The sequence below is a fragment of the Strix uralensis genome, chromosome 1 (assembly GCF_047716275.1).
Source record: "Strix uralensis isolate ZFMK-TIS-50842 chromosome 1, bStrUra1, whole genome shotgun sequence".
NCBI classification, from domain to species: Eukaryota; Metazoa; Chordata; class Aves; order Strigiformes; family Strigidae; genus Strix; species Strix uralensis.
The window spans coordinates 43906639-44152510 of NC_133972.1; the positions used below are offsets into that span (position 1 = coordinate 43906639).

The 245872-nt window shown below is 41.6% G+C and overlaps 2 protein-coding genes across 10 annotated transcripts in view; one reads left to right on the forward strand and one right to left on the reverse strand.

The window, feature by feature from the left end:
• Positions 1 to 3381: 3381 nt before the first annotated feature.
• Positions 3382 to 204595, reverse strand: DYNC1I1 (dynein cytoplasmic 1 intermediate chain 1). Of its 9 annotated transcripts, none has more exons than XM_074864063.1 (17): positions 204447 to 204595; positions 187958 to 188075; positions 184651 to 184765; positions 181607 to 181664; positions 163827 to 163886; positions 159583 to 159698; positions 98731 to 98820; positions 89689 to 89851; positions 88420 to 88519; positions 83388 to 83513; positions 54636 to 54782; positions 50315 to 50428; positions 47393 to 47526; positions 44604 to 44748; positions 29367 to 29507; positions 22869 to 22994; positions 3382 to 4347 (listed from the first exon to the last, which is right to left on the reverse strand). In XM_074864063.1, exons 2-17 carry the CDS (start codon positions 188063 to 188065, stop codon positions 4237 to 4239), a joined length of 1854 nt encoding a protein of 617 aa, XP_074720164.1. In that variant the 5' UTR covers positions 188066 to 188075; positions 204447 to 204595; the 3' UTR covers positions 3382 to 4236. The 9 variants fall into 9 exon arrangements, with proteins under 9 accessions (XP_074720164.1, XP_074720148.1, XP_074720111.1 ...); XM_074864047.1 differs by having other exon boundaries at positions 181607 to 181697; XM_074864010.1 differs by having other exon boundaries at positions 181607 to 181748.
• A 32932-nt stretch (positions 204596 to 237527) lies between these two features.
• PDK4 (pyruvate dehydrogenase kinase 4) overlaps positions 237528 to 245872 on the forward strand; it is a 10661-nt gene continuing 2316 nt past the window's right edge. The window contains exons 1-11 of the mRNA XM_074864091.1: positions 237528 to 237899; positions 238761 to 238902; positions 239916 to 239987; positions 240566 to 240750; positions 241181 to 241270; positions 241775 to 241852; positions 242503 to 242579; positions 243299 to 243397; positions 243680 to 243790; positions 244507 to 244620; positions 245655 to 245872. The exon at positions 245655 to 245872 is cut by the window's right edge and continues 2316 nt beyond it. Of these exons, the coding sequence (XP_074720192.1) occupies positions 237746 to 237899; positions 238761 to 238902; positions 239916 to 239987; positions 240566 to 240750; positions 241181 to 241270; positions 241775 to 241852; positions 242503 to 242579; positions 243299 to 243397; positions 243680 to 243790; positions 244507 to 244620; positions 245655 to 245798 (1266 nt within the window). The 5' untranslated portion in view covers positions 237528 to 237745 and the 3' untranslated portion in view covers positions 245799 to 245872. The remainder of the gene's footprint in view (positions 237900 to 238760; positions 238903 to 239915; positions 239988 to 240565; positions 240751 to 241180; positions 241271 to 241774; positions 241853 to 242502; positions 242580 to 243298; positions 243398 to 243679; positions 243791 to 244506; positions 244621 to 245654) is intronic.

Here is a 245872-nt window from a genome sequence, read left to right on the forward strand (position 1 = left end):
GAGGACCATCCCACTCTACATGGGATGCCGTCTTGCTCTGTGAGGGGTTTCCAGTCTTCTACTCTGTTTGCTTTGTATCTGAAGTTGCTAAAACTCTTGAGAGCTTTCCCCATACATCTTGTATGAAAGAACCTATTCCCAGTGGTAGCCATAGCACTAGAGATGCAGGCTGCCATTTGCAGTAAGAGCTCACGATGTTCCAGGATGTGGCAGGGGCTCCTATGTTTTCAGAAGTAGCAAATGCTTGGGGCATTGGTTTTGAGACCCAGGAGGAAGTACCTTTCATCTTGGAAGATTCACCATGAAGCAGTTGCTGAGTACCCTGCAGAAAATGCTGCAGCTCTTGAATCATTGCAGCCCAGCACCATTTGTCCCGTGTGCCTTTTCTCTTTGAAGTAACAAGCTAGAGGGGACTCTGCTGAGGCTAATCTCAAGCAGCAAACACTTGCTCTGATGGCCTTTCCATGGAGATATCTGTGGTGCTCTCAGACTTCGGAGGCAGCCTATTTCGTTTTCACCTTTCAAACATCCACTTGGTCCAGGTGCAGTGACGGGCCTGGCATTCCAGCCCCAGGCTCGGTTTTTGTGTGACCTGGCCAGATTCCAGGTTGGCCAAGGCCGTGCACATGCTCTTTCAGAGTGCCCTGGCCATCATCATCTTCCTCTGTTCCTATGGGGATCTCTTGAACAGAGTACATGTCACAAAGGTGAAGTAACCATTTCCCCTTTTGGCTAATGCCTTCAGCTGCCACCCCCAGTGCCACCTGCCATGTCCCCCCATGTCCTTTTGCAGCTCCTTTCAGAACAGATCCCAAGTCCCTGGCCACGCCATTCCTCTGCCTCTCACATGTGTTGGTGTGGCTTTGATCTTGACACTGAAATCAAGGGAGACTCTGATCTTCCCTTCATCAAGCACAGGACAGTTGTCTCTTCCACATCCACCTCACAACCCTCTCCTCCATCCTAAACCTCATTTCAGCCTTTCCCTTCTTAGCCCACATTGCTCATCTTCACGTGCCACTTGCCTGCTTCTTCCCTGGTTGGGTTTGCTCTTTCTTACCCTTCTTATGATGGCGCTCTCCAGCTCAGTCTGAGTACGCAGGTTTTGTCCTTCACAGAAATCTCACTTCCAATGGCCCCAAAGTAGAGCCAGGCTGTTTTCTAACTCATTCCATGCCTGGAGCAGGCACGGCAGCATCCCGGCAGCACTAGAGCATGGGATGTCCTCTTCATGCTCTTCTGTTCTCTGGATGTTTGTAGGTGGAAGAGCCTGGAGAAGATGCTTTCTCTTTGCTCAGAATAAAGGGTAATTTTGTATTTATTTCCCTGCTGGACAGATTCTGAGGAACATCTCGTCATTGCTTAGCAGCAGGAAAATCAATCAAACAAACAAAACCTGTTGGCGATCCCTGCAAGGACAGCAACAAGGCTGGTCAGAAACTCCACCGCATGGCAGTGATGACCAGCAGAAGGGGAGTTAATGCCTCATTCTTGTTGGGTGCTCTTCCATCTGCTTCAGCTGCGTGTAATGGCCCTTTCATGTCGTTGCTCTGTATATACAAACCTGCTAATTTCTGTGGAAATCTGGATCTTTTCCTTGTTCCCTCTGTGTACTGCTGAACCCCAGTCAAAAAAAAAGGAGAGAAAAATAAAAGAGGGACTTTGGTCATACTCATTTGCACACAGCAGCAGATGCTGAAGGTCTTCTGAGGCTGCTCTTAAAACTATTTTACAAGCTATTAATGCCATAAAGTAGGGAGAGCTTGGAAGGTGACCATGCAGCCCCCACCCTTAGGTTCCAGAAACTGCACGGTAATATGGAAAAAGTGGAAGCAAATTTGCCAACTGTTTCCACTGCAGTGGTTACGATGAATGGGAGACAACATCGATTAAACACCCTTCCCTTTACACCGCAGCGTACTCTCACACTGTGTCCCCACGCTTTCAGATGTGGATTTACTGTGAGGGGGCTGAAGGGCAGCGAGCTGCGCACCTCTTCTCCCCCATGACAGCAAGTTTGCTGTGTATCTGCATGTGCAGGTATTCCTAATCTTGTGGCCCACTGATGGCCAAAATGTGCCTCCCACGTTCCACTTTGCCGTGCATCTGCTTTGCCCGCATACATAGACAACACCTACATACGCTTTTTGGAAGGAAAACGGAGAAACTGAGGAAAAAAAAAAACCCACACCTGGAGATGATGTCTAAACCGCTTCTTTACAGATGTCTCCTTTGGTTGTTTATTAGCATTCACCTTTAAGCCACAAAAGTGCAGCGAGTGCTGCAGCGGTTCTTCAGGACAGCTCCCAGAGCACCCAGGGGAGCAGCAAGAACACAAGGTTCCCTAATGCCTGGCTCCAGTCTCATGGAGCCACCAGACCAGCGACAGATTTGCCTCTGCTGAGTCAACTAGTGCGTCTGGGGGAAGACCCCGCTTACACCAGCCCAATGGGCAGGACGCTTCCATGGGCACTGGGGGATCGCTTCAGGTCCCACCATAGAGAAGAAAGTAGCCTGTGTGCTCTCACTGGGAGTTATTTCTAACCACCAAGAGGGTAAGGGAAATCCAGCTTCTCCAAAGGATTCACTTTCTTAGCCTACTCCGGCTTGTAGCAGTAGAGACTTCTCAGCGGTTCTGGGTCTGACCATAGCACTGAAAAGCATTAGATGATATATTCCTCGACATGGCTGCCCGAAGACGAGATGCGGTTCCCTGTGAACTTGTGTACAAAATCTTTGTTGCCGTCTGACTTTCAGTGTTCCTTGCTGTGATGGTTCACCTGCCTGCCCAGGTGAGCGTGAACCACTGTTAAAACCAGGTGTCAGCGCCGTGCTCTGGCTCAGCGTAACATTGTGACACAAACATAACTACCAGCCTCATCACCAAGGTTTGCATTCACCAACATCCCCCTGGGCCGCAGCACTCGATGAGATCAGTCTGCACCCTGTTTCTTTGCTCAAGCCACAAGAGTTTGTTGTTAAAGGAGAACACTGCCTTGTCCCCCATCCCAACCTGTCTCTCAAGACAGGCTGAGGAGGCCTCGCTTTCCTATTCCTTTTCTTTTAGTGCATAGGGCAGCATGGCACTGTTCTGTGTGTGCATGTGTGTGCACAGCTAGGGGCGGAGGAAGAAAATAAAAATAAATCAAGCCTAGAAGCTGACACGGGTTAGCATCTGCTCATGTAAAATGTGTAGCAGGATCTGATGCATGTGAGTCCATCACTGGCCTGTCCCCGTAGCTGAAGGTATCTATTTACATAGCAGCTGCATGAGCATTCTGCGAGTCAGGGCAGTCACATTTTCCCAGTGCCTCGCCAGTGACCGGTAATGAACACGCTGAGCGCTGCTGGCAAGGAAAGATTAACCACACTGCAACAGAACCGGCTTGATACATTTTATTGGCAATACTAGTGTCATACTCGGGAACCACAACCCTTTGTCAGACTGTTAGTGTTAACTTGCATGACAAGTATCAGTGACCAACTGTATTTGAAATATAGTTAAAGTGCCTAGAAATAATAGGCATCTTAAAAAAAAAAAGGAAAGGAAACTCATTCCATCCACTCAAGCCAACCTTTATAGATCTTACATCTTAAGCACAACTGATGTACTGTAATTGTTATGTGGACTTTAATGTAACCTCTACAGCAGCACACAGACAATGCAGTTCTCTCATTATGCACATGCTTTAGGATCGTTTATTTTAATGCTTTCAAATAAATATGTTCCATGCAGCACACCGCAATAAATAAGGAGCAGCAACTTTCGTATAGTACATCCATTCATAATGTAAGTCACCATGTGAAACACCACATCTGAAGTCTTTGGCCCAGTCCCATACAGTGAAGCACACCACATCTGCACATAATCATATCTGGCTTCATATGGATTTAATAGGACTATGCCAGAAGGGCAATGTGAGCACAAGTTAAACCAGGGGTTCCTAGCTATTAAATACAGCTACTAAGTAGTGAAAAGGCAACAACTAAACCCATAAAGGGTTGATTTGTCTTTTCTTTCTTACTTCTCAGGCAGAAATATAAAGAATGAAAATGCTCTGGATATTTTCAGCCTTGTGTAAAGCAGCATGATTAATACGGAATGCTTTGAGCAATACTGGCACGTACACTGGCATCAAAAGCCACAGCAAGACTGACTCTGACACTGAACACCGGCGTACTCAGCGGGGGAAAGCTGCTGTTCTGGCGGCGGCGGGCGCTGCTCCTTCTCTTCCTCTAGGCCGACAGCTCCACCGCCCCTTCCTCTTCGCTGTCTGCTCGGTTGGCGCGGATTTCCACCAGGGTCCGAGCAAAGCGGGTCCACTCATCGTTGTGCGGAACAGCCAGCTGGGGGAGAAACCGACAGGGAATTCAGAGACCGCGTGGGGGGACCGGTTACCCCTCTGGCCCCACAGCGAGGCACCCCCCTGAGGAGAGCTCCTGAGGAGAGCTCCCATCGCCATCAGCGCGGCTGTGCACAGCGAAGGACCGAGGCCTGGGCCTCACCGACCCACCACGGGCTGCTTACACTGTAAAGTGCTGCTGAGCTCCCAGGACAAATCTGGCAGCTTCCTATTCAGTTCCAGCTAGAAGGAGCTTTTACAGGCAGTGGCAGAGAAAAAGAGCTCTACACGTATGTTTAACTTCCCACACGTGAGCCAGCCATCTGAAGTCAGCGAGGCTGTGCTCAATGTAATTGCAGGACCAGGGTCAATGTGCGCAAGGTAACAGAGTTTTTACAGCACTGTACTGAAACTATTTTCTTCAAGTTCATTAAAGCTCTTAATAGTAAAATAAATATATTGTGTTATTTTAGTTACCCTCCTCTATGTTAAGGAATTTACAATTACAAGAAATGCGTTATAAGGGAAATGCTATACCAACTGGATACTGCATTACCTCTCTGATTTTTTATATCATCATGCAAGATCCATTTCCATTTAATACCATTGACATTTCTAATGAAGAGCTCTTGAACATTAGGCTTCAAGAGGGATGTGTAATCTAAATAGCTAAACTTCCAGACAGAACACTTTAGTGCTATGGCAAAATAATACTGCAGTCATTTCCAGCTGGATCCAACACTGCAATTTCTGGACAATAATCCAAGCTGGGATTGAGATGATTGGGAAAAAAAACCCCAGCAAGCAGTTTTCTCAAACTTTGTTTTCATTAGCTCAAATTCCAGAAAACAGCAACAAGCATCCAGATGAACCATGCACATTTTTACTGCCCTCTTGAAGCCCTGTGATCATGTCCTGAATGGAATATGAAAAAGTAACTGTTTCGAGATACTACGCAGTGCTTAGTACTGAAGAAGGCAACTGGTTGCAAACTACGGGGCATATAGCAAACTGCTGTCCACCTCGCAAACGGATGCCTTTAGGCTACAGAACGAGTCTGACCCGAGCTAATCCAGTTTGTGGTACCCAATATTCAATCTGTACCGACTGACTTCTTTTAAAACACCACGAAAACTGCCATGCAGGTGGCTGGCTAACTACGTCCATTTGGCACTAGCAGATTATAGGTGCACACGAGGCTGTATGGTACAACTGTACTGGAATACAGTTAAATTATTCTCCTCTCCTTATATCCCAACAGCGATACATGTAACTGGAGACTAAAAAAAGGATCTATTCCCTGAACTAGCAAGCCCAGCTGGAGAACGAGCTTGTATATGCGCAACGCTAATCACATGTGGAAGGGCCACGTACACTGCTGCTAGTTCAGCGTTAATCATATGGACAGGAATTTGCAATACTGGATCGGAGTATCTCCTCCATATCCCACTGGTGCCAATGAGTTTTTCAACTACTGTATCTAGCTTTGCATCTATCCAATATTTTGGGGAAAAACAGCGTGTTTTAAAGCTTACCAGGTACAGGGCATATATCAGCGATCCATTATGAACGGCTGGTGTACAAGTTTGGTTTTTTGCCTGTTGAAACACTGAATATAGTACAGTTCAGCATGTACTGAGGCTACAGACTGAGAAATGCAATCTGTGTGAGAGCCACCTCGGCCCTCAGTGACAGGCGTCGCTGCTCTCTCTGGGTTTTCCCTTCGTTGCCTTCCACTTTTTGCATTTTTTCTCCTTCACTTTTCCCAGGAACGGAGACCAGGGTTTCAGGAGTAAATCATTTGAGACAGCTGTCTGTCATGCTCACACACACAGATGTGGATCTACTATGGTCTTTATTTGAAAGACAGCTCTGTTCTTTCAAACACCTTCAGCAGGAGGAAATGTAACACCAGAAGGGAGGTCAGTGCACCAACACACAAGTACCCATAGCACAGGTTTGGTCACAGCCACACACCTATACAAGCTACTGTACAGTAAGTTAAGGGACAGTGCAGAGATCCCTGTATCATAAGATGCAACTAAAACCAGCTGTTTAGCAATTCCCCTGTTACTATTGCTGGTGTCCTAAAAGATTTTATTCCTTGTGATGTGTACAACGCTATCATTTATCAAACTCTTGAATGAAAACATGAAATGAGTCTCACTTATTTCAAGTAGTAAAATCATTAAAGTGGAACAATATCCTAGGCAAAGGACTTACTGAATTTAATAAAGCCTCATTTCTCCTTGTCTTTTAAAGTCCTAAACAGCATTATGTTATATTAAATGGCTGAAGAAGACAATATGTCACTCTAAAGAAAAATAAAAAATTATGACATTGAGATCTTTTAATTTCCTTTACTCCACAGCATGGCCACAGGCAAATAAAATCAAAGTCCAGCCTGTTAAACCAACTTGGTGTCTCAAACTTGAAAAGTCTCCCCATAAATGTATGCATTACATGCATTACTGTTAGCTGACAGCATTAGCAAGACCTAGGCTGTTTTTAATGACTCAGTTCACAAAACAGTTCATGACTGAAGTGAATACCTTTAGCACAGAAATAAAAACATTCGGTGCCCACAGACAATCTAATTGGCTAGAACTTTGTCTTATTTTACTTTATTTAATCTCATGCACTGCATCATGCTTTCAATGAGGGGCCAATCCTGCTAACAGACTGTTAGGAGAATAAACCTCTCTAATATAAATTCCTCAGGGATGCAGAGGGAAACCTTGGCAATAATGAAGTCAAAGGAAAAATTGACTTTTATTCCCCCCCACTTCTTTCTGTGAAGGCCCTAATACTGAACCACAATAGTTATACAGCAAAAGACCACAAATAAAAACAAAAGCATCCACAAACTCCAATTCAAATTCTTGTCTGAATTAATGCTTCCCTTCCAGTCATTTTCCATTCAAGTTCCTTCAGCTGGGCACACTGACACCCACAAGCGTCTGGGTCTATCTGTGGAATCTCCCTTCCAGCCTCTCTGCACAAGTTTTTTCTGTAAATACCAGGGCAGGGTTGGAAGAAACGAGGAGGTACTTCACAGAAGAAGGGCAGAGGTTTACAGCTATCTGGGTGTTCCTCACTCGTTTGGTGGTTTTGCCATTTTTCTGTCCGCTTCCAGTTACTACAAAGCAGCACGTGTTGAGTCCCAGCAGTCATGATGTCGACACCGGGTAAAAATGTTCACTAAAGCATAATAATATAATAACTTATATTAACATTTGGGTCAGAAGGTTATTTGAATGAACTGACACTAAGGTATGGAGCAGAACAAGAAAATAAATGCTATTAAGTGTTCTCCTTTGATCCCTTCACAATGGAAGGTAAGTGCTACCCACACCTAATTAATTGACTGAATTACTCACACTGCTTTAACTTAAATACCATGGTACATTTAGGTTGCATCAGATAGTAATTCTAATGAGGAAAACCAGTATTATCAAAGCACGGTGGTGACTTTAGCCAAACTTTGTCTGTTAAGCTGTTGGAAGAGAGATACTTTTGTGTTCTGTCTGACTTTTAACATACCGAAAGAGTTCAGGCTGCAAGCCTACCGACCTGCAAGTGTGACTACAAGTTCACACATCCAAAGAAACCTGCTTCTGCTTGTGAAGTTACACGTGCTCAGCTGGTTACAGGAGCGAGAATTTAGTACAGGAAAACATCTTCTCAAGATGTTAGGATGCTGACCCATTTTTAATTGGGTGAAGATATTTAACTCAGGACAATTGGGGTCTCTCATTTCTCAAAAAAAATAAATCTAAGTTTTCTTGATATCAACTTTTTAGATGTCCTCCCCCAATTCACTTTCATAAAATATTCTTCCAAAAGCACTCAGTATCTATGAGTATCTCTTAAGTGCTTCCTACATGATCAATAACATACAACAAATAACAAAGACATGTAACATACTAAATACTAGACACATTTAAGTTTTAGCATTGAAACTAGTTCACAAACTGTTTTTCTTGCTGATATTAAAAAGCTGACTTACGTGATGCAAACTGTCAGAATTAATTTTTCCACCACCTCCATTACTATGATTTTAGATAAGCAGATTTTGGGTAAGAAAAGACAACTCTGCAGCACGCTCCTCCTGGCTGAACGGTGCAGCACAAATAACACGGCTGGAAAAGGAAAGCCTCCCTAGGCAGCACCCCCCAGCCAGCAGTCTTCAGACCCCCATGCAAAGCGAGCTCAGTTGAGCCCCCAGACTGAGACTGGCTGCATGCTGCACACGAGGCCTGGTATGCAGCAGCCATGATTAATATTAAGCACTGGAGAGGTGGGTTGGTAATTTCAGCAAGCCCTGGGGTGGCCTCCAGATAGTAACACTAAGTAGATTTCTGCCTGTTCCTGCGAGGCATTACAGTTAGCAGTTTATCTTATTAGAGATAAATAACATCAGACCTATGTGAATCTTTTCCAGTCTGTGCTTCCCCAGTCCACCACACGTACATATCCCAAGGGAAGCCAACTCTTGACTGGACTGAACAGCATACAAAGGGCCTAGAAAGCGAGATGATGCAATGCAACAGCAAAAGGATTGTAAATTAGGAGCTGAGATCTCCCTGTCCTCTTGTTCTTCTCCCGCCCATCTGCTAGAGGTGGCTCGTTCCTAGACAGCCAGAAGCCCCTTGCCTCTGGTATCATTCTCATGCTCTTTTTCTTGGGGTGATAATGCACTGAGCTCTGCTTTCAGGACTGGAGAGGATCTAAACAGCATCTAGATTTGGAAAGAAGGGATTTGTCCAGCTGGGCCACACAGGCCACAGTACGTCCCCCCAGTTCATTTTTCAGAGTCATGGGGTTGGAGCAGACTTTGAACCAACAAGGCTTGTAAAGTTTAAAGGTAAGATTGTTCCAACTTGTGCCTATTCTCCACTGTAGATAAAAGGATAAAATGATGGGAACCAAGGGAAATGACCACCAGGATCTTCCTGACAAGCACCTGGCTTTGCCTTGCCCATGTGTCACAATTCTATGTGATTTATGCAGTGCACAACAGAACTATATAGCTCACGGTGCCACCACAGAGCCTGTGGATTTTTGAACCTTCTGAAGCTTCTCTGTGTTTCCTGGGTGATGACACTAGCCAAGCACTTCACTTACCTGTTAGCTTTCCAGCCCTGACGCACAAACATGTGCCCCCCTCGATGCTAGTACTGACCAAGGAGATGGTTTTCGTGCATCTGGGAAGAGAGTAACAGAGGCCTCTCCCCCAGAGGCTCGTCAGGCCAGCTAGTCGCGGGTAGCAGCATGAATGTGAGTTTCATCAGGAACAGCCTCCTTCATCTTCTCATCAAGGCAGAGATTTTCTGTGTGCAGAGCTTCCAACCCATACACCAGAGATCTTACAAACACAAACTGTGTTTCCTGTGTTTTCCCAGAAACAGTGCTATTAGCAATTTCACTGAACACTACTACTCTTAGAACTGTAAGACAGAACTCAGGAAAAGGAGATGCTCTGACCAGACAATTCCTGATGCTGCCATTTGTGTCAGCTAGTGTTGGGCTCCCCAAACAAGCAGAAAAGCAACACAAAAACATTGCCTAAAGAAACAAACATAAACTTTCTTTCATTTTCAGATCATTTAACACCTACTAGTAACATTTGCTTTTTTAAGTTAGGTCTACTAAAAAAAAAGAAAAAAAGAAAGATTTTGAGACAAAAAAAAAAAGGTTTGAATGTGCCTTTTAAAGGAATCTATCCAGAAGGCTGAAATAAGATATTGCAACATATTTCAAGATTTTCATATATTCCCCTCCTATCCATCTTTTTTATGGCTGAGAGTGTTTCAGCTCAATTTGTCCAAATCTCTGTATAGCTTCAGTTTCCCTGAAAAACCACTTTCCAGCAAATGAATTATTCATTGAGGATATTTCACTTTATTCCTGGCTCCCCGCCTTCCCTGGAGCCTGTAAATCTTTGGGATGGGAGCGGACAAACTCTTCCTGCCTTCATCCCTCCAAGCTCTTGCCCAGCACAGCTCTCCTCTGAGGGCTGGGGACTCTCCCGAGAAGGAGATAAAATGCAATTTCAGCAGGAGCAGCCTCCACTTTGGAGGAACCAGCGTCCCATAGGCTCAAAGGGAACACAGTTGTCTGTGTTCAACCTACTGCATTTCCTTTTAATGACTGTACCTCAGGGGTCAGTCTACCTGTAACTGAGACGCTGGTTCATAACCTGCAGCACTGATCACTGGTGAAAGCGTCGTGCAATCCTGATCACCAGGTTAATAATCACTTTTTTTTGTCATCTTCACCTAGAGTTTGGATGCCTCAAAGCAAAAATAGCCACGGGAAGAACTTCCTCAACGTTGTCTCTGACTGAGGGGTTGTTCTGAAGAGACAAATTTTTCCAACCAGAATGGTCTGCAGTCGCTACTAACACACACGTCCCGTGGACACAGGTGTAAAAGGAGAATCTGAAAACGAACCGTTACACCACAACTTGGAACGATCTGCCAAAATATGTGGTCTGCAGCCGGCCTGCACAACTGTATTGCCACACACTGTTTTCAATTAGACGTTTGCAGACAAGCCTGCATGGTGGTCCAAGATACACTCCAAGGGTGACAGCAGTTCCCAACTCAAAAACCTGTGACCCGTTCAAACACATTTCATAGAACCAACATGCTTTCTTAGTCTTCTATATAGAAAACCTTGTTCTGATCTATGTTGATGGGTTTCTATAGCCAGTCACCTAGAGATCAGCAACATTCTTATTAACATGCATCTTTTATTAGTTGCATTTGGGTTTGTTGCTGTTTGGAGGGAAAGGCTGATCTTATTTTATGTTTACTTGTCTCCACTTCAACACAGCCGTATTTGCAAAAAAATCTCATATCCAGCAGGGAAAATAATAATATGAAAATTAATGTTCCTCTCATCTCTAAAATAATCTGTTGCTATTATAACTTTTGAGAAGGGCAAGTTAAACACTCTTTGAAGAGACAGCTAATTAAAGCTTAGAAAATATTCAGATTAATTTCAGTTTGTGGAAAACAGCAAGTCTGGTAAACTAATGACTAAAATCTCTGACTTCACACCAAGTTATTTGTGTATGTGGTTTATCACCATTTTTATACTCTTTCAATTTAATAGCATCATCAAATAAATGTAGCTTCGGGCAAATATAATTTCAGCTATTTTTTCTAAGCAGAATTTTTGTCAACCTATATTGTCCATATCACCCTCTAAAATTAAGTGCTATACTGAAAAGAAATCTGCTGCAAATATTTTGTGTAACAGATTATGAAATTGTAGGTAAAAATATTTTTAACAATGATAAAATATAACTACTTCAGCTTGATGTTTTCTAAAAAGTAGAACAGACGATTGGTCTAATTTTCCAGATAAAAGAGAGAACTGCAGAATGAGGATTGTAATACTTACAAATGCAAAATAAGAATTATAGTTCCGCTTTAAGCAACTGATCCTATCTTCCAGAGTTCAACAGCTGCTTTGTCACTATCACTAAAGTGAAAACAGATATGTAAATATAAATATTAAATATCTTGATATGCGCACATAGAGCAAGCAGGCAGGCACCTATTCTGGCCCTGGTCTTGCCCCCCAGAATCAATTACAGACTGCCTTTGATATTTTTCTCAACCTATATGGATTTTTTTTTTTTTCCTGAAAAAGCCTATATTTTTCCAGGCAACACCCTATGCCACACACATGGATGGAAACAAAGTGGGAGGTAATATGCAACGAAATGGCCACCAAAGTAACCAAGAGCACCCTTTTCACATAACTATAGTACCACTGTATTTAACTCTTGGGAGAGCCGAGCATCACTGTTAACAATGGATGAAACCACTGGCAGGAACTCAAACCCCACATACTGCATGCAGATGATTTTAATAAGATACAGTGTTTCGACCACAAAGGATACACTCCAGAGTAGCTCTATATATATTTGTTTACTTAATTGAAGGGGTGGAATACCATAGGCAGCCTAAATACTGCATTTATTCTATGCACAGCAGTCAATCTAGTGTCACAGACACAGTATACACCACCCTTCTATGAAGTTAATTACTTAGCCCTCATCTAGATTAATGTCTGTTGTGATTTATTTCTTTGCAATTCACCAGCAGGGTCTGATTTAACTAGTGCTGCCATAGTAAAAAGAAGACAAAATATTAGCTTATATGACAAAGAAAAGCTTAATCTCAAACAGAAACTGAATCCATTTTCAGCAAACTTTGACTATTTCTCCTAAGGAGAACAGTAGCTGCTGAATTGTTACATAGTTGATGGTAAATTATGTTTTGAATACCAAGCAAACAATGGTGTTATTAAAATAATTTATATGTAATGTGCAAAGATACACTGTATAAAGGGCCTACATAGGAACTCAAGCATTTAAATGCCCATTCATTCTTTCCTAAACTTAGTCGTCTTTGTCTGCAGCACTCATCTTGATGCCAGTCTAACAGGAGAACAGACTAAAAGGTAGTCCATAAATTATACATACATGACGCACAAACGCATGTTAACAGAACATTAAGACTGCAGACTGTAACATTTCAAAGATAGGAAATGTCAGAGTTAAGGCTAACTCCTTCAATTTGAACATGTTATTTATTTTGCATTATGATACTGTCTTTAATCTTTTTTTTTTTTTTTTTTAAAAAAGCAAGAAACAACAAAACCTGTGCTGGAAGCAAACACCAATTATGGGAAACTTCAGCCTGAAGGATTAAAACTTAATAGGGCATATGAAAAAGAAAACAAGGAAGTGGAAAGTATTTTCAACTGTAGACAATGCTACAGTTCCACCTATAATATCAGAGTTGGCCCAGGCTCTCCTGAATTAACCAGGAAGAATGATGTCCAAGCTATCAAACAGATTGTGAATCCCTCAATTAATGTATCAAAATGCTGCACTCGATATCAGCTATAGAGGGTTAAAATACTGAGTAATCACTAGTCATCTTGAAAGAGATGACTAAAAGTTGAAATTTAGATTACTTTTGTTTCCTTAGATCACCTCTTATTTTTAAAATACAACCGTTAAGCTACAAGCTTACAGCCTGTTCTTAAGCACACCAGAGTACTTTCACCAGTCACGTTGAGGGAATCCTCTCCTATGGATCTCCTACAGCGGTACCTGCAACAGCAGAGACTATTGGCCTGTTTAAGTCCTTGGAAACAAAAGAGATTTAATATAATTAATCAGCTATGGGAGCAGAAAAAACATCTGCCATGCTTCAGAAAAGCTAACCAATTTGCTTCAGAAGAGGTGGTGCTCTAAGGAGCACAGTTCCTACCTTCCCACCACATCTGTAATGTCATCAATTTACAGGTCGATTAAGAAAAACAGTGAGACACGCTGCCTGCCATTTGTCTCCCATGGGGATCGGAGTCCTGCTTTGATTTCCATTTCTCAAAGTCATTGAAAACTCCTAATGCTTGGAACTAAGGGATCAGAAGAATTCCTGCTCTACCAAATTACGTTATCAGTTCTCATCATTGCACTAGAAAGCCTAAAAATACTAAATGGATCAAAACTAGAAGGTAAGGAGCCTTCAACCTATTGTTCTTTCCAATATCTACTTTTTTTACTGACAACTGCATTGATTGGAAGAACTGTCCCATCATTTTTACTTGAAATACTAGAGCTTCAGTCTGTGGGGTAGCTACACTGGCAAAGGTGCCTCCCTGAAGTTCAGCTGAGTGAAGGACTACTGCCTCAGGGAAGAAATAAATCATGGTGTCCTCAGCCCAGCTTGCTTCCTTTCCAAACCAAGTCGGCCATGTCCACACCATGACTCATGCCAGGAAATCTGGCAGAACAGGAACTGTGAAGGACTTTTGCCACGGCTTTTTGACTCCCAGTTGGCAAACAGACTCTCGCAGAAGTAGATTATGCACTGCTCAAAGATTTTGGTTTGCAGGAGAGTTGCTGTCTTCCCTGAGATTTTGTACACATTCTATAATCTGCAAAAGTTTATCCATGAAATAACAGAGGTTTTTGTTTTGTTGGATTTTTTTTCTCTTTTCAGACATAGACTTTTCCATCTACTCTAGGCACTGGAGGATACATTTCACATTTAAATTAAACTCTGAATATGGAATTTTAGCCACCAAATAGGCCCAGAGTTATCCTCAGTTGATATTTTAGGTTTAACCATTACTTTCCAAGTCATGAATTAAATATTTTTTCATGTTCAAAATACAGACCATTTTGCAAACCATGAAAAAAGATTGAAAACGTAGTTAAGGATTCTCAAAATGAAAACTCCTACTAGATATGACAGGTTGCAACCACAGAAACATCACGAAGAAAATTAATTAGATCAAGCAGCTCTTGTTTCAGAAGTGTTTTAATACCACAATGATAACACACGAATTTCAATGAAATTTGCAAATTGCTACACACAAATTGAGCTTAAAGTAAATTCTGAATTTGGTACTTCACCCCATTCATAGTCTCTGTTACTTAAAGCTATGAACATTTTCTAGTAACACCTCTTTTTACATCAGAAAGAGGGTAAAATCTTTCAGAGAAAATATCGCCTAGCAGACTAACTAGATATTTAAAATACATACTATGTGATACTATTAACAGGCACTGACTGCAGCTCAGTCCCCCACCGGTGTTCCAGAATGCAGGGTCAGGACAGGGCAGACCAGCTAAAGCACTGCCTCAGTTTCCACTGCCTTACCTACAACTACCATGGAAAACCTGGACCCAGATTATCTTTTCCACTAAGTCTCTTGAAAGTTTTTCAGGAGAAGCAGTAACTGAGGAGCTAGTAGTGAAGCCACCAGTAGTGCCGATGCATCAAACATACAGTGGACGGACTGATATGTCCTATCTGGAGCCTGCTTTTCTCTTTTCTCTCTTGCCCTTTACAGTTTTTCCCAGCTCAGCAGGAAAATACCATCAGGAATATTGTCACATACAGCTCTTCCTTCTCCCCCTCCTGCAGGCTTTACCGTGCAGAAAGGGAATGATCTCTTATGGCTTCTCTTCTGCCGCTCTCATCACTTAGTTATCTGAGTGCCTTCTAATAGTGCATTAAGCTACATGATTAACTCCTGTCACATGTGGCTTGTTCTCTCTGATCCTCTCTGCAGGGGGAGGATCTGGGCCTTTGCAAGGGAAAAGGAAACATACGTCGGCTTTAAAAGTAGTGTGCAAATGAATAAAAAGGACTGGAGCCAGATTTTTGTTGGTTGGTTGACTGGTTTTCTTAAGCTTTTTATTTCATATGATGAGGAGTTGAGGAATTCTTATAAAAGATATTCATATCATATTGGAAACTCATGTCTTTTTAACCCATGAAATTCGCCAAGGATCTAGTAAGCTATCTCTAGAGAACTACTGAAGTATCTCATCATAAGCAACTGGAAGGTAAGGATAAAGAATCAACTGAATTTTTAGCATGACTATTTAACCCCCCATCCTCCCTTTCTGTCTGTTTTCACTAATGGCCATTTAATTCCACTGTCTAATCAACAAATGAGAGAAAGGATATCTCTGTTAAATCTCGTACTTCCTCCTTTAGTTTTAACAAGTAATATTCCGGCAGTAAAATGAAAGTGGAATTTCATGTTCATTTATATATACAGCAAAACAGAAGAAAGTCTGCCATTACCACGAACAAGCATACATCACGGCACAGGCAGCAGAGCGACCCTATATGCCAGGTGGGACCCACTGCTGTACCACACACAAGCACATCACAAAGACCCCTTGACTGGTTCCACTTTGAGAGGCTGCTTGTCCCACTATCCCTACCCGCTCTGGAACTTCAGCCTTCTGACAGTCAAAAACATTCTTCTAATTTTTGACTTGAATACATGGCCAGCTTGCAGCCACATGCGCTGGTGGGAGTGTGTCCTCAGCTTCACTAGTCCTCTCCGGCACCAAGCACTCCTACCTCTGTAAGTACCTGAATCACCTATATTGCCACCAGGCTCAGGCTTCCTTGGCTAGTCACACCGAGTTCTTCAGCCTCTTTCTACAGGCTGCTCTCCTCTCCCAGTAGCCCAGATTCACATCCCTCCCTATGTTTCAAGCGCTCTTTTGAAAAACACACATTTGTAAACAAGAGGTGAAATGATTTTGCGGTCATCTTTTAAATAACATCAGTTTTACGAAGCTGCTCTGTAAGTCAGAGGGCCACAGCGAAGGTGACTGAGAAGGGCGGAGAGGCAGCGATGCTGCATGATGTGCAAGAGGTGGCAGGGAAAGGGAAGTGCAAGGCCCTAGCCTGGCACTGGAGATAAACAGCTCCAACCCTCAGCAACCAGCCTTGGATAAGTCAGGTAAGTTGGATCATGGCTCAGTTTTCCCTTTTGAAAAGTACTTCCCTAATAAAGATTGTTATTAGGAACGTAAGCCTCCATTCCAGCTTATTTAAGTACCAAAACTTACTGAAAGAACAAGGGTAACTCATATCCTTTTCCATTTCTTATCAGACTAGCACGACTGTACCAACAAGCACAGAGCCGTGACTAGGAGTGTATAGGGGCACTCACAGGCATAAATATATGCATTTCTATGTATGGATGTAGCCAAGCCTTGTTTTAAACTATGAAAGTATATAAATGCTTGGTTTTAACTTATCAACATAACAACATTGTTTTTCTACAGGAGAATAAACCAGCGCTTACATAAAGACCTCAAAGCATTCACAGTAACCTAAAGTAATGAATATTGTAATGAGAAACACAAGTATTTAGGGTGATAATGACTGGACTTTGCTCTACTTAGATCGGCTCACCCCCTATGGAGGCTACCAAAGCTTAAAGATTTTATCACCCTAGTAATCAGCAATGGGTAATGGCCTTCATAAAACACAGTAATTAAATTGACTGATTTCAAACTAGTGCATTTTTTTCATTAGGGAGTTCTTATTTAACCTACTTCAAAAATCCCTTTGTGAATACTGGCTATGTCGTCAAAATTCAAATGATGAGGGACGAAGAGCTTGTTCTGTTCAGTATTTCAGATATTATTCAAGTAAAAAGCTGGAGTTCCTAGTATGCTGTCTTTCTCTTTTTTTTTTTTTCTTTTTGGCATCTCTCAGAGCTTCCAGTTTTAAAAGTCTCTCAAGACTGAACATTATAAAACTGGGGGCGGAGTGGAAGCAAATCAGAACCTTACCTCTCTACATTTTCCAACAACTCTTAAGAGATTCTGCTTTGTTAAAACATGTTTTCAAAATTCTCCGAGGCCAGTGTTCCAACCTCCCTAGCAAAAATATCAATGGTGAAATTCAGGCACAGCTTCACAATCCATTTAATTACCCTTTATGCCTGGATTGTGTGTGTTGTTGTAACTACTGTATCTTACCTGGTCTCTGAATGCTTCTGAATAAAACTTGGTTGTAAGCACAACCCCTTATTATTGCTCAAATTTGCCTTCATGATATGTGTGCGAGCCATTTATCTGTGTTCCAAGAATACTTGTAACTCAACACAGATTTTTAAAATAAAATATTTTACGGTGAGTCTCAACTCTGCTTTTGTGGCAAAACCATTTCCTAACTCAATATATGCTCTACAGGAGCTTTATGACAGCAAAAGTAAGCCTACTGGAAAATCTACCTGGATAACTACATGACACAAAACCTAGTTTCATATTTCTCTCTCTGGGCTACAGCAGTTTTTAACTACCTGAAAGAAATGTTGTTTTCCATATGAAATCTACAGTGAACCACAGGGATCTCAAGATAGGAATACAAAGTACCAACCCTTCCCCACTCTGCCCAGAAAAAGAAGTGACTCAGTAGCCATGCTGAAATGTGAGAGTTGGTCACAAATACGCATTTCTCTCTGTCTAAGAATCTCTGACCAGCTGTTACAGACTGCTGAAATCAAAGGAAATGATTTTATAGGCACCAGTGGGATATTCCTTACTGTACCACTTCATCCACATATTTCAGGCAGTTGCCAGCTTCTCCCTCATCGGTCACGTACTTGAAAATGAGATATGAGATTAACACCCATCAAGGAGCAAATGGGGAAGTACATGAACAACATAATGCAGCAACCCTAAAAGGGCTTAAGGAGAGATTAACTCTGAAACCTAACAAAGTCACATAAACATCAATGTGATTCTGATTTCACTGCAAGGAAATGAGGACATGGGTAGTAACTGTGTAAAGAATCCCAAATAGCTGCTTCCTTTGGCACAGCCAGCTTTCCTGGATGGTCTAGGGAAAGACCTTTTCTTACTTTTCTCCAGTTCCACCTGTCATACTAGTCACCCCTTAAACTACTTTAAAAAAATAATGTACAGTAATAAGCTCCTTGTGATTACAGTTTCAAGCTCTCCAATCCTGTGCTGCAAACTTACTTTATATTTTATTACAATCAAATAATAAATCATTGATTTACAGTTTCTATTTATGTACAGTGCAAGCAGAATATGACCTGGAAGAGATTAATGGAGAAAAAAAAAAAAGAAATAATGGAAGGTGGATGAGAAGCTGCTTCTTTCACAACCAAAGGTGCAAAGAGCATTCTCAATAAGCCAGGTAAGCAACAAACGTGGTTGTTAGAGAATATTTATGACAGCGGCAACTGTGTAACATCACTGAAGCATGCACAATGGGAGCAAGCTTTCTAGAAAATATATCTACAAAAGAGACATGCAGTTAGGGCTAACTATCAATCATCTGGACATGTGAATAAATCTGTAGTCAGTGGTCCATGTTCTGTTAAAATCAACTTCTAACATACGAAAACTTGCCGGCCAGTAAACAAGCCATACGACCACAGAAGTTAAAATATGTTACACATACCATCACAGTAATGATATCTCAACTACTAGACCAGCAAAGGTCTGAATATTTAAATCTTACAGAGAGTAAAGTGTATTTATATAGTTATATTCTCTGGTTATATTCTCTGGTTAAGTTATCTAGGTTTAAGATCCCACCACACTGAAACAATCAGATTTTTGTGTGTTTGTTTGGGTTTTTATTTCATTTTATAATTCACATTCTTTAAATCAGTGGTTACTGATCCACAAGAGCACATCTGTATGGACTATTTAAGTCTCCTCTCCCCTGGAAGTGTGTGTATATCTCCCATTAATGCTAATGGGCATAAAGCACACGCATTGAGGAGAAAATAGACCCCTCACTGTGAAAATAAATGTGTTCAGTTATTTTCAGACACGATGCCAAAATCAAACAACTAAAAGTACATACTCTAAGGAGATAACATTATATAACTTAACTGAAAATGTCAGCATTAGTTTTAACTCCCTGGTCATGGACCCTGACACGTTCTCCATGTTTCTGACATTTTTTGAGTCATAAACACTATAACTGGATAACATATCAAAAAGGGCCAAATCCTAAATTCTTACAGAAGCAAAACAGCCCTGATCTCACACTCCTTGCCTTCACAAAGGATGCAAGGTTAGGCCTCGTGTCTTAGGTTTCCACTTTGGCCATCTAATGTTTTCTCCTTACACCATACGGGTTATTACCAGCAGTAAACTTTAATGTTCTCTAGAATAGTTCCTTAAAACTGCGATGAATCTACCAAAGTAAAGATTCCTGTCACTTAAATTTCTTCTTTAATAATTTGATATCCTGATGTTTTCTGCTCTGATCAAAATTCAGAGAGTCAATTCTGTCTGTTCAAACAGGTAAGAAAAATTGCTTATATAGTAATGTGAAATTCAAAGACACTGTGCTTTATTATAGTACAAATATAATCACAATTTTTTCTGACGGAACCAACATTTTACGAATTTACAGCTGATCTAATGTGATATTTGGAAGAGTCATGAGAAAGGTTTTAAAAAGGGTGCAGTATAAGTGCAGCATTAATGTTTTTGGTGAGTGTATTTAGGGTCTTTGTAAAGTGGCCTGCTGACTTTCTAATGTGAGTAATCACATCCATCTTCCCAAATCAGAGAGCACCTTCAAATAAGTGGATGTTACTGAATTATCAGTCAGACAGGGATGAGTTCTTCCAGTGACAAGGCCTTTTCAAAAGTTCATGCTGTAGGAGACTGGTAGAGTGCTATTGCTGAAAGGCCAACTGTCACAGCTTCGTGGCAGGCTTTGCAATGCTGCTGCGTCAAATAGGAAAGCTAGGTGCTGCCCGCTCCCTGTTCCTTGCACCCAGCCGCAGGCTCACTCACCTACTCTCACACTGTGTCAGTTCATGGAGAAAAATATCCCAAGGAAAACAAAACAAAACAATAGATCAATACTTCTCTGCTGATCAGCGTGGGTGGTGACAAGCACTGCTACTGGCACAGAAACTGGGCAGCGAGGGATATGGGTGGGGATGGCTGGCTGGCAGGGGGAAATGGACTGTCCCTTTGAAACTGTCAGACCAGCCCCATCATATCCCACAATCCAACCCCGTCAAAAAGGACAGTCAAAGGAGGACCCCAGCTGAGCCAAGGAACGGCTGGCGTCTGTACACTGAAGTAAAGAGAGTGCCTTAAAGGCTGCCGTATTTTTGCCAGACACTTCCAAAAGTGCATGTGTATGCTGTAAATCCCCTGTGTGTCACGCCTGAGGACAACTAAGCACAGAATAACTCATCTGAGAGCTCTTTATGGACTGGCACAGAGGGTTAATGACTGAAGAGGCTGTTACTCACTGTACAAGCCCTCGGTTCCAGGCTCTTGAGCTGCAAAGTCTTTCTGCATCTCACTTGAGGCTTTCTAGTGAGAAGAGTTGTGCTGGAGAATATATGAGCACCCTTCTTTTTTTTAAACCAGAAAAAGCCACTAACAACACAGCAGTCCTGGTAGTATCTAAAGCTGTTGCAGTCCAGCCCACCTCTCCTAAATTTGGTACAGGAATTGCTGCAGAGACTGATACTGCCAAAATGAACCGGGCAACAAATTAATGAGCTCCTTCATTCGTTATGGAGGAGGAGAAGGGGTGGCAATGGCCCACGACCTGTCAGCAGCCACGTGCATGGGCATCCATCTGTCTGCGTAAGTGTATATGGAGCTGAGCTGGAGATGCTGGGGCTCTGCATGGGCACAGCCATGCAACATCCGTAAAGCAGAACACTTTATGTAACGCTGATCTGGACTCACACAAATAAATACTGTTGAATGACTCCTTCCTTTTTCCTTTTCAAGTAATGGAAGCCTGTCTTTCTTTTTGATCTGAGTGTATCACTGTGACTCATTTTACAAGTTGAAGTCTGATTATACAGAGGAAAGGCCAAAACCTTAAATATTATTTCTTCTGCATAGAACACTAAATCTATTTTCTCCTGGGTGAGCTTGCAGGGATAAACAATCCTATGAATGATTTGGTGTATGATATGCAAAAAGAGACATTTCTACAGCCCGTCTAGACTCCCAGACAAGATCAGACTGCGCTGTCATCAAAGACATTTCCATAGCCTGTCGTATCACTTGGAAGACAGAAAAACCACCTCTTCAGAACAGTCATGCAAAAAAGAAAAATAAATAAAAACAGCCTGACCTGCCAGTGTCATAGTGGAAATCTGAACACAGTAACCTTAGACAATTTAGAAATTATGCTAACAATACGGCCAGAAGTTTCAGCAAACATTTGTGAGGAAAGGCAACTCCTGCACAAGTGAATGCAATCCAAAAATATGAGTCATGCACAAGCAATTTTGCTATGGGCCACAAAATCACTTTATGAGAGTTACAGATAATTCTGTATGTATTCTATGTTTCCCTACTGTGTAGAGATGGATATCTCAGTATTCTATCACAGATAATGATGGAAAACAAATTCTCTACATAAAAGCTGATTGCTCAGATTCACCCTTAACTGTTCCAAGGGATTGTAACACCGACAGAACACTTTATACCGTATGCATCAATAAAGAGGTAGATTCCATCAGTGCCAAATACACTGCAGTTTAGATGTTTTTTATGAGATGTGGCAGGGTGAATTGAGAGCAGCCTTAGACACAGAACACGCATCCTGCTATTTCTCAGCACCTACCTACTCTTTATCACGCATGCACCTACCATCCTCCACAATGACACCTCTCATTTCCTCCTGTTAGTACTCTTGCACATATTCAGACATATTCAGCATTATTCACTATTAAAAAAGCAGATGTATTCTGTACATGTCAGCTGAGAAAAATCTACAGCATCAAGCCAGTAATGTAATAAGAGATACTGGAGTATAAAAGGTGAACCCTTCAGGATCAACTTCAGAACAACACAGCTGCTTTTTGCACCTCTATTTTCCTCTTTTTGTTCCTTTGTAACGTTTGCCAACTGTACCCATAGAAACATTGAAAAGAAGTTTTATAAAACTTTTATGAAAACTTTCAAGAGAGACTTCTCTCATGAGACTTTACCTAGTTAACTCTCTTGCAAGGTAGCTTTATGACTAACACACTGTTGGCAACCCAAAATCAATGGGGACTCCACTGAAGAAATCTGGCTTATTCTTTGGAGGTGCCCTACTCATGTGTTATGATACGCGAGCTTTTATCAAACTTGGATGTGGCGTTCTCCAGGAGCTGAGCTTTAAAAAACCCCTGAAACAATAATAATACCTCTCCAACGTCATAGATCCATATGCGGCCTTCTGAATCACCAACTGCTACCTCCTTCCCAGCCTGGGCCCAGCGGACACGGTTGAGGGCAGAAGCTCCTTCTATAGTGACACTGGCTGTGGGAACCTGTTGAAACAATAGCAACAGAAAGGACAATAAAATCACATTGCCTGCAAACCTGGGGGTCAGTTTTGGATGTCCTGCTTAGCTGGATGAGTCACAAGTCCCTTGACGTTGCTGGAAGTAACATACAATCCTTGTCAGGGGGAGAAAAAAAAGGGTTCATTGTTTCCTCAATCACATGTGCTAAAAAGAGGAAAGAGCAAGAGATTGCTTGGAACGAGCAAGGAAGACTTTTCTACAGTAAAGGGCAGTAAATAAAAGTGTTTTTTCCCCTTAACCTTGGAGACATGTGAAATCACATCTGCTTCTTTCTCAAAAGTCCCTGACTTATGACCAAGAACCAAATGAGGGTAGGACTTGGCTTCAGTCCTGTCCTGGCTTCTGGCCTCTGACTCGGGCCCAGATAACCTGACAGTCGGCAGATACATCCCAATATTCATGCTGACATATCCTTTAAGTCCATACACACCTCTGCGGCTAGATACAGAGGTCAAAACTTAAGTATTACGTCAGAAAAGTCCTGAGCTAATCACTTCAGAGCGAGGGCACATCAGAAGTGAGAACAGCTGAGCTGACATTTACAAACTCCTACAATATATTCCCACAATTCTCTTCTACATCCCCAGGAGACGGCTTCTGCTTTAAATACACCTGGATGCTGTCTAATTTCCAATCCCTCTCCCCACCCCAAGTCAACCAATTTAACAGGTGATCCACAAAACTACATAAAGATTCTGGTTACTGCGTGGGATGAATAAAGCAATGAACACGATCTTAGGAGAAGTATTTGTAATCTATGCTGGAATGAGGGCATCAAAAGATGCTGCAGGAGGAAGGAACTGTGTGGGTGTTTGCCCCAGATAGGTAGATCATGCAGTTGATGTAGGTCACCTCACAAGACAAATGACAGTAACCTGCAACCCTGCTAATGCTCCACCCAGCTGCCTTTAATAGGAGAACCTGCCTGAGCAAGGAGCCTGCAGCTTGGCATGACGGTCTTCCAAACAAGGCTTTTTAGCTTTAATGCTTTTTAGGTCAGGGCAAATGGAACAGGACAGCTGCAAAAGCAGCTCCTCCACTAGATCCATCTGTGGGAACAAGTCACGGTCACACGGCGAGATGGGGACAAGGGGGTGTTGCGGGATCTATAAATGGACACAGAATGGGAGAGCAGTCCAGGCAAGAAAACATAGTTGGGCAGGAATCAGAGTCCAGGCTACCTCTGGAGGAGTGACAGGTACTCCTTCTGTCCTCATTGTCAGCACAATGCAGCAGAAACAGGAAGAAAGCAGCTTGAAGGTGGTATTAAAGCCTAGTCTGAACATTGACAAACTGGCAAGATTAACAAAACCAGTGTTTTGCTGACTTCATCTCGGTTCTCTGGCTGTAGTTTTATATTGTAGTTGATCCAGGAGAAAAATTATTTTAAAACAAACATGATATAGTTCCCATGTCAATCTCCTCCTCAGCTCTAACGCCTTCATTGTGTCACAGAAGATGAGTGGTGGTAGGAAGCTGAACCTTTGCAGACTTCCTGAGACTCTCGTTACAGCCGCAGCGCATGTGCAGCCACGCCAGCAGCAGGACAAGGACTGGGAAGCAGGGCTGCCTGCCTTGCCCCTCTCCCCCTGGAGACTCCCTGCTCCTCCTCCTCCTCCTCCTCCTCACTGACCCTGACACAAGGCTGCAAAACCAAACTGGCACCTGGAGCACAACAAGCCTGCCACGCTAAAGCGTCATCTCCGCAAAGGGCTTCACTGTAGCGTCCTGAGCCCCACATGTGAAATACAACAGGATTTTGTTTGCAGAACGATGTAGAAATAATAGGATAAATAATTGGATAGCAATCAGAAAGCAGATACCATCCTTCCCCCACTTTAAGAAGCCATTCAAATGCAAATAAGCTACTGGACTCATCTCCCCATTGTGCAAGATCCAGGTCCTGTCCAAGGCAGTATTGCCCAAAAAAGCTGGCACACTCTTAACTCCTCCTCCCAAGTCTATTACTGCTTCGTGGGCAAGAGTCAGTGGCCTAAACCTGACGTGGGGTCATTGATCCACGATAAAATCACAGTAGAGAAGGAGCAAGTTTTACTCCTGCGATCATCGATTTCTTAAAAAAAAAAAAAAAGAAAAAAAAGCTATTTTAATTCCAGTGAAAATTAATTTCATAACATTTGGAAATGGGTTTCTTCAAACAACAACTAAATGCCACATTTTAGAGGACTAATCCACTAACCAGCTATGTTTCTCAGAAAACTGGAGATCAAAGATATTTGTTTCATATACAAATATACACAGTGTGTATTTAAGGCACTGAATTTTCACAAAATCTTTCAGAAGGCTGAAATACATAACTCTAGAGCTGGGGTTTTTTTGTTAGTACAGCATTCTTTCAGTGTTCCACATAAAAATAAGCAGCATGCACACTGCAGACACAAGACACAACCCATGCTTTTTTTCAAAACCCGACAGTTTTGTAAAATCCTGTTACTACTTCACAAAGCTATCTAACAAAATAAAAAGCAATAATGAAACAGTCTTTAAAAATCTAAAGAGAAAGCTTTTCTCCAGTTATAGGGGGAGAAATATAGTCAAACCGTAGTATCTTAAAATAGATTTGTCTGCTCTCAGTAGTGATAGGTTAAATTACACATGCCTATTTTAGATTTCAAAGATAAGAGTTTATTTTATAATGGCAGCATTATGTTTTTAAAATCACATTTGAAATACTTTGTAAATTCTCCAAAGTTGGTCCTTGTCAGATTTTTAACAATTTCGAAATGAGATTTTAACAGGTGACAGATGAAGAAAGATGCAGTCAGAAAAACCTGCATGATAAGAATATACCTTTTATTTTTTTTACTTTTATAGCTTACGTAGTGTCAAAATTTGCTTGCAAATATGTCTGTTATCTCTTTCTAGAAACAGACACCATCTTCACACTTCCAAAGCTAAGGTACGGCATGCAAAAAGACCCAACAAACATTTGAACGGGATATAACAGCAGAAATAAGCAATTTTGTTACGTCAGTTTAGTACCAGTTCATAGCCAAGCAAGACTCATCAATAACCTAGAGACCTTCTCCAATCTTGATCAAAAAAGAAATGTTACAGACACATAGGTAAGAAATTGGCATTTGGTATACTGAAACTATCTGCAAACCTCACTATACTGATCCATAAAAATAATACTCATTTTGCAAAAAAATGAAGGAGTGGGTAAGGATGTTTTGCTTATTAAGGTTTTTTATATTCATTTATCAAATATAAAATAAAACATGATGACTTTCCTTGCTCGTACAAAAACAATTTCTGGTATCCACAGATCAACATGAAGCACACAAATACCCTTGTTAATTTACAATGAGATTGTGAGAATAATTAGATAGATTAAATCTGTGGGACAGTCAAATGATTTTTGTTATTTTGATCAGAAAGCATCTAGCTCTCAGGAGAAATGTTTTTAATAAATATGGGGAGTAACACTAGTGGAAACTGTTGCAGTTCAAAAATTTTAAGGTAGCATAGTGTAACTAAACCAAGGTATTTTCTTAATTGGTTTACAAAATAATACCTAAATAATAATGTGGCTTATTTCCCAAATTAAACAAAACCAGGTCTCATTAAAAACAATCATATCTAATTCTTACACAGAGATTTTTATCAATAGCTAGCAGTTAAAAACACATTGATATACCTGTCATTTTCTACTGTCTTCACAAATACTTTGACATCACATATCTGACATCTAAAAAATAGGTGTTTCAAGATTTCTTATTACAAAGACAGAAGTGCTGACAAGACTTTTCTTAGCAAACAGCAGTGCAAACTTAAACGGCACAATCAATTACAGAAGTCTTGAAAATTATAAACTAATTATGACCTACCCCATAGAGGATAAAAGCAAACAGCGATCACTTTCAGTTACGAAGTTTAGAAGAGCTGCTTACAGTTCCCTCTTTCAGTGGTACTTTTGCTGCTTCTCCCATATAACAAAATCTCACACCTATTCAGAATCTGGTGGTTTATCATTTATACGGATTTTAAAATTTGTTTCATCATTGCTCAGTAAGGAAACCAAATGGTGTTTCTGCCTCCAGAGACCCAAATTTGATTCTTATAAAAATACAAAGCTCAGATACCACAGAAATAGTTCCAGTCTGATCCTTACATGAGAGCTGATTTTGACCTCTCAGAAAGGAAATCAGTTGTGAAATCAGGGGAGGCCTTGAATGCAGAAGAAAAGCAGGATCAAGCTTGATTTTTTTTTTTTTCCTGATGTTCCTATATATTTATATGTAAACACACTGAAAATGTATCAGCAGTTTTCTATGTACAGCCTTATTATTGATGGGAATGGGATCAAGCGGTCCATACTAATTTTTTGGAAAGAAATTTGGTCTCATTGAGTGAAATGGCAAAACATCAGTTGATTTCAAGCAGAGCAGGATTTCAGCCCTGGTATTTGGGGGGAAAGGGTTATTTTTTTTTTTCTTCTTATAATGCTGGGGTTTATGCTCTGTGTTTAAGCCTGCATTAATGAGAACACCTGAAGGATATGTCCCTCCCTTCCCAAAATAAATTCTGAGGAGACTCCTCCTGTATATCCTCCAGCTGTATGTGCTCTAATTAAAAAGGCTGCGCCGCTTCCTGCTCAGAGCACTTCAAAAGGCCTCACTGCTCCCCCTGACAATGCAGTGCCCAGTGCTGGTTCCTCTTACCTGTCCATGCTTATTTATGGCAAGCACCACTCACTAGAAGCCATAAACTGTGCCCGTATTTTACTCTGTCTGAAATGTACAGCATGTTTATGTGAAAGGTGTATTAATGATCAAACTAATGTTAAAAAAAAAAACCAAAAGTAAAAGATAGGGTGTATGGGGGGAAATACTACCCTTGCCCTTTGGTCTTGTCTTTTTTGGGAATAAAAAGAAACTGTCAGTTAATATTTTTTTTTTTACAGTCTGTATGTTCTTAATTTTACATGGCACTAAGTAAAAATACACAAGACTTCAGCTGTGGAAAAATATTTCAATTCTCGTGCTGAATACTGATGGCTGGCCATCTAAGACTGACCTCAAGCAATATGGCAGGTTTTCTCAAAACCATTTTTGGGGAAAATCCAGAAAAAAATTGTATCAATATAAGTTTGCAGCATTTTTTAAAATCTGAAATAATAGGAGGAAAAGGGGGTGTTCTGCACGTTTAGAATATGACTTTTAAAAAAAATACAGTATTTATCATTCTCAATCTTTGCAAAAAGCTCTGATTAATCCTTCCTTGTCAGTGAAATTCAAAGGTGTGACATTTCCACCCCTACAGTCCCAGCTACTTAGGTAATAGCGATGGAAAGAAAACTTGTTATTTTTCATTTGCATTTATGCCTTTAAGTTTCACAGCAAATTTTAAAGAGAAAAAAGGTGAGGGTATAAAATCACAATTAAGATGTGCGAAAGATGCCTGTGCTTAAAAAAAACTCAAGCGGAGCAGCTAGCCACTCCGAAAGGCGGGAGGCAAGGGAAGACGCAGGGCACGCGGGGTTTCTGACGCGCTGGAGGCACTGGTACCGGGCTTGCAAGTTACAATCTCCAGAGGATCTGGAGCAGAGGGAATAAATACGAAGGGAACTAAGTGAACGTCTCCCTCCCAAACACGAAGCAGCTCCCGAGGGCGGGAGGCCGGCGAAGGGCTGCCCGGCGCCTCGGCCCTCGCCGCAGGCGGAGGGCTGGCAGGCCTGCGGTGGTTGTGGCTGGGCTGCCGAGGTGCGACCACCTGGGTTGGGAGAGGCATCGGAAACGTGGCGCTCGAAGCGCCTGCCTGGAGCGCGGTGTGACAGAAACGGATTGGGGGGTGGGGGGGAATAAAAGAACTACAAAACGGGCGCGGTTTAGAAGAGCACCTTCAAATAACAGAGAGGGGAGGGAGACGCTTTCCCGAGTCGGCACCGCGGCTATTTATTTGTGTTGGCTTTCTGCCGGGGGTGCCAGAGCCGGCCCTCCCCACCCCTGACAGGTACCCGAGAGCAGCAGCTCCGCCGCGGGGGAAGGAGGGAGGGAGGGAGGCGGGAAGGCAGGAGGGCGGGCGGGGGTGGGGGGCGGCCAGGCGCCCCCGGCAGCGGGACCTGCCCTCCCCGCCGCGCCCCGGGGCGCGGGCGGCGGCCGAGGGCGGGTTCCCCGTGCCCTGAGGGAGCCCGGCGCCCCCGCGGACCCCCGGCGCGGGCGGGGGGGGGGGGGGGGGGGGGGCGAGGGGGTGCTGGGCAGCGCCGTGCTGCCGGCCCTCACAGGGTTAAGGTCTCGCCCGGCGCCCCGCCGCCTGCCCGCCCGCCCTCGCCTTCCCGCCACCGGCCGCCGCCGGGCCGCCGCGCCGCCTCACCTCGGTGTCGTTATTCAGGTTCCACAGATCCAGGCGCCCCATCCCGTCCACGCAGGCGAAGAGCGCGGGATGCACTGGCGACCACATGACATCGTAGACATAGTCGGCATTGTCTTCAAAGGAGTAGAGCGGCTTGTTGTGCTGTAAAGCAGAGAGAAGCATGAAGACTTCGTGGCGCTAGTGCTGCCTGGGGCTGTCTGGCGAGTCTAATTAAAAACTTTGCACATTTACAAAGTGTCATAAAACTTCCCCAGATGAAAGGTCCTCGCGAAGGGTGGGACTGCGCTTTAATGGGGCAACAACTGTCCGGTGGGATAAATGAGATGCCCGGCGTGAGGGGTGTGGGACGCGCGGGTGACTGGGCGGGGGGAGCGCCCGCGGCCTCTCCCGCTCTCGGCCGGCACCGCGGTGGCGGCGGCGGGAGGGGGGTTGCGGCAGGCAGGCAGGCACGCACGCACGCACCGCCGCGCCCGCCCGAGCCGACCGCGCTTGCGGTGGCAGCCGATAAGGATCGTGAGACCGGCTGGCAGCCGCGCTGCGCCCTCCGCGCCCCTCCGCGCACCGCGGGCGGCGCCTGCCACCTAGCGGCGGGCGGGGCCAGAGCCCGCACGGCCCCGGCCGCGCGTGCCACCTCAGGGCCCGGTTTCCCGCCGGCGGCCCTCGCCCCGCGGCGGCGGGCCCGGCCCGGCCCGGCCCGGCCGGCAGCGAAGGCGGGCATCTCCAGCGGGCGGGAAGTCGGGGGGAAGTTCGGAAGTACACCAGGAATAGAGTGTAATTGTCCGTCATGAATTATTCATCGCATCTGGCGTGTCTAATTTTTGCATAATAGCTTTGCTAATCCCCGATCAATTAATGGAAAATGAAATTTGAATGATAATGAAAACTCCAGAGATGAAAGAAATTACGTATTCTCATGGCTTGTGACAGAAATCTAAACAATGGGACTTCTCCGAGGGTCTCGCCTCCCTCCCCCGCCAGCTGCCTGCGGCGGCCCTGCCGCCTCCCTGGCAAGCGGGGCACGGCGGGGACAAGCCCCCTGCCCACCTCGCACGAAGACTTCTGCCAGAAATAAAGATTCCCATAGGGTGCCTCTGTAAACGGCCAAGTCGTATCTATAGGATATCTCGGTCAGGTCCCTCTAGAACGCACCCCCGTTCATTTTACAAAGGAAACACTATCGGGAACGCCACAATGCATTAAGTAGCTGTGCATTATTTTTCCGAAAAGTGGAGCAACTGCAATTATTACACAGCTTTTCTTTTGTATATTATCAATTTAGAGCAATAAAGTAGTCGGTTTAATCTCTATTTACAGCTGGGTCCATGCCAGTTTGGGGTTTTTGTCCTCCTGTGCTACGTGGGGCTTCGCTGGCTGTTGGGGCTGCAAGCACGTGGACGGGTGTGCGTGCGCACGCCTGTCTCTGTTCCGCTGTACCTGTGAGCATTCACACGGCGTGTTGTCATTGTGGTACCGTATTGTAAATAATGCTGAAATACTGCTGTTCATCACAGGTGTTACAAAAAGTATTCATAGGTTTAATTACATGACTCTGTCTTTTGAAAAAAACACTGAAAATACAAAGGGATTGATTCTATAGGCTAGTTTTTCCTCTATTTGACTTATTGAAAGACACTTTGAATATTTACAGGATCAGGTCCCAAATTTTCATAACTGGCCTAATGTTTTTTTCGCATTTCCTAAGAATAGCAAACGTTTTGTGTGACAATAGCATGAAATTAGAGCTTGAGCGTATTACCTCAAACTTATACAATATTTTTATTCCTTTTCCAAAGCTGGGAGTTTTGCAAAAGAAAAGGAAAAGAATTACAAGCATATTTTCTTACCTAAACAAGGTCTTGTTCTCCAAACGCATATGTATCTGCTTAGTGTATCATCAGTACCAGTGGAGTTACTTACACGTGTTAATGGAATTACTTACATGCCTGTGCTAAAGCATTTGCAGGCTGAGGGCCAAATGAAGACTAAGCTTTTGAAGAGGCAGAGGTATTTCATAGGAAATTTCAAAGTGGATCCTTACAGTTGTGAGCTGGGAAATAGTATTTAGAGCAGGCCATACATCTGCTGTATTGTGTATTTTCACTGAAAACATCTAATTTAGGTTCAAACTCATCAACCATCTAAATACTGGAAAAACGGGCATTGAACACAATAGTGTACCAAAGGGAAAGGAAATCTGTTCAACTGCTAGGTGGCTGGTATTTTTCTTATTAATGGGAAATGTACTGCACATATAGCACTTTAACTATTTAATGTCATGGGAGAAATAAGAAAATTCCACAGAAAAGGACTGTTAAGATATCAATCAATCCAGTGCAGATTTCAATCAGCATTTCCTTTTTGTTGACATATCAAAACTTGTTTTGATCTTATTTTGAATGTGGCACTTTAATGCTCTTTTTCGTTCTGCCAGTTTATTTTCCAATTCATGCCTAAAGACCAAAGCATTAGAAGGAAGGGTCAGGAGATTTGGTTCTAGTCTGTACCTTGCTGTTCACATGCTGGCTAATAGCTTTAGTTGATGTGCCTCAGTTTCCCTGTTAGCAAAACAAAAACACTTTTGGAGTGCTGGTATTTGAGGTGAAAAGCATAGCAGATATGCAGTGTGTATTGCCTTTACCATAACACTGGAAATAGTCAGATGGAAAGAGAATTTGGACAACAGGATTAATACGGCTTTTGAGAAAGATCTTGGACATGTAAGGAATGACACACAAATTAATGGAGATGAATAGGGAGTGGAGCGCTGTAAGGAAATAAGAAATTGCAGCCACATGAGTAGCCCAACCAAGAGGCAAGATCAACTGCAGTGTGGCTGGGAAAACAGGGAGAAATTATACCAGGCAATGGTCGTGGAGCTGAGCTACAGCCTTCATAGTGCCCCCAGTATCTCTGCCCTTCCAGCCTGACTAGCCTCCAGTGGAAAAAAAAAATTATTTTCCATACTATGTCTTGTTGTCTTGCTCTCTGTTTGACTAGAGAAGAACGTAACAACTGCATCAGGTCAGGCTGGAGGTCTCTCTTGCACAGCATCCCATCTTCAATAGTAAGAGTGAGTGACCTTTCTTAAAAGCTGACATTTCATCCTGGTCTGATTTTGCCCACTGAGAGCAGTTATGCTGATTTCATTGTGAAGACTCGATTTGTAAGGTTAAGCATGTATATAAATGTTTGCAGGACTTCCTTACTGTAAGCCTGTTAACTAAGGGCCCAGGCCTGCAGATTCTTTTAATGTAAGGATTTATGAGTAAGGACCGATACCAACCACTTTTAGAAAATGTTGAAATGTGGAACCATGTAAAGGTCACTTTAAAGCAGTTTTAAATTACCAAAACTTCAGACTTACACAATCTATAACTAACATATGGCTATTATTATAAAACAACTGAAATTTAAACTTGATGAGCTTTCATTCTTAAATATCAACCCACTCTGTTATTCAGTAGAACAGAAGAAATAGTTTAGAGCAGAATCTTCAGCCAAATTTCTTCAGCCAAATCTACTTATTACTAAAAAAGAGAGTTTGGGGTGAAAATGTGGCCCTACTGAATCAATGTAGTTTTGCCATTGATTTCAATAGGACAGGATTTCAGCATTTAGTGGAAAAAGCCAATTCCAAGACACGTGGTTTTGTTTCATTTATTTAAGCATGTTGTCAAAATCTATTGTTCATCCTCAGTGTTTGTATACGGACATTGCTTAAAAGAACAATGCAGACTGAACATTTTAAATACATGGGAGCTGTCTAGGAATTAGCACTTGTCTACGAAGTAAGAAACTCACCTAAATAAATACTATGTATTTATATAAAAGAGGGGTTTTTTTTCCACATATAAATTTGACCAGTCTATTCCACTTCTTATTTGCATAGAAGAATTTTCTTTAATCCAGGAGGCGCCACACATAAAGTAGCTAATTATCCATATAAAGGAATGTATACATATCCACAGGTTTTAACTAGCATCTGACTTCTGAAAAGCCATGGAAAAAGCTATTGGCTTTGCCTGTTTCATGAAAGGAGTATTTTACACGTTGGCACAATTTCTGTGGGTGTCAGCTCCACCTAAAGGTACTTCCCTAGACTGTACCTTCAGCAGTACAGATGTATGGTGACACCACATACTCCGTTGTCTCCCCTTCGTTCTTTCTACTCCATTGTCTTCCATTCTAAGGACAATAAGCCAAACCCGTACTTCTCGCTCACACTGTATTAACAACAGCCACGAGTGTTGTGTGGTATTACAAGTTGACTCAAGCTAATTTGATTTTTCTAGGTGTGCAGCAAACATGACAGATTCATTAGTCCTTGGCATAGAAACTTTCCGAACAAGCTGATGTGTTTGTTTAGGCTCAAGCTCTGGCTCTGGGGCACTTGGAAAGAGCAGAGCCAGAGGGGTCCTGAGCACAGTGGCTGCTCTTGTGTCTGGCCCTTGAACAAAGCAGGGAATAGGGGGCTGGAACTAGATGATCTTTAAGGTCCCTTCCAACCTAAGCCATTCTATGATTCTATGAATTTGTCCCCTGTGGGACCAAATATTATATAAATAGCCTTTATTCATTAAAAAAACAAAACACCTACAAAATGGGTCAAAGAAAGACATCTCTGTTGGCATAGTTAACACATAGGGAAGCAAAACTCTGCTGTCTTTAAGTTATGGTGTCACACTGACCAGAGGGATGCAAAAGAAACCGGGACAGGGCATAGCTTGTGGGACTTCCACCCAGGTTAGGATCTGAGCTCTTTCACTGTTTTATAGACCCAAGCTGCTAGGCCCAGTCTTCTCCACCCTGAGAGAGACATCTTAGTACTTTGCTGAATCCATGCTCATCTTTTCCTTTCTGACCCTGCCAATTAGCCAGGCCAACCCCACAGATGCAGACAGTATAAGCAGAAACTAAAAGCTGCTGGGAATTTTGAGGCAAATACTCCTCAAATCAGCTACACTCTGGTCTTGACCTTTCCTCCTTCAATGGTCTCCTTCCTGGGACACCAGCTGTTAGCTGTTTGGGATTACTTGTGCGTACCTCTTGTGGCGGGGAGTAAGTCCTCTGCTGTGTATAAGGTTCTACTACTCTTGTAAGCCTTTATGTTCTCCGTTTGTATGGAGTCAAAAGGGCCCTGGTTTTTACTCACACTGATTGATCTCCATGGTAATTTTGCCAGTTCTGGACTACCACGTTTCTCCCAAATCTGTTTTCTAACAGTTATGATAATTTAGGATTAAAGTAGTTCCTACTTTAATACTATACTTGTGGGACTTGACTTAGTTCAGATTATGCTAGCTTTTAAAAGCTACAGCAGTTCCAGGAACTGTTACAAGATGCCATAAATCAGAGGCACTAGTTACAGGTACATCCCTGATGGCTCAGCAAAGCCTGTGTGCATTCTTCCCGAAGGGTATCATTATCCCACAGACCCTGACACTATACAACTCACAATTTGCAGTCTGCTCTACCTTCTCCAGGACTAGCCAGACCTTCAAGGATGGCAGTGGGAAAGCATAAGGGGGATGTTTATGCTCTTTAGCTTTAGCCAATGTCACTGAGGTGCCCTAAATTGAGTTACATGCGTAACAGCTCCTGTACCTGTCTTTAAATTCCTTCTGGCAGTCAGACTCTGTGCTGAATCACAGATGAGCCTCTGGGGCTCAACGGACATTTCACTGGGCTATGACCTATGTACATGTTATGTCATCTCACTGTCAGATGATTATTAGGTCACTGAATAAAGTCTAAACTGCATTTTTGGGCAAGGGAACAGGCTTCATTTTTTGATTCAGTAGCAACAGGGGGAAAGAAATGAGTGTGGAAATGATCCCTACACTCTTCACAGCCCTGTTTTATTTAAGTGCTGTATTACTACACTGATTGGTTTTTGGCATCCTGAAAATTGCAGACAGTCAAGGCAGAAAACTGTTCACTTTTAGAAATGATTGTTCTTGCAGAGATGCTGAAACTGTTGCCTCCTTTAATTGCCAATAATAAAAGAAAGTCCAATATTTTTGCATAAACATGTGGGAATTATTATAGATAGAGGAGGGGACAAGGGTGAGACCGAAAGGAAAGGGGCTATGAGAGCAGACCAAGTCTGGAGATAACACGATGATTACATTTTTGTGGTTTCCTTCAAAGGCAAAGCGTCATGGGTGAGCACACAAGAAGGAAACAAAGGAAAAAAGGTTTGATGATTGGCACAGGCGGTTTTAATGAGAACTGATCTTCATGTCTAATACTATGGCATGGAGAAAAAAAAATAACTTGGGAAGTCAGACATCACCTTTTAGGAGTGTCAGAAAGTCAAACAGCAGAGTTTTCAGGGTCTGTGGAGATAGCCTAGAAGCTACACTGACAGCTAAACTGCTTATTTGGTTAATCCTCCTCAACTGTTTTAAGTCCTCTGCAGGCGTGCAACACATTCAGGCTGTGCTGCTAGACTTCAGTTGTTCTCTTCTACTCTGCCTTTCCACTTACTCAATGGAAAAACACCTTTTTATTTTCTGAAGAAAAAAAGCAGAAAGCATGTCATTCCTCTTCATCACTGCATATTACCCAAGGAACTATTTTCAGTGAGTTTCATATAAATGTGTATTACTTGATGTCTAATGTAAATTTAAATGAATTAAAGATATCTGCTTGCAACAGGTGAACTTTACAAACATTAAGAAGGTATGTAAGGCCTTAAAACTCTACAAAACAGGCTTAAGAAAGATTTTATGAAGAAGCTGATATGCACACTGGGTTATAGTGAGGCACCAGGGAGAACAGCGTTCCCCAGCTCACTTTTCTCCCCAGTTCCTACTGGCCAGTCTAGTGCATGCTTGTTTCTGTGTTTTAGATCATCCAGTTTCATCCCCAGTCTAGAGCCCCTCTTACTCCACACTTGTAAGAGTTGTACCTACAGGTTTCTGCTGCTTGAGGTTTAACACCTTCTGCTCCACTCACCCACATCAAGCTGGATGCAGTGTGGATGGCAACAGTGGAGAAGCCTGTACAGGTACTGGCCATTTGTTCTGTATTTCCTCAGACTGCTGACTTCATCGCTAAATGTTAATCAAGTTTTCCACCTTTTATTTAAAACATGCTTTAAGCAAGCCAGCACTTCTTCCTATGCTACTAACTATGCATTCCAGTCACAACATTTCTTTAGAAATACTATACTTTTCTTTTGGAATTTCTACCTACTTCTAAAGACGGCTCAATTTCTTCTTTTAAGAAGCTCAAAACACTATAGAAGGTCTTATTGTCCCTGCCTAGCAAACCGATTCACAGTTTCTGTAGCTCATACTCCTGCCTTTGTATTACTATATTCCTCGATTTTTTTCAGAGGAGCACTTGGGGGACTTGCTGAGAGATACAAGCAAGGTATGGTTTTCCTAGACTGCTGGAAGAATCACCAAATCCTGGTCAGAGGAAACACTGAACACAGAGTGAAACACCGAAGAAGGGCGGTTTTGGTCTTCTACCTCTAGTTGTCACTCCCTGTTTGTATCCCACATAGGTGGGATCAGGAAGCAGAGCTGGAGAGCGAGTGGGATGCTATGGGAGAAGCTGGACCACTGTGCTAGTGCTCTCCCGTCATGCAGGAGAGGCAGTGGCATGCACTTAGGTCCTGAGCCCACCCCTGTTGGAGTCAATAGGACTGGTCACCCTGCTTCGGGCTTCAAGTTGTTAAAGAGTTTAGCTCAAATTGTGAGGTGAGGAGGGGAGTGGGATAATGTAGCTGTGGTTTCAGGGGGTTGTTACCCACCCCTGTGATTCTGATGGGAACATTCAGTATGAGGCCCCTGAAAATTCAGTTTTTAATGGAAAATGTTGCTTCATCACAGGGTACCCGGCCCGGCATTGCCTGTGGACTCGGTGAATTACTGGGCTTTCAAGTGACTCTGCTGCTGCAGTTCCAGCTGCCAGGAAGCGCAGGCAGGAGCATGGGGGACATTGCAGGATGGCTGACACAGCCTGATGTTACAGCACCGTCTGCTGAACAGTCAAGATTAATATTTGTAGCTGCTGCCACCAGGATGCCTGCAGAGCTTTAATGGGTCAGCAAGCAATGATTTTGAGGCTAATTATTATTGAAGAGAACTCCATCTTGTAGGATTTTGAATGCAGTTCCTCTTTTTTTTTTTTTTTTTACTGATAACAAAAATCTCTCACATAGCAGAGAAAGGACGACTGCATGAAGCAGGTGGGAGAAAATTTTCATTAGGGAAGAAGTCCTGAGCTTTATATATTGATAATTTTCCTTAAATGTTTCACTATTACATGTGAGCCTGATCCTCCAGTGTAATTCTGCTTCAGAACAGTCAGTGGGAGGTTTGCATTTTGATTTCAGGGGAAAAAGGAATGACTACTTTGTTTTGTACAGATTATATGAGCTCCTGAAATCCAATTCTGCTTTCCATGTGCAAATAAAGCTTTCACTGCTACAGCTGGATTTGTGTTAGGGTTTTCTGAAATACAGTTTAGCCCACTGACTTTTTCAGAACAACCTCGGTATTTTAGATAAGTGTTTTATTTTTATGTGTGTGTGTGTGCCATTCTTTACAAAACGTTTCACAAAGAAGCAGCATGGTTCATGTGAGTAAATGAAGTATATTGGCCAGCTGAAGAATATTTTCCTATCACTTTTCAAATATCGCTACACCAAAAACCAAAATCATGAGAAACATTTCATGTGAAGAACTTGGGGCTGATCTCAAGCCACCTGACTTCACTTTGGTTTTGCTCTTTAAAATTACCTAGAAAATACCATAATCTTCTTTTTTGTACAGCTGGATAAGAGCCAGACCTCTGGCTCCAGAGGTAAAGGGCAAAAACTAAAAAAATCCTGTCTGAACAGGCAACTCCACCCTCTTCCCCAAGTCAGCTTGGCCTTTTGACAGAAAGTGAGCTCTGAAGCAAATTCATTCATTGCCTTGTTTTTGGACAAAACTCAAAATTCTGAACTCACACCACAGAGAGACCATTGCCATGAAATCCAGCATGCTATTTCATCACCCTTTGTCTTTCTCTATAATCAGATAAAATTAGCATTTGGACAGTGATTAATCAGATTAATAATTTTAATTGCTTTTATCAAAGAGAAAAGCCTGGACTGGAAATGCAATGTTGTCAAAGGAAGCTGATTGCCTTATGAGCAGAGTTAAGAAGGAGCTCCGTGTTGTGATGCAGCAGTGAGGGGGATCGTTCTAGCCAGGTATCCAAAATAAGAGGAATGAAGTCATCCCCTCAGATAGACAGTTGAGCCCCACCAAAATCAATGGGAAGGAGGAATAGTAAAGGATTCCACAGAGAGAAGAAAACAGGAAAAACTGTCTGTATTCAGTATACCTACTCCCAAAATAGACTAAAGTTCTGGTCTCCCTCACAGTACATTTGTTTCTTTTCCTCTTTTTCTTCTTGATGTTATTTCTTATGCCTCCCTAAACTTTCTGAGCCCTTTTGAGATCACCCACCATGGCACTAGAGACAGATTCAGATTGTGTCCAGATTCAGTGGTGTGGTAGGTGCAGAAAGCCAGAGGTCCTGACACCCCTATAGTTTGATTTAGCAGCTGGTAGAGCACTCACTGGCTTTCTTCTGCTTTTCTGGCTGCAGAAGCAAGGTATAGCGCTGTGTGTGTGTGGTGTCGGATGAAGAGGCTGATTCCTTCCTGGTAGTGGTTTGGGAGAAAACTAGAATAAGAAGACAGACCCAGGAGCTCAGAAGTGCTGCCACATCTGCCAGTTTAGATACAGCCTGCGGCTGTCCAGATGCACAAAAGCCGTCAAAAGCTACAACAACTGATTATCTGCCAGACTTGGCCTCCTGTACAGTCAGTGGTGCGAAGTAATGGTGGTACCTCCAAGAGATGTCTAATGTATGCACTGCAATTCTTTCCGGTGGCTGCATAGTAAACCGAAGTATGGAAGCCCTAAATAATAAAGGATCCAGGAGCCTCATGTGCTAATGTGAGAAGACTGAATATGGCCCAGAGGGATTTAAGAAAGCTTAGAAAATAACTTTAAGAATGAACAGGTTCAAGACTGAAAGTAGTGACACTTTCTAAATTTCACAAAGTCCAGCTCTCATCTACACTTAGGTGTGTGTATGCAAGCTAAGGTACATGAGTAACCTCGGCATTTCACCAGTCCACTTCTCGGAGACCTGTCTGATCCTGTTAGGAACTGGAGAAGTAGGGCTGGCCCCAAGTGGACAAAACTGATTTTCATCAGGAAGCGTCAGCGCATTAAAATCAAAGCTTTACTCTGAGATGACCCTACTTTCAGTAAAACCAGAGTTTTTCAGAGGCACAAGATACAGCTCAGAGCAAAATGGCAAGATCACCGCAGCACTTCCTCCCCCTTAGGGAAGACACCTTTGCAGCATGGCCTGGTGCCCAAACCACTGGCTTACAGGATACTCTCATGAAGCTCCTACACTCTTCATAAATAACTGCATATTCACTGCAACAGGAACATCTTCCATAAGTCAGGGGAATGCTCCATGCCATTAACCACCAACATCAGTGTCTCTAATCTGTGATCCACGCAAATCACCTGCCACAGGACTTCACTAAATCAAGTCATTGACTCCAGCATTTCCAATTACAGTTAAAACAATTTTCATGAGGGACAATTCACCAAGTTGTTGTAATGGTTCACTAGGTTTATTGTCCTTTTATCATGATTACATGTTTGACTACATTTCTATTTGGATCTTCAGGCAATGCTACCTGTAACACAAGAGGCTCTTACTCACCCACTTGATGTGATTGAAATTATACTAGAAAAAAATCTGAACCAGTAAACAGATCTCTTGATACACGGTATTTGTAATGTAAAAAATAGAAAGTTCTTGATCTTAAAAAAAGTGACGACCTGACCCTGTTATTTTAGTAAACTAATAACTGCCCATTTGTGAGTGCACTGTTTTCTTGGTGACTAATCCACGCAACCATGCGATACTCTGATTCATTCTGCTACACCGTTGTCCATCACAGTAAGTCTGGTCTATCAAGTTGATCCTATCAGACCCTATCAGCTAGGCTTTTGGGAAAGGGGACTAGGGGGGTAGAGGTACCTATCTTTAGCAGCAGCACCACCACCTGCTTGTTTCCATTGTTCTAGTGACAGGCTTCAGCCTGACCTCTGAGGAGACAGTGTTCAACCTCTAGACCAAATTAAAACCAGTGGAGTTGGAAGTTATATGCTGATAGGAAGGTATGAAAGTGCAAGGTAAAATAATTTACTCCAAGAGTCAGGATGACTGGGCCATACCAAGATAATCAGCAAACAGATGGGCATAAGACATGAAGGTACAGAAATGTATGTGAAGGCACATAGTATAGAATGAATTTTTCCCGTTTAAAATGTGGTTTCTCAAAAAGCACAACAGACTGCAGACTGGAACAACACAGGACACCAAAAGAGAAGAGCAACATGTGAAGAGCATAAAAAACAGAAGACAAAGAAGAGGGACTAGGGAGGAGCTACCATTGATGCACATGCTACTAAGGCAAAACTGAGCACGGACACAAAAATAGGTAGTCTATCGCTGAAGACACATGCATCCTCTGGCTCAATTAGTCCTTGCTAATGGTTATGTGGTGGTCCTATTACCAGTCTGCTCACCTCTGTCCCTCCTTCTGATTATGGCACTCACCACCATTACTTAAACATTAGGCAAAGAGAGAGATAAGCATGGATGGGGATACAGCAATGCTGTTACAGTTATTCCAATCTTTCTTCAAGTCAACTGCCCATCTGAGCATGACTTAGGCACAGATGCAAGAGGAGGAAAACAGTCATTAGCACCTCCCCTCAGTGGAAGGATAAGAGATAAAGGAGACATATGAAGGATGAAAAAGCTAACAAAATCCATCTCTCTATCCAGACCTTTATTAACTCCCTCAGCAGCAAACAAGCCATCTTCCAGGCTTTAGCTGAAACTAGGTTATGTTTTGCTATGCTTTAACAATTTGAAGCTAGCTCCTGTCCCTTGACACAGTATCTAAAAATTCGCACTCCAAACAGCAATTGCTGTAATAATAATAACAATACTTACATTTCATTATTTAACCTCATGCTATTCGTTCATGAGAATTAGTGCTTAATTAATTAACAACACTTAGCATTTCCACTTAGCACTTTACCTCTTCAAAGCATCATACAGACAATACCTAATTAAGGGCAGAGCTCCGCAGACACTTCGCATCAGGACTTCCCTTTGACAGCTCTGCATCCAAGACTTGCTCACATGGTGTAACATAAATTCAAGTTGAAAGCCCTACTGACTTCATCAGGAACCAGGTAATGCCCTGGATATCAAGTGACTATCTTTGCAAATTCCTTTTCTTTTCCTGTTGCTTCTGGTTACTTACTGTTCACCCAAGAATCTAATTATTGGCTAATGTGATGGGTGATAATGTGAACCTCGTATTAGTGTTATCTACAAAACTCGTTCTTCCGTTAGTGAAAACCTTATTCTCAGTCACCTGGTTGAACTGCTTTTGGATAGAAAATGTGTTAACCACAAAACCAGATTATACAATGTCAAGCCAGAGTTTTTAAGGGAGACGGTGCTTTCAATCCATCAGTCAAATGCTTGCTATGAAAGTGCCTTTCTTGTAGGCACCCCAGGGTGCTACAAAACATCAACAGACAATATAAACACAGAGCTTTTATGGTTCACTTTACAATCGGACATTGACTCTGAACCTGTGAAACAGAAAGGAATTGAATTTCGTGACCAAAGAGGATAATGTGCACAGGATTAAGCAGACAGCACGGGTAGAAGCAGGAAAGCAATACGGCATCAGATGCTGATAGAGAGATTAAATTTACAAATAAGAAACCAAAGGAATAAACCACTTCTGAGCAAACTCTCATAAACCAGCAGCAGCACTCAATGCTTCGTATCAATCCATTATTTTTTTCAGAGAATCAAACATGCTGCTGGGTTTATTCAAAGACCACTGATTGACTAGACCCTGACTATGGGAACTGAACAAAGAGCCCTAAATATGTAATAGCTCCAGCCAAGAGAATTATCCAGACAGTATGGAAAGAAACTTCTGCCGGAGTCAAACTGGAAGAGAAAGAAAACATTCATCACAGTTCAAGAACTTGTCTAGTGTCTCAGAGGATGTCTTCACAGGGCAGTGGTTGGCAGTGCAGCAGCCTGGGGCTGCTGCTGCTCAAACCTGCTCCAGAAGAAAGCAAGTGATCCAATACAGCAATGTGGCTTCCGGCTCTGAGTGGTGCTGTGGTGTGTCACATGCACGTCACAGCTCACATCAGCTGGGTCAAACAGCTTTCTCAGGAAGCTGCTCATGCCAGATGAGCCGCAGCTTGATAGATATTAGAAATTTAAATGGTTTGGTTCTTTGAAAACTGACTGTATTGAACAGAATCTGACCTAACCATTTTGGCACTGAATTATTCCACAAGGATAACTGTGTACTGCTAACTGCAGCGTCTTTGTGCCCAAAATATGCTGTGCTAGTGTTACTGCTAACTTCTAAAATCCCAGGAGTTTAAAATAAACAACAGGCCTTATTATCCCTTAATATGCGGATGGATGAGACTGTTATTGCCATATTCAACCTCAAGCTGAGGGTCAGATACTCATCATAGATTTTTCTGGACATGTATGTTTGGAATTCAGTACCTGCCTTTCATCTGCTCCCCATTCCCCACAAATTCTCTTCCCCTTACTCAATTTCAACTTCAACCCTCCAATATTCCCTTGCCACCAGTTACCACTCTCCAGGACTCCCTTATCTCAGACACCAAACAGCCTAGCCAGCCCCAAACAGCTAACACCTAAGCTCTCCATCACTTGGTTCTCCTGCAGCCCCTTCTAATGTTTACCACCTAGGGCCTATCCCAGACCCATTCCAGCCTGCCCATGTCCACTCCCCTGGACCACTTCTGCATTGGTTAAGGCTGGGTCCACTGATGTATATGGTTACATGTGAATTAGGTAAATCATGCACCTTTCTTACAATGGGTTTCCTAGTATGTAACACTCAAGACAAAACTGTCATCTGTGGTCATTGTTGATCAGGAAAAGATACTTGTTAATTAGCAGGCACATTGGATCAGGCCATTAACAAATGCATTGTGAAGCTACTATGGAAACTGATTCAAGTTACTATCTAGGTAACTGTGCTTCTGTTTCCAGCACAAGGCTGTCACATGAGCCCTTCTGATCACTTTTGTATTTACATTTGCTGTGCATCTGTCCTAGCATCTCCAAGCCTTGGAGGAACACATGCTGAGATACTTCCTGACTGGGGTCAGCTTCCAGTACTGGAACTCTGCTGGGTGCAGCTCAAGATGTGAACCAAACACAGGCATAAAAACACAGTTAAGACAAAAGCCTGGCATTTGGAAGGCAGTTCTCTATGACAAAAATAACTGTTTAGATGGCTTAGATAATTAGGATTTCACCTGTCATTCTCCTGTTTTACTCAGCCTGTACAATGGAACAGGTTGGTCTGTTTAGTCTGTCCCACAGTGTTCACTCGTGCTGTCATTACCCTGTATTCATACAGTTCTATGGGGTGCTGGGGTTTCAAAGCTTCCCAGGACTATTCATTTCTGCTGTTCATAGTGCTCTCCCTGTAAGAGGTCATGGGGACATGTCCATGGAGTAGTCAGGAACAGATCCATGGTGGCCATGAATGTATTACATTCCAGCATGTATTTCCTCCTTGCTCAGCCATCAGTTTCTAATGTCATTGGGACAATTTATACTTTTTGGCTATCACAACCTCCTACAGCAATGAATTTCACAAGTGATATTGATTGCATTAAGTGGTACATGTGCTTCTCCTGTTGCTTCATCAGAAGAAAGTGTTCCTGCTGCTGCACCACCATGGTGCATTGTATTAGCCTTGCAATTTAGTCTGCACAGGGAGTTCTGGATGGATTGTTTGATGACTTGCAGTACAAGACGTCCTAATCTCCTTGCCTAGGGAAATTGCTCAGCACTAGGGTTAATACTGAAGTACAGGCCAGCTGAAGCTACCTTTAAAGAGCAGGGTACGCACCAGGGTGAATATGGCTGACACAGGTATATATTTTACTTATGATTTTATCACTACACCTGTTCTAAGCACAGCCTTTCAATTAACTGATTCTTAGGACCTGATATAGACAATATTGAAATATTTCTGACAACAACATTTTCACAAGTAGTATTATCCATCCCACTCCAGCTTGGATTTCTCACCTTTGTGGTCCACAACTTGACTGTCCAGTCAAACGATGATGTGACAAAGAGATGGGAAAAGTCAATTGGGCCCACTGCCATGTGACAGTTAATTCCTGTGACAGGTCCTTGGTGGCCCTCAAAAATTTCACCAATGCCAGCTTTACTGCAGGAAGAAGACATATTGGCATTCAGAGAGTGATTTAATATCTGGTGATTGAACATAATTTTTCTTTACTCTTAGATTCCTGTTTCCTTTTAAAGTTCCCTTTAATCTGGAAATCTCTCTCCTTTCAGTAAGGCCTTTGCCTGCAGAGGTTTACTCCTGTGGACACAACTAATGCTCAGAATACAGCAATGGGAGACTTTCTCTTACTTCTGAAGACTTGCATTACTCACTTTTACATACACTGTCTACTACTGTAGCTTGAAATAACATTTATGTATAATTATAAAATAATTCTAAATTATAATTGTACTATAGCTTATGCCTCTGAGTAAGCCATTATCACAAGGAATAACCATTAAAATAAAAATGCAAATATGTTAATGACTTATCATGAGCAATTCTGTTTCTCTTAAATATCTAAAATAACTTTCCACAGCAGTCAATCAAGTCACTAGGAAGTAAATCCTTTTTCACAAAAAGCAAAGGAACCATTCCTGTGATTAGGTATCATAGAGTCATTACTTTGAACTAGGGGAGATGTGCATTTCATTGGCCTGAGGCTAGAATAGCCGTTAGAAAGGAAAAATACAACACTGTGTAAGAGAGAATGTGCGCAGTTTTCTTCTTCCTGGAAGCAGATGACGCCAGATCAGTTGTCAGTGCTGTCTCACAGTGTATACAGAAAGAGGAATCATGAAATTACCCTTTTAGTTACATTACAGAAAAATTGCCAGTGGAAGAAAATACATTTAAAATAGCCACAGCTCTGACAAGGCTGCCAGCCCTGTGCCAGTGTGAAATAGAGTGTACCCAGAGATAAGGAGCTGCACTGGAGGAAACTGGTCCCTCATATCACAGTGTGGCCTCACTTAGGCTCCCTCCCCTGCCAGACCTCGCAGCATGTGCTGGAGCAGGTGCTGTGTTCTGCAGTGCTGGGTACAAAACACTATTATTTCATCCCCATTTGTCTGACATGTAGTTGGCGGGATAAGGGGAGTTCTGGAGCACTGAGAACACCTTGTGTATCTGCTGTGCTTTGACACACCTTTTTCTAGAACAACATATGGCTCTCCACTCTGTGCTGGGCTGAAGGACACAGGAGCCTCTGGAAATGGGGATGATAGCAAAAAGCTCTAGGAAAGACAGGAAGGAGTAGAAAGGGAGTGCATTTGTCGATGGTCAGCATGAGGTTTGCTAAAAACATAGGCTAACGAGAGGATCTGTCACCTTCCTCCTCTTGTGAGGAACAACCCAGGCATGTCTGAAAGATGTGAGAAATGCCCTGGGGCATGCTTCGTTTATCCTAGCAGCCTAAAACTAATTCAAACCATCAGCTGCCACACAGCCTATCAGTATAATGCCTAAATAGACACAATTTTGCAATATTGTCAGCAGTCAGGCTAAAATAAAAATATTTTAAAATAAAAATTATAGTGAACAAAATATATGTAAAACAGCATTTATACAACATTAGGAATGTGTAATAGAAGCCTTACAATCTTAAACCAGTGTATTGATGTCTATCGATTTGGTCAACAGAAACACAAAATATGATAAAACATGAATTCAGAGAATATTGCAAACTATTGAGTGTGGGGGTGAGCTTTAAATCTATCAGTGAAAAAAGTTTGTTCTTTACAAAAGCCTTTCAAGCATCCCAGAGAATGAAAGTACTACCAGGAGCTAACAGGGCTCCCTAGCATCCTGCAGATTTACAGTATGCAAAGCAAGAAACTTGCAGTATTAAACTACAGCCTGGGTTAGGCAAGGAAGGGATATGACCACCGTGTATGAGAGAGCACAGGGTACCAGCCCTAAGAGCAGGTCAGCTAGAGCTCCCATACCCCCATGGCACACTGCGGCTCTGTACATGTTAGCAAATAAACCAGGCAGCAGCCCAGACTGAGGGCAAAAGGTGTGGCATGGCCCCCTTCTGTACACCAAAACCCTCTCACCCTCCTGGAGAGGGTGGGCATGTCCAAACTGCCCACCGAGAGCGGGGCCCACCAGGGCTGTCTCTAGCCTGGCCACGCAGACAGAGCCTGCAGTGCTGTGCAGGAATACCTGCGCTGCGTGGCCATGCACTGGGACATGCACGCTCTGTTTCTTACATGCACGTGTGCCCCTGGTGGCTCTTCTCTGATATATGCCGGTGGAGACTGAAGACGCAGCTGAGAATGGTAAAAAATAAAGCAGATTAACATCTCTTATGAGTGGTTTAGGCCTGATTACTCTGCAACAAAACTGTCTCCTAGGGCCTGGTTCGATCTGCCCAGACATAGATACCTACATCTCAGCTAGCTGTCTACTCTCACCTCATGGGTGAGAAAGAGGCATTTCTGAGGTCCCAGTCCTCTCTTCTTCAGGCAGTTGTCTGAAAAAGGTAAAGGAAATCAAAGCCTAAGAGCAGTTGTTGCTCCCCACCAACTACATAGGGAGCCTGGGGCAACTACCCCAGTGTAACAGGCTGTAGCCCAGATACTCAAAGTCAGGCAACTCCTGTCCTAGTCATGTGAAGCAGAACAGTACAGACACTGCTGATCCAAGAGAAAAAAACATGAAACACTCTCCACACACAGTTGGCTACCGCATGCCAACACTGGCACACAATGTTATTTAAGTACAAAATGCTGAACATCACCTTCCATGACGACAGGCTGTGTAGACTGTTCCCTCTTCGCTGCCAACGACAAAGTTATTGACATCTCCAGTTGGGAAAGCCATTCCTGTAACCGCCACTGGTTTGGACTTATTGTACACCAGCTCCATGCTCTCCTACCAAAACAGGTCTTCATTATTATTCTGCAATCATCCTTTTGTTTGGCTGTTGGTTTTTTTTTTTCTAATTTCTAAATGTTACAGAGGGTGGCAAGAGGGGAAGAAAAAATCATTTGACCCAGACACAGGACTTGGGTTTCTACGTAGGGCCATTGCAAGAAGATGCAATGTCACAAACTAGGATGCACTGCTCCTGCCATCCCCCCCGCTGTCTGTCACACATTTGAGAGTGGCTGGAAGGCACTGGTCTTTGCTACATCATCTTAAATCAGGCAGAGATGACAGGTGAGGATTTAAATCTAATGGTGCAGAAACTAAAGATAATACCTTAATGGTTACACTTGCCAGCCCCAGGCTCTAATAAAACATGCAATACCCTTCTATTTACAAACATTTTTGAAATCAATTGTTTATCAGGTAATGCATGTAATATCATGTGCACCTGAGGCATTTATCAGGCTGCGCCATTTGTCCCTTTGCAGAACAAAATTTAAAAGTTGGGGTCCTGTCACTACCACCATTCTAAGCATTGCTTTTCAGGGATTTTCTGAGGTAACCATAAACACTCCTTCTAGACTCTACCATCAAGCTACAGACCAGCAAGTATATTTTCTTTTTTTCATTTGGTAGCTATATTTCAGAGTAAATCAGCATGCTCCTTTTTGCTATTGCAAGTACAACCAGCATGAACAGTTTGTGGCCGTTGCAAGATATGTACTCTTTGAACAGATTTTCCACAACTTTTTGATTGTTCAGCCTAAATGGTGTAACCCAAGAATCCACAAAAGGGCTGAATGATTTAGCAATTTTCATTTTTAGCTATTTAAGTGGGTATGTTTTATATGTTTAAAATGTCTAATCTGCTATTCTTCTAGGGCCAAAGCCTGTAGTGTTTTTCTCAGAAGAGATTTTTGCTGTAGCTAAAGAAAGTGGGCATCCCTGTGAGAGGAGAGGGATGCAAATCCGTAGAGAAATACTTTTGCTTGCTTTATACTTTTCTTTGAGATACATTTGGTTCTACTAAAAAGGCAAAACAAGATCTGGAAAATGCATTGGTAGAGCACCTGTGGACCATATATTTCTGTGAAAATCTTCTGGGGTGTGATCATCATTTAGTGTCTCTGTGGAGAAATGGCTAGATACTGTGGTGGACTCTCCTCCCAGTGCCTACACCATGGCTGTACACAAGTGCTCTGGAGCTGTGTCTTCGGAAAGTTTCAGACTGACACACATCAGCAACACTCTACTCCTCCCAATTTAAAGCTATGGCATGTAGCTTGACGTCAAGTCCTGCGCCTTTCTTTTCTACATCACCATGAGCCATGTGCCAAACTTCAGCGTAATGTGGGGTGTGTACCCACCCTTGTTGAAAGCCAGTTTTGGAGCAGGGAAATTCCATCTGAGTGATGAAGTACTGGAACTGATATGTTCACAAATCTCTGCTTCAAAATTTAGTATTCCAGTAAGTGAATACATAACAGTGGGTTTTACCGTCTTAATGTCTAAGAAGTGAGAAAGGGGAAGGGATTCAAGTGCCTAACCATAGATGTCTGGGCCATTTTAGATGCCTCCACTTCTATTCCAGAAGAGTGTTGGGTTTTGCATAGTCCCAGGACATAACTACAAGACCCATACTATTGTCTTAGATGAGAATGAGGAACATGATCTAACTTTGAAGTTGGCCTCACTTTGAGTAGGGGAGTAGATGGGATGAATTCCAGAAGTCCCTTCCATCCTAAGATTTGACAGTTCTTGTACCCCTGGGTGGGTATCTGAAATGGTATTTCACACTGGGATGGCATGAGTCATCCTCCAGAAGTGCCCAGTCTGTAACACTAACTGTAAAGGGAACTCAAATTACTAGCTTAGACTTGACACGGACATAACTAAGGTTAAGGTAGAGGAGTTCTACCTCTTGTGTCAACACTGAAAAGCAAATAATTTGATAGTAATTGCACATTATTGCACGACTAATGGATGATTAATGGAATCATTAAGATGAGTCTCTACACAGCATTTTGAAACAAGATCCCATGACGCTTAGCAAAAATTGTATTAATTTTTTTGTTCCTAAGATATTATGTATAAAAATGAGTGATGTGTTGGAATAGAAAATGTACTACTCCAGAAGATAACACTTAAAAGATGCTTTCCATAGACCTTTTTCAGCATCAGATTCTTTGTTTAGTTTCCATTATTATAATCACTAGTGGTTTGGACAATTTTCCTGGGTTCCCTTTCATTTCTGATACAAAGGAGAGGAGCGGTGTGGGGCTGGGGGGAAAGACAATAGTAGCAAACATTCCAGAGGGGGGAAATTAGTTCTAAAACTTTTGATTTGCATTGTTTGTTCCTTTGGCTACTGAAGGCAGTCAGCAAAGTAAGCTTTCTGACTGTGTGCCTTGGAAACCCATAGTGCCTAGGGTGTGTTCAGCAGCAGTGCAATCTAGTCCATATTTGTTAAACAATGCTGTAGAGGTAAGTACAATTTATACCACAGGCGACTTCTGTAATTACCGTGCTTTAAAATGGATTATTTCATTTTCACTTGAAACTGACCTATGTATTAACGTATTACAATAATTACATGATTTGTGGTAAAGGAAATGGGTTTTGGCTCTTAGCAGAGACTGCTGGAAGCAAGCTGTACTCTTTCAAGTGCATCCATTGGTTTTAGTTTGTATAGGACATGAGGTTTTGGCTTTTAGGAGCTACGTTCCATTAAGCAGGTATCCTGCTCTACTGAAGGTGCTTTTTTTCCCTGTATAGGTGAAAACAAACCCACCTGTGGAGTTGAGAGCATGTCCAGGCTCCAGGAGCACATTTTGCCATCCGTGGAGACGGTAATGAGATTGTGCGCATTCTGTGTTCCAACTACATTCACGCAATACACAGGATGCTGAAAACACATTAACACGGGAAATCAGAGAGCCATTCTCACATCTTCACAAATAAATTTCTAATGCCTCGTATGTTATTTTAAAGAATGATTAAGTAATCACATAATGCCTGGAAAATATGGACTTAGCTTTTGCCAGATAGGAATTGGATTTTTTTTTAATTTAAATTTTAAGAGGTATGTTATAGAGGTGGAAATGTTTTCAAAGTTTCATTTTCCTCATAATAAAACAACCCAGCTGAGTAATGCTGTGAAAATACTGAATTATGTGGATGAGATTTCACCCACAGGGACATGTATCATTCTGCTGATGGCTTTTGACACTGAAAATAACCGTCAGAAAGAGGCAAATTGTCCAAATGGAATCAAAATGAAAACTTTATTCAAGAAAACAGCTCCATAATTCTTGAACTCTTCCAGAATTTGGCTTGCATGCTAAATATTTGCAAATGTACTCCAGTTGAAAAACATGAACAAGTCCATCAGCGTTCTCCAGCACTGGCCAATATACCTTTTAAAATCTGTCATTATAAATGTGCAGTGACTAAATTTAGGGTGTTACACCTGGTTTACCATAGCATAGTGACTCCATGGAGGCTGAATTCCACTCAGTATGCAATAATGAAACTTGGCCTATTCCTTTTCCAAGCAACCTGGTAACATTTTGAGCCTAAAACGTCATCTGATATCTGATGGTGACATAGGAGGGATGGTTCAAGTTCAGCAATCTCCAGAGTGAAAAATCAGTCAGACTGAACAATAAGATTTAATCTCCTTTGACCAGGACAAGGGATACTGCTGAATTAAGGGTAAGACATATATACAAGTCAAGCAAAGAAAAATTGTATTTCTCTGCCCCTTTTGCAGATGAATAGAAGACCTGCATCTCCAGGAAGAAAAAAATACTTTTCATTACTACTTCCCTTATTTAAAGAAAATTAGGACTAACTTACAGATCCCTGTAGAGCTTCTAAGCCAGCTCCATGCAGGGTTAGAAACCTAGCATTTGCTCCTGCTGAAATGAATGGGCAGAACTACCATTTATTTTGGACTACTTAAAGATCCAGCTGCAGGTCACCTACCCAGTCAGTAGGGAAAGGTACAAATCTTCAGAGCGCTGGCTAGCTCTCAGGTTTGGTACCCAAGAGGGCCCAGTAAATGCCCCTTCCCTGAGCGCAAAAAGGGCAGCATCTGAATGCACAGTGTGTGTGTGTGCACGCACATTGAAGATGGACTCAGCAATTTCTGCTGAAATGGTATCTTGTGCTCGGAGGCCACCTGTACACACCAGTAATTTGCAAGGTCCATTCTGATGCTGATTTTCTCTCAAGATTGTCAGGCACCTGGCTCCCCCCAGATCATCGAATGGACCCCAGTCTGTCCCTCACATGTGTCTCATGTCTCGTACAAGGGACCTTCTTGCTGCTTAGTGGTGAGATAATGACTCCAGTGCTAAACATGATTAGCACATACTGATGTGTGAAATAAGCACAGACTTATTTTTTCATGGGTGTTTGACCTCCAGTAGTTCAAACAGACAGGGACAGTGGGTAGGGGGAAACTAAAGCAAGCATGGGAGTGTCTAGAATATTTAGCGGGGAGGGAGAGAGCGAGCCATGTCTTTCCAGCACCACCTCAGTGTGCCAGGTCTGGCTTTAATCAGGGCTACCAGCCATCAATTTCATGCACAATAAAACTCACAGCAGAAATGAAAAGATGTAAGGAAAATGGATGAAAAAGACAACTAACTGTACATAACAGAAAGTCTAAACAGGCTCCTTCCTTTCAAAGGGTTGCTGCCAGCTTGCTTTTATTTATTTTGGAAATGAAATCATCATGCAAAAGGGTTTTGTCTTAATTAAAATTTCCTGTTGTCCCAAGTGCAGATGTGTGGTGGGTGTGAAAGGAAATTAGTGAGTAAGCTGCGGGTAGAATTCTCTTTCCTGGTGAATCCAGGCGGCAATCAGTGATACTAAACTTCAGGTTTAAGTCAGTGATAACAACACACTCTATCTGTTTCAAATAAACAAAGTGAGAGAAAGAAAAGAGAAAAAGCCTTTTTTCACATATGGCATAAGTTCAAATGAAAAAATTACTATTCAACTCACGAATCTAGCAGTACATAAAGTAACATTGCTACAGTAGAGTTGACTTAATTTATTCCTTTTATTTTTTTCTTGGCAGCTAGATTTCAAGCCAGCCTTTTGCAACCAAGACTTTGTTTACAGTTTATGTAAATGATTCCTATATATGAACATAAAGTAAGCATTCTTTTATTGTAAAATCTGATCACTCCTTAAAAACATCATGCTTCCTCATATTAGACTGTGTAAAACACTTATTTATACCAATCCATGACAGCACATAAAGTGCCCATCCACAGCTGAAAGTCATTTATTTATATTTGTCAAAAGCAAAACATCACATATTGTTCTATTGCAATAATAAAACTAGCTTAACATATAATTCCAGGAGGTACAATTTTGTCTTAAATGTTTTTTCAGTGTAAACAAATTACTTCCCATTAATCTTTTCTTTTCCACTAGATCCTGAGTCCCAGTTGTTCAATTTTCAGTGATAGCTTCTTGCCACTAGTTTTCTGGTCTGATACATCTCTAAATTGCACTTCCAGGAGAGACTGTTTCTTTTCATGCAGATTGAACAACATTACTGGTGACAAAATGAGCAAAAACATGAGGGAAATGAAAAGCAATGTTGAAGTTGAAACCCATGGCACAGATCATAAGATTATTACATCAGCTTTCGTGATAGTGGAAATTCAGGGAACAATATTTGTACTGCCCGGCCCTCTAAGCATGTCTGTGCACACCTGTCATTTTTTAATATAAGAGACTTGCCATCTTAATACTGGCCCCACACTGAATCGTTTGCATTAATTCATGTGGCATGGCTTCTAGATTTGTCTTTTAACTCCAGGGATTATGTTGTCACAGTCAACTAAAAGCTGACCCTTGATCTGCAAATTCCAAAGATAAGAATGGCAGAATTGTAAAAGCTGGAGGTGCAAAAGACCTATCACTTCGTCTGATCCTTAGCTCTGCTAGAACAAGATTATTATCTTTCAGACTGCTTTGTGTAGTTCAGCTTCTTGTTTCAGGAAGTCTGCATTTTTCTGCATTCTTATATCACACTTTTATTACATTTTTCTCCTCCTTTCAGCCTCTATTTTCTTCCCCTCTTCCCACTCAGGAATGATCCCAAGCCCACTCCCAGGATGAGATACGTTTACCATCCACAGATTACACCTTCCAGCTCTTATGAAGAGGCTGCTTGAGCCCAAACTCTGGAAGAGGAGAGCTGAAGAATGCACAACATCATAGTTGGATGGACTGGAGGTCAGCGCCATAGCAGAGTGAGGACTCTTTAGCAGGCAATACAGGCTTGTCTCACTCCTCAGCACAATATGAATACCTTGCAATGGAAGAAAGTCTTCTACCACATACATCATCTTTGTATCACAGAGAAACCCTCTGCCTTCTCAGGTATTTTGTGCTAATGCTCTGCCTGTATATCTCCCAGACATCACCAGAGCCCTGTGCCACCATCACTGTATCTGCAGGTTCTGTGTGTGTTGGCAAAATGCTTGTCCACATTGAAACAAACTCCCCCTCACTGTGCAAGCTCTGCCCCATGGTCCTGTCCGGAGTAGAAGACCACGACAGGCATTTATGCATTGCTTTACTGAAAAACAGAAGCAAACTGCCCCACTCTCTTCAAGGGCACCAGTGTCTACTTACGGGACTCCACTGAGACCAACACAGGTGCCTAATCTGGTTCAAAAGAGAAACTCAGGTACAATGAGATAACAATAAATGGTTCCAGTTGCCTCCATGTCGGACTGACTGACACACAGTCCCCTGCGTGACTAGGCTCTCTTTACAGCCAATGGAGAGCAACAGTCACAGTGCTCCTGCACTGGCACAAAGGTGCCTCACTCAAGTGTTGTAATTGATCCTGCCCTCTTCCTTGGAAAGGAGGATAATCTCCTGACCTGACCATATGAAGTGTGATCATTAAGCACTTACAGGAGGTGGTTGTACATCTCTCTTATCTGTTTCTTTCTCTTCAAGGGCCACACTTAGGTTTTCATCTGTGTGGCAACCAGCATTGTAGACAGAACTAGAGAGCTCCACTTCCCTGTTGACCATTTCCTCTAAGGACAGGAGGAGGTGATTTTTATCCTTACCGTGTGAGCAGCAGCAGATAAGGGAGTTCTCTGAACCGGAGTGCGCCTGTGACTGCGATTATCCCACAAGACAATTTGGCCGGAGTATGTTCCACCGACAACCAGGTTTGGGTGAAAGCGGGCAAAACAGACAGACATCACGGAGGACTGGAGTAAAAGAGGTAGAAAAGAGAGGGGTTACATGGTCAGTTATCTTCAATTCTCTCCTTAAGGAAGCATATTGTAATTAGCATTTTGTATTTTAGAAATCACTGTATGAGCTCTACTCATATTCCTTGCACACCAGTAATTCTGCTAAAGTCAATAGGACACATGTAAAGAGCTAATTTTGACCCTAAAATGTGTAGTTCCATTGGTCCTTGGGAAAATAAGCACCATAGGATTAGCATGATGCTAAAAACCTGAGATAACCTCTTCATGACAGTGATGGGAAAACGCTTAATTTAATTTCCAAAAGTGAGAACTTCAAGTAACCAGGTGCCAATCCAACAGAGGATGGCATCCTGGCCCATGATTTCCCATTAGGGAGAGCTCTTCCCCTATTGCTCCTCTAGTTTTAAACTCTCAAACAGTTTGAGGTTAGTTTGTGAGAGATCCTCCAAAGTTCACCTCAAGGTGTGCTGCCTTGAGAGCATAAGCTGACAAACCATGTTTCGTTGTTGGATCAATGACTGATTTCTTTGCTACAGAGAGGTCCTCTTCTAACAGCACAGGGAATCACACTTTCCCTTACACTGTTAGAGCAGAAATGAATTTTTCCTCATTTGTCGCGGATGAAAGTATTGACACGGTAATATTTAGTAAGAAATCTAGGTTTATTAATAACTAACAGCAATTTATTATTATAAAATAATTCAGAGATACTAAAAGAAAGAAAAGCGACTTATTCAGATTCTAAAATGACAAGATTCACACTAACTTACTTAACGGTACCTATATATACATATATACATGCATGCACATAACAAAATGGACAAACATACAGAAACAAAGGTGTTTGGATTCAGTAGAATGGACACAGAACAGACATACACACACAGAAACAAGGGTACGTACCCACACACACACACACACACACACACACAGAGTAAAGAGAAGCTAGCTCAAAGAAAATTTCCCTCTTGAGTTTAGAGCAAATACTCACAATGCCTTGGCATTCCTCAACGGGCGATAATTGAGACTCGAGTGGGGGACTTCCCCCTGGCCTTCCGTCTGGAGCAGACGACACCTTAAGGGTTTGGTACCTGAGAGGCGTCCCAGCTCAGGGGAGATGCTGGTCACAGGCCCACTGCGATCCAGGAGAGCTCAAAGGGTCTCCCTGGTGGTCGCCATTTATAGGGTCCAAGATAATTGACTTTTGTCAAATGCCTTCTGGTGCCTTCCAGCAGTTACACAAGAATTTGATTAATGTGCGACTCTGTTATTGTTCCCATTTGACCACATCCCAGGCACAGGTGTGCCAGGCCCTTAGGAGTTGATGGGCCATTTTAACCATTTCCGAGCAATTGGGAGGGGCAGGAGCCAGGCTCGTTAACATTGTCAGTCCTTATCTCCACAGACTGGTGTATAGCTCGGGGGATGTGGGTGGAATCGCACCTAGCACCAAGCAGCCCAACAAAGAGGGGCGGGGGGGGGGGTAAGGATTGCACCACCACATCATTTTAATGACAGCTGAGTTGCCTTTGTACATTTTCTTGAGCTGGGGATGTTGAGGAGCCAGACTGGCATCACGGTTACCCTGGCTATCTAGTAGGGTGCCCCACAAGCCAGTATGGAGATGGGTATCTATCCCAACTAGTGCCTTTCAGTCTCTTTAAAATAACATATAACATCTGAAGTCCTCAAGGGAACAGTCCCCAGAATATTCATGTGCCAACAAGCTACAGCCAAGAGTAACAAGCTGTAACTCCTTCAAGTCCTCCATTCTCTTTCTAAGGAATTATTTCCCATTTTTATATAATTGGTCCTGGATATTATGTCTTTATTTTATGCAAATTGGAAAGCAGAAGTTACAGCACCCATGTTATTTCCCAAGAATTCACATACTAATAAAGACAGTTTGCAAACAGAAGCAAATGTCATTTTTTCATGGGCAGTTTTAGTGATGCATGCAAGTCACACAGCAAGACCCAAACTGCTGCAGCAATTACAGTCAGAAAGTTAAATTCACTGTTGGTTGCATTCTTAAAAATTAATTTTCTGGCTGTTTCCAATGAGTTTTGGTAACAAATCTTTGTCATAGTTTAATGACTGGATATTTTGAAGTGGTGATGCTCCTACATGTGAACCCATTTTACTCAGTGACAAGGGGTTAACTAAATTACTGTATTACAGTTGCATAAAAAGCACTGCAGACATTTAAGCAAACTTTGTTGAATTGGGAACACAGGAGCTGCCAAGCTGAACTAGACCCAGTGTCTACCTAGCTGACGACCCTGTCTCTGGCAGGAGTAGATGGAGTTGTAAAAACTTTGATGTGGGCAGATGTGTTGTCTTCTTTCATTACTGCTTCTCATCCTGATTTCTAGTAGCTAGAGACTGGTTTCAACATTACACCAGAGATTTAAAATCCCTTCTGATAGGGCTAGAATTAATTATGCTGAATCTTGATGTCTATGACTAGGTTAATAAGAATAAAGCAAAATGTGAAGTTTAAACAGTTTTTACTGAATTCATGTGGCTGCCTGATATCTACTGTTTAAAACCAGATTACATGCTAAATTAACTTAGTAGACATACTTATAGCATACAGCGGTATATTCAATACTGTTTTTTTGACCTAATAAGATCGCCAAGACAATGAAATTAGCTGCCTCCACCTTTTTCTTCCTCATTCTCTCTGGATTCTCCTAGCTGTTCACTTGACATCTTTGATCCCTTCCCTTCTTGACTAAAGCTTTTGCTCATGTTTCTCTGATGTTATATAGTCTAGTATCTGATGACTAGATGATTAGTATATGCAATTGCCTATTTTAGTTCATATCTATCTAAGCGCTATCAAAGAACCTATAAGCTTTACAGGTAAGATAACCTCAGAGTAATAGGACTTTGGTACTGCTAAATGGGGCTTAAAACTCAGCTACAATGCAGCTGCCATCCGGTTTCCACAGATCCCCTATGCATTATAATTAAAATGACCCTACGGCACATGTTCTACATTTTATCTCTTTGTTTAATGGCTTTGTGAGCTGTTTTAATCAACCCCTCTTACTCCTTATAACTTAGCTGACAGATATTCTTACATGAAGTGAAATAGCCAGATGATTTTAAAATAGTACAGCTCCACCACTGTGTACACCCCGCAGCAGCTACAAGGCTCCACGTGTATTTTAAGAAACCCCAATTCAAACAGTCATTCCACAACAAAGTTCTCAGTTTGTCCGAAACAAACTTGGGAGACTCTGAAGCAGGGCAAAGAAGCCAAGTGGACAGTGTATTTTTAAATGTTGTGTTTTCATGGTTGGCATGTTTTTGAGTTCAGAATCCCAAAATACAGTTGAATGGTCAGGATATAAACTGCTAAAGTGTGTTTTTCATAAAGTTAAAAAATAACCTACGGACATAACACGGACTTAAGCCCTCTGTGCTGCTTCTAGTTTTACATATCACTCCAAAGTAACCTGCATTCTTCAACTGATGAAATGTTCACATCCTTTTAATTATGTCAGTATTATTCTTCTACCGAGGAAACACTTCTAATAAATATTAGAATTTAACAATTTAAGGACTCCACTCCATAGCACTTAATATAGTGATTATTTTCTTAAAGTTAATGGCAGTACTCAGATGAGTAAGGGCTGTAAGATCCAGCCCATTCATTTAACAACCTTAAAAGCATTCATTTCTTAGCCTTAATGGGAGAGAGTGGCAGACAGGTCTCCAGTCTGTCTGAACAGCTCTGTGCTCCAGGAGAGCAGCAGAAACCATTCCCTGTAAGCCTCTTCTGCCTCCAGGCTGCCTCTTGTTTGCCGATTCAAGCAGTCTTGCTCCTCTAAAACAGAGTTTTGCCACTGACTTCAAAGGGGGAGGAACCAGCACATGGTGAGGCTTTAAAATAACAGCGTATCCCTCTTTGCACTTCTACCACACCTTTCCAGGGAAATTTCCCGACATTCTCCAATAACAATGGTAAAGCTTCCCAGTTTCTTAGTTAGGCATATTTTATATTCTGTAGGTGCTTAGTTACCTGGTGCAGAGGACAGAAGCAGCTAGTTTCATAGTATATGGCAACAATGCATAAAGAAATGTAAGAGGGATCATGTCAGAAGGCAATCCCACAGGGAGTGTAAGTGTCTACAGTATAAAAGCAGCATTTCGAATAGGAGTTTCCCAGCATTATCTTTTAATGGGTGTCACAGATCATCTGTGTCTGCAAGTTGTCGGGACCCTCAAGAGACAGACAAACCCCAGTGTTTGGTCACCTTCGTTTCTCTGAATTACTTTATGCAGTGAATCATTTCATTATTCACTTTCTCTTAATGCTCTGGTGTTTTCTTCCCCTGTGCAAATACAGTCTACTGGGTTTAGCTTTCTCTGTCTCTCCTTCGCTTTCTCAGCAACCCTGCTAAAGTATGTGTGGTACTTCTGTCTTTGTGATCTTCCACCCAGATTTTCTACTCCTGTATCTTGGTGATAGCTTCTGGTGGGCACCATCATGCTGGTGCTGCTGCCCCTTCCCCTGTGTGTGTTCTGTCCATCTGCAGAGGTGAGCGGCTCTCAAAGGGCCAGATGAGAGAGCCTGAATTAGCTCCAGGTTGGAGCACTGCCCAGGCAAAAGGGACAGCCAGGCCCAGGCTGATAAACCTGAGATTTCTGTCTGTCAAATGGGTGATCCTGATCCCCGAGTGCTAAAGCTTCTGCTCCCGGCTGTTACAAGAACTGTGCTGAAAATGTAATTAAGAAACAAAGCATGAAATGTCTACGCTCTTGTCACGGCAAAGAGAGGTCTGGCCTCAGAAACAGAAGTGTTGCCCAGACCTTGGAGAGGCCTGCAGTCGAAGGGATGAAGGCAGCCCACCCCAGCCCCCTGTTTCGGCAGCTGTCAGGTCTCCTCAGCCCACACGAAGAGAAGCGCTACAGGGCCGGGGGGGTGGTGACTTTGCTCAACCGCCTCTGCCTCCTCCCTCCCTCCCTGCTGATGCACTCAACTCAAACAGGCCCTGAGCCCTCTTCAAGTGGCTGGCAGAGCTGGTTTTTATTTTAGAAGCTTAATCTGGCCCAGATTCGGATTAATGATGGCGTATCCCTTCAACCACAGATACACATGGTCGGGACAGACAGTCATTTGGATTCTCCTTACTGAGAAGCCTGACCTCAGTACCCACATCTGATGTGTGTAAGGCCCTAGAGACTCAGCTGTCTGTGCTCATGTCCGTAGATTCGGATGGCACTCTGCCCAGCCACCAGTTGAACAAGTTCACAAAGACCTGGGTGCTAAACAATAATGACTTTCAATAGGCAACGACTACTGCATTCAGCGAGACCTCTTCTGCAGGAAACCACCCCCGTAGGCAGCGCTGCCATACTGGGGCCATATGCCTACACTTGACACCAGATGGATCTCAAAACAATACTTTGTCAGTGGGAAGAAGCGATCCGAGGAGTTCACAGGCATTTCTAGACTCCAAAATACCAGGTTATATTGCAGCAGGCACTCAGGAAACTCCTGGGTAGATTTTCTAGCTGAGCAAACACATGTGAAAAAGCTTGTGGCATGCTACTATAGGTCAGCCTAACACAGACAACAGCGGGCAATAAAATTAACTGCAGCTGAGATGAACAAGCAGATCCTTTTCGATGCTTGAGGGAATTGGCTTAGAGGGACTGGGAACGGAGAGACAAAGCTGTGGTACTGCGGCTTAGCTAGAACCATGAAAAGGTGCCAAACTTATAGTCCTTTATCCATAGGAACTGAAGAATAGGGACTGGACCTCTGATCACCTATGCTTGCGCTCCTGAGGGATAAATAAAGACAAAGGCCAAAAGTACACGTACAATTTACTCATAAACTTTTGCTCTCACTCCTGCTCATCAGGAACAGCATTTAAAGAATCTAAGCACTCCCAGTCCCTCTGAGAGCTGCCCTACCTTCTTCTGGCCAGGCAATCAGGACACCATCTCCCCATGCTTGCATTGCTACACCCACTTATATGTGGCCCCAGAACAGATACGGATGATATACCTCAACTACAAAGACAGATTAAAATCACCATCTAGAAACAAAACAGCAACTTAATTATTAAATAAAGTCCTTTTTTCCTGCCAGACCAAGGACTGAGAATCAGCATGGGAAGTAGCGGTATCAGATCTGAACACTGGTTTGTCTGGTTTAGTGCCCTATTACATCCTTTTTGAACCACAAAAGAAGGTGCGTGATACCTTGAAAGAGGCAATTCTAGGGTGACTTTGCCCTGGCTACCAAGATACCTGAATTTGTACACTTAAATAGAGACTATGTTCCTTCCAAGAGTCTTGCTTATTTTTAGTATCAACTATTATGAATCTGGATATTTCTGTGTTTCACATAAATATTTAAGTATAAGTAATACTAATAAACAACAGCAGAGGGGATAGCAACAATTACAAGTTTTTCCCAATGAAATTTGAAAATGTACCTAAAACATGATTTATGTGTACAGAAACCTTTACCAAAGAGGTTAAGTCTTAATTCTAAAAGCTTAATACCAGGACTGCTGCATTGCTTCCCCCCAACTCTTTTCCTATTCAACTATGAAATAACATCTGAAAGATTTTGTGCTAGAGATTATTTGTGGTACCATACAAAATTCATCTTCTACTAAAAATAAAATAAAAGCAGTTGACATCCTTCACGTATTTAAAAAAATAAATAAAACCAAACAAACACTTCTTCAAACCAAATGTCAGAATCCTGTTTAATTAAAAAAAGGAAGTTTATACTTGGTTATGGTGTGTGTCGACATCTATCCCTTTGATTTACAAGAGTATGGACTGGAAAGAACAGATTGCTTTATTCAAGAGAAAGAAAGGAGGGAGGGGGGCCCAGTGTGACAGGAAAGAGTGTAGGCTGTATTAACTTCAGTGCTTGTTAAAACATGAAGGATTAATGGTAGAAAGGGAGGGAAGAATTGTGAATGTCTCCAGTTTAGGATCTTCAAAAATGTTTGGGGATTCTAAGAATGTCTCACTCAACCACATGAAAGCTGCACAGAGAGACTCAGCCACACGACTGCTCTAAATCCAAAGCTGGTATTGCTCCACTTATACCATCAAACCAATGGAGCTGAAATGTAGCCACAAATTAAATTTATTTTTATTGAAAAAGTACTAAGTCCTTAAAAAGAAGGAAAAGAGTATGTCAGGAAACGCAGCTCTTTCTTAGCTGAGTTTACAGGGTAGGTAACTGACATCTAACCTCAGTGCTGACATCTGAGCATTGCAGCAGAATCAGAGTGCTCTGCCCAAGTCTGCAGAAAGGCAACATCCAGCCTCATGCCTTCATTTTAAGCAGGGCAGAATGCTGAAGCTTTCTACTTTCATCTCTGTAACTGCAGGTTCAGGCTGTGTAACCACAAGAATAAAATAATCAGAAGAAAGTCCACAAGCTGCCTTGCCAAAAGGGAATCTGTACTTCGGTCCTTTTGGAAAGTGCATTTGCTAATATTATTCATTCAGTGGTGCTGTGATGACTCAGAAAAGCAGCAAAAATGCTTGCTGTATTGTAAAAGCAGATAAACATGATACTTCTCAAATGCGATACAGGGAGATCCTGCCTGCCTTTATCCATGACTGCAACAACCAATCAATTTGGTAACCCTGAACTACTAGACATATGTGCAAGCTTGAGAATACAGTCTTTGCTGAATATCATACCTTCTTTGTTAGACTGACAATGAGAGAATTAAAGCCTGGAGAAATAAGGAGCAATTTCATAACAACAGCACATCAAAATCAAGGTTTCTTTCCACCCAACTGCTTACATGCTAAGTACCCAAATTTGTCTGTTTTCTCTGATTAGGACCTGGCTGCTTATCAAATTGCAGGGCCTGATCCTTAACATCCATGTGCCTGCATGTTGGAGAAGCAAGCACTTCCTTGGTTTGTCTCTTTTATTTAGGTCATGATGCCACAACAGTTACACGTGAGCACTCTTTAATTGCTTTGATTAAATTATTCACAAGCCTGAAGTGACGTGCGTCTGCACTACCCTTGCAGACCTGGAGCTTTAGGGCATGGGTCTGCGTGTGGAGCTCTGAGACCTTCTGCCGTCCCTGCTCATACCACAGGCTGACCAGAATTTGGAGCAGATGGTAGGTGTCAGCTTCAGCGTGGCACTCTGGCACTCTGCTTGCATGCAGCAGGGCTCACTAGTTTCAGCACAGTATTAGCCAAAGGCTTCTGGACCAGAGCTGCTGTACCTGCAGCCAGCTCAGGGCATGGGTAATGGTGTCACTGCCTGCCACCACCCATAACTATAGCTGCAGGTTCTCTGGGACAGACCGCTTTGTTGATGGGTTTGTAATACAGTTCTTTCAAAGGCATCTCAGTCTGGTGAAGGCCTCTAGAACTGACCAAATAGTAACATGACAAGAAAAATTTACTTGGTGCAGTGGTCAGAAATGCCATTAGGTAAGAAGCAGTTCTTAAACTGAAGTGTTCAGTTGCTTTCTGAAAATACAGGGCTGGTAGCAGAATGTCCCTATCAACTACCAGAAATCCTTTAGAAATCAGTCATCGCCTACATGGGACGTTGTCTGGTGTGTTTCTACTGACACTTTCGATTCTGTTAACTAGTGGTTGCTGTTTTCATACAGAGGGAAATTCCAAGAGATTTTAAAAGAAGATTTTATCGTTGAATTGCGGCCTGAATAATTTTCTAGTGATGAAACCTTCTTAATGTTCTGCACACATTTACATTTAGTCACTTTGACTTCTGTTTTAAAAAGCATCTCAAACACAAAAGGTAACTATCCATGCACCAGCTGGTTGGTGAGACAAAGGTATTTAGGTGCTGCAAAGTGCACTGGCAAATCCCATTGCCTGTCTTTCTTTCCATCTTAAGGCACCTAACCACATTTGTAAATCTAGCTCAAAATCATAGAATCATAGAATCATTCAGGTTGGAAAAGACCCTTGGGATCATCGAGTACAACCATCAGCCCTACTCTACAAAGTTCTCCCCTACACCATATCCCTCAGCATCTCATCTAAATGACCCTTAAACACATCCAGGGATGGTGACTCCACCCCCTCCCTGGGCAGCCTATTCCACTGTCTGACCACTCTTTCTGTGAAAAATTTTTTCCTAATGTCCAGTCTAAAACTCCCCTGTTGGAGTTTAAAGCCGTTTCCCCTTGTTCTGTCACTAATGACCTGTGAGAAGAGACCAGCACCAACCTCTCTACAATGTCCTTTCAGGTAGTTGTAGAGAGTGATGAGGTCTCCCCTCAGCCTTCTCTTCCTCAAACTGAACAGTCCCAGCTCCTTCAATTGCTCCTCATAGGATTTATTCTCCAGGCCCTTCACCAGTGTCATTGCCCTCCTCTGCACTCCCCAGCCCCTCGATATCTCTCTCGTATTGAGGTGCCCAAAACTGGACACAATACTCCAGGTGTGGCCTCACCAGTGCAGAGTACAGGGGGACTATCACCTCCCTACTTCTGCTGGTCACACTATTTCTAATACAAGCCAGGATGCCGTTGGCTTTCTTGGCCACCTGGGCACACTGCCGGCTCATGTTCAGTTGGAACATGAAAAATCATTGGAACAAAAATTAATGTCTTAAAAGTTTTGGTCTGCCAGCAGCCAAAATTCAGATTCAGCAACAATCAATTCATTGCTAATTCAGGGCAAGATGCAAGTCTTCTATTTTCAGCTTGGACACTGTTTGCTATGGAAAATGTATACAGTTTTTCTTCCAACAGTAAGTAATATGAGGTTGCAATTGTCACCTTTTTTTTTTTTTTTTTTTTTTTTTTCCCCCTGCCAGGAAAGGGCTTGTTGGATGGGACTTCTAATATTAAAGGGCTGTTTAACACAGATATCTACTCCAAATAAGGAACCTTAACCAAACCATGACCTCCATCTTGCTGTAGTGTGACCACCCTCCTGTGGAAGTGGTCATGCAATCTGCATGTTAGTTTAGTTGTGTTTGGGTTTCATCTGGGCTCAGAAAATGAGTAAGATCAGCTACAATGAATGGTCTGCAGTAATTCATGAAGAGACAATAAAGAGAAACAAAAGATTTTACATTCAACTTTTCAGCTCCATTGAAATACTTAATTCTCTATTCCCTACAGACTCTAAAGAAATTTGCTTAAGGACACAGTCTTTGCAGAATTTTAGGGGCAGTTTAACTAAGACACCAACAATTGCTGTAGCAAATACCCCGAATGCTATGCACTAAGTCTTGAAAACTATACCCTGTGCATGATCTGCTGTGTATATGTTAAATCTACTGTAAGTATATGCTGATAATATAATAAAGAATGAAAACTGATGCTTCCCTAATCTTTCTTCTTTCTCTTTAGCACTCATTTTGGCAAGCAGGGCAGAGATTGCAGCATTCAGTGTCAAAAGGTCCTGAAAGAGGCAGAGTATTTAGTATAGGACATGTTTTCAAAAGCCATCTCTATCTTCATAGCCTTAAAGCACTGTTTACATTTCCATGCTTTATTATACATGCACATGGATGGCAGAACAGAGATAACAAGATTAGAGTCAATAGTAAAAAAAAAAGAGGAAGAGTTCATGTTAGCCTGTTTTGGTCAATATATTAATCATCATATCTCTTTGCATTCCTACAGGTTTGGGGGTTTTTTTTTGGGGGGGGGGATGGGGGGAGATGGTATTTTCAGTACTGCAAAATGAAATATAGATCTTGAGAAGCACCTACTCAAAACATCACACAAACCAAAGCCCTCTCTAAGCTTTGCAGTTAGGCAACTCCAAGAAAAAGCATCTATGAAGGTGAAGCCACTTCTATCTAGCAAATGCCTGGGGAACCTGACTGGGATGGACTAGTCCAGAAGTTCTGGTCACTTTTCCTGAATTACTTACGCATATTCTGCGATATTACCGAATATAAACCACAGATACAGTCTTGGCAGCTCAGCCCCATGCTCATAAAGTGCCCCAGCCATTGGTCTAAGGACTTCAGCTTCTTGTTGCTGCACACCTCTTCCCGAGGCATTCTGCCTTCTGCTGGAACCACGACCTAGCCTCAGGAGCAAGGCTCGAGAGTCCCCATCCAGGCTGGTTCCCACCAAACATTATGCAAAAGCAGAAGAGATGCCCCAGAGTGTGACGTATGGGCTAGGCTTGCCTGGCATCTTGGTGTCCTGGAGTCTTCTCACAGAGAAAGCACAACAGACGATCACTTGATGGCAAGTTCTGGAAATATGAGAGTTGGGCTTTACAGAGCACACAGAGGTAGCAAATTCCAGACTTGGAGAACAGGAATAGAAACACGAGTTGTTCTTGAGCTGTGGTGGGAGCTTGGTGGTTTCTATGGCAGCAGTTCCCCAAACCATGCATTTGATCAATCAAACTACATGAAGCCACAGATGAATTAGAAGCCAGTACAGATGCTGCAAGAATAATTATATACAACTCAGTCCGTGAAGTTGGGCATAGTAGTCACAGCTGCTTATAAGAGAGTTGCAGATAAATCTCAAGTGTAGCACTCAGTCCAAACACCCACATAAACACACAGGCCATGAGAAGCCAGGCACAGTCAAAAGATCGAACATATCAGACCAAGAACACTTTAAAGCCCCAGCTGAGGATAGAACTTATCCATATACTTGTCCATCTTTTCTCAGAAGTCCATGAACTTACTGTAGTAATTATTCTAAGGTCTCCATGAATTCAATGACTCAAAAGCCTACTCACAGCCAAGCAAATTGGTAAGTGCATTCCTAAACAGGCAATTTCTTGATTCAGGACTTCTGAGAACCAGTGACCTCAGGGAGGAAGAAAGGACGCCTTGACATTCAGCTGGTCCCGGAAAGACTCTGTAGAATTAGAGACAGTCACAACCCAGCTGACTTCTGCATAACCTCAGAGACAGGGAAGGGAAAAGGAGTATGAGTGACAGAGGCAGACTCACTGAATTGCCAGGGTTGGAAGGCACATTTAGAGATTGTCTAGTCCTTGCTCAGAGCAGGGTCAGCTGGAGCAGATTGCTTATGACTGTGTACCTGGGTTTTGAGCATCTCCATGGATAGAGACCCCATGACATCTTTGGGCAACCCGTGCCAGTGTCAGTCACCCTCACAGTAAAAGAGTTTTTTTCTTACATTTAAATGCAGTTTCCTGTATTTCAGTTTGTGCCTGTTGCCTCTTGTCTGTCACTGGGTGCCACTAAGAAGAGCCTGGCTCTGTCCTCTTTACTCCCCCATCAGATATTTATACACATTGATAAGATCCCCCTGAGCCTTCTTTTCTCCAGGCTGAGCAGTCCCAGCTCACTCAGCCTCTCCTCGTATGACAGATGATCTGGTCCCTAAATCATCTTAGAGGCCCTTTGCTGGACTCGCTCCAGTATGTCCAAGTCTCTCTTGCAATGCGGAGCCCAGAACTGAATGAGTGTCTACTTACTGGACCTCTCTTTACTTAACAAAGACCCTGCAAGTCTTTGACTGACTGGAGCTCTGCCTGATCCTGGAGATAGATCACTTGGTATTCCAGGTTAAGGCTTGGGAGCAAAGGGACAACAGTATATCTTAATTTACTTGTTTCTAAGCAATTGGCACTTTGTACTCTGTAGTCTGTGTCACTTGGGCGAACTTCTATCAGTTCACTGTCAAAATAATTACAGTAATCTTTTCTTATCTTTTTGATTTAATTGTAGCTTCTAGTGAAGACTGACAGGCTATTATATTTGCCCAAATCCATCACTTTCACTGATGTATCATTTATAAGTAGTGTCACTACATAATTGGAAATAACTGAAAATTAATTAAACGTTGCACATAGATATGAGGATTGGGAGACTGAGAGGCACAGATAAACAGCTATCTAGTGGAAACACAGAAGATACCACAGGCAAGTCTGCATTTAAGAATGAGGGCAGGAACATGAGTTGCCTTTGCACTGTTCATGTCTCCTACAGTAAATTACTGTACAAATTCTGATATCAGTAGCCTGGCTCTGCACCCACAGAGCATTAGGGAGCAGCTAAGGCCACACAGGAATAGGTTACTACTTCCCCCTATAGACCCAATTTTTAATCCCCCTTTCTCCAAACAAACCTTAGTTTCCTGAAATTTCACATCCTACTTTCCTCCCCTGCAAGGTTCTGCTATTTGGTTTCGGCTCTTTTTTTCCATTAGTAGTCTTGTAGAGGAGAAAGGAATGAGATAAGAATTTTTCCAGTCTCAGGGTCAAAACCTTAGTTGCAATATATCAGCATAGTTATGCCAGCTTACATTTGGTGACTCCTTGAGTAACAAAGGACACATCTTGCTCAAAAACTAGCTTGCCTGGGTCATCCACTCTCACCAGTGATGGGACATTTTATAATGCAGCACTATACTGCCAGGAGGTATGGATTTATTCCCAGACAACTCATGGCAAACAGCAGTTCTGCACAACTCTTATTCATTGTTAACTCAGTCCAAATTTGACTTAGTCTATTTATTTACATATGTACACATGAGACAGCAAATGCTAGGCATGTTCTTCTCCCCATGAAATAACTGAGGATTCAGTGTATGTTCATGAACAACATGGAACTAAAATGGAATCAATATTTATCATCCCTACAAAAATACTAAACATTGTTATAAGAGCAGTCAGAATGAATTAATCATAGATCCTAATGCACCTTGGCATATTTTGTAGTAGAGATAATGAAAACACTCTGATCTCTCCAATATAACAAGTTTTTAAAAGCATATCGCTTCTTGCATGTAGGACATTTGCTTGCCATAGAATCACAGAATCGTCTAGGTTGGAAAAGACCTTGAAGATCATCCAGTCCAACCATCAACCCAACATTAACAGTTCCCAACTACACCATATCCCTCAGCGGTAAGTCGACCCTACTCTTAAACACCTCCAGGGATGGGGACTCCACCACCTCCCTGGGCAGCCCATTCCAATGCCTAACAACCCGTTCTGTTAAGAAATACTTCCTAATACTAGTCTAAACCTTCCCTGGCGCAACTTGAGGCCTTTACCTCTTGTCCTATCACTTGTTACTTGGTTAAAGAGACTCATCCCCAGTTCTCTGCAACCTCTTTTCAGGTCGTTGTAGAGGGCGATGAGGTCTCCCCTCAGCCTCCTCTTCTCCAGACTAAACAACCCCAGTTCCCTCAGCCGCTCCTCGTACGACATGTGCTCCAGACCCTTCACCAGCTTCGTTGCCCTCCTTTGGACACGCTCGAGTAATTCAATGTCCTTTTTGTAGTGAGGGGCCCAAAACTGAACACAGTAATCGAGGTGCGCCCTCACCAGTGCCGAGTACAGGGGCAAGATCACTTCCCTGTCCCTGCTGGCCACGCTCTTTCTGATACAAGCCAGGATGCCATTGGCCTTCTTGGCCACCTGGGCACACTGCTGGCTCATGTTCAGGCGGCTGTCAATCAACACCCCCAGGTCCCTCTCTGACTGGCAGCTCTCCAGCCACTCCTCCCCAAGCCTGTAGTGCTGCTGGGGGTTGTTGTGGCTGAAGTGCAGCACCCGGCACTTGGCCTTATTGAAACTCCTACAGTTGGCCTTAGCCCATCACTCCAGCCTGTCCAGGTCTCTCTGCAGACCCTCCCTACCCTCGAGCAGATCAACACTCCCACCCAACTTGGTATCATCTGCAAACTTACTGAGGGTGCACTCGATCCCCTCGTCTAGATCATCAATAAAGATGTTAAACAGGAGTGGCCCCAAAACCGAGCCCTGGGGGACACCACTCGTGACTGGCCTCCAACTGGATTTAACTCTGTTCACCACAACTCTTTGCGCCCGGCCATCCAGCCAGTTTTTTACCCAGCAAAGCGTGTGCCCATCCAAGCCTTGAGCAGCCCGTTTCGCCAGGAGAATGCTGTGGGAAACGGTGTCAAAGGCCTTACTAAAGTCAAGGTAGACAACATCCACAGCCTTTCCCTCATCCAATAAGCAGGTCGCCCTGTCATAGAAGGAGATAAGGTTTGTCAAGCAGGATCTACCTTTCATAAACCCATGCTGAGTGGGCCTGATCATGTGGTTGTCCCGCATGTGTTGTATGATGGTACTCAGGGTGAGCTGCTCCATCAGCTTCCCCAGTACCGAAGTCAAGCTGACAGGCCTGTAATTTCCCGGATCATCCTTCTGACCCTTCTTATAGATGGGCGTCACATTGGCCAATTTCCAATCTGTCAGAACCTCCCCGGTCAGCCAGGACTGCTGGTAAATGATAGAAAGCGGCTTGGCGAGCACCCCAGCCAGCTCCTTCAGCACCCTCGGGTGTATCCCATCCGGTCCCATAGACTTGTGTGTGTCTATGTGATGCAGTAGGTCACTGACTGTCTCCTCCTGGAATGCAGGGGGGTCATTCTCCCAGTCTCTGTCTTCTGGCTGAGGAGGCTGGATTCCCTCAATACAGCTTGCTATTAAAGACTGAGGCAAAGAAGGCATTAAGCACCTCAGCCTTTTCCTCATCACTTGTTACCATGTTTTCTCCTGCATCTAGCAAGGGATGGAGGCTCTCCCTGGTCTTTCTTTTGCTGCTCATGTACTTATAGAAATATTTCTTGTTGTCCTTGATTGCTGAAGCCAGATTAATTTCCAGCTGGGCTTTAGACCTCCTGACTTCTGCCCTGCATAGCCTCACGGTATCTTTGTAATCGTTGTGAGTCCCTAGCCCCTTCTTCCAAAAGCGGTAAACTCTCCTTTTCTCCCTGAGTTGCAGCCAAAGCTCCCTGTTTAGCCAGGGTGGTCTTCTCTGTCGCCGGCTTCTCTTACAGCACCTGGGGACCGCCTGCTCCTGAGCCATTAAGACTTCCTTCTTGAAGACTGCCCAGCCTTCCTGGGCTCCTATACCCTTCTGGACCGTCTCCCAAGGGATCCTGTTAAGCAGGTGCCCAAACAAGACAAAGTCAGAATCACAGAATGGTTTGGGTTGGAAGGGACCTTAAAGATCATCTCGTTCCAACCCCCCTGCCATGGGCAGTGACACCTTCCACTAGACCAGGTTGCTCAAAGCCCCGTCCAACCTGGCCTTGAACACTTCCAGGGAGGGGGCATCCACAGCTTCTCTGAGCAACCTGTTCCAGTGTCTCACCACCAGTAGAGAGTTTCTTCCTTATATCTAATCTAAATCTACCCTCTTTCAGTTTAAAACCATTACCTGTCATCCTATCATTACACTTCCTGATAAAGAGTCCCTCCCCATCTTTCCTGTAGGACCCCTTTAAGTACTGCAAGGCTGCTATGAGGTCTCCCTGGAGCCTTCTCTTCCCCAGGCTGAACAACCCCAACTCTCTCAGCCTGTCCTCATAAGGGAGGTGCCCCAGCCCTCTGATCATCTTCGTGCCCCTCCTCTGGACCTGCTCGAGCAGGTCCATGTCCTTCTTATGGTGGGGTCCCCAGAGCTGGACGCAGCACTCCAGGTGGGGTCTCATGAGAGTGGAGTAGAGGCAGGAGAATCACTTCCCTTGACCTGCTGGTTACACTTCTCTTGATGTGGCCCAGGTTGGCTTTCTGGGTTGCGAGCACACATTGCTGGCTCATGTTGAGCTTCTCATTAACCAACACCCCTAAGTGCTTCTCTACAGTGCTGCTCTCAATCCACTCATTGCTCATCCTGTATTTTTGCTTGGGATTGCCTCGATCCACGCACAGGACCTTGCACTTGGCCTTGTTGAACTTCATGAGGTTTGCACAGGCCCACCTCTCCAGCCTGTCCAGGTCCCTCTGGATGGCACATCCCTTCCCTCCAGCGTGTCGACTGCACCACACAGGTTGGTGTTGTTGGTAAACTTGCTGAGGGTGCACTTGATCCCACTGTCCATGTCACCAACAAAGATGTTAAACAGCACCAGTCCCAATAGAGACCCCTGAGGAACACCACTTGTCACTGCTCTCCACGGGGACATGGAGCCACTGACCGCAACTCTTTTGAGTGCAACTGTTCAGGCAATTCCTTATCCACCGAGTGCTCCATCCATCGCATCCATGTCTTTCCAATTTAGAGATCAGGTTGTTGTGCAGGACAGTGTCAAAAGCTTTGCACAAGTCCAGGTAGATGATGTCAGCTGCTCCTTCCTTATCCACCAATGCTGTAACGCCATCACAGAAGATCACCAAATTTGTCAGGCATGATTTGCCCTTAGTGAAGCCATGTTGGCTGTCACCAATCACCTCCTTATTTTCCATGTGCCCTACCATAGTTTCCAGGAGGATCTGCTCCATGATCTTGCTGGGCACAGAGGTGAGACTGACTGGCCTGTAGTTCCCCAGGTCTTCCTTTTTTCCATTTTTAAAAATGGGCAGGAACTTCAACATACTGCCACGACTTTTCAAATATGATGGACAGTGGCTTAGCCACTTCATCTGCCAGTTCCCTCAGGACCCCCAGATGACTCTCATCAGGTCCCATGGACTTCTGCCCTTTCAGGTTCCTTAGATAGTCTTGAACCTGATCTTCTCCTATGGTGGGCTGTTCTTGATTCTCCCAGTCCCCGTCTTTGCCTTCTGCGACTTGGGCTGTGCGGCTGGAGCACTTGCCAGTGAAGACTGAGGCAAAAAAGCCATTGAGTACCTCAGCCTCCTCTATGTCCTGGGTAACCAGGTCTCTCATTTCCTTCTGGAGAGGCCCACATTTTCCCTAGTCTTCCTTTTATCACCAATGTACCTATAGAAGCTTTTCTTGTTACCCTTGACATCCCTGGCCAGATTTAACTCTATCAGGGCTTTGGCTGTCCTAACCCGATACCTGGTTGCTCAGACAATTTCTCTGTATTCCTCCCACACTATCTGTCCTTTCTTCCACCTGTAGGCTTCCTTTTTATGTTTGAGTTTGTCCAGGAGCTCCTTGTTCATCCATGCAGGCCTCCTGGCATTTTTGCCTGACTTCCTCTTTGTTTGGACGCATCAGTCCTGAGCTTGGAGGAGGTGATCCTGGAATATTAACCAGCTTTCATGGGCCCCTCTCCCCTCCAGGGTGTTATCCCATGGTACTCTACCAAGCAGATCCCTGAAGAGGCCAAAGTCTGCTCTCCTGAAGTCCAGGGCAGCGAGTTTACTGTGTGAGCTCCTCGCTGCCCTAAGGATCTTGAACTCCACCATTTCATGCTCACTGCAGCCAAGGCTGCCCTTGAGCTTCACATTTCTCACCAGCACCTCCTTGTTGGTGAGAACAAGGTCCAGCATAGCACCTCTCCTTGTTGGCTCCTCTATCACTTGGAGAGGAAGTTATCAACACATTCCAGGAACCTCCTGGCTTGCTTATGCCCTGCTGTGTTGTCCCTCCAACAGATATCAAGGTGGTTGAAGGCCCCATGAGGACCAGGGCTTGTGAATGTGTCTACCGAGGGCCTCATCTCCTCGGTCTTCCTGGTTGGGTGGCCTGTGGCAGACCCCCACTGCAATGTCTCCTGTCCCTGTCCTCCTTTTAATCCTGCCCCATAAGCTCTCGGTCGGCTCCTCATCCATCCCCAGGCAGAGCTCCATGCACTCCAGCTGGTCACTGACATAGAGGGCAACACCCCCCTCCTCATCTCCCCTGTCTGTCCTTCCTAAAGAGCCTGTATCCTTCCATTCCAACACTCCAGTCATAGGAGCCATCCCACCACATCTCTGTGATGCCAATAAGATCATCTCATGCCAGAATAAATGAGCTTTAGCTTTTCTTCTCTGATACTTTTCATGATAAAGGCAATCGTGTTTTAATAAAATGTCACCATATAGATCTACTTTGTGAAAGTTAAATCTATGGTATTTGTCATAATTTGTATTCTGTTATTATGGTGATATAATGGATTGTGATATTTTCTCAAAACACTAAAAATTACTTCATGTGGGTATTTATTACTAACAAAGGCTCACTTTTTATAATCACCATTATAGTAACAGCAAATATGATACCATTATGCATAGTAGTACTCATACAATAAGAATTACTGGGCAGTCTCTGAGGGGCTGATAGAGACTCCCCTTTTTGCTGCTTTCCAGAAGACTCTCTGCCCCATGGGAAATGTCTTCTAATGATAATATCAGTATCTCAGCTAGTCAGCATGTGCTTCCTTTCCCTTTGTGGGAAGCAAGGACCGTTAATCATCATTAAATCTGTGTTGCCCAGATACAAAAGTTCTTTTCAGGGAAGTACTTGTCAGTCATCAGCCATGGGGGCAGAGGGCGGAAAACTGTTGATTTTAGACCTAAGGCAGAGGACAGTTGTATCCCAGGCTGTAATAATGGATTGCTTGGTTTCTGGGGGCTTTCACAGCACTTTAGAAGAGTAACTGGTTTATATTTTGTGCCAGGTAACACAGAAAGAGGCTTCACTCCTCATATAGAGCTCCCACAGAGACAAAAATCATGAGGTGAAATAATTTTCTCGAATTTGGGCCAAATGTACTCTCCATTGCAAGTAGCTTGCACTGAGAACATTTACATAACCCAAACAGAAAAGTCATGCCTATGGCTGTTTATCCATCATTTGCAGTGCAGCTAGGGAATTGCATGGTATTTTATATCCTTTATGGAAGAAAATTCTGTGGAAGAATCCCAGTGACTTATTGATTTCACATCTGATCCCACATTTCTTATTCACCTAAAACTCTTTTAGCACTGGGAGTTTCAGATATACAAGACAAACTTTAAAACGTAATGTTCACATCAACAAAGGAAAGTTATGTTCTTTTTTCCCTTCCTTCCTCCCATTTTCTTAAAGTATTTTACACTAGGTCATGTTGAAATGTAACCAAATCAAGAATACTAACCTGTAAAACACCCTCAGGAACAATTGCAGGATTTGATGATTTTTTTCTCTGTGATTTTGGGGTAGTGTGATAAATTTGCATTTTTTATCAACAGAGTTTTTCAAAATTCTGAGTTGAATGAATAATGTCATGCGTTTATAAGTATCAATAATCTAAGCCATCTGCAAAGGAATGGTTTTGCAAAGGCATCTCTTTCAGGACACTCTGTGGATTTTGTCACTGCTTGAGGTTTTGGCAAACCATCAATATCACTATAATTTTCTCTTATGAAATATAGTTTTTGACCGACATCTTTTTTTTTTTTTGCCTTAGCTAGCTAAAGTTTAAAAATACTGCATGTCTAACTCTGCAAATTCAAAGGCTAGGTTTTCTCCAAATTGCATTATTTGCATATTGCATATTAGATGCCAGTAATTCAGAAAGGCACAATGCAAGTTATCAGTGAAACAAACTTTAAAAAAAAAGAATGCCTGATGTACTGAGTGGCCAACATATTTTTTATATTTTGTCTGAAAGGAAGAATACATGAACTTTAAGAAAAGAAACAGTATCTTTAAGTACAGATTCATTGCAAATCACTATTTTAATACCTACAAAAAGTACAGTGCTATTGCTAGTAGTGACAGCATATCATTTAAGCATATGATGCTCTACCCCCTCCAAAAAAGGCTTAGAAGCAGGAACCGCCTAAAATTTCTATCCAAGACAATCAAATTTGTCACTTCCTAATTCTTTTATTCATAATTGAAATCTCAGTTTCAAATGAGGAAGATGATCCATGTTAAGCACTGCTCTAAGCAAAGGAGCGTTCTGTTCCTAGCAGACTTTGTATGTATAAACACAGTCCTCTAGTAATTCAGAATGTTAATTACTAACAGGGAAACTGTACCCACCTTTTGTATTAGCAGTCATTTCACAGACTGATGGGATATGGCATACAATTACGCTGTTATAATGTACACATTGGTTTTGATTGGTGTGTTGCTCTTCAGGGCTCTGCACAAGATAGCAATAGATCCAAGTCATCATGGAAAAATCACCTTTGTTAAGGGTTAGGAAAGATATAGGTAAACCCAAGGGAAGGCATACAACTCTGTGAATCCAACTGACATCTCTTTAGTCTAAATAACAATGTTTAGTTTCTCTCAGACCTTGCCTGGAAGAAGGTTTTCTTCTCTCACTCTTGCTATGAAAAATATCATGATTTGATTTTGTGTGTAAATAAAACCAGTTTTAAGAGATTCTAGGACTGCAAGGCTTTGTGGAAAACACGGCATACTTTTTCTTGAGCTGCAGATGCTAGCAGATGCCATATTAACAGCTGTGGCATTTCAGCAATAAAGCAGGACTTGGGGATACTGGAGATCTCAGGACTGGATAAGACACTGTAGCACCAAAGACAGAATATACCTTTCCACATTTTCAGTGCCTTTTCTGTTCTCCCCCACTGATGCCTCTGAGTTCAGTAGTATCAGGGAGACAACCGACTCTGCCTCTTGTAGATTTGGTCCTCTTTGGCCCCCTCTATAAATCTGCTACATGCAGGTGTCTCCTCTCACCTAAGATACCGAAAACCATTTTCCAAATACTACATTCAGCCTTTGGATGTGTGGGTGTAACTTCTACTGACTCACACACAATCTCTCCACAAGTATTGGAGCACTAACCTTAGGCCAAATTGTAGTTATTTTTAATCACCAAAGGCTAGAAGTGGTGTAGACTCCCATATGAGGAGCAAAAAAAGACAGCTGGTAGCAGCTGAGAACAGGAGTAAGAACCTAAAACAAAAGCCTAAGAGACAAGACATGGGCTCTTGATTACTGAAATCCTCACACAGCACAAACTGTACTCTGCATTTCTATGTTCCAGCATGGACACATACAACAGGACAGAGGAAAAAAATTTTAAAATAAGAGCAGAATGAATATGTCTTTCTATCACAAGCCGTAGCTGAAACTATTCTCCTCCCCCAGTAGCATAGTTAGAAATTCCCCAAAATTTTCATCCAAAATGGCACGCCTGTGCATCTGCATGAATTATTACAGTGTCCAAATGACCATGTAGTCACAAATGTAATAGCAACAAAGTGTCCTGGAGAACAGGCACTGAAGAGCTCTATGCACCTCCACAAAGATCATCCTACCAACGATGCATAGCAGGAAATGAAATAGAAATGAAAACAAAACAACATCTATATCTATGTAAAGGCCCTACCTGATTAATTTTAAAACATTTTGGTGTGTGTTACAGAAATTCTGCAGCAAATTTGGGTCCCTGGGTACTGGAGCATTCCCAGTATGAGAGCTGCCCCCGTATCTTCAAAGGCAGACATTCAAAGGTCCACTTACCAAACTGCTACAAAAACAGGCAGATTCTGATTCACGTCCAGGATCATAGGATCACAGGACAATTCAGGTTGGAAAAGATCTCAGGAGATCCCTAATCCAACCTTCTGTTCAAAGCAGGGCCAGCTGTGAGATTAGATGAGGTTGTTCAGGACTTCATCCAGCCCATCTTGAAAAGGCAACGATGGAGGCTGCGTGACCTGTCTGGACAACCTGCTTCAATGCTTGACTGTCTTCATGGGGAAAAGCCTTTTCCTTTCATGCAGTCTGAACCTCTCTCCTTCCATTGCCTCTCATTCTTCAATTATGCACCAAGTTTCAGTGATTATTCGTCAAACTCACTCCTCTGTAGACCAGTTCTATTTTAACAACTGGACACTTTTTAATGAAAAAGCCTTTTCAAAGGCAAGAGGGGTTTTTTTGAAAATTTGCAATTAGCTCAGAGACACGTGTCTTCTCTGAGATTTGCAGCACTTTAAAAACTGACCACAGATGCCCACAGCTCCTCTCACTAGAAACTGAGGAACTAGACAAGTCAGCTCTGGGACTGGACATGCTGCTGGTTCTTAGGACTGATTTTACTTAGGAAATTCTGGGAAGCTTGGAGGGATTTTAGGGTCTGTAATTTCTTTCATGGTTCAAGAGCTGAATCCTTACTTGAAACTTGGATAGCAGCAACAAGGTGAGGAAGCCTTTGTGGAAAAGCACCAATATAATTATCAGAGAAAATATATTTAATTTTTAAAGTATTCCAAGCATACTTTATTGACAATTAAACTTGTTGTAATACTGTTCTTCTTTTAAAGTTCTGGAGGGACTGAGCTCTGGTCTGGCTTCCACAGAGCAGGAAACTCAAGGATAAGAGAAAAAGGAGGATATTAGTCATTCATGCTGTTACCTCAGCCTGCTCCACACACAAGTCACATGGATTTAGGCGCTCAGCACCTTTAGAAGACAGGCTGCTGGAGCAAAAAGCACATCTGAAGGAATTTATGTTGATTTTGAAAGAGCAGACAACAACAAAGGAACCAAATCAGGAAAAAAAAAAGGCAACTCTGGCCAATATCAGCCACTAAATATAGCCCTTCACTTACCTCAGTGCATCTAATTCTAAGATATGCATTTCTGACTCCATCCATTCAGTTGAAAAGGGAAAGACCACACCAGGATAAGCAATGAAGAGTGGTCAAACACATAACTTAATGACAGTGTATAGAAGCCACTACAAAAAAGATAGGGGAGAATGAAACATTTTGTGGTGCGGCTGAGTGGCTGATTTCTGTACCCAATCCACCAATATTTTCCAAGCATGGACAGCTTTTCTTGAAATTAAAATAGAAAACACAAGTTCCATATACCACAAAAAACTGACAGTTTAGTAAAGAGATGGAACCAACCAAGTAAATCTGACTGCATGGCATTTTAGGAAAAGGACATAAATAGCTGCAGCTATTAAAAGTGATATACTGCTGAAATCTTTTTGTGATTATGCTAAAAGTTGATCTGACTCCTTGAAAGAACTCTTAAATGGTTACTGCTTCCTCAAATAAAAGCTACTTCACATGTGCTACTTCCTTAAAAATATGCTGAATGGAGTTACTTCTAAGTGTCTGATTTGTACTTCTCACTGCCCTTTTGAGACATTTGGAAAGGACACAGCTGAGAAAGAGGAAATTAATAGATCAGGAAATAATCTATAATAAATCACAATGCAGGCAATGTAGTATTTTTTTCTTGTTGCTGCTATCATTAGACTGGGTGTAGGAAAGCAGAATTCATCAAACTTTCCAAACACAATGCAGAGTCCTCCAAATCAGAAAGTAACATTCAATTTGGTCTATTTGCATGAAACTAATATCTTTAGCTGTCTTCGCCCACCCCTCCTCTCTTGAAGTGATGGATGTTTGAAGCTGAGGTCCAGATACCTCAACCAACTTTAATAATCCCTCTTCAGTTCCAGAAGAAAGGAAATGGTTTGCAATATCCTGAAGTCCACTAGACCCACTGATTATTTATTTCCCTGGTATCTTCCATGTCTGTATATAAGATCTGGTGTAAGAGCAGTGCTGTACCCATGTTAACAGGCCCTGCTGAAAGGAAGGGTATAATAGCTCATACTTCAACTAGCCACTTTAGGGCAAAGACAGTCTGAGTTCTCATCTGCCTCACTCAACCACATATGTTGGTTTCAGATACTGCTTCAGATCACTTTGGCTTAGAAAGCTTAGATCAGTCCACTAGGAAACAGAAACAACATCATGGGCAGAGATGACCAGTTGTACATAAACAATGGGCACTGCATTACAAATAATCCTCATAATTAATGGGTAATGCAGATTTTTATTTGTTTGTTCAGTGAAAAAACACATTATGGACATATACGTGCTTTCTAAGAAAGAGAGTAAGACTGAGAAATATCGTTGACGCTACTCTATCAACCAACAGTATAGGAATGTTCACATACAAGTCCAGTCCCATGCATTGCATAAATCGATAGAGGATTGAGCTCATGTTGAGTCATATCATCAATAACCGTGCCATACTATTTTCATTTTTGTCACCCCCACCTAAACACAGACCACCAGTAGCTGAGAGAAGCAGTGTGAACCACTGCTTAAAATTCTCCCACCAAACCGAGAGAGAGTCAATGTGATTTCCATGTCTTTGCTGGAATTCATTCCCTCTCTGGATACTGCCAAACCAACCTAACCAGGGATGACTCATCTGCAGGGCCTCATAAAGTACTTCTGAAAGGCTTGAGTTTTGCCTTTGGAATTCACTGGATTACACTAAGAGTTTGTGATGCTCCAGTGTGGGGGAAGAGGACATCCCTGACTCTTCCCTACAAGGACATTCCCATTCTGCACTCTGCAGTATTAACGGCATGCTCACTTTATTCCTCACTACCTAAGGAAAGCATTGAGCATTCATTCCTTTGGCAAATGATATCACCCTTCCACTTTGATTTTGCTTCTAAGACTTTTTTTGCTTGCATAAGAAAACAAATGGACGAATTGCCAGATCCCTCACTCTCCCTTGTTTTTGCATTTCTAACCTTGTGGTAAAGAGATGTATGATGAGCTATAGAGGAAAAAATCTGTGGGAGTCACAGCTGAAATACTGTCAGCACCATGGGTAAAGTAGAAATATAAAAACCCGAAGAAAGGCAAAAATAAGTAGAAGAAATATTCCACAGGAGGAGAGAGTAGAAGCCAGTAGGACTGTTTTGTTCAGAAAGGATTTGATAGATCACATGGCAGTTCACACGATTTAATGAGTAAACAAGTCCACTTGGTTGACAGTAATTTCTCCCTTAATGCATATTAACTAAAACTGAACCCAGTATTTGTAACACAACATATAGTAGAGCTATGAACTTTACTACCACCTACCCTGTATTAACGAGCCAACAACCTAATATGACTTTAACTTGGGCACGAATTTCATAACAGTAAGATCATTAGTGACAGCAGCTAAGATAAACATTTACAGAATACATCATCCCTCACATTTGAGGACTGAAATCAAATGTTTTGCTGATTGGAGTTAGGAAAAAACATCATCGCTGGTATATCTTTGCATCATTGTCTGCCGTGGCTGATAGACAACTTTAGTTGAAGACCCTGGGTTCTGGCAACTTTCAGCAAAGGCACGGGGAAAGCCTGTTGTTCTGATTATGACAGTTTCGATGATCCTATGTAAGATTAGAAAATGTCATAGAAAGAGGCAAAGAAAATTAAGAAATTCCTTGGTAATCATCTTACTTAAATCTATATAATACACCAGGAAAGACAGAAAAACTTCACGGTTCCTAGCTTCAAGAACGTACCAGATGTGTACAAGAGGTATCTAAAGTTCTACTTTTTGAAGTTCAGACAGGTCTTTAGCTGTCCAGAGATGCTTGACATATCTACTTCTATTGACATTATCAGAACTCCTGAGGCAGAATTTCTTAGAAGTTCCTCAGAAATAGCTTCATAAACGTATTTATTGATTCGGCTTCTCAGAAGTGGCTTGCATGAGCTCCTCAACACTCACATCTGAAATGAGTTTCTACTTGCTTATATCTTGCTCTGTGAGCCCAAAAATTGAAACACAAAAGGTGTATTAGTCAGCACCATACAGTATTTATTAAGACCACATTTTTATAGAAAGTCTTTGGAAAGGAAAATAGAGGTCTATTGGGAAAACACACTCAAAGTACCTGTGTTTGTCATATCTGGGCAACCTAGCTGTAATGATAAGGTGTGTGTTCATCTCTTGCTGCTGGGCTGGACTGTTATAATGTCATATATTGCAGAAGAAAAATTGGGCCTGTCTCACAGAAGACCTAGAGAAATGACTGAATCAGGACTGAATAAGGGCATATTTCTCTTGCAAAATGGTAATATAAATGATATGGGGCTGACTAATAATACAGTTGGTTTCCACTAACTAACAGAATAACATGATCATCTACAGAACTGAATTCCAGACTCTGAGCTAAGATAATTTTTTTTCTTATTTTCCATCTGAGTCAGTTAGAACAAAACCTGTGTTCAAGAGACCAAGTCTCCTGCTTTCTGCTTCCCCATTTAATCTCATGTGGGTATCCCCATCTGATCTGAGATGCAGAAGAGATTCCACACATCAGAAGCCCCATAATGGTGGTTCAAACATGGTTCCAACTCATAATGGACACATAATGCTAATTATCTGTGGACAGTTTGACAAAGAAAATAAATATTTCTTCTGGACAGAAGAACTGATTTAATTTAATTGAAGGATGATGAATCCAGGATGCATGTGAAAGCACAGAGCCACATGTGTCTCTGAATTCACAGGTTTTAATGTTCCAGTTCTAAAAAGGGGGACATCCAGCTTAATGGGAGAATTAGACAGAAGTTCTCCCAGGCCAAATCTCTGGTCACCACTTTGTCCTATATGTGTTTTTCTAATGGAGAGTATAGCCTGTCTCAATGCTTTCAGTTTAGTGAGTCATACCTCCCCTGTTTAAGTGTACGTACTTTTAAAACTAGATAGAATTTTTAAATAACATAGCACATTGTTATGTCTGTAGTCAATGTTCCCTTTGTATACTCAAGAAGGGCTACCCTGAATCTGGTTATTATCTTGCAAAATCAATCTGGTTTAAGGATTATTCTTCCTGAAAATGCAATGGGCAATCTCTTCTCTTGAATATTTTGTTTAAAACATTAAGCTGCATGTATATCCTAGAAGAATGTGAACATGGGATCTGAGCTAAGATCTTAAGCAGTCTGAAAGAACATATCAGTCTGCCGAATACGATATCCAGAAGAATACAAGTTCTCATTTCAAAGGTAATACACACACACACACATACATATACATGTATATAAATCTGTATGGCATATTTGCTGTGCAGGCCTAGACTCCTTGTGAAGTTGTTTTTCAGTATAGCAAATTAGAAAAACATGCCCAGAATTAAAGGTTACTTAATCGGGTTGAAGCAGTAACTTCAATTCCAGCAACTCCCTCCCACTATGTTACATCTGATAATGTACCCAAGTCCAAACATAAACTTAGTTCAAAAAGATGTTTGGTCCTTGAATGTAAAATGACACTTAGCTTACACAATTAGCCAGGTAATACATATCCTTCCAAGAGAAGCAATTTCTACCACAGAATAATCTGCATTTTACTAATCTCTGATTGTTCAGTTTTACTTGCTGAAACTTTTCCATATGGCTTTTTGAATACCACTGTCCTGTATTTAATTACCACAGAAGGATATTAATGAAGAGGTTGGAAATTTGGCCCAAGCCCTGTTCCACAGTTTGGACAGTTTGATGGAGATAGAGCCTATGAACAGAACATTTCTGTCAAGATGTGGCTGTGCCATTTCACACACAAAAACAGTGGCAAAAGAGGAGTAAACAGACCTATAGAAATAAAACACCCAACAATTTTTGAATTGTCCATAAATTTCTAAAATAGTATGATCATAAAGTAGCACTGTGTGAAGTGAAACACTGGTTTGCTAACCTAAAGGGAAGTCAAACAGGAATTGCTGGAGTAGTCCTTGTAATCGAGACTGTTTTTATCAAGCTGTAAGTAAGACGCATGCCCAGAAATGCAAAGTGTACTTCCCAATTTTCAAGGCAAAACATGATATTGAGCAGAACCAAGGCACGAGTAGGCAGCTTGGAGTGCAGAGGATGCGAGGAAGCTAACGTGGGTGGGAAAGCATATGTTGCTGCCTCGATGAGGAAGTGGTACACCACAGTTACTTCATAAGTGCAAGGGCTTTATAAACTAAATCTCCTAGGGACTGTTTTAAATAGACAAAGAACGACACGCAGCCCTGACAGGCTTTCAGTATTGTTTGAGAAGTCTGGTTGCCTTCTAAAAACACTGGACTGCCGCTTGTACTTCTTCCAAAAATGCCTATTTTTAACCTCAGCCTCTTCATATAAACAGTGGGCAGATGCACCATGTAGTAAACTCTGTTCTGTCTAGCATGAAATTAATGGCTTCCTCAGTCTTACCTGACAATGGAAAACATATTCCGGTGTGGTTTTCTTGAACTTCATGTTCCATACCAAGGCTACCCCATCAGGCTCATGTGGAGCATCTTCATTATTGTTGTAAGACGCAACCATCAACTCAGGGTACTAGAAAGAAAAAGCAAAAGCAAATGAAGTAAGATGGATGATGATGAACCTATGCAAAATCAGATGAGACAGAAATAATCTCACACTAAATGTGCAATATCTGGTTTTAATTATAATACACACTAGACCAATTATAGTATTCAGCTTCATTTTGGTTTTATATTTTCCTCGTCCCTGACATCCTTAAAGCCCCTGCTCCTTGCTCTCTATCAGTTATTCCCAGATACCACAAGGGCAGTGTTATTTTCTGCAGCTAATGCTCAGAAAAGACAACTAGCAGGATATTTATAAAGGGAATACAAAGCGAGGAAAACTCTGAAAGTTTGAGTAATTCTAATGTATCTGCTTAACCATTTCTTCAGGGACAAACTGTCGTCTTAATTGATTTTGGTAATAAAAACACTATGACCATAGCGTTGACTTGCTTTTATTCTGAAATTCATTTTTTTCAGCATCCCTGAAAACTATTCTTTCTTATTTCATTATGCGCTCTTCCTATTCACTTGAAAGCTCTTCTTGATGATTCAAATAGCAAACAAAACATTTTCTTCACAGAAGCTCAATTTTGCAAGATGCTGACGTCATCTTGTAAAGTACAGGGTGACCTCAAATTCCACTGACTCAGTAAGATTGATGCAATGAGCACTCTAAAATCAGGTCCATATTTTCTTGTACACCCATTATCTGCTGTTGTATAGAAGTAGATATGCAACACACACATGCGTATTTGCTCTGTTTTTTAATATATATATACAAACATATATGAAAAATGAGATTTTCACATTCTGCTGATGACCTTGTATCACTTCAAAACACCACGAGAAGTAACAATTTGCCCATAAAACATCAATTACTTTCTGCCTATACCATAGCAGCCAGCTCTCCACTCTCACATGTTTGACACTAGGCACCTCTGGTGGCTTCTGTCCTTACCTCTAAATGGTCAAAGTAAGGCAGTTGGCCTTATGGCATGTTCAGAGGAAAGCACGTGGCTTCTGCTGACCAATGAGCCAGCAGCCCAAGCTCTGAAGGACCCACACCCTCTTCTTGTAAACTAGGAATGCTTTTCCTCAAAATTTCTCAATGATCGTTGTCACTTTTTGCATTTCCCAGGTAAATTCCTGTCAAACTATTCATAGGGGAACAATGCAGCTAGTAGATGTAAAGAAAGTGGGACAAAGAAACTGCCAATAGTGCTATTGGGAGCTGTGAATTTGGTCCAAACCAGGCATTTTAAAAATTAAAAAAACCTTACCACCCTTATTGGGGTTTGAACCTCTCTGCTCTCAGAATCCATTTGGAAGAAATAATGTGCACAGCTATAACTTTTGCCATCAGCAGCTGTTTCTTCCCACTTTGTGTACACTTCCATGGATAATACATCATGGAGCTGATGATTTTTCTATTCAAGCTCATTGTTCCAAATGAGCCTGGACTCACGTGTGGGAGAACCAGCAATGACACGTGGCCACCATAGCTGCCTCTTTCCCATTTTTAGGCGGCTCTGACTGGGTTGTACCTACATCTCAGCAGAACCTGGCTGCTAGCACAGTTTGTAAGGGCAATTTAGCACCCAAATCACTTGCATGGGATTTCAGAGCATGCAGCAGTCCAATCATATCTTCTCTCTCTTCAAGAGTTGAGGGAGACCTGAGGGTGGTTTAATACCACACCTGAGACACCACTTCTCTGGACACAGTTACGTCAGCCTGCCCTCCACTGCTCTCAAGCACCTCACCCCCTCTTCTCTCTCTCTCTCTCCTGTGACAGAGATTACAACCACTTCTGAACAGCGAATTCACCCTCTCCTTTGAACCTTTTCATCCCACCTTGGCCCAGGTCCAAGCAAACAGTGTGCACAGCAGGCTCTTGCCAGGGCATCTCGTTTTGGCTGAACAGGTTAGGTACCATTCGCGCAAGCAGCTGAGCCCGCAGTCGTGAAGGGGCAGATACCCTGGCAGGCAGAAGCAACAAGCCCTTCCAGCGGCATGACTGCATCCAGCTAGGGTGTGTGACCAGGTCTGAAGCACCAGTTTTAGAGGCACTCTGGGGCTGGTTCATGCTCCTGGAAAGTTTAGTGAGCACATTCTGGTTGGCAGCACGTCTGGCCATAAACAAACACTGACTCAAATCTTGCTGGTCTGTATGTAGGTTTTGCAATCACAGTTTATGCAACTGGCTGGAAATACAGTTTCAAGTTTACACAGACGCCTGGGGACATACCTAGCTGGGCAACACCATTATGAGGCTTTTTGACTCTCAAAAAACCAGAGCTAAGTGCAGCACCCTAAATCTACTCTGGCATGGCACACTCAAATCTACTTGCATCTGCAGTGTTTCAGTCCTCACCAGGTGCCCAGCTGTCCTGTGACTGCCCACGTGGAAATGGTGCTGTGGGAAAGAGCATTCAAGGCTGCTGCCTGAGAGTCAAGAGAGACATGGCAGTATCCCTGAGACTGTGGTTTTCTTGGCTTTAGATGAGCTAAGTTACCTCCTCATGGACAGAGCAAGGTGATCCCACTCTCCCTCTGTTTACACCCAGTCTGTTGGGCCTTTCCCTTAGATCCCTGACGAAGCATCTAAGCTGTTTTCCCTTTGCTCTGCAAAAGAATCAAGGGGTTGGTGGATTAGCTTTAATGGTATGAATGATCCCACATGTTTGGGACCATATTTTACATGTGACTGAGAACAGAATAACTTGTTTAATCAATGCATCAAGCTCCTTTGTTTGATTAAGCTTCTATTTGTCTCTAGGCTGTTTTGCAGCAACAGTTTTATCGCAGAAAATTGAGCAATGTGTTCTGCAGTTCCCATGATTATTCAAGTTATCCTTTGGCATACTGGACACTGACATGTCCTGGAGCGTGGGTGAGAAGCAGAGCTAGCGGTTAGGTGAAATACCCCGGTCCAGCTCCAGCTCCTGCCACATGATACACCTCAAAGCAGGCGAGAGGAGGCAATCCCTTCTCCCAGGCTAGCGTAGGGGTTGGTGCAGAAGCTTCCCAGCATGGAGAAGTCGCTGGGTGGAGGAGCCCCTGCTGGGGTGTCGGGGAGCTGAGTGTGAGGAGTTAACGGAGGGGAAGGCAGGAGGGGCCACCCTGGAACAAAGAGGTGGGAAGCAGAACATGCCTTTGAGCCCGAGGGGCTGAGCAATTACATTTGGCAGTGTGCTTCTGAGGCGCTTTTTTTCTTGCTGCCCTGGGAATACAGTAAGAGCTGCCTGTTAGGAAAATATCAGATAAGAATTCCATGTAATTTCCAGCCCCTGAACAAGTGAACAACCTAAGATAAGTGTTTCCTCAGGCTTATATTTGATTTCTGTGGAAATCCATATGTGCTTAAAGGCCACCCACGTCACACCAGTGCATACCTGTTGTTAAGGTATTCTGTATGAAAGCAAAGGGATAAATCCTTCATTTCACACACAGGTCATGAGCTGGATATTACAAGAAGCCTCTCTGCAGCTGGCTGTTGTGCACCACAACCAGTTGGACAGCCAGACCTGCACAGCCTACCAGTGATGCTCAGTGAGATCCTCCAACTCCCCTCCTCCCTGCTGCCTGCAATGTCTTCCGTGCAGTCATCTGCCTCCTTACCTGAGAAGCACCAGGAGGGATGGAAGCAGCCCTGCTGCCATTTCAAGGGGAAGGAGAGAAGGACAGATGTGAGAGTCACTATGGTGCTTATCCACTGCCTCGCTCCAGCCCACAGGCACCATTTACATACCTGGCCTTAAACACATGCTGCCTCCACACACAACACCTAACATGGTGCAGAAAGAGCAGCTATTTCTAAGATTAGGCTAAGCAAAGCTTGTTCTTAGCACTGGGCTGAGCTACATCTATAGCATCTTTGCTACCCAGACCAGGCTGCATGAGGGCTCTGGACACACCAGGGCACACCTGAGGCTGGGGTTTGGGCCAACTAGGTAGACTGGCTTGCATTTGCATTTTTCAAGTCTACATCCTCCTGGAGTAGTTTCGTTATATTGTGGACCTTGCAGCAGAGTCTCCTTGGTTTCCTCCTCAGGGAAACTCAGCTGCCTTGCTTCAGGCTGGAACTGAGGAACAGGCTAACAGGGACAAAGCAGAGAGGATGAGGGGGGCTGGAGCAAAACTGGGACCCAATGAATTTGACATGACATGTGGTGAGGTGTGTGTGCACTAATTCCAGCTCTAACAGAGTAACTAATTAACCTGGTTTCTGTGCTTTGCTGATGTGGCTGTATTGGTTTTGGGAAGCTTAAGCAGCTCTATCGTCAGTTTTATTTTGCAATGACAATGCTTCTCGGTGCACAGAAACTGGATACTTTCCAGGCATGCTGCTTTAGCATGCCCCCTGGCCAGCTGCAGCCTCCTCTTCCATCGCTTGAAGAGAGGACGCAGCATTTTTCAAAAGACCTCTTTTCAATCCTTTCAAGTTGTTCAGATACTTTCACATTTTTTTATTCTATCAAAAAAATCATTTTATTCCTCACTATTCTTATTTTTTATTTTATATATTATTATGTATAACTTTATTAAATAAATTGCTAGATATTTAGTACATTATTTTTAATTGGTTTAATTTTAAACCTTTTTTTCTGAAAAAATTTCCATGTGCTGAAGGAGTGGAGGGGGGAGGAGAAGTAAAGACTCCTTCATCTTACTATGTTTGCTAACCTCTAGTTTTAATACCAACATCCTGGCTTTGAAGACCAAGTAACATATACAAAAAAATGACAACTTTATTATTGCCCACCACTCTTCTTTATGGAGAATCAAGCATTCCCTCATCCAGGGCCCTGCTGTTAGCTAAGAAATAACATCATTCTCTGCAGAACAAAGGGCAAAATGACACTGGCGGTATTTTTTAGGGAGAAGTTGGAAATATATGTGGAAACATATCTCCTGGCTTCACATCTTACCTGAAGAGACCAATCCATACAGGTGACGACACGATGTTTTGACCAGTGCTCATCATAAAATTGACGGTTAAAAGAAAGGTTGGCTCCTGCTTGAACATCTCTGTGTGAATTCAAACAAAGTGACACTCTTTGAAGTACCAGGGTTCAAATGCTGTGAAAAGCAATGCAAAAGTTTCTGACTACTTCTCAAATCTCTGCCCAACCTGGGGAAGTCTGCCGCCTTGATTTAATTAATCTCACCAACTGTTTTGCTGATAATGAATCTGCACCAAAGAACAAATTTTACGTCTGTTTCGCAAAACTACATTTCTTAATTTCCCACTGCCTTCCTGACTCTTCTGGGTCACCCCGGGCCACGTCTGCAACCTTTGTCTCTCAGGACCGAACCTGGCCCTAGCATTCACCTCCCCCTTTTCTGAATCTTCACCTCCAAGCTATAACCAAATCTTTCTTATTTATGACTCCTGAAATCTTAAAGGTACAGCACCTCCTCCCAGTGGTGGAGATGGCAGATGCCTTCTGACACTGTTAGGATGGGCGGAAGCTTGGCGCTGGTCCAAGGCTGCCACACAGATGCATTTAGCGGGTCCACAGGGGTGATGCTCTAGAGTAAGCTCCAGTAAGTAACTTCAGTGTGACACAGCTACTGATTTGCCATGAGGCTTCAATGGATACGCAGTTGTTGAAACCTAAAAACTTCCTCTCCTAACGAGTTTTGCTGCTTCTTCTCCCCTATCAGTTGCTGAATACACAACCTGTCACCTCTTGTCTTATGTGTTTAGATTGCAAACACTTTGGGAGACCATCATTTTCACCTGCACAATGCATAGCACAGTGGGATCCATTACAGACCTGAGGCAGTAGTAGAATATAAACAACAGTAATTTGAATTTGTAAAAATATCATGATATAAGCACACAGATGTATGCTACTGGAATGTACACATGCACATACATATACATGTGTATACACACATTTATCTATTTCAATTATTTCTTCAGATTTTGAACTTTCATCCCAAAAATGAAACAAAAAATTAAACCACCTGAATAATATGTCAACCCCCCTCCTCAAACCCCAGAGCAGTAAGGCATGAAGCTATTTTACAAAATAATTTTGGCTAACAAAGTGACCCAGGCCTTCACAAAGAGACTTTAACCTTTTCTTAACTATAAAAATGTTTAATATAGTTTTAAAATTAAGGTTTCCTGGCATTGGAATTCTTTTTATAAAGCTTATTTTACAAAAGCAAAAAAACCCCGAACTGACCCATCTTTCTCTTCTACATCTCTGCCACTGTAGTCAAAGAAGATGTCTGAATCTTCAGCCAAAGCTCGCTCAATTACACGTATTGTCCGGTCAAAAAATATCAGGAATTCTTCTGAATGGAGAACTTGCTGTTTTTCTTCTTCTGTCAGTTCTCTAGGAGGAGCTTGGAAAATGAAAAGATGTAGTTAAGAGTATGACATTTCACCCCTTTTCCAATGAATCAACATCTTCAGTGGGGTTTTTTTGACATGAAAGCTTGCTGTAGCAATGTCAGGACAAAAATCAAAGTTTTACTCTGAAAATCATGACTAAGAATTTTTTAGTATATCTAAACATACTCTTGTATATTCCCAGGATGTAGCATTTACATAGAAGAGATCCTATATATTTTATATTTATTATTCTGAAATGGAAAATACTTAAACCCCCCAAATTAAATAAACTCAGTGTTCCTATTTCAGGAAATGGCTTTGACTGACATTTTAGGCAATACCTAACTCAAAAAAAGCAGAACACTTATGTAACAGGGGACCTGTCAGAGGAGCCAAAGATAAAATAATCTTCTTAACTTATACTACAGTTCTTTGTATTAAAAGGGCTCACATAATCTCTCCCTTCACTTCTTTTCTCCTCGGTGTCACTGATAAAGTCAATCTTTGCTGTAGAGCTTTTGCAAAGCAATGAAGTAAATAACCAAAGATATTCTCTGAGGCATCAAAATCAAAAGCAACCAACCGAACAACAGTTTCTTTAAGGCAGTTTTATTCCTACTAGAGGAATCCCAAGAGCCAGAGCAACAAATGCCACTGAGCTGTGGCCAAAGCTGCCCTGGGAGGGGGTAGGAAGTGCCTCGGGCTCTGGGCTTCGGTAGCTCACATCTCCTGGCACTGGTCAGGATAGCCTGGCCCCTGCAAGATGAAGTGGCTCCTTTACACATACACAGAGATGCTAAACCTTTACTTCCAAACCAGTATTTCCAGTATGGCCCTTCATTTGAAAAATACTATCTTTGCAGGATGCACCAATGCTACGTATCTATCGGTTTAATGACCTGTTGGTAAATTACAACTCAGACGTGAGCATCAGAGGGAAAGGAAATGGGATGCTGCTATTGCTATGGTGCAAAATTCTGTTTTCAATTACACTAGCAGGGTCATATTGATATTGTGGCAATGTTGTACATTAATTATGCCTTTGCCCACATGTGCTTTTAAGCCATCATTTTAGTTATATTTCAGAATTGTATTTCAAAAAATGACATTAGAATCTTCACAGTTACACCAAACCAACCCTGCAACTAGCTTAAATTCCCTCAGCATGAAAAGCTCTATTGACATCATGGGAATTACACTAACAGAGAATTTTGTTCCAAATTTATAATTAGGTACACAAACAACATATCACAAACAGATTTATTGCAAAATTACAGAGACTTGTACTTAGAGTTTAACTGTTGATCAAAGGTCTCCCTGCATTTGGCTTTACACTACAGATTTGAGGTGTTTACTTGTGAAAATGACCTTGCAGTCTCTCTAGGCCATACTGGGTTAAAACACCAGCAGCCAAGAAAGATAATCCAGCATGGTGCCTCAGAGAACACGCAGTATATATCAACTTTTAGCTCCAAGCCCTGTCATCCATAACTTAATGTTTAATTAAACAAGTGACAGTTTAAAGTTGCAGTTTGAAATTATTTTCCAGTTGCTGTGTCAGGCCACACAGCTACTTTCAGCTATCAGGGAGATTTAGCCCTTGCTCATGGTCTGATTTTCCCATGGTTCACACTAGATTCATGAGCTCCAGTGCCCAAGAACGATGCCACCACCAGCCCCAGAGGCAACGATGGATTGAAAGGCGCAACAGCAGGCAGAAGTAGTGACATGGTCAGCATTAGTGCAGTACTCAGCTCCCTCAGTTTTCAGTGTACTTGCTTTCAGAGCACTCTCTGTGGTTGGGAGAGGCTGTTACCACCATGTTTAGGTTTGCCTCAACTGGTCAAAGCATTAGCTCTGAAAGACAAAATCTCTGCACTACCCCTGGGCTAAATATAGAGGGCAGGAAAAATGCAAAAGATGGAGGAGCAATTTGGCCCTCAGGAGACAAAGCAGCTGAGAAGTTAGAAACTTGAGCCTTTGATGATCTCCTATGGCCTTGGCCCTATGCCTCCTACCACCAGGTTAGAGGTCCCTGTGGAGCTCCACACATCCAGAGAATATCTACGTTCCCCCCTCACGGTCCCCCTGAGTAGCAGAGCGACAATTACCAAGGCAGGAGCACAATTTGCCTCTAAGTGCTTTAGACAGAAGCAACGCATGTGAAAAAAAAAGAATGACTAGCAAAAAGTACAGGTTGACCTACTGCAGCATCCACTGCTGAATAGTAATTGGCACTAAGGGAACTCATCTGGCAAGGAAGCCTGTAATGAGGCAATATCCCACTGTCACCACTAAAGCATCGCTTTCCGAGAATCAAAGACAACAAGCATGACAATGCAGCAAAATGGCATAAAAGGGGAGAAAATAACTGCAAAGGCAACTGGAAAACTCATTGTAAACTGCTCCAAATGGTAAAAATTATTTGCTAAATCAAATCCTCTCTACAGCTTGGAAATATAAATTTATTACTCAGTCATTTGCCAACTACAACTGGCAAAGAAAATACAACCAAAAATCAATAGAAAGGGAAAGGGCAAAAAATAAACACCTTTAGAGCTGTGGGGTGTTCACAAGCAATGGAGACACACATGATTGCAGTTCTACCTCAGCAAAATCTCCCTTGCAGTTAGCAATGATCTGTGGGAGGCCAGCAGTCTGTTAAACCCTCTTCGGCATCAGAAACACCTTGGCTAAAGTTTGTAGGGCATAAATCAGCTTACCTCATTCATCTGACTGACACACCAGATGCCCCCTGGCGATATTAAGCTTCATATTTTAACCTTATTTTCTTCTTTCATTCGGCTGCCTCTGAAGTTTTATTTGAGGCAATCTCTTCTTACAAGAATGTTAACATCATTACTTTTTCCAGTGTAAAACATTGCTGCAACTACTGAAAATACATGAAGTATAAGCAAAAAACCCAAAACAGACAGACTTGTTCTTTCAAATACGAAGAGTTTCTAACCATTTATCTTTCAGAGCCACTTCCATTTTCCCCTTATTCCTTGTCCCTGTCTGTCCATTATCTCGAATAAAATAAAAAGAATCTGTGTAATTTTCTGCAATTTTTTCCTCCTATCTGGGAGCTTACAGTTACTTTGATCTCAGCTTTCAAGAGACACAGGCTCTCTTCAAGGAAAACTCTGAAAAACATAAGTAGCTGATCAAAGTATTTTTTGTTTTGTTTTGTCACGGAGACCTATGTGATGTGACAATATCTTCAGAAATTCCCTGTAAGAATACAGCATTTGCCTTCAAGTATCTGCTCTGGCATAAAAACCAAACAAACCACATCTAACCTTCTGTGTCTGACAAAGCCTAGTGTGATGCTTAGCTTACCAGTGCTAAAAGTTACGTGCCTATTGCCTGGAGTGCAATGAAAGCTCTTGCAAAGGAAGACCTATACTTTGCTCTTGTTTCTATACCGTGGTTTCGTAACGAACTGTTGTGGCTGTGCTCTGTTTCCCGCCTGTAGGAGCTGAACCCACCCCTGGCCCCGTACAGCTCATGGCAAGAGGACCCATAGTGCGGCCACCATGTTCTGCTTAACAGGGCCACTGGGCACCCTGTTTGTCCACAGACCCACTGAAACATCGATGGGATCATGTACCCACAAGCAGAGTGCTGTCTGGGTGGCTCTGAGGTTATGAGGACAACAACATGTATCAAAGAAGCCCTGTACTCATGTTAACATATAATACTGCACCAAATAAAATAGAATTTACATTTAAAATTAAAACACTGTGCAGTTAGATATGCATGGAGGACACCGCAGGGGAAGAAAATGTGAGATATATCTGTAATGAAAGACATTGTACACTTCGGCATGAGCAAAAAGGTCTAGAATATATAACAAAAATTGAATGTGACATGAAAACAACAGATTTGTTCAAGACTTATTTCTGAAAAATAAGAGCATTTTATTATTTCACGTGATTTAACATGATCCTCAGAAATACTATATTTCACATCGGGTCCGTTGTCCACAAATTTCTTTGGACAAAACAGAAAAAAAATTTCGTATTAAAATACTTCCTTGGGTCTTTAGGAACTAAGATAAAAAATGCCACAGACTTGTCCTTATCTGGCAGAAGTGGGTTTGTAGTAAATATAAATAGTTGTGATAACAGTGCAGGATCAAATTCACAAATATTTAAATACCAGGATTTGAGTCTTCTCCCAAGGGAGGCCAAAAGATATTTTAAAAAGAAACCCAAAACAACAAAACAGAAAAAGACCCACATTTAAATAAGTATAATAGAATATAAAAAATATTCTCCTGGAACCTCAGCAATTGTAAAAACCTGACAAAAGAAATGAAGTCCATTAAAGGCAAAAAAGAAAAAAAAGAACAGAAAGAGTAAGTGAATGAAAGAAAGGGCAAACTAATAAAAACAGTAAAGCAGGAAGCAGCCTTGTTATGAGCCCAGAGATATAACGAGAGACAGAAGGAGATTAGTAAAACCCTTTTAAGCGCTGTGTTATTTCTTTCAGCATGTATTTAAACCCATGTAAACTGTAGATGTGTTGACGACCGAGGATGGTAGAAATGTACAGCGTGAGAACTGCAAGGTGCTAAGGGGCTCTCAGCAGCTTTTAATCCTTGTCTATTGATAGCTCCTGGTGCTCTTGTTTTTCTTGTGCTTCTCACTTTCACGTCTGGCTTGATATGTGCTGTATCCTGGTTTGGTATGTGCCATATCCTGGTTTGGCATGTGCTGTGTCCTGGTTCTGTTGGGTTTAAAATGCAAGTCCCTGTGTGGCACAATTGCTGAACATTTAAAGGGAGATTTTTAGAGATTTTTCAGTTCTGGAGTAGCAGGGCCCAGAGCTTTAAATTTGAAGCTGTGCCAGGCAGGGCTGTTCCCACTGACCGTGCTTCTCCAGGGGCTGTGCTGAGCCATGTCCCTGAGCATGTCATCAGGATGGGTCAGCACACCCGAGCTCGCTGTGGTGTTGGTGTCAGTGAAACCGAGGTTATTACAAACCTCAAGAGAGATCACAGGGGCAAAACTGGCAACCTTGTCCTGCTTCTCCGATACTGATGCTTGAGCTGGTGAGAGCTAAACCATCTCCCCCGCTGCAGCCTGCTACATGGACACCCGAGCCCCATGCACAGGGCCAGGGTGAGAGGGGGGCACAGCAGTACTTTGAAGCTGCAGATCCCAGCCTCCCCCATCACAGCCTTTCATGCAAGTTTCTGTGGATATATCCACAGCTTCAGATAAATGCAGGTTGAGGCCCTTTTTCAAGACCCAGCCCGTCCCACTGTTCATGTGGTTTCGACTGACACAAAGAGGCACCTTAGGTGGAGCTCCAGAGCTCTCTGGCGGTGGAAAGCCCCAACCCACTTGATGCCACAGTTTGGGACCAGTCTCTTGTTTACATGGTCAGGAGAGGCTGGGAACAGGCAGAGCCCAACCCAGTTCACCAGCTTATATCCCACACTCAGCTCTTCCAAGGATGGTGGGGAATCATGCACCTGAGACATGGACGACAACAGGCAGCCCCGTGGAAGAAACACGGCTTCGTATGCTTCAAACAGTCAACAAGCCAGGTCTTCACCTCCCACTCCAGAAACACTCTGGGGGGCTCAAGTTGCTCCTCTGCCCTTAGCACCTCCACAGCACTGAAGTGCCACAGGAGATGTTGCGCCAGGCAGGCTGCCCTGTTGCAGGTGCATTGTGTACCTTATGGTGGATGCTGAGACAGGTCCAGAACTAAGGTCAGACCCTGCAAACAGCTGTGTCTGCTGAATAATCCCACCAAACCCCACAGACCAACTTGGGGTGTGCAGGGGGAAGACGAGGAAATTAAGCATGCAATAAATGTCTGTAGAATTAAATTGGACTACCTATAAACCACAGAGAAAAAAAAAAAAATCACACTTCCTCTTAAAATACCATTATAAAAATAGAACACTCCTGTCCTGTTGGCTTGGGGAGAGGGAGACTGAACAGACTGGAACCAAGCTTTATTTTTCATCCTGACCTATTTCTGAGTTATGCTCATGAAAAAATTGTCTGCCTTTCTCTCCCTGCACTTCTCTCTCCCATGTTTTTTTTTTTCTTACACTCCTATAACTCAAAAAAGGCCACACTGATTTTTTTTAATCTGTTAAAAAATGTGCTCCCTGAGCTGAAACCAAATTTCAGCCCAGAGCAAATTTTTACGGCTGGGTTATAAATCCCTGAAAAACAGGATTCATAATGGAAGTGCTGACACAGCCTTAACTACTATATAGCAGTGTGAATGGCGCCACTATAATATCTATTAGAGATTCTTTAAAAAGTTTGCAAAATATTGTCTTGCCTTGCAGAGAAAAAGAAGCCAGAGTACTTAATGCCAACATAAACATGCTTTTAACCCATTATGTGCTAATTTGCAGAAAAGCTATTAATTCTGAGTAGGCACACAGAGTGCAGCACCGACAGGAAATGTTCTTCTAAACTCCTGTTTGACTTGTAACATGGTTTTAATCACTTCCATGAAACACAAACTATGGCTTCAAACTGAACGTTGCTCAGAACATGAGAAGGGTGATTACAACAGAGAGGAAAACAGGATTTTGTTGGCGAAAGGGCTAAAGCCAACAGACACCAAATGCTAAAAAATGGGACTCCGTTCCCTGTCAATTTGGGGACTACTGCTTCATTTGATTCACAGCATTTAATGCCAGTCATCAGCATACCATTATTTTATCTGTCACAACATGTACTGCAGGTCAAGTTCACTTTCTATCAGGCAATGAGCATGTTTTCTTCTTCCTTGAACCCAGTCAAGTGTTAGCACCTCACAAAGCTGGTTCTGCTAAAACAAGCTGTGCCTTGCTTCTACAGCCTGCAGTTTGTGTGTCTAAGACTATTGCTAAACTAGCCCAGTTGATCTACCGTTCCGAGGGGGGTCTGCTAGGCAGGGAAGGGGAGCACTGCCCCAAGACTAAAACACAACAAAGAAATAAAAGATGTTGGCAGTGTCACTTTGTCAGCAAAGTACATAAAAGTCTAACTTGAAAGCCCAAGAAAAAGTGAAATAAATGAGATCAGGAACATACTTAGATTTTTTCTTCTTCTCTTCATGCAGGAGTTTGTGCTTTTTCCCCAGGTATAAGCAGAAGTATTACTGTTATGTGGAAATAAATGGGGGTGGGATCAGCTGTAATCTGGATACTAGAGGGACATTCAGCAACTCACGACAGTGCTTATGCACTGGGTGCAGTGATATCTTTTTTTATGGCTTCCTGTCATCATCAGTAAAAGAGATACTGTGTTAGGTCCAGTGACTGCTAGAGCTGACCCCACAGTTTTGGAAGGAAGGGTTATTTTCAGGAAAAAGTAAGTTTTTCTATGTTACCATGTTTCTTGCTTATGTCTTCATTTCTGCCTTTGCAGACTCTTGTGTGACTCCTGTGCCCGCTGTCACTGCTGCTCCCCTCTGCCCAGGGCAGTGGGAGAAGCAGAAGGATGAGGAGCAGGAGGAGTGAGTTCCCCACTCTGTATTTCTACAAGGACCTAATGAGCAATGGCACTGCAGGATTTATGGCATGGGTGATTTCTATGATGCTCTTAAGAGGGAAGAAAGATCAATTTGTAATCAAAACATCATGGCTGGTACTGCAACTCACTTCAGTGTGTGAGGATAGCTAATGTGGGCACTATACACCAGACTTAGGTTTTCCGGACACCGATGTAAATCATGCCAGGTTCCCCTGGATGAGAAAGGAGCATCCACTGATGTATTCACAGTTAACAATTTCATGGGCTTCTCTGTAAATGACTCTTGAATTTTTCCCCTAATGAGATTATCTTGTGAAAAACAAAGCCAAGGTCACAGAATCATCCTGATAACAACCACCATAGCAAGAAGTGACGTAGGCCCTACCTGAGGAAGTAAGTTACTTTTCAAGAGGGTAAACAGCTTTGTGAGCAGTCCTGGCAATACAGCACTAAGAAAAGCTGGAGAAGAAACTCATTTCGTCTCACAATGGAGTTGCTGGTATTTCGACTCTTTTCTCCTGCTCCACACAGGGGTGAGCATTGACTGTTCAAACCAACACACCAGAATAGCCAATACTTTAGTAAATTCCCAGATGAGGAAGACCAAATTTTACATCCCTCCTCTAATTACGAAAGATAGAATGGGTCCAAGAGAAGCAAATGAGAGACACCCAGCATATCTACCGTGTCCAGTGCTGACATGCACAACTTCATAACTTTGGGAAGTGTCTCTTGTCTGCACCAGAAAGAAGTAGTAGCCTGAATTTTTGTCTCTTGTAACCCTGGAGAGTGTCTCAATCTAGAGGAATGGACAGAAGGGCTGGACCTGTCTGGCTTCGGTTTTGACCTTAAGTTCCTTTGGGGCAGCTCCCACTAAAAGTTTTGATTTTGACAGTCAACATTTTTCATTAAAATGGTTTTCTGCTGGAAGATTCCTGACCGCCACTAGGTTTAACTTTGCCCCTCTCAAGCAAGCAGACAGTTATGGGCTCTAAGTACCTATGGAGCCCAACCAACTTTATGGAGCTGCTGGAATGCCTGGCATTCGCATTTTAAATCTTTCATGTAAGCAGGCTATTTGAGCCAGAGGACAAGTAAGCACCAGTCCTGGAATCCAAGAATCTCTACTTTGCTCCCAAATTATGAGGACATGTAGCTTCTTCTAAACAGCTGAAGTCTTGTGCCTTTCACAAGCTTCTCAGACCTACCAACTGAGTTGCTGGGATACAATTTTCTGCTTTTATTCCACTCATATGGTTTTGTATCAATAAAACTGGTGATTGTCTTGATTTCGCAGTGTTCTCAATAATGGAAACTACCTATGAGAATAACTACTTGCAGGACTCAGTTCTTTAAAGCTGTAACAAAATCCTTTTCATTTTTTAAAGTACCTTCTTTCACTTCCTGCTTCTGGTCTTGATTTTCTGTCTCCAAGTCATCCTGTGCTTTTGGTTCCACCATCTCTTCATCATCTTCATCCTCTAAAAAGAAAGGAAGAAAAAAATGTGAGATTCTCCTCTTTAAGGGGGATGGAAATTGTGTATCTTATGACTATAAACTGGTAGTAAACACAGGTAAAGCAAAGTGCACAATAAATAGAAACATCTACATTTATACTCAGAGCAAAACTCTCAGACATTTCCCCCCAGACTGCAAGATAATTTGCTAAACACAGGGCACCTGCCACTTCAGCTCCCTGCAGCAACTTCCCATCTCAGATGTTGGCTGAGTATCTCCCTGACCTTGGAGATGACTTCTTGGATGGCATAAGAACAGATGCAAGTATGTTTCAGCCTGGCAGCTATTCCACGGTTAGGACACCTGCTATCCAGATACCTCATTTCCAATTCAATTCTCACCAGATTAATTTGTCTTTTGACCTACAGGAAGGGGTTAAATAGAAATCTGACCTCAGGTCAGATGCCACTAGCAAGCAAACAAGCATGGTACAGTTCTGAGAAGTCATCACCATCAACTGGGGGAACACAGCAACCAAAAGTGGCATTTGGAGTTTAAGAACCATTCTTGCATTAATACGAATTTAATGAACACTAAAATTTGACACATGTCAGTTACTACTGCCAGATGTTTTAATGACCTTTCCTGACCTATGCAAATGCCTCTTTCCCTTCCCCTCTCTCCCCACACTCACATGTTCTCATTTTATTCAGGAGGGCAAACTATTCATTCCTTGATGTCTGTCTGAAGTTACAAGGGTTCTGATTGTCCAGACCAAAACATAATACAAATAGAGGTGGAAAGACAGTGATGTACCAAAATGGCTCAAAGCCTACCTAACCCTCATTACTTGTTCCCAGCTACAGCAACATGATTCATTCTCCAGTGCCCAGGGCCGGCACTCAACCCACTCACACTTCTGAGAGGGTAGGGATGCTCAGCCTTCTATATTCAGTGAACTACAAAGACTGAAAATAGAGCTGATCCTAAAAGAGTGAGTTACAGTAATTAACAATTAGGATGAGCAGATCTGTGGGCTATGGAGGAAATATTTTGGAGTGATTCTGGAGCTTGACGTACCTTCAAGGCATAGCAAGCACCGCCGGTGCCTCGGGTCAGTCCATCACATGAGAGAACACGTGTTGTCCTAGCCCTGGGGCACTCAGCCGTCAGCAAAACCACTGCAGTTCCTTCAGGGCTTTCTAAGCAATATCCATGTTACCACATGGTTCCTCACGACATGGCACTTCTCCAGGCACACTCCCCACTCTAACACTGCCACACTAACACGGCCTGGAAGCAGGCAGGGGGCAACATGTCATGCTTCTCCAACTGCTGGGCTACTGGCACCTTCTCCTGCAAAGGCTGGCTGTAATCAGTCCTGGCTTCTTGGGGATATGTTGGTGCTGACAGGTTGCATTTAGCCAACAGTAACACACAGCTGTATTTTGTCTTCAATAATATAATAGGCACCATACTATTCCCACCATATTGCCTACCCTAGGACTTCTTCCCCCAGAAGCCCACGGAGTGCATGTTGTTAGCTGACATTTTGTCTGGAGAGCATGGCTTAGTCATGGCTCAGCATGGATAGATAAGTTTTTCTCTCTTGGGAAGATGAGGAAATCTTGGCGTAAGATCTGCCATCGCTCTCCCTACTGCTAGTGACTACAGTGAGGAGAAAGGGAAAGCTTGGCTCTTCAGCTGTCAGAGAGGAGGGATAACCACGTGCTCCCCAGGCTGGGAAGGGAGGAGGAATCCAGCATGGATAGAGAGGCATCTCCAGAATTAAAAGCATTACTAACAAACACTACCTCTTTATTAGGGATTTTTCAGATCATGAAACTCGGAATGGGGAAAAGGTAGGGTATTCATTATGCCTCTCTTTGATGCCTCACTTGACAATTACGTTTCCCTAGGTACCCTACATAGAAGGGCTAGAGAGAAGCCTCTTTTAGAGTGCAAGCCAGGGTGTTTCAGTTCAGCAGGGTAAACACATTCCTCTGTCCACTGGCTAAAAAACAGATAACATCCAATGAAGTCAGCAGAGAATCAGTGAGAAAAGCTCTCCTGCTGTACACACATAGGAGAGGTAAAAAAGGTCCTTCTGCCATCGGTCTGTGGTGCTAGTGGAGATGGGGATGCATGAGAGAGGCACTCCCAGTTTCAAAGAACAGATGAGAAGTGTGAGAAGGGTGAAGAGTGACCAGTGCAGCAGGGAGTGAATACTCTGCTAACCTCAGGTACATACGCACACACAGATAGGATCACAATGGTGTACAGATATATGCACGCAGACACGCTTATGGTAGATACCTAACGAAGCCAACTCCCACAAGAGTTTTGTGAGTCTTGCATTACAAGTTTTCATTCCCTAGAGCACTAGCTCTTGGAGCCAGCTGTTTACATATGGATTTCAGCTTCCATTTTTAACCTGTTTCCAACCTGTCAGCTTGTGCAGGGAAGTTTCAGAAGGGCAAGGGTTTCAGAAAATTTGCAGGCAGCAAACAAAATATAAACCAATATTTTTAAGGCAGTGTGCTATGCTTTTTTCATGCCTACTTGTAATTTGGTAATGGATAGGGATGGTGTAGCAAATGTACAACTTGAGACTGAAGTGAAGCAAATTTATCCCTGTCCCCTAGAAGTTCTTGATCCCCTGATTTTGGGTTTCAAATTGCTTGCCTGCCTATAGCCCATTCCTGCTTCTAAAGCAGAGTAGGAATGAATGGCTGACACACAGCTGGAGCAGGGGGATGTACTGATACTTTGGCACCTATTAAGGTAGATCTTCTTTGCTTCCCTTCCTTCCTTTTCTGTGAACAATCAAAACCAAGTTTCCAGAGATTCCTCTAGACTTAATTGCAGCAGGAAAAATAAGTAAAGTTATTACAACACATGCCATGCCTTTTTCCAAGGGCACACACACCAATAAATTAGTTTTACTGAGAAGGCAGTGCAAGAGTTTTTAGCAGATTAGACACAGTTCAGATGTCCTTATTTATTTACAGAGAAATGTATACACACACAGAGAGAAAGTCAGCTAAAAGAATGATAGGGTTATGAGCCAAATGCTAAAATGCTAGCAAATGCCAGAATTTGGATTGCCTGGGCACGATTAGCTCCCTCCCCCTCCCCACGTGTAGGCATGATGACATCATTCTGGAATTTCCTCCCTCTTGAGTGCTTGGCCTCATTTTCTGGGTGCTCAACAAGAGACACCTGGGGCCTGAAATGCAGAAGTGCTGAGAGCTGAAGTCAACTGGCCCTGTGCTTTGAGTGGAGAAAGTGCTAGGGAAATGCTACATGTGCAAAAGCTCCCACATCTCTTTTTCAGTTTTCGCTGAAAGTTGTCATTCTGACGTTTTTGTCCTTTTTCCCACTGTGCTTCAGTGCTTTTGCATGACGGCAATAATACTGTGCAGATAATAGTATTCTCACCATGCACAGATGTGTTGCAGATACGTTCATCAGCATTTAGGGCACATTAGGATGCTCTCATGGGAGCAACAGAGAAACAAAAGCTTGGAAGGGGATTAATGTTTTCTGCGTTCTGTGTAACACTTGGATCATGTGCATTAACATGAGATCTGAAGCCAGAGCACTGAATGGAAGAAGATAAACACCAGAAGGGTTAAAAAACTGCCTCCCCATTGCCTGGCTGAAACAAGAATCTGTCAAGGAAAAAAACCCTAGGTTATCATGTAATTAAAACTGTATCATCATACATATTCAAAAGGGCTAATTAAGGATGCCCAGGAAACCTGCATTCTGGAATATCCAATGTTGCTTGGCTTTGCAACCTGAATGTTTATTTGCCTTTTTTTTTTTTCTTATATTGCGTGCTATTTAATGCCAATGTATGCATACTTACATATGTTCATAGTATATACATTTGCTATTGTGCCTAAGTATGGTTATGCATTTGTACATTTGACTGTGCACATACACATACATTACAGAATAATGGGAAATGCTTCGGCCATTACAGAATAATGGGAAATGATTCAGCATTCATTTTCCTGTGTTTTACTTAAATGTGAAAAAGATAACATTTATTGTACATTTATTGGAGAATCTGTGAGCATCTACATCGTTATTTGTTTCCACATGTGCCTACTCGTATTGGATGTGCCATTGCACTAATTGTCCAGGGACATGAAGACACTTCTGTCGTTCCCAAACACAAATAGCCTTTCTCTATTTAAAAGCATATCTGACACTGGGAAGTTTAGAGAAATAACTTTTTAACTGTTTACATCACAGCAGTAGGAGTCTTCTAGTCACATTTGGCAAACACAGAGTTGCTACTGGCACCAGTGGTGTTACACCCTGTTCAGAAGATCTAAATCAGAACCCAAATGTCTATTAAAGGAACCACATGAAAAAGAGCTAGTAATGAAGAAGTGTATAGCTGCTGTATAACACTTCTTTGTAGATCTCAAAGGACTTTGCAAGGAGGCCAGTTTTAATATGCCCGTTCACCCTGCAAAAGCTGACAGATAGACCCACTCACTGCAGATCACTCAGTAGACCAGCAGCTGAGTGAAGAATAGAGCGTTGGCCTCAGAGTTTCAGCCTAGAGTCCTGCCTACTAAGGCCACCCTGCCTTTTAATGTAAATAAACAATTCCTCAATGGAAATGATCATTAAATGCTTAGGTTAAAGATGTTTGTCTGCTGAAGCTGGTGGAACCATATGTGGGATTAATATAGACTGAGATAGCTGGACCAAATACCTTTTCTTCTTAATTCAGAGCTTGATGACTCTCCAGGCTCTAGGAGGTGGCCAATCAGTCCTAACAGTGCTTTGTTTAACATGATGAAGTCAAAGCAGAGCAATTGTTCTCAGCTCGTACTTAGCTTTGAACACTCCTGCTTCTGTTCCAGATCAGAGGCGGTCTTGTCTGTCTAAAAGTTGCCTGTTTTTCCAACTAGAGAAGTTACTCTAATAAAAAAGTATGATCTCTCCCTACAAACCTGGTTTTGTTTAATCTGTGTGTAAACTACTAATTTTCAAATGTTGCCCAACTACTAGCTCCAGTGAGCCTGCTCTATGCCTGGCCTTTGCCTTGGCCTCCACAAGGATGGATCACCACTTTGCAATCGCAATAAATGGAGGGGGAAGCCCTGTAAACATGTGGCTAACTCCCTGGCACCTGCAGAAGAAATCCCCAGATGTGCTGAATTGGATCAGATGTTCAGAGGGAGCACAGATGATCTCACAAACACAGACCCTGCATTTCTACAGAGCTGGACTATTTATTACTTACTTGGACTTTCCAGGGTTTTAAATCACTGTATTTATTTTTACACCGTATAAAACCATACCAGGCATATTCAGGACAAACTAGACTACAATAATTACATCTGAGAGGACTGCACATGACACTGGCTTAGGGTTTTCATTCTTGAGATGAATACTGTTTTGCTAGGGTCAACATTTTCTTTGTTAGTTGTCTGAGTTTTGGATTGCCAGTTTTAGGCAGTTGGCACCAGTAGTGCTCCAATAGTTTACTAAATAGCTATTTTTTTGAGAATTTATGTAATTATAGGCCTCTGCTCTGCTAGTATATGTACTGCCAGTTGAACAGCAGGCAGCATGTTGTGCATTCTTCTTGGGTGGAGGATTTACACCTCTTCAGACCTGTACCTCTGAGATTAGCTAAGAAGTTGCAGCTTCTGTGTATTGTTTTTAGTATTGACAGCTATACTGAATTAGACTGACAGCTCTGGTTTTAATTCTGGGTAGGTACAAACAATCCCTTTACTAAACTCATATCGTTAAAATAGCAATTTAATTAGCATCACAATTATATATTTTATTGCCTGAGTCACTGATATATGAGAAGCCAGTGGGTTGTTATATGGGGTTTTATATCAGCATCAACATTCCTTCAGTGCATGAGAAGGATCAGCTGTGCATATGACATTCAATAAAATCAAGTGTCTTCACAAGAAGCAGACTTGATATTTGCAACTATGAAATACCAGAAACTGTTGTACCACTTTTATATTTACAACTGTTCAAATGAATTTTGCTGTTTGTTATGAAATTACAAACTGAGCAAGGACAAATGCATCATGTTTATATTGACATAAGCCTGGATCAAACAAGTTGAATATCGTTGGCATTATCCTGAGAAGGAGTTAAAACGCTGTCTTTCCTTTATGAATATGTTCTTTCCATCACTAGCAAAATATGCAACAAACAAGGGAACACATAGTTTTTCAAATAGGACTGCTTGACATTTCACATTTTTGAAAATCTATGATTTGCAAACTGGCTGAATGACCTATTTTTCATATAATGTAATTTTTGGAAATATGTCCAGTTTTTCACTTTCATCTTTTGACTGCCCTTTGAAGCAAGAAGAGAATTAATTCATCAGTGGATTTTGTTTGCAGAGTGGGATGTGAGACTGGACGTACATTGGGCACATGTTAGTCATCCCAGATGGAAATATTCTTGCATGAGGGCTCTTCTTGGCAATAGGCAGCTGCCTCCTAAAATGTGTTTCAGTTAGCCAAAGCAGGGAAGACTACTCAGCGCTGAATACTGAAAAAATTCAAGAGGTGAACACATCTTGGCCTAAGCTCCGTGCGACAGGCAACAAATTTCAGATGAGAATTTCATGTGAGCCTTTCTTTCAAGCATATTGGCATGCAAGAATCATATGCATGCAAGGTATCTCTGCCCCCTACCCAGAAAGATACTTAAATCTGCATTGCAGGAACATTAAAAAGTTTCAGGTCATCCTTCTAGAGTTTCCCATCCCTAACAGGGCATATTCCCAACCAATCATCTTGTCCTTATGAACTAGTACAGAGAAGTTCTGCTTTCTAACGGCCGTCAGATAAAAAAAGAACATTAGGAAAAGAAAGGGTAAAATTAGATGAACGAATATCTGGAACTATCATATGGCCACAGCGTCTAAAAGACTTGAACAGAAGCACGTGACATTCTTCCTTCCCTTTCCACCTATATGATTTTTAATAATCTGAAGAAAATGTTCTGTCTGTATATTCTTTGACTGCAGTTCTGGAAGAGCAAGAAAAAATCACAGCACTACAAGAACAGACTGCCTAGCATCTTCAGACTCCCTTGATTTTTTGTTATCTTGAAGTGTTGTGGTGCTCTTTTGTAGAAGAGAGGCTTCATATATTGATAAAATACAGGCTAGATGAGTTATATTACTTTTACCAGACTCAAGTATACTGACTGTGAATCTTTTTCAAGAAAATATTGTTTTAAAATTTAATCATAAAATAATATAATGTTTGACACACATAGCACTTTAATGCAGAAGATTGCAGGGCACTTTTGCCTGGAATTGACATACTTAGCCTAACATCTTCCACAGCCAGTAGACTAGTAATAATACACCAGATTTAGAAGTTCAGGACTAAGAGGAAAAACCCTAAGTTTTCTTGTTTCTTGCAAAATGAAGTACTACTCAAATGTTCTGCAGTGCAAGTCTCTGCAAAGCTTCCCCCCTCATCCCATAAGGAGCAGGTGGTATTGCCAGGCATTATGACCAGATCCCTAGAGTCCTCCTCTCAGGCTCCAGCTATCCTTGTACCAGCGCAGTGAAGGAAATACATATTTCACCCCAAAAACAAACACTGTAGCCTGGCTGACTGAGAGGAGTCATTTAGTTCAGAAAATTTATTTTGCCTACAGCACAGGCTGTGCCTGTGCTATTGCCACTTAAAAATCTGTCCTGAAATTTACTACACTTCCCTCTTAAAACAAGCACCCCGTAAGTAATTTTTACTCAACATTTCTTTTTAAAGCTCTCCTTAACAATTACCACATTCAATTACTCCTGGTTGGGGGATTCTCAGGTCTCCTTGTTATTTAAAAGCCTGTAGATGTGGTGCTTAGGGACATGGTTTAGTGATGGACTTGGCAGTGCTAGGTTAATGGTTAGACTTGATGATCTTAAAGGTGTTTTCCAACCTAAATGATTCTATGATTTCTCATAACCATCTCCTGATCTAGGGTTTCACGACTCAGCTCCAGTCCCTATGCCTCTTCCTGACTTGTGTTTGCAGTCAGACTTCTTTTTGGTACACTATGAAGACAGATCTTATTTTTCCATTTTGTGACAAATGATAGACTATCACAGCCAAATGGCAAGAAAATGTCACAGAAAAATTTGTTTTACTGTAGCATTTCACTAAGCTCCATATGAAACTATCCGAATCTCTTCACAGCCCTTATTGACTGCAAACCTTTGCACCGGTTCAAGTGTTAGAATCAGTGCTTCAGAATATAATAATTTCTTAACCAATTAAGATGGAAAGCTGCCTCTGATTCTTCAGGGAAGCATTTCTCTAACCCAAGAAACTGATTTTCCAGTTACTTGGCCTGAGCACAGTTTCAGTTGTGGTGAGAGTCTCAGAATTCAAAGTGTCCCTTGTTTTCAGTTTCTGGTCGGTCTAGACCAGACATGGATTTTTCTCTCCTCTTTTGGACTGTTGCAACATCACATGGGTTGAAAGCATTTTTCAGTCCCCGGAGAACTAAACTGCAGAGTACCCCACTGAAGTCATCATCTCTTCTAGTCGATTCCCTTTTCTCCTCTTCCTCCCTCCCCAAAGCTCATGTTCAATTCTATTGTGCTTGAAAATATTCCAGTTGGAAGATGTAATACAAAAAGAAAAGTACAGAAGTTTCCTTTACTTGGCCATGGTTGGGCCTTCAAATAAAAATGCCAACATGAAATAATGGTTGAACAGCAGAAGCCTTACAGCAGCATTCACAGACCTCTAGCTCTGAAACCAAATAGCATAAATTTAAAATATCCTGCTTCAGTATAACTGCAATGCTGTTATCCTTGAGGAAGAAAGTGATGGAGACCCTTCATTTCTGTGGATGAAGAAGGGGTTGATAAACTATGCCGGTTTTCACAACCTCTGAAACCTGCAAGGATTTCTTCCTGCTGTGCTGCTGGAAGAAATCACGTTGTGCCAGCAGTGTGAAACTACTCCTGCCCTGGGAAAGGGCACCGAGACACGTGGCAGATTTTGTTGATTGGGCCTGCTCAAGTAATTTTCAAACACTCAGATCATGTAATAGTGTTAAATCACAAAAGCCTAAGTATGTTAATGAAAACCAGTCCCCACAACCTATGGCACTAGCAGCAATTGTAAAACAAAAGCTGCTTTCATATTAAACACACACACACACACACACACAAAATGTATCTGGCATTTACACAGTGCCTGTTTTGGAGGTCAATCACAGAAGATGGTTGCTTCAGCTGGGCACTAGGTACTTAAAACCTTAAGTACAATATAGACCAAGTAAATTCTGTGGGATTTTCACTGCTGACATGTAGGTGCTAGGACTTCACTCGTAGTCTCATTTATTCCAAGTGCAAATGACTTTAGACTCCACAGGCTGCCTCTCCTATTTTCCACTTTTGCTTGAGCAAGATTACAAAATCTTGCTATTGTGGAAGAAATTAATTCTCCACTTCCATACTGTGTCTCTGTCCGTGAAGCCACACTAATATGCTTTAAGACAAATTCTCCAGCCCCGACTCTGGGCTTAACTTCCCCTGCAGTCATTAGCATGCGTTCTGACCTTTCAAAGTTTCTCCTTTATTTTTTGCATATGAAATAAAATTTCAGTCCAAGGACTTGAAATTAGCTGCATGGCCACATAGTTGTTTGCATGACCATGGTTTAACTTTTAACTCCATCTTTTCCACAAATCTCTCTCTCTGTTGTATGGCATTTTATGAATAAAAATCAATGCTTAAGATGAGGATATGCTTTTGTAACCAAAATACCTGAGAGCATAAATCTCTACATTTATACACAAACCTCAACAGAGAGAAATGGAGACAAGACTGCTAATGTATTACAAGGATAATTGGAAAAAACAACTATATTCATAAACAATTACCACAGCAAATATACAAAGACTCCCTCTCTTTGTCTCCCTGACAAACACATGCATACACTTTGCTCAGTGCTTTAAAAATAACCATTAGTCATACAGCAAATGCATTTTACATGAGCAAAGGTTCATTTCAACAATTGTGTTAAAAAAGGCAGGCAAAAATTTTTTTTATTAAAAAATTAAACTACAGAAGCATAGTTGGGTCAGGGCCCTATGAGTATGTGCTTATTACTTACACGGGCACTGAACAGACCCCACTTAATTCTGTTTCCCACTGACGCCAGTTTGCCTTAGTCACTGGTGTTAAGCCTTGATTTGCATCAGTGTGTGCAAAAAAGGAATTCCCTCTGACAGTTTTGAACTTGCCATATTTTAATTTCAGTGTTTTTGTCCTACCACACTGGGAGAGTAGAGGCTTCCTCTTCTAGTGTCTCAGTTTCAGGGGTATCAAGGTGAGCAACACCTTTTGGCAGCAGGGAAACCAAGGCACGAGCACATCAGCTGCTTCCCCAAAGTCACTCCTGAAATAGCTGCAGATGATGGAATAAAACTCTGGTCTCCTGATTCCTAGGCTGATGCTTCAGCCACTGGTTCCCCCAGGGCATGTGATCAGGGTTCAGCCTTCATTATGTCAAACCAGCAGTTAAAAAACACAGCCGGTTTCCCCCAACCGCTTGTTGCAACCTGTCCAGCGAGCACCCAGCTCCCGGCACTGCTGTCCCCGCTGCTGGGAGCCTCCCCCCTGACCCTTGCCTTCCCCTCCCTGCCTCTGCAGCCGCTGCACCCCACTGCCTGCCCCGGCTGACCCTCGCCTCCGCTCCCACCCCGCTTCTGCTCGGGGTCACACTTCAAAGTCTCCTGCCCCCCCAGGAAGGCCTCTTCCTTCCTCCTGGCCCCTCTCCAGCCTCCCTGGCATCAGTCTTCCTGAAGCAGATATCAAAAATCCCCTACTTGCAATCCGGGGGTTTGTGCATGTCGAGAGCCATACCCACCTGCAGATACGTGTTTGACACAGAAATGCCCTCTGATTTGAATTCTCAGATGAACACTTCAAGGTTTTTTGGAGAACTTGGGTTGTAAGACACTAATTAAAAAAAAAAACCACAACCAACAAAAACCAGCCCCCACCCCTCGAGTTCCCAATTGCTATGGTTAAAACCCAGCTTAGCCGCTGCAGCTCAGAGGATCAGGTGTGTTTTTCTGTGCTTAAGCTCAACAGACTTCAGTAGCTTCAGATGTCTAAACAGGCAGACAGCATCTGCAGTTGGGGTACACGCAAAGATGAAACTGCACCGCAATCGGTCACTGGAATATGCTTCCCTTTCCCCACTTCACAGTTCAGATTCATCAGGAAAATAATTTCTGTGGCTATTTTGTATCTCTTACACTTCGGAAAATGGATGCTTTGAAGTGCGGTACAACAGGCTGCCTGTAAAACAAAATCCTTCCTTTCCTCCCGAAACACTCTAAAGCCCCTCTCCTTAGCCACCTTTTGGGAGCTCTCAGCTACACACAGGGCTGTTAAGTCAAGAGAACCACATGAAAAGGGAGATAAAATAAACTGGGTAATGCTACCTCATAGACCTTCAATTGAAGAAGCATCTTTGCATAGACCTTTTTTTAGAGGTAAACAAAAGAAAGAAGCTGCCTTCAGCCTCTAAGTCCTCTCGGTTGTAACACAGCTCACAGCTGCGAAGTTTACATGTGTTAACTTGGGATGCCACAAGCCAGCCAGCAATGAGGTTGTCATCCTGATCTGAGGAAACACAATGTGCATACATGCCAATGAATTTACCGCAAGCAAAGCGTTTTGCTGAGATAATTCAAAGCACACTATATTTCATCAGTTGACTATTCCATCTACAGCCTATCACAAAAGCTGGCAACATTGGAGCCATATTCCATCAAAAAGGTGCACCTCCGTAAAATCTTAGTCTTCTGCAAAATGGTGCTACTTTCTTTGTGGAAGGGGGAGGAGATTAAAAAAATCAAGATGAAGAGACAGTTCTAGCAATATCAAAATGGCTTGTTTTCTGAATGGATTGTTTTTGGGCTTTCCATTAAAAAGTACTTCTCATATTTTTTTACTTTTAGACTATTTTAAAATATGAGATGACGCAAATCGAAATGAAAAAAATCTAGTTTTGTTAAAAGATACATGTCTTGCGTGACCAGACTGGAAAATAAGGCAAAGTTTTACTTAAGGTGGAGTTTCAGTACATTGGAGTCTTCTTTCGACCTGGAACAAAATTGTATTTTGAAATTTGAAATTTCACAGCGCTGCATGAAGAAGGGATTCCTTCTGGGCCTGACTTTAATGCTGTCACTGCCTAAGGCATGCAGTCTTAGTTGAGTGGGGATTTTAAAATCTGGTATTAAAGTATCACAGAAGCACACAGCGGGTTGGGGATAAGAATGTCTTTTATCACAGTAATGACAAGGTCTCTTTTCCTGTGATCTGAGATTCCCTCTCCTACAACTTCAGGTTAATAATTTCTTTTAGACGGGACAAACTTAAAGTCATGCTCCCAGTAGTGAGTGCCTTCCATGTCCTGAGAACAAGATAACAGACACCGGTGACAAATCCAGTTGGTGCATATTTGAAACACAGCCCAGTACACCAGACAGTGCCAATACTGGGAAGAAATATTGCTTTGAGGGCCTCATCCTGACTTTTTTTTTTTTTTTCATCCAGAACTCCAAATGAATGGGACAAATGCATTATGAAGCCCTCAAAGTACTACCAGTCTGTCTTGATGGCCCTTGCATGGAGAAAGAACTGCCCAAGCAGGTCTGACAAGCTTCTCAGAAACCATTGTCTTACTTGTTGTACTGTTATATAGTTGGATAAAAAAGGAAAAATCACCACAGCAGAGGTGTTTGCTTTGGGGGTGAGCACTGGGGGTAGTGCTAAATTCAGCAGCCACAGCAGAAAAAATAGAAACTGTGAGCTTTCCACCACATTAATGAAACTTCATTCAAAAGGTGGAATGTAATGTTCTTCAAGATGGATAATTCACATAAGCTGTGATTCAAACACTATGTCTCCACACCAGCTCCACACCACCTCGGGATTTATGTTTTATTTCAGTTTTCATCGGACTGCTCATGAATGACCAACGACAAAAGAGCATGTGTGCATTTTTCTTTTTCACAGGTCCCTGTTAATGAGGACTCTGTTGCATTAAGACAGTCAGGATTGTCTCTGGCAAAATGTGTTGAACCAAGGTGTTTGTGCCTGCATAAAATTAAGCCACAAGTAAAGCACTTATTTCTGACAGCAGATTTATAATAGGAAAATCCCAGCAGGAATGAAGAGTTAGAAACCCCTGTTGTAGCCTTTTTCATAAACTTCACCTTGATTTAGTATCTCAAACAAGTAGCAGGAAAGGCTAACAGCAGAGGTAATCCTATCATCTTTTCTCCGACAGCACCATTCCATCTTTTTGACTTCCTCATGCTGCTAACATGAATTCAAATCATCTGTGTTTAAAGTTAAATGCAGTGATTGACAGATCTTTGTAGTCTCAGTCCATACTGAAGATTATTCTAGATACCTATCAGTTATTACTACAAGCCCTGTCTGATATTCAATACCTACAGGGAAAATTGTTTTTAACGGTGTAATGTCTGATCTATTTTGAAAGCTATTTTAAAATAAGAAACTAACTATAACCAGGTGGCTAAAACTCAGGTTTTTTATGGGTTGATTTTTGGCGGAAGAAGGTGGAAGATAACAGCAGAACTCTGTTATACTGCAGTAACAACCATGATTCAGAGCAAAACACAGACAAAAAAGAAGCATTTTGTTTTGATTCCATGACATCAATTTCTGTAAAAGCACCTATTCTAATAACAGAGGATACAGGAAAGTTTAGGAGTTTGCTCCTGGCTCTTAGTACAGACTCATGACAGTATATGATGCTATGAAGTAATTGCTTGCTTTCATGAGCACAAGTCACTTCAAAGCTCAGTTGCTGTGCTAGAAAACTGGGATGCTGGAAGAAACCTCTGAGTGTACTACATCTCTTACTGTGGACACAAATGCAAAATGAAATAGTGAATTCAGTGGTCAGACTGAATTCACTGTGCTCAAGGGCCAGTCATACAGAAAAGCAGAAGGATGCCCTTTCATAATATCCCCTGAGCTCAGCTCTGCCAACCCCACTGCTGTGATGCCTTGCTGCTCCTGATTACAGCATTACAGAACAGGCTGGCTTCAGGCACAAGAAGATCAGCTGGGTGGGTAGGAAAGCACTCCAGTCAATGGCCCTGCACTCGTGGGGAGGAAAGTGGAAGAAGTGCTCTCTCACATGGGCAGCCCAGCAAAGGTGGAAGATGGAGGAGTGACGGTCAGGCAATGCCAGCTGGTGCCCATCTTTGGTTCCTTGAGCTGATGACTCCACTCTCAGGCAGGCTCTTCCCTGAACCTGTCCCATCCTTCCCCACCACTCAGTTTCGCTACTGAAAGATTTTGAATTGGTTCTGGCTGATGGCCTCATGCTCTCAGCACTTTCCCCTACAGCACTGAAATGTAATAGCAGAGAAAGAAGTACAAGAGAAGAAGCTTGGCACAAACAAACAGCGGGCAGGGCATTGCCCTCAAACTCCACCACTTTTCAGAGCTCCTACTAACATGAGATCACACCCAGATCTTTGTAAGACTTGATTAACTTTGTGCTCACAGTTAAATGAATCTGAAACTGTTAGACAAGGACTTAACAGTGCTGCTCAGTTCAAGGAAGTCTCTTTCCTGTTTTTTTTGATTGGGATATGAGGAGTGAGCACAGCTAGTGTGTTTTGGCTGTAAATTATGGTAGGAAAAGAGTAAACAAAACTGAGGAATGGAGCTTGTGTGTCTTGGGTTAGATGGGATGGTTCAGGCTGCTGAATTCCTAGTGGCTTTTTCAAGATTTAATTTATCCCTGGTTGTTACTCTGTGTGCTTAGCTATGAAAAAAAAGTACAAAAGAGATGAAAATAAAGACTTTATAAAGACAAACTCAGCCCTCTAAAATCAAAGGCAGTAAAGGCATCAGTAAATGAATCAGTAGTTTGGCCAAATCGGAAAGACACGAAGATGAGCAAATTCCATCAGCAGAATGACAACTAAAAATAACCTCACATGGAAATGTGCGCGGAAGTTCATTTTTCACGCATTGGGCAAATAAAATCCGATCGGTTTTTGCATTCTCAGTATTATCCCATTACATTACATGGGAGTCTAAAAGAAGATGACGATTCAAATAAAAAGATCCTCCTGTTTGTCAAGTTGTCATTTTTCCATCTGCAAATAATGAAACATAAACTACTCTGAAAGAGAGAGAGATGGAAGGGAATGTGTTCCATGGATCTGTGGAGAACCACATAGAAACATATACAGAAAAAGAAGCTGCAGCACGGAGCACTTCCTGACCTCCTCTTGGCTACAAGTCTAAAAGAAGTCTCCAAGGCAAGAAGCATGAAAGAGCTTAAACAAGAAACCCTTCAGAAGTACAGCTCTTTGCTGCATGAATACCACAACACAGGGAAAATCTGCTGTGTAGGAGTACAGTCCTCCCACTTGAAAAGAGCTGGTAATGCCATCATGTCACGGAAAGATTTTCTTCATGGCTTTTGTGCATTGAAGGCATTAGCAAAGTGGGAAAAGTGCGATCTGACAAGTGTGCGAAAAGACGGGTTTCTTAATTACATTGTAAAGCATGTCTCATTTAAACATACAGCAGAATTAATGTTAAAAATACACGTCTTCCCATATAAACAGATGCAAAATCAGTGCAGGTTAATCTAGCAAATAGTGGGCTTGAGAGCTCTGTACAAATATTAAGGACGTAAGATTCACCAATGGCACATAAATATTACTACCACCCCAGCTTCCTCCTGTAGTGTTTGCTGCAGCAGTACTCACAGGACCCCTGTGTTACCTTCTGGCTGGACTCTGATACAAGTCAGTCCATGCCTCAGCATTTGGCCTAATGCTTTGTCTGTCCTGTCTGTTCATCATTTCCCACTTCACAAATCCCCAGTTCATGACCCTTTTCTATTTAGCCATGTCTGGATGTCTGCTCACGTTCCTTGTGCCATGTGGCTTCAACCAGTTACATCCATCCTGCTTGTAGAGGTGAGATTTGAGCTCAGATCAGTGTCTTGCTCTGTTCCCACCCAACTGAGTTTCTCCACCTGGAGATCACAGCTGGCTCTCAGTTGTGCCAGACTGCAAGTCAACAGTCACGCAATACGGAGCATCAAGGCACTCACCCTTGAGCAGAGACTCAAACTGTGAACCCTCATGACAACACAAGGACATAACCCAAGTGTCAGAGCCGAGAATTAAACCAGGGCTCTGTATTTTGGTCTGATACCTTACACAAAAGGCTGTATAAGTGACCAAACAGACATCTTTAGCACCAGGAATGCAAGTAAGATCTGCTGGGTTTTGAACCAGTATCGCTGCCTGAAGACTATGCGATGATGATAGCAGATTTGCTGTTAATGCCAGACTTCCTGGGTATGCTGAATATGAACATGCTTATTCATACTATTGCCTTTTGTTACATGTTGGTGAACTGAAGCCTTCATCTCTACGCATGTCATTTTTCTCATTTCAACTGGTGTATCAAGTCACCCTGCTGAGCCTGTCTAACACTGTAAGGACCAAAGAATATTCTATATACATTAGTGACACAGACCACTTGTAGAGTACAAAATCCTTACATGAAATAAATACCAGAGACACACTTCCCTCCCTGTAATGGAATTCAGAATTAAAGGCCAGACTTGCTTTCTTTCTCTGCCCTTGGAAAACTCTAAATAGCATTATCCTCCTTCTGCCCACTGATCCTTCAAACAGCATTTTCTTCCAACAGCACGCTTTTTAATTCAGGAAACATTTTTTTCTTTTCCTTCATTTGCCTTGGAAGTCCACTGTGACATATATAAAGCATGGGCTCTGGCTCTTGTGATATGTTTGTACAAGGTCTAATGTGCATGTACAAGCATACACATGCACATTCAAACAGACGGTGCTAACATGCACTGGTGCAGCTCAGCACTTCACCTTGCTTTGGGCTATGCTTTAATAGAACAGGCATCAGGGCCTTGAAGCGTCGCAGTAATGAGCTGTTCCAAACATGCTTTGTGTTTTGTTTTCAGAGGAGGTGTGGTGGGGGCACAAGGGATACTTAATCATAAAAATGCTGAATATTTAAGCCCTTTCCCCCTTCCACCACCCCATTTAAATCAGCAATGCAGTTGGAATGAAATACAACTCGGCTTTCAAACATTTTCGTATTTAATTCAATTTACTTCTAGATTGATAGCTAAACTCAAAACAGATTCTACCCCTTTTCTCCTGGATGGGGAAACAGAGATGACCAAGTTCCCTTTGAACTTAGTTTAGAATGTTTCTGTTTTTTCCTATTAACTAAAAACAAACAAACAAAAGAAAGCAATTATTAAAGTGGTCCATAATCTATTTCTAGTAGAGGATTGCAATGAATTGGGGTGAAGAGCTGAGTCTCTCTCTCCAAGCCTGAGGGACAGGTGTTTCCAGTAGCTGACGTATAGGTTGGTTGTCTCAGAAAAAGGACAGGATCTTGAATTAGCGTTTAGAAGCAATCTTTCTCTACAAAAGTTATGATGTATCTATGAAGTTCTCTGGGTGGTGGGAACTGTGATTTTTTTGGGGTGGGTGGCTCGCATATGTGAGGAGAAGAAGCCATGGGTGTAGATCACAGGAGGTGAGACTGAGAGGTGAAACTACCCAGCCATCATGTGTATTGTACCAGCTGACTTCTGTGAGGAATGACACCAAAGTAACACTCGATCACCTATTTTGGAAAAGACGTGAGTAGAGGGGAATGGAAATTGATAACAAAATCAGTTTCCACTGATGTAAATGATAAAATTCACAAGCTAGACCTATCTAACACTCTAAATTAAAAGGTTGTGGACAGGGCACACAGTTCACTTGAGGAAAAGCTCTACCTCAGCCCAGCCTTGACTGAACCCATGCTGCCAACAGCTCTGTCTTAAGCAGAGATGTTTGATTTCCACAGATGTCAATCTTGCTGCTTTCATAAACGTTCATTGCATTTTAATAGTCTTTTTTATTTTTTCAAGTCTGGTTTCTGTGACTATCCCAGAGTTCAGATATTTCTCCAAAGTCTAGAGGACTTCATTCCAACATCTATTTTTTTTTTTTCTGAAAGTACACTGGAAATTTCACAAGAAAATCTTTTTGCTTTCAAATCTCCACATCATTCAGGTTTCATCCAGGTCAGAGACAGTATTTTGCAGCTTGCTCACATTTTTGTTTGATGGGTTCACTCAAGCCCAAAAGGTAATAGAGGAAAATGATGAGGAGATGGCCTCCAGAGGTTCCTCCCAGCCTTGACTATTCTGTGATTCTGTGAAAATTGTCTAAAAATGAACTTAACTGGGTCTTCAAAAATATGAGTTGTTTGAGTTTTGGACAGAAGATGAATCTGGGATTTTTTATTCAAACATTATTATTGCCACCACTTACTAATAAAATGCTAAATGCATTTTTGAACAAACAACTAATCTCACAGTGTTTGTAGCTGAGACGTCTGTCTCACCCTTTTTGACAGCCTGAGACCAACATCCTCTCACTGGAGTTGGTTATCTGTATCTAGTAGGAGGAGAATGGAGAGGGCTGTTTTTACTTCTGTAATTCTTCCAGAGCCTACAATAATGAAACACATCTAGAATCTCCTTCTACATTTCATTTCCATTCAGAGGCCTGTTTTACACACCACAAGCATGGCTCTATTTCACACCTTTCATAATTTCAGTGAGTGCAAGTTCAGGCACAAAGCCAGTCCTGCTTCTGAACGACTCAGGCCTGCAAAGTCTGTTCACCCCCAGTTCTCCTCTGATGTTTAAAAGGGCCCAGCCTCCCTTTAGAAGTACTTTACAATTCAAAAGTGAGGGTGAACTGTTTTCTGTTTGGAAAACTTTACTCTGGCCTTGCTAGCAGACCCAGACTTTCCATGTGCACCAGAATGCAATAAACACACAGGGAGAAAAATATCTGTGAGGAAAATCATTTAGAAATCAAAGGGTCATAATATACTACTGGAAGTATTTTGTGGATTAAATTACTGAATAATAATGAAAGATGAGAGATTAATGGCAACCTGGTCCAAAGCCCTCTATTTATACCCAGGCCAAATAAAATGGTAGGCAGGTGCACTGCCTACCTGACTCTATAGAGGACCTCTGTCTGCCCCTCACTTTTCAATCCCATTAAAGTTATTATACATGCTTTTGTAAAAAGACAAAAAATATTTCCCAGAGTTAAAAGCAAATATATTTTATCTTTAGTATTTACCTCCATCAATTACATTTTTTTGGCAGTACTATAAAACGATAAAGGGCAAAAAAATCTCAATCCATTCTAAGCAGAGTTCCCTCCAAAATTACTTTCATCTTTGTTTAGAGGAAATCCAGACAGACTATTAAAATATCTTGGTGTTTTTTTTTTTCCTCCTGGCACTAACAATCATCTGAGATTTTTCTACTCTTTTAAGAATTTCAGGAATTTTTATTTTGTTCTGTTTTGCCACTGCAGTGCCATCACAAAATTGCCAGAACAGAAAACTCTTCAACAGAACAGCAAATCATTTCTAGAGAAAATAAAACATTTATTTCCTGCCTCCAAATACTTTTTTTAAAGTTCATCCATAAATAAGGCCATGTTAATGCCTTCTATAGCTCCTGTTCCAAAAGCTCTTCCACAACTTTTTGTTGCACATTGTACTTTCTTATGCTACTTGTTCTGTAACAAATGAAAAGCCTGAACAAACCAATTTTCTGGCAACAAGTTTGCTCATTTATGAAGTCTTTTAAAAACAGGGGAAAAAAAGATGCTCTGTTAGAAATTTATGGCATCAGATACTTATTTTATTTCCCCTAAGTTAAAGTTCTTTGTGATAAAGAACCACACCAAACAGCATCAACAAAGATCAGAAGACTGAACACAATGGACTTTCTAAGCTAAATCTTAAACAAGAGAGCATTTATTGCAGTGTTCAAGGTATAAGGAAGAGTAACAACTGGGGAAACAAATGATACAAAGAAATGGGCTTGAGGAACTTTCACTTCTATCGATCAAATTCTGTCCAATGGCAAGAAGGAATTGCTAACTGAAAGCTGTTCACCAGCGTACACAAAGTAAGAAGGTGACCTTAGTCTAATTCCGAAAGACAAATACCAAGAGCATACAGCAATTACAAGTTATACATTGAAGCATGACAAGATCAGGACAGGCACAAAGAGTAGCAGAGGTTTAGCTAAAAATGGGGTTGTCAAAGAATTTTGCTGAAAGGAAGCTTTTGGTACAAAAAGGGCAGCTGCAGGATACATGCGATTTCAAACTCTGCATGCAACATATTTTAGCGATTCACTTTGCAAATGATATACAGGAAATGCAGCAGACATGACTGCAAAGTGAAGCTCTATAGAGAGGAACACAGTTAAAACCACTAAAAAGTGTGGGAGGACAGGAAAGAATGGGAGCTCAGCTCTATAAGCCTTTTTTAGGCCAAATCCTAGAAAATCAACCGGAAAGGCTGAGTGCTCAGCACTTTGGGTAACCAGGCTATTTGTTTAAGTGCCTGTATACAGATTTATGAGCCAAAGTTCCAGCTCTTTATAAATCCTTAAGCACAAAGGCCGAGAGTTAATATTTCAGAAGCGCTCAGTTCTTAATCACATTAAAAAAGATGAGGTGCAAATCTACATTGTAGAGAAGACTTTCAGAAGACCTCAATACCAAACAACTCCCAGTATGGCCACCTTGAGGCTTGTAGAGAATCAGTTACAAAGTCTGCTTGTCTTAGACCTAAATAAGGCCTAAATATATTTACAGACATGACCCTAGAACTCTATCCATAAATACACTAAATACACTAATACACTAAAAATAAATTTCTGTGCCTACTACGATTAGATGCACTGTGTAAGACTTGCCCCATCTCTGAGGCTCAGATCTGCCCCTTCATCCAGAGAATTTCACTAACACATGGTGTTTTTACAAGTCCTATTTCATTGCAAAACTGCCATTGCTATGTGAGGGCAGGAAGGGCTGCAGAAGACATGGGTGTGTCAGAGATGTCCTCCTGGATGGGTTGCTGCTCTCCAGACCTGCCACTTGTCCACCAGACCACTCTTTTTGTGTGAATCCATGGTCTTCAGCACATCCCCAAATCAGGGACAAGTTCAAAATATGCAGTGCTGCTTGCATGGCACGTCTGAGAAGAGACCATCATTTTCCTAAGGACCACTGCTTTCTAAACAAATATGTTGCTGAAAGAAATCTTGAGGAGAGGGGTGGAGAAAGGAACTGAGGGAAAATAAAAGATGAGGGGAATTGACTGAAACCAACCTAAGGAATATTTTTCTTATTCCAGCATGAAATGTTGACAGAATTAAATGTGGGATTAAAAAAACCAACCTTCTAACGCACAGTTTCATGTTACCTCCGCAAGAGTTTTGATTCCACTTATGAGACTTCCCGAATGAAAATGCTGGCTGTGTGCCTGCCTCAAAAATACATTTTTTCCTCAGTAGAGTGGATTTGCCAGTTGTCAATGCCATTTCTTTGCTAGCCAGCAAAATATGTTCGTACTCACAGCAGGCAATTACCATTCTTTTCTCTACTGGTAAGGGGCATGACTTCACTCCTAGGCCTAAGATCCCTGGATCCTTTCCTTATTGCAGTCTAGTTAGCCAGTGTAATTAACCCTTAAAGCAAATGGAACAATTATTTCCTTTCTTTTTAAAATGAGTTTAAATGGTTTCATCTGAGAACGGTTTTGTAAACAGACGAATCTGTTTTACACATTTGCAGCCTGTTCCAAGGGGCATCAGTTGCTGGGAATGCCATCGGAACTAAGCCGCCTTGCACCACGGCTTGAAAACCGTGGTTACAGTCAGTTCTCCGAAAACAAAAACACCGGGGATCAGATCCAAAACTTCTTGAAGTTAATGGGAGCCTTTTAATTAGTTTCAGTGTCTTTGGGGAAGGCCCTTAGGGCAAATATTCCTTTTTGAAACTTGTTCTCCAACTCATGGGGCCGGGAGGTGGTATTTTTCATGCATACACAACAGTGCTGCAAATGCTCCCAAGCACTCTTATTACAAGCCCCAAACCATACTGGGAAAAAAATTAAAAAAAGACCCAACAGGTCTCTGGAATAAAAATCTGATCTGCTTTGTCTGATAAGAGCAAGAATATTCCAGCGAACACTGAATGCGATAGAGCTAACAGATCTGGGCACCTCACTCACTGCGAGCAGACAGGGCAAATGACTGTTAGGGTCCCGATTTGTGTGAGTAAAGCATAACATGCTGACTGCTGAAAGATGCCACAGTAAAAAAAAAGTTCTTATACAAAAGCAGTTGTGAATTCAGTTATATAAACCAGCTGCTTAAAAATGCTGGGCCTGGAGATTTGCTATGATCAGTCAGATCTTCCATAGGACACCTGTAAAGTTTGGGGCTGAACCACTAGACATTCACCTTCATTTCTTGAGTACAAAGATTACATCTTTCCTTCTCGGACAGAAGCATGATCTCTTATTTCTGCCACTGCCAGCACTGTGCTAGAGACAGAAAGACACACCTTGGTCACACTCCAATATTCATGTAACACAGCTCCTTGCTCAAAGGAGTAAAGTCAACAGCTTTACCCCATGTTTACACCACAAAAAATGGGATCAGAATCTGCATCACAGTACATGGGGTGCAACTTTCCAGCCCAAATATGGTCCTGAACTGGACATGTGTAGAACAACCTGTCTGTACCAGAAAATGCAGACAGCTTCTTAAGGGTTACATTTCCTTTTTACATACTTCTACATCAAAACCATATTGCAGCATAGCCCAGGATTCAAACACATCCTACAAAAACAGGCAGCATAACTCTGATATTGAACTCCAGCCCAGTTTTAATTGACTGCCAGCTCTCAGCCACTTCCTAAAGCTCCAGATAGCCAATACCAATGTTGTAATTTCTAAATGTGTGCTTCTCTCAGCTGGAGACCAAATCTAAGGGTTTCGGCTTGCCTTTTGAAATACAAATATGATATCTTAACTCCCACAATGGACCCCCACCTTAGACACCTTTCTGAAGGGAGCAAAAAAAAATTAAGGAGGGTGGCAGGCGGGCAGTCACTTACTAAGGGAATATCCCTGAAATATAAACAACACAGTATTTTCATCATTCATTGACAAATAATTTACAGTGCTGCTGGTGAAATCCCTTAGAAACCTCTTCAGGCACTGGCAACAGGGTAGACTGATAAGTATTTTTAATTAATGCCACTGTAATCATGTGTTCCATATACTTAGGATGGTATTTTCATGCTAACAGTTAATAGCAAAAGGCTTTCACTGCACGCTACAGTTCCCATAGAGGCAACAGTCTTGGGCAAGAGAAATGTTTAATCGTGGGAATTCAGGTGAACACTTCACACTGTACATCTCTACAGTCAGGGCTTGCTGACAGTGCACAGACATTTTTTCCTTAGGTAGGTGTCTTAGAGCAGGCACACTAATATTTCTAGGCTTAAGATGCCAGACAGTGGAGCAAGTCAGCTGACAAAGTTAAACTGGGGGCTCATGAGTCCCACCCTTCTTCAAATGGTTACATCCCATTTTGAATGTCCATATTTTTCCAGTTTTGCTGTACTCAGTATTGCCTCCAAACATCTTTTGAGAAAACACTTCCTCTGCAGAACCTTCTCAGAGGAACTGTCAATGAAGTCCTGTCCCTTCCTTTCAAGTCAGAATAAATTTTTAGGCAGACACTAGGGATTAAAACAGCTATGCTGAGGTCTGGAGGGCCCTCAGTTTGATAGTAGTAGCCCACAATAAGAAGCAACATCAGTTTTGTTTATTTATAGCACTGGTTGAAAGGTTTCAAAAGGCAGTGAAAAACGTGTCACTTCCTGAAGCAGGCATAAAGATGTATGAAAACATGTTCTCCAGCCAGCCAGAGAATGCGGTTTTGGTAGCAGTGAGGAGGCTGCCTCTGTCACTCTGGGAAATGCACTTAAACAAAAGTTGAGTTCCAGTCCTGGCTCCCAGTGTAAGGGGAGGGGTGATTTAGTAATTAGTTCTCTTGTTCGTTATAGCATCTCGTGCCTGCAAAGCTTGCAGAATATTGGCAGTATCCCAAAATATCTCCAGCGCTGAAACAACATCACAAAGCACCAGAGTGCAATGATGCATCATCACCTCCCCACACAGCAACATGACATGAACATCACTGAAGAACAAGGCAGTGACTTTATCACTGAGTAATTTAATTGATGACTTCAGCTCTAAATAGCCACTTCCCTTCACCTCCTCAGCTGCATCCCTCCTTCTAAAGATGTCATCCACACTTACTGTTGTGATACTGATTGATGCTTCATGGCAGCAAGTAACAGGAAAGAGCTCTAGTGAAAGTTCATTAACTTTAAGGTAATGCATTTCATGATAAACAACAAACTGAATCACTAGGGGAGGGAGAACAGCTTCGATTAACAGGAAATGATCAGTAAAACATCAGGAATGCCCAAAAGCCAGATGGAGCTAAGGGTGAAAGAGAGGAAGATGGAGGAAGCTAGGAGAAGAATGGAAGAGAATACTGTCTCTGAGCACAGGACTGGCAACAGAAAAAACCCAAGATGCACATTCCCTGAGTCTTTATTAGTCAGAGTAGGATCTCTGTCCCAATGGATGCCTAGGGTGTTCATTTATTTTATTCTTTTTCAGAAAAAAAAATATGGAGAAGCTTAGGGGAGAACTGGATATGAAACCATGTCAGTTTATGACTATTTCACGTACCATGACTCAAATGGTCTTTGTTGATCAACAAGCAGTTTCAAGATAACTCGAGTAATCAGGTTTCTGCTTAGATTGCAGAGAAGCTGTGAACCCACCTCACCGTTACACCAAGCTCCATGGCTGTATTGGAGGAAGGCCAGAGGTTTCCCCATGAGTGCATACACTGATGGAGCTACTCGTGCATCTCTACCTTTCCCATCCAGCCCCTTCTCTTTTCTACTCCAAAACTTTTTTCTCTACTCATGCCTTGGACCCACTTTGTCCCTTCGTGAGTATATTCCCTACATCCTGCGCTCAAACACGTGGTCAAAAGATTCCAAGGGGAGTCAGGACAGAAACCAAACTTGTGATCCTCTCCATATTTCTAGGTATCATCACATAACAAGACTAAGGTCTCCTAAATGTCCTGGAGTAGGGGGATGCAGACAAATTCCCACAGTGCAACTCAGAATTGCACAGGCTTCTAAAATTCCTCCAAATTTCTTTATTCAGTCTCTAAACAGAGTAGGGATGTGGAACATGTCAGTACTTGAAGCTTAGAACTACCACTTGGTTAATTATATAGCTGATTATGTAGGACTCTGTTGGCTGACTTACACACAAAAGCTTGGGCATTTCAGTAAAAAAAAGTAAAATAAATAGAAAGACCTACTGCCACAACGTGGCAGGAGCTAGGAATGATGAGAAACAAGGTCCTCTGGCTTCATGTGTGGCATTTACAATATGGAAAACTCAATGCCACACATGAAGTACAGTAAAAGTAACAGAAACAACAAAGTGGCTCTTGGTTTCCTTATTTAAACACTTCAACTACAGCTGGAAGCTCCCCTTCTGGAAAAGTAACTCAGTCAGCACAAGCCCTCTGAACTTTTTCACCCAAGTTGCCTTGTAGAAAAAATACAGTTTCTTGCTTCTCAGTAACTCAATTTTTAAAAGTATATGTGTATATTTAGTGAGGTTGTTGAATTATGGAAAGCAGAGCTACACCCGGCAGATACTCCTTAAAAAGTAAAAGCCTTTTGTGCATTTTGATTGGGATGACTGCTAAAAATACTCCAATGCAGCTGTTTAATTTGCTGTAGCTCAAATGCTAGTTTTATACTTTTAATTGCTACTATACAAAATTCTTTGATTGCATTTGATGAAATTAAGATTTTCAGTGTTTAATGATTAAACCTGGGAAAAAAATGTAACCACATGCTAGTTAAAATGTAAATTGTCTTTGCTTGGAAACCTAGGTAAATCTTTTCAGATCATTGTCACAGATCCAGTTATACCTAGACTGATAAACTTCTCAGAAACTGTTCATTCTACAGTCTCCCAAGGGTCAAAAAAGGTATTCTCTTATTAGAAAACCTAGATCCCACTGCAGTCACATAGCTTTTGCACTTATTTCTGAGCATAAAATACATCCCTGTAACAATGTCACATTTTCAAAGACCCAAGATAGCCTGGTTTAGATACACATGATTTTGTGGGTGCAGTTTTTACACACTGTCCCTCAGGCACGCAAACACTGGGATTCACATGGACGAAACCTATACACTGGGAGTGTGCAAATACACATGTATAAGTAAGAGAGATGTTTACAAGAGCACGCAGAGCTTAGTGGTTGAGGTGTTCTGCTATGTATACAGAGACAAAGGTTTTGAATTCTTCTGGACCAATGCCGAAAGCCACCCACAATTAACCACATGTCCTTTTGTGTCTTGTACCTTGACCACATCAACGCAAGGGCCTGCTGGGGAGAGAGCAGAGTTTCCACCTTAGAACATCAGAACCCTCAATATACGATCACGGTTCAACCACTTTTTCCTTGTAAAAGATGCATGCCACAGCCCTTCTCTCTCTAAATTTTGGAGTGCTCCAGATTGTTTAGTCTTACTGTAAAGCTGCTGTAAGGGCCATGCACTTTGTCTGCCGTATTTCCTCTACCTGGGATAGGTGACTGTTGTGTCAACATCTGGGGTAATGAGGCTGATGTTCAGATTATCCTCTGGAAACTCAAGTCTGTTACCCCAGACAGCGTTACCCAAGCACAGCTTCAGTAGCAAACTAAATATATATTGTTCTTTTAAACAAGAGCAAGCCATATGAAAGGGAAAGCTGAAATACCACGGAAAAAAATATAGTGGGTGTTATTAGAAGGATGCAGGAGCAACTGTTCTCACAAACTTTTTAAGAAATACAATGACTATGGCATGCTGTTATCTATTGCAGAATCTGAGTCTTCATGTAACTGTACCACAATCACCGGACTTTGCTGCTAAACAAAAATTGTGCTCCTATTTCACAAGCTACACAGGGACACCAGGAGTTTAACAGAAGCCTCTGCTCCTATGCATGTATGCAGTAGGCTGTACTTAATTCAGACATGCCAATTTTTTTCTTACACTGTTACATTTTTACCTAGTAATTATATTACAAAGGCACACAGGCAAAGGACAAGCACACAAAGCACACTCTCTTTCCATTTTCTTCCTCCCTGCAGAAAATGCCAGGATTTGAGACAGTCTCTCTGACTGATTCTTACAGTACTAAATTCTACCTTCATTTAGCAATCTAGTGTATTTTGCACCATCAAATTTTTAATTAACTTAAATTATTTAAGTAAGGCACAGTTGATTATGCCTCCTGAGCACTATACACTTTGTTCTAGTGTAATGAACTCATCATACATATATACATACATACAGTAATACTGCAAAAAGCTTTATAAAGTCAATTCTTTATGGTACCCCAAATGAAAGCAGTATGAAATCCCATCTTCATGTCAGTTGTTCACCTCCCACAGATTACAGCAAAAGTGGCAGGCATCTGGGGATTTTTGGTTTGGGGTTTTTTGTTGTTGTTTTGGTTTGGGTTTTTTTAGGATGGGCAACGACAGACAATGTTGCATTAATGGGGTGCAGAAAGAACTGGATTAGTTTTCTAGCTCAGAAGTCTGAAGGACGTGCTGTCACAAAGACTCAGAGCAAGACTGGGGTCAAAACAGAGACATGTAAACTCTGTCTCTGGCAAGGTGTTGATCATGGTATGCCTGTATGACATATTACTACACTACTAAGGGTAGGCAGGGGATAAGTGTGGAACAAGAGTTCCTGTGTCTGCTCAAATTCCCTGTGCAGCCACATGACCATGCACGATCCATGATGCAACGTGTGCTTGTGTAGGACCCAGAACATGGAAGAGGTGAAGCCTGAGCTCTCATGACCCTGTAACATAGCTGCCCTAGATATGTCCTACAGTGCACAATATGGATAGTGGGAGCACAGGTCAGGGACAGTGCTCTGCTTGATAGCTCAGACCCTGCCCCATGTGCCTACAAATGGCACAGATGTAGCCAGTGTAGTTTCAGAGAAGTCTCACACTTTCTTTGCATTGCTTTCCCTGCTATAGAGCATATAGGAAAATCTTGCGTTGTCTAATTTTTGAGTGTCTAGCCATGGCTAGAATATTTTTAGGAAATCACACCAGAAATATTTCCCCTATATGTTAATAGAAATGGCACCCACATTAGGCAGTACAGACCTTCACGCTGATTTTGCTACATCCTCTGGCACTGATGCATATAGGTCCTTAAAGGATCATCATGACTTAAGTCAGTCCACTCCTATCCTGCTAAATATATGGTTGCAAAAATTTAAAAAATGTCATTAAGAAAGCTGTGATCTTCCCTTAGTCATCTCAGGCATTTGCTAAATCTGCCCTTTTCCGTGGTGCTTTCTGTAATCATTATGATGCCTGCAGCTCCAACAGAGGTGGTAACAACAGGAGCACTTGTTTATACAAGCCACAAAGAGCTGTCTACATTTGCGTACTGCTCTCTTTTGATCTCACACACACTTACAGTTTTACCTATTGAGTCCACCTTTTAAACTATGGCCACTTTTCCCATCATTTCTAGAAATCTCAACTAATTATCATAAAAATCAAATTTCTCTGAGAGACTGATTTTTTTTTTTGTGGCAATGAATACGGAAAAATTCATGTTTCTAGTTTCATGTTTCATGTTCCTAGTTAAATAATTAAGATTGTATTAATGGCACAGGCTTGTTTTAATGACAGACAATATTTTTTTGATACAAAGCCAAAATGATAACCTGGTGATATTCTCTCATTACACAAACGTCTGAAAACAAGCCAAATTGTACAGTGGATACTGTGGAACCTAGGAAGATATGAGCCATCTTTTTGTGTATTGATTTTTACCAGAAATACAGATTAAGAACTATTCCAATGTTTTCTCCTAGTCTTTGCATTAAAGATAGAGGCTTATTCAAATTATAGTGAACAGCAAAACCCATCCACTCTGAGGCATGACTCATGCTTTTTTCTTTTGAACTCTCAGCCCAAAAGCAGCATGCGTGGTAGAAGGCATGGGTTCATTTGCCAACGCACGACATTTTTCATGCTGTCACAATACATCTTGTGCCAGCTAATCAGCCAGCCAAGAGTGGCACCCACCAGCTGCAAAGGACGCTCGTCACCTCATTCCCAGTTGGTGGGAAAGTGCCATGTAGGGAAAAGTTTGGACACATGGAGAAATGTTGTTTCTAATAAGTTATTTGTAAAAAAGTAAACAAAAAACAAACCCTTATAACAACATTGTAAAAGATAATATAGCAGTGTCACAGAGTCTTTCAGAAACAATTCATTAAACTACTTTAAATATTCTTATACAAGCTCTGGCATGAAAATACTGCAAAGTCTGTATAACCAAAGCAAAAGGCGATGAAAGATCCTGTACAACCTCAATTCCCCCTCCCTGTCCCTCCCCCAAATACTGAAGTTGCCAGGGTTTCACAGATGTTTTGAGATCATAACACAGGGTCAGAGGATAACTGGTAAGGTCAGCTGGAAAGGGGGAATGTAAACACTTTTTTTGGACCTTCATGAATGGGACTCTCAGAATAGGAACTTCAGGTTGAAAGAAAAATTAGATAACCTGACTCCCCTGCTCTCCTATACTGTACTTCTGGCTCAGAGTCACAGTGTCTTCTACATGACTCAAAGCCGTTTTACCTGCTGATTTTGTGAGTGCCACTCCAGAAGAGGCAATGGTAAAGGGATATAAATTCTAACCCAGCAAGAACAGGTTTACATTAAGGGATAATAAAAATAAAAGTTATTCAGGAGATTTTAAACAAACCAAGGAATGATTTTTTTGTTTGTTTCATCATAAGAGAGCAGCACACTCTACTGGCTGTTTCTTTGCAGTTTTCTTGATAAACCCTTATGCATTACCGTAAATCAGTATATTTTACTGTTCTGCTGATACAATCAGAGACTATATGGTCTAGCTGGAAAAAATAAAACTGAAGGACATGGATGGCAAGTCCTACTTCGGCCACTGGCCCATGTTACTCAAGGCAAATGACTTGACTTGCAGCACTGCAGTTTCCATGTTAAAAGAATAAGGAGAATGACACCAATCATTTCAAAGCACACAGACACTCACAGTTTAAAGGCACAGACAGAGAGTATGAGTACTGTTGTTACTATATTAACAATGAAAATACAATGGTAGAGATTTGAATTTCATCTTTCATACCAGCTCAGTCGTTCAAGATCCTTCCACATTTTAGCACAGCACAGTCTCAGGAGAATGCATGTCTGTATACTTATCAAGATGTTTGTGGTTAAACTTTTTCTGTTCTTTAGTTTTGTGTCTCTGTGCAAATACACGATTTTGCCTGGAAAGTATATAACTGATGAAACTGAAGACTGCTATTTTGCTGATTTTGCATGGAGTACATTACAAAGAGATGTCATTTACCCTCATGAATAGTCCATCTCAAAGGCATATGCCCTACATGCCAAGTTGTGTGTTAGACCACAAGAAACAGTTAAACTGGTGCTCCAGTGTTGTGTGAGGTTTCTGCTGTTAGCACCCGGTACACAGAATCCAGTTTCATGTAACTGATTGGTTTAACGTGTTTTTCCTTTCAAAATACACCGATTCAGTACATTCTAAAAATGTTACTGTTAAAAAAACAACTTGCATACTGAAACATCCCTGAATGTCATATACAGGGAACTCTTCTTTCAGGTTAAAATAAATTAATCTATTTTTTTTTTAAAAAAAAGAATCCCAGCTCCTAAAGCAAAAACATTGGTTTCACAAACAACTATCAGTAGTCATTACAGTGTACTGCAATATTTTGAAACAAATCTGTAACTTTCATTTTATGCAGCTATTTGTAGTATTTCACTACTGCAGACATCTTGTTTTCTTATCACAGCTCTACACTAACTTCTCTATAATTTAAAAGAACATATCTTCACTCCCCAGCTACAGCTTTGCATATGTACAGACTACTTATATCACTGTTAAAAGAAATTTCCTAGAGACATAGAATTGAGAAGGAAAAAAAAGTAACAAAAAAACAGATCCTACAAATACTTTGTTCTTATTTACACATAAACATTTTTATGAATAACCTATTTCTTCAGTATAAATTCACTTAACATGATTTTGCCTTTTTTGCTTGCAGGTAAAGAAATATAACCAAACTCTTACAGAGTCTACAGAAGAGGCAACATGATTGCAAGAGACTTCCAGGCTTTTATTCTACAAAGAAAGAGACAATTCCCTGGGGTCACTGAAAGTCAAACTGGCTCTTCTGTGCAGCTGTAATTTTTAGTTTATATGAAAACAAATCAATACCATCTCCACAAAACCCTGACTCTTTATAATGGCACTAAACGGAACTTCTCCTTATCAAGTTCTCAACAGAATTTCAAGTTTATTTTTCTATATTTACAAGAGATTACATTCAATCAATCGCACCTATGAATAGAGTACCCAGATCTTTTATCCAGAAAACTGGACAAGAGCTTGCTTTATGAAACTACTTCACTGTGTACAAAAGAATATACGATCATATACAGTACCACAGAAAAACAGGTAAGATAGTTTTCGGAGAATGGCATCTTTGGGGCAGCTGGCACATTTCACACATTTTTTTCTGTCTCACAGCAAAGGAGGGATGAAATTTACCCCTGTAAGAGAAGATAAATCCTTCTGGTGTTATAATTCAACCAGTCAGACTTCAGTTTCTTCATCCTTAGGGCTTGATTCAAAATCTTTTGAATTCAATAGAAAGACTTCCCCTGACTCCAGTAACTTTGGCTCAGATCCTAAACCATACTCCTATACCTTTCACTCACCCTTATGCCTTCCCTCCTTCCCAAACCTTGGAACCAGTGTGCATGTTTAATGGCTTAGAGGAGCCTCAGGGCTACTCTAAATTACTTTAGCTAATATTATCTGCCAAAGAACTAACTGGGAGGGATACAGCATCAATCTATTGTACCTTCTCCTCTGGTGTATCTCCATAATGGGCTCAGAAGAATGGTTGGCTTGAGACAGCTAAGATTTTTAGTGTGCCAAAGGAATTCATATCCAGAAACTAAAATTCAGCTGTTTTTATTTTACTGGCAGAAAATAAGGCCAGGTTCTGGCTGGAAACAACTACAATTCATCTCAGAAAACAACTTTCTCCCAGCCCTGCATTCCTTCCCAGCAAAGGGGACCTACTCAGAGCTGGGCTCTTGGAGCCCTTCACTGCAGGGAGTGTGCACGGCATAAGGCTCTCTGCATCCCAATGGCACCAATTAAGAGAACAGACACTTATAAATATAATAGTACGGGTCGGATGCACAAGGACTCTCCTTTTATATGGCTATTACAATCAGTCTAAATTTACAAAGGTAGAATTCACAGTGCCCATTACATGTGTTTTAAGAGTCTCTAAATCTGGCTGAGTCCTAGCAGGATGCTATGCAGAACCCTGGGTTCCGCTCAGAGAGGTGGTACCTTTCTCTTTCTTCTTTTATAATCTGCATCTCCATGGTATTCTAGCAGCCATGCATTATTCAGTAGAGCACTGAGTAGTGTGAGTGACCTCTGTGAGTCTTTTTTCCCTTCATATTCTCACCAGAAAGAATTGTATTTCATTGTTATCAGGCCCAATGTAATGGTCAGATGGTACGGACCGTTGGCAGAGCCATTTGCCAGAAACAGCTCTCCCATGTCAAGTATGTGTGTCAAAGCCATTTGACCATATAAGCATTTCCTGAAATCACATTGCATCTCACTGTTAACTGAAATTAAGGCACATCCCACAGGTCTAAATGAGCAACACAAAGGAGCTGACTGCTGAACTACATAAAAATACAGTCAATGGTCTTATGATTGAGGGTCTAACAGAAAACCAGGATAAAATAGTACAGAAGGTTTATAAAGAATAGGGATAATGTGATAAGGATCAAATGTGTTCAGTTTGTACATCCAGAGAAAAACTAGCTTCATTAATTTATTGATGTCTTTTTCATATCCAGAAGAAGTATATAACTTCTTGGTAAAATAAGAAGTGCAGAGCCATTGAAGATTTTGCATTTAGTTCAGTACTGCAGAGAATACAGTGTACAAAAAATACCACTCTCCAAAGCAGAACCAAAAGAGCATAACACAGACAATCAATCTATCAAGCTATACAAACAGCAAAGCCACTGACATTTTTTTTGCTAGTTGCTGCTCACTAATTTCCTTCTTTTCTTCTCAGTGCAATAATAATATTGCATGGGTCCATTTTATTTACTTACCTCCTTTAGGATAATGTGACAGTCTACCAACTTGTCTGCATGCTTATACTTTTTTTCAATCTAATTAATGGATTTCCTGAACCACACAAAAATTGGAAGCTATGTGTACTCTGCTTTGTTTGTTCCTTTTACTGTTTCTTTACCAAATTTGTTCAAATAACTTTTCCGTAATCACTGACCAAAATTCTGGAACACACACAGCCATGAAATTCCCCTTTAGGACTTCAAAAAACATGCCAATATAGAGAAAAAATCTAATTATCACATCAGCTCATCATCAAACACACACAAACATATTCTTCTAAAACATTCAGAATTATGTGTTAATAACTGTCTAAAATGCATGGAGTTATGTCTGTTGTATGACCCAATATTTTTTTAAAGTTTGATGAGGCATAAGCACAGCAAAAGAGAAACATTGCCACAACCTGCAATTGTATGAAATAGGAAGTAATCAGGGGGCTGTCTAGCATTACTTGCATCATCTAAATGTGGAAGAAAACTTTGACCACTGGAAATTGATTACTAAGCAAATAGTCAGCTGCGTGGATATGTTCCTTCTCTTTCCCAAAGCACCTTTCAAACACTTTGCCTGCTGCGGAGCCTGCCAGACAACGTGTGGTACATGACTGTGTTGGCGGGCCAGCGACCACTGCTGTGTTCTCCACAATTGCTGACTGCTGATGCAGGGTGGATCTGCTCCTACCTAAATTTATTCCTGTTTAAGCAAGCTGTCTGGGCTCTCCATCTGGTCAACAGGCTGAAATAGGCATTCCCTGAAGAAGGCAGCTCATCCCACCTTAGATTCTTATGCTGCTGCTCTCTAGAGATGTCCCCAACTACAGACGCAACCCCAGCAACTAATGTAAACAAGGCACTTCATAGAGAGCTGGGTAAGACAGATGCTGTGTTCAGTGATCAGGCTGCAGCTGGGGTCTTCAAAGGGGCTGGCTCAAAGAGTGATAAACACGGCATCCCTTGAAGTCTTCACCAGGAGCACCCAGCAAAACGTTAGGAGAGTACCTTCTCCTAACTAACCACTGACCTGGTCACTACTCCCTGCTAGGCATCATCATTTTTATTCTCTCCTTACAAGTGGTGGGTTTTGTCTCTTGCTGCTTTTATCTACGTGGATTTCCACTGGTGAATATGAGAAAAGCTTATAATATCTGGAGGGCCAGCTGATGACGAGGCCATATTTCAGGTACTGGTGTGTCTACAACATAAAGCTGCTAAGCTGCAGCTTGAAATTCCTATTGCACTGTACAAGAACAAGAGAACAGTCTGTGCAACTGAACAGCAGCAAATTCAAACTTGAAAGGAGGAAATACTTTTTTCAAAGAAGTTGTAATTGGACCTTGGAGCTCATTATGACAGGATGTTGCTGGGGTTATGGTCTTACGAGAGTGTAGGCATGTACTGAAACAGTAGTAATATCCAGGGTTGTAATAGTTAATGCTAAAAGGAAGAGTATGGGAACAAAAATGAAACCTTATGCTTCAGGATTTAAAGCAATCTCAATTTACTAAGAGAGATCTTTTCTGATTGTGATGAAAAGAGGGAGGAATTATCCACCTCAGCTTGCTCTGAGTTGCTGAAACCTTTCTCTGAAATACCTCATTCTGGATGTTGTTGAAAATAAAAGTACTATACTGGATGGATCTCTGACTTGATCCAGACTGGCATTTATGTTACTGAATATCTTCTGTATATTGTCCTGAAAATATATAAGATATATAAATTATATAATTTATATAAATTAGATACTGTATGCGAGGTGTTTTTCTTTAAGGGCAGGACATTCAGATGGATTAATTAATTCTTTGTTTATTTGCTTACTTTAGTGTCAGAGATGTCTTTTCAAGCCACATATATATTGATTTCATATAAAGTGTAATTAGCTTTGGAGCTCATTATCACATGATTTCTCTGGGGTATATGTACATAAGAAAAGATTTTGCATTCTTAGCTGTCTCTGAGGACGAGAGATGACAGTTCAGACAGTTTAGGCAAGGATATTCCTCTGGGAAAATGCTAGGATGTGAACAACTCCCACTGACACTGGCAGAGACAGCACATACAAAATGAGGGTACACACAGTCCAAATGAAAATGCTAGGGGCAACAAGGCAGGGTTTTACATACCCACAGGAAGGTTTTAGCCATGTTAAAATAAGATGGGTTATTGTTAGTACGAGGTGAGAAATTTTCCTCTCGTCAATTAATAGAAGGCTTGGAATACAGAACATGCTGACTTAAGTATTTTGCTGGGGAAATAATTGGAAATATTTTTTTATTGAAAAGGAGACAAGTGGATTTAAAACATATCATGTTTTTAGATGACTAAGTTTCCTCTGTATGGAAGAAGAGGTATAAATATTGCATATGAAAAATGTCATGTTGATAAAAAAGCTACAGTTTCACCAATATAAAATATGAATGTAAACAACATGTCTGTCAGACATGGCTATAACATACTGCTTAACACTGCTAACTTATAATATACACCTATTATTGTTAGTTCTCTTAATGAAAGAAAGTAAAGACACTGCATAAATTCTTGAACACATGTTTCACTTTTCCAGCTGCCTTGTGCTGTAGAACATCATGCTAACAAGAAGTGATGCTAACAAGAAGCTAAAACCAGTGTAGCAAATGGGGCATTTAAATATATATAAACATACAGACATTCATATATAAATAGAAACTGGCTATTTTGGGGAAATGAATGGATCCCTAGACAGACATATTTCAGTTTAATATTACCTATATTTTCCTACATGGTAACCATTACAGTCCTGCTTAATCAGAAAAAAAAAAAAAAAAGGCTATGCTCACTGCTAAAATGGAAAGGCAATATTCAGTATCATCTCTTTTAGGTTCAATATGAAATTTTGTCTGTCAAACACAGGCAGCAAAAAGAATATGAATTTTGACATTTTTCCTCAGTCACTTCAAATCAAGACTTGACACCTATACCTGCTAGCAAAAGGCATGTGTTCATGTTCAGACCATTTCCATACAGACTGCCAGCATGTAATGGTACTGACAGTGTCAGAACCCCCAAATCTCGTTGTTTTAACATTATAAAAAAAGCATATTTTAATACCATCTCCAAATATGCTGTACTTGCATTGTCTCAAAGAGATCATTTTTGTTCTTTCCTGCACCAAAATCCGTGTTTTCTACTGTGATTTTCAATCTCCATTCACGTACAAAACATCTACATCGTTATTTACTGAGAATTAACGCTCAATCTTGCAGCAGGGTGGCATACCTCTATCTAACCACCATCATAAAAATGGTACCATTTGCACTTCACACTAAATACTGACTACAAAGTGATATGCAAGCATTAAGCTATATTCTTTCTTCTGAAACAGAAACAAAAATCTAAAATCAAACCAAGGGGACTGCATAAAACAGGTTGAGATGTTAAATACTTGATGGTGATTACTAAGAAGTCTGTAGGCTTCAGTATCTGATTAAACAGAGAGGGAAAAATGACCCTTTGAACTTATAACCTACTGGGGGTGGTTTCTACTGCAATAACACCCTGTTTAAACCCTATGGCTACAGTACATCTGCGGTTCACTGGCTATAATTACAGCTTTAATACTGTAACTGTAGCAAACAAGTCCCATGGTGTATTAGACTAAACACACGAGGCATTCTGTCCTCTTGACTACAGCCTGGTTAATGGCATTTCAGGCTCCAGCACATAAGTCTGCTCTTGGCCACGCACTCCCAAGCAGTTAAAGTTGGCCTGAGCTGGTTCCAGAGGAACACCGATCCAGCCCAACTGGGCATTGGACAATTACTTGAGAATATCATTTAGGGTTGAAACTGATATTTATCTAGTGATTGAAATCAGTTGGGAACTCAGTTACTGTTGTGTCAGCATTATGTCTTTCCTGGAGCCTTCAGCACTGTTGGTTTGGCTTGTTCCTACACTGGGCATTTACAGCTGGGCTGACGTGGCAGCTGAAGAAGCAGCATACCGAGTGTATTTGTTTGTGTTTTTTATTATACTTCACTCTTTATCCTGGCCCCTCTCCTGAAAAAAAACAAACACAACCCACATCAGGAGAACCGAACTCACTTTGAATAGCCTTTCTCCTCCTTTTCAGAAGTCTGCCTGTGCTTCCCCCTTGCCATGCATCACAGGCAACAGTCCAGCCCAGAGCCATATTTGAGCCTCTTTTGTCAAACATGTTGCAATGCACAGCCTCATCTCTGTAGCTTTCCCAAATAGAAATTGGTGTCTACTTAGGGTACGTCAGTGACCTACGGAAACTCTTTAAATGTGATGTTTCCCTCTGCCTTGATCATCCTTGAGGATGTTTCCCTCCTGGCTTTATCTCCACTGTTAAGGACCGGCCAGTGGAGCTCCTGCTGCCATGTCTCATGATGCATGTATGTAGTAGACCTCTGTAATCCTCCCTTTAGTGAGAGGTTTCATCTATCCAGCCCTGCCCAAAAGATCAACCTTTTAATAGCTTGAATCTTCCTTAAATCCTGCACTAAAATGAGTCATTAGCAGTCATTAGCCTTGTCCTGACCCTCAGAGTAGGAGCCAATTGGTTTTTTTCCAAGAAGGATTTTACTTTTGCTTTTCTTCAGTAAAATACAGATTTTCCAGTCTTCTGACTATCACTTGGCCAGTGAAACCCCACAGTCCTGTTAATGCTCCTGCCTCCTACAGTTGGACATTTCTCTTACTGACTGCACCTCTCTTTTTGGCATCTTCTTTCAAACCCATTATTCAGTACTGTCTCCTACATACCAACTTTATCTAAATGTGGAGTGACCCTGAATACAAAGGAGACCTGACTTTTTGTCTGCAGGGTTGAGACAGACGCTGGTCTTCAAAGCAAGGCCATTCCTTCACTTCCCCGCTGCCCATCCCTGAATCTCTGTTCCCCTGTAACCCACTCCCTTCCACAGCTCCTACTTCATAACTGTACTCTCCCATCTCCATGAAACACCTGCATTCCCATTCCCACTTTGTCAGCTGGAAAGCCCAGGGACATTGCTCTATTCCTGCAGGCACTGAAGAAGCTTGAAGGGGGCATGCTGTTTACTTGCCTCTGTGTTAAGTAGAAAGTCCAAGTTCTTGACCACAAAGAAAACATAACGAATATAAGGCAAGTATATTCTTAGGGGAACTATTTGGAAAAAAAAATAATTTTTGGTTTTTTTTTTTTTTGAATGTAGGAGAAATGGTAGATTTTACAAATACCCAACAGTAGCTTACTCCATCAACTAGAGTCTAGTGGGAGCTGTTTCCACTAGCTGCAGGTAGAGTGCAAATCACATATGGAGACTTATGATCTCATACCACAACTACCAGCCAAAATAGTCACGGTCATTTCCTTAAAATACTGGAAGAGTATTTGACACCCGATTTGGCCAAGGAAAGATGAGAGCACATGAATATTTAGACTCCCAATACATCCTCAAATAATGTAGGTAAGAACTTTAAAAAAATAATATATTGCCCCTAATAATAATAGTAATACTTCACAGGGTTGTAAGTACCTTTCAACCTAGGTTATCAAAACACTTTACAAAGGCAGTTAAGTAAGTATCATTATATCTATTCTACTCTGAGGTGACAATGACTTTGTGTCAGTTATAACTGCAGAACAATCCAATACTTATCCATTATTCAGATTCCCAAAATAACCCGTAATTCTCTAAGCAACTCTAAGAGGAAAACGAAGTTACAAATGGGGCAACTGAATGATTCATCCAACAGTGAATTTAACAGCTTATTCTCGTAACGGGCAGAACTACCACCACATTGCACTCGCACTGCAAATAATAATGACTTGCATCTGCATAGTATCTTTCATTCTGAATGATTGAAGAGCACTGGACAAACTCTCTGCAGTAACAGCTGAGGACTGCCACATGGCAGCATAACACAGCCACCCCTGGGAAAGAATGCAGATAGCATACTGAAGCAGAAAATTAAAGAAAAATCGACACAAACATTAGCTTTCTTAAAGGACATAAATTCTCCTTAGTGTAGAAATATAGCAGAGCTCTTTTTGGTAGGCAACACTAAAGTTATGGTGAGACAATCAGTTGAAAAACTCTGTGGGGTTTCCCAAATAAACACAAAAGCCAGGGCCTCAGCAGGTGGCCAAGTTTGATATTCAAATCATTAACATTTTACATGTGGAGTTTTCATTAGGACAAGGTTACCACATGATGGACAATCTGTATATATTTGCAGATGTGGCATGCAGGGGAGTCAAACCTGGGCAAGGAGCATAATTCACAGCAATCTCTCTGCCCAAGAATAGCTGAAGGCAATGTCCAATCAAAGTACTGTCAGTGCAGCGCTCAGCGAATAAATGAGTTGCTTTGACAGGAAATTCCAACAGCAATTTTAATTCTGATCAGGCTTCAGGAAGTGGAAAGAATAAAAACACATCAATTATAGTGACAGGAAGTTTTAAATCACATGGCAAGCAGCTGCGGCCAAAGGACACGTCTGCCAGCTTTGTTAAGAAGTATGGTATTTTGGTGCAACCAAAATTTTACACCAAAATTTTACAGGCTGACATCAGTCCCTAATTGTATGTTATCCCACTACACGGGTAAAGAAAATGACACAGTGCAGACAGCACACCATCATTACAACAAATCAGAGAGACCGCCTTTTTTTTAAAATCCTGACCCAAACGAGCATATTTATAACAACGCCAGAACACACCACCGACTAATGATATGAAGCCCATGCACGTCTACCTCAATAAAGCAAGAGATCCCAGCAGCAAGGCAAAGAGGACATCATTTCCTGAGTCAGCCTTAGGCTGCAGAATGATCAGCACTTTAATCATTTTACATACATTGCCTTTTTTAATTAAACAATGTCGTAAATGGTGACCGCCAAGATGAGTCAGTGGTGCACTGGGAGGAAGCCTGACGAGCTGTTTGATACCAAGTTCTTACTGTATGGTGCAGACTTGGAGTCTACCAAACAGCTTCCTTCAGTTATAGGGTTAGGTGCTTTTCCTTGTTCCCTGTGCAGAACCACATCTAACATGAATGAATTCTGGGCTAGATTTCTTATGGCAGAACCTAATTAAGATGGGCTGCAAATGGGATGGTGGGGCTGTGGTGGGCAGGGGAAGGAGGTCTCAGGCTAAATTGCTGATCTTCCTTCTATGGCATTATGGTTCAAATGGCTATCACTTCAGGGCAAATAATTCAAATGGATGCAAATTGTTCTGTCCTCACTTTCAGGTATGCTGAAGCTGTTTTACACAGCACTGGGACTGGAGAAGGGCATTAAAGAGAATGTAAATGTGATTTATAGTCTGACACAGCACTGTAAAGCAGCCCGGCTATACAGGGGATTTAGATCCCTAGAGTAAAACCTTGATCTCACTTTTGTCAATGGAGATTTTGTAATTGGCTTCAGTGAGTATTTCTGCTGTAGAGTCCAAGAAGGGAATGGCTATCGCTGGCTAAATGATACGCGCCTACAGAAGGTTAGTCGGATGTGGCAAGTGCCATTCAATGCAAAGTGACTGAAGAAGTGTGTTGAACTGCCAAACTGATTGACTCATATCCTACACAGATAATTGATTTATATCCTCCACAACTGAATTACATCCTCTGCTACACAGCTTCCTGGCCTGAGCAACTCCTGCTGTCCCTCCACTGAAATGACCAAGAGTGTCAAGGGGCTCAGAGCTGAAGACTGTGTTTTTCAGATGGGTGGGTAAGTATAGGAGAGAAAAATGTGCCCTCAGAACAGTGCTCATGAGTTTTGCTAATCACATGGACACAGATAGGATAGTGTTTTCTAAACTGCAGAAAATAATACCAAAAGTGACAGAAATATTTATGCAGATTTAGCAAAGGTCACCAAAAAGTGTGTCATTTTGACAATACTGGCAAGCTTTGTATAAAGTTTTGCTTTTCAAAGGGAATATTTTTCAATAAAAAGACTACTGGAGGAAAGATTTAAACTAATTCTACATAAAATTTTTCATTATGTCTTTGGAGACAGTGTGAATATTGGATTCCAAAACAAAGAAAAAAAACCTGTCAAGATAAGACATGATACATCTTTTTATTTCATTTTAACTTCTACTTAAATAGTAAATGAAGCTAAAACATAAAAGTGCTCAGTTTCCTGCATAATTATCCACATTCAAATCTCTCCTCAGGAGAGATTCTGTGGGCTTTGATCCAGGGATTTTCAAGCATTTAAGGAAGATACAGGAGCCAAATCTCATATTTCTTCTGAAGAAAATATGGTATAATTTCCTTATGCTTTTAAGGACATTCCACACACGGACAATCTGGCCTGAAGCCAGAGATGAAGAAAAATACAGGCAGACTTCTTTAATGTCCATTATTTTTGTAAGTCTACTTCTATTATTTTTTATCTATAAGATTCTCTTTACAGTCCAACAGAATCGGTGTTTCCAATTCAAGAACACTGAAAAGATATCTATAGTGTATCTTACTAATTGTCCATATTTTTCATCAAAATTACCCTATTTCACCCTAAAATCATGTCAGTCTATGTACATACAGATATATATCTTTTCCAATGATCGTGTAATATTTCAACTGGAAAGCTATGAAATAATGCACTAAAAATCACTTAACGCTCATCGCATGCTGCTGCCCTGCAGCAATATAAATGGCAGTGACAGTAAGTTTAGAAGAGTGTGAGAAACTCATCTTTAAAGAGTAGGGCTGAGTCCTAAGACACTTATAAGGTATGTAAAGAAATGGACATCTGTATATACAGACGAGTATGCAAAATATCCTTGGATGGGCACCTTGGCTGTACCTTGACTACCTACCACAATGTTCTTAGCAGCATCGTTTTATAGAGTGCCCTTGCTCTGCATAAGGACTGTGGCAGGTTGGGTTGCACTTTATTCTTCAGCTGAACTGAGAAAGCTCTGCTTTTTCAAGCTAAGCTCATTCTTCAGTCCTCAGTGTTGCTGTGGCAGTTTCATGTGCCAATAAAACCTGCTATAAATCAGACTCTCATGCATCTTCCTCCTTTGTTAATTAGCCACTTTGTGCAAAGTATCTACAAAACATGGAAATATATCTTCGGTTTTGGTGGTTTTACTTCTTTCCTGCTTGGTTTCTTCTCTTTCTGTTTTTAACAGCAACCTGCAACCAACACCTGGACTCCAACACTTTCTTATGGCCCTCCCTTTCTGCTTATGCCCACAAAGGACGCACTGGTTCACTGTCAAGACTGTCAGGGTTCACAGGCTGATGAAATACCAGCAGTGCGTCATGGGCATACACAACTGAAACTCAACCCTTGCAACCCCAAAGCCTTAGTCCTTCTCAGGTTTCTTTTACTTTGTTTCCAACACTGCTTGCCAAAAGTAACTCCAGGAACAAAGGTACTAGTTAAACATAATGTTGTTTTAGAGCTGGAGACCAGAGGAATATAGACAGGAGCCTCAAAGCCTGACCATTTGACAACATTAACCAAAGGCAAAGAGCAGCACTGATTTACCAAGAGGTGAGTTCTAGAGCCTTTGATGTCCTGACTGATACTACTTAGTGAAGTGCACACCCTCATGTTGCATGATGAAATTATGACCTTATAGCTGTGTGATCTTCCCTTCATCTGGCTCTGCCCACCTCCAGAGACAGAATTCCCATGCTGGGAGGTACAGAGTGGCAGTTCCGAGATTGTCACCTTCACTCCCAGCCTAAATCGGGGTTGTTCTGATTTACACTGCGCAGTATCCAGTCCACCAGCTGACAACAGACCCCCAAAGACAGAACATGACCAGTCAGCTGGTGGTACATGTAGCCCAAGAGCTCTCTGTGTTGACTGACAGAAGCCTTACCTTCTCTTAATGGTTGGACTAGATGATCTTCAAGGTCTTTTCCAACCTAGACGATTCTGTGATTCTGTGATTCTGTGATCACCAAGTTTATTTCTCATTTACTCTAAAGAGCAAAACTGCAGTGGAGACTGCAATGAGAGCATCTGGAATCAGAAGCAATGCAACAAGATGACTCATTAGCCCGTGGTCAGACTTCTTCCAGTGCAGGATGTCAGCTCCTCACATCCTTTCCCTCTGCCACCTACAGGAGCATCCTCTTAATTTTTAGGGAAATACAAACATGTCTTTGTGGTTTTCAGGACTTCCTCCACATCCTCTTCATTATTTTTTCATTCTTTACAATCTATTATTCATCCACCTGCTTGTTCTATTCATCTTGATTTCTTGTCTATCCCTGTCACCAGGAGTTGTTCTTTCACTTATGATGCTCCTGCATCTCTTCAGCTCTTTGTCATTCCACCAAGTGTCAAATGACATCTTTTTCAGTATTTTCTCCAAAGACTTTTTCTGATTTAGCTCAGGACTGGTCCTCTCCTGCATCATTTTATTTCTTCATCAGTTGGGGAGCAACACATATGGTGATTTACTGTTGTTATTACTATTGGCTAATCCTTGGAAAACTGTGTTAAAGATCACAGGTGGATTCCAAAACAGAAATCCCTCCCCCCAAGAAAATGTCTCATCTCCAGATAACCACTGATTATTGTTTTTCCAGATGATATCCTGAAGGTTCACCTCCTGGAAAGCCTCTCCTCTTAGTCACCTTCCAACAAGGCCATATAACGGTCTCTCCCCATCTCAATCAGTTGGTCAATAATATAAAAAGGTGATGCTGGCACATGGTGATTTTGTAACCAGTTTCCTATTCAATTCCTCACAACCATTAGAACAAGAGGAATCATTTATGAAGATGGCTTTCAACATTCATCTAAGTTTTTCTGGTCTCTGCAAAACCACTTAAAGTTTGTAGACTCCATTACTGAGACTTTTCCAGGGATCACACTACTCCCTGTAGAGATGTGAGTTCTTCCTAAGTCCTGTTCTTTTGGTCCAAGACATGTTGCTTCATTCATTCCTTCCCTGAGGAAGTTGTTCAAGATTCTTGCACAACTGAAATCTCAGCATCCAAAGAAGCACAAAAAGACAGCTCTGTATTTCAGTTTGGCCACACCCAGACACAAGATTTTGAAAAGGAAGTGCTTAAAACAAATCAACAGCTTATCTCTTTTAGCAAGACCTTGTTTCTCAACAGAAGAAATACTGACTGAACACAGCTTGCAGGAAAGGTAGACAGGTAACTGCCCTTTTTATAGACCCTGCATGAAAGCCCCACCAGCACAAGAGATTCAGAGGATAGAACTCCACTAACTCTAACCAGCCATGGGAATGACCCAGCTTGTTGCAGTGTCTCAGCATGTCTCATTAAATGCACTGAAACATTTGCTAACAGGACTATCTGCATGTTATTGTTCATTTTTATTACAGCAGCACTAGGAGTGCCCATCACTATCAGGCCCTTGTGCCTGGTACAGATGTCAGTTTTCAGTGTGTTAACCAAAGGAGACCAGATTATTCAACTTCCTACCTCCAATATAAGCAGTCAAATAACAAGACCGTTTTATATCAATGTGCCATTTGTACAGACAAATGCTCAGCACCATGGGTCATAAAAGCTAGCCCACAAGGACTGTTTCTGGGGGAAAAAAAAGATTCTTAAACTTATTTTAAGATTCATATCTGTGCATTCATGCATGTGCATTTAACCATATACATAATTCACTTAAGTTTAAGAGACCTGCTTTTAAATACTTCACCACTGTGTCATACCATGGAAACTACCTCAGGGCTACTAGGAAGGGGGTTCAAACATCCCTCATATAAAACACATCATTATGCATTAGAGAAAACTTCATTCACCAGAGAAGAATGGCACACCAGCTGGAGGTGAACACCATAAACCACATAAAGTTTTAATTAAATTCATTAAAAATTCTTTGTCTCTCACTGTGTTTGGAGGCAGATAGAACCCTTTAACAATGGCCAGCACACAATCAGGTTTGTCAAAACTAATAATAATATAAAAGCATTTGCTTACCCTGGGACATTTTGAAAAAGTTTGAGTAAGTGTATTATTTTTAATATGGGGCATTTATAAATTATTGCAAGATGTGGCCAGTTTTGGAGCAGAGTTGTTGTTTCTATTGTTCATTGGATTGATAAAAGGTGTTAATAATAAAAGGCACATTTTTAGCAGTTGACAAAGTGAATCAACCTGGAATATAGGAAAGAAGCATATTTTCCCCTTAGAATTTATACATATATGTATTTTGTAGGGCCTGTTGTGATAGGACAAGGGGTAATGGTTTTAAACTAAAAGAAGGTAGATTTAGACTAGGTCTAAGGAAGAAATTTTTTACAATGAGGATGTTGAAACACTGGAACAGGTTGCCCAGAGAGGTGGTAGATGCCCCATCCCTGGAAACATTCAAGGTCAGGCTGGATGGGGCTCTGAGCAACCTGATCTAGCTGAAGATGTCCCTGCTCATGGCAGGATGGGGTTGGACCATATGACCTTTAAAGGTCCGTTCCAATCCAAACTATTCTATGATTTTATGATATATAAAACCATTTTTCATGATCAGTATTTCTTTACAGCATGTCTTCCATGTCCCATACTGATAAGTATGATATCTAACTACATTTCCTGCCCTTCGGGGTTTGCAGTCTATCAGCAAAGGATACAACAAATCAATGTTACGGCACCAGACCTCCTCCTGCAAACACATACATGCCTGATGTCAGACAATCAAATATGCCAGGGGACTAATCATGAGCACAGAGCATGCATAAATATTTGCAGAATTAAGCCTACTAACCAGGGTAAAAGAGGATAGCTATGTGGTTGCTTAGCTCTTATGTAAATGACTTTGTTTTTCAAAGCTGGATAGCCTTGCAAAATACTTTTATGTTTAATCAAATCCAAATAAAATTATTCTACAATGTACTGAAGGGCTTCACATGATGAGTCAGTGACAATGTCAGCTATTTAGACTCATGGCAAGCACTTAATTTTGGTCCCCTTCCAGGTCCCACTGAAGTTAGTGGGAGTCCTTTCCCTGATTGCAACATGAGCCTTTGTTACTAAATTATCTCAAGCCGATGAACTGTGAAACAGAAAAGTTACTTTTACTAACCATTCCTAATCCAGACTTATTAAGGATAATTGTAAACCAGTACTAACTAATTCAGTAATTAGGTCTGAAAACATACTCACTGCATAGCTAATACATAAGGGTTGGGTATTTGTTTTTCATACTTCATCAAGATGCTCTGATACAAGAAGTATCACAGGTCAAATGAACAGTCCCACAACTTATGTGATATGGTTGAAAGTGGGGAAAGAGAAGACAAAAATGTGTATTCCCATCCTATACCTCAGCAAACAGACTTGTGGTTTTGTCCATTTCATACTCCTGGTGCTATAAATTTTAGGTTTAGATTTGTATCCAGTTGATGCTCAGTGCTCTTTTGGGCAAGGAATTTGACAGGCTTTAGTTCTACCTTTTCTGTAAGGCATATGCCTTGAGCATAATATGACAGAAACATGCATTTGAGCAACTATACAGTACAAAAATTAGCTTGGTGGATCAAAATCAATGTTAGCACGTAAAGTGGAGTATTGAGTCTACACAATAAGGTATTCTGACTAGTGTGAAAACACTAATTGAAGAAACAAAAGAGCAAAGTATTTTTTTTTCTCTGTCCTATTGCCTTTAAATATCAGCTGTAGAAGTGCTCTCCTCAATTACACAGGTTTCAGAGGAAAGTAAGATGCCGCTTTTTCACTTTGCTTTCACACAATCACAACAAGCATCTTCAAAGAAGAATAGCTAAGAGATGAAGAAGCTGAAGAAAAGAAATAGCAGTAAGAGTAGTTCCAGAACTGTTTCAGGGCTTGACAGAAAACCACTGCAGAATGCATTTACACATATTCCCATCACAAAATGTTGGGAGTTACCTCATCAAACTCAATCATCTAAAAATGAAGCTTATAATTTAAATGTATTGGCAAAGTCCTGCAGGCAGTGGAGAAAGGCACAAATAGAAGGTAATTCTTTCAGTGTTATGACAAATACAACAGGTAGGGTAAATTGCCTCCTGGAAGGGTCTGTCTCACTTTTTTGACCATAGAAAGTCTACACAAACAGGCTAGGTCCCTCTAGGTAGAGCAATTGCACGTGATTACACTGAAATATTGAAGTATCTCAACAACGATGTTAACTAGTTAGCTTGGGCACTAGCATCAGTCATGCTGCTACATCAGGCAGCTCTGTGACAGCTAAAAGTCCTAGTAAATTTGGCTGCTGCGAGTTTACTTGGTTCATGTTTAAACTGTTAGTGGTCTCCACTATGGGTAAGTGAAGAGATATACCTAAGCCTCAGTTTGTGATTTGCTCTGCATTACAGATAGAGATTGTAACAAACATAAGACTCCTGATATTCACTCCACTGCTCTGTCCCCAAGGCTATCACTTACCAGGTGATGAGATACTGTAGTGGTCAGCTTTATATACATATGTACAAGTATCTGTACATCTATAAATATAATATAGACAGATAATACATTATCTAAACTTTGTATCTATAGCTACACCTATAGGTAAATACTTAAATAACTATCTAAATATACCTACAACTTTTTAATACAGTTCAGACCATAGACTAGAGAGACAGAAAGAGAAAAGGAAGACCAGATTTGTCTCCCAGTCTCTCTCTGCCTCCATAATGTTATAACCTAGGAATTGCAGGACAGATGTCTCCCAAACATGCAGTATCAGCAGTGCACTCATGCCTGCACACTCAACCATAACTCTGTCCAAGGCCTTCTTGAAAATGGAAGCTCACTTTGTTCACCGAACACCTTTTCATGACTGCACAACTGAGACCTAGATGTAAATTTATTGTATCTTAGCTTAAACAGCTACTCTTACAGCCTTAAAATGTATGCAAACACTTCAGTGCATAACTCCTAGGAATCCTGCCTGTTTGGAAAACCACAGCCCGGAATCCAAGCTCTCCGCATTACCCAACCTAGCAAAGAGTAAAATGCAGTCAAGAAGAGATCCTTATTCCTGATCAGTCCAAACTGTAAGCATGTTATATCACGCCCAATTCACATCTGGACCAAATGAAGTAGTTCCACTGGCCTGGAAACTAGGGCACAGACTGAAGGGCAGTCTGGGCTAGGGTCTGTAACCTGCCTCACGTAGGTTCATCTTTCTTGGGCTCAATCATCCCTCCAAGTGAATCCCAGCATGTCTCACTTGCAGGTAAGAAGTCTCTGAAATGCATGCAAGAAGAGTTCACGCTGTCTCATCGTATAAGATGATGGGAGAGCTATCACAGTACACTGTGAGCCTGACAAGAAGCAATATGGGACGTTCCAAGAGATTCTGAGGTTTTAACACGGTAGGTGAGATGACCCAATCCATACCATTTGGCACAGGCATCACAGACCGTTTTCTGGGATTACCACAGGCAATATATAGCCTGTGTAGTTGACCTGACAAGAACCAAGCTCCAACCTCTGGTCTAGGCAAGCATTTATCACTTCTCAGCATCCTCAGTAATGGATCTCCTCCAAGGTAAGGAATCTATCACCAGATTTTCTATCACCAGAAAACACAAGAGGGACCCAAATTAGCCAGTAACTTTAAAACGTTATCTCGGATCCATGAATGCCAAGGTAAGACAGGATGGCTGCTCTAGATTTCCAGAAACCAATCAGTCCTATGTCATTGTGATAATGAACTTTCAGCTAGAATATCGAATGCTACATTTCTGGTGCCTGGTCCAGCAAATAACTTATCCCAGATCACCCAACACTTTACTGGTTTAAAGCATTTGCCTATTAGGCAAAGCAAAGCCTTGATCCCAGGCACATCATACAAGAAACATCTGAATTTTGGCTACCAAGCTACCAATTTTTCTAAATACATGTATGTAACAGGTGCAGGTCGCAAGGTTTTGGTAGTGGGGAGGCTGCAGGGGTAGCCTCTATGAGAAGAGACCAGGGACTGCCCTGTGCCAGATACAGACAGTTCTATAGTAGACACACAGCTGAGCCCATCAGCCATGTTGCTGGTGCCTCTGGGAAAACATATTTAGGAAAGGGCAAAACACCACGTGGCAGAGAGAAGAATGGCCCTGTGAGCACCAAGGTGAGAGAAGGAGAGGAATGAGGTGCTCCAGAGGCGAGAGCAGATATTCCCCTGCAGACTATGGAAAGACCATGGTGGAACAGTTATTTCCCTGCAGCCCATGGAGAGGACCATGCCAGAGCAGATATCCACACTGTAGTCCATGGAGGACCCCACACTGGAGCATGTGACTATTTCCTGAAGGAACTGTGGTCTGTGGAGAGCCCATTCTGGAGCAGGTTTGTCCTGAAAGACTACAACCCATGGGGAAAACCTACACTGGAGCAGGGGAAAAGTGTGAGGAAAAAGGAGCGGCAGAGAGGAACTGCTATGGACTGATCACAACACCCACCTGGAGTGGAGGGGAGGTAGAGTTGCTGGGAATGAAGGAGGGAAGTTGAGTCCAGGAAAAAGGAGAGGGGAAAAGATATTATTTCAATTTTGTCTTTGCTTCTCACCATCCAAATCTACTTTAACTGGCAATAAACTAAATTAATTTTCCCCAAGCCGAGTCTGTTTTGCCCATGATGGTAACTGGTAAGTGATTCCCCCATCCTTACTTCAACCCATTGAGTTTTATCATCTTATCTTCCGTTCCTGTTCAGGAAGGGGGAGTGAGAGAGCAGTTGGGTGGGCAACCAAAGTCAACCCACCACAATGTAATGTCCCCCAGCTTCCATTTATAAAGACAATAGGCAATTTTGAGACTCCACTCTGGAAGGTTCATTTGAGCCTGCACATTATCTGTGATGCAGCAACAGCACATAAAGAGTTCTTCACACAGTCACAGGCAAAATCTTCAGTGCTTTTTGTGTTTCACAGCAGATGAGTGGTTGTTTTGAGCATGTTGTTGCTGAGTAACTGGTGCCTAGGAGAGGGAGAATAAGACCTGAACGTCAGGGTGGAGATGACAAGAAACAAAATATGAAACAACCACGATTAAGGGATAAAATTTCAAAAATTCTCCACAGTTGGTGCCAGACCTTCAGAAAAAGTTCAGCTCCAAACCAAGTAGTGAGATCTGAAAGAGTCCTAAAACCCCAGGAGCTGCTACTGAGACCAGTGAGGCTATTCATAAGTGCAGGGATCTGCTTGTGCCAGACTTAGAGGAGCTGGACCCATTTTGAGCTCTGATGTGGCAAACTTTACAAGGCAAGTGGGGTGAGGAAAAAAAAAAAGAAAAGAGTATCCACAGCAACAACATGCAATTATAGACTTAAAATAAGTGTGAAGCTTCATGGCTTGAGTGCAGCACATTTTAGAAAAATAATGATTATATTCTCACTTCCTGTGGGCCTTAAGTAGGGCATTAACTTGCAGGAAGAGCAAGCAATGTTTTGGAGGTTTATGGCTAGGACATACATCTAAATTAATTGTGGCTCAGAGTGAATTTATGCTAAGTTTATTTAAAATAAGATAGATGGGCAAGTGGCAGCCAGGGTCTGGTTGAAAAGTGACATTATTTGTGGAGACAGTCTATTGTATTTCAGCAAAAGAGAATTCCATCTTCTATTAATAGTGGCCAGTGGGAATTCACGCTGAGACTTTTACTTCACTGACATATCCATTTCATTAAAAGTTTCTTCATCCAGATCTTTTCTTCAGTTTTCACAGTAACTCTTAGTGTGTGTGAGCAAGCAAAAGGGTTCTCTGGAAATGATCCAGCTACTACTGTTTTTGAAGGAGGCATTCTCAAGTGCTTCAGATGAGAGCTACAATTCGTCATTATAATAAATACAGCTTTACACAACCTTGGGAGAGGCTCTTGGGAGGGAGAAGGGGGGCCCAGGGTTGCCATTGGAGGGCTCTGCCCAGGTGCTTGGGTCAGGCTGTGAAGACACACTTGGTGAACAAAGACCCAGCTTGGGGTGCATCCCCATTCATCTTTATGGCAGGTAATAACATGGGGTGTGGCAAACCCTCTTCATTCTACCCAGCCCAGCCACTTGGCTCCCTCTCCAGTTAGTCTGAGGGCAAGCAGCTGACACTCTATCCAAGGCAGGTGGCCTCTCCTATGGAAATCAGCCAATTAAAGGAGACTATAGAGGGGCACAATTGGCCAGCTTCTTAAGCTGTGGCTCAGCTATAGAATTGAAGATAGAGAGGCGATGAACAGAATTTTCAGCTGCATAATTTTTGACCCAGTACATTAGAAGCATGGGTTAAAACAGAGGAGGGGATTTTGGCACGTGAATCTTTTTCCTTTCTTTGAGTTGCAAGGGCCAAGAAACAAATTGAGAAGTGTTAAGTAACAGAGCAGTGGTTTTTTTCCTGTACATCTTTTTAACACTGCTAATGAAGGGCTTTCCACATTATGGCCTGTGTCTATTTCAGCCCTGATTTTGTATCTACTTACAGGATTAGAAAGATTAAGTGCTAATTAGAGCACTGAGGATTAATAACTGCTACTTCTGCAATGCACAATTTTCTTAATCTTGTCTTTAATTCCAGTGGAGATTGGTCCACATTACAAAGCCAGAGTTTGCGAAAGGTTACTAAACACGCAATAGAAGATGCTGAGTATTAGTTTTCTTGTATATACTGAATAGGTATCATCCATTAGGCTAAAGAAGGAATTAGAAGGATGGTAGGAAAAAGCACACTTTGTTTCTCAAGAAAACAAAAAGCTGTGTCTTCATTGTTCTGTTGGAAGCACTGTTAACCCAACCTTCTCCCTTTTTACATTTTCATATCTACAACTTCTAATTTGAGCATTCTAATATGTACAACACATTGTTAATTCAAAGTATATTCAAATACTACTGAAATGATACATATGGTAAAGTAAGAACTAGGAACATGTGAAAATGGCAAATAAAGAGAAATTGGCCACTGTCTTTTCACTGACCGGGGAAATCATTGTGCTGTTCATTGGTGGGATAGCTTCCTCTTGTTCTCATGTTAAAGCTCAATTGTAACATTCTGATAGTCATATATTTGCAAATAAGTTTAGAACTATTTGGATGCTTGAGGGGAACATGTAACAAATCAGCTCGATATGGCAGTTGTTCATGTGTAAAACATGGCCAGGACCTTTTCCAGTGAGGAAAGACTCAGAGGAAGGTTTTCATTTCCAGTCAACAAAGGATTCAATTTGCATACAGGTGTTACAAGGCTTCTCTCTAAATTCACGGATCACTGCTAGTTTCAGATGTCAGGACACAAAGATGGGTCAAAGGCACTGTGAGATGACTTGCAGCTAGTTATAGGAGTTTGAAGTCAGGGCTGCTAACATCAGAGCACTTGTTTTTCCACCAAGTGACGCCAGATGTACCAGGATCTCATTCAATTATGTATTTCCTACTGCAACTAAAGGAGCAGGTTGGGTTCTGCATAAGGCAGCTGACTACAACATTTTTTGTTTTATTTTAGGATACAGTAGCCTCCCATCTCTTGGGGGAGGATGGGATCCACTTCCTCAAAAGCGTAGAGCAAGGATCATCCATTAGGATCAAGCAGGATCTGCAAGGAGGGGAGGTACAGCACGGTCCTTCTCCATGTTGTCTGCAGAGGCTTTAAAGCAGCATTCTTTCCATGCACAGAATGACAGTTGCACAACAGTCCCCTTCGAGGCAGCCACAGCCTAAAACTTGGTTCCTCATTTCACTGAGAAGGCAGTTAACCTTTCTGGTTTGTTCCTCATCTTCTGGAGCCTGAATGGTTTAGAGAAGGTGTAGGCGCAACTGTAGCAGGTCTGTTGTTCTCCTTCCAACCTTGTAAAGAATTATTACATATGTTTCCTGGGCTTACATTTAATGCACAGGTATCTCATGCAAGTGAAATCGGGGTCTGCAGAAGGCCTGGGCCACTTTGGAGCAGGCAACTCCCATGCATGTCAGCCTGGTTTTCAGGAGACCTTCCCAGGATTTTGTTAAGATTGTGAAAGAGCTGCAAAGAGTCAAATTACTCTGTCCCTGTGTAATGAAATGATCAGGGACAAAGTCTAAGATCCCTAAAGAGTTTTCCTTCCTCAGACCTCCTACTGTGTGTGACCAGAGCCAATCTTCCCTCTGTTAAGTCAGTTCTTAGTAGATAATTCCCAGAGAATTACTGATGCTTAATAAATTCTCAGATCTGCCTGTTCAAAACAGTTTAGCATTAAGAGGGCTCTCTGCTGAAAGCTATCTGAAAACTGTCTTAAGAAAAACCATTCTCCAGAAGTCTTTAGAGAGGACCTGGGAGGAGACATGGGGAATGGGAGCAAATACTGCAGCAGTGATCACTGATAAATATACCAGTAGACTGTGGATGTAGCAGGCCACCTTTTAGAAATGGAGTGGGACTGTCTTACAGAAATCCCATTTTAGCCCACGTGTGCTGCATATTTCAGGAGATTAGACATTTGATGTCTCCTCGTGCCCTCAGACACCAAACTCTACATGACCACAGACTGCAGCCTCTTCGTTCTCCCTCCCAAAAGAAATTCTTGTCAGTGTCAAATACATTATTCTGCACAACAAAAACCACAGAAACACATCCTCCAAAGTCAAGCCCTTATTCTAATCTACATAAAATTATCAGGACCCAGCTGATGAAGAAAGCCTTTAGTGGTATACATCTAATGTCTGTAGCTTGCTAGGAATGGAATACAAACCCACCACACCTGGAACCTGCCTGATGTGGCTGTGTTGGAGAGTATGTATTTTAACAAACTGTACTTTACTAATTGTACTTCAAGAAGGGATTGGCAAGAACGAGAGATTGCAGCTGGTTTTATTACTGTATTATTCCCCTGGATTTTTGTCATAATACCTATAACTGAATTTTTAAGGCTTTTTTTTTTTTTCCATTTCTAGATAATATCTTTTTCTTTTTTTCCAACTTTTTGTATAATAGCTTGGTCTCTTCTCACACTTCTTTCATCAGCACTTAGATTCACCCAGCTCTTCAGACATACAACTCAAGCATCTTCTATTAAGTATAATTCTTGCCTCAGAGAAGATCAGGGGAGCGTTTTTCTGCAGGTCACACCAGCGTCCCTCCCTCACTTCCAGCATCCCCTAGGCACAACGCGTTGGTACATCGCTTTCCCACCAGAGGGAGCTGTCTGAATGCCTTTGAAAGACTTTTATGCCCAATTTAAAATAAAATAAATAAACAGATATTCCACCTTTGAAATCTTGTTATTTAGAAAAGGGGATGCAGTTGTGACAGGCATAAAGGGGAATTATTGAAAGACTGTTATACAGTGCAATGCCTGAAATCTTTGCTCCGCTTCGTTCTAGTCTCATCCAATCTTGTACAGTCTGGTACAACAGTACAAAATAAGCTTTGTTGATTTAATCAAACAAAGCGGTCTTGAATTAGAGTGTTTATGCCAGCTATTGAGATCCACAGTATGACTCTGATGGACTGAGGTTTGGGAAGAAAAGGCAAACTAGGTTTTTATAGCTAACTAAAAACATTCAGTGATACATGATACTGCCTAGGATAGACCATAATATTTCTTACAAAATTAGTGTTCATTAGCACTAATACTAATGTTTAAACTATATTTTTTTAGTTTAACTAATGTTTAAACTAATTTTTTTTAGCTTAACTACTGTTAATACTAAATTTTAAACTAATGTTTAAAAACAGAACTTCTGCTTTAACACTGATTCATCTTTAGGTTGCCTCCTCTTTTTAGTAGTGATTTCCATCCCAGTTCTCCTCTGCTTTCCAACGCCACCATTTGTTTACAACAGAGGGTCTCTGATTCCCGCCCCCCCCCCCCCAATTATGTCCAATGCCTTTCCATCACACATTTTCATTTATCCTGACACATATGTTGCATGCATGGTGATGCACAAATGTGCATCTGAATTTCTCTTAAAATGAGACTTCAAAGCTATTCTTCAGTCCACACTTGTCTTGTCCTCTTCAGACTGGAGCTGAGCTGTAAGATTCTCTGGGAGGAAAAACCCAAAGTAAGCTCTTTAACTTAACCCCCAGCTTCTGATCCGTGAGCTCTAGACAGATTGGGCAAAAGCTCAAGTATGATCTTGCTTAGTTCTGGGACTGGGTTTTCTTAAGTACAGCATGCATTCACAAAGCTAGAGCTGAGCTGCAGTCAGACACAAAAAGGCATAGCAGGCCTTGATGCAGAATTTGCTATAGACGCTGTAGATGTCTGCTACACATTATCTCATGGGATAGACATAGCCAGAGTGCCACACTGACTAAATCTGGAAATCTCAGCCTCTAACAATCAAAGTAAAAATAACTTCATCTATGGATTTTATCATGGAATTTCCAGAGGCCTGACTTGTTTTCACAGCATTGGGTCCTGTCAGTCTTAGTCACAGGTAACTCCTCACCCGATTACCAAAACTCAAAAGAGTACACAATCCTCACACAGTGTCAGTGTGTGACACTTTTAGTCATACGCAGTGTATGAGCTGGCACAGGCAGGATGCAGGAACAGCCACAAAATCATGGATGAAATGCAAAGAGTAAATTTATTTCCGTTATCTCGCGACTCAAGGGGTCTCCGCAGCAACACCCGGGCAGAGGCACACAAGTTGGGATGCAGGCACTGCAAAGCTCAGTCCTTGATAGTAAGGGAAAGGAGAAGGAAAAAGAAAAGATCTTGGGCCTGTTGCTTTTGCCTGGGTATATCCAGGATTTTCACAGGCATACTTTTCCACTGTGCTTTGATCTTTCCCACAGCAGGGCAGGAATCTCAAGGATAAGGTGCCTCTGAGTTTCTCACAGGCCTATGTTATCTAAGAGCAGACATTCTACCTGTCAAGCACACAGAGCTAAGCAACAATTAGTGGGATATATGTGTTTTTTGGCACTCCAGCTGCAAGTCACTTGAGCATGTTTACAATCCTCCTCGCCAATCTTCCATTGTATACCCACACACAGTTTATTCAATAATAAGAAACCTACATTAATATGCCTACATGAAGTGCTCTGCTACCAAGCTAGTCAGTGAAAAACTAGTCAATGCCATCAATGGCACCTAGAGAGAGTTTTGGTTCACCCTATAGTTGTCACTTATATCTGGTATCACACACGGATACCTAAACTCATGCGTCTTGGTTTCGTGAACCTTAGACTGTGAGCAGAATTCCCCTCTCCTCCCTCAGTGCTTTCAAAAGGATAACTTTTGGGAACTTTATTTCAGAGAATTACACTGTCCGAGAGATGCAAAAGCCAACCCAGCCTCTGAATTTTCACCTCCATTTTGCCACTTCATTCCAGTCTACTTCCAAATGGAGTAGAGACCTTATTTTATCTTGTTCCCTACTAGCCAAAATATCCTCAGAGTTTGAATACAGCAGATAAACAGATGGAGCATGGGCCTGAACTGCATTCTTTGCCAGAACTGGGCAAACATTCATGACATAGGATGAGGTTATCCTGCTCAGGAGGTGAGTGTTTTCCCCACATGAACAACCATCTGTTGAAGACGATAAACAGGTGAAGTACATAGGACCTCCATTGTCCTAGAAAGTCAGATCTTATTCCCCTGTATATGGGATCTACTTTTTCAGAAATGCATTTCAGACTAACCTATTTGCAGTGACAGTCTGGCAAGACAGAAAAGTGAGAACATCTCATTCTATTGATGAAGAAGTAGTTTCTACTTCATGACAGTAATAACAACATTCCTGACAATGGCCAGCAAAGCCAGAGAGCTCACAGACCTTCACCTCCTTGCTACCCCCCTGTTTTTGAGGAGAGCCAGATCAGAGGATTATCTCCCTTCTCAATGCAGGGACAGTGTTTTCCTCACTGAGATTTTACCTCCTGGCCCATTGGAGAGCAGGAGAACAGTAGGCCGGAGCTTAGGCGGGCACCCAGCAAAGCTTGAATGTGCAGGCTGTTTTCCTACCTGAAAAGGTAGCTTGCAGGCAGACATACAGACCTCCTTCCACCACTGTATAGCAGTGAGGGATTCATCCTGGGCAGAGGTCACGCCATGGCTTTTCTGTTGCTGCTTTCTCCTAGGTATGCCTTCAGCAAAGGGCAATTCTGCAGTGCCTTGGATGGTCCACACATTGAAGGCTACATGGGGCTGCCATTCTGGGGCAGTGAGAGTCTCTCTACAGTGAAGGAATGTGTTCCAGAGACCTCTCAGAAAACATTTGGCATAGTCTAGGTCTTAATCAACTCCAGAATGGAAAAAGCAGCACAAGTGAAATGTCTCTCAATGCCTATGAATACCTAAATTCAAGTCCATTTATAGAAGGAGGAGGGGAAAAGTAAAGAGCACTTTTTTTCTCAGGCTCTGGAGCCAAGATCTGAGTGTTTTTAAAGTCATCCTACAAGAAAGAAAAGAGAAGGCTGAAGCTTACTGTGACCTAAATAAAGCAAAAGAATTAGGTACTTGTGATCAAAGGGTTGAATGATGCATATACACATCTCCCTAAATAATAGAGTGGGTGGGGGAAATGACATGTCATTATTCCTCTGAAATAAAGCGAATTACCTGTTCCAAAAAGAGGAGTTAATCTGTTTTTGTAGAGTGAAGAATAATGCCACATTATTTTTTCTAAAAATAGCAGCTGACAGGCTGAGACTTCAGTGCTCATAGCATCTGGCTCTCTGGCACCACACTGTACTTATCACAATGATTCTTTCTTTTACCAGTTTTATAAGATTTGGTGGGGAATAGCCATTACCAGAAAGGCCGACATCCACTGAGCTCCAGAACAGCAGTAGGTCTAAGGTACCTCAGAGTTTCTTCCTTGCTTGCTAGAGAAGCACTGTGCAGAAAACCTGGTATTGACATTTCGAAAAAAGCTGCAGAACTTTGAATGGACTCGAAGTCCTCTTTTGGTGGCTTAATCATACAGGCAAGATCTTTCCAACTGGCTGTACCGTTCATTAGTTGTCTTCCAAACCAGAAGCAAGCATGTGACAATCTAATCCTAAAATTCTGCATTTTGACATTTCCAGTGTCCAAGGCAGACAGTGAAAGAGTGAATTCTGAAAGCTGAAGTCAGACTCATCTAAGTAAGTAAGAGGTCTCTTCTTTTCTCAAACTCTAAGGCTTCAGATACTGAATAACTGACCACATAACCACAGTAATGGCAGAACAATTTATCTGGAAAAGATAATGGCTATATTTTATCACATGAATGCACAGGAACAGTATAAAGACTTCTTGAAACTGCTCTCTTGAGGAATTCCCCTCTGTTTGCTGTTCATGTTTAGAGTGACAGTATGAAGGGCTCAGCATTCATAAAAAGGGTTGGGAGATTGAAAACCTGAGAAGTCATTTCCATCAGACCTGGGAGACCAAAATCACAGAGCTTATTTGCCCGCTAGAGAGTTTCCAATTAAATACCATTTCAGTGGAATAACCAGACTTTCCTGACCCTCCATTACTGATGCAGGGCCATATTCATGTCCAAGTTATGTGCAGAGAATTCCCTAGCAGCAGATCGGAAAGGAAATATAAGTTAACTTTCTCTCCTCCCCACATCTGAGGGAAATGATCGGGTGATATTAAAACTTCACTTCTGTTGATGTTTTTTGCTTGACTATGATGACACAGAGAATATGAAAGATAATTAATCCAGTCACCAAAACCACTTACCACCATTTGACCCTTCCCATCACAGGTTTGGCCTAAGCAGTTTAAAAGCCATGACTTTTTATATTTGCACTTATCTTCTTTCATACAAGTGAGGAACAAGAGCTTCCTCCGTGTGGGAGAACCAAGACAAGCCACGTTGCCCCCTGTGCTTGCTGTCCTGACTGCCAGGCCCCACAGCAGCACACTTCTTTTTTTTTTCCCTTGAAGGGTAGGAGATTGTCCTACCCAAAAAAAAAAAGGATTTTGTAATAGCTGAAGAGCTCCTTGGAAAACAAGCAAGAAGAGCTTATTGGAGGAAGTTGCTTCCTCAAGAGAAGTTGGCCTGTTCAGAAAGACATGGTAGCTAATGAGTGCTGGAGCTGCAGGCCTGAGAGAGGTAAACACATCAAAGCCATGTCTTCAACTCCCCATATCCATAGGCTCTTGCATTGGATAAAGGCCCTGTGTCAGGGAGGAAGGACATCCTCTCCATCTGACCTAACAATGACTCCATGATAACGCCCCAGGGTTAAGCACCCAATGGTCTCAAACCAGGAAGGCAAGGCCTCAGGGGCAAACACCATCTTCTTGAGGCTTCAGCAGCCCTTAGAGAGATGAGGTGGATTGAACTGAGCAGAGATGAGCTGGATTGAACTAGGGAGGCTTCTGAGGCAGCCTCTCCCTCTGAGAAGGTAGAGCTGTCAGGACATGCTGCTCAAGAAGCAGCATCCAAGCAACAGGAGTGTTTATGCTTCTAGGCACTATATCAGACAACAGATTACTAGGGTAAACTTGTGGTCTGGGAAAGTAGAATCTGAGAATCTAGCTCAGCAGTTTTCATTTCTAGTTTCTTAAAGGCAGACCTGGTAACCCAGTTGCAGGAAAAAAGCTGGCTGTGTTTATCACTGTATCTTCCCTGACAGTAACTTACATTTAGACAGATTTACTCGCAGACCTTTTGCAACCTACTTGAATCTTCTTCTTCTGTATGGAGCCTGGTGAAGTCCTACACTATCTGCTACAGAAAAGCACCCAATTGTTGAACTTTTCTTGATCCTTCATTGTTAATAGCAAAAATTACAGTCAAGACTGTCTTCAGTTTTTCTTCTTCCACCTGCTTTGTAATACTGTGTAAATTACATCAGGCTAATGTACAGTTTTACATTCAGTTTAAATGGTTTCAACTGACCTGCAATCAGTGCTCTGTAGTACAACACTGGCAAGTGTGTAGTCTAAGGAACCGATAGATCAGCACTCCCCTACTAACTACTCCACGTATTTACTTATCACCAGGAAAGCCAAACGGCTAAGGAACAGCTCCATGAGTACAGATAATACAGCAGAGAGAAAGCAGGACTGTCCACATCAAAGTGTGTAAGCCTCCTGTTTCAGCACATGGAGCTAAATTGTAATTTCTCCCAAGATCCACCTACTGGAGGGGGACACAATCACACTAACCAAATAGGGCAACTTTCCGTCACTGCCTCTTTACAAAGCATGGAATGAATAACTTCCTTGAGAAAGCAAGAAAAATGGAATAAAGCACTATTTTATTTATATTCATAATGATTTATTTGAAAATACGTTCTCACTGCTATCTAAGCACAACCCATTGTAAGGCAGAAGTAGTTTGGTTCCACCTGAATTTTAAGTCATTATTATAATTATTCTCACCAGAACAGCCATTAATCACATAAACAATACCTGGCTTGAGAAAATACGTGATAAGTAGCTATGTTATGATTTACTATTATTTTTCTCACATTCTTTAACTCTTACTCAAATACTTATTTTCTGTGAAAATGTTTTTTGAAAAAAATAAATCTTACCTTCAGATTGATGCGTGGCAAGAGGTGTCTGTGTCTCCTTGGAGTATGATACCACCTCCCGAGGTAAGAAATCAACCTGGGTAATCTTTGACACCCCTAGTTTGTGCAGTCTGCGTCTAAGATGAAATACATGACATCAAAAAGTTAGTCATGTTAAATGTAAATCAGTAGCAGGAACAAGAGTGTTTGCTTTTATGAACAGGATTAAAAAAATACTTCAGTGTTTGCTAAGATGAAACACAATACACTATGCATGAGAAGTCCCTAACTGCAGTGAAGAGAATTAACCTGGGAACCATTTGCCATAATAAAGTAGTTACTGAACCTCCAGATCATGCTGCTGAGAGGGACTGTAAATGGGAGAGAGAAATGACCTGCCTGTGCCCCTCGTAACATGCAACAAAATTCTCTTTTGTGCCATCATTACTACAGTGTTCTTCCTGCTCAAAAGAGTTAATCCTCAGCCTGAGATACCCAAGAGTAGAAAGGGCACAGTGGCTGTAAACCAGGCTGGATTAGGACTGTCAGATATTGAACTGAGAACAATAATAGAGCCTTTAATTGGCAAGGTGGGTAATTTCTGTAAAGAAGGAGTGGAGAATCTCCTTCTTCCACTTCCAGGATTCATTAGTAGTGGAATTGATGTAGGTTTATGCAGGGGTTGGAGGGGAGCTCCAAGACAGAGCTGGAACAGGGCAAGTATAGATGCCTTTTTCTACTACTTCCCTTACTTTAATAAACCATATGAAATAAACCAGAAAAGCCAATTAACTGTAAGTGGCTAAGGGAAATAGAAGAGACACAGCTGAACGTGGTTATGAACACTTTTAGTCATACACAATTCACTCAACAGTGGTGGGGGGGAATCAATTTATTTCCTGAATATTATTTGACTATCTGTAGGGAGGGAAGAATAAGCAAACGGTTACTTGCATGTGTTTTACTGGAAAAAATGCCAGCTTTCAGCAGAGAAAATAATATTCACATAATAAACAAATCAACTAAATAGGCCTAGATCAACAAGTGCAAGCACACTTATACATTTATGGGAAATAAATTCATGAATATGATGTTTCCGAACTGCCATGTCATTAGAGAGAGCAATTTGGAAAAGCAGAAAATTCATACACGTTATCCATATCATCTCCATTTTCCAGATTGTCAGAGGAACAGAGGTCAAAGGGGTTTTGATCTAATTCATTTACAATAGTTTAGGCTTTCAATTAAGATTGATGTCTGATAGGAAATGGGAGTCTCAAAAGGAAATTGTCATCATTGGATGACATCTACTGAACTCTTCAGCTGGTTAATGCTATATCAGCTACATATTTTTCTGATCTATCTTACTGGATGGGTTATTATTAAGGTGAATGCAATTAGATTCAGCAGATAATCAGTATGAATCAGCCATATCACGTAACAAACCACTAGAGCAGAAATTAGTTGTTACAGCTCTGAGTCTTTCTTCTTTTCAAAGAGGAAAAATTAACAAGTCTCCCTCCTTACAACTATCTGTGACAGCCAATACGAACAAAAACTACAACTGTCTGAAAATCCTACAGAAAAACTTCTACACCATTACTGTGGGCAGAAAAACTTATACAGCTTGTGATATACTTCAGCTAATGAAAGTTTTAGCAGTGTTACATTTTTGTAGCTGCTTTAAACTAAGAGTTTGTGTAAATTCAAGCTTTAATAAATGTATCACCCCAGGAAAATTTAATGTGCTCTTCCCTTCTTCAGCACCAGATGTACAATCTCTGTTGCCTACTTGGTCAGTTAGACTTTCCTGTGTAATCAGTCCCCTGCTGCCCCACGCTACTGGTTCCATTTACTGAGATTCTTAAGCCTTCTGCATTGAAAGAGCTTCTTGACAGTGGTCTTGGTTAAGTATAATCTCTAATTATGTGTCTAATCTGGGCCTAATTAGAACCTCATCTAATTCTAACAACAGTTTCACATGAGGTCACGCCCTATCTCCTCAACTGCCCAAGGATGGGGAACATCAATCCTAATGGAGAGCTGGATTTAATCGCCAGTTGGGTTAACCTCTTTGTAGACTGCTAACCAAGAAGTGAGCTACATCCCAGAGCACAGTGCTGAGAGAATGCATGGAATTTTTCACCCAAGTCATTTCTAATTCAGGAATTGCTGGTGCTTTTACAAATGTCTAGTGTCACCCATATCCTGGTAGTTACTGCTGAAGACAGGGAGGTCTTTCTTTATCTGAAGGAATGTGGTCTCTTAGTTCTTTTTTGCCCCTGTTAAGCAACCTGTAATGGTTCTTGTGTAATTAAAATTGGCTTGGTCCCAAGCACTTAGGGACAACTGGAGCATTCTTTCAGTATCTGGACTCTACCAAATAGGGACTGTAATGTTCTAGTCTCTAGCTCTTTTTAGGGCACCACTAAACTGTTTATCGCTTTCTCATCCCCATTTTTCATCTGATAATTCTTATCATTTACATTTTGCTGAATATTCATCTTAAAAAGCACATAAGCTTTGAAATATTCCTTTCAAAACTGCCTATAGGATGTCAGTAGGAGGACAGTAACTTAAGTTCATCCATCCATTAAAATTGATTCCTCTGTCTATAGGTGCCAGAAGATATATCTGCTAGAAGTGTTTCGCTACACACATCATTTAGTTGCTGACTGCAGGATTTCTTTTGCATTGATTTTTTTTTTTTTAATCTAGTCTTATGACACCAGAAGAAAGTCTGGTCCTCTCTCTAACTCAGCATTGGGTTTGAAGACAGTTTTCTTTCAAAAGAGACAGGACTTCCATTACAGAGTATATCTTTGTTTGGTGTGCTTTTCTGTCTTTGCACTGACCACTCATAAAAGATTGAAGTCTTGTGGCTATACACACAGTTATCTTTTCACAAGTCAAATAAAGGAATTTGCCTTGCACAGCCGTTTGAGGAACCTTGCTCTTGGGAACGCTCATCTTTTAATACAAACTTCTGGGAAAGGCCTGCTGAGATTTCCAAAAGGTTTCTGTATATTAAAACAGCTCAAAAAACTCTACCCTTTTGGTACAGTCCAGGTAAAGTTGCAGAACCTGGATCTACTTGAAGCCATACTCAGGTGGAAATTACAAATAATCCTAGCAGTTCTGGTCATAGAGAAACCCTGTTTAGAAAGCTCTCTGGATACTTTCCACTCCTTCTGATCTTTCCTGGTGAATAGCCCTAACATCCCTAACTGCAGCTGGGAGCACTGTCAATCAGTAGTTAAAGGGAAATTGTTGTTTTTCTTACAGAATGGTGAATGAATTTCACATGAACTAGTAAAAGCATAAGACACTTGTCTGGAGACTCAGACAGGCAAGCCTATAAATTCATATGTAGAGCAATTTCTTCAACATAGAGATTTGATTTTGCCTATGGCTCAAGAACTTGAGGAACTGCTACCTATCCTTTTTAGAGGAACAGTTTATCCTAAGTATCTCTGCAGGTAGGCATTTCTAAATTATTTAAATTAACTAATTTTTTCAGATGCTTGGGGCAGAGAATCATAGAATCATGGAATGGTTTAGGTTGGAAGAGACCTTAAAGATCATCTAGTTCCAACCCACCTGCCAAGGGCAGGGACACCTTCCACTAGACCAGGTTGCTCAAAGCCCCGTCCAACCTGGCCTTAATGTTCTATCCTTAACTAGAAAGTATTAGTTTTAGCTCTAGTAGAATTTAAAAAATGCTTGATTGGCCTGAACTCAACTAAGATGACAATTACTCTTGTACTATGATCACACTTAAGTGCATAATTATAAGCACACACACAGCTCCTAAGGAAAGGAAAAAGGGGAAATTGTTACTGCATGTGGAAACAACCTAACTATAGCAGACAGGAAGGAGGGGAAAAAGTACCTTGCAAATGATTCAGAGAGAAAAGTCTGAATCAACAGGTACAAACAAGGCTAATGTAACTGTACATGCACATTTAAGTGCCACAATAATAACATTTCATCTGTAATGAAATAGTTATTTGTATTGTGTTTCGGGCAACAGAAACAGCAGCTTATCTTTTCATGAGCTTCTTTAAATAGTTGGTTTTTTTCCACAAAGATGGCTTTGCTGAAGCTTCTTACCGATGAAGCTAAAAAACGGTAACTTAAATTATGGCCTTTTTGAGTCGACAAAGCAAATGAAAATCACATAAAACCAGCTCAACTGGGAAGCATTTTCAACATAATTCTTGCAAAGAAATGATAAATTAATAACAAAAAGAGCTGACATATACCCAAGTTCTGAGTCAGACTGGAGCTGCAGCACTGAGGGGTCTGTGTCCCATTGCAAGGTCCTAGGGTGGTAATCAGCCGTGCAGCACAAAGGGGGGGAGGGAAAAAGAACACACAGAATTAACTGAAAGGATGAACAAAACCCCATCTCATTAGTTACATGCTCTATGTAGTACATTCAACCTCCAAGTGCAAGGGACAGCCACAGTATGTCAAACAAGGTTTTTATGTCAAACTGTGACAGGGCACGCAACTTACTAAAATTACATATTATTGGTAAACAAAGGGAAGAATCTGGGTTTCCTTTCAGATACTGGTTAATGAAACATTTTTTTTTCTTTTTCTGAAAGATTTCTAACTCTTTAACTATGGTTGATGCATTCCCAATAACTTGTAAAATCTGCAGGCACAGTTTATTGTAGTCATGTTTTTATGATAAGGTGGACTAAGCACTTGCCATGAACTCCACGGAAGGTCTAGCCCTTCACACACTCCTGAGACTGATGGTAAGCCATCCTGTAAAACAGTGGTCTGGGCACAAGCATCACATATACCAAAAAATGGCACATGACACCAGCTCTGACATATTCTGGGGGCATCTGGGACAAATAAACAAATCCTTCTTCTTTTCCTCCAGAGACAATTTCTGGGGAAGAGGGGAATGATACATCTGGGGAAATCAGATCTATGACAGTCTCTTAATGGACTGCTGTCATATGGTACTGTCACCAAATGCATGAATGCTCCAGAGGTGTGGTCTGAAGTGAAGATGTTGTTCCTGGCATTGCAGTGGAACTTGCCATGCTAACATCTCTACAACACTTTGCAAACACTCACAGAGCCTTTCTGGAGTCACAAAAACTGACATATTGAGGCCAACATTTTAAAGTGCCCACTCGTTCCCTGGCTCTTGATTTTACTTTATTTTTCCTCCCCCAGGAAGCCACATCTCATATTCAAGAAAACTGGCAGAATCCATGATAGAATCAAGAATACAAGTGTGGCTCCTGAGCACCTTTTCCTGTAGTATGAACACTAGATTATGCATTGCCCTCACTAGCAGAGGCTAAAGCAAAAGGAAGTGCCCCTTCACTAAAGCAAACAAGTCTTGCAGACATGCTGGATAATGATAGTCCTCAAAATTAAAAACTCCACTCATTTATTCTGAATACAAATTTTGAGGATACAGAGAACATAATATTACCAGGTTCAGCCAAAACCAGCCATAAAACCAGCCATGTTCAATTTACACAAGCCTTTCTGCAACAATAGAAACCTCTGCCTCTATGAACCACTCACATAAACTAACAACTTATTAAGTTAGAAATAGATCTCCTAAAGCCATATAATTATGCTACCTCCTGTACTTGGTAAACTCACCCATTCTATTACCAATGTTAACTCACTCTCTGGAGACACAGACAAGGGCATGTGCTGCACTTTGCCATGTCATAGTGAAAGAGAATCAGTCTCAACACCCTGTACGTGCAAAAAGAATGAAGAGTTGTAATGCGAAGGTGCGTTCCCATGCAATGTAAGGCACTTACTCCCCTTGACGACTTATGATCCATACTGATGTGTATTGGCATGAAAGACTGTACAGTGATACAGAAAGACTTCTCCAAAATAAAACTATATTACAAAAGGGTCAGAGACAAAACAATACAGTAATAAAGATTTTTTCCTTATAACTTGACTGTAGCTCAAGTATAGTGGAAAGGGGACATAAGGATTTGAATGCCTGATGGAAGGCAAAGGCATCAGTGACTAATGCATTATAGATATTCCATTAAAAATGCTATCTGTGTGAAAATTACTCCTGTAACGTCACCAAAATCAGTAGCGTATATTAGGATTTGCTATGTAAATGCCAGTTTCTAATCTTATAGCTGCCTAGGGGCTACCTACACATGCATATCCAAGTTTTCCAAACACTTAAAAGAAAACATACACAACTCATTTCATCGCCCCCCCCCCCCCCCCCCCCCCCAGCCCCCATCCACTTTCAAACCTACAAAATTTCCCAAGGGATAAAGACTATTCCATCAGAAATAACTCCATTATCATCTGATTAAAACAAGAGGCTGCAACAGGTCTCTAAAGAGGTACAGCCCCTACATTCCACCTCTAAGAATCCAGACCAGGTTACAAGAGAGGGCACATTTACCTAAACAAAATAAATTTAAAGATCTCACACACTCAAGACAGCACTCAAATCCCCAAAATATGAGAATAGCAGCACCTATGGTTCAGGCCATCATTTGTTACATGCAGACAACACATGCAGTGGAGACATGTTCTTCCCTTAAGTACTTCATTATCTGGATTCTGACAGAGACTTCACCATTCTTGACACTGACATGTACTTTTAATAGCAATTCTCCTCGACTCCTGATTACACCTGTTTTCAACAGTTTTAGTGCATCCGCAAAACATTTCCCAGATTTGTGCTTCAAATGGTAATTGTTCTCTCTGCAACACTGTGTTACCACTTGCAAAAGCTTGAAAAATAGATAAGGAAACAATCTGTTGTGTTGTCCTCTTAAACTTGGCTGAGCAATGTTATTGAAGAAAACAAGGCTGCAGGTAGCAGATCTTCAGGTTTCAGTTCTCTCGCCCTAGGAGACACAGAATGTGAGTGGCTACACTCACATAGTGGAGGCTGGAGAGCTCAGGGAGTGACTATACGTTTCAAGGAACAATACTGATTTTTCCTTTGCCTCTTCCTGGCACCTGAAGAATGTCTGCAGATCAAAATGAAAGTGAGTGAACAGTAAAGATGAAATCTGGACCTGCAATTTAGCCAGTTTCCATGGCAATAACATTGAAAAAATAAGTAAATAGATTCTATGAGGATTAGCAACCCAAAGATGATGTTGAATAGCCTGTGCTGTCATCCAGACTAGGAAATTAAAGCTAATCTGTTTGTGATGAGCAGACATAGCATATGACATTCCTTGATCATTTGGATGAGCATCACAATTATGCTTGTTCTCCTGTGGACAGTTCTCAGTGGGGATTGTGAAATGCCATTGGATCTCGAGAAAAAGTGTTGCCAATCTTTTTCAAATCTAGTGCATGAGTTCATTCTCCAGAGATTTCTTTATGAAGAAAAGGATTAGGGCTGTTCCCCTTTTTTCTTTGTTCTTCATAAACGAAAACTGAAATTAGCTTTGGGACTTCTAGTCACCCAAAGACAGGGGCAGAGGGAGTAACGTCACAGACCCTGAAGACAAGTGCATGGCCTAAGAGAACTGCTTGACCAGCAGGTCAGGAGTCAGGCAGAGATGCTCCCACTCTGGACCCTTTCAGAGAGCATAAATTGGTGAAAGTCCCCCTAAACAGATTCAGTGGATTTTGGCACAGGTCTATGTAGAAGAGCTATAAAACATTTTACCTTAACATTTTCATGTGGAAAAGGGACTTGAGCATTAGACCTAGTAGGGAAAAGTAGTGCTCCCTTGCACATTCCAGTCCTTCCACAAATCTGCAAAACATCTGAGCTGAGCCTCCTCCTGTGAGTGCACACAGCATGGGAAGGGTCCCTGAAAACTCACTGAGCATGAGCAGCCTGATCAGGACTAAGTCAGATCAGCCTGTTCCCACCATCCGGACAGCACAGATACTATTTTAATCTGAAATACCCAACATTGTTTCAGAGCTGGTTACTCTATCAGTCTCCCACATAGTGACAAACAATAGCCCTGCTATCAATCTTCTTTTAGACATTCAGTGCACAACGGCTGCCCCTGGCTGATTGTCGGATAAAAAGCTGCAACTATTATCAAATAACAGATTGCTCTAAAGCAGCATGAAGGGAATGAGGGCTTTCAGACCTTGCACTAACTAGACAAGGTACAAGTGTTATTACCTCTCTTTAAACTGATCTGCTTTCACTCTCTTCCTTTAGACAGATGTATTTTAGTATTCTCTATTTGCTCTGTATTATGATCTCAATAATCCATTTTTTTTCCTTGAATTTAGGACAGTATTAATGCTGGTATCGTTTCAGCTCTCAGTACTGAAAAAGTACCAGATAATTTTGATACAATACATATTCTTTTTTTCCCAGTCAGTAAGGGAATAACCTGAGAAAGAAACCAACAGGAGGAAGAGACCCAGATGTCATACATATATTAAAGGATCGGATGGTAAAGCAACTTGTTACATTTTTCTATTCTGAATTCATGTCCAAAGCATTATGGAGACACTCAGAGCACAGTTTTAAGAGGACAGAGACCATTTCAAAATGTAAGGTAGGAGGTGAAAGGAATTTGAACAGAAGCACTCCCTTTTCTGTATTATTATTACCATGGAAAACCAGGCACTCTGCCATCTGTTACGAAGCCCTGTGGAACCTTACTTCCAGAAAATTTTACTCTGATTGCATAATGTCAATTATGTAGATTAAAAATGTGGAAAAGACTAAAATAAATAAACTAAAAATAAAATAAAATATTTGAACTCTTTTGGAAAGTTCGCAATCTCAGAATGCATTAATGAAGCATGGAGTCTGTCATCTAAAACTGTCTGGAATCCATGAGAACTTCTCAGCTGATTAAAACAACTTTGGGTCTGGCCTCAGTGATAGTATATGAAACATAGAAGGCATAGGTGCCAATACATATACTTATTAAATCACAATCATAAAATGATATTTAATATCTGGAATCATGGACAGATTGCAGTACAACTTGGCTCTGGTAAGCATCCCAATCCAACACTTTTCATTCAACTGGTGTGCTATATGCTGTCAGTTTAGTTCTGACTCTGCTTCCCTGAAGCTAAAATCAAGTCCTCCCTCATATGTTGCTGATGCTGCAGAACATGTGTTCTGCATGACTTCTTTTCTCCTCCCTTCCCAGCTCAAGAGCAACCAGGACTGAAAATCCATGCTTTTGAAAAAGGCTACTCACAGAAAATAACAGCAAACCCCGCTTTCCCAAGGGGCCTCTTGCAGGGTAGAAATCTCTTTGCAGCATTGCAAATCACACCTTGAAGCAGAACCGCAGGAAAGAAAACACCATATTCTGGCATGTCCTGTCACCAAGGGCTGTTGTGCTTTCCAGACCAGGAGAAAACTGCACTGACAGTGTACTGAGTTCCAAGGTATCTGCTGAACTGAGATATCCATATGTGTCCCTAATGAAACACCATCAGACCTGACAGTTTCCAAACCCAGCATCTTCCCTCGCAGCAATAACAACGTCCTAGAATGACCCTTTGTGTGGGAAATAGCTATGCCCTCCTAACCCTAAAATACAGTGAAGGAGTGTGCCATGACTCCACAGATTAAGCCGCACTTGAGTTTTTCAGAGATCAAAGGCCAATCCCATTAAGCAGAGCATAGATTATTACTAAACTGAAACAGAGAGACCAGAAATGAAGGAGGGCCTCACCCACAGCATATGCAGTCACCCGCAGCATATGAAGTCTCAAAGCACCTTTGCTTACCACAGTCTAAAATGATGTGAATGTGACTAGTCTCATTTTATCCATCTGTGGTAGTAGGGGTTCTTGACACTGCAGTGGGTATGGGTATTTACACTATCTTCAGGCAACTAAATAAAGCACTCCAGCAGTGAAATGTGTCACCATGGGCCCTGTGCATATGAACAGAAAGACAGGGGATTGCTCTGTGCAGCATTTCCAAGCACACAACTTCAACTCCAACTGTGCAGAGGTTTTAGAGGTGGTTGTCCACAAAGAATCTGGGGGGGACAGGCCAACTAACTTGGATGGGTGACTTGGGAGGTGAGTAAAGAAGTTGGAGCCAGACTCTTCTTGGTGGTGCCCAGTGACAGGACAAGAGGCAATGGACACAAACTGAAAAAAGGAAATTCCACTTAAACATAAGACAAAACATCTTTACTGTGAGGGTAGTCAAACACTGGAACAGCTTGACCAGGGACCTTGTGGAGTCTCCATCCTTTCAGAGACTCAAAACCCAACTGGACACAGTCTGAGCAACCTGCTCTAGTTCACCCTGCTCTGAGCAGAAGGAATGCCTTCCCACCTCAGCCACTCTTGGCTGTGTGATCCTGTGCTCTCCCTTTCATCTTCCTACTAGCACCGGATGAAGAGCCAAGGGGCTATCTGCATTGACAGGAGAGCTACCTGAAAGCCTGCCAGCTTCAGTCTGCTTCTTGTTTTCTTTTCTTCTGACTTCAAATGCAACTAGTAAAAGAAGTGAGTTAGGAAAAACTAGGAAAAAAAGAGCGAACCAAAAAGCCCAAGACTGCAAAGAACAGCAGGATTCTTGGTTTTGCGTTTGATGCAAGGAAGAGCCCCATGCTTAAAATACAGCCTTGGATTACAATTTCCAAAAGCTTCAGAATTGCTTACATTAAGACCTGTGCACCTGCACATGGATAATATACTGAAAAACAGGTTCCACCCAACTCATATAGTCTTATAAATACTGGATGCAACAACTGTGAGATATGAGACCTATTTTAAAATCACTAGTATAATACAATGCTTAAAATGTGTTTAAATGATTTTTTTCAATACGATACCAAGCATTGTCACCAAATTACAATCCAGTATTATTTGAAATTTCAATATGCAATCTATTGTGCATCTAAACTTTTTTTCTTTTAGTGTCCCTATATTGACAGTATTAATTAAAGGCTGCATAATTATTTAGCTATAAAATTTTAAAGAGTTTTACCTACTTTGTTGTGTTGGTTTCTCCAAAGCTCCTACTGGCTGTTGATTAATTAGAAAATCTGAACTAAGAAACTGTTGCTGAGAAATTACTGCAGATGTTTAAAAATACAAATGCGTATAGATAAACTGTTAGGTTTTACTCCTTTCATTACAGATTTTTATAATTTTCTCCACTACAATTTTCACTTTCTGATATTGCTGTATATTTAAAGTGTGTCTCTACAACAAAATACATCAAGAAAAGAAGATTCAAAGCCACTACTCAGAGATGGAAAAGTACCACTCGCTTCAATTGATGCTTTGCATTTAAGCCACTATTCTGCTGCCATCTGTGCTCTGTTTTGCAGAGCTGTTCGACTTTGAAAGGATTGGCAAAAAGATAATACCTTCCTTGTGCTACTTGTTTTCTGAAGCACATTATAAGCAAGGTGGCTATCAGCAGTTAGGGAGGATTTGTGCCTCACAAGAAGACGCTCACTTACACTTGTAGAGCAGTATGCTCTGACTTCACTGCACATTCCTGTGTTTGGAGCTGGGCTGCTAATCATAAAATAAAATGCCATAATACATTCAGCAAACAAGGAGTTTGGCATCACTCTTGGAGCACAGCCAGATACTTGGGTTTGCATTTACACTTCCAAGCAGGCTGACACCTCTGACTTCCAGTCTTCACCAATAAAAAGAGCAACTACGACATCCCTGAGAGCAGAGTTCTATCTTTCAGCTGCCTGGCAACCATAACAGCCCTTCTCAGAAGGGCATGAGTTTAAAATGCTCTTTTTCTTTTTTTTTCTTTTTTTTTCTTTTTCCTTTTTTTTTTTTCTTTTTTTTTAAGGTATATTTATAAAAAATCACAGACAAATAATATTTTAAAAACATGTATATTTCAAAATTATTTTTAAATCAAGGCTATGCTATGTAATGTATTTAATAATTCTAAAAATCCACTTGATTTTTAAATCAGAATGTACAATTCTGGCATGCCTTTGATTGTAAGAACGTATCACAAGACCAACACCTTGTTGATTCCCATTTCACAGAATTCCACTAATTAAATCAACAGCTAAATTCGATATATTTAAAGTCTGTCCTTTGATTTAAGTCTACATTATAATCTCCTGGCAATGTAATGAACCTTGTCATTCTCACAATTTATATGTTACAGCTACAGAAATCTTAGTCTGCAAATGTTGGTTTACCAGGAGGGTCACTGCGAGCAGCGCGCTGGATCTGCGAGGACAGAAGGTCAAATAGTTAGAAGCTTCTGCTGAGCCTATGAACTGACACAGATTTACTGTAAGCGCTGGATAGCATGAATGGTCATTTTGAAAGTGCAGTAATAAAAAACACATTCAGGAGGGGGAAGGCACAAGTTCTTTTGTTCTTGTAGCAAACCCTGAAAATTCTTTTTTAGAACAGTATTTTCATCTTGTTTTTTATACACAGAGTAAGTCTATGAGACAAAATAGAACTCAAGTGATCACAAATGTAAAGAAAGAACTTGGCAGGGGAAGTTTTACATGTTATCAGGTCCTGCAGATGCTTTAAAGGAACCTCAGTACTCACGTTAGGACACTGATCCGTGGATATGCATACAAGGGATGTTTTCTCATAAACTTCAAGGGGCTTTGGATACAATCGCATAAAAGACAAAGTCACATTTATTAGTCAAATCTAGGAAAAACAATTCATAGCCTTTCAGAGGAGTCAAAGAAGTAACACGAAGACCTACAATTTTTAGGTCTGATACTATTCAGCTGAAGAAAATGATGAAAGATTTCAGCAAATTTTCATTATTGTTCCAGTGCTAAAATCTAGTAACTACTAGCTGGAAGAAGAGTTGGTGTTTCCCTTCCTTTATACAATTTATTTGGTTCTAGAAACAGCAAAATCATTCCAGAATGGGATGAGATTTTTGCTACAACTAGGTTGAAGCAAAAGCTCACTGTATGAGAATTATCAAAAATTTTTCACATCAACAGTCAACATGTTAAAAGTTTTCATGACCCAACTATCTGAATTTTAACAGACTGGCTCAGAAATTATATTCTGATTTTGAATTATTAAAGTAAATAAGTACAACTAAAATTTCTGAATAAAACTCAGTTTTAAATGGAACACCAAAATGTTCTGCTTATGAAAAATTTAGTATGGGATCCTTAGACTGTTTCAAAACTCCTTGAAAAAGAGAAAAAAATGATCTGGAGATTTACCAATATCTTTCCAGTGGCAGCAATTCCCATCTCACAGATTTGAAGAAAATTCCTAAAAAATTAGTTACTGAAATAGCTATTCAGAGCCTCTTTTTATTTTTCCAGATTAAACATAAAATTGTGAATGGGGATTTTCTAAGCGGCTTGTTAATAGGCTAGCGAAGGAGAAAACATCTACATTCACAAACTGTATCAGTTTAACTATGTTAAACAGTTTAACATAGGAGGTGATCTCACACAGTTTAATTAAATCAAGATGAAATTCTGTGCAAGGAAACTGTTTAAGCCGAGCTGGCCTTAGCAAGTAAGTTGTTTTGTTTTAAGAGGATTAGTGTTTTAGTCCCTAAAATCATCTGATTGTCTGACTAAATATATGCATGATATGCCTGGAAATAACTACAGAGAAGTAACTACAGCTGGGCTGATAACCTAAATGGTTAAGTGGGGCTTTATACATTAATATTATTTTCTTCTGGATGCAGCTGGAGCTCAGGTTTCCAAGGCATTTTATGAAGCACCCTGGGAATGGCAATCTTTCCTTCTCCTTTAATTTATAGCATGGAGATGCTTGCTAATGAGAAAAATAATCAAAGATCTGGAGGACTGAACTCTATCCATCCTTTAGGAATGAAAGCATGAAAATCCTTAATGATGCCAGAGGCTCACATGCTAAAAGGATTGCAGATGATTCTAATTAATATGGACCATTCTGACTTTGTAACTGGCACGCACTGAAAAACACTCCCTACTTTCTAGGTCAGATATACAGACACTTGAAAGCAACTGCCAAGTATCAGTCCCTAAGGTGTCTGTTTATGTTTATAGGCTAAAAAAAAAAAAATTGGCAGGAAGAGCCTACAGATATCTAGGGCTAAATATACACTGAATATAAAGGAGAAGGATTGTAGTTCTTGTGCAGGGACAAAAGGAGGGAAAAGACTGCAAGAAACCCGCCTTTGTCCAGCCTTGTGTATCAACCTATGCAGGGCAAGCCATGATGTGTGCAAGCAGCTCAATGCAGCCACTCATACTGAGCAGCCCATGCTTGTGGAAGGACGACCAGCCAGCCCTGTTACTGTCCTGTAAATGGATTGGGAGTGGGAAGCATGAGAGATTTGCAGCATCGCTTTAAAAATCAGCAGAGCTTCTAGGGCAAAGATAGCTTGAGGTAGCCAGGGTCCCCCTGGGCAAGGGGAGGAGGCTGACACTGTCAACTCCTTCACGATGCCAGCACGATTCAGGTCAAGAGAGCTTAAGGACAATTTGGCCTCTAACACTGTTGAAAACCGCAAGATAAAACACGTGTGCCAAGACGGCACAATGATGTCATGGTAAATTATATGGGAAAAAATTTAACAGCTGGGGACTATATTTCTGCCTTACCATGTAATGGCAAACATCCCATATCAAGCCCAAAGCCACCAAAACAGAGTGGTAATGCCAGTATCTCACAGGTTATCCCATTTGCCTCTAGCCACCAAGCAAATGGTTCTCTTGACTCTCTGTAGTCTCTGCACTCCGTAGTGCAGAAATGAGCTGTAAAAGACTCATTTCTGCACTACACAACAGACCCTAGGATTACAATCCTTCTTTTTCTGAATAAAACACCATTCAAGCAAAGGTCACCATAAAGTAGTTATTTTCCCTCGGTCTTTCCTGTAGCTCCCTCAGAGTCTTTACATTGTTCCGTGCTTCCCTTTGGCTCAGCCCATTTATGAAATACGTATGCCACTAAAACAGCCATTTAAAAGCCATTTTGTACATATAAACCGATCTTAAAAAAACACCATAAAAAAAAATATCTGCTACTAATAACCATTACAGCTGCTACTCCCGAGGCAATACAACACAGGCCCACTTGTACTGGTTGCAACTGAGGAAGGATCCCTATCATTTGTGAACATGGTAACACAATGAAATGCTGGTAATGCAAAGCTGAGCAGCAATGATGAAACAGTGTCATTGCACAGAACCTGTCAAATGTATTTATTTAATGATAAAGTAGCTAAGCCCTAGGCGATACAGTTATGTTAGCAGTGGTTTTAGCAGATCTTATAGAAACATGGTTTTGTTAATGTCTATGAGAGATGTTTTCTGTAGCTAAAGATAGGAAATACGCTGCATGGACTGTAAAAGACGATCTACTACAATAATTCAACCTTCCTGTATAAATTAAATAGAGACCAGGATCCACCTTTTTTTTTTTTGCCTTCTTTTATCCATCTAATTAAATAGCAAAGCAGATATTTAAAGGGGAGAATGGCATTCTGATACCCTTTCCTCAGCTTGTTAATGTGTTATATTACTGCACTAGGTAAGGAGCTGTTTAAAAATAAAGCAGTGAAAATAAAAGCTGAGTTGCAAAGTCTGATTTTTCAGGCAAAAAGCCTAAAAGGAACAGAACCTAAAGACTTTGGTGATATTTAGATACACTCATGAGAGATCAGCAAACAAAATCTTTGTGATTTTAAATATTATGTGGTAAGAACACACTTCTTAACTAGAGATGCCTTTTTTTTTTTTTAACTTGACTGACAGTGAGCAAGACGAAATACAAAACTGTGAAAGGGCAAATACAATAATGACATGCTCTGACTCACTCAGTGCCCAGATGCTCCAGAGCTACCTCTTTCCTTTTGATTGTATATCTAAGAAGCAAGAAATGTTTGTCTTTGAGAGTCAGACATGAAGCAACACAGGATTAACACAAGTCTCATGTGTGTGTTTAGATAGTGCATTATAAAGCAGAACACCTAATAACTATTAAAAAATTAGTAAATAATATGCTGCAGAGAAAAAGGACTAGAATTACACCTGTTTCTCCCTGCACTGGGCCCATACAAACTGAGGGTGGACATCAACACAGTGGAACAAAACATACCCTAGTGTATTTCTTTTTATACCCAAATGGCTCAAAGTGGCCATGGTAGATGGAATCCACTTGGAATCACATCTGATGAAAACATACATGAATGCAGACTAATATTTTCATCAAACTTCAAAACAGAATGAGAAAGAAGAAGACATGCTCTTGACTCTCTATCGGTAAGGACATCCAATCTGATGTGAGAGCTGCTACTATATTTTCTGGAATACAATTAGGAACACAGTCAGAGGTCACAGTAACTGCAAGATGAACTGACATAGGAAACAAAAAATTATGCCAACAGCGAAAGCCAAAGGTGATATTGCTCCTCAGAGGAAAGTCCTCCAGCATTACAGACAGCTGTTCTATTTCTAGGATGTACTGTATTTTATCTAGAAATAAAAAACTGTAGTGATGATGAGGCAATAAGGACTCCAGAGTGGTCTAACTTCTATGGCATATTACTGCTACAAAAATGGCATATTACTGCTACAAAAACTCTTTGAGAAAGCCGATTTCCCTTTATTTTTTCTTTTCTTTGCTACCTAATGCTATGCTCAAACTCATTCTCAATGGAACTTTCATTAAATATTTACAGCTTCATCTAAATAAGGACTAACCCTGCTTTACTGCAAGCAAACTTCACACACTTAAGGAAGCTAACCGATTTCAGTCCATCAAACACATCTCAGAACCGTGATATCAATGGAACGACAACATCATTCAGGTAAGAACCATTTAAACTAAGTATTATGTAGTGCCCTAATCCAAATAAGAACAATATACAGAATGAGTAGCCGTAGCCAGACAAACCCACCAAAACCAATGGACTGTGAGAGAAATAGTACAAAATAATCCACCTTGCATTATTTTACAGCAGATAAAACACCACATTGAAGTAACCATCCTCTGAAAGAAGCTACCAGAAGATGAAGAATGCTTCCTATCATCTTTGTCTTTACAGAAGCCCACAAAATATTCAGGTATTTAAGTGTATGGGCAGCAAAATAGTCAAGTTAGAAAGTAAAAGAGCACAGATGAAGATGTTGCAGAAAGAAAGGCAACCGTTAACCTTTACACATCCAAGACAGCTGAGCCTGGTGCAGTTTACTGAGCAGATGGAAGGTGGGAAACCTTATACACAGCCTAATGGGATTCTCATGTTCCAGTACAAAATGCACAGAGGGAAGTGCTACACACATGGGACTTCACTGCAGGCATGCACGCACAACCCAGCTCGACAATAAATGGAATGCTACTGGGCAAATGTACCATTGTAGGGTAATGAAGCTAGCTGGGAACATATAGGAGCAGTGAAGGATACAGCGAAAAAATGGGCCACACAGATAAATCACACCTTGGTCTACAAATGGCACTCCTCCAAGTGTGCAATGCACCAGGCTGAACGCACCCTGCGGGTAATATAAGAATACATAATAATGCAGGCTAGTATTAGCACATGGAAGCTACTCAGGCACAGGAGCACATCCTTCCAGCACAGATATATTTCTGCTATCTTATGTTGAGCTGACATGCAAAGCGCAGATGGACCCTAGTGCTCTGGCTCTACCCATGACAGGGTACTGGGGCTTTTCCAGAGAGCTGCTCAGCCCACAAGACCTGGTATTGCATTGCCTGCCTCTGAAACACTGTACAAGGTTTGTCCTTGGGTACTCCCTCAGATGACAGAAACCTGCCATTCATGGCTGAGGGCTGAGATGGTGAGGTTTATGAATTTCTAAGGTATGTTGAGTAGTAAAACATGTCTCTCCACGGGCACTGTTTCATGACAGTTGTACTATAATAGCTAGCATCCCCTCTGGCACACTAAAGCAGATGGGGAGGGCTGAGATGCATATAGTTATCATGAAGAAGCTCCATATTAATAGCCTCAAAGAGGCAAATTTGTGTTTCACACCACACACTAAGCACAGGAGCTCTTGGCAAATGCCTTTACCTCAGCCCCTTTCTTCACTACATTTACTCAAATCTAGTTAACTGAAATCTACATTTCAGTTGTGTATGTCTATAAGCTGACCATCAGCAATAGGACACTGGGCATTAATAAAATGTTTACAAAATACTAAACAAAACAAAAAAAAAACTTATCCTGAAAGACCAAAGTATACTCTATTCCAAGGAGAATCTTCATGGGATCCTGCAACATTGTCTTGTGGAAAATGAGTCATGTCTGAATACATCGTAACAGAAAGCTTTGTGAATCAATAACCCATCTATCCAGAGTTAGGTATCTGTGATGTAATTTTCCTGTCCTATCTGTGTAGCACAAGCAACACAGCCATCAGAAAAGTGAAGCGGGGTGTGCAAAGCAATGTGGAGATAGGCAAGTTGCTCACTGTGCAACAACAGGGCTCTAAAAAATTGTTCAGAGCAGCCTGATACCTAAGAGAGGCACATACCAAACCTATTTCTTAAGCCCACAGTTATGGTAAAATATTCCAGAATCAAAGTATAACGCACCTCTGCCTACCCAGAATTGATCCCCAAGACTACCAAAAAAAAAAAAAGTTGGCTCTCCTGTCCAACTGAAAGCATTCAAAGAAAATTGTCGGTAGTTTCTAGCACTGTTATTCATCTAATATCTGCTCATTCTTACAGTTGCTGTCATGGCTCAGGGGGAAGCTGGAACACTCCTGAAACCTAGTGTTATCCCTAGTGAAAAGGCTATGACAAATAGCAATGTGTTACCAAAGATCAAGCAGTAAAAAAACCCGTAGAAACCTGAGCTGCACAGGACAGAAATGGTCCCATTATTTAGTGCTATTACACAGTCCACCCCACACCTTCTCCTAATAAGCTGAATGGCATCAGGGAAAAGACAACGCTGCTCCAGCTATCGTGTTGGAGATAATGAACAATGGTCCTGCAGGATAGCAGCACTGCTAGTCTATAGATTGTATGGCAGAAGGGACCATTGTGACCATGCAGCTTTTCCTCCTGTGCAACAGAAAAGCTGTATGACTTTTCTGAATGAATTATTGTTTGACCTATTATCTGCCTGTTGGGCAGGCACATTATCCTGAATGACCAATGTCCAGTGATAGAAGATCCAAGAGAGTCTTTACGTATATTGCTTTAGTGATTAATTTCTCTCACCATTAAAATTTTACAAAGCTTTTCTGGTTTTATATTTGTCCAGCTTCAATGTCAAACACTTTGCTGCTCTCACACACTGCTTGCTGGAGCCCTTTTGCTCGCCATATAACTATTACACTTGCTGAGCAAGTTACCAGTTAGTTATCATCTTATGAAGTAAGATTGCATGAGGTCTGTTCCAGGATAACTACTTAACACTGTCCAAACTCTTCAATTTATCAGCTGTCTTTCCTGAAAAGTGGATGTCAGAAACCTGGATTTCTGGCTAAACTATGTTCGCTGTTCTGTAAGAAATCACAGGTGCTTGCCAATCAAAACATACCTCAGATATACTTGGTGATATTGGGACCAATAGATTAAGTCTGACAACTACCAGAAGTGCCAATAACTCATAGAAGTGTGAAATGGGAACATACAAAGGTCTCTTGCTTTCCTCAAAGCTTTCGACAGGGCCTCTTTCCTGTAGTGAACTAAAATCTATGACTTCACAGCTTTTTCTTTTTGAATGTCCGTATCTTCCTCTAGAGAACACTTCAGCAATGAGTAATCAGACTGTATGCAGGATTTCTGCCAGCCTGTGTGAGCTCGCTATTTCTGCAGCACTGTTAGCAGCCACAATGACAGACGAGCTGTGATCTCCGAGATAGAGGCATTAATAGCTTTGGAATTAATCTGCTCTCCTCTAATGCCTGTGCTCAGTCTACTGTTGTACAGCGAATTTGCTGCAAAATGGGGGAAAACGGGAAGATCTTATAAGCACGATGGCATGACAGGGGATACAGCAAAAGTGCCCTCTCTATCATAGAGGGTGAAATTGAAGGACACACTAAAATGAAGCAGAATAACCTTGCTTATACAGATACATGGGCATTCATAGATGCAGTAGTCAAAATAAGTCAGAAGTATGGTCTAGGAATCTCTCAGAGAGAAAACAGTGGAGGTGATTTCATCCTTTTCACCCACTGTGATGACAGGTCTACCAACATTTTGGTCTCCAGGCTTGACTGCTCTATCACACATGCACGCTTGAGTGTACTCATTCACACACCCACACACTGAACACATCTACCTGCACACAGCGACAAACTAATTCCCACCTAGTACTATTCACAGATTACAGAAATTCCCTGAGGCCTGGAGCAGGTACCATCGAATTTCCATTCCCACAAACCAATCGCTCCAGGCAAACACCTGCAAGCGGCCTTCCCGACACACAACACAGCCCTTTCAATACCAGAGAGGACAGCAAGCAAACTGGTGGACTACAAACAAGGTCTTGAGATTCCCACTGAATTCATAGTATGGACACAACAAGACAGAAAATGGATCCAAAACAAAAGCCCACAACACAGTACACCGTAAGCTTTGAAGAAGATGACAAACTCCATTCTTCTCTATAAGGACACGTAGTCATGTGCTTTCATTGCTTGTTGCTGACAGAGTCAAAAGTGCTAGCATACATCACAGTAAAATAAATTCTTCCAAGAGCATTTCACTACCTTAACAGTTAAAGAGTTACACCATGAAGGTTCAGAAGAAAAGCAGGAATTCCGAAGTGTCCAGCCAGCATTGACATAGCTGCATGTAGGACTGTGGGAAATAACTTTATCCTGAACAGCAGGCTATATTTTGCTTAAAAATACTTTGTACTTTCATTTGCTGAAGTCTACTACATATATTTATGAATGTAGCATTACATTATCTTCTGTGTTTTGAACTGCCATATCTTACAGGCTAGGGGCTTTCCTACTTAACAACCTCCATTTCTTCCAGAGGGTAGACCTGGAAGAAGGACTGAGCAGATTTCAGCAGCATCTGTGCAACCTGCACATCACAACATATGGTGTCTGCATCTAGCTGAAGGGGGACCCAATATACTTCCAGCTTACAGAAGTGCGATTTTTCTAAGCAGAAGGTTGGTGTGGTATGAAATCTGCTGACCTGAAGCTCTGTGACATTGGTGTTGCTATCTGTAAAGGCATGGTGTCCACTCCTGACAACTGTTAACTGTGGAGAGCAATCACTATGTTTTCAAGCCATTAGCAGAGTCTTGGCTCACAGATTTGGATGAGCTGGCAGCTCAGCTTTATGTTGAATTAGTTTGATACAAAAAGAACTATTAGGACCCGTGTTTTTCATTTCTCAAAATATACAGTGTAGTTGCTTGGACCTCTTCTTCCTTGAACATATGCTCCTTTACCAGCATCCTCCTCCTTTCTTTTCTACTCCAGAGTAGGAATTATTTGGTGACTGCCACTTCATTTCCTATTTCAGCCATATGAACAAAGAAGATTGTTCTTGTGCACATCCCTTACACACATCCCACCACCTCTTTCCAACAAGAATAGAGGTTCTTCCCTCCTATTCTGCATGAAACTCGCTGATATCTGCAGTTTCCAAGGCAGAATTGCCAGTTGGTCCTGGGGTGTTTCAGCACATTTCTGTACAAGCTCTTCCCTGCCACCGCAATGCCACACACTGTGATGAGCAGCCACACAAGAACCTGAGGCAGCCTGGCATTACACCTGGGAGGACTTCAAAGGGGACTGGTTATGTGAACAAAGATAACTCACATGAGTAACAGGTTCTACCACTGGGCACTTCCCTTGTTTTTAGTGTATATCCACACAGAATGACAGCTTTCTGTGGGCCATTTTAGAACGTAAATTCAACTCTTGCTTCCAGCATGAGGTACAGGACTCATAGCGTAAGATCCGCTTGCTGCATGCATTTATTTACCTCACATCTGAGACTAGTCTGACTGGATGGTAACACACAGTGGAAAATGCATAAAAAAGAAGTACACATTAGGTATGGCACATTCTCATTTACAGAAGCAAAGGTAAAAATGGGGAAGTAAGAGCAAAGTGAAAAAAACCCACATTTATTCAACACTATTGACTCTGTGTCTTACCTTCCTATGGGTCCCAGATCTCCCGAGTCCTGGCTGCCTGCATCACTGGGTGTGCTCACTGATTTCGAAGAGGGAGACATAGGGGTTGGGACTAAATAATGAAAATAACAGGTATCCCATGTTAACACATGCAGCGACTGCACTGATGAAGAGCAGTGTCAGACAAATCAAAACCAATGGACCAAAATGATAGTGGATGAATGAGTAGGAGAGTTTGAAATGGTGAAAGCAAATAAGGAAGGAAAGAAAAAGAAAAGGAAGAGAGTCAAGTGAATTTTAAGTCTTTTGGAAGTGTTAAAACTGACATGAATTTAGACAGGACTGAAAGCCCAATGGGAATCTACAGCTAATCAATGGAGGAGATATCTGTGGAAATAAAATAGGACTTGTTTTCTTGAGTATAGTTTAAAGTTGACTTGTAAAAGATTTTAAAGGTATGAAGAAATATCAGGGGCTTGTCTTGTCAAAAAACTAAGTGAACTCTTCTGGTAAAGTCAAATAGGCAATAGTACAAGCATACTTTCCAAATTTTGAATTTAAATCGAAAGCCAGTGTCCATTAGATATGGTCTAAGGCTGCAGTGTGGAAATGACATCAAAAATGAAAGCTAAATAAGGAAATCCAGCTAAGTTAAAATCATTTCCCAAAGATGGTGAGAATAGACATTAGTTTGCTCGGTGATTGTGTCTTCTTAAGTAATTTAGGTCATATAAAGTTTCCATTTTGGGCGGGACATGATTTCAACATTCAAGGAAAAGCTTCCCTTGGTTTCAATACTATCTGCCCAAGCTCTATAAATGATTTTCTCTTTGGCTTGCCAGGGCTTTTGAAGCATATTTCATGCAAAGGCAGTTTTGTTTCCTGAAACAGGAAAGGAAGTTCATAGCTCAAGGTCAGCCTGAGTTGAAGCTCTTCAGCAAGGAAATAATAAATAAAAAAGTAAAAATATCCGGATTTCTTTTAAAATGGTTTCTCAAAAATACTTAAAATGCAGAGACGGCTCCAGTCAAGATTTAATGTTAAGTATTCTTCAGAGTAGCCACATTGAATAAAACACAAAAAGGGGGTTTATTGCAAGAGCGAAATTTCCCATTTGGTTTAAATCATGTGCATTTTCTTTTATAGATTTAACGGAGTAAAACTATTTTGTTATGCTCTATAATGTATAATGACAGACCTGTCAAGAGATTTGGATTTTCCATGTGGTCAAACATTTCATGCAGATTCTCACTACAGACTGTCACAGAAATGACTGCAGCATGAGAAGTGAATTCATCTTCGTTGACAGCCCTTTGGCAGGTTACAGGTATGTCATGGCTGTTTATATTCACAGTGGGATCTGGGTATCATACATGTATATGAAGACAGAATTAAAGCCTCCTTTATTTATATTAATGTATATTAATTATGAGTGTATATACAGGGAATGAAAGAGGAGAAAATACTATTGTTTAATTAAAACAAATCATCTTATATGTGGATTTTCATGTTCTTTTGACAGTATCAAACACAAAATAATTAAGATAAGGATAATTTGCAACATGAATATATGTGTTTAGTTAATAATATGATAAGGAAATGTATCTTCATTTTTAGATAAAAATGAGTATTTTAAATGCTAGAACATTAAAAATCTGATTTTATAATATCACTATATAATTTACAAAATTATTACAATTAATACAATTAATTAATTAAAATTAATACAATTAATACAAAAGTGTTATGATACCTAAAAATAACCTAACCATTACTTGTCAGACAATTCTTCTGAGAAGTGGTATTTAAAAGCTTCAGTCGCTATATCATAACTTATAAAAATATTAACTTTTCTCAATTAATGTTGGTTGATGCAAGTTATAAATTGAAATCCCAATTCAGAATGTCACAATCTATTTGCACAGGCCCCCAAGCATCTGTATAAGGTGCCTTCCTAAATCAAGGCTTCGGTATTTTGCCAAATTTTGAGTTTTTCCTAAATATTACAGGCAAGAATATCTAGCGGTAAAATCCTAGATTTAGACCCAATGAATTTAATGACAAGGCTTGATACCTTCAGAGGGCCAATAGCTAAAATAGTGAGAGTGATTCAGGATTCAAGGGAGCAGAAAGCACGGGAAGGGGAGGGAGGAAGAAGGAAGAAGGAAGAAGGAAGAAGGAAGAAGGAAGAAGGAAGAAGGAAGAAGGAAGAAGGAGGGAGGGAGGGAGGGAGGGAGGGAGGGAGGGAGGAAGGAAGGAAGGAAGGAAGGAAGGAAGGAAGGAAGGAAGGAAGGAAGGAAGGAAGGAAGGAAGGAAGGAAGGAAGGAAGGAAGGAAGGAAGGAAGGAAGGAAGGAAGGAAGGAAGGAAGGAAGGAAGGAAGGAAGGAAATTTCTCACTTTAGGGCCATGTAATAAGTGAGACAGAACTTAATTAAGATAACCAGTATCCAGATACTATAAACTTTGCCACGTATTTTTAAACTGAGGACTTCAGATTCTAGAATTGAAACATCAAAACAAAAAAAAATGTTGAGCACATGAAACCAGAGCTAAAATCTACAATAATGAGCTGATGATAAGCTTTTTGCTATTTGTGATTTGTCTTTTTATTTCCGCTCTCCAGTTTTGCTTGATTTTAAAAGAAATTCAGTGGGAGTTCCCACATGACTATGCTCCTCCTTCCTTAGCAAATGCTTAATCTGAATTTTTGAAACAAAACTTGAGGCTAATGAAGTACAGCATTTATAATAATATTTTGTGGGTCATCAGATAGATGTGAGAGAAGCTAAAACAGTCCATCAGAAAAGAAATCACTGCTGGTATGCAAAACCAACCTGCATTACGTTCAGAAAAATTTCTTGAAAAAATGAAACAGATGTTTTTGGCAATGAAAAGTACTTAAAATGCCATGAGCTGGTATATGTGAATGATATTGCAGGCATTCAAACAGAAGAGTTCACTTGACTAATACAGCCAAAAATCAAAAAAGCTGAGCATGCTTTAATAGAAAGAATGCATTCATTGTGGCAGAGCTGAATGCTTTACAGTGTGCTTCTCTTAAATACCTAGAGGTGGTTCTGGGGATATACCAATGCTCTGTAACAAAGCTTCTGTCTCTCTTCTTTTGCGGTCTAGGTCAGAATCTTCCTGAGCTGGCTCCTTCTTTTGCTGTAGATCAGCCTGAGTTAAAACAAAACAAAACAGGAAAGTTTCATCCACACATAATCAGCTCTAGCAATTAAGTGTGTGGAAAATATTTATACGCACCACTGCTTAGGTACACTTTGAAATTCACTTAGCTGCATGAAAAAAAACCCACATCATTTTTCCCTGAATGCACAGGAAAACTGATCTTTGCAAGGATATTTGCAATGATTTTTACAGCACACGGATGGAAATCTTCTGCCTCTCACTCATCAGATGCAACTTATTCAGCTGATATAAAAGCTGACCATAGAATAACAGATATCATCACCCTGAATAAAAATGGCCCCTTCCTATTTCCTCCAGGATCAAGAAATAAAATTCTATTGGACTTCAGTGACGCAGCTGTTACAACTCGGACTGGGAGCCCAGGGAGTCCTAAAGATTTTCTGTTCCCCTCAGGTTAAATTAAGGTTAAACAACACCAAACGACCAGTTAAAATGTTTTACTTGCAGTAGACAACTTATAAACTTGGAAAAGGATAATAAGCGATGTAGTCTCTTATCTATAAGAAAGAAAAAAAAAAAAGGAAAGAAAAGAAAAGGGAGGGAGAGAAAGTGAGTCAAAGAATGCGGATCACCACCCCAGGTTCCAGCGCTGTCTCAGGTCTGGTAATCTTGGGTGGTGGGTGCACACCCAGAAACGTTTTCAGTTCAGCTTATCAGCTGATTTGCATACTAGACAAGGAGAGGTGGGTTTTCCATGAACTCATTAGCATGAGAGACAAGGAAAGGTGGAGCATGGGTTCTGCGCATGCATTGAGGGGGAATGGGGTGCATTAACCCTTCTGTCCAATTGAGTCAATGGTCACGATCTCCACCTGCCACCTTTGCCTTTCCCCCAGTTACTGCCGGTTTTTGCTGACTTCATGCTTCTTGAGCAACCACCCAGCCTTTGGTTCCTTCTGGGGCAGATGTTCCCCTTTTATCAATCCTTTAGTTCTTCTTCAAGGGCATAGTGCCTAGAAAGGCCTGCATCATTTATACAAAGTATCAGGATTACACAATAGAGTCAATATTCAGCTGCCTTCTTTGGAAGATCAGTTTGATGAATGTTTGAGGCATTAACTCCTTCAGTTCCTCACAGTAGCTTAAGGGCCTACATTTGGTCCCAAGCACTTGTTGATAATAAAAAGACTTTCTCATGAACTTCAACATTTAACAGGAGCAAAGGAAAGGACTAATGTGTCTAAAATAGGATTTTTGCAGCCTGGAGCACCCAGCCAAAACCCTTCCTTTTTGCTTAGATCTCTATACCTCCTTGGAGCTTCCACACATTAGCCTCCTGTCCCTCTGGTCTACTGGGACCTAGAAACAGGAGAAGCAACATCTGCATTAGCCAGAATCCATTGTATTTGGCTCATTCCCCAATTTACTACGGTGGAAGGAAAATACCAATACCCAAGCCTTGTCGTTAGAGCGCTCCATTGAAAGAAACAGGCTCTTGCAGCCCTTCTCCCAAGCAGATGGTGGAACTGAACCCATGTCCCACTTTGTAGCCTAGTGCAGTAACCAGTAATGCAAGAGGTCATGTCTGTCATTTTGTCATGTCTTAAATACAGCAATCCCAGTATAGTTCTTATAGAGAATGTCTGGAGGCATCTGCCTCTATACTTTAGATCCTAAGGTTGCTTTTAAATTGGCTGATCCTATCTAGACACCACACAGAGAGGTTTTCCCTTCTGTTAAAACCAGAGTGTGGGGCACAGGGGACTCACACAGCATCTCAGCCTGCTGCTGATGTTGGTGAAGGCATGACAGAAAACCTTGAAGTTCTGAAGCATCCCCTTGTTCTCCAGTTTGAACACAGAACATTGCTTTTACAAAGACAAAATTCAGGCATATCCCTGTGTTCAGCTCTTCCCACAAGCTAGCCTGAAGTATCTCACAGTATGTAGGATTGCAGACAACTCTTCTGCACCAGTGTACATGGCTAAGCACCTAAGTGAATGTTAGGCTTCACTCCTGAAGGCCATCAGACATCACAGCACACTCCATTTACAGCACCGCAGCATAATCTGTAGAGCTGGGTGTCCCGAGCTGGATCTGGCTATCGGGGCCAATGGAAAGTTCCAACCACCACGAGATCTCCACAAGCCATAAAATCAGAGGCAGAGGACAAAGGAAAGGAGTTAATAGCTTCCTCGAGCCAGTAGCTTGGCTCCCTTCCCTCTAATTCATTAAAAGGCTAGTAATGAACACTGAAAATTTTAACGTTTAAAGTTCTGCTTACAGAGGACTCCCCTAGTGACTCCAGGAGCCTCACCAGGGGGTGTGCTGGTAATTGCACAAAAATGACTCAAATGAAAAAAGATTAAAAAGACAGCCAAAACTGGAACACTGATTTCTTGGATCACATCACATTTCCACAGTAATTCCATGAAATTCATGTACAATATTAAAGTGTCAGTTTAAAAGGAAACCAGTTATTAGTAAAGGATAACAGGTGCTTTAAACTATAGTAAGTGTTGACATTTGAAGGAAAGGAAACATAATCACTTAATGCTTCTCTGACTTTGCATGAAAATGAATATCCACTCCCTGTCAATTCTCACCTCTATTCCACTAAGTGACTGAATAAAAAGAAGTACAAATCCCTTAATGAAAAACCTAATGCATATTGTCAAGGACAAATAAACTAATATGTCAATCAAACTTTAACAGAACTGAAAGATGCACCCATGCCAGAAGACGAAAATGCAATTGCAATTATGTTTTACTTTACTGGAGAATAATAATTGTAAATCTGTTACCTTAGCTAGTAATCAAACTAGTCTTCAGAGTACAAAAATACATATTTAGATTGTAATGGCTTGAAAAAAATGTGATCCCTCTTTCTGTCTTTCCCTACTCTCCACTCCCTTTCCACTGAAGGAGAGCCCAGGAAAAAGCATTGTGGCAAATCAATTTTTATTTCCACACACACATACACATCATGTTGTCTAAACTGTTGTCATCTGACAGTGCGTTGGTTTTAAAAAGCAATTCCCTCACCCTAACTTTCTTGACTAAAAATAAGCATTTTGATTTTAAAGTTAGGCTGATGTGGGTTTGAGGAGCTCATTCCACATGACAGATACCTTAGGGTATACAATACTGAGATGTCAAAAGCTCAGCAAACCCCTTCTGCAAGCATGAGTTATCTAAAAGGCGCTTTTGCATATTTACCTCTTTCTTCTTCCTTTCTTCCTCCTTCCGTTTCTTTTCTTCTCTTATTTGAGCCAAACGTTGCTTTTTGCGCTCAAGTTCTGCTTTTAAATCACTTTTGTCTGACATTTTGACTCTGCTGGAGACAAAATTATGGAAACCAAGGTGAAAACAGAATTAAAAGTTTTCCCTATGTACTGAAAAAAGATACTGAATTATATAAAAAATAATGCTTCTACATTCCTACAAATATATTTCTATATAAACATCGGCCCTTGGACTATACTGACATTGCAGAAAGCAGGATATTTGATTCACAATTTTTATTTCAAGAAATTAGACCAGCATATCACCAAACATGGAATATATTTTCAGATGTCCCTTATTAGAAAACTACTTTTGTGAAGCAAACCCATTTTTGCCTACTGTTCAAAATAATGCTTTAATGCCTTTACACACTGAAGCTGAACTCTTTCGATTTTCATTGGCTCCAGCAGCTCTGCCAGACTGTAGGATCCAGATCCAGAAATGGATTTCAGTTTTAAGTACGAGAACGTGATCTGCCCCAGACAGTCCCATACATCTTAGACAAGTAATAATTTTACTCATCGCTTTCACTTCTGCAGGTGCCTTGAACGGCTGCCATCCCGGGACCTGCCCCATTCCACTGGCACGGCCCCACACAGACCACCAGCTCAGTCTCAGTATCCTTCACATATTCACCCCTCTGGGAAGCACCCTCTCCAAGTCATGGGCTATCCTGCACCGGAATCTCCTCCACCCTTTCCAGGGAAAGCTGGGCCATTCCCCCAAAAAGCTGAAGACAAGGCACAGAACCAGGCAACCCAGCAAACCTGAGATTCTCTTTAATGAAGCGGCACACTGCTCTGCCAAGTCTCATGCTCAGATCATCTTGTCAAAAGGCAGGAGACGTGCCTAATATTCCTGATTTGACTCCAATCACACGAACTTGGCAAAAGCATTTCTTCTGAGCTACTGAAAAACCTCCCCCACCATTTTAGTCTTAAACACAATTCTCTGTAGGACAGCGATGTGAAGCCATGTGCACTCTTTGTGTTTTAAATCCCTGCCAACTTATGCTGCTGTTAGTCAGCCTTTAAAATGAAGGCTAAAGAGATATAAAGTCACATCATACAGAAATAGAGCCAGACATCTAAAGAACATACAATATCAATCTCTTTCTACAGTTTTAAAACCCCATGAGTGTTGCACAAATCCATAACTTAAGTCACAGATAATTTATTTTCTAACATCATATTCATTATGGGCTGTCATCTAACCATATCAATACTGATTTTCTTATTAGCACTTTATTCCAAAGACAGTCCTGACTAATATAGACATTCATGAAAAGAGTTAACAGTGCCTTTTACACATCACTGACCACATCCACCACTGCAACCCAAAATCAATCAGATCAATGGCAGCACCATGTATACGCAATGGAAGTCTATTGTTTGCTTGATGCATGGGAAATTTAAATGACAACTCTACATTAATATAATGAGAACTCCACACACATTACTGCCTGGTGGGTGGATGACCGGAGAGTAAATTTATATGCTAAAAATTATATGGCACTTTCACCCATCATGAATTCCTCTGCTGTCATCAGCTTCCTCCTCGAAATGATAAAAGCATAGTTAGCCCATGATATGGAGGATACTGCCAACACCTGCACATTAAATGCAATCTTGGCCCCAAATGCTTTGTTGTCTTTGCAAGCATTTTCCTTTAATGAAAGAAAAGAATAATATTTGGAATCAGAAGAGGAAACTATTCAGTGAAAATGGCAGGCATAAGAGCAGCATGAGGCATGTCAGAGGGGCCAGTGTAGCTGTACCTGTGTGTGGACCATACCATGGATGCTAACATTTTCCAGTGCAGGAGTTAAACCAGTACAGCTCACACTGTCACAGACTCTGCACTTCATCAGAGCTGCCCATCCCAGCAAGGTACCCTGCAGTCCTTTCAAGGCCCAGGGACTCGTGGTTCAATACACAACAACTCACAGCAAATGGTATTGCTAGGAAGGACATTAAACTGCTAACAAACTGGACCACTGGGTGTACTGATTGTATGTGGAGGACCGTCATTTCATTATTCCTCCATCACTCTGGTCCTATTCATGATGATATTGTTTTCAATTTGGGAAAGAGAAATCAAAACTGTCAGAAAAATTGCATTTCATATCAAGAAAAATAAGCAGTAGCACCTTAAACAACATTAATCTGTGTGGTCAGCTAACGTCAGTGAGCTATTATTTAAATGAGAAATGCCCGGAGAAGAAAACAAGCTTTTTAATGGCAGTGCAGGTAATATTTTGCCTACCAATCTGCTCAGGATTTGAGGGTCTCTCTCAGATACGGCTGAAATCCCATTTGAAGTCATTTCCTAATCTGTTGCACGCATTTGAATTCTGATTATGAAGTTCCCTCTCAGAGCCCTTCGGACTAGATAAGAGTTTTCACATCCTTTTAGTTCTGCAATTTGGCAACAGAGTGCGAGCTCTTGTTTCTATGTTTATATGCAAATGCATTCTAAGGCTCGTGACAGAAACCCTGAGGGTTTGGCACACCTTTCAAGCTGTTTGTCAGATATCAATGAACGGCTTTCTAAAAATTCGCTCCCTTAACGTCAGGGAACCTAACTAGCTTTTTCCCTGATTTGAGCATCAACGGCTTAGTGCCTGGCCCCTTCTTTCAATGCTGTAGTCAGGGTGATCGAATCCTATTATAGCTTTGCCCTATTTTTAACAAAACGGGTCTTATATACAACAAAGATGATGTTATTAAATTTCCTTAAAGAATGTTGCCAGAACTGATATATAGAAAGAAATTAATTTCAAGTTACTTTCATCCTGCATATATTACAGTCATGCCTTAGCCCCCCAAACAGCTTACCAACCTTCAAAGTGGCTATTTACAATTTTAGCACAAATTGAACACCAAGGGTATGTAACCACCTTTCTCAGATGTCAGCAAGTCAGGAGTCAGCAGGAGGCAAGCGTACTCATCACTCTACTTGGTATTAACGATGGAGTTAACACTTTGTATTTGTTACTGGGAACAAATTTCTAATAATTGCCATTCTGAGTGCCAAAAGGCATAAAAAAGATTTACTTTTGACATTCTCTGCGGTGCAGAATGACAGCCCAAGGCTTATGTATGACCTAATCTTCTCCAGCCTGGGAGAAGACACTGGGCAGAGGGAAACAGTAAGGAGCACATTTTGTAGTGAAGCAATTAAATCACCTATCTGGGAGAAGGAACACATAGGAACAAATACACTGAACATTGCATTAAATGTAGAAATAGTTCTCATACCAGGGCAGCAGCCTAGGGCTCCCCTCTTCAAGGGAGGTGCATAATCTTAGATCAATTTTTACTTTGTTTGGCCCAGTTTACTGCCAAGTGACACAGTTTTAAAAGGAGAGAGTCCTCCCACTGCAGAAGAGCTTACCACCCACGTTCTAACATCGGTTCTTGGGATGTAGCAGGATACGTGGATATGAACCACCTTGCACAGAGAACACTTGTCTGCACTCCTAATACTCTGAGGAAATTCTCCTTTCTTTGAGCTACTGGAGAAAGGAGCCTGCTCCTCTTGGCATGACTTTTAATGAGACAGACTGTTCTATTTCAAGACGTCAGTTTTCCCTGTATGCATTAACTATGCCTCAGAGTTCACTCGTAGGCTTGGAAAGAGAGCCAATTCCACTTACACATCAAAGGGTCACCAGACCCACCAGGATGGCAGCCACCCGGGCACGTGCAAATGCAGCTCCGAGGCTTCTGAGGACTGCGTTCTGGGACTTCACCATCTACTGGGCTTATCTCACTAAATCTGGATGACCACAATGTAGATGCAGAGCTATCCTTACCATCAATGAAGGTAAAATCAAAAGAGTCTGGATATCCTAGGATGTGATTCCACTTTTCCTAAAGCAGATGTCTAAAAGCAGTTAAGATTAAGCATGCCCCAAAGCCACTAGTTCCAGTGATGATAATGGGCCTTGGGTGATCAGTTAAGTTCTATAAATCTCAATTGTAAGTGTCTCAGACTGGGTGAGAAGAATCCTGTCCTTAATGTGCTCCCAGCAGTTCCTTTTAGCTTGTCAGTGTATGAAACAAGATCTCTGAAAGACCGTTTACATTAATCTTAAATAATAATGGTGTTTGCACAAGCTTCTCTGCTGTGCAGAACATAACACAGAACTACTCCACTAAGCTTATTACACAGGTAGTAACATCTCACGACCATTTCATCAGTGGCAGCAGTAAGCACATAAGCATGGAAGATGCAAACAGCGTTTTACCCTCAACTGGACCAAAAGCCATGCAAGTACTTTTACCAGTAAAAGCCAACAGACTTACTACAGTTTCCTCACAAGCTACAAGGTCTTTATCAATGATCAGTATCACAATATTTGAGCAGATATTTTTTCAAACCATTTATATGAGCACTTAACAGCAGAAACAGTCACAGGCATCTAAAAAGATTTACTACAATTGCAGAACTAATAAATTGATACTTGCCAGAGTTATGGAGGTACAAAGAGTGGCAACACATGTACATAGCTTGGACTAAATATAAGAAAAAATAAGCACAAAGTGCCCAATGTAAAATGAATAAAATAAAAACAAATACAAAGAAAATTATGACAGAGCACACTTTTTATAAGCAGAAAAAGAAAATAAGGTATAACACCTCTCTCTTCTTAAAGCCTGTTCTTTGTATCTCCTAGAATACCATCTTTTCTGTATGTTATCACTGAGCTCATCTAAAATGAAACTTAAGTTTTCAAATCTGGTAGGAAATAAAAAAGGCTACAGATTTTATTGCTTTTTGGTGTCTGGGGGATTTTTACATGCTGTTCATTAGGTAGGCTGCACTAGAGTATAACTATATACACCACTTCACGACCCTCAAAGTCTTTCCTGTTTTGTGACTTCTTATGTTATCCTTTTCATTATTATCTCCATTGCAATTACCAAAGGGGTTCACTGAATACTGTTACATATGGCATTAGTCATCCTATATAACTAATTATAAATAACCGACTCATTAATATACTTTTCTAAAATAAATAGGCAGCATCTAGTACTTGTAGATGCTGTACATGTATTATTCATATCTCTTCATAAAGAAACAGTTACTCTTGTGTCCAAAACTGCAAAATGTCTTTAGTTTGAAAGGTAGAGGAGGTTGCACAATAAAATACATTACTCAGTGATTTCTGGTTTTAAAGAATGGGTTTATAGAGTGGGAACACTATTACTATTGAAACTATTACATACGGAGTTTTCTACTGGAAAAAACAATTCATTTCTATTATGTACCACATTTGTCTCTGTTTTGTACAAAGTAACACATTTTCTACAGTTAGGAATATTATGCATTTTTACAACAGAATAAAATTCCCATGGGATCTACCTATGACTTTTACAAGTGTAAAGCATGTACGCAAAGCATGAAATTGTACAAAGCACATAAACATCTTTGGTCTGCAAGAAACCTGAGGGAGCTGTTACCCTAGCATAAATGCATTCTAATCCATGGTATTCCTTTGAAAATAATGTTTGAAACACACTTCAAATGAGCAAGAGGGGCTAGAATCATCTACTTGACAGCAATTTTTAAGTAAACATATGAGTACCTCTTTTCATCATGCATCAGAATTTGTACTTGACTTCAGTCAAATAACATAAATACTTCTGCTAAATAGGCATATCAATGTTTACAAGATCACAACAATGGGCAAATATTTGCAGCTGCAAAAAGTCAGCATTTGCTGCATTTTAAGGAATCTCCTGTGTGATGAATTCAGGGAAACACTAAGTAAAATTGGAGAGACTTAAGTATTTTTTGCTACATAATCTTGAGGCAAAACAGTCAGGCTTTTTACACTGCATCTGTGTGTTTATCTATAAATAAAAATGGTTGTTAAGTGTTAGATTTCAGGGAATGTACCATTTTTATCCTTCAGCTTCTGAACACTTCTAGCAGATGGGCAAAGGTCTTGTACTTTGTTCTGTAAAGGTTTACAAATCACAGCATCCAGAGATTTGGTTCTGTGCTTCCTCTTGATTGCTATGAAACAGGTCAGTGCATCTCTAGCCTATTTATTTTGAGGCTGACATGGTGTAAGATATGTACCCACAACTGCTCAATTATACATCCCTTACAATCTATCACCATTTAATCTTTTCACTCTTGTTCTTCCATAATGGCCCTACTACAAAATGAACTTGGTTACAGCAGAATTATAGGGTCCTTACAAAGTAGCATATGAGCAAAATTCTGCTATTGCCCATTCTTCCAGCACCAGGTGTAGTGTCAATGAAGCATCACCTTCTCATCATCCCATTCTCTCATGCCCCCTTAGCATCCTAAATTTACCGTGACCTTTTCAATTCCAACAAGCATAGTTCCATGGAAGAGCCATCAAGGCTGAAGAGAAAAAGCTGCTGGTAACAGTTTGCTAGAAATAAGAAATACATCTAGGATTAGAAGGAATTTAAGTACTACATACTGCCAGGTCACTCTAGCAAAGCTGCTGCACATCTTCCACCAGCTATGCTCCCTTTATATTGAGTTCCACAGAACCGACTGCATGTATCACCTCAAAGAAAACTAGATTTTAAATACGTCTTTTCAAGTGTCTTGGATCTTCCCTTAGTAAGCATTAATGAGCAGAGTTATAACAGCACAATGATCTCTGATACAGTGCTGGGAGATGATCCTCAAATGATGCAGCCAATACTGATTTGTATCTCCTCAGGTTCTGACTCAGCAGCAATCTTGCCCCTTACGAAGAGCAGATGCTCTTAACAAAATAACCAATTGCATGCCTGACAACATTTTGATTTTCTCGAATACAAGATGTTTAGGTATTCTTGGTCAGCTCCCTCTCTATTAGCTTCTGTTTCTGCTATCTTCTACTGTTTGGCTGCAGTAAAACGTAGGGCTCCGTATGTGGCTCTGCATATGGCTGGGAATGGACTTCTGTCAATTCTGAATCTTTGTGACTATGTTCCCCACACATTAACTGGTCTTACTAGTTGCACTGTGTTATCTTCTGTGAATTTCCCAGCTTGCTTCAGAGAGGAACTGCAGGACCCAGCAGAATACTTTAAAAAAGTTTTCTTTGATTCAAAGAGAACCAAACACAAGCTATAAATTGATAGGATTTTAGAGATGGATAACATGAGAAACATGACATAATCTAATCTTCAAGCCGCAGGTCACTTATCTAGAAGAGAGAGCCCTGTATTTCACGTTTCTGATTTAAATTTCTTTTGTATGTACTTCTCATATAATGCTCAGATTTCAATTATATCTGCTCCTATCATTGATATCACCACTTCTTCAAAACCTGTATAAAATATCTGGCTCATCACAACAGTACCAAAGTGACTCCCAGGAGTATATTTAATGACTTACTAAGACCTAATGTAGAATTTCACTTCAAGATGTCTGCCAGTCTCTCTAGAAGTGGAACAAGGACTCCTTTTCTCCATCCTGCAAACATTTCAGACATTAAAACATGTATTTCCACTTCTTATGGGGGGTAAAACTGACCCCTCTGACTTTTCTACCTTCCTCCTGAGATAACCCTACTGGTATATGGCCAGCAAACTGATACTTAAAGCCATTTACCCAAACATGAAAAATTCATGCTCTAGCGTCTGCTTCTTAACCCAGTTATGACAACTGCCAGACAGACATCAAAGAACAAGCTATGCTGCCGACATACAGGTTTTGCTGGAAGACTTACCCAGGTATCATTGCTCCCTTAAAACAAAAATATGCTTTGCTTTGTGGCTGATGTTTGTAAGGATGTAATTGGGCTAAAAATACTATACATTGATTTAATCTCTGAAGTCAATACACTTAAATATTTAGAAAGCAGGGAAGAGTCCTGGCTGTAAGAAATATGCCAAGTATCTCCTATAAGTCTCACAATTTTTAAGGAAGCAAAGTGGAAGAAACAACACTACCATTCCCTTTGTACTTCCCAGGGCTTCTTCAGCTGTAGTAACAAAGCAACATGCATGATCAGAGCTAGCCTTAGCCAATCATCCCTGTTGATCCACGTAAGTGGAAAGAGATACGCCAACATAAAAAGACAAGATGATAAATGCAGATGCCTAACAGCATAATTTAAAGGACATATAAAGAATTGCAAAGAATTTGAATATGAGAGAGGACTGTGAACATGAGACTGTGAAAGTCTATGTCTTCCATTTATCTTTTCTGTGGTTAAAGTATTCCACCCAAATGGGAGAAACATGGTTTTTGGCGGTTTTGTTTGGTTTTGTGTTTTTTTGGGTTTTGGAGGGTTTTTTTTGTCTTGAGAGAACTGCAGCCCACCTCTGTAGGGTGACTGTTGGCTACTGGGTGAGAAAGACTAAGAGGAATAAGATTGCATTCTTAATAATTAAAGCTATTTTCTATTAATTTATTTTCTGCAAAGATTCATTGGACCAGAAGAAGCAGATGCAAGAGAGTGAATGTTAGTCTCTAACTGAGGCCTCTGCCTTCTGGTCTTTGTTTCAGGGTTAGTTTATATTATACGCAATGACTGTTTAGTTTAAAACACAATGCGGTATTTCGTATCTGAAGCCCAAGACATCTTTTGCTTGCTGAGTACTTGAAGCAAGGTGCTGAAGAGTCCTTTCTCTTCTTCCCACGTGCTCTGTCATGCCCAAAGAATCTTTGTTTCTTCATATACATACTTCATATATACAGATTTATGTGGAGCAGCTTCAGTGGGAAACACTGGAAGGGTGCATGTGGCAGAAGACACATAGCTTGCTGATTCAAGCACAGATGAGGGCAAATATCTCTTTAAGCAAAGGCAAAAATTACCTGAGACTCCTTTACATTAGGTCAGTCCTGTTAAAACCAGGGTTCACATGCTCTCAGCTGCAGTCTGCCATAGAGCACAGAGTCTGACAGGTGGGCTCAAGAAATGCAAACTAGATGAAGCAGCCTAGGAGAGACAGACAGCGGACACCCAGGCTGTTGAGTCTGCAGGCTCAAGGGTAAGAACACATCCAGAAGCAGAACTCTTAAGGTGAAAAAGGAAGTTTTTAGAGACTGCATGCTCTTCAAGAGCTAGGTGACAGCCAAGCAGAGATTTCTGAGGACTGCAGTTTGGGTTTCTGTTTCTATACCATTTTGTCGGTATAGATTTAGCTGAGCTTCCCAGGCACCATAAAAACTCCAGTTTTGAGGGATTCAGGTACGCATCCCAGGTTCAAGATGTGGGCATGCTCTGCACCTTAAGCACCTACCAATATTGAAATCTTCTCTCCCATGCACACATGTACCTCTCCAGTGCCCTGGATTCCACAGAGAAGAAATGTGGCAAATGGGCTGACTGACAGCAGGAGAAAGCAAGTCCCATGACTAAATGATGAAGCAGTCACATCTCTGCAGTGCACTGCAGGGCTCCTCCAGAAGTAAGCCTCAGTGCATGATTCACTGCGTCAGGACCTCAGCTCCAGAACTTGAGACCAGGACACCAGTTAGATGCCACCAGTTCTCTTAAAATGAGGAACACAATGCTGTAGTTATTTTTGAAAAATAAATCAACTTTTATTAGTGGTTCTCAAAATATGGGACCACTGGTGGTCCATACGGCAATCAGAAATGGTTCATGTCTGATTTCCAGCCACATTAAACTGAAAAATGTATGGGTTTATTGGTTCCAACAGAAAGTCTTGATGATTAAGAGGGAAACATAGTTTAAAAAGTCTACAAATTGTTGCAATATCACAAGAGAGAACTGAGCAGAACCAGGAGTAAGTGGGTAATACAGTTAGCCTTTTATCAAAAATGGATATTACGTGATCTAAGAAAACACAGCAGTCTCATTGCTTTATAGATATATACAGTATTTTAAGAAAAATAATACAAAAAATGAGAGGCCACTGACTTTAATTATACTCACACCTAATTCATCACTTAGTTCAGTGAGATCAGAAACTTTCTTGGGAAGAATAATTGGTCTATAATTAAACTTTAAGAACTTTAAAAGTTTACTGAATCAACACTGAGGAAGCATGACCTTCATTTAAAGACTTCAAAATCAATACTACTACTGACTAATATTAATATTGCATTATATTATGATTTTGTTTGAAAAGACTCATATGTTTGTATGTCAATGTGGCTGTCTATATTTTTTTACTTCCCTGTGTTCTGATTCACTGACAAGTAAACAATAAAACCCAGTAAGTGTTATGTACATAAAGGGCTGCTGTAAAAGGTGTGGAGGACATTAGTAGTAAGGCTGCAACATCTTTTTTTTTCCATCTTAGCCCCTTCCAGAAAATATAATTTACCGTCATCTTTTGAGTTCTATGTTTTAAACATATGAGAAAAAACCCCCAAAGCTTTATAATTTATAATCATCTGATCAAAATAGTACTGAATTTGCACAGGGTGTTTTTAATACATTTGAAGAGGCCCATAAAGGCTGAGAAACTAGGCTTTCCTGTGTTTTCTTGCTATTAATCAACTTTCTGTGAAAAAGAAAATATTGTGGGAAATAATGGGACAGTTTTCCCACGGGCTCTCTCAGTACAAACAGAGAATGGCATCACTGTTTTTTTTTTTTTTTGTCTTCAGTACAATACCCTCCTATCCCATCAGCACAATGTTTTTGTATTATTATTACTACTATGGAGATAGTGAAAGGCAGGAATACAACATTCACAGGCTTTGCCAAGTGCAGCAGATTACGTACATGAATAGCTAACTGCACACTAGGGGGTACAATTTAGGTCAAATTTCTTGTTTCATTCCAAAAGGTTATAGATTTTTAAGCCATTCATTGTTTAATGCACCACACAGCTTATACCCATACGTATATAAAACATGAACTACCTTTCCTCTATTTTTTGCAGAAGTAATTTGTGTACCTAGGCAATGAAGACTGGCAGAAGTTGATAGTCTGCAACAAACTGTTATGAGTGTGTAACAAAGCTGTAGGAGCAGTCAGAGCTAAAAAAGGACAAAGAAAATAAGAATTCATTTAGGGACAAATTGAGATCTGAAATCCTTCAGGATTATCATGCAGACCACCTTCTGGTTCAGCAACTGCTCAAAATGTAACTAGAAACAAACTGATGAAAAAACCCGAAGTCATACAACTTTGAATAGTGTGATTAATGAAAATGATGATTCTTTTCTATTACGTAAAGAGAAGACAAACGTATTACGAAGCAAGTCACATGAGTTTAGACGGTCCCCCAACTTTCTTTGTGCTGTGAGAATCAGAGAAGAAATTCTCTTAAATGCTCAGTCAGTGGAACAGTCCTTAAACCAGGAGAGATAGGCTCAAATACAAGGAACCATATTAGATAGCAGTCTGGGTTGGTTTTTTTTTCTGTGAGCCTGTTTTAAATATTTTAATTTCTGAAAATATACAATAGCAATAATTTGAAATTACTTTGACCCAATTACCAAGTGACCTGGTAACCACTCTGATCCTAACAGTGGTGGCCTAATGTGCAAAACACGAAACAAGGGCATGCCTTGAATAGTATGGATTTAATACAGCTGTCTACGCACTTTAAAAGCTAAGATCTGTGTTAATGGATACAGAACGGAAGGGCTGAACAGTTTAAAGAAAGAGAGATCCATATTTTCCCTGCATGTGGTCTAGGATCTACAGTGATTAACTTTCAATAATAACATAGCATAGTTTGGGGTATAGCTTTTTCTGCCAAGTTCAGCCTGAAAATATTAGAATCAAGCATTAGAAAAGGCTTGGAGATATTGATATAAATAGATAAACAATATATTCTCCATTATACTTATTTGTATTTAATTGTACTAGGTAACTCTGTATCTTTGCCTTATTATAATCCCCATTGTTCGAACACAAAACAAACCACATCTTTCTGCTGGACTGTAGTGAAAAATGAGCAACTGAAGAGCAGGATTTGAAATTACGTGTACAACGCGGCAGATGGAGGGAGAAAAAAACAAGGAACTAAAACCAGTTCTATCCCAGGGAGAGAAGACAAAAGGGAAGAGAAGACCAGTGAGGAGGAAACATGGTGTTAAGACTAGTATTGGGCAAGGGAGAAAAGGATAAGCCTCAGAGAACGATAGAAAGGAAGAGAAATGTGAAGAGAAGATATCACTGGAAACAAAAAGCTATGTCCTTAAAAGATTCCCTCTGTAATTGTTTTCTGCTGAGTGGCAGTAAATGAGCCCTCTTCCTCTGCCGAATTATTCATTAATTATTCTAGGGCCAAGCAGGGACAGTCAGCTGGCACCTGGGGAATACACAGGGTAGAACTGCACTGGTCCAGAAGAGCTCCAGGGAGGTTTGTTCCTCAGGTTGATGTACCCTGTCTCTCCAGGTAAGGCAAGCTGACCCACATGCATGGGAGCAGTGTTAAATATGAAAATAGGATAACATGTACTTTTACTCTAAGATTAATAGCCAAGAATCACAAGAGTCATCTGAGCAGTGATTATCCATCTGGTAACACAGGTTATCTGCACACAGGTCAAAGCAGCAGTTACACAGAACTTCATCCGAAGTCTGTTAAGTCAATGCAAAGACTCTCATTGGCTTCAACAGAGTTTGGAGATGTCTCATAGCTTTCAAACGATATATATAGCTGACTCCTGCCATCACTCTACAGGCTAGATTCAGCACCAGAGGAGTAACAAAGAAACTTCTATTACTGTCAGCAGTGATCTATTGTCAGCAGTGATCGGACTGAGCCCTCTGCCCTTAAAACTTCAGCATGGAGTTACAGTGTGCTGCCCACAAAGCACTTCCAGAACTGTCATTCCTGCCCCGTGCCTTCTGCTGCTGCAGTGCACTCCCAGACACTGACCAGAGTGCTTTTGCCTCAAAAGGGAAAACAAAAAGTGCTGAAGAAACACGGGGGGGGGGGGGGGGGGGGGGGGGGAAAGAGGGGGTATAGTTTTAAGCTCAGGAGGAGTTGGGATGTCATAGCACTCACAGATGATCAGAGGTGTCTTTTGTCTCTGAGATCTAGCGGCTCCCACATCAGTCTGCTTCACAGCTTCCTGCAGCTCCTGCCATCTGCCTGGAAGTAGCCATTTCCGAGAAAAGTTGGCAAGATGATACCACCTAAAGTGAACAGCATTGGGGGAGCAAGCTCATGTATAGTGTATGCTGCCTCAGTCTGAGAGCTTGCAGATGGCCAAGTGAACAACAGCTCCCAATGTCATGTCTGACTAGCACGGTTTTAGATGGATAATTACCAAGTAGCAAAAGGGACATATTGTGTCTATCTGAGATTTAGACTGAGACAGGGTCTCAGGCTGCCACTGCAGCTTTTCAGACACTTCTTTTTCAGATTTTTCAAATTTACTGTTTTTTAAGCAGTATCATTCCTGCATTACCATTTCTGCCTGCTTATACAGGTCAGCCGAGTGGAAGACCATACAATCCCTCATCTGGAAAGCAAGCCCCCTTATAGACACATATATGTGTATTCACCTGTATAACTTGAGTTGCTCAGATGAACTAAAATAAGCTGCACTGGCAAAAGCACAGTTTTACTAATACAAGAGGCATCTGTACTAAGGGCACTCTGCCAGCATACTCCATCAGTATTCCTGCCGGAAAACGTCCCTTTTACACACAGACTACAACTACAGTCATTATGGTTTGTTTCATTTAAGGTTTTTAAAATAAAAATATGAAAATATCAAATGAGTATGGCACTGAGGTCATGATGTCTGGCTATGGCTGCAGAAATGCCCGAGACCACACCTCTGCAGATGTGAATCTCCCCATGCACCTCAGTGAGGATTTCAGTCTTAGCTCCCTCTGACTTCCCTGAAAATTAAAACCCATGGGTGGAACAGGGAGGATCTTTCTGTTAACATCCCACCACTACCTCCAAGTAGCAGTCCATTTTGGCACTAGGCATCAGTGACTCTGAAAGATTCCTAATTACTACTGCTGTTGTTGGTCAAACCAAGCCAAAGGAGCTCAACAGGGCACTTGAGGTGTAGCACTAGTTAATAAGCCTGAGTAGTCCTAGAGAGAGACTGTGAACATTTTTTAAACCTCTGTGTGAAGAAGTCAAGTTTGAGGAGCTGCAAGATACCACATGATTACCTGAATCATTAGCAGAAGTTGGGGAAGCTTTGAAAAACAGCAATGCCTTTCTATACCCTTATGTTTTTCTATTCTGGTCCCTTACCTTTTTCCCCTCACAGCCCATTTCACCTCATTGTCCAGAACCCTGCAATGGTGAGACCTCTACCACAACCGATTGCATCCAGCTCTATCTAGTATTCCCTCTCTCTCTTCTTGCAGATTGGACAACTGATGTCAGCAAGGAAGGAATGTCTCTTGAAACCTGTCTTACAAAAGAAAAGGAGACCAAGAGACTTGATCTGTTAATTTATTTGAAAATAAAGCAGGTAAGTTCTTGATTTAGAGTACCTACACTGAAGACAGCTGCTAAAGCAAGGCTTTTATCTATGACAGACATAACAGGAACCAGGAACCTGAAGCTGGAAAAACACAAACTGGAAAACAAACAAATGCCTTTCAATAATAAAAATAATAGACATTGAAATGCATCACAAAGAAGGGCAGCTCACTGCCCTTCCTCCTACAGAAAGAGCTGGAAGGTCGGATTCTTAATTTAAGATCTGCAGGGTACAGAGTATTTGCCTGACTATTCTTTCAGTAGCCAGATTTCCAAATTCTCAATAATCACTGCATGCGTAGGGTGTGGTTTATTGCTGCTCCTTTAAAGATTCCTCTCTTAAACTGTGAATAAGGCAGCACTGCAGTTAATGCAGTTTTAGGGTACAATAATTTGAGGCAGAGGTGTTTAGAGCTAGGATTGAGCTAATCCAACACTAAGCAACCTCTTGGACCTCCACACACCTGGCCCTCAGAGGTCTTTCAGGTATCAAGGAAAAGGATAGCAAGTCCCAATCCTCAAAATAGTCTGTGCACAGAGAGGAAGGTGAAGAAGGGGCAACACATTTTTGTATTTTCACAGACTATGAATGCATGGTTTGGGGAAAACAAAATGAAACAGAGGATGGTTATCAGAACGAGCACTCCCAGGGGCAACGACCTTGGGTGCAGTCCCAAGTTTTGTGTTGAGGAAACACATTCTTGCTGAGAAGTGCTACACAGACATTACAGAAGGCATTTTTATCCACCTTCACTAAGCATGGAGACTGTTATTAGAGATGTCATCTCAAATGGAAAGAAAGTAAAAAGAAGAACTTAAAAGAACCAGAAAAAAAACCGTATAACTTCTTCCCATTAACTTAGCAAGAACAAATGAGGCACTTCAACAAAGCGTGTTGTTAGTAACAGAAATGAAATTCCTTGGTGGCTCTGACAATACCATCTCTCAGTAGATAGATGGTCCTGGGATTTGGATTTCCATTCTGAAACAGGTTTTGCAGCACTGTGCTTCATGATATTTAAAGCCATTTCAGAGGTAATTTGATGTCCTCATGCAGAAGCGAAGAGTTGACAAAACCCTGTATGTCAGGATAAATTACCAGGTGCAAGTGCCAAAGCCACGTGCCAACTTCATATCAGGTCTTTCCATCTCATCCCCCCTGTAATAGCAGGTTAGATTGCTTGGTCTGCTGAAAATCCTTATATGTATTTATAGTTGAAATTTGCACTTTCTGTCAATGCCAATATTGCCAGAAAAACATACTTTGTTCAGGTCAGTAAAACGGGGGCTTTGTCTAGGAAATATCTAGGGGCCTTACGCTCTTTGCTGACCCAGGGGGATTCCCGGGGCGATGTAACCGTCATAACATCTTTTTGCCAATGTATTTCAATGAACTACTTGTGAAAAAGGCCTCTCATTGACCCCCTCCTTCTCCCACCCTTTTAGGGAATTCCCTTAGGAACGGAAAAAGATCTAATTCTCCGTCTGCCGTCGTCGTGGACTTGAGTAAACCCGCTGCTGCTCACGCTGGGCAAAGAATTAAAGATGGGGAAACTTTCTCCCATCCCTCTTTGCTTTAAGCTGCTGAGCGCTGAGACACAACCCGGGGAGCCGGCGGCCGCCCCCCGCGGCGCAGCCGGAGGCCGAGGGGCCGGGCCGGAGCCGGTGGTGCCGGTGCCAGGAGGAGCCCCAGGGACCGGAGCAGGTGCCGCTGAGGCCGGGGGGGCTCTCCGCAGCCCTCCCCGCCCGCTCCCCCCCCCGGGGACGAGCTGCCCGGGTGGAAAAGCCCACCCCGCGGCGAGGGCCGGCCGGTTCCTGCGGGGCAGCCAGGGGCTGCCGCTAACCCAGCCCGGGCCGGCTGCTCGGGGAGCGCCGCCGCCCGCCGCCCCGGGGCTCCGCGGCCGAGGCGCATCCCCAGGAGCGTCCCCCCGCCCGGCTCCTCCGCCGCCAACGCCGGGCCCCCAAGGGGAGCCCCCGCTCGCTCCCTCCGCTGCGGCACGGCCGCCTCCCGGCCCCGCCGCCTCCCGTGAGTGCCTTACCTCCGCCGGCCCCCGGGAGATGCGGAGGGGCCCCCGCCGCCGGGGGAGCGGAGGGACGCCCCGCTGCCCCACCGGCTGCTGCCCGCGGCGCTGCGCCCCGCCGTGCCGTGCCGCGCCGCCTGCCCGCCCGCCCGCCCGCCGCTGCAGCAGGACCGCCGCCGCCGGCTGAATGTGCTGTCTCACGCTGGACAGGCTCCTCCCGAGAGCTGCTGCTGCCGCCTTCCTCCTCCCGCCTCCTCCTCCTCTTCCTCCGCCCGCGCGGCCCCGGCAGCGACCCCCGCCCCCCCCGTCGCCGCCGCCGCCGCCGCCGCCGCCCGGCAGCGCCGGGCTGGGGCGGGGCCGCGGGGCAGGTGGCGGCGCCGGGGCCTCCCGGGACACACAGACACACACAGACACGAGCCCCCGCCCTTGGCTCCGCCGAACCTGGACCGCCGCGCCTGTCTTCCCCCGCCCCCGCAGCTCCGGCCTGAAGTGGGCTCTCGCGGCTTCTCCGAGGTCCCCTCGCTGTGACCCCTGGGTGTCACCCCCGCATTGGCGCAGGCTCCCCCCTGCAGTAGCCTAGCCGTCAGCCGCACGGCAGCCTGGCTGTCAGCCCAACAACCGCCTCACCATCAGCCCCACAGCCCAGCCGTCACCCACCACCGCCTCCACAGCATCCCTGCCACCATCCCCATGGCAGCAGCCATCAGCTTCACAGTGGTGCAGCCATCACCCACAAAGCTGCCTAGATATCCCCCCACAGCAGCCTGGCCATCACCCCCACCAGCAGTCTGGCCATCAGCCCCTATCATGGCCTGGCCATCAGCTCTGTAGCAGCCTGGCCAGCTGTCATGAGGGCAGCAGGCTCCTGCTGAGGTCCTGTCTCTTTGGGGAAGAACGGGGAGAGCTCCAGAACAGGTGAATGATACCCAGCTTTCATGGTTAGACAAGGGCAAGGCTGCCTAAAAGCAGAGGTTTTGTTTTGTCCCTGTTTCTTCACATCACTCCTATGGGGACAGGTACCAGCAAGGAGGGCCAGACTCCTTCAGCAGCACACTTGGTCCTCTCACACCACCACGTCCATCTCCTGGGGGGGAGCAGCCAAGTGGAGCTGTTGGAGCCAGTCCATGTTCCTGCAGATAACATCCACCTCTGGTGTGGATAACCCAGCTTCCCTCTCCTTCTTACTGCACACAGGTATGTTGCCTCACACATGTGCCCTTTGGTACCATGGTTTGTTCTTTACAGACATGATGTCCTGGACATAGGGCTCACTGTTCTCCACCCCTCTGGTCCGAGAGAGCAGGAAAGGTACCATTCTGAAACCTGTTCCTGGAGCCATGTTTGGTTTGTTTTGGTGGAAAGCGCTAACTCCAGCCATTGTCATTCCAGGTCCAGGGCCTGTCCTGGGAAGATTGAGGTATACCCAGAGCATGGAAAAGCTATCAAAGATTCACATCACCTCCAGTTCCTGCCAGACACAGATGGACTGCACCTGGCCAAGAGACAAAGAACTCTGAGGAGGAACAACAGCATCCATTGCGGGTGAGGACACAGTGATGAAATAACAGTTTCTCAATTTAATTGGAGTTGAAGCAGGAAAGATTCATATCTTGCTCTCCCACAAGAGTCCTTAAAGAGACATATTTTCTGCTTGTGCAGGCTGGAGCATGCAGAAGAGAACCTGTGGTTTTAAATGCACAATTTGGAAAGTTTTGAGCTTGGGTCACTCAGTTTGCAACTCTTTATTAAAATAAGACCCTTTCAAAATCAGACACTCAAAATTGAGCTCCAGAAACTGTTGTTTGATTTTGGAAGTCTGGCCTTACTCTGAGCTTTAGCATAAATCCCACAGGGTTTGTTTAGATTTCTTTAGATTGTGCATCATTTGCAAATTCCCTGCAAACTCAGCAGATTCCTTTAAATTGTTCCTGACCTAAGAGGGCCTTGGGGTCATTTAGTATTCCTGAATTGACAGATCAAACTGGTTCTCCATGGTACCCGATGAGGTTCTGCTATTGTTAACATGCTCTCATATACATATAAGCATGATGCCCTGGTACCATATACATGCAACATGGTATCATAGACTATATCATGCCATTGCATTGTATGATGATACCAGGCACAGTGATATATATTGTAAATACGTCTTCAAAGCTGGTTAAGTCCTACATTTTTTGTTTTGAAGTAATGCTATTTTATGTTCTACCAGTAATTCACATGGAACGTTTTAAAAAAAACACTGTAAACCTCAGTTCAACGTGACACAATTTTGAAAGTATAAAAATAAAGCACGAAAACAGAATCATCAAGGAAAAACTGTAAAAAAACCCCATGAAACAAAATGATAGATCTGGTAAAAATTGTTATTGAATAGTGGGGAATTCTACACAGAACAGTTTGGAAAGAACTTCAGTGGCCAGGGTAGCATAAAAAGTACATAGTTTCTCCTCATAATCAACTATTGTAGGGAAATTTGGGGAGAAGCAAGCCTTGCTCTATAGTCTTAACAGGTGATCCTAGGACTGACAAACTTTGGGAACACAAGAAAAATACACAACCAGCCCAGTTAAGGAGTTCTCTGAAGGAATAGCTAATTTCCCTACAAGTGATGCTCTGTTCTGTTTGACCTCATACTCACTATTGTCTTCTCTAATCATCCACAGCAAAAGCTTTCACCATTTTTGTGGATTTCTTGTTCTAGGGACACAAGCTGTATTATCACTAGTTTTGTGGGACAGGGATGAAACCTTCATATTCCAAGAAGATTTTATTACATTCATGTTTACAAAAAAACCTTTATGATCAATAATGTCTTTTTAACAGCATTTCATTAATAACATCCAGTCATTTCAGTATACCCCAGGATGTGTACTAATTTTGCATTTTCCAATCAAACACAAATCCATAATATTATCCAACTTGTTATATTCAGCCAGCAAGCATTATCTGATTATGTATGTCTAAATTACCAGGTGAATATGCAGTAGGGCAGAGTTAAGATTATTTTCAAAACTTTAAAGTTCTCACTCTGTGAATTCAGAAGGTAGTTATGGTAGCCTCAAATTGCTTTATTGGATGAACAGAGGGCAAGCCAGTCAGCAATTGCATGCATCTGACAAGATGCCTTCTCTCCAGCAGAGGTCAGTTGTACATGGACACACAGCAACCATGCTGTCATCTAAAGAGAAATCAAAGATTAAGGGGAAGTTTGGGACTCATCACAGCCCATGGATTGTGTGGAAAAAAGGCTATTGATAAAATTTGAAAAATTCAATGTTTGCCTGTCTCCCCTCTTCCATCTTACAGACACACATGTAAAATTTAGCGGTTTCTGTGGACATTAATAAGTGCAATATGTGGTTGATTACTAGATTTGAAAAGTTCAAGGGAAAACAATTTGACATAATTTCTTTTTGAAGCTGCTTTATACAGAGTTGTTCACATGCAAGTTATTAATGAAGATTGGCATAAGTTGCTCTGACAAACCAATAACCATTTAGGATGCCACATGAGACAAATAATTAGTAGTGCATTGCATTTGTCTGCCTTAGGCACCAGCAACTCCTACTTCACAAAGAGCAGTAACAAATAAGTAAACCCTGTTGGAAGTTTGTGCCACTGGAAGATTAAAAATGAATTTCAAAGCGACATTTCTAAGGCTTAATGGAAATGGGCGCACTTTTTAGACACTTTGCATGATAGACTTCTCCTGGGCTCTGCAAATAACAGAGAATGTTAAAAAATGCCTTCCAGCTTTTCAAAGGCAATGATTTAAACAAAGGATCAAAAGGCAGAATGAAAAATGAAAGTAGGCTTTAATAAAAATATGGAATATCACTTCTGAAGTCAGGTTTATTGTTATGGCAGTAAAGTCACTGTAGGGCAGTATTCCACATGGCTTCAGAAATCTTTCCTTCACAAATGGACTAGTTAGTTAGTCTTGGAAGAAATGCATGGGTGGTTACTTGGTTATGAAAAAGTTAAGCAGAAGGTATTGGAGAGCTTTTCTTACTGTTTGCTAAAAGCAGTTAGTTCTCCAGGCAGATCACTGAGTTAACATTTCTGCAAGCCTGAATATTCACAATCAGTACAAGAATATAAATGAAGAGTTGAAATGTATCTGGTACACAGTCACTGATTAATTCCTCTGATAATTGATTTGCTACTGGTAGATCACCAGTTCCAAGATCTTTCCACAAACACCACGTACCTTAAAAAGGACAAATTATTTCTCAGAAAGAATGGGCAAAAATAAGAGATGCAGTATAATAATAGAAGGTAAAGGGAGATCTGTGGCAGATCAGTGAGTTCCACATTCCAGATTTGGGTTACTCTTCAAAGATATTGCAACTCTGTGCCCTTAGAAACAATTAGTTTAGTGACAGGCTCTCTTCTAAGTCTCTTTTCTTGCTTTGTTCCTCACTTTCCTACAACCTTGGCACCAAAGCAATTAGTTAGAGGACAGGAAATAACAGTTTCAATAATGTTCTGTGGGACCATGGGTAAGTAACTGAGGGACTTGGAAGATACAAGGTACTGGTTTCAGATTTGCAAATCGGTCTGATTGCAGTGGCCCACGTGATGCCTGGAGTGTCCAGGGAAGGAGCAGCAAGGCTGCAGCAGTATATTTTGTTTTTGCTGCTATTCAGTCAACAGAAAAGGAAATTAAGGGTGACCAAGAACACACTGGTACTTGTAAGAGAGGAAAATGTGTCCATGCTCAAACAGAGCAGCATGTGACACAACCATTTGGATCTAGCGTTTTTTTTTTTTTTCCAGAAAGCCTCAGCTCCATCCCTGCTGTTCATACAACCAGCACTCTGTAAACCTGACTTGTCTCCTCTGACAGGTTCACTTCACCTTGAAAGTTCTCTCAGCTTTTTTGGCTTGTGGAGATACAAAGTTGAAGGGAGGATAATGCATGGCCTGTTACCCTATAGAGGAACCCTAGCCTGGGTCAAGAGAAAGAGGAATAGCAGCATGCCCTCCTTTCCATCCTACTTTCCAAAAATAAAAAAGCTAACTGCATTCTCAATGTTAAATATACATTGTGATTGATGTACACTCTATATTGGTTATTTATATGAGACTATAAATTCTTCAGTCAATCTACCTATACAGTAGTTAGTAGATTAATGTGTCAACTGTCATTGAAAAAGCTTGGTGAGCTGTAGTTTAAATGTTAAGTGATAATAATAAGCACCAACTAAAATAGCAATTAGCTGGAAGACAGAGCTACATTTCTACAGATTGATCAAACCTTAGCAGAGCAACACAAAGCAGGACAACTCTGGATTCAACCTGGTTCTTAAGGCAGAATTCCTCCTAAGGAATCCTAGTCTTTCCATAAAAGATAACCACTGTACTCCATGAAACTGTCTTTTTCATATTGTCCTAAAACTCAACAGTACTGTACATCTGAAATAGGAATCATGAACATGACTTCCCATTTGAGACTCTGCCTGTTGAAACACATCATTACCCAGGCTTCTGGTTTTGCACTTGTAACTGAGGTATGGAAATGGTATGCAAGAAAGAAAGCCTCCGGAAATTTTGTTACTGCCTTTGTAAATAGCAGGTGCTTGCCACAGAATGCAACTAGTTCCTATAATTTGAAAAGGTTCAGTGTACTGGGAAGGGCTTGGAAACATAGCAGCAAAGCAGCTACCTTGGGAAGGAACTGAAAGGTTCTGGGAAACACTTCCCCAGGCTTCCTGGCAATGGTCTGCGGACTCAGCGGCCTGTAGAGGAATTCAGGCTTGAAGGGTTTTACTGTGCTTTGCTACTGTGCTCATGTTCTGAATTACTGAGAAAGCTGCTAAAGGAGAGCTGCACAGCTTGTATGATAGGGCCTGGAAGAGAAATGGGCTTGGGGCAGGACTAGATGAGTGTCTTAGAGAACATAGACTGAAATACTCTCTTAAAAACCAAACTAAATAGGTGTCTCCATTCAGTTGTTTCAAGTTCCTGATGACTCAAGAACTTTGTCAAAGGGAGCAAAAGAAATGGCTGAGTTTCCAGAATTACTGGCAGCACTTGGAGATCGTTACAATATTGGGTCCTTTTTACAAAATGCTATCTCATTTCCCTACACCACCTTTGGTGTGAAATCCAATCCTTTATGTTTGATTTAAAACAACAACAATTTGCATTTTTACAAACATCAAAGGATGCTACATTGCTTTATAGGATTCCTGAGACCTCCGAAATACTAACTTGAATCTTAGCTTTACCACTCAAAGTTAAAATCAGCAGTACATACAAGGTGATCCATGAATTTAATACATCATGAAAGATGTATTAAAATGTATGAAACCAGCTAAGTGCTATTTTTGACAACAAATTGAACCTTATGGCAAATTATTCATATGATTGAAAGTAGAAATGCATTATGGAGAATATCCTAAAGAGAAAGTATTTCTCTAAAATGTCTCTTGGAAATGTCCCTTATTTTTCATACTTCTTTCTGCCCAAGACAGTCATCTTTGCTGGCCTCTCCATTATGCCTTAACTGACATGGACTAATTGGTGTAAATTAATAGGAAATCGTGGCTTTAACGTCCCATCTACAGAGACAGCAGTAATAGGTGGTAATTATAGTAGTGATCTGGATCTCTTTAGAAGTGGCTATCAATGTGTCAGTGCACAACAAAAGTTTCCAAGCAGTGTCCTAGCTCTGAGCTGATGCTGTAGTCTTAGAAAACCACTTACCTGGGGCCTGAGACATCCAGCCCTGGCCATGGCTTCCATTCTTGAACCATGCTCTTCTCATACATACCCATTGCTTGTTGACAAATAGGTCTGTATTTTTCACTCTCTCTCCCTCATTTTTCCTGACTTGAAGTCTCCAGATGAGGATAAGCAGCTATGCTTGCCTGGAGGTCTGGATGACGCTCACAGAGGAAAGATGAAAGCAGCAGGAGAGAAATATGACAGTTTAATCTTCTTAAAAAGGGATAGCTGATAAAACAGTGCTGGGGTGGGGCTTGTTCCACTGCTTTGAATCACTGCTTAGTTAAGGGAATTTAATGTTGCAGTGTGTGAGCATGATTATTTCGGCACTGCTTCTGACAAATAGCTGTCAGTGCCTAGAGTTGTAGTTGGGTATGTTTTTCCTCACTGAAATCTAAAAATAAATGGTGGGGGATTTGGGGAAAACTACTGCTGAATGGAATGAGCTTTCAGAGACAGCAACCATCTTTGTAAGGATGCCTTGTGGTCCATGACAATGATTCATCTTGACTACTCCCCACAATTCTTTAACACACCCCTCTCCTGTGCTGAGATGTCTATGCTTAGTAGGCAGCTCAATTCCAACATTTATGCTTTGAGGGATGCCTATGTCACTCTCATGTATATACAACTGACACACTTCCTCTAATCCATCCCCTGTGATGTAGGCATTTCATGCCCAGTGCCATTCTCAAAGTCTGCCTGCCTGCTCTCTCCAGGCATGACAGAACTATGTCTGCACCAAAAAGTCATCTCTAGAATGAGGTGCCAGGGGGAAGTGTGAATCTTGTCCACTGGTAATAAAAACTCCCGCCCCACTGACTGCAGAAGAGATGGTGGCAGAAGGCTTGTTTAGGAGACTGTACCCTAGATGTGTATAAAGCCAGTGTCAATTAGAGTAAATAAGGATTAGGGAGAGTTAAGGCCTGGGATGAACTTTAGGTCTGGATAGGGTCAGAACAAGCAGCTCCACAAGATACAGCGAGCGTCCAAGAGCAATAGTGCTAAGGAGTGAGGAGGGTCTGAAAGGGATTGCTGCACTTTGCTTGTCTCCCAGGATTGTGCTGGAGGAACTCACTCCTAAGCCTTTTGAGGAGGAAGGGTCTGGCATGAGCTGCAGAGGCTGAGGTCATGGTAGCTCCAGGGGTAGTTCTCTGTGAACAAATGACAGCTGTCACAGCACAGTCATTCCCTGAGCAGTGAAGGGAGAACTGGTGATAGTCAAGGATATTGCTGCTGTGATGTCAAGTTTCATCACCCCTCTAGCACAGCCCAGATGATGTTGAGACAGTGATGGAAGGAGGAAAGACACTATGTCTGTGTGTCCACCACAGAAAAAGGAGATATCTGCCTGGAATTCATGGTCCCAAGCAGTGGCAATTTATCTTACATCTGGGACTGTGGTCATCAAGTACAGCAGAGGCTCACTTGAGTATTGGCTTTCCTTCTGCATGCCAGCTTGACAGAGTTCATTATCAAGAAGGTGCTGGAATAGTAATTGACACTGGGAAATAAATCTGTGAGGGATTGTACTGTTGCAATAGTGCTCTGCAGTGCCAAAGTGCCTAAGCACATCTTAGTGTGCAGTAGTTGCTGACCTCTGCTTTCTGGATCACATTGGACATCTTCAGAAGACAGCCCAAAGTCTGAGACGCTGATCGAGAAGATAAGACCAAGGTAATTTTTGAAGAAGAGTTCCTTCTGCTGGAAAGCTGTGTGCTGGGAGTGATGGGCTATAGTGGAGACTGCGGAGAGGAGCAGAGTATTAAGGAGGTCAAGGTCTGAGTACATAAGTCTCTCTTACCTCTTGGACTGTTAAAAGTGGCCAGACTGTGATGGTCAAATCATGTAAGTGCCCATCCACAGACCATATTCCCATGTAGCTTGTGACACATCTGACAATGGTCTGTACAGAGAAAGGAAAAATGTAGAGTCTGGTCAGAAGAGAAATACTGTGCGTTCTGGTGGTGTCTGAGTGATGAAAGATTAGTAGTAAGGTGTCATTAGTAGATGCCTTGTGTCTGCATTGATATCTTCTTGCTGGTCATGCTGGAAGCAACCAGTTGTATTAAATTACTTGTTTCTTGCCCTGTGAACCCATTCCTTAGCTGCTGCAATGCAATCACATCCTAGACCCCTGTCTCTATGGAGGCAGATGCAGAGTGGAGCATCATTTAAGTGCCACAGTAGGAAACCCATGGACCCGCATTCCTTGTGGGACCATGTGGGCACAGTGTAGGGAATGTGACAATCCCCAAACTGTCTGTCTGTTCATGATGCCCAATGTGAAGGAGGAAAGTGAGTTCTTGCCAGAGTTATGTCATCTCAGAGGCCCCACACCACACTGCTATCCTTCTGGAAAAGCTTGTTTCCTTGTGGGTGTCCTGGTTTAGCCAGGATAGGGTTAAGTTTCCCCAGCAGTGGGGGGAAGCTCTCGCCGGGTTATTCATATATCATGCTGACGTCACATCCTGGCACGAGCGCGCGGGAGGAATCGGTGATCGTGTGGGTTGGCGCAGCCGGTTCTCTCACTGCTGTATCGGTATATACTCTGCTCTGTTCATTGTTATCACTGTTATTCTTCTTATTATTGTTTGTTCTGTTGCTGTTGCTCTGTTGTATTAAACCTCTCCTTATCTCAGTCTCGGGGCTTTGTATTTCACTCCCTTTGTGGGGGAGGGGCAGCGGCCGTGTGGTCTCAGACCTCGGCAGGGATTAAACCACCACAGTGGGGGAGGCAGAAGCCGTGCTTTGGGGTGGCTAAGACAAGCACTGATTTCATGTGTGCACACTGTTTGACCTGCTTACAGGAGGTCCATTCAGCATCATCCACCAGAACTGATGCAGAGCTGCCACAGGTCTAATTGGCTATATGGTGCCAGGAGTCTGGGGAAAGCAAGGAAGGGGGGACCTCTTAATCCAGTCTGAGGATCAAATATTTTGCCCATGAAATGTTGTGTGTCAGCAGAGAAATCTGTCAGTGTTGTCTTGACTCTGCTGCCCTATTTGCCCAAGGTGCTGCTGTGCCTCACTGCAAGCCCACCCTACCCCAGCTGTTCCTGTGATAAGGTGTTTCTTCTTGCCGCTCATGTAATCAGCAGAAGGCAGTGATGTGGCTGAGGTTTGGGAATGCAAGTGAGGCTGGACATCTGCTGTCCCTAACGGTGCTGCTGCCCTGCATCCCTCCAGCGACACTGGCATTTCTGCGACCTTGTGTTACACAGGGGGTCTCATCTGTTGGGGAAGAGCATGAGCTTCCAAGGCCTTTTTGCACGGGGAGACCTATGTACAGTACATGAGGGAGAGGGTAAGGAGTCTCTCAGCAGCTGCCTTGCCAAACAGCTCAGGGATGCTGGAGTACTGCACAGCTCCACCTGCAGCCTTCGATGCCTCTAGGCTTCCCTCTGAATGAACAGGGGAGCAAGATAACCTGCTGCATGGCTGAACGTGGGCCTCGGCTTTGGGCGATGCCTGTAGCCTAAATGTGGATGACATCTTTTAGTCAGATGAGCTACACATCAACTATACCCATCCGTTTTAAAATATCATGTAAATGCACCTTGTGAGAGATTCACTTTTAGCCACCTCAGGTCTCCCAGCCTGCTCCTGCATAGTTGTGGCTAACAGCAAGGTAGAGGTTTTTTTACTGCAGCCTTGGGACTGTGTATTTCATAGGGCAGCCATGATGTGCCAACAGTTCATATCTCATGAACCCTTCCCATTTCTATGTCAGTGGCTAGTGTTGCCTCTTCTTCCTTGGGCTTCATCTGCTGTGCAGTATTTTCTATAATACCTTCTTTTACATAATTGCCTGTCAGCTGCCTGCAGTCCGTATGTGCTTCCTGGACCTCACGACTCCCCAGTAGCGCAGCTGGCAGGTCTGGCACATATTGTTAATGCCTCTCCAAAAGCATCCAGGAGCAGTAACTCATTAGCAGGAATTAGTTTTTGAAAATTAACTGTCAGGCTTTGCAGTACAGTACAGATGTAAAGCCCTACTCACCAACAGCAGCTTTTATTAATGTCCTATTAATATAACTATACAAAGGCAAAATGATAACACAGGATTATGTTGAAAGCATTGTAAGCATCTTATGAGTAAAAAGTTTACAAAGGTGCTGTAATTGTCCCCCAATCTATTACATATCCAAGAAGTCCTGTTCCAGGGATACTCAGGGAAAAAAACTTAGACCATATAAAGATCTAGAATGGCACTGCTGATTTTACACTATATTATTATGATGGAGTTTTGTGTTTGTAACCACTAATTAGAGTAGATGGATTTATAGAGGCAAACTGCTTTTCACCCCACCGCCTAAAAAAACCCCTTGTAGTATCACTATAAAGGAGACATAGAGTTAATAGAAAAGTAAACATCTGTGAAAAATGTCAAACTGTGTAAGAGGAACCATTACCTATGTGTCACACTCCACGCTAAGGAGATGAATCTATCCCCACCTCAGCATGGGTTTCTCACCATGACTATGATGAAAATAAAAAGAGTTCTGTGTATGTGTCTAGACAATATACATACAAATCTCTCCAGTAAATATAAATATCTTTTGGGGGCATGACCAGATACTCTGCTTTCCACTGGTTCATCCTATATATGTACTTTTTAAAATGACTATCCTAAAGAAAGATATCTAATGTTCTACTTTTTAATAAAGGCTTTATTATAATACCTTCCTTGTTTTTCTGAAGAATGTTTCTCTATGTACAAACAGGAAACTTCATTTCAATGAATTCCAATGTGTGCTGAGATAGTTCTATTCTTTTATAGTAGGTATTTTGATTTTTATGGGTTTCCTTCATATTAGGGAGGTATGTTATTCTTGTCCCAAAACCTCTGACATACAGGTAGGCTGTGAAACAGACTGTGCAAAACGTTTCAGTGAGCTCCATGGGACACGTAAGCGTGCAACACTGCAGTAACAAACCTGGGGCCTACATCTGTGTATAGGAGCCAATGCTGATTACACTAAAGTCAGTGCTAAAATCCCCCTTGCTCAGAGTGCGTATAATGTGCATTGTGAAAAACTTCACACCAAACAGATATATAGCATTACCATCTAGGTGCCTGCCATATTGAAGGAGAAGGTTTTGCATTACACACCACTGCCATGTTTTTTATTTCAGACCACCACCCTCCTTCAAGATAAACTGAGTTACATACAAAGCGACTCTCAAGCTGCGAGATCAGTCTGGCATGGCCATTCACATAGCAAGAGGGAGGCCTGCATTTGAGAACCTCACAAATGGATCATTTAGGCTCATGCCATTGGTATCAGTCCTGTGTTCTGCCACCCAACACGGCAGCCTCTCTCATGTTTTGGGATCTCTTCCCGTAAAGATGCCCAATCTAAGTCTTACACTGTAAGTGCTTTTGCTACCTGTCTGAACAGTACATTTTCATAATCATCATCTTCTTCAGATAAGTCAGGATCAATCAAGTTGGTCGATGGGCATCGCTTGGATGTTCAGTCTCCAGATGAAGTGGCTGGGATCTTTCAGAAGAGTGAGCTGCTCCACAACGCCAGCCCTTGAAAAGCCAGCATCTCATCCAGTTGATGATCCTGCCTTCCTTATTCCTGTGTACTTACATTATGAATACTTCTTCAGTTCATGAACCAATCCCTTTAATTCTTATGGGAGAAATCATTTCACTACGCATTGTATCATCGACCATCACACTTTTCAGGAAGGTATGATGGGTGGATGAGAGGGTATGGACATATTCCAGGATAGAGAAAATACATGATGTAACAGAGTGACTGGAACAGCTGCCATTCTTTTTTCTCTCTCTCTCTCTTTTTTTTTTTTTTTGGTGTGTTTACATTTAAATTCTTGTTTAAGCACTAAGTTTTATGTCTAATTTAGGAGACAAGAAAAACAGCCCTAAATGACTTATTAGAAGAACACTACTTTTTTTTCCTTATTCACTTCTGTATTTTGAGTTTGTTCAAATATTGGTGTTTTGATGTGTTTGATACACTGCTAGTAAAATACAGTATTCAGTATTCTTGATTTTCCTATTTAATCATGCTTCTCATTACGTACAAGAACTTTCATTAAGACTCTTGACGTTGATTGATGCTTGATCTTCCATTAGTACAAAGGGGTTTAATACACAGAAAAGAAAAATAAAACACCTCATAAAAGTGTGAGAATCATATTAAAACTAATACCATAGACTTAATTACTGCTATACAGTGACATATTCCACTAGGTGGCAGGGCAACAATTCACTCCGTCAGGGTAACTGGTTAGCAGGCTTAATTCCTATTCACGTCCTCCAAGGATTTAGAGATAATATTGTCTACTCTCTTACACTTCTCAGTTAAAGGTTTTAAAACTGTAGTGGAACTGATCCTTTCTTTGACAAGGTCACTTTTTGGAAAACTCTCTATACTGGTGCACTTAGCTCTGCCACTCTGATAACCATAGTGAGGGAGTTACAAAGAGAAACTAGAGGCAAAGTATAAAGAAAGTGTAAAGACAAAGGCAGAGCAGTAAGTATTGTCTACCTGGACTTCAGTAAGACCTTCAACACTGTCTCTCAGAAGATCCTCATAGAGAACCCAATGAAGCATGCCCTGGATGAGTGGCCAGTGAGGTATACTGAAAACAGCTGGGCCCAGAGAGTAATGATCTGTGGCCCAAAGTCTAGTTGAAGACTAGGAAGTAGCAGTGTACCTCAGGGGCCAATGCTGGGTCTAATCCTGTTCAACATCTTCATTAATGATCAGGAGGATGGGGCAGAGTGTAACCTTAGCAAGCCTGCAGATGACACAAATCTGGGAGCTCGGACTGGCTGGTGCACCAGAGGGTCATGCTGCCATCCAGAGGGACCTTGACAGAAATGGGTGGACAGGAACCTTATAAAGTTCAGTATGGGAAAGTGCAAAGTCCTGAACCTGGGGAGGAAGAGCCCCATGCATCAGTACATGCTGGGGGCCACCCAGCTGGAAAGCAGATTTGCAGAAGGGTATTGAGGGTCCTGGTGGATGCAAAGGTAAACATGAGCCTGCAGAGTTCCCTTGCAGCAATGAAGGCTAAGGGAATCCTGGGCTGTGTTAGGAGGACTGTTGCCAGCAGGTCGAGGGAGGTGATCCTTCCCCTCTACTCAGCATGGGTGAGTACTGCATACCTGGAGTACTGTGCCCAGTTCTAGGCTCCCCAGTAGAAGTGAAACATGGATGTACTAGGGAGTCCACTTCTTGCCACTTATCACCACCCTCTGGGCCTGGTGATTCAGCTGGTTTTCAACCCACCTCACTGTCTGCTTATCCAGCTCATGTATCAACATCTTGTCTGTAAGGACCTTATGGGAGACAGTGCCAAAGGCCTTAGTGAAGTCCAGGTATCCACAGCTCTCCCCTCATCTACCAGGCAAGTAATTTCATCATAGAATTTTATCAAGTTGGTCAGGCATGACCCTTAGTGAAGTCATCCTGACTATTCCTGGTGATTTTCTCATTATTCATATGCCTGGAAATGGTTTCCAGGATTAGCCGCTCCATCACCTTTCCAGGGATTGAGGTGATGCTGACCAGCCTGTAATTTCCTGTGTCCTCCTTCTCGCCCTTCTGTAAGATAGGAGTGACATTTGTTTTCCTCTAGTCTTCAGGCACTTCTCCCAGTCACCATGATCAATCAAAGATTATTGAAAGTGGCCTCACCATGACATCTGCCAGCTCTCTCAGCACTTGTAGGTGCATCGCATCAGGGCCCATGGAGTTATGTACACCCAGTTTGCTTAAGTATTCCCTGACCTGATTCTCTTCCACCAAGGGAAGAGAATCAGCCTTTCCTTCAGTCTTTGCTCCAGCCTTTCCTCCTGGTCTCTAGGACCTGGGATTCCTGAAGGCTGGTCTTGCTAGTAAAGACGGAAGCAAAGACAGCATTCAGTACCTCTGCCTTTTCCATGTTCTGTGTAACCAGGTCCCATTTCATTGAGCAATGGGCCCACACTTCCCTAGTCTTCCTTTTGACACCTATGTACTTATAGAAGCCCTTCTTGTTGTCTCTGGTATCCCTGCCCAGATCCAGTTTCATTTGGGCTTTAGCTTTCCCAGCTTCATCCCTAGATGCTCAGACAATATTTCTGTATTCCTTCCAGGTTACCCATGCTTGCTTCCACCCTCTGTATATTTCCTTTTGGTGTCTGAGTTTGGCCAGGAGCTCCTTGTTTATCCACATGGCCCTCCAGGCATTTTTGCCTGACATCTTAGTCACTGGGATGGAACTCTTTTGAGCTTGCAGGAGGTAATCCTTGAACATTAACCAGCTTTCTTGGCCCCCCTTTCCTCCAGGGCCTTATCCCACAGGACTCTTCCTAACAGATCTTTGAAGAGGTCAAAGTCTGCTCTTCAGAAGTCCAGGGTTGTGAGCTTGCTTTTCACCCACCTCCCTGCCCTCGCGATCCTGAACTCCATCATCTCGTGGTCACAGCAGTCAAGGTTGCATTTGATCTTCACATCCCCAACAAGCCCCTCCTTGTTGGTGAGTATGAGGTCCAGCGGAGTACCTCTCCTCGTTGGCTCCTCTATCACTTGGAGGAGGGAATTATCATCAGTGCACTCCAGGAACCTCCTAGCTTGCTTATGTTATCATTATTATTTTGTAGATATTACTATCTAAATTTGTGCTGTATACTGAATCTGTTATGCAATGTGTTTTATCCTGCTGGTATCAATTGACTTCCATGGGTTTGGCAGTCCTCTGTGCATGATCCACAGGACTATCCCAAATTCCTTTTGCCAAGTCACCTGAGGGTCATCTCTTTGTGCCTGGGGACTGGACTTGGGACTTGGGACTGGACCCTTTCTACTATATTTTTAATATTATGTGTGCTGTAGCCAAGATTCCTGTTTCATTTTAGGCCATCACTGCCACCATCAGAAACATGAGCTGGCTTGCAACTAATAAGGAAAACAGTGGACAAAAAGTTCAGGAAAAAGAATTTTTTTTTCTAGCATTTGCAATAAAGTCACCTCCAAAGTAATTACAGACTTTCCACACCCTGTAGGGCTGCCTGTTTGTCATATATAATAATGCTACACTAGGTTGGGTTTTGTATATCTGGTGACACAGCGCAGGAATGTAAAAAGCAAAAGTAAGGGACTGATAAAGCAGCCTGGAGACTTTTCTTGAAAATTTGTTATTTCTGCTCAGAAATCTGTGACCATGATTCAAAGAAACTTTAAAAAAATGATTCTTTAGTGAACACCAGAAGACACTCAAACGACCATCTATAAGCATTGAAAAAAAATAAAAATAAAAATGGTAAATAGGAGTCTTAAGTATGACTGAGAGAAACCAGGCAAAATAAAGGATCAGCATTATGAGAAGAAAACATTTCAGGATCTCAGCAGGGAACAGCCTTGAGCTCAGACAGTTCTACACCTAACATCTAACCTAGGCTGGGTTAACTCTCATGACATCATGCGCTGACACAGAAACCTGCTGGGGTGAGATGTCTTGAAGAACATAGCCAGAATTCATCTGTTGTAATAATGTCTAATGGCCATTTCAAAACCTTTCACTCTCTAGACAAAATAACACTCTTTTTACAAAATCTTTCTTCTTCATTTATTAGAATACAATTAACTTAGGGGGTTTGCTACATTCCAAATTTTCTCTCTGATTGTTTACCAAGAATGGGTACAACATACATTTCTTCTAACAGCTACATAAATCACGCTTGCACAGTGCACATCAAGATCTTACACATTTCAGGAATAAACTCTAGTTAAAAGCACTTAGCAGAAACTTAGTTTTTCTGGGTCAGCAAGAATGAGCCTTTATGTTTTGCAGCAGCTGCCCAAGCAGGTATTTTCACTGTGCCAAAGACTGGGGATACATACAGTAGTGTCTGATTGCTCAGTGTAAGTCTGGAAGTCAACTTTCTCAAAGAAGGATTAGATGTCCATTTAAGATATTTTGAGTTGCACTCCCAGAAACTTGGACATATAAAAGGTGTTTGTCAGTTCTAAAATAATTTCCTTCCATTTTTGCTCAAGGAGTGTACACAGAGATTTAGTGGCAATACTATTCCCCATAAATTTCCTAGCTGGTATTGATTTAAACAAAGGGACAGACTTCCAATTAGTGCAAACTGGCACAGATTTGAAAATTTTAGATGGAAAAGTGGAATGTATGGAATAGTTTCAGAAGAATAATCCTGAATTCCTATAGAAGTTTCCATTTTCAACTCTATAGCATTTTCCCCAAAATATTAAAGAATTTGTCTGTGTTTAAAGAGAAAACAGGTATAGCTTGACCAGAAGCCTAGATTAGACCTGACAACGACTTGTTTTGAATCCTAATCTATTTCTGTACACCTATATCATATTTTTCCTTACCATCTCTGCTCAGAGCCACAACACAACTCATGCTGCATGTGGATACTTGGTCACATGTAGGCATGCCAGGCTCTCAGACAAAAGCAGATGAATCAGGAACTGCTTCTTTCCAAGGTGGGAAAAGATTTATGTGTTATGGAAACATTGAAACTTTGTGAATGAGGAAAACAACACATCTTAAATGAATTCAGACATAAGGAGGGGGGAGAGGTCCATGGAATAGTAAATAATAATTCTCATTTTATTGTGTTCACTTGCAAGGTGATATTTAAATACTGTCTCCCAGAGTAAAACAGTAATGCCATGCCATTGTATTGCTGCCTAGTTTTCATCAATAGACTATTTCTAAAGAATCAACACCTACAACTGCCATGCTTCTGACAGAAACTAGTTTGTCTGAGCTATGTTTATACCTCTTTAATACCTTTATAAACTAAATAATTTCCATTTATGTGAGATAGTAGCTTTGGTTTTATGTCATACAGCAGATGTAATCCAGGCTCTAATGGTGTCTAGACTTAGTTCAAATGCTCACAGCCTGTTTGCTTGGAAACTAGATGATAATAATATATTACCTTGTTCATTGTCCTACCCACTTAATATCCTTAGTGCAGAATTGCACTGAAGTTCCTTGCAGAACTAGGGTCAGTTCTCTCCAGCATTCTGTCAAGGAAAAGAAGTTATGTGAGTTTATACTCATGGAAAATTGATATCCTCAAAAATCTTACTGTTCACAGAACAATGGTACTTATTAGCAGAACTGAAGCTGAACTGGAGAAACCATACTGTTACATCAAAGATTGCTCATAAGCCATAGTAGCTCAAACTTTATCATTTGTTTTTGACATTACTCTTCTAGGTGTTGCCTGTTATGTTACATGATATGATATTCATATAATGAAGCTTATCAATTTATTTTGTAACAATTATCAAAAATCTAGTTTTTACCCAGGCAGTTCAAATCTGACATCACTTATGAAGATAAGTCACTTCTAGCTAGTCATCTTTGTTTCCCTCCACAAAAATTTTTAATCAGAAGGATTCCAGATCAGAAGGACAGTTTTTTTTCCCTGTCCATCAGAAGAATATGACACAACAGAAAGATCAACCACAATCAACACATAAATGATGCAGAGATTTTTGTGTTGATGTGTTGGGTTTGCTTGTTTATGGTTGACTGGTTTGCGTGTTTTGTAGAGGTGAAGTATAGTGAAACATTACTAAGTACTTAATAAAATAGATAATGTTCGGGAAAAAAGGACTAAATCATTAACATTCTTTCAACTTTCTGTGAAAGTCATGATCAAGCAGGCTGGTAGTCACGGGTATGAAACACTAGTACTTCCTGGAAACATCAGGCTGGTAAACTAGCCCCTCTATTTGGGTTACTAGCCAGACAAACAGTTTGCATATGGAGACTTTTCTTTTGCTTCCAAAGCAGAACTTTTTTTTTGCCTTTCACTGACTGTAACACTACTCTACTAGGTGATGGGAAAATTTCTCTGAGTCAAGGTTCAGAAAAAGTCTGAAACTGTTGGAGAATGAATGAACATAGGTGGCAGCACTGTCTCACCCTGGAGGTTACATTATCACTCAGACCCAGCGGCATCTATTCAGACAACCTTCCACATCATAGATAATTTTTGTTTCAAAACTACAGACAGGGGAGACCACAAAATATGCTTCACCACAAGACAACCAAGTATTCTTTGCAGAATGAAGTGAAACAAACATTATAAAAAAGCATTTTAAAATAAGGTTCCCTGATGTTCTAGAGATATTTTGTAAGTAGACAGGAAAATGAACAAAAATAAAAATCACTTTTACTTTTTTTTTAAACTGCATCTTTTCTAGCAAGAGAAACAGAAAATAAAACAAATGAAATACTTCTTAAGCTCTAGAAAGCTTTGAATTTAGGATTCGTAGTATTCAAAAAGACCTCGCTCACTAGACCTGAATTCTGCAATTTACAGAAATGATTATACCAAGAGAATGTTGAGGTCACTGATAGTGAAGGATGACAGAGAAAAGAAAAAGGTGGAATAAGGTAAAATGATAAGGGAAGTTAAACAAAAACAAAAGATGCAAGGAAGAACACATCACGGAATCTACTTCCACTTCTTCCTTCCATTTTCTGTCTTCCACTCAATTATTTCCTCTCTGCCATTCACTTCCTTTTCTCAGGCATTCTCCCTTCTTTCTCTCCAACATTTAAACAGAAATGGAACCCACAGGTACACCCCTTTCATCCCCCTGTTTGCTACCAGAAATTATTCTCAATATGCGCAATTCATATATTGTCAATATGGGTTTATCAGAGAACTTGTTTCATAGACATGTTATTTTCTGAGACAATTCCACCATTTTCAAAGCAGGCTGTCAGCTTTGTAATAATATTTGTAGAAGCTTCTCTGTAATAATGAACTGGATGATCATTATGAAAGGAAAAATTTGGAAAGTATGCACTCAAGCAATCAGTGAAAGTAAGTAGAATAAGCAGGCAACATCTCCAAAAGATATGCTGTAGCAGCAAGCTCTGGAAGAGCTGATGGAGCTGATCAATTCAGTGCTACAAGCCAACATTCTTTATTTTGCCCTGTATTTAATGATCTTAGCAATGTGAGTAGTAAAATGACTTTTATGTCAGCCAGTCCTTGACATTAAAGTTCTCCCCCTCCCTTCCACCTTGGAACTACAAATTGTGATTTAATGAAAGACTTGACCCAAAAAGCTAGGCAATACCTGGGACCACACAACAGGTGTCAGTGCTAACTTTATGCCTGGAAGAATTATAAGATGCTCCTCAGAACAGAACTTGCTGCACTTCATCAACTAAATCTGGATCATGGGCTGCTGGCTCTGAAAAGTTGTATAACAGACCACAGACATGGGGAGAGAAGAAGGAAGATGCATGACATGGAGTGTGCAAATGATGAACTTTGCAATTATCCTGCCACCCTCCACCAGCTGGCATGATTTCAGGGCTATTGGATCAGGGTTCTTTCACTGAAGGCTCTTTGCTAACTACCCTTCCAGAAGACTCTTTGCTGTCATCAGAGCCTTCCCCAAAACAGCCCACTCTGTGGATTGATTTTCAGGACTCTAAATTCCCATTAAGACAGGTTGATACAGGCCTACATCAAAAATCAATCCCAAGATGGGGCTTTTTTTTGGCAGTGTCACCCACAGAAGTCTCAATATATTAAATACATTGTTGACAGGTTTTGAAGTCAAAAAAGTTGGGAGAAATGGAGCTGAAGTGTTTCATGTTGCTTCATACTCAAGCCATCATAAAGAAGATGCCACCTCACTGATACTTGTGTGAAGGTGGAAATTAGAGAGAAGCCCTTTGTTTTCCATAATGGTTGCCATTCATAATCCCATTCTGAATCCAAACATTGCCTCCAACATACTTTGTGACTAAAGTTTCCACTTAATCATAAAACATTGTCCTGTATTGATACCAACCTTCATCTGAACTCTAAATTATATAGGTGGTACAAAACCACTCTGGGTTTCTTTCATTCCCTAAACATACATCTGAAGTAATCCTTAAAGTAAGAATAGCTAAGTGACTAGTGCCCACAAGGAAATACATGACCTGAGTACATAAATGAAAATGTTGTCTAAGTGCACTATCAACACCAGACCTGTCCATGACCATGCAGATCACACAGGACATGACGGTATCTAGGTTCTTTCAATTTTCCTTTCATTCTTCCTTTCCCTAACTGTAGCTCTACCCTAATTCTAACACCGCTATCCCCACCAGTATAAAGCATAGGATATTGGCTCTGAGCACAGTGCTGAACACTGCCCACGGGCAGTGAGAGTTGGGACTGAGGGTTTAGTGTCCACCTGAGACCCACCAGCCTTGCACACTCAGTCCAACCCCACCCCAGTCTGCAAAGTCCCTGACACAGGGGTTCATACAAAAACATGCCTCCAGCACCTTCTAAGCCCAGCTCTTACTGCAGTCATGCCTATGCAGAGCTCTCCCATCCCTGCATAGTAAGCATCTCTGTGCAGCTGACTGAAAAACAACTTCCCTAAAGGATAAGGCATGAGGTTTTCCATTTTGGCATCTTCTCCTCTTCCCCAGATTAACCATATTCCCTACCTTACTCAGAGGTGCATAGATGTGCCAAGCCTCAAGCAAAACTCAAGGCGTGGGCATTGGCCTCTATGGACACCAACTCTCATAATATCCCAGGGACCATTCCTAAGCCAACACAAAGAGGGGGTCAGCTATGTTTCTGCCCTCTCCTCTAATGTTCTTAAAGAGGCAGTCAAGCCATCTTCCAGTGTTATCTTTTGTGACAATCTGCTCAGTCTCCTTCTGAAAAACCTTCAGCTTCTGATCACTTTGGATACCATTCTACAATGAGAGATGCCTTCACCAACTTGGACCTTCAGATTAGATGTCTGCAGGCAGCAGCAAATGGTAATTTTGGGCTGTTCTCTCCAGATGTTGACTAACTGAGCAGAAAGCTCACAGTCTTGATTTAGGGGCTAACACAAAAGCCCAGAGTAGGGTGTGAAAAACTTTCAAAGAATTTTGTTTAGCTTAGAGCTATACTGTTGCTATAGGACATATAATTTACAGAATTCTTTGAAGGGCCATAAGGACTTTTGCCCATGTTTCACTAAATCTTACTGTTTGGATTGAGATAGCCTGCATCTGATTCCCTGCTGAGTACCCAGTTTTAGAATTTAAGGTAATGCAAGCAACAGAGTTACACCTGTAAAATGTCTAGGAAGTTTTCTAAACATCCATACATCAGTGAGTCATGGGAAAAAAACATTGTTCATGCTTACAGCAAGAGTCTCTATCCAAAGTCCAAGGGAGTAAGGGAAGTAAAGATGTTTTGACCTGAACAATGGAGGAGGCTTGCATGCCTTGCTAGGTGTGTGTGCAGCATTTATAATCTGTGTCTCGTATTCTGACTAGTCTTATTTTGAGTATGGGCCTTAAATCCACTTTCGCTTCCAGTTCTTATCCCTCCCCAATACCAAAAAACCCCAGCAAGACCATCTCTTCTCAGTCATTAGCTATGAGGTGCTGAAGCGTAATAGCAACAGCTAATCAGAGTCCTTTATATTATAGTGGTATGAATCCTAAAAAGGCCTTGATAGACCATATATGGGCTATCTGTCCTAGAAGGAGTCTATATTGTATGGACACAACTGGGACGGCTTACTGAAGCTGTCTAACCTGTCATGCATGTGTAGTCTGGGAAGCTCACAAGAGCTATCTAACAGAACGCAGTGGCCATGGCCCCAGCAGCTGACTGAAAGTAAGAAGGAGGCTCTCTTCACTGAGATCCTGCGTAAAGCACATACAGTGTGTTACAGATTTCCATGCAGAGCTCCATCCTACCTTTCTAATATTTTCTTACTAAGTACAGGACATCTGGAGAAGAGACAGGTAAAATGGCTGTGTCATTCAGCAGTTCCAAGATTAGGTGTCCCCCACTTCCCTCCTGACCTCAGAGGGCACACAGGTGGTCACACGGGGAATCATGTTGGTGCTCACAGGGGGAATCATCAGTTCATCCTCCTCTCCTGCCCCCTGGTTCCTGGCACCAGATCTCCCTGCTGGTCTCTCTCCATTCAGACATCCTGTGCTTCTTTCCTCTGACAGCCCATGACCAATGATGGACATGACATCGTCACAGCATTTTTAAAACAAAGGTATTGCTTCTTTTAGCCAGAAAGAACAAAGCATGCAGAGAAAATTATTTCAAAACTAGAATATGAATGTCTGTTTTATTTTTCCTTGCTGTAAAGGTGGCCTAGGTTGCTGTTTTCAAGTTAGACAGTCCTAAGAAAAAAATTTTCAACTCACAAAATAAATCTATGTGCAATGTATGAAGCTGAACAAGGGGCAAATCAGACTCCAAAATACTTTTCTGAAAGTTTTCAAAAATTTAAAATATTAAGCCTAAAACTGACTTTTTCTTTTCAGTGGGCATTTTGCCCTCTCCTATCTTACAGAGGTTTGATCTAGTTCGCACTGAAGACTACAGATGAAATGGCTGGAAACATTTAACTGAGTGCAGTGGACATTGGATTAGGACTTCATTCACAGTCATTCACACACTATCCAGTAACTGGAAATAACACATACACAACTTCCCTCCTGCTAAGAAGTTAACCCATCATTTCAAGGATGTCCCAGTGATCCCCTCTAAGATCTCACATTGCAATAACTATGCATAATACTTAATACTATTTGCAGCTGGCAAGAAGATTTCATACCACCCTGCTGAAAATCGTCCGCTTTACTCATACATGAACTCATCAGTTGTTATCTGAACTCTGATGAGTACAGAACATCACAACAAGCTCTTCAGCAATGCTGTAGTTAGTGAGCACAGCAAGCCTGTCCATTCCAGTAAACAACTTCTCCTTAACCTATTTTCAGACACACAGCTATCAGATCCCCAAATATTTTAAAAAGCTTTTGAAAGTCTGGGTTGAACACTGCTGGTGACAGCCCAGTTTCCCAGTCATAACACAAGAATAAATCTGTCTGTAAGAATGAAAACTTTCTCTTAGGCCAAATCAAGGCTATGTAGCAAATACATGCAGCAGTTGGGATCAGACAGTCCATGTACTTCTAGAATTAGGAAACGCATCCTTTTGACCATGCTGTAAACAGTGCATCAGACATAAAATTAATTTTAAAAAAATTCAAACATTAATAGCTTTCCTAATGGAAAAAAACAGAAGAAGAAGTCAATTATGTATTTCAAACACTAGTCACATTGCTCAGTGTACTTCTGGAAAACACATTTACTAAAATGAAAACAGTAGGATAGGACAGGACAAGACAGGGTCCCTTTCTAAAGGGAACTGAGGAAAAATTAACTCAACTGATGTGATTATGAGGGAATTCTTAGAGGCTATTTACATCAAGGAAAGCAATGCTTTTCTGGCTCTGGCATGGGTCTCCTTCAGCATTTGCCAGCATCTAGCACACCCAGGCAATGTCTGTGTCATGGGACATACCCAATGGCATGCCACTGCAGTTTTGGTCCCTTATCAAGATGAGGAGTGAGACTTAAAATGCCACCCTCAGAATGCTGAGGTAATCGGCATGCTGACTCTCTACAACTGTGAGAGATGCTCCTAAGGAGAGTTAAAATGTCACCTGCATAGCTTATGCATTGAAATGTGACCTGCTATATTTTGATGTAATGCCAGGAACTATGATGCTAAAGCATTAACCATATTCTGCAAGCTGATCAATATCAGTATAAATTTGATAATGCTGACAGGAGTTTAGATTATAGTAACACAAACAGCTAACAAAGGGCAGCCAGAAAGACCCTCAGAAGTGAGGAAGACAGCAAGGCACACAGCCTTTATCACAGCACTGAAAAAAGAATCAGGAGAAAAAGCTTTGGATGATCTGCATTTGTGCCTTTATCTGTTCCTCTGAAATGTTGGAATGTGTTTCTTTACCACAGAGGGGAAAGTTAATGGAAGAGGTGGTGAATGGATGGAAATAACCTGAAGTGATTTATGTTCAGATGAAGGTGGTGAGTCATGACTCCCTTGAGCAGGAGCATTTAGTCTCTAAGGTATATAAATAACATACTTGGAAAACTGCAAGTTGCAGGTTGTAGCCTTGTTTTATTTGGCTGTCCTAACTTTAACTGGGGTTCAACAGATCCAATTTTTCAATTTCAGACCATTAGAGAGAAGAAGAAAAGGAGGTTGTAATTTTTTTGTCTTGACTACCTCATGATCTTTTCAGCACATAAAGGTCACCTACAGCGGATATCAATAATCACACTCTTTACAGTTTCCTTAAAGTTCATCATTTTAGTGAACCACTTCACAGGTTACTAAACCGAACCAAATTACTGCTCAGCAAGAGTGAATTGGTGCCTTTCCTATATAATTTTATGTGTTTCCTCTGAGTCTTCTCTACTCCAAGGCATTCAAGTATTTGGCACAAGACTTGAAACATGAACTGACTGTAAAGGGCTAGAATTATCTGGATGTTTCAAAAGTACAATTTTAGATAGATTTCTCCAGGAATGGTTAAACAGCGCACACACCCCCTTTTGATTTGAAAGAGAAAATTCTGGGAGTCAAAATGCTGTAATTGGTCTCTTTGAGTGACTTGGGGTGGAAATTTACCCCACATCTTCAACAGTACAATTAAATTCAGGATGTTGGTCAGACCCAACACCTAATTTTTCAAGGTGATATGGGTTCATAACTCTGACTGAAGTCCCTCAGAGCTGCAGGGTCTCATAGCCTTTATTAAGCAGCCAAAACTGATCACACAAAATTACAGACTGCTTTTCAAAATGCAGTCCACCACTCCTTTGAGTCTTTCTCATGGAAAGGGCAGATACCATATCCATTTACTGTATTACACAAAAAGAGTCAAAAATGTAATGAAGGTTTTAAATGGGAAATGTGATAGAAATATCTTTATTAGTCCACTTTTACAAAATCTCTGATTTTCCCCCAGGCCTTAAAGAAGGTCATTTTCAGTAAAAATTACATCCCAACTAGGGTTCTTGACATCGATTTGATTTGACTTTTTAACTTAAATGCTTACAATTTAAAGACTCTGTGTTTCCATATATGAGAGGAGATTAGTATATACATCACTTGATGTGCATGCTGTAAGACAGCCCAAAATACCCACAAAAGTGAATACAGATATACCCATTCACTTCAGTGTAGCAACACCCATGCAGTATCAGTTTAAGTATCTCACTCAAATTATTATCCTGGAACTACATATGCATTTCTGAATTCCAGGTTGCTTCTTTGATAACTTCCTTATCCCTGTTTCTTAAGCTTCAGCATGTAGGAGTTGTTAATAAGGAACAGTTTCTCAGGCTTCCACAAAGCATATCTGGAATGGAAAGCAGAGAGAAAACCAGTGATCCAGCAGCTACCCCAGGGGAAAGTACTGCCCTCCCTCTCAGCGCTCGCTGAAAGCTAGCAAGGTCTCTTGTGGTGGTTACCAAGTTTTCTCTTGGCTAGAGTATCTTCTGGTGGTTTATAGTAGATTTATTTCTTGATCTTCCTATCAAGTGTAAACAGAGATCTTACACATTTCAATTAATCTACTTTTGTGCAGTGAAAAATCTATCTTTTTAATAACATAACTTTTCCTATCTATATTTACAATTCCACTGCTCTCACAAGAGATGAAGACATTTTTCATCTCTCTTTCACAGACAGTATCCTACTGTTAGTATGTTAAAATATTTTCTTTCAAAGGCAGCTTTGAGAAACCAATATCTGCAAATATATTGCTGGTTATTTGTACTCAGGTATTATGCCCCAGATAGTACGGAATCAAGATTTGTATTTGCCCACATTTTGAGCTTTTTAAAAACAGGTAAATATGTCAGTTAAAACTCTACTTTCTTCACTCAGTATTTTTGAATGTCTAGAGGTCTTTTCCCATGTAGAAACTAAATAAAATATATGTTTGTGAATGCCTCCATATAACATGAATGCCTGCATATAAATATAACCATCACAGTTCATTTAGAATATTCGTGCAATTTCAACGAGTGAAATGAAGAAATATTGAACTAGTGTGGGATTTTATGTCGCTTTAGGTAGACTGAAATCTTGGAAACCAAGTATGACCATAGCTCTGATGATTTTATTTTTCAGTTCAGGGATTATCAGATGAGCATGACATTGAAAAATTAATTTGAAAATGACAATGTGTATTGATCTCGGACCTGCCGGGATCGGGGCGACACGCTGAATAATGACAAACTCACTCAAGTTTGTTGGAGGGGGAGCATTGCCAAGAGCAAATGCCGCTGCACTGTATGCAAGCTCCCAATATATTATCAATTGTTTACATAGTTTCATTTCTACTTCTACATCCTACTGACTTTCAGATTTTGTCTGTTTACTGCTCACACGCTCACCATGCTCTCTGCAGGTGGTGTTCCGACCTGCTGCTTCTCATGCTGGCAACATGGTGTTCCATAATGTTGCCTCATTTATCCAGAATCATTCTTCTAACCTAAAGGTCAGTTTACATTTTGCTAACCACCAATTTGTAATTCCCACAATGTGGGTAGAGTAATAAAGAATATTAAAAGAACTACAGTAAAAAGAAAACATACTAATACTGCATAGTGAAACTCTGTATTTTGCTCGAGTCTAGTATACCACTAGATTAAAATGGTTTCACAATTAATAGAAAGCTTCCCTTGTTTAGGCTGTTCTTAATGTTCCAGCAATGTTGCATTGATGATTTACCCATAATTAGATACCTGTTAGTCATATGACACAAACATATTGTTTTACTTATTCAGACTCAATGGCAAACAATTTTAATTGTGCAGTGCAACATTTTTTATTGTACTGGTTCTTTATCAGGACTATTTTAATACACAAGCTTCATTTTCATATTTAACTGCAGCTATTGTGGCTTAGTCTGTGGTTATACATTTCATCAAATCAGAAAGCTCCCATAGTGTGGATATCTTCTGTAGAGTACCTTACGGAAACTCCGTCTTTATGAGATCAACTTATTAATATCTGTGAGTTCACACTTCAGTAATAATAGTCACAACGCTGCAAACAGGAAACAAACTTCCCTTGGGTAACCCGAAACACGAGGGGGAAGCGGCATTCCAGTGATACCATAAACTCCACATCTCTTTTGAAAGAGTGACTGGATAACATCATAGCAAGTCCTCTCCTAGATGATGGCTCTTGTCTTGGCTTAGTATTTCCCAGGCGAAATTTCTCATTCAAGTTTCTATGATGTTGGACACTAAAAGCAAATAAATTCTTCCAGATCTGATGAAAGAAATACTGAGGGAACAACTGGGAAACCAGAATGCTTTCTAAAATCAGCCTCAGACAAATTAACCTGGCGTAACAGTTCAAGGCTATCATTCTGAGCAGAAACTCAAGACATCACATCCACTTTCCCAAGTGTTCTGCTACAGCCAACAGTATCAAGTGCAGCTGATATAAGAGTTAGTAAAAACATCTCATCTTCACCCAGTGTGGTCCACACTGAAAAAGAAAAGCAGTATGTGTACCAGTTCAAAGCCCGTGACTTGTGTAAGGGTTACAGGTAAAGCTAGAGCTCCTTCTTCTCAGGGTGAGGTGTTTCTTAAGATATCTAATCCAAAACTTTTTAATTGATCCATCTTGTTCCACTAACTCCCTTCCCATATTCCTACAGAAAAATGTAACTGTTTTCTGATTCTGCTGAAACATATTTAGGCCTTAAAAGTTGTATTATTTTGGTAACATTCACTTTTTTTCCGACTTATCACAAGTTGCCCACCTTTTCCCGGGTGCTCCTTCTCCAGAGCAGGACTGTTCACAGTAAAGGCAGACATGGCCCAGAGTGGCAGCTGTCCTGATCATACCTTTCCTCTTTTTTTTTTCCTCCGCATCAGCAGCTCCCAAAGGATGCCACATGCTCTTCTACAAGACCTGCTACGGTAGCCAGCTGAGACTGAAAAAGGACATTTTTTTGTCTAGCTATATATTTTAGATCAGTGCCAGCCCACACTGAGAGTTCACCTCTATTTCCTCTGCCAGGGTGTACTTAGCGAAGATTACTATTCTACATAGTAAGCAGCCTCCTGAATTCAACATGCTCTAGTGACAAGCTTTTCAAGATAAACACTTTTGAGTGATATTTTATCACAGTTTGAGTCCTAGCTTGCTTTCTGAAGGGTACAGCTACGCCCCAAAGCAGTTTTCTCCCTCTCTGCTATCTCTGCTCTCCTAGTTTGAAAAGCGACAGTTAATCTCGTCCAAGCCTCTTGCTACTTCTAGAAAAAGTAGTTTTGAAACGTGATCCATTCTCCTTTTCCCCGATTTTAAAGCAGTTAACACAGTTTCAGACGTGGATAACAAAAGCAGGGAATGAGGAAAAAGGGTGCCTCCTGTTCAGGGCTGCTGGGTTGCCATGCCTACCCTGGTGTTTACAGCTCCAAGCAGGCGGCTGGCCGGCTTCAGCTCCGGCAGTAAAACGATCCAGATACTGTACTCTTGACTTTTGCAAACTATGAGCAGGCGGGGGAGATTGCGCAACCACCAGAGCAGCTGCAGGACCTTTCCCTCACTGACCCGTCGCCAGGGCTGGGCACGCCAGCCTGTTTGTGTGCTGCTCCACAACCTTTCACCTACTTTGGCTATTTTGGCCCTGCCGGGAGCCTTCGGCAGCTCGACAGCTTCTGCGGCTGCAGCGTCGGGTGATAGAAAGATGAGAACGGGAAAATATGACCCTTGTTTGTAATGCTATTTCTGTCTTTTTTTTTTTTTTTTTCCCCATGCAAAGGGCCGCATAAATATTTAGAAAACAAACGTGTTAGTGGAATAAAGTATCAATCCAATTGTATAAACGCAGACCCAGGTGCAGGCAGAGGGGAAGCGCTTTGCCCATGGTACTGCTGGAAATTTCACGAAGCGCTGCGAATACAGCTCATGCCCTTCACTCATCAGGCCATTCCTCCTGCTTACATTCAAAACTTTCTAGTGCCACCACTAATTGCCACCCTGACTTACTGCTCCTCCTGGGTCATCCTTTACCCTTCCTTACAAAAGCTGAGTTAGAAGTTGCCTTTGTTAGTCTGGTTTCCCAAGGGAAAAAAAACTTCAGTAATGTTGCCTGTTCACCTGTTTACCAAACCACCTCTCCTAACCATTTCAACCAAATTTGGATAATCAACTTCCTATAAACTTTGTACAAACTGCCAGATGGTTTAGGGAGGAGAGATTCAAATTTTGGCCCACACTGAGGAAAATGCAGGAGAAAATCAGCCAAGCCTCATTCTACTAGAGAGCATCAACCCCACCAGTTGTTGTCACAGGTATTCTGGCTGGTCAGGAGAGGGCACCCACCCCAGCACAGTATATTGTGTCTGCAGCGCTTGTTGGCAGGTGAGTTAGGAAGAAGAGCCTTAAATTTGTGTCCCCATGGAGAAAAAGGTAGGGCAAAATCAGCCAGAACACCTTCTAGCAGACATCATCAGCATGGCCAGTTATCACATATTCTGGCTAGCCAGGAACATGGCTCTGACCTAAGTACAGCACGTTGTGTCTCCAGCACTGGGGAGGACATAAGGAGCATTGAGGAGGGAGACAGCTGATGGCAGTGGATAGCAATTAGGAGACAAATGGACAGGAATCCAGGCTTCATTTGTTCCACTCTTCTGGACCCAGCTGTTGTGCAAAAACCCACAATGTTAACGCAGCTCCATTATAGCAAAATATTACTGTGACAGAGCAACGGAAAGCGTTGTTACTGTCTTTTCAAAACTTGCCCCAGGGCAGTTCAGAAGAGGAAAGTTAAAATATTAAAGCAGCAGAAATGAGACCCCATCTGATGAATGCTGCAGTTCAGAATCTGGCACTGTCCTGCGCCATCAAAATGCTGTTCTCTGACACCTGCACTTCTGTCACGTGCACTGGGGCTTCAGGAGGAGGGGGGAAATGGTGGTTTGGAGAGGAAATAAAATTAGAACAAACAGTGCTGCAGTCAGGACAGATTGTGGAGTTATTTGAAGTGGTTACAGTTTTCACAGCCTAGTCTTCTTCACATGCAGCTTGGCTGACAATTAATCCTAATACATTGTTACTTTTGTGCCTAAATCTTAGCTGTCTTGCCCAATATTCAGGACATCTTTAACAATTATTTCCCAGATACATCATTTATGCTTACAGAAATGGAAAGTTATACTGTTCAGAACCTACTGTAATATATAACCTGTCATAGAAAGAGTGAGAAACAAAACTGCATTATGGAGACATGCTTCTTCCAGAAGCTCTTTGCAGTAGTAAAACTGTGTTAGTTGTTGTGCTGCTGATGTGTAAAATTCTTGCAGAAGTTTGTTTTGAATTGAAAAGCATCCAGGTTTTGAGTTACTGGAGCCTTGTCCTTTTAATACTTGGGGAAGGCAACATGCTTCCTGTATTTCCTGCAACTAGAATTTTACTCTTTGAACAGAGCTAAACTGAATAGGTAAGTTTTTTGTTCATCCCTTACTGCATATAACCACCAGGAAAACTATGAGAAAACATGTTGCTATAAAGAAAAGGAATGTAAACAGGAATTATTCCTAGCAGACTTTTTATCTATTCACAGAACAGAGTGTGCAATATGATTACTCACAAAGGTTATTCAACTTACTTATATTAAGCAGGGTCACCACACCAGCAGATTAGAGTATCTCAACAGGAACAGAAATACTGACTTCATATGCTAGAATAACTGCCTAGTGCAGAGGACTTTCTTGACTCAGATTTTATTGCAAAGTGTTAACCTTGAGCTTCTTGCTTGCCATTGATTAATGGCTTCAGGAATAACATGAAACAAAACTAAAGCTATCCTACACATGCTGCATAATTTATCAAATTTCCCATGATATTTTTACTCCTGTGAGTCATCTGCAACTTGCGGACAAAGTCAAAACAGTCAAAAGCAAATCCCAACATCTATTCTCAAATTTGCAACTTCTGGCAAGCGCAGAAAAAATCAAAATGGTTACATTTATTATTATTAGGTGCCTTCATTTTGCATCATTTCACATTTCATATGCCAACATTCAATCACTGTGATAAAACATAATATCCAATGGAACAATAACAGAGTAACTCTCCCAATAAAAAAATAAACCAGGGGCAATAAAATAATAAAACAGAAAGCACAGTGGGAGTAGAAAAGTAAGCAGGGATAACATATAATGACTAGGAAGACAAAAATGAGATAAAGTTCAAAATAAATCTAACGATAAGCCAAAGTGTTCTCCTCTGCCTATTTAAGTATATTCTTTCTAGGAATGTATCTTCCTTCCCATGGAAAAAAGTATTCATATTTGTGTGCGTGTGTAGAAATATATGTGTATAAAAATTGGACTGAGGAGTTATATGTAAATATTAAGGCTATATTCTTTTGTATCACTGTTTTATTGCCACATGCTCCTGCTGTTACTGACCAAGATTTAGGACGTCAGGAAGTCCTTTGCTGACATTAACTCCCTTCTTCAACGTATTATGCAGCGCCTGCCAGCAGTGAAATGGAAATGCCTGGGAGAAAGCCGGGCAGCACTGGAGAACAAAGTTCCCTCTCTAGTGAAGAGAAAAGGTCTGCAGGCCTTTCCCAGCTCGTCTGTGACCCTGGAAGATGAGCTGACCGAGAGAGAGCTGTTCAGCCAGTCATCTCTTAGGTCAGCTTGGAGAGAGTAAATAAGGGTCACATGGCGATCTGGGACCGAGTGCGTCACCAAAGCAGCTGCCTGCAGATACCTCGTCACTATTAATCCAGGCCACCGTGATGACCTGCATGTCAAGCACCCTGAACCCTGTGGCGAGGATCTAATTTTGCTCCCTTTGCACCTCCGCGCAGTCTCTGCGCCGACCCTGGCCCTTCAGTAACTCCACCGGTAGCGTCCCCTGCACTCAGAGGCAGCTGCCCCTCTGCCTCACCCACGCACCCCCCGCCCTCACACCGCTGCCGCCGCGGGCCGCGCCGGGCCGGCCGGACCAGAAGGGGCGTGGCCGCCGCCCCCGCTCCCCGCAGCCCGGGGGTCCCCGCTGGCGCCCATTGGCTCCCGCCACAAGGCCAGACCCCCCGGAGCAGCCAATGAGGAGCGGGAGGAGCGCGGCGCCCCCGGGTGTTGCCAGGGCCTCCCCGCCGCTGACATTGCCCAGCCCCTGCCCGGTAAACAAGGTCGCTGGAGGCGGCGCCGAGCCAGCACCCCGGCCCCCCTCCCGCCGGCCCCGAGGCTCCCCCGCGGCCTCCCCGGCCAACTCGGCGCCTCTGGCGCTTCTCCCGCCGGGTTGGCGACGCGCCCGCTGCCCACGGGGACCGGGGGATGGGGGGGAACCCCGCCAACGGCGGTCACGAGCCGCACCGCGTGGGGAACGTTCCGTTAGGGGCTGCGGGGCGTGGCCTGACGGAGCCCCGCCCCCCGGGGACTGTAAATAGAGGCGACACGTGAAGCCGCTCGCTACAGGCGAGGGGACAGCACGAGTTCCCCTAGCACTCCATTACCGACCGGCTTACCTGCCACCCACCCAGCGGATACCCACCCGACACCTGCCGGCCGGCTTACCTGCCGCTCACCTGCGCACCGACCGACCCGGTTACCTGCCACCCACCCGCTGACTGACCGGCCCACCCACCGGATACCCTCCCGATACCCACCCACCCGCTGACCGACCGACGCCCCGGGAGCGATGAAGGCCGCCCGGATCGCCCTGCGCACCGCCGCCCCCCTGGCAGGGGCCAGCGGCGGCGGCAGCAGCAGCCGCGGCCGGTTGCCGCGGGAAGTGGAGCAGTTTTCCCGCTTCTCCCCCTCCCCGCTTTCCATCAAGCAGTTGCTGGACTTCGGTGAGAGGCGGGGACGACCAGGGGCGGGGCGGGGGTCCGGTCGGCGGAGGAGCCCTGCAAACCTGCTGCTCCGAGGCTTGTTTCCCCGCTGAGGGGCGAGCCCGGGGGGGGGCTGCGGCGGAAGAGGGGTGCGGGAGCGGCCCGGGGGGGTGCGGGCGCTGCCTGCCATGAAGGCGCTGCCGCCCCCCGCCCCGCGTCGCCGGCGCCAGCGCGGAGGGAGGGGAGCGGCCCCTTCGGGCGCGGGGGCTGAGCCCCGCTCGGGGACCCGCCGGCCCGGGCGGCGGCAACGGGCAGGTCGCCTTGGGCCACCAGCCCCGGCCTCAGGCACCAGACGGTGGTGACTTGTGACTGCTTCGATCCGAGCCGAAGATAGGCCACGGCTCCGTGCCCGTGGTGGTCGCGGGGCGGGGGGGCCGAGAGTGAGTTAGCCCCGGGAAGGGCGCTGCCGCGGGCTGGGGTGCCGGTGGCCGGGGGGAGAGGCGGTGCTCCTGTCCTGCCGGAGTGAACGAGCTGTACCCAGCTCCCGTTACCGCTTTGGCAGCTGTGAAGCCTGTGCTCACATGACATTTTCAGACGTCACCCCGAAGAAGCCCGTGTTTACAAAGGCTGGAGTGCTTCTTTTAGAGGATTACAAATAAGTCCCGTGTCTAATGGAAAATGTACAAGTATTGCTCCCAGGAACATGCTGTGTCTTTCTGTCATGTAAACAACTAAGCACAAACATATATGTCCACCTAGGAGAACTGGCCCGTGGTAGCATGATGCTTGCAAAGGAATATAGTCCTGCAGTCTGTGGAAAGACAGCAATTTGTAGTTGCATCTTGAAACTTCTTAATGTTTTTATTTTGGGTTTATTCATAGGCTCAACTAATGGATGTGAGAGAACTTCTTTTGCATTTTTGCGACAAGAACTTCCTGTGAGGTTTGCAAACATACTGAGAGAAATTGATCTTCTTCCTGATAAATTACTAGGCACTCCATCGGTACAATTAGTAAGAAGCTGGTAAGTAAGAACTCCTTGAACTCAGGCTGTGAAATAACATAGCTTTGGCAACTTGGTTGTCATAGACTTTTCGAATAGTAGAAGACAATAACAAAATACACTAGAAATGCAGTTCCTTCTTCAAAGCTGAGTTGCAAGCTGTTACACACTGTCCTTTTCTAGCATACTAAAATTAAATTGAAAAGCAACATGGTAATACTGTTATTTTTAAATATTTTTTTTAAACTAACAGTTTGAAATAGTTGGTAGAGCAAATCTCACTTCTTACTCTAAGGAGGGAGAGAAAAAAATGTGTTCTGTTTTCACATAGCATTACAGACCCTAAGACCTACACAAAAATGGGAAAGCAGACTAAATACTTGTTTGTGTCTGCCACTGATGGAATTACTAACAGTTTCCATTCGATAGTATATTGCCTTGGCCTGTGCAGCAAATGTTTGGACTTCAGTTAACATAACCTCTGCAGTTGACACGGTGGTTGAATCTGATTTAACCTTGTTTTCCTGGCACAGCTGCAGCATTTACAAGGATGGCTGACATAAAGGGCAAAAGTATTAGAGTGAGATCCAGAAACTGTTCTTAATCGAGCAAACAGTTGTGCCTTTGCAGTATGTGTCAGGGCTGTCAGATGTTAGCACAAGAGGCTCAAGTACTTAGCTTGTACCAAAGCTGTTTGGATTTGGAAAAATTTTGCTTAAGTGGCTTCCTGATCAGTATTGTCATTTTGGATCTTCTTTTGAAACACCTCTCAAGAATTGTAAGGGAATCCTACACATTTAAAGTGAGGATTTAGATTCCTTTCTGGGTGGCAGGCACAAGAAAAGACTTTTAAAACTTCTAGGGTTCAGGCAGTCAAGAAGTGTCCTTCTGTGATTCTATACTTGGATGGAACTTGATACTTCAGACTTCTATATGGCTTGTTAAGAGTAATGATTTGGACAAGACAAAGTATCCTGTTTCTAGACTAATAAGTCAAATGAATAGCATATATTTCTTGTGTTCTTTTTCAATAGGTACATCCAAAGCCTAATGGAGCTGGTTGAGTTCCATCAGAAAAGCCCAGATGACCAAAAAGTCTTATCTGAGTAAGCTTTTCATTTGTTTCTTTGAACTTTTGATGTCACATTCCACTTTTCACAGTGTAGTCAGTTTAGAATGAGAGCTGTCATGAGCTGAATTTGATAATCTATCATGAAGTGCTGTGCATAGAGAAAACTGGTTTAAATCTCCGATTATGTTTAGCAATATTGCTAATAAACATGACCCATTGCAGCTCAGTTTCAAGGGCATATTGCCCCTTGAACTGTCATGATGAAGTATCAACAAAAATTATCTGTAATGTCACGTCCCTGCTTCTTTCCAAGATGTCAGCTAGGGGTCTTTTTCCCTTCCTCACATTCTCCTCTCCTCAAACTATTATGAATGAGTAAACAGGCAGTGAATTTGACATGGCTAATGATTACACCTTTTGTATTAAAATTATCAAACTCTGCTGGTTTAGGTTGGTGAGGAATTACTTTTAAAAGAATGGAAAAACCAGACTGTATTGTAATATTAATGTTGTTATGCACTTATCTGTGCTGCTGCTGGATTAGACATTGTATAAAGCTTGTCTCCATGTAGTCTTAGAATAATGTTCTAACAAGATCTTTTTTTGACCTAGCTTTATAGACACATTAATTAGAGTCCGAAACAGACATCATGATGTGGTTCCTACAATGGCACAAGGAGTAATTGAATACAAAGATATTTTTAAAGTAGATCCTGTCACCAATCAAAACATTCAGTACTTTTTGGATCGTTTTTACATGAGCCGTATTTCTACCCGGATGCTAATGAACCAACACAGTAAGTAGAAATTTTTACCTGAGGAAAAAATTCAACCTAATAAGAAACACGTTAATGTAAAAGTTTCTTAAACCTGTTGGGAGATCTGCCTCAGATGGTTTTGTGTGACACTGAAAAGTTACAAACTGAATGTATGACTTATTAATGTGAAAACTTGTTTTCTAGACTACAGACTAATTGTAATAAGTCTTGTGTGGAATATGTAGGGATCTCATTCTGTACATCTAAAAAGCCTTTAGATGTTGAACTACAGAACAGCCAACACAATTTGCTGGCAGTAGATAGTATTTTTAACTCACAAAAGGCATAAACAACACTCAGTATTTTATGTGATTATATGTTGTGATCATACTGTATTAGTCTAAATTTAAGGCTTTTTTCCTAATACAATATTTGGGATTAAATACAGTATTGTTTTCATCTCAAACAGCACTTCTTTTTGATGATAAATCTGGCTCAGGGCACCCAAGGCACATTGGAAGTATTGATCCTTGCTGTGATGTTGCTGAAGTAGTCAATGGTATGTATTCAGATCCTTAATATTTCTCTTTGTGATCAGTATTTATATCTGATTGCAAGCAATTTGGGTGATGCTGACTGGCTTTTACTGAAATAGCTGAGAGCAGTCTATCAAAACAGGAGCTTTTATAGAACAGAATTTAAAATACAAAGTAGCAGTAAAAAAGGTGTTGGAGTAAGGCCTAGCAAGTGACAGATGAGGTAGCAGTTAAGGTCTGTGATGTTGAGATCGGCCTTACCTATTGATTGTGAAACAGACACATCTGTTACCTGAGTTATCAAATTGTACTGAAGATTTTCCCATGATGCTGTAATTGCCTATTTGTTCTCAGTTTTTAATGCACACAGTGGATGCAATGTTGTCATTCCTTTGAGGCACAGGCTTAGAGTCTGGAACACCTTAGCAGCTAATGCGGTTAAAAATCATATTTTGCCATGCATTAGAATGAATTTCTACTGTGTTTGATATTACACTTCACAAATTTTATTTAAATAAATATTTCAGATGCTTTTGAAAGTTCCAAGATGTTGTGTGACCAGTATTACTTAACGTCTCCAGAACTGAAACTTACTCAAGTGAATGGTAAGATGAGAGCTTTCATGTCTGTCTTCCGATCGGTAGCCAGACTGCTGCTTTTACTGAATCAAAAGGCTCCCATTTCTGTAGCCATAATGGTACATACCAGTTGATCTGTTTTGGGCTGGTTCCTCTTCATTTTCTGTTGTAGGCACCTCATTTAATCTCCTGTGTTAGAACTCAAATATTGTATCTTAAACACTAGATTTTCTGAGGTAATATTTATGAATTTGAGAGAAGTAAGACTAAACTGTACTTGAAGTAACGTGATAAGTTGCTAGAGTGGAGCTCTGTATCTGGAGTGAGGAAGTGGGGCTGCTGACTGAAATGCTGGTTCTGGCCCAAGCTGCCTGCATGTGTCTGATCTTGGGCAGTCTGCTTAACCTCTGAAATCCTTTGCTTATAAAAGGAAATTAATACTTGATTTTTTTCAGTTTACTTGAAAAGAAACTGTGATTAAGCAAGTGGCAATTACAATCTAAACACTGTTATGAATGCATAAGGTTGTTTGCTCATTTGGGGGGGGAGGGAACCCCAAAAGTGAAGCTTTATTTTCTTGTTTTTGTCATACAACTTGCTTATTGTAAAATCTGGATACAATGCAGAAAAATTCCATCACCCTTTTAAATCTTGCTTGTATTTTTCCCTTCCTATAGGAAAATTTCCAGGAGAGCCAATTAACATTGTATATGTTCCATCTCATCTTTTTCACATGCTCTTTGAGCTCTTTAAGGTACGTCAGTGTAAACTGTTTCTTCCCTTAGTGCTCTGAGCTGGAGCATCAATATGTAAAATCTCCAGCTAGATCTGAATGAAGTAAAGCTTTGCATAGGGCAGTGAAATTTCTAAAATTTTCTTATTTGGGGAAATAGCTTTGGCAGTTGGGAAAGGAGTGATTGCAGTTTGTAGGAGAGTATTTGGACGCTTTTGTGCAGTGGTAAATGGGACAGGGTAAGTGAGAGGAAAGTAAAAGTGGCACATGGGGTTGTGACCGTGGCTAGCCTTCTGCTTTTAGAGATTACATCTGTAGTGCAGGTTTGCCCTGGTGATTTTTCTGTGGAGTGGGTGATACATCTTCAAGTAGTGAATAGGGCTGAAGTAATGTGCTGCCAACATGGGGTGCAGAATTCTGGCAGCCTTTAGCAACTGCTGAACTCTACTCTTCTCCAGAAACCTGGTGACTTCTAACGGAGTTATGTTATTTAATTTACATTGGCTGAGTTATGTTGGGCAAGAACAGTGTAATCTTTCACGCATAAAAGAGTTTTGGCTATGCTTAGTCACTTCGAGGAGTTAGCATAACTCCTGTTATGCTAAATTGTTAAGGGTGTTCCTTGGACACTAGGCACTGATAGGAATAGGGTAACTGTGCTCAGCCTCTGCATAACAGGGGTATGATTTTAAATGCATAGATCCAACACTCTCTGATAATGGTAACCTTCTTTTCCATAGAATTCAATGAGGGCAACTGTTGAATTCCAAGAAAATAGTCCTTCCCTTTCTCCAATTGAAGTGAGAGTTGTTCTAGGACAAGAAGACCTGGCAATTAAGGTATTTTGTTGGCCTACTACAATATGGGCTTAATGTAATCTTTGTGATGGCATATGCTGCAGCAAATTCTATTAAAAGAACTTCCAGCTTCTGACAACAGAGCAGATACTATGCCTGAGCATTTTGTAGATAGCCTCCAATTTAGTGCAATCATATGATTAAAAATTAATATGCTGCAAAAAAAATATTTGCATTTATTACTATTGGAAAGGTTTATTCAAATAACAGCATTTTAAATACCATTCTTAATACATGATTGTAGTTAAGTTCATTCTCTCTTAGATCTCAGACAGAGGAGGTGGTGTTCCAGTGAGGAAAATTGAGCGGCTCTTTAGCTACATGTATTCCACAGCACCAAGGCCGAGGATGGATGATGGTCGACATACCCCACTTGTAAGATATTTTCAATACTCATGTTGCTAATAAGGTTGCTGTAGTTGTTGGACAGATTGGGAGGTTAATAAATAATGAGATGCTATGTCCACCCTACTGCTTTGTGGGGCATGCAAAGATTATTGAGCCTTATAAATACAAATTGATATTTTCTGAAACAGACTTTTAATATCTAGCTTAGCATTTAAAATATGCTTTTAAAGGTATAAACAAAGAAGAACATTCCAACCTAGGTCAAACGCTGTTTTTTTTCTTATACTCCAATGACAGTAATGTACATGGTCTTTACTCCCACTCAGTCCTGAGACTTACTATAAATTACACTATCTTTACGGAGGCAAACACAACTGAAATAGGCTTAGACTATTGTTGTTTATCTACCAGTAGCAAACTCCTTTTACTAATAAAGTTCTACTAGCAAAAATGGTTGAGGGATAATACAGAAATGTTATGTGTAAAAGTGGAACATGTATATAGACCCTCCCTCTTCCATGGAGATTTGTTTTTTAATTTCTTGTGGCTTTGGGTTTTTTTAATGGTCAGCTTCAATATTCTGTATGAAACTGATTAGTGATTTCTGGTTTTCTGTTAAGAGAAGAGGAAGTGCAAAGGACTTTGTAGCAGTTTAAAATCTCTGAACCCTTTCCAGCTATTGAATTTTAAGTCATAAGAACTAGTAAAAAATGAATTAATTTTGTCTTGTACTTTATTTTTAGGCTGGCTTTGGGTATGGCTTGCCAATTTCTCGTCTGTATGCTAAATACTTTCAAGGAGACCTAAATCTCTACTCCATATGCGGTTATGGAACAGATGCTATTATCTACTTGAAGGTGTGTATTTTGATTTGGTTAAATAGACAATAACTACCATTAATGCAGAGAGGTAACTACTCAGTATCATTTTTAACGTAAACAAATTCTCTGCTTGTGAGTAGAAAAGCTCTTATTAAGAAATGCCAGTAAGATTTGTAACTAGTATCTAGAATTAAAAAAGTCACTTGGCTTTACTTTACTTGAAAAACTACTAGTGAGAGTCCCATTAGTCTTTAGATTGTATTAAGATTTGTTACCTACCGGTTCATCAAACACAAAGTACTGGAGGAAAGTGTAGTAACAGAAAGGTGTGAGCAACAGATTTGGTTTCTTTACTGTTTTTTCTTTATTCTGACAACCAGAAAGTCTGTAAAAAATTAATCCTTAAAGAGTCTAGTACCCAGTCCTATTCAACATCTGCCATATAGCCCATATATGGGATACAGATATCAGTAATCTTGAATACCTGGCATATAAAACCAGCAGTGCATAACTAACCTGGGAAAAAGGACTATGTGTTCTCTTCTACTCTGTGCTTATTCATGGGAAAAACTTGCTTTGAATTTCTTCTAGTAAATGAAAACCAGTTCCAAGCACACCAGAGAAGCAGTGTAAAAGGAAGAGATGGTTCAGTTATATACATGTTACATTTCTATTTAACAATTTCCCAGTGGAATATGAGTATTTCCTAGCTGCAAAATATGGAAGTAGGAAAGAAACATATTTTAAAGTTTCGTTGGAATTTTGTAAATGAAAGATCTTTTCCACATCTTCCAGGATTATCTTAAAAACAGGTTACAGGATAGCTCTTAAGGCCTATAAAAATGCATAAATGTGATTTGATGTTACTGCATTTGTCCTGCCAAATTATCCAAAGCAAAAATAGCTACCAAAGCAAATAAACTACTGCATCTATTGTAGAAAAATTTGTGTAAATAACTTTGTTTTGTAGTGTCACTGGCTCAACACTTGAAATATACAGCATGAAATTTTGCAAAGTGACATTGTTGAGAGGTAGAAACCAAGTAACTTTTTCCCTTTTTGATTTTTAGGCCCTATCAACAGAATCAGTAGAAAAACTCCCAGTTTTTAACAAATCGGCTTCCAAGCATTACCAAGCTACCTCAGAGGCAGATGACTGGTGTGTCCCCAGTAAAGGCCCAAAGAATGTAGCAAAGCAGAGTGCAGCTCTCTAAAGAGAAGTTGGTATTCAGGCACCCAAGGGGATCAAGCTGACTTCTCAAAGACTAATGTTTGGAAGTATTCACCT

Bases quoted from the DNA above. Each gene is read 5' to 3' on its own strand.
- DYNC1I1 (XM_074864010.1), bottom strand. From the start codon at position 188,065: ATGTCAGACAAAAGTGATTTAAAAGCAGAACTTGAGCGCAAAAAGCAA. The intron at 50,429-54,635 runs GTAAGGATAAAA...ATGTGTTTTCAG, and splicing joins TATCTGCTGCTGCTCACACG to CATCCTGTGTATTGCGTGAA. The intron at 29,508-44,603 runs GTGAGAAATCCA...TCTGCTTTACAG, and splicing joins TCAAGTTGTGGACCACAAAG to CACAACAAGCCGCTCTACTC.